Genomic DNA, 288358 nt, shown 5'->3' with positions numbered 1-288358 from the left:
CATCCACAGTTATATAGGATTTGCTGCTCATAAAACTAAAGCGTTGTTGGTTCTGGGTTTAGCTGTCCTCCTATAGGTTCCTATGGACTTTTTCCAGCCACTTCTATTGTATTCAGTACTTTGGGATGGCTCTGTAAACAGATGAAGCCAATAATGTATTAACAGTACCAACTGAGAGAAAGTATGGTTAACTGAGGTTACTAAAAACAAAAGGAATTCAAATCAATTGGCAATCTACAAAAAGAGTTAAAGATTTTAAAAGCTATTATTAAAATTGCTATATTGGTCTATTATGTTAGGTTATATGTGTGTACATATTGTATGTCACATGGGAAAATTTTATTAAGAGTTTTATTTTAATTGGCTTATAGATAAGATTGTCCATAAATTTAAGCTGCTAAAATTAATCAAAGATACATTTTAATTCATGTGACCTGAATCTCTGCATCATATGTTTTATACTTGTTGGTAGAAAGAAACTAAAAACATTTAAATGGTTGTGCTTAAGTTTACTGGTTAGACAAACTACACCATGTTAGATATTTAAGAGGTGTTTTCAAATACATGATTCTTAAAATTTATAGAAGGCATTGGACCTTCTGGTAAATGTTTTATTAAGTTGTTATCTAATGGTTGAAACTGTTTGCTAAGTTTTCATGGGATATTGCTATTGTCAGCAAGCAATCTAGGACTTGCTCCCTCATTTCTCTATTCTAAGCCCAACTTGTTCTTTCATTTCTCTATTCCCCTCAAGGTAGGAAACTAATTCTATTATGAAGGAATCTGTAGGATGCACAATTTAATCTTTTGACCTTATAAAAGAGATGGCTAACATTTTTCTGTAATAGCATAGCCAAAATAAGAGCTTAAATTATAATTTCATAGCTAGATTTACTTCACCATCAGCGAAGTGAACAGTAAGTAGAAAAAACCTCCCTTTCAGACTAAAGGGAAAGAAAGTTTTAAAGTGAGAATATAATTTTCCTCATGGGCATTGTCTACCTTAGAAAAACTACTACAGAACATGCCTGTGACTATAGACTTGTAGTTCAGGCCACCGAAGATTAGAGATGGGACTTGGGCACTCCCTTGACTTGCATCCTCTGGTCTGCTTTAACAAAAACCAGGAGGAAAAGAAAGCTAGGCATCAGAAGCAATGGGTGGCAGGTCTATTAATGGCTGATCTGTACAGTGATCTGCCCTCAAGGAGACCCAACAGGCCAGTCCACTGCAGTGGCTTTCAATTTGGTAAGCCTGGGCTTCAGCAAAAGTCAGCTTGCGAAGAGCCCTGGCAGCTCTGCCAAGAGTTGGATCACTGGAAATGGACCTGCCCTGGAGTCGAAGGATGCCCAGGTCAGAGCCAAAGATCTTATTGGCTCTAAGCTGAAAAGCCCTACACTCAGCACAACTTCCAAAGTGACCACTGCAGCTGAGGGGACGGCCAACCAGGGTCATCAACATTGCAGGCAGAACTGTAAATTTCTTGTTAGAGATGCCCCCTGCCTTTTCCTGGCCAGCTCTCCTCCAGGCCTGCTAAGTAATGAAAGTCAACAGAGTGCCTTCCCCTAGGAGGTTCACACCTCCCTTAGGATATACCCCATGTGAAGAGATAGGTCTGGGCCTCTTAACTTACAAGGCCTAAGCCCAACAGATTATTATGAAGCCCCTCAGTCAGGTTCTATTTGCCTCTCAATCAGAAAACTTAATTGTAGCTTAGGCAGCACCTTTATTAGCTCCCCTAATAATGACTCTGTCCTTTGTTCTAGGCCCTGTCTAGCGCACTTGGGCTTCATTCCTTCGTAATCATAACCTCTACTCTATCACCAATGGCTCTACTCCCAACCTGTGTGTACTGATGGTCCTCTTCCCCACTTAATGCTGGTTAATGCCACTCTTAGGATCATTGGTTACTATCCTCACCCTGTCTTTTATGACCTTGTCTAAATATGATCAGAGTTGGCAATCTTGGTAGGCTTCCATAGCCTTGGCAACTCATGACGACAGCCTAGGGTGGTTACTGGCGCCATAAACTAGAGGGTCAATTTGTTGGGTCAACAACAGGAGTCACTGTGCACTTGATCCTCATGTGGGATCTCTGTCCTTAATGTGCTGCACATTTTGATTTAATGCTATAACTAGTACACAAACAGTATGTTTCACTTTGTGTTTCTATGTGGGTGCAAACTGTTGAAATCTTAACTTAATATATACTAAATTGATCTTCTGAATATAAAGAGAATTGAAAATGAATCTTGATGTGAATAGAAGGGCAGAGGGAACGGTAGAGGGGAGGGTTGCGGGAGGGAGGGAAGTTATAGCAGGGGGAAGCCGTTGTAATCCATAAGCTGTACATTGGAAATTTATATTCATTAAATAAAAGTTAAAAAATTTAAAAAATTGTAGGAAATTTTTTGTCCCTTGTTTTATGATTTATCTACACCTTTCTTTCTGTACATTAAATACTGTTAATTGCAAGTCAGTCTCTCATGTATTGGAACTCTAATTTTCTTACTTTTTTTTTCTAACAACTTTATCATTATACTGCATCATCTGAAAAATTTCCTCGTTTTTGTCTTCCAAATCCCTTCATATTTGTTATTTTCATTTATCAAACTTTTAACTTTAATAGATCATTTATGGTTCCTTAGTTTTACTTTAAGATTTATTTAATTGAATGGCACAGAGAGAAATTTTCCATCTTTTAGAAGATCCTTCATATTTAAGAAAAAGACTAATTCAGTAGAAAGGATTAAAGTGAGTTCAGTAGGAAAGGACTAAAGTGAAGAAGGTGGAGGCAAGGCTGTGTTGCCTCCACTTAGGGCTCCAGCATCCCACAGCTGTGCGGGACTCCTGGCTGCTCTGCTTCCAATGCAGCTCCCTGCTAGCCTACCTGGAAGATCTGCTCTTCGCTCTGTCTTCCCCTCTCTCGGTCTCTCTGCCTTTCAAATAAATTAAGAGGACTCCACTTAATAAGTAGATGTTGTGTATGTGACTACATAGCAAAAACCTTTTTTTTTTTTTTTTTTTTTTGTGACAGGCAGAGTGGATAGTGAGAGAGAAAGAGAGACAGAGAAAAAGGTCTTCCTTTTTACTGTTGGTTCACCTGCCAATGGCCGCTGCGGCCGGCGAATCTCGCTGATCCGAAGCCAGGAGCCAGGTGCTTCTCCTGGTCTCCCATGCGGGTGCAGGGCTCAATGACTTGGGCCATCCTCAACTCCTTCCCTGGCCATAGCAGAGAGCTGGCCTGGAAGAGGGGCAACCAGGATAGAATCCGGCACACCAACCGGGACTAGAACCCGGTGTGCCCGTGCTGAAAGGCGGAGGAATAGCCTGTTAAGCCACGGCGCTGGCCAAAAACCTTTTATTTATTTATTTATTTTTTAAAGAAGAAGACAAAAAGTGATTATGTTACGCAGCTAACTACCCAGCACTGAGAATCTAACTGGCACCCATACGGGATGCTGCCATTGTAGGTGGTGGTGTTGCCCACTAGGCCATAGCACCAGTCCCATGATTAGGTATTACACAATACACACATGCATCAAGCATCACACAGCATCACATTAATATGTGCAATGTGATACATCCACTACATTTTTATTAAATTAATAAAATCGCATTGAACTAGTGTCTTATGCACGCAGAACTTGACGATAAGCAACTATTTCTAATGTATGTATCCATTTGTCATTCTAATTTCAGTGTGCTCATTCAATTCATAAAAATGTTTATAGTAGAATAGCGTGTCATGTGCTGGCAGCAGCCTCCCTCAAGTGTACTTCAAAGCTTTGTAGAAGGGGCCAGCGCTGTGGCACAGGGGTAAAGACAATGTCTAGGATCTATGGGGCCCACATCCCACATGGGTGCTGGTTCCAGTCTGGGCTACTCCTCATCAGGTCCAGCTCCCTGTTAATGTACCTGGGTATGCCACAGAGGATGGCCCCAGGACTGCACCCACGTGGGAGACCTGGAAGCAGCTCCTGGCTCCTGGCTCCTGGCTCCTGGCTCCTGGCTCCTGGTTCCTGGCTCCTGGCTCCTGGCTTAGGATCGTCTCAGCTCTGGACGTTGAGGCCATGAGGGAGTGAACCAGAGGATCACTGCCTCTCTCTAACTCTGCCTTTCAAATAAATGAGTACATCTTTCAAACAGAGAAGAATAGAGCTTGAAAAATGTGTCTGTGAATGCACACTTGATCATTCAAACTGTTCTTCCCAAGTTTTTATCAACTGAAACCCTCTCTGCCTAGGAGGACAATTTACGCTTTTCACTTTTTCAAGCTCTGGAGGAGTATCAACAGTTGAGTTTTGTCCCATGGAGTGAGCGTGCAGTGGTATGTCATTCAGATTTGCATATGCAGGGACACTGCTGTGGCAGAGCAGGGAAAAGCCACTGCCAGTCCTGCAAGCATCCCATATGGGCGCCGATTGAGTCCAGGATGCTAAACTTCCAATCTAGCTCTCTGCTGTGGCCTGGGGAAGCAGTGCAGATGGCCCAAGTGCTTGGGCCCCTGCATAGCCGTCAGAGACCTGGAAGAGTCTCCTGGCTCCTGGCTTTGGAGCGCCACAGCTCTGGCCCTTGCAGCCACTTGGGGAGTGAACCAGCAGATGGAAGACCTCTCTTTCTCTCTCTCCTGCTCTCTCTCTCTCTCTCTCTCTCTCTGCCTCTCCTTCTCTCTCCATTGAACTCTGAATTTCAAGCAAATAACTAAATCTTATAAAAAAATTAACATCTACTTCCTCTTGGCAGATGTGCCCATGAGCATTTTACTGAAGAGTCCGGGGCTGTAATTCTGGGCAGCCAAGAATCCCTCTTAGGGTGAAAACTTGGGGGAACAAAAGGGAGAAGAGACTCTCCCCCTCTCGAGTTGTCCTGCTGTTCACTTTCTATCCACTCAGCAACAATATACATTTCATCTCATGCCTTCCAGCACATATAACTCTACATTTTGGATTAGTTATGCCTCTACATTCTATGAATTCTTGCTAGAAATGTATCAAGTAGTCTCATTAAGTACAATGCTGACTTTGGTGTTAAATAATTGACTAAATAAAAAGTCTGCATCTTAAGAGGGTATGCAGCTTCCTCATGGTATGTGTCTCAAACAAAGCCTACCTTGGGATGAATTTTGTCAGGTGCCTATTGGCATTCATGAGTAGTTGATCCTATCACTTTTGTTCTGACTCCATTTCTAAGATCAGCTTATTCCTATGTTTTCTTCTTTAAACCAGCTTAGGAAAAAAGCTTACACTAAATTCATTCAGTGAAGTTTATTGGAGCAATTACAAAAACTTAAGCAACAAGAATACAAAAATACAAAAATTCACTACCTTTCATCTACACTGCTTCATATACAATTTAAGTTTAGAAAGACGTCAAGGAGTTCAGTCTATATGCACGAGGAATACATAAGAGGCAGAAATCAGAAATGCCAGTTAGGTACAAGGTCTCCAGGGGGACAGGCCAGGACGATTCCTCCCGGGGCTGGGAACTTTACAGGCTCTGAGGGTCAGGGGCCACTGCACAGTCCAGAGCAGATGGTCAAGGGCTCAGGAGCTTAAGAGCATTCAGTGGTGCTGGACTTGGCTCATGCCACCAGAAAGCGCCTCCCTGTGGCTTGAGCCAGAGGGGACTGGCATCAGGAACAGAAGGGCCGGGGGCAACCAGAGACGCAGCCAAGGATCTGGAGGCACAAGTGTGGCACACGACCCCATCCTCTGCCTGATTCACAGGAGATGCCCAGTCCCCAGCATGGTCCCTGCAGAAGCTTCTGAAAGGCTGCACGGTGGTGCTGGGAGGAGTCAGCGGCACCACGTCAGGGAGATCCACGGTGATGCTGTCCAAGGAGAGCAGGCAAGGGCCCGGGTGCATCGGGGCATGGGGATCCAGCGGGGGCCCCAAGGCTTGAAGATCCGGGGCACAGCAACATCCCGAAGCCTCGGCAGGAAACCGGCGCTCAGGACTCTGAGTAGCACTGATCTCTGAAGCTCCATCATAGGGCAGGGGCAGAGCCTCCGCGCCAGCCTCTGTGTGTGCAGAGAGGGACAACAGCCGCCTCTTGGGTGGAGCCTCCAGGCTGGGCTCCTCAGCTTGCAGTGGCCGAGGACGCCGACCACGACCGCGACCATGACCACGACCACGACCGCGACCACGACCATGACCACGACCACGACCAGCTCTAGCAGCTGACAGGCGTACAGCCTCGGCAGACAGAGCTGGAGTCGGTAACCGGGCAGGACTGGGCTGCCTGGACCTGCGAACGTCAGTCTGGGATTTGACTTCATTGCTGCTGCCGAGAGACCACTGAGATCCGGCGCCCACAGCAGCTGCTCGACGGGTGCTAGCAGAGGCCGGCACAGGCCCAGTGGAACAAGCCTGGGGCGAGGAAAGCTGCCTGAGGCCCAGGGCCGCCCTCCAGAGCCCGCGATCCTGCCTACACGCCCTCAGCTCCTGGCTGGTGCACAACTCGCGGCTGGGGCGCGGCTTCAGGCAGCTGCGTGCTTTCTGGCTGGTGCCTGGCTGCTGACTGGTGCCCGGCTCCTGGCAGATGCTTGGCCCCTGGCTGGTGAGAAGCGTCCGGCTGCTGTGAGGTTCCTCACTGCTGCGTGGCTCCTGGCGGGTGCTTGGCCCATGGCTGGTGAGAAGCATCCGGCTGCTGTGAGGTTCCTCACTGCTGCGTGGCTCCTGGCGGGTGCTTGGCCCCTGGCTGGTGAGAAGCGTCTGGCTGGTGTGAGGTTCCTCACTGCTGCGTGGCTCCTGGCGGATGCTTGGCCCCTGGCTGGTGAGAAGCGTCTGGCTGGTGCCTGGCTCCCGGCTCGTGTGTGGCTCCTGGCTTGTTTGGCCCATGGGCTCCGGAAGGTGCACACCGCCACGGCCTTGCCCGCGTTTCCACAGCTCGTAGCGCTCGGGTTGCAGGATACGAACGAAGGGGTCCATGTCAAAGGTGACCCTGGCCTCCCCGCAGCTGCACTGAGAGGCCACTTTGCCATACTCGATCCAGCGCGGGGTGGCGAAATTGATGGCTTCGGCGCAGTTGAAGCCGTGGTTGAAGCCCGCGTGGTAGCCGTAGGGAAAGGTGACCATGAACTCGCCAGCCTGCTGAGTGACGCGGCGGAAGGGGATGGCGTTCTGCCGCAGGACGCTGGGCGAGATGAGGGCCACCTTGTGCCGCAGGAAGGCCTGGCAGCTGCGGGAACTGCCCGGGAACAGCTGCCCGGCCAGGCGTTCCAGGCGCCGCCCGTGCTCCGGGGGCACCGCGTACCACGTTTTGGGCTCCCCGAAGTGCAGGTAGTTGATGCTGTACAGGTCCATGTCCTCCGTGTGCCAGGCGAACGTGGTCTTCCACATGCCAAAGTACAGGTAGGGCGTGTTGACTCCCTCGATGACCACGCCGCACTCCTGTGCCAGCAGGTCCAGAGGCGAGCCCAGGCGCCTGAGGTTCCAGTGTGCCGTGTTCTCATCAAACAGAGAGCCGCTGACGTCAGCGCCGTAGATCGGGGCACCAAAGGCACGGCTCTTCCAGTACTTTTGCTCCAACTCTTCAAAAGTCAGGTGCGCTGGGGTCTGGTATTTTGTGCTGGTGGCCAGTTGGCGGTACTGTCTCAGGGTCATGGCTCTCCTCTTTCTATGGAACTGAGTAAAGACACCTGCCCCGCCATAGGCCACCTGCTGGAGGGGGCGGGCTATCAAGAAGTCATCCATGTCATCGTAGCTCTGTCTGGCCCTCCACTCCTTGGGTGGGATGACCTTGGCCAGGCCTCCTCGGTGTGCACCCTGAGATTCCATCTGAGCGATAAAGTGGTTGAAGTCCATAAACTCCTCCATGGTTGGGTAGAAGGTCATGATGTGGCAGCTGGGGTTCTGGGGGCCGGAGCTCTCAGACATCATGGCTGCAAGACAGGAAACTGGGTGACTCTGAGTCCCCAGGTGTGTTCTAGATTGTCCCCCCAGAGTATCTTCTCTACATAGTCTCCCATTAGGAAAGATTGATTTATTCATTTGAGAGGCAGAACGACAGAAACACACACAACAAGCATACACACACACACACACTCAGAGAGAGAGAGAGAGAGAAACAGAGAGGGAGGTCTTCCATCTGCCTGTTCACTCCCCAAATGGCCTCAACAGCCTGAGCTGGGCCCATCCAAACCTGGAGCTGCTTCTGCATCTCCCCCGTGGGTACAGTGGGTCAGAGCACTTGGATCTCCTTCCACTGCTTCCCGAGGCCATCTCAGGGAGCAGGGTTGAGAGTAGAGCCATTGGAACTCCAAGCAGAGCCCATTTGGGATGCTTCCCCCTAGGCGGAGGATTAACCACCTGAGCTAGAGCGCCAGCCTGCCCCTCTCTGCCGATTTGCTACGTGGTTTCCTTTCTATGTGAAGCCCTAACAGAGATCGAAATGTGGAGAAATGAGAAGGTCTCTTTTCCAGGCTTGTTAATGTCATAGCAGAACCCAAGGAGGGAAGACCTCTTTCCCTCCCTGTCTCTCCATCTCTCTGTCTTAGCCCTGCCACTCAATAAATAAATACATGTTTGAAAAACTCCGTGAATTCTCCTACAGAAGAGTACACCGAGCAACACGAAGAGAACAGAGAGACAATGCACATAAAGCATATAGGATACCATAGGTGGCATTGATAAAGGTCTCCCAAAGGCGTTTTCAAAGTTCCAATTGAGTCTGAAACACTTTTGGCATAAGGACTTTCTCTAAAGCACAGGTCTCAAATACGGTCTAACAGAATAAGAAATTGAGCTACCTGCCGTGGACAAAATCCTGATGCAGGGGAACACACTCTAGGACTCAGAGAGAGGTGGATTCCCGTGGCCGCTGCAGTCCCAATGAGGCTCCATCTCTCCGCGCTTCTGGCTTTATACCTGAGCAAGGTTCGAATCCAATCAGCGCTCAGCTCACCAAATCCCAGAGTTCGGTTTCCCTCTGACAGCCCAGGTTCATTTTGCCCCACCCTATTTGTTGACATTTCTAGCCAAACACAAAGGAGCATCAGAGTGGAAAATCCAGTGTTGCGGACAGGCAACCTTGACAGATACAAATAAAGAAATCCCAGATAGCAATATGAATATCAAAGGAAAGTAGAGGGTACTCTGTTAAAAGCTTCATTGGGAAGGAAGAGTGACAGAAACCTGTCTTGCATCTGCTGGCTCCCTCCCCAGCTGGGAGCCACAGGCAGGGCTGGGCCAGGATGACCCCAGCAAGCAGGAATTCCATCCTGGTCTCCCCCAAGAGGGGCAGGGGCCCAAGCACTTGGGCCATTCCTACAGCTTTCCCAGGTGCAGGGGCAGAAAGCTGGAGTGGAAGGGGAGTGGCCGGAACACGCACTATGGGAGGTCAGCGCTGTAGGGTGTGAACACACACAATGCCCCAAGGGGACATTTTACACAAAGGCCCTTTACTAGTTTTGGAAAAGTCCTTATGAAATTACAATTATTTTAGGGTTAAAAATTGATACAGAAACATAGATTTTCTTGATACTTTTTTTTTTTTTTTTTGGACAGGCAGAGTTAGACAGAGAGAGAGAGGCAGAGAGAAAGGTCTTCCTTCCGTTGATTCACCCCTCAAATGGCTGCTATGGCTGTCGGGCTGGGGCTGGCACATTGTGCCGATCCGAAGCCAAGAGCATGGTGCCTCCTCCTGGTCTCCCATGTGGGTGCAGGGCCCAAGGACCTGGGCCATCCTCCACTGCCTTCCTGGGCCACAGCAGAGAGCTGGACTGGAAGACTAGCAACCGGGACAGAATCCGGGGCCCCTACTGGGACTAGAACTGGGGGTGGAGGCACCACAGGCAGAGGGTTAGCCAAGTGAGCCTCAGCGCCAGCCTCTTAATACATTTCTAGCAACTTTTAGAAGATCCTTCATCTTTATGTAAAGGACTAATTCAGCAGAAAGGATTAAAGTGAGTTCAGTAGGAAAGGACTAAAGTGAAGAAGGTGGGGGCAAGGCTGTGTTGCCTCCACTTAGGGCTCCAGCATCCCACAGCTGTGCGGGACTCCTGGCTGCTCTGCTTCCAATGCAGCTCCCTGCTAGCCTACCTGGAAGATCTGCTCTTTGCTCTGTCTTCCCCTCTCTCGGTCACTCTGCCTTTCAAATAAATTAAGAGGACTCCACTTAATAAGTAGATGTTGTGTATGTGACTACATAGCAAAAACCTTTTTTCTTTTTTTGACAGGCAGAGTGGTTAGGAGAGAGAAAGAGAGACAGAGAAAAAGGTCTTCCTTTTTGCCGTTGGTTCACCCGCCAATGGCCGCTGCGGCCGGCGAATCTCGCAGATCCGAAGCCAGGAGACAGGTGCTTCTCCTGGTCTCCCATGCAGGTGCAGGGCTCAACGACTTGGGCCATCCTCCACTGCCTTCCCTGGCCATAGCAGAGAGCTGGCCTGGAAGAGGGGCAACCAGGATAGAATCCGGCACACCAACCGGGACTAGAACCCGGTGTGCCAGTGCTGAAAGGCGGAGGATTAGCCTGTTAAGCCACGGCGCCGGTCAAAAACCTTTTATTTATTTATTATTTTTAAGAAGAAGACAAAAAGTGATTATGTTACGCAGCTAACTACCCAGCACTGAGACTCTAACTGGCACCCACACAAAATGCTGCCATTGTAGGTGGTGGTGTTGCCCGCTAGCCCATAGCACCAGTCCCATGAGTAGCTATTACACAGTGCAAACATGCATCAAGCATCACACAGCATCACATTAATATGTGCAATGTGATACATCCACTACTTTTTTATTAAATTAATTAAATTGCATTGAACTAGTGTCTTATGCACGCAGAACTTGACGATAAGCAACTATTTCTAATGTATGTATCCATTTGTCATTCTAATTTCAGTGTGCTCATTCAATTCATAAAAATGTTTATAGTAGAATAGCGTGTCATGTGCTGGCAGCAGCCTCCCTCAAGTGTACTTCAAAGCTTTGTGAAAGGGGCCAGCGCTGTGGCACAGCGAGTAAAGCCGATGTAAAGGACCTATGGGGCCCACATCCCACATGGGTGCTGGTTCCAGTCTGGGCTACTCCTCATCAGCTCTAGCTCCCTGTTAATGTACCTGGGTATGCCACAGAGGATGGCCCCAGGACTGCACCCACGTGGGAGACCCGGAAGCAGCTCCTGGCTCCTGGCTCCTGGCTCCTGGCTCCTGGCTTAGGATCGTCTCAGCTCTGGACGTTGAGGCCATGAGGGAGTGAACCAGAGGATCACTGCCTCTCTCTAACTCTGCCTTTCAAATAAATGAGTACATCTTTCAAACAGAGAAGAATAGAGCTTGGAAAATGTGTCTGTGAATGCACACTTGATCATTCAAACTGTTCTTCCCAAGTTTTTATCAACTGAAACCCTCTCTGCCTAGGAGGACAATTTACGCTTTTCACTTTTTCAAGCTCTGGAGGAGTATCAACTGTTTAGTTTTGTCCCATGGAGTGAGCGTGCAGTGGTATGTCATTCAGATTTGCATATGCAGGGACACTGCTGTGGCAGAGCAGGGAAAAGCCACTGCCAGTCCTGCAAGCATCCCATATGGGTGCCGATTGAGTCCAGGAAGCTAAACTTCCAATCTAGCTCTCTGCTGTGGCCTGGGAAAGCAGTGAAGATGGCCCAAGTGCTTGGGCCCCTGCATAGCCATGGGAGACCTGGAAGAGTCTCCTGGCTCCTGGCTTTGGAGCGCCACAGCTCTGGCCCTTGTGGCCACTTGGGGAGTGAAGCAGCAGATGGAAGACCTCTCTCTCTCTCTTGCTCTCTCTCTCTCTCTCTGCCTCTCCTTCTCTCTCTATTGAACTCTGAATTTCAAGCAAATAACTAAATCTTATAAACAAATTAACATCTGCTTCCTCGTGGTCGATGTGCCCGTGAGCATTTTACTGAAGAGTCCGGGGCTGTAATTCTGGGCAGCCAAGAATCCCTCTTAGGGTGAAAACTTGGGGGAACAAAAGGGAGAAGAGACTCTCCCCCTCTCGAGTTGTCCTGCTATTCACTTTGTATCCACTCAGCAACAATATACATTTCATCTCATGCCTTCCAGCACATATAACTCTACATTTTGGATTAGTTATGCCTCTACATTCTATGAATTCTTGCTAGAAATGTATCAAGTAGTTCTCATTAAGTACAATGCTGACTTTGGTGTTAAATAATTGACTCAATAAAAAGTCTGCATCTTAAGAGGGTATGCAGCTTCCTCATGGTATGTGTCTCAAACAAGGCCTACCTAGGGATGAATATTGTCAGGTGCCTATTGGCATTCATGAGTAGTTGATCCTATCACTTTTGTTCTGACTCCATTTCTAAGATCAGCTTATTCCTATGTTTTCTTCTTTAAACCAGCTTAGGAAAAAAGCTTACACTAAATTCATTCAGTGAAGTTTATTGGAGCAATTACAAAAACTTAAGCAACAAGAATACAAAAATACAAAAATTCACTACCTTTCATCTACACTGCTTCATATACAATTTAAGTTTAGAAAGACGTCAAGGAGTTCAGTCTATATCCACGAGGAATACATAAGAGGCAGAAATCAGAAATGTCAGTTAGGTACAAGATCTCCAGGGGGACACGCCAGGACGATTCCTCCCGGGGCTGGGAACTTTACAGGCTCTGAGGGTCAAGGGCCACTGCACAGTCACAGAGCAGATGGTCAAGAGCTCAGGGGCTGAAGAGCGTTCAGTGGTGCTGGACTTGGCTCATGCCACCAGAAAGCGCCTCCCTGTGGCTTGAGCCAGAGGGGACTGGCATCAGGAACAGAAGGGCCGGGGGCAACCAGAGACGCAGCCAAGGATCTGGAGGCACAAGTGTGGCACACGACCCCATCCTCTGCCTGATTCACAGGAGATGCCCAGTCCCCAGCATGGTCCCTGCAGAAGCTTCTGAAAGGCTGCACGGTGGTGCTGGGAGGAGTCAGCGGCACCACGTCAGGGAGATCCACGGTGATGCTGTCCAAGGAGAGCAGGCAAGGGCCCGGGTGCATCGGGGCATGGGGATCCAGCGGGGGCCCCAAGGCTTGAAGATCCGGGGCACAGCAACATCCCGAAGCCTCGGCAGGAAACCGGCGCTCAGGACTCTGAGTAGCACTGATCTCTGAAGCTCCATCATAGGGCAGGGGCAGAGCCTCCGCGCCAGCCTCTGTGTGTGCAGAGAGGGACAACAGCCGCCTCTTGGGTGGAGCCTCCAGGCTGGGCTCCTCAGCTTGCAGTGGCCGAGGACGCCGACCACGACCACGACCACGACCGCGACCACGACCGCGACCACGACCACGACCACGACCACCTCTAGCAGCTGACAGGCGCACAGCCTCGGCAGACAGAGCTGGAGTCGGTAACCGGGCAGGACTGGGCTGCCTGGACCTGCGAACGTCAGTCTGGGATTTGACTTCATTGCTGCTGCCGAGAGACCACTGAGATCCGGCGCCCACAGCAGCTGCTCGACGGGTGCTAGCAGAGGCCGGCACAGGCCCAGTGGAACAAGCCTGGGGCGAGGAAAGCTGCCTGAGGCCCAGGGCCGCCCTCCAGAGCCCGCGATCCTGCCTACACGCCCTCAGCTCCTGGCTGGTGCACAACTCGCGGCTGGGGCGCGGCTTCAGGCAGCTGCGTGCTTTCTGGCTGGTGCCTGGCTGCTGACTGGTGCCCGGCTCCTGGCGGATGCTTGGCCCCTGGCTGGTGAGAAGCGTCCGGCTGCTGTGAGGTTCCTCACTGCTGCGTGGCTCCTGGCGGGTGCTTGGCCCCTGGCTGGTGAGAAGCGTCCGGCTGCTGTGAGGTTCCTCACTGCTGCGTGGCTCCTGGCGGATGCTTGGCCCCTGGCTGGTGAGAAGCGTCCGGCTGCTGTGAGGTTCCTCACTGCTGCGTGGCTCCTGGCGGGTGCTTGGCCCCTGGCTGGTGAGAAGCGTCCGGCTGCTGTGAGGTTCCTCACTGCTGCGTGGCTCCTGGCGGGTGCTTGGCCCCTGGCTGGTGAGAAGCGTCCGGCTGCTGTGAGGTTCCTCACTGCTGCGTGGCTCCTGGCGGATGCTTGGCCCCTGGCTGGTGAGAAGCGTCCGGCTGGTGTGAGGTTCCTCACTGCTGCGTGGCTCCTGGCGGATGCTTGGCCCCTGGCTGGTGAGAAGCGTCTGGCTGGTGCCTGGCTCCCGGCTCGTGTGTGGCTCCTGGCTTGTTTGGCCCATGGGCTCCGGAAGGTGCACACCGCCACGGCCTTGCCCGCGTTTCCACAGCTCGTAGCGCTCGGGTTGCAGGATACGAACGAAGGGGTCCATGTCAAAGGTGACCCTGGCCTCCCCGCAGCTGCACTGAGAGGCCACTTTGCCATACTCGATCCAGCGCGGAGTGGCGAAATTGATGGCTTCGGCGCAGTTGAAGCCGTGGTTGAAGCCCGCGTGGTAGCCGTAGGGAAAGGTGACCATGAACTCGCCAGCCTGCTGAGTGACGCGGCGGAAGGGGATGGCGTTCTGCCGCAGGACGCTGGGCGAGATGAGGGCCACCTTGTGCCGCAGGAAGGCCTGGCAGCTGCGGGAACTGCCCGGGAACAGCTGCCCAGCCAGGCGTTCCAGGCGCCGCCCGTGCTCTGGGGGCACCGCGTACCACGTTTTGGGCTCCCCGAAGTGCAGGTAGTTGATGCTGTACAGGTCCATGTCCTCCGTGTGCCAGGCGAACGTGGTCTTCCACATGCCAAAGTACAGGTAGGGCGTGTTGACTCCCTCGATGACCACGCCGCACTCCTGTGCCAGCAGGTCCAGAGGCGAGCCCAGGCGCCTGAGGTTCCAGTGTGCCGTGTTCTCATCAAACAGAGAGCCGCTGACGTCAGCGCCGTAGATCGGGGCACCAAAGGCACGGCTCTTCCAGTACTTTTGCTCCAACTCTTCAAAAGTCAGGTGCGCTGGGGTCTGGTATTTTGTGCTGGTGGCCAGTTGGCGGTACTGTCTCAGGGTCATGGCTCTCCTCTTTCTATGGAACTGAGTAAAGACACCTGCCCCGCCATAGGCCACCTGCTGGAGGGGGCGGGCTATCAAGAAGTCATCCATGTCATCGTAGCTCTGTCTGGCCCTCCACTCCTTGGGTGGGATGACCTTGGCCAGGCCTCCTCGGTGTGCACCCTGAGATTCCATCTGAGCGATAAAGTGGTTGAAGTCCATAAACTCCTCCATGGTTGGGTAGAAGGTCATGATGTGGCAGCTGGGGTTCTGGGGGCCGGAGCTCTCAGACATCATGGCTGCAAGACAGGAAACTGGGTGACTCTGAGTCCCCAGGTGTGTTCTAGATTGTCCCCCCAGAGTATCTTCTCTACATAGTCTCCCATTAGGAAAGATTGATTTATTCATTTGAGAGGCAGAACGACAGAAACACACACAACAAGCATACACACACACACACACTCAGAGAGAGAGAGAGAGAGAGAGAGAGAGAGAAACAGAGAGGGAGGTCTTCCATCTGCCTGTTCACTCCCCAAATGGCCTCAACAGCCTGAGCTGGGCCCATCCAAACCTGGAGCTGCTTCTGCATCTCCCCCGTGGGTACAGTGGGTCAGAGCACTTGGATCTCCTTCCACTGCTTCCCGAGGCCATCTCAGGGAGCAGGGTTGAGAGTAGAGCCATTGGAACTCCAAGCAGAGCCCATTTGGGATGCTTCCCCCTAGGCGGAGGATTAACCACCTGAGCTAGAGCGCCGGCCTGCCCCTCTCTGCCGATTTGCTACGTGGTTTCCTTTCTATGTGAAGCCCTAACAGAGATCGAAATGTGGAGAAATGAGAAGGTCTCTTTTCCAGGCTTGTTAATGTCATAGCAGAACCCAAGGAGGGAAGACCTCTTTCCCTCCCTGTCTCTCCATCTCTCTGTCTTAACCCTGCCACTCAATAAATAAATACATGTTTGAAAAACTCCGTGAATTCTCCTACAGAAGAGTACACCGAGAAATACGAAGAGAACAGAGAGACAATGCACATAAAGCATATAGGATACCATAGGTGGCATTGATAAAGGTCTCCCAAAGGCGTTTTCAAAGTTCCAATTGAGTCTGAAACACTTTTGGCATAAGGACTTTCTCTAAAGCACAGGTCTCAAATACGGTCTAACAGAATAAGAAATTGAGCTACCTGCCGTGGACAAAATCCTGATGCAGGGGAACACACTCTAGGACTCAGAGAGAGGTGGATTCCCGTGGCCGCTGCAGTCCCAATGAGGCTCCATCTCTCTGCGCTTCTGGCTTTATACCTGAGCAAGGTTCGAATCCAATCAGCGCTCAGCTCACCAAATCCCAGAGTTCGGTTTCCCTCTGACAGCCCAGGTTCATTTTGCCCCACCCTATTTGTTGACATTTCTAGCCAAACACAAAGGAGCATCAGAGTGGAAAATCCAGTGTTGCGGACAGGCAACCTTGACAGATACAAATAAAGAAATCCCAGATAGCAATATGAATATCAAAGGAAAGTAGAGGGTACTCTGTTAAAAGCTTCATTGGGAAGGAAGAGTGACAGAAACCTGTCTTGCATCTGCTGGCTCCCTCCCCAGCTGGGAGCCACAGGCAGGGCTGGGCCAGGATGACCCCAGCAAGCAGGAATTCCATCCTGGTCTCCCCCAAGAGGGGCAGGGGCCCAAGCACTTGGGCCATTCCTACAGCTTTCCCAGGTGCAGGGGCAGAAAGCTGGAGTGGAAGGGGAGTGGCCGGAACACGCACTATGGGAGGTCAGCGCTGTAGGGTGTGAACTAATCCTTTCTCTCACACACAATGCCCCAAGGGGACATTTTACACAAAGGCCCTTTACTAGTTTTGGAAAAGTCCTTATGAAATTACAATTATTTTAGGGTTAAAAATTGATACAGAAACATAGATTTTCTTGATACTTTTTTTTTTTTTTTGGACAGGCAGAGTTAGACAGTGAGAGAGAGAGAGGCAGAGAGAAAGGTCTTCCTTCCGTTGATTCACCCCTCAAATGGCTGCTATGGCTGTCGGGCTGCGGCTGGCACATTGTGCCGATCCGAAGCCAAGAGCATGGTGCCTCCTCCTGGTCTCCCATGTGGGTGCAGGGCCCAAGGACCTGGGCCATCCTCCACTGCCTTCCTGGGCCACAGCAGAGAGCTGGACTGGAAGACTAGCAACCGGGACAGAATCCGGTGCCCCAATGGGGACTAGAACTGGGGGTGGAGGCACCACAGGCAGAGGGTTAGCCAAGTGAGCCTCAGCGCCAGCCTCTTAATACATTTCTAGCAACTTTTAGAAGATCCTTCATCTTTATGTAAAGGACTAATTCAGCAGAAAGGATTAAAGTGAGTTCAGTAGGAAAGGACTAAAGTGAAGAAGGTGGGGGCAAGGCTGTGTTGCCTCCACTTAGGGCTCCAGCATCCCACAGCTGTGCGGGACTCCTGGCTGCTCTGCTTCCAATGCAGCTCCCTGCTAGCCTACCTGGAAGATCTGCTCTTTGCTCTGTCTTCCCCTCTCTCGGTCACTCTGCCTTTCAAATAAATTAAGAGGACTCCACTTAATAAGTAGATGTTGTGTATGTGACTACATAGCAAAAACCTTTTTTCTTTTTTTGACAGGCAGAGTGGATAGTGAGAGAGAAAGAGAGACAGAGAAAAAGGTCTTCCTTTTTGCCGTTGGTTCACCCGCCAATGGCCGCTGCGGCCGGCGAATCTCGCAGATCCGAAGCCAGGAGACAGGTGCTTCTCCTGGTCTCCCATGCAGGTGCAGGGCTCAACGACTTGGGCCATCCTCCACTGCCTTCCCTGGCCATAGCAGAGAGCTGGCCTGGAAGAGGGGCAACCAGGATAGAATCCGGCACACCAACCGGGACTAGAACCCGGTGTGCCAGTGCTGAAAGGCGGAGGATTAGCCTGTTAAGCCACGGCGCCGGTCAAAAACCTTTTATTTATTTATTATTTTTAAGAAGAAGACAAAAAGTGATTATGTTACGCAGCTAACTACCCAGCACTGAGACTCTAACTGGCACCCATACAAAATGCTGCCATTGTAGGTGGTGGTGTTGCCCGCTAGCCCATAGCACCAGTCCCATGAGTAGCTATTATACAGTGCACACATGCATCAAGCATCACACAGCATCACATTAATATGTGCAATGTGATACATCCACTACTTTTTTATTAAATGAATAAAATGCATTGAACTAGTGTCTTATGCACGCAGAACTTGACGATAAGCAACTATTTCTAATGTATGTATCCATTTGTCATTCTAATTTCAGTGTGCTCATTCAATTCATAAAAATGTTTATAGTAAAATAGCGTGTCATGTGCTGGCAGCAGCCTCCCTCAAGTGTACTTCAAAGCTTTGTGAAAGGGGCCAGCGCTGTGGCACAGCGAGTAAAGCCGATGTAAAGGACCTATGGGGCCCACATCCCACATGGGTGCTGGTTCCAGTCTGGGCTACTCCTCATCAGGTCCAGCTCCCTGTTAATATACCTGGCTATGCCACAGAGGATGGCCCCAGGACTGCACCCACGTGGGAGACCTGGAAGCAGCTCCTGGCTCCTGGCTCCTGGCTCCTGGCTCCTGGCTCCTGGCTCCTGGTTCCTGGCTCCTGGCTCCTGGCTTAGGATCGTCTCAGCTCTGGACGTTGAGGCCATGAGGGAGTGAACCAGAGGATCACTGCCTCTCTCTAACTCTGCCTTTCAAATAAATGAGTACATCTTTCAAACAGAGAAGAATAGAGCTTGAAAAATGTGTCTGTGAATGCACACTTGATCATTCAAACTGTTCTTCCCAAGTTTTTATCAACTGAAACCCTCTCTGCCTAGGAGGACAATTTATGCTTTTCACTTTTTCAAGCTCTGGAGGAGTATCAACAGTTGAGTTTTGTCCCATGGAGTGAGCGTGCAGTGGTATGTCATTCAGATTTGCATATGCAGGGACACTGCTGTGGCAGAGCAGGGAAAAGCCACTGCCAGTCCTGCAAGCATCCCATATGGGCGCCGATTGAGTCCAGGATGCTAAACTTCCAATCTAGCTCTCTGCTGTGGCCTGGGAAAGCAGTGAAGATGGCCCAAGTGCTTGGGCCCCTGCATAGCCGTCAGAGACCTGGAAGAGTCTCCTGGCTCCTGGCTTTGGAGCGCCACAGCTCTGGCCCTTGCAGCTACTTGGGGAGTGAAGCAGCAGATGGAAGACCTCTCTCTCTCTCTCTTGCTCTCTCTCTCTCTCTGCCTCTCCTTCTCTCTCTATTGAACTCTGAATTTCAAGCAAATAACTAAATCTTTAAAACAAATTAACATCTGCTTCCTCGTGGTCGATGTGCCCGTGAGCATTTTACTGAAGAGTCCGGGGCTGTAATACAAGAATCCCTCTTAGGGTGAAAACTTGGGGGAACAAAAGGGAGAAGAGACTCTCCCCCTCTCAAGTTGTCCTGCTATTCACTTTGTATCCACTCAGCAACAATATACATTTCATCTCATGCCTTCCAGCACATATAACTCTACATTTTGGATTAGTTATGCCTCTACATTCTATGAATTCTTGCTAGAAATGTATCAAGTAGTTCTCATTAAGTACAATGCTGACTTTGGTGTTAAATAATTGACTCAATAAAAAGTCTGCATCTTAAGAGGGTATGCAGCTTCCTCATGGTATGTGTCTCAAACAAGGCCTACCTAGGGATGAATTTTGTCAGGTGCCTATTGGCATTCATGAGTAGTTGATCCTATCACTTTTGTTCTGACTCCATTTCTAAGATCAGCTTATTCCTATGTTTTCTTCTTTAAACCAGCTTAGGAAAAAAGCTTACACTAAATTCATTCAGTGAAGTTTATTGGAGCAATTACAAAAACTTAAGCAACAGGAATACAAAAATACAATAATTCACTACCTTTCATCTACTCTGATTATACACAATTTAAGTTTAAAAACGCGTTAAGGAGTTCTCGTTTCTATATCCACGAGGAATACATAAGAGGCAGAAATCAGAAATGCCAGTTAGGTACAAGGTCTCCAGGGGGACAGGCCAGGACAATTCCTCCTGGGGCTGGGAACTTTACAGGCTCTGAGGGTCAGGGGCCACTGCACAGTCCAGAGCAGATGGTCAAGGGCTCAGGGGCTGAAGAGCGTTCAGTGGTGCTGGACTTGGCTCATGCCACCAGAAAGCGCCTCCCTGTGGCTTGAGCCACAGGGGACTGGCATCAGCAACACAAGGGCCGGGGGCAACCAGAGACGCAGCCAAGGATCTGGAGGCACAAGTGTGGCACACGACCCCATCCTCTGCCTGATTCACAGGAGATGCCCAGTCCCCAGCATGGTCCCTGCAGAAGCTTCTGAATGGCTGCACGGTGGTGCTGGGAGGAGTCAGCGGCACCACGTCAGGAAGATCCACGGTGATGCTGTCCAAGGAGAGCAGGCAAGGGCCCGGGTGCATCGGGGCATGGGGATCCAGCGGGGGCCCCAAGGCTTGAAGATCCGGGGCACAGCAACATCCCGAAGCCTCAGCAGGAAACCCGGCGCTCAGGGCTCTAATTAGTGTTTACATCCAAAGCTCCATCATTGGGCAGGGTCGGAGCCTCCGCGCCAGCCTCTGTGTGTGCAGAGAGGGACAACAGCCGCCTCTTGGGTGGAGCCTCCAGGCTGGGCTCCTCAGCTTGCAGTGGCCGAGGACGCCGACCACGACCACGACCACGACCATGACCACGACCACGACCGCGACCACGACCACGACCACGACCACGACCACCTCTAGCAGCTGACAGGCGCACAGCCTCGGCAGACAGAGCTGGAGTCGGTAACCGGGCAGGACTGGGCTGCCTGGACCTGCGAACGTCAGTCTGGGATTTGACTTCATTGCTGCTGCCGAGAGACCACTGAGATCCGGCGCCCACAGCAGCTGCTCGACGGGTGCTAGCAGAGGCCGGCACAGGCCCAGTGGAACAAGCCTGGGGCGAGGAAAGCTGCCTGAGGCCCAGGGCCGCCCTCCAGAGCCCGCGATCCTGCCTACACGCCCTCAGCTCCTGGCTGGTGCACAACTCGCGGCTGGGGCGCGGCTTCAGGCAGCTGCGTGCTTTCTGGCTGGTGCCTGGCTGCTGACTGGTGCCCGGCTCCTGGCAGATGCTTGGCCCCTGGCTGGTGAGAAGCGTCCGGCTGCTGTGAGGTTCCTCACTGCTGCGTGGCTCCTGGCGGGTGCTTGGCCCCTGGCTGGTGAGAAGCGTCCGGCTGGTGTGAGGTTCCTCCCTGCTGCGTGGCTCCTGGCGGATGCTTGGCCCCTGGCTGGTGAGAAGCGTCTGGCTGGTGTGAGGTTCCTCACTGCTGCGTGGCTCCTGGCGGGTGCTTGGCCCCTGGCTGGTGAGAAGCGTCTGGCTGGTGTGAGGTTCCTCACTGCTGCGTGGCTCCTGGCGGATGCTTGGCCCCTGGCTGGTGAGAAGCGTCTGGCTGGTGCCTGGCTCCCGGCTCGTGTGTGGCTCCTGGCTTGTTTGGCCCATGGGCTCCGGAAGGTGCACACCGCCACGGCCTTGCCCGCGTTTCCACAGCTCGTAGCGCTCGGGTTGCAGGATACGAACGAAGGGGTCCATGTCAAAGGTGACCCTGGCCTCCCCGCAGCTGCACTGAGAGGCCACTTTGCCATACTCGATCCAGCGCGGGGTGGCGAAATTGATGGCTTCGGCGCAGTTGAAGCCGTGGTTGAAGCCCGCGTGGTAGCCGTAGGGAAAGGTGACCATGAACTCGCCAGCCTGCTGAGTGACGCGGCGGAAGGGGATGGCGTTCTGCCGCAGGACGCTGGGCGAGATGAGGGCCACCTTGTGCCGCAGGAAGGCCTGGCAGCTGCGGGAACTGCCCGGGAACAGCTGCCCGGCCAGGCGTTCCAGGCGCCGCCCGTGCTCCGGGGGCACCGCGTACCACGTTTTGGGCTCCCCGAAGTGCAGGTAGTTGATGCTGTACAGGTCCATGTCCTCCGTGTGCCAGGCGAACGTGGTCTTCCACATGCCAAAGTACAGGTAGGGCGTGTTGACTCCCTCGATGACCACGCCGCACTCCTGTGCCAGCAGGTCCAGAGGCGAGCCCAGGCGCCTGAGGTTCCAGTGTGCCGTGTTCTCATCAAACAGAGAGCCGCTGACGTCAGCGCCGTAGATCGGGGCACCAAAGGCACGGCTCTTCCAGTACTTTTGCTCCAACTCTTCAAAAGTCAGGTGCGCTGGGGTCTGGTATTTTGTGCTGGTGGCCAGTTGGCGGTACTGTCTCAGGGTCATGGCTCTCCTCTTTCTATGGAACTGAGTAAAGACACCTGCCCCGCCATAGGCCACCTGCTGGAGGGGGCGGGCTATCAAGAAGTCATCCATGTCATCGTAGCTCTGTCTGGCCCTCCACTCCTTGGGTGGGATGACCTTGGCCAGGCCTCCTCGGTGTGCACCCTGAGATTCCATCTGAGCGATAAAGTGGTTGAAGTCCATAAACTCCTCCATGGTTGGGTAGAAGGTCATGATGTGGCAGCTGGGGTTCTGGGGGCCGGAGCTCTCAGACATCATGGCTGCAAGACAGGAAACTGGGTGACTCTGAGTCCCCAGGTGTGTTCTAGATCGTCCCCCTAGATATCCCCCAGATTATCTTCTCTACGTAATCTCTCTTTTGTAAAGATTGATTTATTCATTTGAGAGGCAGAATGACAGACACACAGAGAGATAGAGTGAGAAAAACAGAGAGTGAGGTCTTCCATCTGCCTGTTCACTCCCCAAGTAGACACAACAGTCAGAGTGGAACTCAAAGCCTGGAGCTTCTTCCGGGTGCCCCAGGAAGGTGCAGTGGTCCAAGCACTTGGACCATCTTCCACTGCTTTCCCAGGCGGTCAGCAGGGAGCTGGATTGCAATAGAGCTGCCAGTACACGAACCTGAGCCCATATGGGCTGCTTTGCTACACACAGAGGCTTAACCTCCTAAGCCACAGCATTGGCCCCTCTGCTTTTTTTTCTAAGTGGCTTCATTTATAGGTGAAGCAGTAACACACACTGAACTTTTGAAGAAATCAGAGGTTCACCTCCCAGGCTTGTTAATTCAATAGCAGGACTTCACTATGGACACGAATTTTGCCCAGGCCAACAGGGCAATCTCCTGGTCGAGCAGGCTCCTCACCCATGTCCTGGCTTAGTCAGGAGATTCACTGTCTCTGAGGTCTGTCCTGAGCCTGGTAGTTCCTCACCCCACTATGTTAATAGGTCCTCAGGGAAGTCTGCACATAAACTACAATAAAGAATGGAGGAGGGGAGGCCCGGTGTCCTGGGCTGGCCGCATCGACACCATCCAGACCTGCAGGGGGCCTGGCTGCTCCCAGTGCTGTCACCACTGCTGAGCCTGAGGCCTCAGCCTGCCCAGACTTCTGGAACCAAGAGGCAAAGGAGGCCCTGGCTGCCATCAGGAAGATGCACCCCATCCAGACGGCCACCAAGAACCCCATCCTCTTCCTGGGAGCCGGGATGGGGGTTTCCATAGTGACAGCCACATGGTCCTTAAGGGGCAGATGAGGGGATCTTGGGGCCCGACATACTTTCTGCCATGGGCCACTTCCCACAACTGCTGCATCCAAGACCTCCACATGGACAATAGGTGCCAGAGAGTGCTGGCACAGCCACAGCCTACCTGTGCGTGGTCAAGGCCAATGTAAAGACCATTGGCCTGGTTACGACCAGTACAACACAATCCAGGGCAATGTGGTGCTCTCTCGGGGACGTACAGGGCCAAGGAGGGAAGTGGGTGGGGGTGGTGACACCACCCAGTGCAGCACACCTCACCAGCAGAACACAGGTGCTCACTGTGAACCACAACTGGTACTCGGTGCTGGTGCCACTGCCTGCCTCGGGGCTGCAGCAGAGCTGCCAGGACACTGCCACACATGTGGTCTCCAACACAGACATCAACAAGATCCTGGGCGGGGGCGCAAGTTCATGTTTCCTAAGGGACCCCAGGCCCAGAGTACCCAATTGACTCAAGCAGAATGGGACCAACTTTGACGGGTAGAACCTGGTGCAGGAGGAGTGGCTGACAAAGCAGCAGGGGTACAGTAGGTGCAGAACCACGCAGAGCTCATGCAGGCGGCTCAGGGCTCCAGGGTGACCCACCTCATGGGTCTCTTTGAACCCTCAGACATGAAATATGAGACAGAAGGAGAGCCCCAGCAGGACCCCTCCCTGATGGTCCGACCAAGGCTGCCGTGCACCTAATGAGCCAGAACCCCCTTGGTTTCTTCCTCTTTGTGGAGGGGACCAACGCGAGCACGTCACCACCAGGCATAGCTCATCAGGCGCTCACTGAGACTGCCATTGAGAGGGCGGCCAGCTCACCAGCGAGCTGGACAGGCTGACCCCGGTCACCGCCAACCACCCCCCATCTTCTCCTTTGGGGGCTACACACTGAGGGGCAGCTCCATCTTTGCGCTGGCTCCGAGCAAGGCCTTGGACGGCAAGAACTACACCTCCATGCTGCAGGGCTAAGATCTGGGCTAAGCTCTGAGAGGGGGCAGCCGCCGAGACCTGAACGAGACTCAGAGCAGGTACCCCCGCGTACCAGCAGCTGGCAGCCGTGGGCAGACGCACAGCGGCGAGGACGTGGCGCTGCTGGCGCGAGGGCCACCGGCTCACCTGGTGCATGGCATGCAGGAGCAGTGCTGCAGGGCCCAAGTCCTGGCCTACTCCGCTAGTCTGGAGCCCTACACAGACTGCTCCCTGCTGCCCCCCGGCGGTCGCACCAATGCCGCGGGCCCTCGCTGCCATGGCTGGCAGGGACGCAGCTCCAGCTGTTCCTTCAAGGGCCACAGCGCCCTGACCTGCAAGGCCCCACGACCTTCTCCCACCCCACCCCACGACGCGCCCACTGCAGAACCCCTGTGCCCGCACCAGGTGTTCCCTCCACCGCCCCCGTATGAGGTCCTCAGCCCAGTGCTTGCCCGGCACTGCCACCTCCTGACCCCTAGCCCTGCCTCTTCCCGCCACTTTCTTCTTCGCTAAATCAGCCTCAGTTAAAAAGAGAGAGAGAGAGAGAGAGAGGCCGGTGCTGTGGGAGCGGGTTACCTCTCCTGCCTGCTGGCAACAATATGGTCGGCGGTTCGAGAACCCCTCCACTTCCAATCCAGTTCCCTGTCATTGGCCTGGGAAACAGCAGAAGATGGCACAAAGGCTTGGGCCCTGCACCCGCAGGTTGGAAGGCGGCAACAAAGCTCCTAGCTCTTGGCTTCCCATCTGCCCAACTCCCGGGTTGTAGCCTTATGGGGAGTGAAGGAGCAGATAGAAGACCTCTCTCTCTGTCCATCCTCTCTGTCCATAGGTAACTCTGCCTCTCAAGTAAATAAAGAAATCTTAAAAAATTTTAAAAAGAACGAAAAATACTTTATCATAAATGGTGAAAATCATCACTGAGGTACCATCAAGCCAAACAGAATTGCAATGGCGATGTTACTGTCAGATTTGAATGTTAAATAAGCACGCAGCTAAAGGAGAGGGGCCACTGGATGAAGAAAAACAAGCTTGGAAATAGTGAGTTAGGTACTCCACAAGCGTGTCAATGAATTAGCGTCAAAGAAAAAGTAAGTTTCCAAAAGGCGATAAAAGAAGCAATGATGATCGACAGTACAACTAACATGGCTGATGACAAGAATCGAAGATTATTCTTTGTACAAAAAGAAACAACCGAGGAGTAAACTTTACAAGAAAACAAGAAAATGCACATAAAGCATATAGGATACCATAGGTGGCATTGATAAAGGTCTCCCAAAGGCGTTTTTAAAGTTCCAATTGAGTCTGAAACACTTTTGGCATAAGGACTTTCTCTAAAGCACAGGTCTCAAATACGGTCTAACAGAATAAGAAATTGAGCTACCTGCCGTGGACAAAATCCTGATGCAGGGGAACACACTCTAGGACTCAGAGAGAGGTGGTTTCCCGTGGCCGCTGCAGTCCCAATGAGGCTCCATCTCTCCGCGCTTCCGGCTTTATACCTGAGCAAGGTTCGAATCCAATCAGCACTCAGCTCACCAAATCCCAGAGTTCGGTTTCCCTCTGACAGCCCAGGTTCATTTTGCCCCACCCTATTTGTTGACATTTCTAGCCAAACACAAAGGAGCATCAGAGTGGAAAATCCAGTGTTGCGGACAGGCAACCTTGACAGATACAAATAAAGAAATCCCAGGTAGCAATATGAATATCAAAGGAAAGTAGAGGGTACTCTGTTAAAAGCTTCATTGGGAAGGAAGAGTGACAGAAACCTGTCTTGCATCTGCTGGCTCCCTCCCCAGCTGGGAGCCACAGGCAGGGCTGGGCCAGGATGACCCCAGGAACCAGGAATTCCATCCTGGTCTCCCCCAAGAGGGGCAGGGGCCCAAGCACTTGGGCCATTCCTACAGCTTTCCCAGGTGCAGGGGCAGAAAGCTGGAGTGGAAGGGGAGTGGCCGGAACACGCACTATGGGAGGTCAGCGCTGTAGGGTGTGAACTAATCCTTTCTCTCACACACAATGCCCCAAGGGGACATTTTACACAAAGGCCCTTTACTAGTTTTGGAAAAGTGCTTTTGAAAATACAATTATTTTAGGGTTAAAAATTGATACAGAAACATAGATTTTCTTGATACTTTTTTTTTTTTTTTGGACAGGCAGAGTTAGACAGTGAGAGAGAGAGAGGCAGAGAGAAAGGTCTTCCTTCCGTTGATTCACCCCTCAAATGGCTGCTATGGCTGTCGGGCTGGGGCTGGCACATTGTGCCGATCCGAAGCCAAGAGCATGGTGCCTCCTCCTGGTCTCCCATGTGGGTGCAGGGCCCAAGGACCTGGGCCATCCTCCACTGCCTTCCTGGGCCACAGCAGAGAGCTGGACTGGAAGACTAGCAACCGGGACAGAATCCGGTGCCCCAATGGGGACTAGAACTGGGGGTGGAGGCACCACAGGCAGAGGGTTAGCCAAGTGAGCCTCAGTGCCAGCCTCTTAATACATTTCTAGCAACTTTTAGAAGATCCTTCATCTTTAAGAAAAGGACTAATTCAGCAGAAAGGATTAAAGTGAGTTCAGTAGGAAAGGACTAAAGTGAAGAAGGTGGAGCCGAGGCTGTGTTGCCTCCACTTAGGGCTCCAGCATCCCACAGCTGTGCGGGACTCCTGGCTGCTCTGCTTCCAATGCAGCTCCCTGCTAGCCTACCTGGAAGATCTGCTCTTTGCTCTTTCTTCCCCTCTCTCGGTCATTCTACCTTGCAAATAAATTAAAAGAACACCAATCAATAAGTAGATGTTGTGCATGTAACTACATACCAAAAACCTTTTTTTTTAATTTTTTTTTTTTGACAGGTAGAGTGGATAGTGAGAGAGAGAGAGAGACAGAGAAAAAGGTCTTCCTTTTTGCCGTTGGTTCACCCGCCAATGGCCGCTGCAGCCGGTGCATCGTGCTGATCCAAAGCCAGGAGCCAGGTGCTTCTCCTGATCTCCCATGGGGTTGTAGGGCTCCACAACTTGGGCCATCCTCCACTGCACTCCCGGGCCATAGCAGAGAGCTGGCCTGGAAGAGAGGCAACCGGGATAGAATCCGGCGCCCCGACTGGGACTAGAATCTGGTGTGCTGGCACCGCAAAAGGAGGATTAGCCTGTTAAGCCACAGCGCCGGCCCAAAAACCTTTCTTTTTAAAAGGAATTGGGATAAAACATTTCATGTTAGGCACCTAACCACACAGCACTGAGATGCTGAAAACCCGTTTCAAGCTAAAATGAACAAATCTCCAAGCATTCTGGTCATTTTTTCCCCAACATTATTTCTTAAATACTGCTCAGTAGAGCTGTGAAGAGAAGTAATAATACTATGAAAAAAAAAAAGAAAGAAAGAAAAGAAAAGCAACAAAATATATAGGAACCAAGGAAATGTCTCCTGGTGGTCAGAATTTGAATAAGTGAGGAAAAATATAAAGTAACATTTAGGTTAATCCACAGGACAAAATAAACATCTATGAGCTCATACTGAAATACAAAAAGACTGAATAAAGAAACAAACTGTGGATGAGCAGATGTCTCTTGTTTCAGAATTCCCAGTAAGTCATTGTGTTTCTCTCCCCTGCACGAGTCATAAATCATGTTGAGGAGACACACCCTTAACAAAAATCACAAATCTGTTGACAAGACACACCCTTAACACCATGGGATTAAAAATGCACTCTTCAGGGCGGGCACTGTGACATAGCATGGAAGCTCCACCTGCAGTTCCGCATCACATGTGGGCGCAGGTTTGAATCCCGGCTGTTCCACTTCCAATCCAGCTCTGCTATGGCTTGGGAAAGCAGTAGTGAGGGCCCAAGTCCTTGGGCCCCTGCACCAGCTTGGGAGACCCAGATGAAGCTCCTGGCTACTGGCTTCTGATCAGCACAGCTTCAGCCGCTGAGACCAATTGGGGAGTGAACCAGTGGATGGAAGACTTTTTTCTCTCTCCCTCTTTGTCTTTCTCCCTCTCTCTGCCTCTCCTTCTCTCTATGTAACTCTTTCAAGTAAAGGAATAATCTTGTAAAAAAAAAAATGTACTCTCCCTCTGTGATCCATCTAAGAAACCATGAGCCCCATGAGATGAAGAGAAAAGCACTAAGCAGATTCCATCAGAGGGGCATCCTGCATAGTGCTGCCCTTCACTCCCCAGCACTGTCAGGTTTCTGAATAAGTCTTTCCTTAAAAAGAGGGAAAGTCTGAGAAGCTATCAGAGCTGAGAGAAATCTAGGGAGACATAAAAACCACGTGTAATGTAGTATGATATCCTGGGACAGAAAAAGGACATTAAGGAAAAATTAAGAGAATCAGGATCAATTGTTGCCTTTAGTTAATAAGAATTCGTCGATACCAGTTCTTTTATTTTCAGGAATATGGGAAATTGTGTATGTGTGTGTTTGTGGGGAGGTTGTTCTAATGCAATTGTCTATTTATATAGTCATAACTTATGTAAATCTAAAGGCTAGGGGCCAGCAGTGTGTTACAGCAGGTTAAACTTCTCCACTTTGGATCAGCTCCCTGCTATTGCTCCTGGGGAGGCAGAGGAGGATGGCCCAAATTCTTGTGCCCCTGCACCCACACGGAGACTGGGAAGAAGCTCCTGGCTCCTATTAGGCCTGGCCTGGCGCTGGGCTGACATGGCCATTTGGGGAGTGAACCAGCAATGGTACTAGTATCTTTCAACTGATGCATAATAGTTACCATGTTCCACTCTTTTTAGAGACACATGGATTGTTCAGATGTCTAAATTGTTATGAAGTGTGTAAATATCTAGGAATAGAATTGCTTATGGATAGTTGTATGCTTAAGTTCACAAGACTCTGACAAATAGTTTTCAACTATTTCAACATGATTCTGTGATCCCACAAGCAATGTGCATGTCAATTGCTCTGAATGTGGCGCTGTTCTTCTCAGAGAATATGTGGTTCCAGAAACCCACAGAGAAAAGTGGGGTCTATCACACCAAAGGCTGGCTTCTTGTCCCTGTGACTTCTAGTATGCAAAGGAGCATGCTTTCATCCAGAAAAACAACAGAAGTTCTTGGAAGCTGAGATTGACATCTGTCCATTTCTATCTCCCCAGATCACTGAATAACCACACAAAGAAAGACTATAGTGTCATTGGTAGGAAACGTCCTTATGGCCCTCATCTGAGGGAAGGAGGGAGGAGAGGGAAGCAGGTTTGAGCAGAGGGAACAGTGGAGCTGCGGTGCAGTTCCAAAGACAGTCTCTGCAATCCTGCAGGGAGCTCTAGGGCTGAAGTGGCCTTGGACGTTGTCCTGATTGTGCGGAGACAGCCACGCTGTTCTGTTCCAGCAAGGAGCCGGGACCCAGAGTGCACTAAGCTGGGAAGAGGTATGACCTGGGGTGAGGCAGCTCCTGCAGCCAAAGGTGCTGACAAGCTGAAGGCTATCTGCCTCCTGCACTCCCGGGGCATTAGGGCTTTAAGAAAGGACAAAGAGGCTCAAGGTCTTATCACATAAAAGTTGATTCCTTGCTCACCCAAGATCTACTGCGGGTGCAGCAGCTCTCCAGGAGAGCCCCCTTCCAAGTGAATCCTGCGTGCTCCATCTCATCATTCCACCATCTCAATATTGACTTTACCCTGCTCTGAGTCAAACACCCTCACCCTCCTCTGTGCCTGGAGTCTCTTGAGGTCAGTCTCTCAGCCTCCAGGATCCAAAGAATAAGATCCTATTACTTGTATTACAAAAAGCAAAGCTGCCTAGCCTTGTGCACAGAGGGGAAGACAAAGGTTTATGCCCCTCCTCACTCAGAACTCATTTCCCTCAGTCCTGCTTTCAGTGTTACCTCGTGCTTCCACTTCCAGAGCTACCATAATTATGTAGGGGGAGAAAAGAAGGTGTTTCCAAGAAGAGGGGTGGCTGGCTCCTCTGAAACAGGTCTTTCTGTACCCAAAGTGACATTTTCCATTTCCCAAAATATTTTCTGCATTTCTTCACTTTGTGCATTTCAGAGGTGCAAACCTTGTCTAAATAGCTATCATTCTCATCGATATTAGATGCTATGCTTTTTCTGCCCCCAATTCTCCACGGATTTAAGCTGATTGTTTGAATATGTAAATGGCATCATGTCAAATGTGGTTTTCAACTTCCAGTGCCTTCTTGGTTTTTTTAAGATTTATTATTTATTTGAAAGGCGGAGTTACAGAGAGGCAGAGAGACACAGAGAGAGAAAAAGAGAGAGAGAAGTCTTCCATCCACTAGTTCACTCCCCAGATGGCCATAATTGCCAGAGCTGCACTAATCTGAAGCCGGGAGCCAGGAGCTTCTTCTGGGTCTCCCCCATGGGAGCAGGGGCCCAAGGACTTGGGCCATCTTCTACTGCTTTCCTAAGCCATAGCAGAGAGCTGGATTGGAAGTGGCACAGCCAGGACTCAAACCGGTGCCTATGTGGGATGCCGCCACAGCACCAGCCCCATCAGTGCCTTCTTATTTCAAGTTGAAAAAATTCAGATCCTTGGGGCTGATGCTGTGGTGCAGCAGGTTAACGCCCTGGCCTGAAGCGCTGGCATCCCATACGGGTGCCAGTTTGAGACCCAGCTGCTCCACTTCTGATCCAGCTCTCTGCTATGGCCTGGGAAAGCAGTAGAACAGCCCAAGTCCTTGGGCCCCTAAACCCGCGTGGGAGACCCGGAAGAAGCTCCTGGCACCTGATCAGCGCAGGTCTGGCCATTGCAAAACCAATTAGTGAGTGAACCATCAGATAGAAGACCTCTCTCTCTCTCTCTCTCTCTCTGCCTCTCCTCTCTCTGTGTAACTCTTTCACATAAATAAAAAAAAAAACTTTAAAAAAGAAAAAGAATATTCAGATCCTTAACATGAGATGCAAGGCCCTCCCTGCTTTGTCCCCCCTCTCCTTCTCCTTCCTCTCCAGGCACCAGAAGCAAATGGACTTCTATTCCGTTCCTGGAAAAGCAAAACCCCAAAGCCCCATGTTGAGTTTATGATACTTGCTGGTCCCTGCAAACGGAAAACTCTGCTCTGGCCCTCTCCTTTCTGTCAACTGAGGCTCAGAAGTGTTTCCTGCTCTGTGAACCCTTGCTTGGCCAGGGACCAGCGCCAGCCCTGGCCCTTCTCCTCCATTCTACCCTGCTTTAGGTTCTTCACAGTGGATAATACTAGTTGATATTATCCTGCTCATTTATTTATAGACTTGCGTATTGTTATGAGTAAATGAATTGATAGTGAGGAATTTATGGATGGCTTACAAAAGAAGGGAAGACCTGGGGAACCACCAACTACCAAGTTATCCCAAAGCATAGCTGCAAGCCAAACTTCCCCAGTGGCACCAACCAGCCAGATCCCAACAAACCCACTCATCATCACCTCCCACTGTAATTAGCCCATGAACACTTTTGCCATTAAGGTTTTGAAATCATTAAGAAAGATGAATAAAAGAATAACCCTTCCTCCCCCAGCTGTTTTAAAGTAAAATATCAGAAACAAAGGCAGAGTTTACCATTTGGTTATCTTTAATATTTGTGAATGAATATTGATGACAGTGCATTTTAAATGCAACCATAACTTAGGTCGTCCGTTTCTTTCTGTGACTCTATGAACCTAATTCAAAACTGCTTCATTTTTCAAGAAATGGTTGAGGATGATGGGGGTAGAGGAGACATGGAAGGAAAACCAAAGTCCAGGACTCTTTGGAAGCACAGCAGCCTCCCCTGCAGGCCCAAGAGAGCAGGAGATGGGTGTAGACGAGATTCCGGAAACCTTGGCAGAACCCGATTCTCAGAGACACAGCAATGGCCAGTGGATGGAACCTCAACTAGAGAGATCGAAGTTGTCAAAGTCCCAAGGCATGCCAGGGTCTGAGCAGAAGAACATGGATGGGCAATTTGGCAACTACCAGGCACTCAGCAGTGCTGCTTCAGGGCACGCCAACATGGGGGCGTTCTCTGCAGGACCGGTTAATGCAAACTCATTCAGAACTCTGCCCCGTAAAAGTGACAGTCAGCAAACCTCCATGCAGCTGACAGGGGAGTATGAAGGGGGCCCATGGGCTCAGGGCACAGGGCCCAAGCAGCTCCCGGAAGCCTAAGCGGGGAGCTGCGGCCCCAGGCTTGGTGCAGGATTGACCATCAAGATACCACGCTCAGGTGAGGACTGAGGCTGGGAGCGCGCAGCTGTGCGCCCTGTTCTGACCGAGAGGCGCCTCTTTGCTGGCGACTGGAGGCTTGGCTCCTGCAGCCCCAGTTCCCTAGAGCGACGCCGACAGCCACGTGTGACAGTTGAGAGGACCTCTGGGGCACAGGGACCCAGTGAAGTCCGCGGGGCTGCCTGTGGTTTCCTGGAACTGTGGGCAATGCCCGCTGGCTGTGCTGTAGATTCCCCGGCAGCCCGTAGGCGCTGGGGAGCCTTGCAGCGAGTACCATCGCCTGCAGCCAGGGACCTAGCAAGTTTGGAAGCCAAGCCTCGGGCTGCCCTCCAGAGCCCGCGATCCTGCTTCCACTTGGTCAGCTCCGGGCTGGTGCGTGCCGTAGGCTCCGTGTGGTCCAGGGCCGTCCGATCTTGGCCGCACTTCCACAGCTCATAGCGCTCGGGTTGCAGGATACGAACAAAGGCATCCATGTCAAAGGTGACCCTGGCTTCCCCGCAGCTGCACTGAGAGGCCACTTTGCCATAATTGATCCAGCGCAAGGTGGCGAAATTGATGGCTTCGGCGCAGTTGAAGCCGTGGTTGAAGCCCGCGTGGTAGCCGTAGGGAAAGGTGACCATGAACTCGCCAGCCTGCTGAGTGACGCGGCGGAAGGGGATGGCGTTCTGCCGCAGGACGCTGGGCGAGATGAGGGCCACCTTGTGCCGCAGGAAGGCCTGGCAGCTGCGGGAACTGCCCGGGAACAGCTGCCCGGCCAGGCGTTCCAGGCGCCGCCCGTGCTCCGGGGCACCGCGTACCACGTTTTGGGCTCCCCGAAGTGCAGGTAGTTGATGCTGTACAGGTCCATGTCCTCCGTGTGCCAGGCGAACGTGGTCTTCCACATGCCAAAGTACAGGTAGGGCGTGTTGACTCCCTCGATGACCACGCCGCACTCCTGCTCCAACAGGTCCTGAATGGTGCCCAGGCGCCTGAGGTTCCAGTGTGCTGTGTTGTCATCAAACAGAGAGCCGCTGATGTCAGCACCATAGATCGGGGCATCATAGAGACGGTTTTTCCAGTATTTTCGCTCCAACTCTTCAAAAGTCAGGTGCGCTGGGGTCTGGTATTTTGTGCTGTTGGCCAGTTGGCGGTACTCGCTCAGAGTCATGGCTTTGTTCTTTTTATGGAATTGAGTAAAGACACCTGCCCCGCCATAGGCCACTTGCTGGAGGGGGCGAGTTATTAAGATGTCATCGATGTCATCATAGCTCTGTCTGGCCCTCCACTCCTTGGGTGGGATGACCTTGGCCAGGCCTCCTCGGTGTGCACCCCGAGATTCCATGTAAGCAATATAGTTATCAAAATCACTAAACTCTTCTTTGGTTGGGTGAAATACCATTATGCTGCAATTTGGATTCTGAGCACGATGGGCCTTAGACTTCATAGTTTCGATGTAATAAGCAGCCAAATTTCAATGTTTAGCTAAGTCAAGATGGTTCAGGATGGAAGAAAAGTCCACCTTTGAAGATCTGAGTTGGTGTTTCTAGGAGGTAGCAGGATCCACCAATTAGGGTTTTTTTGCAAATAAGGTAATAATCCCTTTTAGGCTTGCTGTGTCACCAGGGGCACTCCACTGTGGGTGGCAGCTTTGTCCAGGCTCTGATGGTCAGTGAGTCTGCAATTGGTACTGTTCCTCAGGTGGTGGCTGGCTCTACCTCCTTGAGGTCTACTGAATAGCCTAGACTTGGGTGGGTGACTCAGATGTAGTTGAGTATATATGAGTGCTGTGTCTAATACAAAATCTGAAAGAAAGAATATAGAAACATTGAAAATTAATGTTTAGAAAAAAGTTAGGAAAGAATTACAAAATAAATACCAGAATGAGAAACTACTATTCCAAAGATAGGCTAAAATGTTATAAGATTATCAATACAAGTGATGGTATGGATGTGGAACAAGAATCCTCACTCTCTACTAGAATGAGCATTTCAGGTATGGAAAGTCAAGACACAAAATTGTCCAACTAGAAGGACCACTATGGGTGAGATCCTAGTGGAAAGAAGTGGTCATCAAAGAAGGGTATACTTTTCTCTGAAGAGAGGAGAGACCTTCCACTTAGCTTATGGCCTGGTCTAAATATTGATGGGGCTTGTGGATTCAAAAGGCTTCCATAGCCTAGGCAAGAGCCTCAGGTGATCACTGATGTCATACGTAAGAGTGTTAATTGTTAAAGTAACAAGAGTCACTGTGCACCAACTTCTCATGCAGGACCTATGCTATCAAAGAGTTACATTAGGAGAGTTAGAAGTAAAACCTGTTTTCAAAGATTTATTCCATTTTAGTGTATTAAGTGGATGGTATTATTATATCTTATAAGTTTCAGTTATGCCAAAGAGTCCAACTCCATGCTTGTTTTCTTGGTGCTTCTTTAATTAATGATTAAGCTTATTCCCAAATATTTATTTCCTTTAGTATATTAAGTGGAGGATATTCTTATGTCTCATAAACTGCAGTTATGTCTAAGTGCTCCCAAAAGATGTATCATTTTTGGGTGCTTCTTTAAGTGAATTAAGTTTCTCAAAAAAATTGAAATTAATTTCGAGATGGAATGATTTTGAACAGCCCTTATCTTGACTGTTGAGAAACCCTTTTTTTTTCTTACCAATTATTGAACTCTTTGATTACTGTAAATAATCTTCAGTGTATCAAGTTAGTTGGAAATAGAATTTAGTATAAGATAAGCCTGGGAATTGAAGAGGGAAGAAGAAGAGAGGTCGGAGTGCAGGTGGGGAAGCGAGCAGGGTGCGAAGAATCACTGTATTCCTAAAGTTGCACTTATGAAATGCATGAAGTTTCTATTCCTTAAGTAAAAGATTTCTTTGGGAAAAAAAAGAAAACAAAGAGTTACAGCTAATAGAGTTACATCCATAGGAAGGATGGAATTTTAAATAATAGCACCCAGAAGAAAGGGAAATGTAATAAAGTAAACATGGGACTAATACAAAATACATAGCAAGATCACAGACTCAACCTAACCAAGCCAATAACATTTAATATAGGCAGTCAAAACACCAATTAATAGGGAGAGACTCTTGGGACCAGACATTTAGCTTAGCAGTTAAGCACCCACGTCCCACATCGGAGTGCTGAGTTTGATTTTCCTGGCTCTGGATCCTCATTCCAGCTTCCTGCCAAAGTAGATCCTGGAAGGTGGCAGTGATGGCTCAAGTAATTGGGTTCCTGCTACCCATGTGGGAGACTTGGATTGAATTCGCAGCTGCTAGCTCTGGCCCCAACCCAGCCCCAGTCACTTACAAAGAGAACCAGAGTGCAGGATATATGTTTGTATAGTCTCTCTCTCTCTCTCTCTCTCTCTCTCTCTTAAATAAGAAAAAAAATTAAGGCAGAGATTGTCAAATTTGATAAAACAAGATCAAACCTATATGCAAGGATAGGAAAGGTCAAAGAGATATTACACTGCTGTTTGGGGAAGTGGGGTGACCCTAGGAATCTAAGCAGCCTCTCGAAGCTAGAAAAGGCAAGGAACACTGCCAGTGGTTTGATTTTGGCCCATTCAAATCCATTTGAGACTTCTGACCTCCACAACTGTAAATGATATATTTGTGTTGCTTTAAACCATTATGTCTGTAGTAATTAGTTACCACAGCAACAGCAAACTAATATAACACCCAACAATATATTCAAAGGACATTATGACAAGACAGTTTCTCCCAGGAATGCAGAGAAGGTTTGTCATTAGATGATCTCTCAGGGGAAAGAGAGAGCTTAAGCTGAGCACAGTTTCTAAGCTCCGGGTTGCTCCACTTCCAATCCAGCTCCCTGCTAACTCACCTGGGAAGGTAGCAGCAGACTACCCAAGTCGTTGGGCCCCTGCCACCCATTTGAGAGGCCTGGATAGAGTTTCAAGCTCTTAGCTTCAGCCTGGCCCAGCCCTGGCCATGGCAGCCATTTGGGGAGTGAATCCGCAAAGGGAACATCGGGGTATTTCTCTCTAAGTGCCTTTAAAATAAATAAATAAATCATTTTGAAACAAAAAAAATTTTTTTTGTGTGAAAAACAAAAAGATTATTTATTTGAAAGAGTTTGTGGGTGGGGAGGGGGGGCAGAGAGATGTTTTCCATCTGCTGGTTTACTCCCCAAATGACCACAATGGCCAGGGCTGGGCCAGGCTGAAGCCAGGAGTCAGAAGATTCATCTGGTTCTCACAGGTGGGTGGCAGGGACCCAAACACTTGGGCCATCATCTGCTGCTTTCCCAAGGCCATTAGCAGGGAGCTGGATCAGAAGTGGAGCAGTTGGAACAGCAACCCACCCCACACCCATTTTGGGATGCCAGCCTTGCAGAAAGAGACTTTACCCAGTATGCCACAATAATGGCTCCCAAAATCTTTTCTATGATTTTACTGTAAATTCTTTATAGGTTTATAATATATATCAAAACCTTCACTCTTTCTACCTGAAAACTTGCTCTAGAGAAAAAGTGGGGCAGGCGTTTGATGCAGAACTTAAGATGCCACTTGGGACATCTGTATTTTACATTGGCGTACCTGAGTTTGAGTCCTGGCTCCACACCTGATTACAGCTACCTGATAATGTGTATCCGAGGGGGCGGCAGGTGATGGCTTAAGTAGTCAGGACCCTGCCACCCATGCAGGGAACCGGGATTGAGTTCCTGGCTCCTGGTCTTGGCCTGATGCAGCTCTAGCTATTGTGAGAATGTGAGTACTGAACCAGAAGATGGGAGCATGTTCTTCCTCCCTCCTTCCCTCTCTCCCTCCCTCCCTTTCTTCCTTTCTTCCCTCCTTCCTTCTTTCTATTCTTTCTGCTTTCTTCTTTCTTTCCTTTCCTTCTTTCCTTTCTCTTTTTCTCTCCCTACCTCTAAAATAAATATTTGAAAAAGAAAAAGGTGACATTGTTTAGAAAGAGCTCAGTATCAGAAACTTAAATACCATGCTGAAGACTTTCCCTCCCAGGAAATAATAAAATGCTGACTAGGAATATCACATAAGCTCCCATGAATATTCTTATTGAATATACAATTAAAACAAGCTTGAAATTGTGTTCTATAAGTCTCAAAAGGTCTCTCTGAGAAACTGTGTTCTTGCTTCTTTCAACTGAAATGACAAGTAATGGTAAATAATGAGCCGGTCTCTTCAGATTTTCCTTATCCACAGTAGCCACAATTATGTGGAATTCTTCATGGAAGGAAACAACAGTTCTGACAATTAAAAAGTATTTTCTTCCTATGAGAATGATTAAACAATAATACTTGGGGGCCGGCGCTGTGGTGTAGTGGGTAAAGCCACCGCCTGCAGTGTTGGCATCCCATATGGGCACCGGTTGGCACCCTTGCTGCACCAATTCTGATCCAGCTCTCTGCTATGGCCTGGGAAAGCAGTAGAAGACAGCCCAAGTCCTTGGGCCCCTGCACCCAAATGGGAGACCAGGAAGAAGCTCCTGGCTCCTGGCTTCAGATCGGTGCAGCTCCCGCCGTTGTGGCCATCTGGGGAGTGAACCAGCGGATGGAAGACCTCTGTCTCTCTGCCTCTCCTTCTCTCTCTGTGTAACTCTGACTTTCAAGTAAATAAATACATATTTAAAAGAAAATACTTGGTCCCATAATCTTGATGCCTTTCTCAAGTCTTTTCTCCCTTTCTTTTAAAAATAATGCCTCAGGCACCGGCTACTAGTCCCGGTTGCTCCTCTTCCAGTCCAGCTCTCTGCTGTGGCCCAGGAGGACAGCAGACTCTCACTGTCTAACTCTGGCAAAAAAAAAGAAGAAGAAGAATGCCTCAGGGGCTGGTGTAGTGACATAGGGGGTAAAGCCTCCACCGGCAGTGCCAGCATCCCATACAGCCGCTGGTTCGAGTCCCAGCTGCTCCACTTCCAATCCAGCTCTCTGCTATGGCCTGGGAAAGCAGTAGAAGATGGCCCAGGTCCTTGGGCTCCTGCATCTGTGTGGGATGACCCGGAGAAATCTCCTGGCTCTTGGCTTTGGATCGGTGCAGCTCCAGCCATTGTGGCCAATTGGGGAGTGAACCAGCGGATGGAAGACCTCTCTCTCTGCCTCTCCTCTTCTCTCTGTATAACTCTATCAGGCCAGCGCCATGGCTTAACAGGCTAATCCTCCGCCTTGCGGCGCCGGCACACGGGGTTCTAGTCCCTGTTGGGGCGCCGATTCTATCCCAGTTGCCCCTCTTCCAGGCAGCTCTCTTCTATGGCCCGGGAAGGCAGTGGAGGATGGCCCAAGTCCTTGGGCCCTGCACCTGCATGGGAGACCAGGAGAAGCACCTGGCTCCTGGCTTCGGATTGGCGCGATGAGCCGGCCGCAGCGGCCATTGGAGGGTGAACCAACAGCAAAAAGGAAGACCTTTCTCTCTGTCTCTCTCTCACTATCCACTCTGCCTGTCAAAAAAAAAAAAAGCAACCCTGACTATCAAATAAATAAATAAATCTTTTTTTAAAAAATGCCTCTTAAGCTCCCTAGGGGTGAGTGTGTGTGTATGTGTGTGTATGCACACATGCGTGTGTGTGTGTGTACGTATGCACACACGTGTGTGTTTTAAGCTAGAGAAGATGAAAAATGGAGTACCTTTAACAATTTATTTCACTGCAGCCTTTGCCCAAATTATAGGACAACAGCAGAGCCTTTTGTCTTTCATGTTGTATACATATTTACGTTACATTATTTCAGTTGGAGGGTGGTAAGCAAAATGTCTGACATTAGCTATTATTTCTCTGACAGTCAACATTTAAGTGCTATGATAGTCAAAATTTTCTTCTCAAGTTAGAAAAGTTACCCTTCCTACCATTCATAGAAGACAATAAATATTTTATAGCTGAAAAAAACCCATTTTATTGAGATAAGTGATTCAATTTTCCCACTATTAAATACATTGTTTTTACTTTTCTACCATTATTACTCTCATTTATACTTACATATTTATCCCATATGTCAGTATATAAAACAGTATACCAATAAAACATGAGTTGGGTGAAAGGAAATTCCTCAGATAAGAAACTTATTTTGACTTATAGGGTTTAAATATTTTAAAATTGTCAACATATAATGCAAAAACATCTCAGAAAGAATGTATAATTTTAAATTCTCCACATTGAATAACTTTATATTGGAAAAATAATTTTTTCACTAATTTCATAAATAAGAACGTGTAGTCCAAATTTTAATTTATATTTCTTGGATTACAACTTGGGCTGATTTTTTTCATGATAATTACCCATTGGTTTTTATCTAATGTATTGTTTCATACTTCTGTCCTATTTTTGCTAATAGGATCCTAGTGCGTTTTCTGATCTACTTACATGAACATTTTACATACTACTTAATATTGTATGTATTAAAACATTTATTAGATATGCCAATAACTACTTTTGTTTGTCATTTCTATTTCTTTAACAAAAATTAACAAATTTTTATATTTCAATGTTTTATGTTGTAGATTCTATTTCCCTATTTATATTCAGATAAGCATTATTTTCCTATTTATATCTAATTCACCCTTAATTCTGATTTTGTTTGTGGGGAGTCATTAACTTACTTTTTTTAAGAAAGCTTTTATTTAAAAAATATATATTTCATAAGTACAGCTTTTGGATTATACACCCCCCCATACCTGCCCTCCCACCCCCATTAACTTTCAAAAGTGGCTTATGGGGTGGTGCTGTCGCACAGTGAGTTAAGCAGCTGCTTGGGATGCCTATCTCCCATACCGGAGCACCACTTCAAGCCCAGCTGCCCTGCTTCTAATCCAGCTTCCAGCTAATGTAGTCTGTGGGGTAGGGGATGATAACTCAAGTGCCTAGGCTCCTGCCACCCACTTAGAAGACACAAACTCCTGGCTTTGGCCTGGTCCAGCTCTTTCAGCCTGGCTATTCTAGGCATTTTGGGGTTGAATCAGCAGATGGAAGATCTCCCCCCCCCCTCTCTTTCTCCGTCCCTCTCTCTGTTGTTCTGCCTTTCAAGTAGAGGAAATAAATATTTTGTGGATGTTGGTGTGATGATGGATATAAGGAAAGTATAAATTTGTTTCCTGGACCTTGATAGATAACTTGTTCATTGTGTGTATTGTTTAGAGCTTTTCTTTGTCCCAGTGTTAAATTTTATATCAATATTAAAAGTCCTGTCTTAAATTGTAGGAAATTTTTTGCCACTTGTTTTATGACTTTCTCTACTCCTTTCTTTCTGTACATTTACTACTGATAATAGCACAGTGAGTCGCTCAGGGATTGGACCTCTAATTTTCTTACTTTTTTTTCTACCAACTTTATCATTATACTGCATCATCTGAAAAATTTCCTCGTCTTTGTCTTCCAAATCCCTTCATATTTGTTATTTTCATTTATCAAACTTTTAACTTTGAATAGATCATTTATGGTCCCTTAGGTTTTCTTTAAAGATTTATTTATTTGAAAGGCACAGAGAGAAATTTTCCATCTGCTGGTTCACTCCCTATTTGGCTATAATGGCTGGGGCTCTGGAACTCCATTCAGGTCTCCCACATGGGTGGCAGGGGCCCAAGTACTTGGACCATCTTCTGCTGTTTTTCTGGGCACATTAGCTGGGAGTTGGATCAGAAGCAGAGCAGCAGGGTATCTAATGAGCACTCTGCTATGGGTATGGCATCACAAGCAGTGACTAAACTGCTGCTCCAAAACACTGGCCCCATCCTTAGATTTTTTTGTATGTGAGTACATACTTTTTTTTTTTTGTCATCTTGTTCTTATTTTATGGATGCTTGTCTTCTTTTATCTCTCTGAAAACACTGAAATGTAAATGGCTTTTGAAGTTTTGTTTTTTTCCACTGCACAACTTAATTTCTTTCACATTACTTTTTGTCCATTATTTTACTTGATCTCTTTCAAGTTTAAGGCTTTCCTAAATGTATAGTAATCCTCAGTGGTAGGCTCTTATATAAAAGCATAGCTCAAAAAAAGCTGATTGAAAACTCAGGGTGTGTGGATGGGTTTGCTGATATTCTCTGCATGGTGATCCAGCTGGGCGGTTTCCTAGGTGAACTCCTAATGCTGATACCTGTAGGTCTGGTCAAATTCCTCAGTGAAGGCTCCTCCAATATTTCTCCTGGAGGGGACAGGTCTGGCTTCCTAACCAAATAGGAAAATATGTCTTAAAGTTTCACTATTCGTTATGTAAAGTTTACTAAATTTGTTTTCCATATGACACCCCCACTTCAATCGTCCCTGGAAACTTTCAGTCCAGAGAGCGTCTTTTTCACCTGCTCTAGAAAATGAAGCTCAATCTTCTGCCAAGCTGATGGCAAGAAAGCTGCTCGGAGGAAGGATGGGGATCTGGAGTTCTTGCTAATTCTTAGATGGATTTTTAACAAATCCTCCTTGGCCTCATTTCAACTGCCCCTGCCAGAGGTACCTAATGCCATAACATCCTACGCATTTTGGGTTCTATAGAGACCATCATGTTGTTTCTCAGCTTTCCTTATTGACAGTTTAGGATTCAACTTTACAGGGTTTGATAAATCACCCTGCTTTTCAGTTTCTAGAATTTTGCTGTCATTCACCATTTTCTGTCTTTATAAGTTTATTTATTTATTTGAAAGTCAGAGTTACACCCAGAGAGAGAAGGAGAGGCAGAGAGAGAGAGAGAGAGAGAGAGAGAGAGAGGTCTTCCATCCGCTGGTTCACTCCCCTATTGGCTGCAATGGTGGGAGCTGCGCCGATCCAAAGCCAGGAGCCAGGAGCCAGGAGCTTCTTCCAGGTCTCCCACGTGGGTGCAGGGGCCCAAGGATTTGGGCCATCTTCTACTGCTTTCCCAGGCCATAGCAGAGAGCTGGATTGGAAGTGGAGCAGCAGGGACTACTGGCGCCCAAATGCGATGCTGGCACTGCAGTCAGCGGCTTTACCGGCTATGCCATAGTGCCAGCCCCTAGTTTTTTAAAATATAAATCTTGTTATTGCCACATTAGTGGGATTTTTGAAGGAAGGAAAGTAAGCCACAATCTTTTATTGCTTTTTGTTTTCCCAAGTGTATCTTTCCATTGTTCCTTATACAGACTTTTGGTTCTACTCACTTACCTCTGGTCACTGTCCCTCTAAACTCTTCTTCCCTCACTTCTTTTTCTGCATTATAACTCCTGCCTTCCAGACCAAGCCAAGACTCTGCTAAGTAAGGAATCCTCCTCTGCTAACCCAAGATCTTGGTGAGGATTCTATCCTCAACATTCCATGAGTACTATTTGCTTGGGTCATTTTGTGCTTAGAATAAATTGCTTAGTATAAATAAGACGCTGTTGTACTTGATAAGCAGTTGTCACCTCTGACAGGTACTTATTTAATGTAACAAAGTTCTTCCGTGGGATGTCCTTGCTTCTCATTCCAAGATATATGTATGTCTCTGCCCCACAAGCTTTGACATTCCATTCTTGACAAGCTGTATAGAAAAGGGAAGGTGAAAGGACAACTTTCCCTGTACTCTTTGTGCCTACACATGTATTTGTTATGGACTTTCTACTTAGGAACATCCAGGAATGTGGATATAAAGGAGAAACATACATGGCAGGAAGTATCGGCATGAAAGCATAGATTGTTGATAGAACCCAGAGATCGGAATTTAAGTGTCACATTATGATCTCATTGTGACATATAACAAATTGAACATGGAGTTATGAATCTTATTTGAGTCATCTTTATTTATTTACATCTGTTGCACAGGTGTGGTGGCAGTAATAGTGGTATCTAGCAACAGAGAGGTGAGAGTCAAAAGTCCTCTTGCATCTACCTACAAGGACACACCACTCTATTTAGAGTTTGAGGCAACTTCTAAAATACACTTCTATGAATTATTTAAATACATTTCTTAAGTAGCATGTAAACCTAGTTCTTGGACTCTCTCAAGGTCTTTGTAACTAATCACTACTTAAAAAGCATCCCCTTTGGCTTAAACTTTATAATACAGTGAATTCTATAGCACACAACTAAAGCACCCTGACCAATATATTTCCCCTGCCTCATTCCCACTCTTCAAAGGCAATCATTAATATATTTCAGGTATTTTTTCTGTTTTGTTTTTTCCTATGGATCTTGACTTTTCAGTTTTAAATATTGTGGACACTCATACTGTAAAAAGAAAGGATTTTGTCCTTTTATGCCCCACCTCAGCACACCCAGACTTTCCCTAATCTTTCTCATAAGTCAATATTTTGGGCTAACTTCAAAGCCTAAATTTTGACCATGCAAAATTAGTTTCAGCTGAACCATGTAGAGTACTATGATTGCACAGCCATTAATATGTAAATTCTTTTCCTTCTCCTTTTTCTTATTGTGTCAGACAGGTGAAAGGGTTTGAGGGAGGTACATCTCAGCGGTGTAGCACTCCAATCATCACATTCATGAGTCACAAAAGGATCTGTATATAAATTTTATTATTCTTATAGCTAATAATCCTCTCCTTCTTTAGTTTGTTTGGTTTTATGTGCCAGTTCTTTAAAAGGTTCATGGAAAAGATATATATCATAAAAATAACCAAGCATGTATTTCAAATTTTTTTCACCAAAATAGACATCTTTTAATTCCATTTTCCATGAAGTTTCTGAAGTACCCTGATACATATTAATTCATTACCAGACTCATTTCCAGACATGTAAATCTCTTCCATATATGAAACATATCATGTGCTGAATCAAATTTCTCAGAAATGTTCTTTCAGGAGCCCTCATATATTTATTTGAATATAGGCTGATTAGTCTTTTGGTTGTTGCAGAGCCTGTATCCCAAGATTGTTATTCACTATAATCCTGAGGATTTTCTCTATTACATTAGATCTCCTTTTCCAGCTCAGTCTCTTTTCCTGGCTTTACTCCCTTGTGTTGTTAGAACATGTCACTAGGACCATCCTTAGAAGCTTCATTAGATAATTAAGTGGCTCACAGAATCTCTAGGAGGAATTGAAATTAGGATCTGAGGACTGTGCACTCAGGAACAAGATGGGAATTATGCAACAAGCTCTCCTGTGGTATTTCTGTATCTCCCCTGGTCAAAGGCACCAAGACTAAGCAAAGACATTTACAATTACAATCTATGCCACTACTGCCTCTGAAAGCTGTTTCTCACCACACTCCTCCAGGAACAGATTCTTTGCAAAATATACTTCCTAGCATTTCTTTAAATTTAGGTCTTCCATGGAAGTACCTGATTATAAGAGCCTAGCTCATAGTCTACGTTTTTGCTGCAATAGATGCTGGATAATTGAGTTCCAGCTTCAACTTTGCTGGGGCAGAGTTCACAGTGTGAAAATGTCTCCAAATATAAAATGAGAATTTTAAAGTTATTGGGTATCCCCAAATAATCACATCTGTTTACTGGAGTTTACGTGTATGAAAATGTCTTTGTTATTCTCTTGAATTGCAAAGTTAGTCTGTTTTCTGATCCTCTTTAACAACCTGGTTGGCTAATCCTTTGTTTCCTATTCTCTAATGTTTCATTAGGATATGATTGGTAAGTCACTTTTGTAAATTCTTGTGCTAAGCCTGCCAAAGTAGAAACTCATATTCTTCATTGCTGTGAAACTGTCTTGTATCATTTCTTTGCTATATTCCCTTCAACTCCATTTTCAGTCTGTCTCTGAAAATACAATTAGTTGGACTTCAAACCTCTCGATTGACCCTCTAATTTTCTTGTCTTTTTTCTCCTATTTTCTAATGTTCTTTTCTTTTGTTACTTTCCAAATTTCTATCAATTATTTTTAATTTCCAAATTTTTCTAGGAATATTCATTACAGATTTCTGATATTGCCCATAGATGCAGATTTTCTCTTCTCAATTAGGAATAATTACAGAGATTTTAAAGTTTCATTTTCTCTACATTGTGTCTGTTTCCTCTGAATTAACCCTTCCAAGATGGTTCAGTTTCTGTTTCCATGTTGAATGTATTCCATAAATGTTTAGTTATTCTTGGCTTGTTTTTAAGAGTTAGGCATTAAAGGGTTGCATTTGCTATGCATAAGTGGTGGCTTCATTGAGAGTTTACTAGCAAGGATCTAGTCCTTGGGGATGAAGTCCTGGGGGATCTGGTTCCTTTGGAGATGAAGACCCTTGTCAGTAACTGAAGGAAAGGGTCTAATGAAGACTCCAACTTCACATATTCCTCTCAACTGAAATTGCTGCTCAAGAATTTATGGTGTCCAAGTTTTCATCTTTGAGAAATATTACAAATATAGAAAACATAATCTGTAACAAACCTGCATTCCAACCAGCCAGAATAGATACCTTAATATTTTAAATTGCTTCAAGTAGGTTTTAACAACTTTATTGAGAATTTATATAGCATAAAATTCATTCATTTTAGGTGTACACTTCAATAGTTTTTAGCATAATTACAAAGTTATACAACCATCACCACAACCTAATTTTAGAATATTTTCATCACTCCAAAAGGAAAGTTTATTCCCATTTGCATTCATAGTCCATTTCTATGCCAACTTCAGGTAACTACTATTCAACTTTCTACCTTCATAGATTTATCTACTCTGGACACATAATATAAATGGAATCATATAACATGTGGCCTTTGTGTCTAGATTCTTTCATTCAGTATGCTTTTGAGGTTCATCTATGTTGTAGTATGTATCAGCATTTGCTCCTTTTTATGGCCAAATTATATTCTATGCTACGGGTATATTACTTGTTACATTTCCACTCATTAGTTTATGGACATTTGGATTGTTTTCATTTTCAGGCTACTATGAATAATGCTGTCATAAACATGTGTGTACAAATCTATGTGTAAACATATGCTTTTGCTTGGGGGGGGGTAGATACAAGGAATTGAATTGCTGGGCCATTTGATAACTCTATGTTTAACATTGTGAGAAACCATGACAGTTTTCTAAAATATCTGCAACATTCTACATTCCCACCTAAAATATATGGAAGTTCCAATTCTTTGACATTCTCATCAATAGTTGGTGATTGTCATTTTTGTCACAGCAATTCTAGGGGTACAAAGTATTAATCCTTGTAGTTTTGATTTGTATTTCCTTACTGTCTAATGACATTGAACATCTTTTCATATGCTTCTTGACCATTCATATATTTTTAGATACATTTGTATTCAAGTACTTTTGTTTGTATTTAATTTAATTTAATTTATTTGACAGTTAGAGTTACAGACAGTGAGAGGGAAAGACAGAAAGGTCTTCTGTCCGCTGGTTCACTCCCCAAAAGGCCACAATGGCTGGAGCTGTGCCGATCAGAAGCCAGGAGACAGAAGCTTCTTCCATGTCTCCCACGTGGGTGCAGGGACCCAAGCACTTGGACCATCTTCTACTGATTTCCCAGGCCATAGCAAACAGCTGGATCAGAAGAGCAGCAGCCAGGACTAGAACTAGCTCCCATATGGAATGCCAGCACAAGAGGAGGATTAACCTACTGTGCCACAGCACAGGCCCCAGCTTGTTTTTTTATAATTTATTTTTTCCTTATTTCTGAGTTGCAAGAGGTCTTTATATGTCCTGGTTACTGAATATATGATTTGCAATATTTTCTCTGGGTTTTGTGTTCACCTTCTTGATATATCTTTTGAAGTGGGTAAATCCTGAGTTTTGATGAACTCCAACTTACAATTTTTGTTGCTGCTACTTATATTCTCAGTGTGATCTCTAACCTGATCTTTTTTAGCCCACATTCATGAAGATTTTCTATGTTTTATTCTAAATAATTAAAAAATCTATGACCAATTTTGACTTAATTTTTGTGTATGGTGAAAGGTAGGGATCCAACTCCATAATCTTGTATGTAGATATCCAGTTGTTCCAGCACCATATGTTGAAGACTGTTCTTTTCCTCATTGAATTATCTTGAAATTTTTATTGATAATCAGTTGACTACAAATGTAAGTTTGTTTTGGACTTTCAAATTTATACCACTGAACCATAAATCTGTATTTATATCACTGTCTTGATTATTAGAGTTCTGTAGTAAGTTTAAACAAGGGAGTATGTACCATCCATGTTGTTTCTGTTTTTTAAGATTGTTTTCATTATACTGGATACTTTAGGTTTCCATTGAAATTTTAGGATCAACATTTAACTTCTGAGGGAAAAAAAGCCAACAGGAATTATGATAGAGACTACATTGAATCTGTAGAGCAATTTGGGCAATATTACCATGTTAACAATATTGTCATCTGATCCATGAACAGGGAATATCTTCCAATTAATTTAGCTTTCATTTAACAATATTTTGCAATTTCCAGTGTAAAAGTCTTGTACTTTTTTTTTTAATAGAACTGTTCTCTTAGTTTTGTTTTCAGATTGTATGCTGGTATATATCAACTGATTTTTCATATACTAATTTAAATCAGGCAACTGTGCTAAACTTTTTTTTTTTTTTTTTTGACAGGCAGAGTGGACAGTGAGAGAGAGACAGAGAGAAAAGTCTTCCTTTGCCGTTGGTTCACCCTCCAATGGCCGCTGCGGTCGGCGCACCACGCTGATCCGAAGCCAGGAGCCAGGTGCTTCTCCTGGTCTCCCATGCGGGTGCAGGGCCCAAGCACTTGGGCCATCCTCCACTGCACTCCTGGGCCATAGCAGAGAGCTGGCCTGGAAGAGGGGCAACCAACCGGGACAGAATCCGGCGCCCCGACCGGGACTAGAACCCAGTGTGCCGGCACCGCAAGGTGGAGGATTAGCCTGTTGAGCCACGGCACCGACCTAAACTTTTTTAGTACTAGTGATTTTTTTTTAGTGGATTCCTTGGGATTTGCCATCTGTCGGTGAAGACGGTTGTAGTTCTTCCTTCCAATCCAGGTGCCTGTTTTCCCCTTGCCTAATCACACTGGCTGGAAGCATCCAGTGTAATGTTGAAAAGAACCAGAGAAAAAAAAAGACATCCTAAAAGATCTTGTTCCTACCTCAAATGCTTTTAAAAAGAAGAATCAATTAATTCACATTAGTTCCTGTTTAGTAACCCATTTTTTCCTTTGAAGTCACGAAGATCATATTTTCCTATAATTGCTATATTTTTTACTTTTTCTTTCTTTTTAAATTTTATTTATTTATTTATTTATTTATTGCTTAACCCAATCAGAACATCATATCGTTGAGAAGCAGAGATGTAAGCTTTCTTTTGGCTTGGACATTTTTTAGAAATCCAGTTGTCTACCATTTTCTCCATTGACTTGAAATCCTCCTTTCAGTTATAAGCATAGGTCTATTTGGCAGTTTTCCATCTGGTCCACTGATTCGTTTGTCCATTTCTGTGCTGATACTTTACCATTTTAATTAGCACAACTTTATATTTAGCACATGTGTCTGGTAAGGCAAGGCCCCATATTCTTACTCATTTTATTTTAAAAATTAATTTGTCTAGATCTATAGAATTAAACTTGAGTAGTTTAAACTTGTCAATTTCTTTCAAAATCCTGTTGATTTAAATTAGAAATGCATTGAAATTAAAGAAAAACTGAGGGTATAGTTTCATACTTTATGTATTAAGCATTCCTATCCATTACTTGGCATATTTCTATATTTATTCAGATTTTGTTATGTATACTTGAATAGTTCCAGGACTTTATCTACAAAAATAGTATATTTCCTCAGATATATCTTTAGGGATTTTATAATTTATTGAGCATCTCAAAAATGGATACATTTTTTTCTAATAATTTTTCTCATTATTTACTGATTGTATTTTTTTAAACCTTGCACCTTTTTATTTCCTAGTAAATGTACTAGTTTGACTACTGACTCAGAGTTTTCCATAGAGATTATCATATTTTCTGTTAAAAATACAAAAATTTTATCTCCTCTTCTTCCATTTACTCATACCTATTGTTTTTCATTTTGGAGCTGGGCAGAAAGGGAAGTCTATATAACTAGATAGAATGTCCAGTAAAATGCATGAATGTTGAATAAGGTAGTAGAAATTCTATTTTATCTCAAATATTCAGTACATTTTCTTAGAGAATTTTAAATTACATCCTATTATTTATCACTTAATCTCAAACCCTTCTAAAAGCAAAAGGGACCCAGAAATAACAAGCATAAACCAAGACCCTACTGACTCATAAAGCAGTTTAAGGAAAAAAAAAATTAGGCAGCTAGAACTCTGTATTTCCAACTGTGGAACATGTTTTTTTCAGGTACCATAAAAATTTTATAAAACTAACCATTGGCCGGCGCCACGGCTCACTAGGCTAGTCCTCTGCCTTGTGGCGCCAGCACACCGGGTTCTAGTCTCAGCCTGGGCACCAGATTCTGTCCCGGTTGCCCCTCTTCCAGGCCAGCTCTCTGCTGTGGCCAGGGAGTGCAGTGGAGGATGGCCCAAGTCCTTGGCCCTGCACCCCATGGGAGGCCAGGAGTAGCACCTGGCTCCTGCTATCAGATCAGCACGGTGCGCCAGCCGCGGCGGCCATTGGAGGGTGAACCAACGGCAAAAGGAAGACCTTTCTCTCTGTCTCTCTCTCTCTCTCACTGTCCACTCTGCCTGTCAAAACAAACAAACAAACAAACCACAAAACATGTATGAACAAATGTCAAAGGCTGAAACCAGTCACAGCATGTTCTTTAAGGACAAAGAAAAATAACTAGGAGATTTAGAATTTTATAAAATTAAAGATATATTTCTAAATAACCATTTAATGAGAATTAAATAAAAAATAGAAATTAGAAAATAGTTTGAACTAAATATAAATAACATCAGGAAAGATAAAGACTATCATTCAAATGCTACTGACATTAAAAAAAGAAAGAATACAAACAACTTTATCCCAATACATTTTAAAATATAGATGAAATAACCTCTTGGTAAAATAACAGAAAAATTGACAAAAAAAGGAAATAGAACACTAAATATATCCATTAACTACCAAGCAAATTAAAACAATAGTCAAAACTCTTAACAATAACAAAACCCTAAGACCATATGGCTACAGTAGCAACTTACCAAAAACTGAATACAGATGAAATTCCAATCTTAGACAAATTTTCCAAGGGAACAGAAAAAGAATATTTGCCAACCTATCTTATGATATAAACTTTGTGACATAAATTTTATGAAACTAATCCTTAATAAGGACATTGAGAAAGTCCAACCTTGCTTATGAATGTTGAAGCCAAAATCTTAAATAAAATCTGAGCAAAATGATTTCATAAATAAAAACATCATGATCCATGAGTAAATTCCAGGAATGCAAGGTTACTTGAAACTTAAAGAATAATAGTGCACATTAACAGATTACAAGTGATTCTCACTAGAGAAAAAAAAAAAAAAACAATGCTTGATAAAATCCACCATCCTTGGGGCCAGCATCATGGCTTAACTAATGAGTAAAGCCATGCCCTGCCACACTGGCATCCTATATGGTCACCAGTTCATGTCTTGGCTGCTCCACTTCTGATCCAGCTCACTTCTAATGGCATGGGAAAAGCATCAGAAGATGGCACAAGGGTTTGGGCCCCTTCTACCCATGTGGGAGACCTGGAAGAGCCTCCTGGCAATGAATGCATCCAGTCCTGGGCTTTTCTTTGTTGGGAGGGTCTTTATTACTGATTCAATTACCATCTTGGTTATTGGTCTGTTTAGTTTTTCTATATCTTCACAACTCAATTTTGATAGATTGTATGTGCCTAGGAATCTATCTATTTCTTCTAGATTTTCTAATGTGTTGGCATATAGCCCTTTGTAGTAATTCCTGATGATTCTTATTATTTTTGAGATATCCATTCTTACATCTCCTTTTTATCTCTCATTTTAGTAATTTGGGTTCTCCCTCTTTCTTTGGTTGGACCAATGGTGTATCAATTTTGTTTATTTTTTCAAAAAAACTGCACTTAATTTGACTCATCTTTTGTATTGCTTTATTTGGTTTTAATTTTGCTTATTTCTTCTCCAATTTTAATTCTTTCTTTCTTCCTACTAAGTTTGGGTTTGGTTAGTTCTTTTTCTTCTAGGTCCTTGAGATGCTTTGATAGCTCATTTATTTGGTGCCTTTCCAATTTCTTGATGTAGGTGTCAATTGTTATTTCCTTTGAAGACAGTTTTGCTGTATTCCATACATTTTGATATGTTATACTGTCATATTCATTTGTTTCCAGAAACTTTTTAATTTCCCTTTTGATTTATTCCATGACCCACTGTTCATTCAGGAACATGTTGTTCAGTCTCCCTGTGTTTGCATATTTACTAGAGATTCTTGAGTTGTTAATTACCAGCTTTATTCCATTGTGGTCAGAAAGGCACATGATATGATTTCAGTTTTTTTGAATTTGCTGAGAGTGGTTTTATGGCCTAGCATATGGTCTATCCTTGAGAAAGTTTCATGCACTGATGAAAAGAATATGTATTGTTCAGCTGGAATGAAATTCTTTGCAAATATCTGTTGGGTCCATTTGGTTTATAGTGCCCATTAGCTCTGTTGCTGCTTTGTTGATTTCCTGTCTAACTGATCTATCCATTGACAAAAGTTTTGGAAGCTATGTCTCTCGTTAGATCCATTAACATTTGTTTTAAATAGCCAGACACCCTGGTATTGGGTGCATATACACTTATTATAGTCATGTTTTCCTGTTGAACTGATCCCTTAATCATTACATAGTGCCCTTCTTTGTCTCTTAACAGTTTGTGTGGTAAAGTCTATTTTGTCTGATATTAGGATGGCTATGCCTGCTTGTTTTTGCTTTTCATTAGCATGGAATATCTTTTTCTGTCCTTTCATTTTCAGTCTGCATGTCTTTGTTGGTTAGGTGTGTTTCTTGTAGGGAGCAAATAGATAGGTATTGGTTTTTAATCCAATCAAACAATCTGTATCTTTTAATTGAAGAATTTGGGCCATTTACATGCAAGATTACTACTGATAAGTACTGACTCAGCCCTGGCAACTTTTTTGTAAATATCCCCATTGTTTGCTTTGGATTTCCTTTTCTACTTCTACTGTGAGATTTTCTGCCTTTACATTCTTTCATAATGATGACTATCTTTCTGTGTTTCTGTATGTAGCACATCCTTAAGCATCTTTTGTAATGCTGGACAAGCAGTAACAAATTCTTAAAGACCCAACAAAGAAAAGCCCAGGCCTGGATGGCTTCACTGCTGAATTCAACCAGACATTTAAAGACTTTTAAAGAAGAACTAATTCCAACTCTTATGCTAATCAAAACAACTGAAAGGGAGGGAATCCTTGCAAACTCATTCTATGAGGCCAGCATCACCATAATACCTAAACCAGAAAAAAATACAACAGAGGAAGAGAACTATAGAACAATATCCCACATGAAGATAAATGCAAAAATCCTCAACATAATACTAGCTATTCGAATCCAACAACACATCAGAAAGATCACTCACCAGGACCAAGTGGGTTTTATCCATGGTATGCAGGGATAAATGCATACAAGTCAATAAATGTGATATATCACATTAACAAATTAAAGAATAAAAACCATGTGATTATCTCAACAGTTACAACAAAAGCATTTGATATAATACAAATCTTTTCTAGATGAAAACATTAAGCAATTTGGGTACAGAAGGAACTTTGTCAACACAATCAAGGCAATTTATGATAAAACTCACAGCCAGCATCTTATTGAATAAGGAAAAGTTGGAGGCATTTCCACTAAGATCCAGTATCAGAGAAGGATGCCCACTTTCACCATTGCTATACAATATTGTCCTGGGTGTTTTAGCCAGAGCCATTATACAAGAAAAAGAAACCAAATAGATATTAGTCAGAAAGGAGAAAGTCAAACTATCCTATTTGCAGATGACATCATTCTATATACAGGGGAACCAAAAGACTCCACAAAGAAACTATTGAAACTCATAAAAGAGTTGGGAAAAGTTGCAGGATATAAAGTTAACACACAAAAATCAACAGTCTTTCTATCTGACACTTTAAAAGTTTCAGACAATGTATGGCTGAGAAAGAACCTTGGAGATCAATCCCATTCACAACAACTCCAAAAAATTAAAGACCTTGAAATAAATTTTAAAAAGGATGTCAAAGATCTTTATAATGAAAATTATAAAACATTAAAGAAAGAATTATAAGAAAAAATGAAAAAATATTCCATGTTCATCGATTGGAAGAATTAATATTATCAAAATGTCCATACTACAAAAAGCAATTACAGATTCAATATGATTCCAATCAAAATATGAAGGACGTTATTCTCAGATCTAGAAAAGACGATGCTGAAATTCACATGGAAACACAAGAGCTCAAGGAATTTTATACAACAAAAAACAAAGCTGGAAGCATCATGATACCAGATTTCAAGACATACTAAAGGGCACTTATAATCAAAACAGCTAGGTACTTGCATAAAAATAGACCTGTAGACTAGTGGAACAAAATCAATCCATGCAACCTACTAATTTTTTTTTTTTTTTTTTTTTGGACAGGCAGAGTGGATAGTGAGAGAGAGAGAGAGAGAGACAGAGAGAAAGGTCTTCCTTTTTGCCATTGGTTCACCCTCCAATGGCCGCTGCGGCCGGCGCATCTCGCTGATCCGAAGCCAGGAGCCAGGTGCTTCTCCTGGTCTCCCATGCGGGTGCAGGGCCCAAGCACTTGGGCCATCCTCCACTGCACTCCTGGGCCATAGCAGAGAGCTGGCCTGGAAGAGGGGCAACCGGGATAGAATCCGGCGCCCCAACCGGGACTAGAACCCGGTGTCCCGGCGCCGCAAGGTGGAGGATTAGCCTGTTAAGCCACGGCACCGGCCAACCTACTAATCTTTGACAAAGGAGTTAAAATCAATCCCTGGAGAAAGAATTGTCTCTTCAACAAATGGTACTGGGGAAAATGGATCTCTCCATGAAGAAGTATGAAGCAACACCTCTACCTTATACCTTATACAAAAATCAACTCAAAATGGATCAAGGATTTACATCTACAAAATGATACCATCAAATTACTAGAGGAAAACATTGGGGAAATTCTGCAAGACATTGGTATAGGCAAAGAGTTCTTGGAGAAGAACCTAGAAGCACATGCAATCAAGACCAAAATAGACAAATGGGATTACATCAACCTGAGAAACTCTGCATTGCAAAAGATAGACTCAGTAAGGTGAAAAGTTAATCATCGGAATGGTAGAAAATATTTGCAAACTATGAAACTGATAAAGGATTAATATCCAGAATTTATAAAGAGCTGAAGAAACTCAGTAACAGCAAAGCAAAGCAAAACAAAACACAACAAAAAAAAACCCAGTTAAGAAATGGGTAAAGAATTTGTATAGGCATTTTTCGAAAGAGGAAAGACAAATGGCCAATAGACACATGAAAAAATGTTCAGGATCACTGGCCATAAGGGAAATGCAAATCAAAACTATAATGAGATTTTACCTCATCCCTGCTAGAATGGATGTCATACAGAAAATCAAACAACAAATGCTGGTGAGGATGTGGGGGAAAAGGTATCCTAATCCACTATTGGTGGAAATGAAAACTAGTACAGCCATTGTTGAAGACAGTATGGAGATACTTCAGAAAGTGAAAATAGATATCCCATATGACCCAGCAATCTCTCTTAGGAATTAATGCAACAGAAATGAAATAAGCATATGAAAGAGTTAACTGTATTCCCATGTGTATTTCAGCTCAATTCATAATAACTATGACATGGAATCAACCCAGATGTCTACCAACTGACAACTGGATAAATAAATTGCAGTATATATATATATATATATATATATATATATATATATATTTAGCATGGAATACTACTCAGCCAAAAAAAAAAGAACGAAATCCTATCTTTTGCAAAAAATAATGGATGCAACTATAAATCATTATACTTAGTGAAATAAGTCAATCCCAAAGAGACAAATACCATAAGTTTCTCCTGATTTGTGGTAACTAATAGAGTACTAAAAATGCAATGTATAGGAGTGAAACTGACATTTTGAGATTTGGTGATTGTTTACAGCCCTTGTCTCGACTGTTGAGGAACAATGTTTTTTCTTCTGTTTATTGAACTCTTTATCAGTGTAGGAATAATCATGAGTATAAAGTAAACTGACAATAGATCTTTGTAAAAGTCAAGAAAAGGAATGAGAGGAAGGAGGAGGAAGGGTAGGAGCACGGGGGGAAAGAGAGTAAGGTGGGAAGTATCACTGTGTTCCAAAATTTGCATATATGAAATACCTGAAATTTATATACCTTAAATAAAATTTTTTAAAAAATCTAATGTGCAACATGAGCATTAGAGTTAACATACTGAGTATCATACTCAGGATTTTTTCTTAATGATTATATTGTAACTACTCTTATCACAAGGGAGGGGAAAATTGTAGCTATGTGAGATGATGGATATGTTAATTTATTTCACCATAATAACCATTCACTACATGTGTACATGTTACATGTCTTAATTATACAAAATAAAGTTTATTTAAAAAAAAAAAAAAAGAAGCCCCTGGCTCCTGTCTTTGGCTTGGCCTACCCCTGGCCACTATGGCCATCTAGGGAGTGAATCAGAGCAGGAAAGATCTGTCTCTCTCTCTGTAGTTCTGACTTTCAAATCAATCTATCAAAAATCCATCATCATTTCAGCAAACTAAAAATAGTAGGAAAAATTTTAATAGCATAAAGTACATCTACCAAAAACCTTCAGCAAAATCACACTTCAGTGAAGTTAAAAGCTCCCCCTTGCAAATCAGGAAAAAGATAATTATGCCTATGGTAAGCATTTTTATTCAACATCATCCTAGAAGTTCTAATCAAAGTAAGAAAGCAAGGTAAAAAAGGAAAAGGAAGGGAAAAGAGATTGGAAAAGAAAAAAACAAAGCTGTCATTACTGGTAGGTGATATGATTCTGTATGTGTATGTCAAAACAATGTGATTGAATCATTTTAATTAACAAGAGGGTTTGGAAAGGTCTCTGAATTAAAAATATCTCTATATAGCGATATACATTTCTCTATACTAGTGACAAGCAAATTTAAGAATGATGCCATTTATAATAGCATTAAACATTGAGGGATACCTACAAAATTTTGCAACATTTCTATAAAGACAATAACATAAATATCTATGGAGAAGACATATATTAAAGGTACTTTAGAATATTTAATGATGGTCTTAAAAATGGAAAAGCTATAGCCTGTTAGGTGATTTGAAGACAATGTAAAAATGCCAATTCTTCTTAAGCTATACTCATAGATTCGATTATCTCAATTGAAATCTCAAATATGTTTCTTTAGAACTTGACATTTTATAGTGAAGTCCAAAGGGCAGAGAATAGCAAGGACATTCTCATTAAAAAGGATCAAGTTAAGAGGCCTTGTTCCACCAGATTTCAAGACTCCTCCATTCCATCATGCACAAAACTGAATTTCTAGTGAAACTCTGAAAGGCCTAAAGATCTTTTAGAAAATAATATTTGAGAATAATATCATTATGAATTCAAAGGAGAAATATTATGCACTAAAACAAAAAACAATAATTGATAAACTGAAGTACTCTAAAATTATAGATTTCTGCTTATCAAAATATACCAAAAGGAGAAGCCACAAAGTGGGAAATTATATGTGCAGCACATGTAAGTGGTAGAGAACTGGTGTTCCAAGTATTAAGAAAGCCCAAAGAAGAAGATAAACCAAAAGAAAGAGTTAAAGAGATAACCTGCAAAAGAAATTCAAATGGGCAACAAATATATGAATTGGTAATTAAGGAATGCAAATGAGACCTCAATTATATATTACTATAATTTAATAGATGAGATAAAATTGAAAAATCAGACAATATCAAGTATGGTGAGATTATAGAACTCTTATGATGAGATTATAGAACAAGAACTCTCATACAGCTGATGGAATATTTATATGAAATGCACACACATACACCTTTATACATCTACAATTGTGTTTGTAGTGGCATTATCTTTAAAACTGCCATAATGAAAAGAGAATTATTAGAATTAATAAATTATGGTAGTATTTTTACATAATGAAATTTTGTATCATGTACCATAGTTACCAATACCATGTATTAAGTGTGAGGAAAAATACAAAACAAAAATAATATAATTAATTTATATAAAATTTTGAACATTTAAATAACATTCCAAAATTGGCAAGACTATTACAATTCAGAAATGCATACACAGGCAGTTATTGAAATGTATTTTGGGGCTTTATTCTTCATTAAATTTTGTAAATGTTCTATGTTTATTGAAAAGAATCTTAGCTACAAAATTTTATATACACATAAATAATCATACACATGTAAGAAACATATACATACATACAACATAAATATTAGACTTGACCTACCAATCTGAGAGAAATATATGTTTAAAAATTGCCCACAGTCATAGATTTGGTAGTGTTCTTCCTTTTTAATGCTTTGCTTTTTGCTTCATATTTCTCCAGCTATGTGGTTAGCTGCATTCATGTCTACAAATATATCCTAGTGGGATTTTTCTTGTGATGCTTCTTTGCCTCTATTAATGTTACACAATATAAATATTACTTTTGGTAACTAATTTTGCTACGGAATAAATTTCGCTTATAATTTGTTTGGCATGTCTTTCCTATTCCTTTATTTCTATAAAGGTATATCAGAATGTTTGAGGAAAATAGAATTACAAAATAAATTGATTTGTGGACAAAAAATTTGAAATCCATGTATATGAGATGTTTTCAAAAAGTTCATGGATGAAAAGTCTACCATGGATTTAAAAATGTCTTTGCAATAAAATAAACTTACCTTTTAATTCCATGTTCCACTAATATCCTGAATTCTCTAATACACTTTAGCTGATTTTTCACTACTTTTTAATATTTCTCCATTTCTGATTATCTTAGTAATAAGGGATTGTCCTGCTAATAAAGTGCCCATGTCATTAGATCAGATGATAAGTTGTTATATTATTATCCAGTAAGCTAGTCTGCATCAGCAGCAAAGGCTATTTTATTTGGAGGATATCTCCAGGAAATCATCTCCCTGAGCCCGGGTATCTTCATTTAAAATCAGGATTTTGTGTGATAGAAGGCAAGCCATTTTAGTTTTCTATTCTTCTCACTTGCTAAAACATGTTAAAGCATTAGCTTTCTACATTAGAAGATGAGTGATTTTCGGGTTAAAAATTCGACTTGCCTCAAATGGTAGAGTTAGAAATGTGCCAGGGGATTCCAATTCAATCCCATCAAGGTGGCATGTACCAATGCCATCTCACTAGTCCATGTGATCAATTTCACTTCACAGTTGAGCATACTGATAGGTCTAAGAGTCAAAGAGATCACATAAATAAGACTAGTGTCTGTTAATACTAACTGATATAATTAAGGAGGAGAGAACAATCCAACATGGGAAGTGGGATACACAGCAGACACATAGAATGGCAGATGCCCTAAACAGCACTCTGGCCTCAGAATTAGCCCTTAAGGCATTTGGATCCGGCTGAAGAGCCCATGAGAGTTCCTCAGACATGGAAAGCCAAGACACTCTGGCAAAAAAAAAAAAAAAAAAAAAAAAAAAAAAAAAAAAAAAAAAAAAAACACCACCTAAATGAAAGATCTCTGCAAGTGAGATCCCAGTGGAAAGAATGGGGCATCAAAGAAGGAGGTACCTTTCTCCGAAGGGAGGAGAGAACTTCCACTTTGACTATGACCTCATCTAAATAAGATCGGAGTCGGTGAACTCAAAATGCTTCCATAGCCTTGGCAACTCATGACAAGAGCCTAAGGTGATTACTGATGCCATAAACGAATGTGTCAATTTGTTAAGTCAACAACAGGAGTCACTGTGCACTTACTCCTCATGTAGGATCTCTGTCCTTAATGTTTTGTACAGTGTGAATTAATGCTATAACTAGTACTCAAACAGTATTTTACATTTTGTGTTTCAGTGTGGGTGCAAACTGTTGAAATCTTTACTTAATTTATACTAAATTGACCTTCTGTATATAAAGAGAATTGAAAATGAATCTTGATGTGAATGGAATGGGAGAGGGAGCAGGAGATGGGAGGGTTGCGGGTGAGAGGGAAGTTATGGGGGGGAAAAGCCATTGTAATCCATAAACTGTACTTTGGAAATTTATATTTATTAAATAAAAGTTAAAAAATTCAAAGATTTCATTATTTATATTACTTTATTTTAAATGTGATTTCTGACTCACGTGTATTAAGGTTTTCTAATTCTAATTAAAAATCCTCAAAAAACATTTTTAAGCAAAAGTTGCACATTTTATAGTTTGAGAACTTTGTGATGTGGAGTTTACTAGAATTGGGAGAACTAAATCCATTGGAAGAGATAGAGCCTGGATTAGAGCTGTGATTGAACTGGGGGTATGTCTGATTTAAATAGAATGCTGATGACAGATCCTGGAAATCATCTTTCTGGATCTTCTCACTTCTTTGTTTAAAAGTCAAGACTTCAGACTACTAGAATGTAAGTTACTTTTTTCTCTTTGGAAGTATGAAACAGATTAAGACAATGAGTTTTCAACAGGATGTGATTTTTTTTTTCTTGTTAAAACATCCATCCATCCATCCATCCATCCATTCATTTACTCATTTGGAAAATGTCTACTGGGCAACTGTTAGTGGCAGGCATTATTCCAGATGCTTGATCTACATTGCTGAGCGAAACAGAGATGCTCTCCCTTGTAGAACTTATATTTGCTTGGAAGCAAAAGAAGCATCAATGTAACATATTTGAATTATTCAGGATCACGGAAGATGATTCATACTACATAAAAAGAGCACGGTAAGGAGATACGAGTACAGAATGTTAGGGTACAGAAGAGAACAGTCAGTTTTAAAGGGGACTGTCAAGACTGGTTGGCCTCGTTTGAACACGAATTAGAGAGGGCAGAGTGTTCTTGGCAGAGAAAATAGCTAATGCAGGGGCTCTAGAGCAGGAGCAGCTGCTCTTGTTCAAGCAACACCAGGAAGCCTAAGTGATGACATCAAGGAGACGGGGAAAGGCTGGACCATGGAAAACCCTGGCTGTCACTGCGAGCACTTGGGCTTTTTTTGGGAGGGCGATGGGGAGTCCATGCCTCTCCCATTGTCTCACTGCATGCCCCCTTATCTCAATCCCATCCAACTGCATTCGTTTTTTTAAATTGTTTCCAATGTGATATTAGTTTATTTTCGTTTTCCTCACTGGGAGGTTGAGTATCTCTCATGTTTATTGTCTACTGTCAAGTTTGAATTGTTTTTTCTAAATGACCATTTACATTCTCTGTCCATTTTTATTGGGTTCAAATTTTTCATATTATGTGTATTACTATGGTAGTAGTAATCCTTTATATGTTATACACATTAAAAAACCTTATATGCTAACCTAGCCTTTACCTATGGATTTTGTTTTGGGCAGCTTCTGCAATAAAATCTATTTTTTGTATAGATAAAATTGTAAAATTATATATTTTAAAACTCAGGTATACTGCTTTGATCAAAAAATCTTTCCAAACTCTAGTTCCTATAGGTAAGCTTTAAATTTTATCCTTCGGTTTAATGGTTTTTTGTTTTCCCTTTTGGGTATTGCTTTTGTGTAAGCCTTGAAGCTAGAATCATATATTACTTTTTATTATAAGAATAGCCAGTTTTGCAGTCTCAGTTTATTATAGAAAACATTGTTTCCTATTAAATTAGAATACTACCTTTCTCATGTTAAAATGAAGGAACATTTTTAAGGTTAAGACGCACTACCCCATGTACAAAAGGTGGTAAGAATGATCTAAAAGGGAAGGCTTCGCAGAGTGGGAGAAACAGGAAATACAGCAGGGTGCCAGTGAGTAAGAGTGAAGTGATTGAGACCCATGGCACAGGTTACCTCATCTCTAGTCCCAATAGAATACTGAGGATATGGGCACAGCCAAAGGTAGCCTATAGATCTGCCCAGAGATGAGGAGTTCTTCAAGATCTGCTATTTTTCCCGAGAGTTAAGATGTTTTACTCACAGGAGAAAGGAAGCGGAAGGGGGAGGAGATGGAAAAGGCACACAGACTTGAATAAAGAAGGGAATGTGGGAAATACTACTGGAGAGGGGAAAAACAGAGGAACAAAAGACGACTGCAGACGCAAAAGCTCAACTATATTATGGTAATAATACATCTAAAATAAGAGTTCTGGGGAGGTCATATGATTTTGGCTGGCAGAGTTAAGTGATAGGGTGAATGTTAAGTTTTCAGTAAACATATTTTTTCCTTTCAGATACTTTCAAACTGTTGAAATAAATCAGAAATTTTTCTTATTAGTACTTTCATGTCATATGTAGTTTCTTTTAATACTTTCAGGTCAATAGGTCAAAAGCTCTTAGTTTTTGTGGACTGATTATGTTAGATGTTGGTGCTAATGAAATTATAGAGTAGCAGTTAGCAGTCAAAAGATGGGGCAGTGGGCTGTGAATTAAACAGATTAAAGTGATTCATGCAAGGTTGGAAAGGGCAGCTGGAACATAAAAACTATTTTCTATAATTGTGCTACCACCTTGCCATCGCTGCTACATTCCTCTATTTCATAGTGCATCATTCATTCATTCATTCATTCATTCAGCAATACTTACTCAGCACCTATTATGTGCCAGGTACAGCTCTATATGCAGAAGACACACCAGTGAGCAAGACAGACAAGACTCCTGCTTTCCTGGAACTTACGTTCTAATACAAGAAGATAGACAACAATAATAAAATAATATTAGTAATAATAGCTAACATTTATTTAGCAAGTAGTATTTGCTGAGACAGTTCTAAGCACTTTACAAATATTCATTCTTACAGTCACATTATGAAGTAGGAACTAGAATTTTCCCCATTTTATACATGAGGAAACTGAGGGCATTAGAAAGGGAAAATGACTTGCCTAAGGCTATACAGCTACAAAAGGGCAGAACCAAGACAGTCGGGCTTTCGCTTAATGGCTTTGCTATGCTGCCTCTCAGACAAGCAACAAGCAATAAAGAAGGAACAGAACAGGTTCAGGTAGTATTCACTGGTATTTTCATGCTGGAGGGGGGGAGGGGGGGGTGCAAATGCAGAGGTCAGGGAAAATCTCCCTGGAGAGGTAGCATTTGAACTGCAACTTGAAGGATGGCAACAGTTATCTTGGACTATAGGCAACAGAGAAAAGCCACTATAAAGTTCTAAGGTAAGGACCAATCCTGCCTTATTTTATGAAACAGAAATGCCCACTAGCTGCGCCTCGGGCCATGGAGAGTCTCGAGTGTAAGAATGACTGGGTCAGAGTGAAATCAGGGAGGTAAGGCAGGAGCCAGACTCCCCAGGCCACGGTGGGAAAGGTGGTCTTTCACCTAAGTGCAGGGGGCTTTATGCCGGTGAGGAATGCCAGCTATGATTAATCACTATCCAGGTGGAAGATGATGGTGGTTTTGATGAGATCATGATTGTGGAACGGAATTTAGGGTAAATTTTTGACAAGACTTGCAAAGGAACAGGATGTGAAGAGTGAAGCAAAAGCAACTTTTAAGTAGGAGCCCTGAGATTTCTGGTTTGAGTAACTAGTGTGACGGCGGCATCCTTCACTGATGTGTAGGATTGGGGGAGGAACATATTTGAAAGAAAAAACAAACAGACACAAAATTTTCCAACTTGAACCTTACAGAGGAAGGTGCTTTTTCTACACTGCTTTCACTTAAAAGTTTCAAAGAAAGAATTTTGAGGAAAAATCCTTCAATGTTCAATTTTGACACTAAATTGGGAAAATTTTAAATTTTCACTGGTTTAACAAACACTGCGCAGGATACTACCATGTGTGACACTCTGCCAGGAAGGACTAGACAAACAAGATCCCTGCTCTCGGAGTGCTTCTTTTTCAGGGGAGAAAGAAACACGACTGGTGATTTACTTTTTGCCTTTTCCTGGTCTTACTACAACCTCCCCTAATGCATCAGTAGCCATCTTAATAACTCCACCCCGTGCCACTGGCGGTTGGGCCCACCGTTCTAAACGTTCAAGGTCTTAAACGCTAACACTGACATCTCCCCTCTCACAGAACTTAAGGGCATTTTAAAGGGAAAAAAAAAAAAAAAAACTTAGCAAACAATACGAATACAACCTTTGCTGTGAAGTCTAATAGTTTTGCAGGAATGGTACCTTTATAAAGATCGTGGTTGCCCCCGCACATATTTGTTCTTTCTTCATATCCAATTAAATGAAAACACTAGTATGTCCGCAGCCTAGTTTTCTAGGCTTGTTGGCTCTAGCTCGGGAGAAAGGATGGAAACAGAATCGTTGGATTTAAACTGTTGGGTGACATCCCCTTCCACGCTCTCTCCCGCCTGCCATGGATGTGGTGCCGGCTACACCGGGGTTTCCGTCCACGCAGTGCCGGAATGAAGGAGTCTGGGAGGTGGGGTTGGGGAAGGGAAAGACGGAAGAGACATTAAGTAACTGGCTCTCGAAAGCGTAAGATGATGTTCAAGGTCTGCTCTACAGCACTGATTTCAAATGCCCGCCCCCTGGGCCGTCTCAGCCCCGCCCCTTGCTGTCGTCACACCGACTTCCACTTTGGCCTCTGAGGATTGGTCGTTGCCGCCACCTCTTGGGGGCGGTTAAAAATGCTTGGGTTTTGCTTCCGGGTCTTGGGCTTTGGCCCTGGGCGCAGAGGTTTCTGGGAGCTATCAAGCACAATGGCGTCTGTATGATTTTCCGCGAGTGTAGCATCGGACGTCTTCCTAGGTGAGCGGCACAGGGAGAGCAGTTTGTGTAGCTTATCCGGGTGGCGTGGGAGACGGCGGTCGGGGTCAGAGCTGGCGTTGGCAGAGTGCCGAGCGCCGGCGGGGAAGACCGGGAGCCGCGGGCGGGTGGTGGAGCCCAGCGCCGGCCGGGCGCGCCCGCAGCCCCCGGCCTCCAGCACGGAACGAAGCGCTGCCCTCGGTGGCTTTAAGCCGGGGCTTGAAGCAGGCCAGCCCGGCACGACCGAAGAGCTGCCGAGCTCATGGTGGTCGTTGAAAGGCGGGCTCCCGGGCGGCCGCAGTGATCAACCTGAAGGTTTTGGGAAGCGGCGGCTCCGCCGACCCTAGAAAACCTGCTTCTCTCTCTCCGGACGCAGACTTTTACCGCCTTTTGGAAACCGAGGGAAGCATACAAAATAATCCTGCCATCTTCTGCACCCTCCCCAGACACTTGCTTTTCTGACGCTAACGGGCTTTTGGGCTCTTAGTCGCCACATCAGCTAGGCAGTATTCTTTCCGGTATCAGATTCCTTTGAGGATTAGGTTTCTGTCATTGGAGCATTTCTTAAATTGTAGCCTGAAGTTTATGTTGTGAGGACTGTCGCAGGAGAAAATTGAATCCACAAGACTGTTGGAGAATGTTTTCCCACTGATTTTCAGCACACTTACCTCTGGGACACTTAAGAGTTTGTCAGTGATTTTTAAATTTTCTTTCTTTTTGTCTTTTCCTTAAGGACATTTAAACTAAGGTTTAAACTGAGGACTTTTAGGGCTTTGACATGTGGGATCTCCTGATTCTCATAATTCTTTGAGGAATAGCCCCATTCTACAGACGAAAGATTGGTCACTTGTCCAAAGCCACACAGTGAGAAGGGGAATGGGAGCAGAAACTCAGGTCTTCACCACAGAATTTTTGGTGTTAGATAAAAGCTGCCTTTGAGCCTCATAATTGGTTTCCTTCAGAACTTTGGTTTGGGAGGGTTCTTGAAGCAAGTTTTGAGATTATTTCACAAGGGTGGATGTTTGTTTAGTACCTTACACAATGAAAGTATGTTGTATTAGAAACAACTTTGTTTTCCCCCATAGCGTTAAAGATGACGACAGCAGCCAGACCAACTTTTGAACCTGCAAGAGGTGGAAGAGGAAAAGGGGAAGGTGATCTGAGCCAACTCTCAAAGCAGTATTCCAGCCGAGACTTACCTTCCCATACAAAGATAAAATATAGGTAATATAGACTCACTTCTTTTTCTTGCTCATGAAATAGGCCTAATCTGTTGAAAAGCATGGCCATGATGTGTAGTAGTGGTAGGTTTGAATTGTATCACTTCAGTTACCATTTTCAAAGGAATAGAATACAATAGAAAGTTTAACACCAAAGTTACACTCTGTGATTTTAAAGTTCTATCCCATTCCTGCAGCTGAAATTCTTATTATCCAGGAGTTTCCATATGTAGATGGAATGGTAGCTAGTGGATTATCTCAGAGAAACTATGCACTTATCAGCATTAGTCAACATGACATTGAAAGTGTTACTGTAACAGGCCCTGAATTTCTAATAATACAACAATTAAATACCTGCTTTTAGGAAAAAAAATATTTATTTTATTTGAAGAGTGGAGAGAAAGAGATCCCCCATCTGCTGGTTCACTCCCCAAATGCCTGCAACTGTCAGGGCTGGGCCATACTTAAGCCAGGAACCAAGAACTCAATCTGAGTCCCCCATGTGGTAGATGACAGGGACCTGAGTACTTGAACCATCACCTTCTGCTTTCCAGGGTTCACATTACTGGGAAGCTGGAATGGAGAATAAAGATGAGACTCAAACCCAGGCACTCCCGTGTGGGATATGAGTGCCCAAACAACACCATAACCACTGAGCCAAGTGCACAGTTCAAAAAATTAAGGACATTATAGTAAATCTATAGCTGTATTATGGGAAAGTATGCAGTTCAACCTTCAGATTGAGTCATAATTCTGACTACTTTCCTCTTGGGCTTAAAGGACAAAGTTGCTGTGATGAATTATATTCCATTGCTACAGCCATGTATTTTTTTCTTTCTAGTAACCTTTTGATGCTGATTGGTTTATAATTTAGGCAAACTACTCAGGATGCCCCTGAAGAGGTTCGTAACCGGGACTTCAGGAGAGAGCTGGAAGAGAGAGAGAGAGCTGCTGCCAGAGAGAAAAATAGGGATCGTCCAACCCGGGGTACTAACGCTATCCCAAACGTTTGTCTCATAAAATTATGTTCTCCATAGTTTTTTTTAATGTGGTAATTAGAAACTGTTAATGTTTTTGTTTGTTTGCTTTTAAGTATTAGTGTGAATTACAGTGCTTTCTTAGCTAGGCTGGAAGTGATGATGGTTTAGGTTCCCAACATGTATAAACTATTCCCTGAATTTCCTGAGAGACTGCAGTTCCTGTATACAATCAGTGCTTTCATTAAGTCATTCAATAAATATTTATCCAAATGCTTATCTGCTAGGCACTGTAGGACCCTTGCTGCTGTGATTGTTTTGTGCCCATGAGTCCCTGAATCATAAGAAACGTGTGTCAGTAACTAAGTGATGTTTGCCTACCCCTAGAACATACAACTTCCTCTTCAGTGTCCAAGAAGCCTCGGTTAGACCAGATTCCTGCTGCCAACCTTGACGCAGATGATCCTCTAACAGACGTATGTTTCATTTCCTACTTTCACCTCTTATCTAGTCATTTTTTTACTGCATTTTTCTGAAATACATTTTTGTGCTTTTGCGTTTAAGAAGTCACATGTGTTTGTTTTTACTCACTATTGTTCAAATGCAGCCCTAAGCTCAATGCTAAACTTTGCAGTTGACTTTAAAATAAAAGATGTTATTTTGTGTTAAGAACTTCACAAACAAATTTGATCTATGAAGAACCAAAAAATGGAAGCAATCTGTTGAAATGTGTACTTTCCCCCCAAAATAATTTCCTGTATTAAACCTAGAGGTTGGGCTACCAGGTTATTCACAGGGTACTCTTATACTAGGTTTTCTATAAACAGTACCCTCTCAGTTAATATTGAAATTCATCGAGACCCTACAGTCTGTAATTAATTTGCAGGTTTCTATAGACAATGAAAAAAATCTGAATGGCTTTTCATGGATAGTTTCTAATTATGTGTATAAGCAATTAATTCTAGACTTGACGGAGTTACAGTAATTAAATGGAATACTGATTTTACGTGAAACTTAAATGATTATTCATTTCAAAATATTTTCTTCTAGAAATTTGGCATTCTGTTCATGCTGTTGATTATCCTTGCTGGTTTAAAGTTGTTCTGAGCTACATAATTTGTTTTGACTCTTTAGAGTGATACAGTGTGCATTTATACAGTGTTTCGGTGTAAAATTTTCCTCTCTGGTTTTGGAAACCTTCTCAGATGGAAATTTTTTTTTGGCCAGGTAAATTTGAAAGGTATTTTGTCAGGGATTGACATTTTTGAGTATTTGTAGACTTCTTCTGTGGGACTTTATATTTTGTTGTAATTTGGTTGTTGATTTTAATCTTGGTATTTAGGTGCATTTATCTTTCCCATGGAGAAACTTAATTATACCCCAAAGTTATTTGTCAAGGGCAATTTTTGTGGGAAAAAAAATGAATAATATGTATTTTCTCACCAATCTCCTGGGCTGTCTGTTCTTATTAGGAGGAAGATGAAGATTTTGAAGAGGAAAGTGATGATGATGACACTGCAGCTCTTCTTGCAGAACTGGAAAAAATTAAAAAAGAAAGAGCTGAAGAGCAGGCCAGGAAGGTAAAATCCCAGTGTTAACTATACACCACCCTGTCTTCTCACACATAATACATTAGAAATTTTTTAGAATTCAAGTAAAACCTTTTATTAGAAATTTTTTCACCTTGTCTAAGCATTGTAGCATATATACATCTAGAAATCTGATTGTTTGTATGACATTTATACTCCTGGCATACAAAGATTATCTCTGCCTCCTGCCTAGACACTTGTTGAGTCAAGCTGTAAATAGATTTTTTATAACCTAGGGCAAGTTACCTGACTTCTTTAAGTACCCATAGTCTCTTCATTTTTGCAGGGGAAGGGCTTTACATAGATGGGCTTTACATAAGATGCTGCTTGGGACACCTGAGCCCCATCCTGGAGTGTCGACTTCACGTCCTGACTTTGCTTCCAATTCCAATTCTCTGCTAATGTGCACTCTGGGAAGCAGCAGATGATGACTCAAGTAGTTGGGTCCCTGCACTCACCATAGAACCAGGATTGAGCTCCCAGTTGCTACTGCTGCTTCTTTTTTTTACAGATTTATTTATCTGAGAGGCAGTTACAGAGGGAGAGAAGGAAAGACAGGGAGAGAGTTCTCCATCCCCTGGTTAACTTCCCAAATGACTGCAACGATTGGAGCTGGGCGTTTGCAAGCCAGGAGCTTCCTCTGGGTCCCCTACACAGGTACGGGGCCCAAGCACTTGAGCTATCCTCTACTGCTTTCCCAGGCCATCAGCAGTAAGCTAGATTAGAAGTGGACCAGCTGAGACTGAAACCCACACCCAAAAGGGATGCCAGCACTGTAGTTGGTATAACAACCTGTTATGCCACAGCGCCAAACCCTCCATTTCTGTTTTCAGAGAAATAGCACCTGCCCTGGTTATTGCAGGTGCTTGGGGATTGAACCATCAAATAAGAAATCTTTCTGTCCATGTGCCTTTCAGATAATTTAAACAAATAATTTTATAAAAAAAGAATGTCTAACTCAAAGATGGTTAAAACTTCGAATTATCCATTTCACTATTTAAAGGATGTCTAATGAGTAAAAAGGTGAAACTGGAGAGACAGACACATTAGAGGTTTATAAACCAATGCTAGAACAGTGTAGATTTTGTTCTGAAGGATATAAGGAGCCATTTGATTATAGCAGGATATTGACAGGATCATATATTCATTTTAGAAAAACTGTAAACTTGCCATAGGACTCCAAATCCCATTAAGCTGGGGGGGTAATAATGCCATCTTAAGTGTTAAAGGGATCATATTAAGTGTTAAATTGGTCATATTGGTAGGATTAAGTGTTAAAGGGATCATATAGATAAAATTAAGTGTCTGGTAATAATAATAGATTAAAAAGGAAAGAATGTTCCAACATGGGAAGCAGTTTACACAACAGACTCATTGAATGACAGTCTCTAAATAGCACTCTGACCTCAGAATCAGTTCTTAAGTCATTCTGATCTGGCTGAAAAGCCCATGAGAGCATTTCAGGCATGGAAAGCCAAGACACTGGCAAAAAAATGTCCTACATGAAGGATCTCTGTGAGTGAGAGACCCCAGTGGAAAGAAGGGGCCATGGAAGGATGTACTTTTCTCTGAAAGCAGGAGAGAACTTCCACTTTGCTTATGGCCTTGTCTAAATACTGACGGAGACTGTGGACTCATAAGGCTTCCATAGCCTTGACCATTCATGTCAAGAGCCTCAAGTGATCACTGACATCATACATAAGAGTGTTAATTATTAAATTAACAACAGGAGTCACTGTGCACTTACTCCTCATGCAGGACCTCTGCCTTCAACAAGTTTTCTATGAAAATTAACTGTAAAACTTGTTCTCCGTTTTTTATATTGTGTGTGTGTGTGCAAATTGTTAATCTTTGCTTAGTATGGAATTGGTCTTCTGTGTATAAAGTTAATTGAAAATATTAATGGAGAATGGGACTGGGAATGGGAGAGGGAGAAGAAAATGGGTAGAGAGTTGGCATTGGGGGGGTGGGTATGGTGAGAAGAATCACTGTATTCCTAAAGTTGTACTTAAGAAATTTGTACTCATTAAATAAAAGGTTTCTTTAAAAAAAAAAAAAAAAAAAAAGGACTACTGTAACAAAAAATAAGGAGGGAAAAACTGAGATTGTTCTAGTAATGCTCACATGCAGTTAGGAGAATTTTCATTTGTATAATAGGAATTGAAATTTAAAGATGTTAACAGATACTGAGAACTATAAAGAAGGTAGAACTGACTGGTGGGATGGGGCAGCAGAGATGACCCCTAGTTGCTGGGTAAATATTGGTGCCATACATAATATAGGGATTGCAGAAAAATGAGCATGTTTAGGCAGAGAGAGGATAAATTCCATTTTGAACCTGTTAAGTTCAGCACATTGTCTGTCATTCAGGCAAAGATTTCTGCCCCCATTTTCAGCCAGAGTAGCAACAGCTCATTTATGGACTTTTATATAAGATGTCATTTGAGCCACGAATTACTATTTTTTTTAAGAAGAAATAAGGAAAAAGACTTTTTAGGAAAAAAACGCTGACTTGGATTAATGCTAGAAATTTAGAGAAAAATAAAGTTCTTGTGAGTCAGAATGGTCAGGAAAGAATGAAGAAGAGTTGTGGGAAATTCCCAATATCACTTGCTGGCCACTAGAGGGCAGTTTTTCCTTTGTTTGCCTGACAGCTCTGGATACAGACAAGCAATTGAAATGCTTTTGGTTGACCATTCTGACAGAAGGTCTTGTAGTTTTGTGCTTTATACAAAAAATTTATTGGACTTTCTTGGAGCTGAGTGACAGTTCCATATTGTCCTTTTTTCCCTTTCCATCAGCTGGTTTTTGAGGTATCCCAAAATAACATTTTCATATCAATCAGCCTTATTATCAAGGTTTGGCCCACTTTCTGTAACAGTAAGTATATTAAGCTGGCTAGCCATATGGCCTCTGTCAGAACAGCACAACTCTGGCTTGGATTTGACCTGTGGGCAGGCCCATTCACTAGTTGATATTTTGCCTGGTATTTAAATATAGAAGAATTGTTGCCTTTTATTCCTAGTGTTGTATATGAGAATCACCCAGTAAGTCTAAAGCAAATAATAGTTCAAACATAAACCAAGCAAAAACCTTATATCTTATATACATTATTGTAAGTTTGGATGTATTGTGTACTTGAGCTATTTCTCTGGCACTTCAGTATCAATGTAATTTTTTTAAAAGTAAAGTCTTTAGAATGCTATCTTTTCATAGTCTATGATCCTTACTAACTTTATTTGCCTAAATTCTGAGTACATTTTCTCACCTCCCATTTATTTATCCTCATAAAAATAATCCATTGTTCATATTTGAATATTAAAATGAAATATCTATAACCTGTATAGATAGTTATATTTTTAAGATTTATTTTTAAGGCAGAGTTACAGATAGAAAGGGAGAGAGAGAGAGAGGTCTTCCATCTACTGGTTCATTCCCCAGATTGCTCAATGGTCAGGGCTGGGCCAGGCTGAAGCCAGGAGCTTCATCTTGGACTCCCATATGGGTACAGGGGCCCAATTACTTGGGCCATCTTCTGCTGCTTTCCCAGGTGCATTAGCAGGGGGCTGGATCAGAGGTAGAGAAACTGAGACTTGAACTGGCATCCATATGGGATGCTGGTGTTGCAGGCAGTAGCTTAACCATCTAGGCCACAATGCTGGCCCCTAAAGGTTCATTTTAAAATGATTTCCAGACAGCCTATTCTTCTTTGATCCATTAAGTCATTATTGCTGCCATCTCCAAAACAGCAAAATGGGCTTTATGTTTGATTTCAGATAGCATGTTGTCAGGAAGACCTAGAAGTGATAGTTCAGGTTTTTAGACATTTTATATTCTGCTTCTGAAATGGAACTGAGAGTGATTTGAGTTTGAAAAAGTTGGTACTAAAATAAAAAGAACAAAGACAAGGAGTAGCAGGCATTTAGCCAAGTGGTTAAGATGCCTACATCCCAAATCAGTTCCTGGGTTTGGTTCCTGGCTCTGGCTCCCTACTCCAGCTTCCTGCCACTGCAGACCTAGTGGGCAGCAGGGTGGCTCCGGCCACCCAAATGGCAGACCTGGCTCCTATTCCTGGCCCCCAGACCCATCCCTGACCATTGCAGGCATTTGTGAAGTGAACCAGAGGGTGGGAGCTCTCTCAGTTGTCTGTCTCTGTCTCTCTAATTCCTAAATTTTTAAAACGTTTCTAAAAGATAATAAAAGGAAGAAAGACAATACTTAAACTGACAAAGGATGAGAAATATAAAAATAGAAACAAGAAATTATAAGAATAAAATGGATATACCTCAGGTAAATTAGTAAATCTGTATGTTAATTGCATACATATAGAGAGAACTTTTTTCATTTTTATGAGTTTATTCATAAAAGACATTTACGAATTTATTCAAAAAGAGGCATAGTGACAGAGAGCTCCTATCCACTGGTTCACTCCCCAAATGCTTGCCATGACCGTGGAAGCCAGGAACCAGGAGCACAGTTCAAGTCTGCCATATGGGTGGCAGGAGCCCAGACACTTGAACCATCACTACTGCCCGCCCAGAGCTTGCATTAGTGGGAAGCTGGGTGTTGAACCTATGTGCGCTAGTAGGGAACATGGTGTCTTAACTGCCAAATCAAATGCCTGCCTCATATGTATAATTTTTTACATGGTAATGTGTCTTATTTTAGAAGTCATTCTTAATAATTTGTAATCCGTTCTAGAAAGAGAAGTTCATGTTAGTAATTCAAAGTAATTTTTTTAAATTCAAAGTAAAATAAATTTTTGTAAAGATTTATTTTATTTATTTGAAAGAGTTACAGAGAGAGGTAGAGACAGAGAGAAAGGTCTTCCATCTGCTGGTTCACTCCCCAGATGGCTGCGCTGATCTGAAGCCAGGAGTCAGGAGCTTCTTCCAGGTCTCCCACATGGATGCAGGCACCCAAGGACTTAAGCCATCTTCCACTGCTTTCCTAGGCCATAGCAGAGAGCTGGATTGGAAGAGGTGCAGCCGGGACTAGAACTGGCGCCCATATGGGATGCCGGTGCTTCAGGCCAGGGCGTTAACCTGCTGCACCACAGTGCCGGCCCCAGTAAAATACATTTTTAATCACAGTTATATATAGCTCTTTAAAAATTGAGATAATTACCAAATATGTCTTTTTATGTTCTTTGAATACATTTTAAAAAATTATTTGAAAGGCAAGGTGACAGGGAGGGAGAGAGGAATAAAGAGAGAGAATGAAATCTTCTATCTGCTGGTTCATTCTCAAAATGCTGGCAGTTATCTGGGCTGGACCAGGCCAGAGCCAGGAGCCTAGAACTCTCTATTTCTCTCAGATGGGTGGTAGAGACCCAAGTACCTGGCCATCATCTGCTGCTTTCCCTGATGGATGATCAGAGATCTCTGAAGCGGAGTAGCTGGAACTGGAAAAAGCATTCCAATATAGGAAGCAGGTGTAACAAGCAGAGGCTTAACCACTACGCCATAGCACCAGCCCCTAATGTGTTCTTAAATTACAAAAATGATAGGCTGACTATATTTATATATCCTCTGAAAATTTAAAGCAGTTAATGTTGCTTGTTCTTTAAGAGAGAAAATAGATTTAAATATTCAGCTCAACATTTTAAAGCTAGGAGTTACTAATGACTATGATGACCAGTATGAAATGTTTATAATAAAAATTGCGAATTATTTTTGATAAGTGAGACTTTTCTCTTATTTCTTAAAAAAAAAAAATCAAGCAAAAACCTGTTTTGGTGATGTTCTGAAAAAATACAAACAGGTTTTGTTTTGTTTTGTTTTCAATCAGCTAATATAAGAAAATTGATCTAGAGTTAATATAATTTGAATCTTACTCTGTCATTAACAGGAACAAGAACAAAAAGCTGAAGAAGAGAGAATCCGTATGGAAAACATTCTGAGTGGAAACCCTCTGCTTAATCTCACTGGCCCGTCTCAGCCTCAGGCCAACTTCAAAGTTAAAAGAAGGTACTATTCAGTAATGGATTGGATGGATACACAGATTTTGAGTTGGATAACAAGTTACATTGTAAAAAGCTTCTAAAAACCCCATCTTCCACTGATGCTCTTCTGTCAGATTTTGGAGCAGTGGAAAGAGGAGAATAACCAGCTGTGTACCAAATAATGATCCAGGCACTAGGGGTAGAGTAATGAGGTAAACCCTTGACTCCACAGAGCTTACGTTTTACATTTGTGTGTCAAAGGTCTCCCAAAGACACTCAGAGGACTTGACCTGTAGTTGTATTTGTGGCTAATGCAGTAAAGATACACAACCGGATCGTAAGGGGAAAAGACCCAGGCAGAAACAGGAGGAATCTGCTTATTTCCTGAGACTCTGTCCCTCCGCGAGAAGTCATACAGAGCACGTTGTTCCCCCAGCAGCAGAAATGCAGCAGCATGTCAGTGCTTTTGCCCAGGGAAGCCTAGCTGAGATTCAGTCTCTAAGATTTTTGTTGGAGTTTGTCATGTAGGGCAACTTCTGCCTTGCACCTAATAAAAAAATCCAGACTCCCCAAAGGAAAGTAAATGTTCAGTATAAACTACATTATTTATACATTGTAGGTACAGTAATGGTGAGAAGATTCCTAAAACCTGGGTTTCCAAATGTCAGCCTTTTCTAAGGAGAGCAGTTCTTGGCCTGCTATCATAACTCTTTAGTGTACAGTGTCTGTGTTTGGAGGGCTGAGGTACGGAACTAAAGGAGAAGAGACTATAAACAAAAAGTACTATCTATGGTATTTTAGATGATATGCACAAAAATAAAGTTTTATAGGAAGTGCTGAGTGGAAGGAAGCTTGGTGATCAAGGCTGTTGGAGGCTTAGCTTTTAAACTATATCCATTATTTCTCACCATCTCCACTGCTGCTGTCTTCCAGAGTGATGCAGTGCCCCTAATTGTTCTCCTGCACACTCGCCACCCTCTTCACTCCCAGACTTTTCTTGACACAGAAGCGTGATCCGTTTAAACTGAAGTTCACAGCAACAGTCTCCTCTTCTAAACCTCCCATGGCTTCTTGACTCCTTTGCAGTAAAAACTTGAGTCCTTACAGTGGTCTCTGAAGCTGTAAAAATCTCCCTCCATGCAGAGGCAGCAGCATAGTCAAGGAAGGATTTGCTGACAAGGTGACATTTTTATCAGAGACTGGAGTCCGAGTTATTTGACCCAAACAATTGAGAGGATAGAGATAGTGAAGAATGTAGACTAAGGTTGGGGTTAGAGGAGGTAGCAAACTTAGGACATGGTAAGTTTGGCGGGATACGTGCGTCTCTGAGGAAATGTTAAGGAGGTAACTTAAGATTCCAGTCCACGCTGGAGGTAATGAATTTCAGAGTTGTCCACTTATAGGAGTTCCGACACTGCAAAAGATCACCTCAAGAATGAGTATAGCTAGAGAGGAGTCCTAGGACTGAGCATGGTGTTGTATTCAGAGGTTGAGTAGATGATTAGCTATCACTGCCTGAAACAGTAAATGAATTTTGAATAGAAAAAAAACTAGACAGAGAAGGAACAGCCAGTGAAACAGAGAACTAAGAGATTGGTGTGGCAAGAGGAGAGGCATGATCACTTAGGGCAGATATTGGTGTCAGGACACGTAAATGAGTACAGCCATTTAGTGGCATGGAATGATAATTCTGATGTTGGGGAGGTGGGACAAAGAGTTGGGAAGAGAGTGGACATAGAAAAAAATGTATATTGATTTTACTGATTGTATATAAAGGTAAGGATAAACAGTTTCTTCTTTTCCTTTTTGGATGCAGATGGAATTGTTTGTAGATGGAAACATGTCTTATATTCTAGTCATGTTGATCTGTTCACACTTTTATGTTTCTGGGTATTGCATCAGTGATGACTTCACTAACACCATATTTCAAAAATGCCCACATTCTTTTCTTATTTCTCCTGTGCCGGTTCTCATGGCATGCATACATCAACACACACAACCACGTTTGAATAGGCTTGTATTTTATACTCGTATCATTTGCTTGAGCTTATATTTTATATGCTGGGTCATGTTATGCAATCTTATCTTTATTTTCTCTAACATCTATTTTATAGTTCACCCACGGGTGTTTTTTTTTTAATACTTACGCAGTACAAAATCCACCCAGAAGTATGCAAACAGAGTTCTACCTTGAGCTCTTTAAGTGCTATCTTTCTGTGGTTTATGTAAATGTGAGTCAATATAAGAATCTTAATTATTCTACCTGATAGTTCATGTTCCTTTTGCCCCACAATGTTACTACTATAGTACGATTACTAAATTATTAACTAATAAACAAGATTATATAATATCCTCAAAATATCATAATCTAAACTATAGTAAATTGATCAGTTATTCTCATCTAGTGATATCTATATTAATGAGGGTCATCCTGTGTATTACCTCTGTATATTTCTGCTTTATAACTCAGTTTTTTTTATTGGGGAAACAGCATATTTTACATTCTCTAAATAAGAATTGTCTTTCCTGCTAAAATAAAGCAAGATTATTAAGGATTACTTTAATCTTCTGGGTATAGTTGGTGCATCAAATGATGTGCATGTCGAGCATATTTCTGTATAAAGACTAAACTTTGCAGTTCGCATGGTGCCCTCCTGATACAAACATTATAGGGTGTTCTATTTTTTTTCCTTGTTTAGGTGGGATGATGATGTTGTCTTCAAGAACTGTGCAAAAGGTGTAGATGATCAAAAGAAAGACAAAAGATTTGTAAATGATACACTGCGATCTGAATTTCACAAGAAGTTTATGGAGAAATATATTAAGTAGTACAGTTTTATGTGCTTAATTAAAGACTAAAATGTTAAGGATCATCTTGGCTTTGGTTAGTTTTTTCTTTTTATCCACCCGCCCCTTTCCTGTCATAAATCATTTGTAGGCTTCCCTAATTTTAAATCCCAGAATAGCTTTTCCCTTATTCATACCTTATTTTATAATGAGAATAATTTGAACCCAGTCTCCATTCTCAGTGTTTCCAATCATGTTTTCTTTTTAATATGAGAAAAGGAACTTTGCTTGTAATAAATATTTTTAATCTAAATAACTAAATTTGTGTTCCGAATTTTTGTTATAATTTATGCAGTTTATAAAATGTTGCATACTTTCTTTTCAAAAGAAAACTCAAGTATGTGCTTTGTGTTTCTTTGTGCATTTAACTTTTCCCCCCTCACTTCTCTCATTGATTTAAGATCAATTAATTTATAATATTTTCTCTGTGCATTTTTTTAAAAGAGTGTGAAGAAAGATTAAAGGAATTCCATTTTGGACCGCCTGTTGGTGTGGAAGAGTATTGTACATCAGTAAGTGGCCCAGGCTTCTGTCTGGGGGAGCAGTGGGTGCTGCAGGCACTCATTACTTCATGGTCAGAGACAGAAGCTCTGTGTCTAGGATGTACATGATGCTCACCTGTTTCTCCTGGGTATTCAGCTGCCATGTTTCTCTTGAAAGTTGTTAGAGTTTTCACACCGACGTGCATTAGATGCAAAGTCTATGGCATTCCAAATCCAAAAAATAAGTAAAGGAAAACCTAGTTGGAAATAGGATTTTGATGATTTTTTGAGAGGTGAGAGGGACACAACTGAGCTCTACTAAAAGCCAGAACTCCTGGAAATGAAGTTTCTGTAAGCTCAGCTGCAACTTCTCCTATTTGAGCTTGATAGGTTCAGGAAGAATCAGAAAAAAGCTAGTTTCCATGATTTCTTTCTTCCTATCTATGTGGTTTTTCTTTCTTTTTTTGTTGGAAGGCAGAGAGGCAGAGAGAAAGAAAAGTCTTTCATCCGCTGGTTCATTCCCCAAATGGCCACAACAGCTAGAGCTGCGCCGATCCGGAGCCAGGAGCTTCCTCTGGATCTCCAACTTGGGTGCAGGGGCCCATGCACTTGGATCATCTTCTGCTGCTTTCCCAGGCCGTAGCAGAGAGCTGGATCAGAAGTGGAGCAGCTTGGACTTGAACCGGCTCCTATATGGGATGCTGGTACTGTAGGCGGCAGCTTTATCCACTACGCCACAGCGCTGGCCCAAGTAGTTTTTTTAATGTAAAACATCATAGAACTTGTCTCAGTCCCAGAATACACACAAACGTGTCAGCTTCAGGTGTATAGCCTACTTAGCTAGACTGCCCTGTGTCCTCTTTGCAAAAGTACCTTGTATAGGAATGACTGAGGGGTCCGTCATACCCTTCGAATGCTGATGCTGTGTGAAAGAGCCAGAGCTTTTAAGCCTGGTGGGCCTGGGTGTGAAGCCCAGCTTTACCTGTGGCTTTAGTACCGCAAACATTGAATGACCACCAAGTGCACTTGTGCTGCATTCATCTAATTGACACCACTCCCTCTAAGGTAGGGGTGATTATTTTCCCCGTTTTATGTTTTATAAGAGAAGTTAAAATAAACTTTAATGGAAGAGGACTAAGACCTGTAACTGTTGATGCTAAGCCATCTACTGCTATGCTTGACTTGATGTTAATTAGTTAGTCCTCTGGCTTTGCTCCACAGTGAGAAACAACAGTAACAGTAGTCTTGAGGGAGTTTTGTAGGCATTGACCAATGTAAACTTCAAGTGTCTGGCAGGCATATTTTAGGGACTTCGTACCTTCTTCCTCATACCTACATCTACTGATAGCAGGAACTGGCTAAAAATTTCAAAGCCTTTTGTTTAGTTCTGGCAAAAAGGTTTGGTTCTAGGCCGGCGCCACGGCTCAATAGGCTAATCCTCCACCTGTGGCGCCGGCACACCGGGTTCTAGTCCCGGTCGGGGCGCTGGATTCTGTCCCGGTTGCCCCTCTTCCAGGCCAGCTCTCTGCTGTGGCCCAGGAGTGCAGTGGAGGATGGCCCAAGTGCTTGGGCCCTGCACCCCATGGGAGACCAGGAGAAGCACCTGGCTCCTGCCTTCGCATCAGTGCGGTACGCCAGCCATTGGAGGGTGAACCAACGGCAAAAGGAAGACCTTTCTCTCTGTCTCTCTCTCACTGTCCACTCTGGCTGTCAAAAAAAAAAAAAAGGTTTGAATTAAGAGGTTCTCTGGCCCCTCAAAGCATGGTATGACCCACACATGCATTGCTGGTTGCTAGGATTAGAAGTGGCAGTCACAGAATCTTAAGTGAAATAGAGGATTAGCTTAATATGGGCTGGCACTGTGGCGTAACGGGTAAAGTTGCCACCTACCGTGCCAACATCCCATATGGGTACTGGTTCGAGTCCCAGCTGCTCCATTTCTGATCCAGCTCTCTGTTATGGCCTGGGAAAGAAGTAGAAGTTGGCCCAAGTCCTTGGTCCCCTGCACCCACATGGGAGACCCAGTAGAAGCTCCTGGCTCCTGATTGGCGCAGCTCCAGTTATTGTGGCCAATTAGAGAGTGAACCAGCGGATGGAAGACACCCCCCTCCCCTTTAAATAAATCTTTAAAAAAAAAAAAAGAAGTGCCACCTGTGTCCAGCTTTCATGGCTTCCTTCTTTTCATCTACCCAACTTGCTCTGCAAGACTATATCACAAAACTTGAAGTCGTTCATGTTCCTGGGAAAAAGGGTCTTTATAACTTCACTGCCCCACTGGCCAGTAGAGCTTCTGTATTCTGAGACAAAGCTGGTCCATTGAGCAGGGAACTCAGTTATCTAGAATAGATAGGGGCAGGGAGACAGAGACAGTTCATTTGCTAGTTCAGACATGGCCTGAGATACTCAGCCACATGCATCGTAGACAAGACATGGAAACAGCAGTAACTCCAAACTCCTTGGGGTAGAGCTGCCTGCCCCTCTAACACAACACCTAGCACCATGCTGGGCATGGAGCAAGGCCTCTCTGAATACCAGGTGGTGTGGATTGGATGTTAGCTATTTTGGAAGAAGCACTATGGAGTAGGAAGAGTACAGGATCCCAAAGGATGCTAGACTGACTTTTAGTTGTGCCAGTTATTAGTTTTATGGCCTTAACATTATTTAAATATCTGTGTCTCAGTTTCCTCCTTTATACAGAATTTAACAATCCCACCATGCAAAGCTGAAGATTGGATGTGACATAATAGAATGCAGTTCATGGACCTGTTGGAGGCTCTTGGAGGGTGAGAGTAACTATTCCCTTGTCCTTCTCTAAATTTCCAGTCAGCTATAAAACAAGAGGAAAAGTATTAACTACAGATTCCAGCCAGTGTCCTGGCCTAAGTGCAGTTGCTTAGGGTATAATGGCCCTAATTTCAATTGAAATTGTTAGTAATTTGACCTTTGAATGTGTGTTTTGCAAATGAAATCTGATGGCACAGTGAAACGTGATAGGTGGGGGCCATGGCTTCTGAGGTCCTGCCTCCCAGAGATAGGTTCTCTGGTGCAAGCATGGGTGCAGGCATGAGGTGGTCGGCATCTAGCCGAGCACAGGTGGGAAAGCAAGAACCAAAGGAGTAGAGGCTTGGGAAGTGTTGCCAGGAGCTGCCCTTGCTGGATACTAGAAGCACCAGAACCGGGGAGCAGGGTGGGGTTTGTCCTGTCCTTATGGTACCTTCTCAGAAATAGGACCAATTGGATGGAACCACTCCTAGTGGGGAGTGGGGCAGAGGGAGGGGTGAGAGCTAAAGGGAGAGAGGAACAACTCAAGCTTCTGCAGGTGGGACTTGGGCCCAGATCCCCTTGTGTCTGGGCCAAAAAATGGGATCCGCCTCGGAGTCATCTTTCAGTGAATTGCTAGGTGTCATTTTATTTGTGATGCTGATGTCATGTGTGACGCTCTTGTGGATGTGTTGCTAGCACCTTTCCTAAATCACCCCCACAGAGCCTCTCCCAACCCCCATGTGCTTCCTAACTTGGAATCTTTTTATATATGGAAGCTCTTTCCAGAGTTTACTGCACTTCTTAAAATGTCCTGTGCTCATCTGGCTAGCTGTCAGAGGTACTGTAGGAGGGGAAAAGAGGAAAAGGAAGAAATCCATTGAGTTCACACTCCTGGGAGAGGCGTATGGCAGGTTTCCTCTCCTGGATGCTCAAACACCTCTCTTCTGAGGAAGTGGGGGAGAAGTGGTTGCTCAAGGTTAGTCTAGTAGAAAGCAGCACATTCATCCCTGTGTGCTAGAGCCTGAGGCAGAGGGAGAGTGGCGAGAACTTAAAGAGTTTCGACTTCAGAAAGGAGGGTTCTGGTGGCATCCTGAGATTTCCTCAACACTCGTGCCCTGCCAAAAGTCTAGCTGTTGTCTCAGAAGCCCTTTACCAGAAGTTGTGTTAAGGAAGAGCTGGGAATCAGGCCACTGTCTTGAAGAGCTTCATTTTCAAAGAGACCACAAGGGCAAAAAAAGAAAGGATATCAGTGAGAAAAACTGGGAGGACAGAAGCGACAAAGCTCGCGGAGCATCAAAGCCATGTTCCTGTGGTCCTGGGCCTTAAAGACAGCACAGTTCCTATCCAGGCTGGAGCCTCCTGCCAGGCCACTGCTCCCCTCCTTCCTCAGTGGAGCTTTGACCATGCCATTCCCTGCCTAAACCCTTCAATAAACAATCACCAGATAAGAAATATAGCAAAGATGATGCCAGTCATGGTAGCTACAGAAAATGGAAAAGGCGTGTTCACAAACATGCTATGAGGCATTAGCAAATGTGTGGGGCCTCTTTGAAGAGAACTCTTACACTGTGTTGTGGGACGTTAGTAAAGACTTTAATAAATGTGGGGGAACACCTAGTCCTGAACGGGAGGATTCAGCAGTGTAAAGAGAATCAGTTTTTCACCCCAAAGAAACTGCAATTGCAGTGGATTGGGACTTTTTGAAACTAGATTTTGACCAAGTTATTTTAAATTTTGTTAGCATAAACTTATAAGAATATCCAGAAAAAAATCTAGGAAACAGGGATATGAAGGGCTTCTTCCTACTGAATGTTGAAATGGATCATAAACATACAAAAATTAGTATGGTTCTGGCCCCAGAACAGAGAGGGAAAATGGAATATAATAAAAGGTCTAGAAACAAATGCAAATACAAAATAATTCTATATTCTTTTAAAAAGGAAATCAACAGAAGAATGAAACATTCAGTAAATGATGTCAGGAAGGTTTTACTGGCCATTAGAAAATAGATTGCCACTGTCAAGCACAAGGCCAAGACAAGGGTGATAAATTCAGCTAGCAGAAAAATAAGCCCTTTTTAGATTCAGACAGTTCAGCACTTACATAATAAAGAAGATAGCCAAGGGTATAGTTAGTTCCCTGTGGCCCTGGGGCAGGGAGACCCCAGAATGGGAAAAAGGACCAGTTATAGACACTAATGGCCGTACATCTTGATGAGAAACCAAGGTCTTGGTGCAGCTGTTTCATAGCTTCCACCGTACCCAAAGGGCAGCAAGGTGAACCAGGAGGTGATTGAGAAACAAGCAGCGTGGCCCTGGTAGCTCCTGGAGCCTGCCTGTGGACTCACGCTCCAGGAGGATCAGAGTGTTCTACCAGGACTCAGGTCAGCAGCCGTTCAAGTCTTGCCTATGTGGATGTTTACAAACAAGGTCATGGGTGCCTGCACAGGGATCTTCCCCTACAGCTGCCCCACAAATCCTCCAGGACACATTTCATGTGGTTTAAAGACTTCAAAGAAAAACTCAAGTACTAGAGAGAAATCTAGGGTAAATATACATTTACTATTTAGCTAGGGATGGCCTGCCTAAGCATTATATCAAAAGCAGAAATCATACTAGAAAAAAAATCAGATAAATTGATTACTCTTTAAAAATTTTGTAAATGGAAAAATTTTAAACACCATTGCCATGGTTTAATTTTGTAGTCTTTTCTTCTCTTAAAATTTCTTCATTTATCTTCATTTTTTTAAAACATTGTTTCATTGTGTAAGCTACACCATTAACTTGCTCTCTTCCAGTATCTTCCAGTCAAAGCAGTGGCCAGGGACTTGTGTTATTATGAGGTGGCCTTCCATGCTCTTTCACACAGAATCCTCTATTTTTAGTGTCTCATGTTTTCCTCCTTCCTGATTTGCTCCCTTCTTTTTCATGGAGTATATCCTGAAATGACTTCTTAAGAATAGATGCAGGCTCTGGCCTCAGAATCAGCCCTTAAGGCATTCGGATCTGGCTAAAAAGCCCATGAGAGTTCCTCAGGCATGGAAACCCAAGACACTGTGGCAAAAAAAAAAAAAAAAACACCAAACCTAAATGAAAGGTCTCTGTGAGTGAGATCCCCACGGAAAGAATGGGCCATCAAAGGATGTACTTTTCTCTGAAAGCAGGAGAGAACTTCTACTTAGACTATGGCCTTGTCTAAATAAGGTCGGAGTTTGTGAACTCAAGAGGCTTTCATAGCCTTGGCAGCTCATGACAAGAGCCTCAGGTGATTACTGACGTCATAAATAAATAAGAGTGTCGATTGTTAAATCAACAACGGGAGTCACTGTGCACTTACTCCCCATGTAGGATCTCTGTCCTTAATGTGTTGTACTATGAGAATTAACAGTAAAACTAGTATTCAAACAGTACTTTATACTTTGTGTGTGTGGGTGCAAACTGTTGAAATCTTTACTTAGTATATACTAAGTTGATCTTCTGTATAGAAAGATAATTAAAAATGAATCTTAATGAAGAATGGGATGGGAGAGGGAGTAGGAGATGGAATGGTTTGCAGGTGGGAGGGTGGTTATAGGGGGGGAAAAACCACCATAATCTAGAAGTTGTACTTTTGAAATTTATATTTATTAAATAAAAGTTTTTTAAAAAAATAGATGCAGGAAACTTAACATATTGAGTCCTCCGTATCTAACTTTATTCTACCCCTCACCTGCCCCACACATAGACACACAGTTGATAGGTTTCCTGTATATAAGTTTAAAACAACTACCATAAGTTAAAACTTTTGCTACATTTTCTTCTAAATTTCAGTTACTTTTGAAAACTCTGATGTCAGTCTCCTTTGTATGCCTTTTTACAGTCCATGTCCTAGTTTTGTTTTTAATCTCTGCAATCTTTTGGGATCTTCTCTTTTTCTTTGCTGTTCTGAAATTTCACAGTGATGTACCCAGCTGTGAGTCTTTTACCATTTGTCATGTTTGATCCTTAGTGAGCCCTCTGGGGATTCAGAATTCATGGACTTCATTTCTGGGGAGATTTCTCATTTCTTTGATAACAGCTCCGCTCTATTTTCTCTGTTGTGGCTCTTTAGAACTCTAATTGGTTAATAGATGTCAAAGTAAAACAAAATGTAGAGATGAATCTTCAATTGAGGAAACTTTATTTGGAAATAAAGGAATAGGCTAGCAACCTGGGCACACATGCACAGGCCGGGGTATGTCGGGAGAACAAAGGAAAGGATGAGGGTTTTATTAAGACAGGTAACTGCACAAGCTATTTGAAAGGAATGTTTGTTGGCACTTTCGGTGTTTGGGGAACTGGCCAGCTCGGATTTGAGAACAGAAACAGTTACTATGTAAAGCTAGTCTTCCAGCTCCATAATTGGTTAAGCCAAAGTAGTCTTAGAGATAACCAGGCCGTTTCAATGGGTTGAATGTGAAGATAGTTTCTGAAGTAGAGTCAGAGACCTGAGTGTTTTCCTGGTTTTCTCACAGACCCTCGATGGTGACCATGGTGGTGGTGTGTGATGGGAAGGACTGCACTTTGTATCATGAACTCTTAAAGTATTAAAAATTAACCTTGTTTCATTTTTCTTGTCTTTCAGATTTTGGTCTCTGACATTTTGTTCCACTTTCCAGGGCATTTAGTACCTTTTATTCCAAAACTTTTACTGCTGTTTTGTCTGATTTTGGCAATCAGATGCAAACTTTTCAAGATCTCTTCTCATTCTTTGAACTTTTCTCCTATTATCTCAGTGATGCTCAATCTTGGCTTCACATGTGAACTACCTAGGGACTTTTTTTAAAATTCGAGAGTCAGACAGAAATTTCCCATCCTCTGATCCATTTCCCAGATGCTCAGAATAGTCATGGGTGGATCGAGGCTGAAGCTGGGAGATCAGATCCCAACTCAGGTCTTCCACATGAGTGACAGGAACCTAACTGCTTGAGGCATCACAGCTGCCTCCCAGGGTGGTAGTAGCAGGAAGCCAGAGTCAAGAGCTGGAGCTGGGTACCAAGCACTCAATTCTGATGTGGGATGCGAGTGTCCTAACCAACTTCTTAACAGTTCCACCAAATATTCTGCCGCCCCCCCCCCCCCCCGGGACTTCTGATAGCTCTTATGCCATAACCCACACTAATTTAATCCAATCTAGGGCTAAGACACAAGCATCTTTTTTTTTTTTTTTTAAATTTGTTTATTTGAAAGGCAGAGTTACACAGAGAAGGAGAGGCAAAGAGAGAGAGAGAGAGAGAGGTCTTCCATCCACTGGTTCACTCCCCAGTTGGCTGCAATGGTCGGAGCTGTGCATTTCCGAAGCCAGGAGCCAGGAGCTTCTTCTGGGTCTACAACACAAGTGCAGAGGCCCAAGGATTTGGGCCATCATTCACTCTTTTCCCAGGTAATAGCAGAGAGCTGGATCGGAAGTAGAGCAGCTGGGACTCAAACCGGCGCCCATATGGGATGCCAGCACTGCAGGTGGCAGCTTTACCCGCTACGCCACAGCGCCGGCCCCTAGAATCATGTGTTTTTGGTTTTTTTCTTTAAGATTTTATTTTATTTATTTGAAAGAGTTATAGAGAGAGATAGAGACAGAGTCTTCCATCTGCTGGTTCACTCCCCAGATGGCCACAATGGCCAGAGCTGCGCCAATCTGAAGCCAGGAGCCAGGAGCTTCCTTCAGGTCTCCCACCTGGGTGCAGGGGCCCAACAACTTGGGCCATCTTCTACTGCTATCCTAGGCCATAGCAGAGAGCTGGATCGGAAGAGGAGCAGCCGGGACTAGAACCGGCGCCTATATGGGATGCCTGCACTTCAGGCCAGGGCTTTAAAGCTTGCCAGCTGATATCAGCTTGTTTGAAAAATTGCAACATTACTGTACCTGTTTTAGACATTTAGTATCTTTCATTTATTAATCTGTATGTGTGCTTAGACATAATTCCTGCTCTGCGTATTACTATAATTCTCAGGCCACAGGCTCAAGCACGCAAAAATACAATTATTTTTGTTTTACTATAATTCATTGTAATTTCTGTTTTCAGTCTTTAGTCTCACAGATGGAAGAAGCTCAATCAATTCGATTTTATTTCAGTTCTAGATTTAGACAGGCAGTACTGTTTAAATCTCTCCTGTTGCTTATTAGGGAAAGGGAATAAATGTGCTTGGTCATTCCTTTTAAACGAGCACATCTCTTGAATAAATCATTGGATGTCAGAATGAAGCAGGGTCACCAACATTTTGTTTTCCCTTTTAACTTTCTGGAGCCTATAAATGGAATGTCATTGATTGAGATGTAACACATACTAACACATCTTTTATGAAAGTTTGAGCCTTTATCTTATCCCTTCCATAGAGTGTATTTTTGAGGCACTATATGTTATGCATCTAGAGTTTCTGATGCTGTATCTTTTGCATAATAGTTATTTTTTCCCTCTAAGTTGAATTCTGTGTGTTTTGGTCTAGATTTCATAAGCTAGCATGGGCTCTAAGTAGATGTGATAAATGCTTTCACAGTCAAGCGCACTTCCTCTCCCCATCACCCTCCTCAGTTTCCACCTTGCTTCTCCATTATCTGAGAGGTGTGTGCTGTCCTGGCTGCACTGACTGCTCCCTAAGGATGGCCAGTGGGAAAGGCCTGTTTCCCAGATCCTGAGGAAGATGCTGAGATTATACTTTTCAGGGCTGCAAACCAAACACTCAGCTCCCTGATTTTCCCTCCAGCCATTGATGCAGCTTTTTTTGTTTTTTTAAAATAATGTATTTTCAGTACAGTAAGGATAATGGCTCTATCATGTTAGGAAAGTGTATAGGTCCTGAACGAATTTTTTTTTTAAAGATTTATTTTATTTTATTTTTTGAAAGAGAAAGGGATCATATATCTGCTGGTTCACTCCCCAAATAGCTGCAATGGCCAGAGCTGGGCCTTTCCTAAACCAGGAGCCAGGTCTCCTGGTCTCCCATGTGGGTGCAGGGGCCCAAGGACTTGGGCCATCCTCCACTGCTTTCCCAGACATGGTAGCAGGAAGCTGGATCAGGAGAGGAGCAGTCCAGACTCAAACTGGTGCCCATATGGGATGCCAGCTTTGCAGGCCGGGGCTTTAACCCACTGCACCACAATGCTGGCCCCATGAATGAATATTTAACCCACTTTGAAGCATTCTCCAAGCTGATTTATGGGTTAAAGCCTGAAGCACAGCTTGAACAGAGCTAGGCCGTCTACCCCATCTTAGATGGGAATTCTGAATTCAGAGACGTCCAAAGGTCTTACAAGATCTGTGCTTCTGCCCTTCCTTGGGAGAGTGTAGTGATGTCAGAGGAAATGGTTATTGCTTCTGCATTTTCTCAGTCATGCTGTTGCCAAGGGATCTAAGTGATTCGTCCCACAAAATTCAGTTATTTAATTCAGTGATTTTTGTGACTCATAGATTTTTTAGATCTACAAATGTATTTTAAAATAATGGTATAGTCCATTTAGAAGTGTTTTTTTTTTTAATCCAATAGCATCGACTTTTATTCATTCATGTTAAGTCACCTGAAATGATCTGTTTTAAACGCTCATTAATGTAAATGGCTGAACAAATCCATTTCAATGGATACTCAATATCCCACATAGTTAAGTCACTTCAACACAGCCTCATGACAACTCCCACACCAAAACAGTCCTTTATTTTGTAAATTTTGACCCATTATCACTCCCAAGTTATGTTTTTATCAGCTGTCAAGTGTACAAGGTGAAGATAAGTTTTAGTTAGATGGGGCTGCACCTGGAAAATAAATTTCTTAAAACTCCATATACATGCTTCAAAACTGCTGGGTCCCGAGTCCATCCATGAACTCCAGGGCTGCCAGTATCACATGCAGTATATTAAAGCTACACTATCTGAATAGCTTATTAATTCTGCATAAATCAGGTCAAGCAATGTGTCAACCTGTAACAGACTGTGCACTCTAACTGAACATGGCAAAATATTCATTTTTTAGAACTTTACATCATCATTTGATGTTAAACAATGAAGCAAATCCCAACAGTATATACAAAAAACAGCTTTGCATTTACAAAAGATTGTTTCCCATACTGATTAATCCAGACAGCTAACTCATTGGTTTATGCAACTTTATTGAAGAAAAATAAATCAATTACTAGCAGAGCTATTAGTTGATCATTCATCCATTGACAACTTGCATCATTTATTCAGTGCTATATTAGATTAACTAATAGCTCCAAGCCTCCTAACAATTTAAATGAAAATTACAAAATGTTTGAGACCCTATTTTGGAATACAAAGTGTGTTTGACTTCCAGTTTCCATTCTCTGTAGAAGAAGAACAGGACATTCCTTTATTGACATGCATAAAATACATCACATTTTCTGTTCTGCTGATGCTATAAACTCAATACCAGTTCTCCAGCCACATCAGTTATGAGCATAAAGTCTAGCATGTAACCTCAGATCTCTAACAGTGAAAGGCTTAAACAAGGATGGATGCTGCTAGAATAACGCTGCTTCCTTTGATGTGACAACTGGGCATCCATCTCCCTCCCTCTCAGGTGATTTCTCCAGCATGTTAGAGCAGTGAGGAATGGTTTTAGTCTATAACCAAGTTACAGTGAAGACATTGGCCACATAATACACATGCTCCATTTTTTTAAAAAATTCTGGATCTTGGGCAACTGTTCTCTTGTAACTACTTTACAGTTTCTAAAAGCAGTTATTGTCCAAAGCTGGAAGAACTTAAGTCTTCTCAGTTGAGCATGTGAATGAATGGAGGGAGGTAAACAAAAAATAAAATTAAAAAAGATGAGGTCTGATAGGGGAGCAGCCAGATAAGAAAATCAAAAAAGGAACAGTAATTTAAAGGTTATTCCAGCTATAATGCAGGTTATTCTGACTTTAAGGTAGCATCACATGGCATACTTCTGAGTCCATTCCCGAGATATTCTGTTGTACTTATCTCTGTCTGTTTTATAGATCCGTGCAATCTCTGGCACTAGGGGGTCATCTAGGTTTGGATCACATAGCAGTGAACAAATGGATAAAAGAACTTTAGAAATAGTTAAAGCAGGAGACCACTGTGATCTTAGAATATTGAGACAAATGTTGCCATTACTGTTAATATTTGGATGATAAATTCTTGTTGTAAATGCAACCTTAGGTGGTTTGAAGGGGTAGTCTGTAGGAAAATGAATTGTCAAAAAGAATACACTGCCTTGATATGGGCTGTCATTAGGTCCCATAATTGTGGCTTGCCAGTGAAACATATCATCCCCAACTGGACCTGCAGAACATTGTGCTGGAGGGTCACGGGCCAAATCACTAAGTTCCTTATTAATCCGTTTCAGCGCCATAGTCTGTACTTTTAGTCTGACTCCTCTCTCCCTCTCTCGGTGTATGCTCAGAGGTCCGGCCGGCGGGGAAGGATTGTCTCTTGGTCTTACGCCAGCTCTGCCAGACACAGGCACTTGGTATGGAGGCGGCAGATCTCGCCAGAACGACGTGGATGGCTAACAGGAGCTGGAGTAGAAGTATTTTTAAAAACTTATTTTTTGAAAATTTGGATAGACTGGGTAGTGGGATCTGTTCACACTGTCTCAGGGTTGACTCTTTGACCGCCCGTAAGGCAATGACCCTCTGGGTTTGTGCCACTCTTTCTCTGAGACAGCGGTCACCTGTATGGGAATCTCTTTGCTCCCTGGTGGGCAACCCATTGTGGATGCAAGGTCAACTTCCACCAGACAACTGGGTGTCCCTTTCATGCTTTCTTGATCACTGTCCCCTCATTTCCCAGACAATACATATCGTTCCTGATGAGAATACTGTTAAAATGCAGCGTATTATCTTACTGTTGTTATGCCTCTTTAATAATTGTTGTGTACAAATCTTACCAGATGTCAGTTGATAAATACTGCTCACCATTGACTATATTTGCATTTCTTTTGCTTCATTTTACCTCTCTTTTCAGAATTTTAGATTCTTATATTTAATTTCACATAAAATAAATGTAATGTGTCTCATTTATCATGCTTCCAAAAATAGACCCAGTTCTATGGTCTGAATGTTTGTGTCCCCCAAAATTGCAAGACTTAAACCTAGTCCTAAATGTAGGGTGTTTGGAGGTGGGACCTTTTGGGAGGTGATTAGCTCATGAAGTCAGAGTCCTTGTGAGCGGGACAGCTTTCTGTGGGGGTCTTCACAAGACATCAAAGCAGTGGTGACTTGATATTGGATTCCCAGCCTCTAGAACTGTGAGGAATAAATTTCTGCTGTTTATATACTATCCTCTCCCCTTACCTGCAGTTTCACTATTTACAGTTTCAACTAGCTGAGGTCAACTGCGGTGTGAAAACATTAAATGGAAAATCCCAGAAATAAGCAATTAAAAGATATTAAGTTGAATGCCATTTTGAATATCATGGTAAAATATTGCTTTATCCACATTTGTTCTGTGTTGAATATGAATCCTTCCTTTGCCAGTGTGTCCACACTATATGTGCTACCTGCCTGTTAGTCTCTTAGCAGCCATATGGGTTATCAGAGAAACTCAAGGTATCTCAGTGCTTGTGTTCAACTGACCTTTAATTAATAATGGCCCCAAACTACAAGAGTAATGATACTGGGAATTTTGTTAGAGTATATATTTTTGTAATTTTTTTGTAGTTATTGTTGTTAATCTGTTACTGTACCTGATTTATAACATACATTTTATATATGTATGTATATCTGAAAAAACTGAGCATAATAGGGTTTGGTATTATCTGTGGTTTCAGTCATCTGTCCACTGGAGTCCTGGGACATATCACCTGCAGATAAGGGGGGACTGCTATATTCTGTTGGAATACCCCAGGCAGGCTAACACCCACCTAGTTTTTTTCACTTTGTTTCTTGGCTGTCCTTTTTCTCTTTCCTCCCCCTCTTCCAACATTCACACCGCACCACCAGGTAACCCATACTAACAACCTAATGCATATCCATGCTTTTCTCCATGCTGATATAATTCTCCTCTGTTCCCCTCTCACTGGTTTTATGCATATGGGATAACATGGCATAATCCTCTGCCATGTTGTTCTTTACAGATATCTAGTATAATTCCAATTCGTTCTTCTTAACAGACTCCATGATACCCTGGAACTGTCTAGTATTTCATAAACATCTTCTCAGACCTGGTTATTAAATATTTAAGAATTCTATGAGCTAGTTATTAAACTATGACTAGCTTAAAATCGCCCGTAGTGGAAGAACGTACATCTTGGGAATTGACAAGCACTACAAATCAGGGCTCTGGCTTTTGGCTTTTGTTATACCACTGTGCGAGTTCACAGTAATGCATAAGAAAATCGCCTATTGATGCGTGTTTATTTTATTTCTCTTTTCTCTCTCTCCCACTACTGTGAACAATGCTGTCATAGACTCAAATATTCAAGCAGCACTCCACTGAAGAGGTTTGGACAGTAGCCCCCAAGTCATGCTGAGTCCAGGCTAGGCAGGAGGATAGCTGGACGTCACAGCCCAAAAGGCAGTCACCTCATTGTTCCCCTGCGAGTGGTGACAGGCTGAGGACCTTCCTGTAAGGGCACAGTGTCAGCCTTTTGTCACCTTCCTGTCTGGTCCCTGAGCTGCCGCCCCCACCCCTGATACTCTGAGCATGATGCCCATGCAGCAATAAAGTCACAGTCCCCTGGGGGTTGAAAATAGAAGATGTTTCCTGCACTTAGTTTAAGCTCCTTCAGAAAGCAGTGGCTCAAGATTTGAGCCACTGGTCTCCATGGCTGCATCTCCAGCCTGCATTTGTCTCCTTTTTGACTTTTTATTCCTGACTGTCCATGGAGCATCCCCACCCATGGCCCAGCTGGCATCTCCTAAACAGAGCCCCTCTGCCTTGTCCAGCACCATGTTTGGGCAGTACTGCCATTTCTTCAATTGCCTGTGCCATGGAGTACTAGTTTCTGTGAAGGTTTAAATGATACTATGCCTGTAAAAAATCTAGGAATTCAGCAATTGTTAGTCTCCCCTCACCCCACCTCCTCCTTTTCCTTCCTTCTCTTTTCTGTAACAGGAAAATTCTTAGATTAAGGAAAAGTGGAAAGTCACATAGTTTCCCAACACGATGTGCTGGCACCTGAGGTTCAAGGTGTTCTATGGACAGATGAACCACATGTGAGAGCTTCAAGAGGAATGTGGCCCTCAGAGCTGGTCTGTTTTTTCACTTTGTCATTGATGGCGACTCAACTGTGAAGAGAGAAGAGATGAGGGAGGTGGAGGGGGCAGATTAAGTTCATCCCGACCCTTGTCACCAGCCATAAAGGGGCTCTGGTCCAGAGGAGCCTGGAAGTGGTGATGCAGCTTAGGACTGTATCCCAGCTAAGGAAAAGTAGAGTTGTTTGAGGTCATCTGAATTAGAGGAAAAATGTTTCTCTTGAGTTTCGGTTTTTCTTCCACTTGTAAATTACTGCGGGCTGGCAGACACATCCATCAGCCCTCGATGAACACGACTCCATCCATCCTCGCATCGTCTCCCGAACTGGGTCGCTGGAAGAGGCTCGTAAATCATGTGCAGTCAGAACATAATTATTTCATAGCTTGTCAGAAGGCTGAGAGCATCAAGGCCGAGCAGCATCCCGGGAAAAGTGGAAGATCATCCGTGTAGAAAAGCTTGTGGTTTTGAAGCGGAGAGAAAGAGGAAATGCAGGATTGTGGTCTGCTTACACTGGTAGTGCTTTCAGAGGCCAACTGTAATCTCAAATGTGCTTTAAAGCGAAGCACGTGCCATGCACAAGATAACGGTGCTAAATGTGGGGATTCAAAGATGGTTGAGAGCCAGCGCTAGTCTTAGACACAGCTGTCTGCCTGTGGGGTCGGAGGTGGGTTCAGGTCACAGCTCCACCACTTACTTGACTGGTGCCTGGTCATTTCGTCTTCCTGAGCCTCAGTTTGCTGGTCTGCAAAACAGAGACAATGTCCCCATTTTTGTAAGAACAGCGCATAACGTGTTCATCTGTTTGCATAGTGCCTGGTAAACAGTAGACCATCAGTCACCGTGGCTCTCTGCTGCCTCTCCGTTCACCTTCTCTGGTGCCTTTTTCTTCACTGCTGTTAACCCCTAAAGGAGTGCGTGTTGACAGCAGGAGGAGAGACAGCAGGTCAAAGCGCAAAGCCTCACTTTAGAAGAAATAAGACGTTCAGAGGGAGACAAAAAAATGTAAGAATGGAGATGGATTTACGGTGTGGAGAACATTGAAGGAAACCCTGTTTAGACTAGAGAAGGAAAGGTTCAGCGGTCGGCCAGGAGGCCTGTATTTATCCTTTCAGAGGTTGGCTGCTGTGTGGACGGGTGATGAGTCTGGACCTAGACATAGCCTTCAGCACAGTGGGAGGAAGCCCCCGCCAGGAGCAGAGCCATCAGGGTAAGGCGGGAAGCTTTGGTGGTGGCACAGGGTGAGAATGGAGGCCAGATGGATTTAGCTGGCTCAGGTGCTGCATGCTGGGGACGTAGAGAGATAACCTGTACCCCTTTTAACCCTCAAGGCTCTGATCTGAAAATTCTGCTCCATTATGGGTGTTGTTTAAGGAGGTCGGTGGTTGCCACTTGTAGCTCATTCTAAACTGCTGCATTCTCTCCTTCTTAAATAATGGTGCAAACTTTGTTGATGCAAGATGCTAATAACCACCATTGTACTCGGACCCTGTGTTGATCTGCTTGTGCTTCCTCAAGTATTCCAGCTCTCTCCAGGCTTCTTGCCCTGCCTCATACCATCCCAACCAAAGAGCCAACCCAAGCTCTTTCCAAAAGTTGTACTGTTTCCTCCGTAGTCCAGCTTAAATCTTTCATCCTCTCTCTTTTTTTTTTTAATTGGTTTATTTATTTGAAAGGCAGAGTTACAGAGAGGCAGAGGCAGAGAGAGAAAGAGGTCTTCCACCTGCTGATTCACTCCCCAGATGGCTGCAACAGCTGCAGTTGTGCTGATCTGAAGCCAGGAACCAGGTGCTTCCTCCAGGTCTCCCACACTGGTGCGGGGGCCCAAGTACTTGGGCCATCTTCTACTGCTTTCCTAGGCCACAGCAAAGAGCTGAATTGGAAGTGGAGCAGCTGGAACTTGAACTGGTGCCCATATGGGATGCCCGGCACTGCAGGCAGCAGCTTCACCCACTATGCCACAGCGCCAGCCCCTAAATCTTTCATCCTCTTAAGAAAGATCCCAGGTCCCCTCTTCCCTCTTGTGAAATCAGTCACACCTCTTCCATACTTCACAGTACTTTCTTTCTCAGTGTATTAGAATCTCACAGGACTAACCCTCCCAGCCAGGTTATGAGGCCATGGCCTTTCATAGAGTCTTTGTGTTATTTATTTTCGTCTCCACCCAGCCCACAAAAAGTAGAGGGTGCTCAGTATTTGACTTTTAACCATTCAGAACACAAACAAGCTGTTATGGTTTGAATGTTTTTATCCCTCTGCTCTCAGAATTCATGTTGAGACGAAGGTGTGGCCTCTGGAAGGTGATTAAGACACAAGACCTCTGACCTCATTCAGTGGATTAATGGAGGGCCGGCACTGTGGCTCAGTAATCTAAGCCTTCCCCTGCAGGGCCTGCATCCCATATGGGCGCCAGTTCATCTTCTGATCCAGCTCCCTGCTAATGACCTGGGAAAGCAGTGGAAGATGACCCGTGCTTGGGCCCCTGCACCCATGTGGGAGACCCAGAAGAAGCTCCTGGCTCCTGGCTTTGGACTGGCCCAGCTCCAGCTGTTGCAGCCATTTGGGGAGTGATACAGTGGCTAGAAGACCTCTCTGTCTCTCCCTCTGTCAGTAACTCTGCCTCTCAGATAAGTACATCTTTTTAAAAAATGGATGAATGGAGGGAGTTTGCGCCTCTTCTTGCCCTTCCATCTTCCAATATGTGAGGATCCTACGGTACGGCTCTCAAAGAGCTGTGTTGGAAGCAGAAGGCATCCAACTCCTTGATGCTAATTCCTTGATCTTGGACTTCCCAGTCTTCAGAACTGTGGCAAATCAATTTATATTCTTTGTAAGTGACCACTCTTTGGTATTCTTTTTATAACAGCACAAAGTGGACCAAGACACAAATGAAATAACTTGCATCAGTTTCTGTCCACTGTGGCGTCTCCGTATTCTGGATTCATAGTAAAAGAGCAATGCATGCCTGCATAACGAAGCACCGTGGCCCATGCCTGATTTACACTCTGATCCCCAGATATCATGTTTACCTTTGTCTTCACTGTCATTCCAACAAATCTCCAGCAACGAGAAGCAGAATTCTGTGTAATGAGCTTCAAGCTAGCTGCAGCACATTGTAACAGGATGACTTTCAACAAGATGATGGAGCACAGAGACTGGGCCCAGGTAACAGCTGTAACATGGGTAAATGACAACTTGCTCTCAGGATGATATGGAAATCCAGTAAAATGCAAAGTACTTTAGAAGTGTGTTAGTGATCAATATTGTTACTGTTTGCTGCAATCATATCTTCCTGACTACCTTCCTTATTGATTCCATTCCGTATGTTTTGAGGAGGGTAGATACCTGCCTAGCCAGCAGCCCTCCAACAGACCTAAATGTGAACTCAGAAACATTAAGAGGTGGGTGTTCGGTGTAGGGGTGAAGGTGCTACTTGGGCTGCCTGGGTTCCAGTCCCCGTGCTGCTCGAAGTTCCAGCTTTCCACTGGTATACACCCTAGGTTGAGTCCCGGCCACTTACGTGAGACCTAAATTGAGTTTTCAGCTCTTTGCTTTTGGGGGAGTGAATCAGAGGATAGGAGCTTTTTTTAAAATTTTTGACAGGCAGAGTGGACAGAGAGAGAGAGAAAGAAAGAAAGGTCTTCCTTTGCTGTTGGTTCACCCTCCAATGGCTGCCGCGGCCGGCGCGCTGCGGCCAGCGCACTGCACTGATCCGAAGCCAGGAGCCAGGTGCTTCTCCTGGTCTCCCATGGGGTGCAGGGCCCAAGCACTTGGGCCATCCTCCACTGCACTCCCGGGCCACAGCAGAGAGCTGGCCTGGAAGAGGGGCAACCGGGACAGAATCCGGCGCCCTGACCGGGACTAGAACCCAGTGTGCCGGCGCTGCTAGGCAGAGGATTAGCCTATTGAGCCGCGGCACCCGCCTCTATCTCTTAATTTTTTTTAAGGATTTATTTATTTACTTGAAAGAGTTACAGAGAGGAAAGGAGAGAGAGAGCTTCCCATCTGCTGGTTCACTCCTCAAATAGCCACAACAACTGGGGCTGGGCCAGGCCAAAGCCAGGAGCCAAGAACTTCTTCCAGGTCTCCCGTGCAGGGGGCAGGGGCCCAGAGAGTTGGGCCATCTTCCACTGCCTCCCCAGGCACATTAGCAGGGAGCTGGGTCCGAAGAGGAGCAGCTGGGACTCGAATCAGCATCGAAGTGGGATGCCAGCACTGCAGGCAGTGGCTGAACCTGCTGTGCTACAGCGCCGGATCCATAAATAATTTTGTTTAAAAAAAATTTAAAAAGGAAAGTTGACCCATTCTGCCTTTGGAAACCTGCTGTTTCTTCAAAGCACATTACCTTCCCTGGAGCTTCTTGCTTAGAAGAGAGAAAAAAGTGTGTGTCCTGAAAAAGTCGGGGCATCATTTAAACTCCATCCGTGGGCTGCTCTAGGCCTTATAGAAAAGGAGCTCTCAGTTCCCCATTGCTAAAGCACAAAGGGAGATTAATAGCAACCACAGTTCATGTGGAGATAACGTTCTGTGAAAAATACCTCTCCATTTTAATTCTCTCAGTTCAGAGAAATGGGGCCTGAGAGGCAGTGAAATTGATCTGATTATGAGTCATACACTTGGAGAGATGCAGAAATAACTCAGTCGCCCCAGAATCCCAAAGCTTTCCTCACCTGAGTTCCCCGTTAAACTCAATTTGCTTTTCTCAAGTTAGGCCAAAGTTTTAATGATGACTTAAGTTAGCCCAGAAATTCGATGCAGTAACACAAACTCTATCTTCAATAAGGTGCCTGAGCTTGGCGTTCAAATTAATGTTGTAGAAAGAGCACTGCCTGGATGCTGTCTGTGCTCCTTAGTGACCAGTTGACCCCCAAGGCACTATGGCAGTGGCACCATATGAAACACTGGGGTAATAAGACAGTATTGTCCATAGCCAGTATCTGGTGGTGACCACTTGGCTAAAGGTTGTTCCCGTCTGTCTTCCTTTGCTTCCCGTACCCTGTAAACACTTGGTGCTTATCTTCCCTTACACCACTTCCAGGAGTGAGTCTTGATTTGGTCCCTTCATTTTCAAAGAGTAAATTTAACCTTGTCCTTTCCAGGAGAATGCAAAGCACCCATGTTTATCCTAAAGCAATACATGATGTTAAACCTCAGACCTGCCAAAGCTGCAGCCATTCCAGTCAACAGAAGAGCCAGATCCGTGAGAAATTGTGTTTATGGAGGGATGAAGAATACCTGGTTCTTTCACTCGTCTACATGTTGTGAGGTTGTTTATAGATATATAAATAGATCACAAAATAACTGCACTGTTTGTCCAGTGGGTTTGAAGCCTGTGGAATCACTTTGAACAGTTGCTCAGAGTGGAGCCCCAGTTCCTCACTGTAAAGCACCATGAAAAACAGCCCTAGGCCATAATTCCCCAGTCACAGCGTGGTCTTCCTAGGACCCATGGGAACATTCCTCAGGGAACCAGGTCCTGGCCACTGGATTAAGAGGTGGTTCCCCTGGAGGAGCAGGGTTGGTTCTACTCCCTGGATGGGGTGAGTCTGTGGAGGCTGGGAGCTCCTCTTGGCCCCATCACTAAGAAGTGCAGAGGTGGAGCTCTTCGGCAGGGAAGGAATAAACAGCTTTTCTTCCAAAGGCTAAGATTCAGTCCCTGGGGCCCCGGAAATGCATATGACGCTAACAACAGAATTAGCCATCTCCTTAGACAGTTATAATTAGGGACTTGGGGCCAGCAGCCACTGCCTGCAGTACCTTGGGTACTTGGGCTCAAGTCCCGGCTGCTCCACTTCCCATCCAGCTCTCTGCTATGTCCTGAGAAAGCAATGGAAGATGACCCAAGTCCTTGGGCCCCTGCACCCACATGGGAGACTCAGAAGAAGCTCCTGGCTCCTGGCTTTGGATCAACACAGCTCCGGCCCTTGTGTCCATCTGGGGAGTGAACCAGTGGATGGAAGACATCTCTCTCTCTGTGTAGCTCTGTCTTTCAGTCTGCCAGAGTGCCGGGGTTCCTAGCATGAATCCACTGCCTGCCTGCTCTAGGAACTTGTGCAAGTGCTAAATTTTTGCTCAGTCTCCCTCATTCACAAAATTAAGACAATCATGGAATTGTTGTGAAAATTAAATGCTACATGGGAAGCACTTAGTCCAGAGTTTGACAATAGTATGCTCCTAGTCAATATTAATAATATGGTATGTCTCCTATTAACACTTTTGCCTTTGAAATTTTCCCTTTCAATCCCTTCGCCCTATTGGAAAATTCTGAGTATGCATTACAGACACACTGACAGAAGACTTCACTTCATGTGGGCTGGTGACTATACCTGGCTTTAGAATCCAACATAACGTTGGTAGCGTAACACCTAACACATAGTGAGCACTTGGAAACAGCAGCTATTGTTAAAAAATGCTGTCAGCCTTCATTTATTTCTTTTCATTCTTTCCTTGACACAACACTTATGCAGCACCTGTAGGTAGCAGACAGTGTGGTGAACGCTGGAGGATCAAAGATGTATCAGAATTAGTCACTTCTTCCACAAGAGCAGACTGTAGAGGAGAACAGGGCTAGAAAGGCACAAGGGAAGAAAACCAGAATCAGAGCTTGTCTGTTCCTTTTATGCCTTCTATAAACAACGTTCCTCTTGGAAAGATTGCTTTCCAGGGCACTTGGAGAAGCATATCAGGGGCCTTTCCTTTCTTCCCTTGATGCTCTTAGCGGAATAATTACGGCAGGTGCCAGCACCCCCTGAAGCTCATGACCCCATTCCTCAGGGAATGGTCTCTGTCTTCTGCTTCTCCGGAATTGGCTTTGAATTGTGTTCCCCTTGATGTGCTCACGTTTTCCCTTCACAACCTCCATCTCTGCCTCTAGGCTTCTCCAAAACTAGATGCAATCTGAGGTCTCACGCCCTATGTTCCTTTTAAGCTTCCTCTTGGTGGCAGCCATGGTTAACATTTCCAGTACCATAGACCCGTCACTGACCACATTTCAGTCGCGCCTTTTTGGAGTCCATTTTGTGGAAGGGCGGGGCAGTTGGGTTTTTCTGTCCACCTTTAGTAACCATGGGAGCCACTGAGCTGGCCAGATGACCTTGACTTGACTGTGAGTGTCCTGGCCTTAAAGGAGGAAAGTACAGGAAAGCCTGCAGTGCCATGTGGGGAACTGTGAGGGCACCAGCTTCCTTGAAGTGTTGCCTGAAGGTCCTTTCACAGAGATGGGGAAACCCCATCCCGCAGATGGAGACAGCAGGGAAACAAGAGTTCAGTTTGGGAAAGTTTGAGATTCCTTTCAAACTATCCAGACCGAGATGTAGGGCAGGCCATTAAATATTTAGATACAAAGTTATGAAAAAAGGTTAAAGTTACCATATCTATCTATTACTGATCTATCTAGAGAGCAAGAAAGAGTGAGAGAATTCGGGGAAGCTTCCATATATAGAATTACTTAAATCCATGAGACCCGATAGCGTCACCAGGGAAGCGAATATTCATAGAGAAGAGCCCTATACTTTATACTTTATGTGTCTGTGTGGATGCAAACTGTTGAAATCTTTACTTAGTATATACTAAGTTGATCTTCTGTATATAAAGATAATTGAAAATAAATCTTAATGAAGAATGGGATGGGAGAGGGTGAAGGAGATGGGATGATTTGCGGGTAGAAGGGTGGTTATGGGGGAAAAAACCGCTATAATCCAAAAGTTGTACTTTCAAAATTTATATTTATTAAATAAACATTTTCTAAAAAAAAAAAAAAGTCAGGGAAAAGAGGAGGACCCAGCAAAGGAGGTTAAGAAGGAGTCACCAACAAGGCAGAACATTCTAGGAGGACTTGGACTTCTAGAAACCTTTCAAGCAGGAGTAATGTTCGTTCTTCTAGCTGGCTGCTAGGTCAAGGAGGCAGGAGCTGAGGCCTACCCACTGGGTCTAGTGGCACAGAAGTCTTGGCTGACCTTGACAAGAAACATTTTAGCCTGGTTTGCTCTGAATTTTGGGCTCATATTCCCACCATGCTGGCCTTCTAGGCTGCAGTACTTTGCCTGCCCTGACTTCTGCTTTCTCCTCCTGGGTCTCACCTCCTGGGTCTCACCCTTGGCCTCTCCGTGCAACTGATATCCTTGGAATCTTACTGCTGTCTAGATCTCTGTCTCCAGATGGTACAATGATTCTTAATTGCATTGGGTCAGGGATTCTTTGAGAAACCTGTATAAATATGTGCTCTTGCTCCATAAAATGTAAAAAATGTGTATATAATTTCATGAGTTTACTAACTCCCTAAATCCTGGTCCCATATTAGGAAAGTCTTATTCTAGGTTAAACAAATGAATCTCCTCACCTGACATCATAAAACCCCACTTGTCTTGCCAGACCCCAAAACCTCCTCAGCCCATAGTTCAAATCAAAGACAATCAGTACCAAGAGCAAATACTGTTCTTAATATAAAGTATCAGATAAGCAAACATCAGTGGACATACAACCAACTCAAATGTGTATTAAATGTATGAAATGTATGTCCAGCATACATACATACAAATGGAATGGGAGAGGGAGCGGGAGTTGGGAGGGTTGCAGGCGGGAGGGAAGTTATGGGGGGGAAAAGCCATTGTAATCTATAAGCTATACTTTGGAAATTTATATTTACTAAATAAAAGTTTAAAAAAAAAGGTATGAAATGTAATGATTTCACCTATAGCCACACCTTCTAAACCCACCTTCACATCTGATCTCTCTTTTTTTTTTTTTCAAGATTTATCTGAAAGTCAGAGTTACAGAGAGAGAGGGGGGAGACAAATCATCCATCCACTCTTTCACTCGCCAAATGGCTGCAATGGCCAGGGCAGTGCCAGGCCGAAGCCAGGAGTTTCTTCTGGGTCTCCCATGTGAGTACAGGGGCCTAAAGGAGTTGGGCCATCCTCTGCTGCTTTCCCAGGTGCATTAACAGGGAGCTGGATTGGAAGTGGAGCAGCCAGGATTCAAACTGGTGTCCACGTGGGATGCTGGCACTGCAGATGGTGGCTTAACCCTCTGTGCCATAGCTCCAGTCCCCTGATCTCTTCTGTGGTTACCATGAGTGGCTAAGGACAACCAAATCTTCTGGGCCAGTGGGCTAAATTCAACATTTGTGGGTGCTGGTCATGTAATTAAGAGTCTGGAATGTATGGAAAAGCACCAAGTGGTAAAGGCAAAGCATGTACTCAGTTCCAAAGAGCAGCTCCTACTCCGCTCCGGCCAGTTGCTGACATGCAGAAATTTCAGGTCAGTTTTGCTAGAACTTCCGATTCTTCAAGACAGTCCAAAGTCTTGGCTTTCCTGAAGGCTACACAAAATGTACCCAGCAGCCTGGATGTAGTGTGTGGGAGACCAGTTTATAATCCCACAGCTAGGCCTAGTTAGGTGAGGTCTAATGTGTTTATAGATTAACTTCAGTGTCGGGTCCACTCTAAAACTCTCTTGATGGTTGGGACAGATTGTGTTTTCCAAAAATAGCCATGGCAGTATTTCCAGTCTCACATATTTTTCTGGAATCTTGACATTTACATCAAGTGAGTTTGGAAGCTTGGAAGGCCTCTGTAGCTACTTGGACATACGGATGTGGTTGAAGCGATGCTGCGTAACTTCTGAGGTCAGATAATACAAAGCAAAGTGGTTTCCTGCTGGTTCTCTTCCCGCCTCCAGCCTTCCTCCACCACCCCACCACGATGTCTTCCTGGACCTCATCCCCAGGCTGTGAGAAAGCCCAAACCAGCCCATGCATAGATCACAAGGAGACACACAAGTGGCGAGAACTGAGGCTGTCACATGGCCTCAATCACCAAATAGGTGCAAGAACGAACCTTCAAATTATTTTAAGCCCTCAGCTTTTGAGTCTTCCTCCCAGAGAGCATGAAGAGGAAACAAGCTGTTCCTGTGGTGCCCAGTCCCAATTCCAGACCCATAGACTCTGTGACCATAATAAATGGTTGCTTTAAACCATGACATTGCAAGGATTTGTTTCACTAATTACCTGACACCTGTGACAGCCATCTCCCATCTGTGAAATAGACTGCTTAGAAGCACCTTTTTCTCTGAGGTCTTTCCAAATTACTAATTTCTTTCCCTAGAGTCCATACCAACTCTCCTTTGACTGAGTTCCCGCCCTTCCAGTACTTAGACATCATCCTGAGGTGAGCACAGGTGACCTTGGGCCACCGTCAGCTTTCCCAGGGACTTCACTCACTGTACACCAAAGCTGACTCCCAGTCATCTCCATACACAAGGCTGTCCAGGGTGGCCAATCTGTGTTGACATTCTTTAACCTTTCACTCACTCAAAGTAATCATTTCTAACTCCCTCATAGACCTAAGGTTTAAACTCTCAAAGGCTGCTTGCTTGTTCGAGTGCCTTCCCCCAGCTTGTCCACCAGAGCCGTGGCTCAGCAGAACATCCCCTAGGAGATTTGACCTCACCACAACCTTCCCTCAGATAAAATTTCACTTCCTCTTCCCATATCAAACAGCTGGCGCAGCACAGACTGGTGTGGCAGAGTCAGGATGGTTAAGGGCTGGAACGCTGAGGTTAGAACGGGGTTCAGATCTCATGTCACTTAATAACAAGCTGCGGACAGGTCAGGTTCTCATAAAACAGGCATGGGAACACCTGTCTCCTGTTAGTGTGGGGGAGTAGATAAGCGGAAGTATAGAAAGTACTTATCCCCAAATTGACAGATAGGCAGAGAAAGTGATTGTTACCATCACCATCCGCTCCACCTCCACCATCACCTCCCTCGGAACCAGAACCTCCACCACCGTCACCAGTACCACCACCAACACAGACACATTTCCGTCACCACCGCCCTCATCAGCACCATCTCCTGCCATCACTGTTAACACCACCTCCTCTGCCTCCGTGGCCTCCTCTGCTGTGCTGTGTGGTGTTTGTTCTACTGTACAAAGCACAACTTTGCACTTTTGTATCAGCAGTGCTGCCCATCCAGCTCTGAAAGCAGCAGACATAAAGATTTTGTGGAACAAGTGACATACTGAACACATGTGATTAAATATATATTTATTTATTTATTTTCAGAGTTACAGAGAGAGGGAGAGGAGAGAGAGAGAGAGAGAGAGAGAGAGAGAGAGAGAATCTTCCATCCACTGGCTCACTCTCCAGATTGGCCAGCACTAAGTCAGGCTGAAGCCAGGAGCTTCATCCGGGTCGCCCCATGGGTAGCAAGGACCCAGACACTTGGACCATCTTCTACCGCTTTTCCCAGGCCATTAGCAGGAAGCTGGATCAGAAGTCGAGCAGCCAAGACATGAGCCAATTTGCCCATATGGGATGCTGGCTTTACCTGCTACACCACAACGCCTGCCCCAGCAATCTACATTTTAACTCACACCCTGTTCCTTGGTCAAATGTGAGTACTGCCGATGGCAAGCACATGTCAACAGGTATTAAACAGTTACATAGAGATGGTGAGTGGAAAATCTTCAACTTTAACCACTGTAGTGAGGCCCTGAGGCTGTTCAATATTCCTAAAATAAAAGAGCTTAGAATACTAAGGACCTGGCAGCGTGGGCAGCAGAGTGGAAAGGAAAGAGGTATGAGGATGGGGGAAAGATGAGCAACCCCCAGCTCAGAAGTGGCTGCTCTCCTCGCTGGAGTACGGGACATTACTCCGAGCCTTCGAACACCATGGCAGACTGAGGAGCTTCCTTTTCTGTTCGTTTTTACATTTCCTATTGACAGCTGTATGGAATGGGGATTTTTTGAATGAGAGTTTACATGAGGCCATAGATAGCAATGGAAAAGCACAGCAGCTCTGGTGGAGGGGCTGGGGCACCCACACTCCGCTCACTCACGCCCTGTGGTGGCCCCCGAGTCACTTGGCTTCGTGGCTGTTGTGATTGTGCAAAGTGCAGGGACAAAGCTGTGAGGTCGTGTTTTGAGCCCTGTGCCAGGGCAAGGCCACTGGAGCTGTCCATAATGGATCGGACAGGGCTGAGGAAACAGTGGGGCAGCCTGGGAAGCAGGGCCACCGCCTGTGTGCCCACAGCAACCTTGTCAGTACCGGAAGTCAAGTCCGATGTGAGCAGGACCAGGAGAAAGGACCAGGCCAGCCTAACAGGAGAAGCCAAGACCAGAGGGGTGAGTGGGGGCCAGAGTCCACAGTGAATCAGGTCTCCAGGAGGCAGAAGCTGCTAAGCAGACAAAGTACCCAGAGGATTCCCCTTCACAGCCTTCTGTTAGGAGGAACACTTTGGAAACATTTTATAATGGATGGTTTTTAGAAAATTGTTACAGTTCATAGTCCTCCAAGAGTTCGGTCACTCTCAAGGAGCCATGTTGGTGTACATGCACTAGAGTGACCGACCATGGTGAAACCCCTCCAACTCTGCTCTTTCTGAAATGCCTTTCCCTCATGTCAGAGGCACCTCCCCCTGGAAGCCTGCCTCTTCCCTTTGTTGGCTGTTAGTTGCCTCTTCCCTTTGTTCTATTGCATCTATTTCCTTTTTAAAAAAATTTTATTTGAAATGCAGCGTGACAGAAAGAGAGGGAGAAACAATGAGAGAATGGGACCTTCCATCGCTGGTTCACTCCCCAAATGGCTGCAATGGCCAGGGCTAGGACAGTCTGAAGCCAGGAGCCAGGAACTCCATCTGGATCTCCATCTGGATCTCCCACGTGGTAGACAGGGGCCCAATCACTTGGGCCATCCTCTGATGTCTTCCCAGGCATATTAGCAGGAAGCTGGATTGGAAGCAGAGCAGCCAGGACTAGAACCAGCACCCATATGGGGTGCTAGCATCACTGGAGGTGGCATAACTCCTGTGCCACAACTCCAGCCTTGTGTTGTAGGTATTTCTGCACTGTATTAAATTGTTATGGATTTCTCTCCATATCTAGATTATGAATTCTTATTAAGTGTTCATGGATGCATAACAGAGGTTTGAGAAATCCTTGTCAATCAGGAAGGGAAGGGGAGGGGGCAAATGGAGGTCAGTCGGTTACCTGGGCTCAGAGTGGCAGGTCTGTTGGACATCCCCTTTTAGAACTGTGGCCTGAGCAAGGTGTGCCCTTCATGTGAATGCCAGGCCTGTGGTTTTCTTTCCTTCCTACCAGGACCATCTGGGAGGCCCAGATCCCAGCATGTGAAGGTGCAGCATCCAGTTGGTGTCCAAACTCACTGCTGGAGAGAATCACAATGGCACTGGCCCCATTCACTGGTCCTAGAATGTCAGACCTCATTAGCTGCAGGTTTGCTGCTGGCCTTGCAGGAAATTCCACCTGCTTGTTGTACTGCTGGGATCTTTAGAAGGAAGAACTCAGGGTAGAAACCAACTGCAGTCAATTATGTAGCCCAGGGGGGCTGTTTCCCTCCCCCTCTTCCCATCTTGCGGCAGTTTGCTTGTCCTGGGAAGACGCTAACCTAAGACAGGGAATGTTTTTCTTTTTCATCCAGATAGATATTACAAGTTTGCTCTGCATTTTGAAATGAATGAGTGACTACCATTGGGGTTTATTTTTAAAGATGGCATTTTCAACACTTCTAAAATATTCTCCGTGAGTTCCCAGGAGTTGTCAACTGTGGATGAGAGAAGATGTCCCCCCATCCACACATCCCTGCCTAGGACTACGGCAGTCAAGGACAAAGCTGAGAGTGAAAGGGCAAGGCAGGCCCTGCGGCCCAGCTCTGAAGCCTCAGTCCTGGGTTTTCTAGCAGCCATAGGGACTGGTTGCTATGGCAGCACACAGCCGGCTCAAGCCAGGGCTTGCACACAGACTGCCAACCCCTGCCACGGGATGGATCACCTGCCAGCCAGGATTGCTGGTCCTGCCAGAGTCCAGTGTAGCCTTCATTCTTGGAGCCAAACTGAAATGCCTCTAGGGCCCTCAGCTCCCCTCCCACCCCACTCCAGACCCTCACTCCAGATCAACCCAGAGGCAGGCTCGCTCTTTCTATCTCTGGCCTTTAGTGCAAACAGCAGTATGCTTCTGGGAGAAGTGATTGCACACAATCAGCGACTTTCCGATCTTGCCCATTCCCTCCCCAGAGTGGAGCTGACCCGTGGGCTGCAGGGAGGCTTATAACCATGACCATGGGTTTGGGATGTTGATGGATGCCCATGTGTCTCTCATCACAAGGCCAAGCCCTGCTCCTCAACCTTTCCACCCAGCCAGGTAACCACATCAAGGGCAGGACTAAGACTAGGAAAGTTGTTATCATGACCAGAAGAGAGGAGAATTTGTGTGAATCCAGTCACAAAGCTTTTCACTCAAGAGATGTTGATTGCTTGCAGAATACCTTCACAGAGAGCTGCCTGATCCTGGGGGCCCCTGCAAAGCAAACAGAGCTGCAGCCGAAGTTCCTGGTTTTCACCTCACCTGCTGTGGCTGGCGTGATCCCACCATGAGCTCTGCAGGGGGGCCAAGAGCCATGGGGCTGGGGAGCAGATGGTGACCCAGACCTGAGGAGCTGGGGTGAAGTTTCTTGTTTTCTTCTCGCAAAGGGCTTCCTCTTCCCCACTGAGACTTGAGCCACAGGAAGTTAGGTCAAATCCCAGCAAGAGAGATGGTGTCCCTTAGAGAGCTGGGGATTTCAGACAAAAATGAGGTCGATCTGGAGCTGGGCTCACCTGGTTTGGAGGAGTGTTCGTGTCTGTTTTGGAAAGTTGTGGACGGTGTATTTGAAGGAGCATTAGGCCGAGAGACGGGGACACAGATGTAGTTCTGGATCTACTGCCTGTTAGCTGTGAGGCCATAGTCAAACAAGTCACTCCACCTGCCCAGACTCCGTTTGCTTGTCCATGAAACAGAGAAAACAGGGCCATCTCACTGTGTTCACGCCACGGTCAGGATGGCAATCAAACAAGTGTAAGAAATATGCACGGAGTTTCTTTATGAATATGGGATACAAACAACAGCACTTTGAATCACTCAAAGAAAAAGTGTTAAAAGCAGACTATAATAAATCTGTTGGCAGGAAATAAAAGCTGCTCTCTGGCTTGATTGCCTAGACACAGTCTGGCACTGCTGCTCTGCTCACGGCTGCCTACCATTTCTTAACTCAACGTTGACTTAGGACTCTGGGGACGATCTGGAAGAACACGAATCAGCCTCTTCACAGCTAGTTCCTTGGGCCAGTGTAGGTCAATGGCTTTCCGCTCCGTGGTCAGAATTGGTCAAACTGGATATTGTGCAGAACTGAATTGCAGGTTGTGCATCAGCCAGGAAGCCTTGTCTGAAATAGCTCCAGGGGTATAGGAAATCCCGGGACCTGGGCGCTGAAGCCATAGGTGGTCATCCTTAGGGTGTGATGTGGAAGAGACTGATGGCCACCAGTGAACGGACGTCATAGTGGTCCTCGGTTGTTATTAGCGTTGCTCGTGGAGTGCTTGCTACTTGCCAGGCACTGTGCAGAGTTCTTTACAAAGACTGCCTCTCTTAATTCTCTGAAAACCTTCTGAATTGGCTATTGTTGTTTCACGCTAGAGAAGTCAGTGTCTCTACCAGCAGGTGCTTCAACCTCTGCTCCGAGAGTCTCATTGTCACTCATCATCTCCAGCTCACTTTAGCCCTTTACTCTATGGCTACACCTAGATCCTGCTATTACCCGGAATCTTCTGGCTCGTAGCTGTTAGATTCCATGCCATCCCAATTTTCCATTCTTCCAGAACTTTCACTTCCCTGTATGCATCTCACCTCTTTTTGGACTTTATAGAAATCTCGGTGCCCTGTACTTCTTCACTCTTCCCCCTTCCTGTCTGTCAGCAAGTAATTATGGTCCTGTGGACTGTCACTAACTTTGTGAACACATCCAGTTCTTTTATGCTAGTGACAGCGCTTTTGCAATGACCTGGAAAAATCCATCTACTTTCTCCTTTCTTATACCCAGATTGCTAAATATGGCAATAGACTCACACATGTGCACAATGAGGTCATCACAAACTCCAGGTTTCCAGATTCACAAGGACCTTAATGCCATTTGGCAAGCCTTTGGCAGGTTCCTGGTCTGCAGCTTGGAGCCAGAGTTCCAGCTGTCACACAGAGTGCTAGTGTGTGTGACAAAGACACCTTTCTTCTGGGCTGTGCACAATTCTGGTCTTGACGCAGTGCTGCAGGTGCTTTAGAAGAGCTTTTCCATGCAGTTCCAAACCATTTGCCTGCACTTTGCTCTGCCTTCTCAGTCCCTCCAGTCCTGTGCTAGAACTGTCCTCTGGCAGTCATTTCCACGAACAGTCTCATCTGTGTTTGGTAGAGTAAATAAGGATTGCCAAGGGGGATCTCCATGCACTCTGGCTCTCTGACCAAAACAAACTTCTCTGTGCCCACGTCTTCCCTTTCCTCTTTGCTCCGTTCTCAACAGATGTGTCTCCCTGCCCATTAGGACACATCTACCCTCACCCCGTGGTGTGTTTGTAGTTCATTGCCTACTTTGCCTCTTTCCTTCGTCATCCTTCTTATTTCTTTCCCTTTCTAACGATGTCTTTTCCAGCTGCTTTCATTAAAACAATTCCCAGCCCAAATTTATATTCAACTTAGCCACTGCTTTATAACCTCCTTTCCTTTAGCCAAAACAGTGAAATTCGTATTATAGCACATTTCAAACAAAAATAAAATAGTGTGATGCACAACAAGTGCTGAATTCATCCAGATTCATGATTTTCCACATTTCCAGGGAAGGTCTTTGATGATGATGATGATGACAATGATGATGGAGAGAGAAAGAGGTTGACCTCTTCTGTTCACTGAATCACTCCCAAAATGCCTGAAACAGCCAGAACTGGGCCAGGTCAAAGTTAGGAGCCAGGAGCTCCATCTGGTCTCTGATATGGGAGCTGTCACCTGCTGCCTTCCAGGGTGTGGATTAACAGGAATTGTACCAGGGAGCAGATCCAGGACTTAAACCCAACCACTCCAATATGAGAAGTGAGTGTCTACATTGGCTTGGTAACCGCTGTACCAAATGCCTGTCCTGAGCCCTACTTTATATTCTGTTCTCTCTGTAACCCCGAGATCTGGGCTTCCTCTCAGCACCCCAGTGAAATCGCTCCCTCAGTTGTCTCCATTGATCTCATGGCCAAATCAAGCAAGATACATTTCAGTTTGTAATTCCTGTTGACTACTTTACTCTTTGAGTTTCTCCCCTTGCTTCTATGTCCCATTTTCTCCTGGTTTTACCACAACTGCTCAGTTTCCTCTGAGGATCTTTGAGCTCTGCTTGACCTTTAACTATTCCATTGGATTCTATATTTAATTTCTTCTTTAAAAAATTTTTTTTCATTCCTATTTCCTAGAAAAACAGAGAAAGAGAGGGATACAGAGAGAAATAGAGAAAGAGATCTCCACATGCTGTTTGACTACCCAAATGCCCTCAACAGCCAGAGCTGGGCCAGGCCAAGTCGTGAGCTAAGGACTCCATTTTGGTTTCTACATGGAAGGTGGAGGCCCAAGCACCTGAGCTATCACCTCCTAGGGTGTGGAGGGATAGCTTCCTCTTTTCTAATTCCTCACCCCAATTTTTCCTCACACACACCCCCCAAAGTGAGTGAAATGCCTCTTCCAGTTTCTAGTGCATTTTTTGTATGCATTATACTTGCTTGGTCAATTATTGGCATTCCACAATAACTATGTATTCCTTTAGGCCAGGACCCTAATTTTATCAATGTTTTGCCAGAACCTAGCTCAAACTAGAGTCCAGTGAATATCTCTTGAATGATGGATGTTTGAGGAATTCAGAAAACTTATAGAAAGTATGTATTATGAAAAAAGCTATGCATGGATTTCAAAATTTTTTGCACTAAATAAATTCCAGCTCTTAATACCAATACTAAGAGAATAGGCCCAATGCCACCACCCACATCACTCCTCACCAGAGCTGGTTTATGGACACCTCCAACTTGCCTATGAGGAGCAGCACACAGAAACAACTCTTTACTGTTCCTGCTAATTGGGGCATGAATAGGAAAAATTCCAGAGATGTCCAGAGCCTCATTTAAGCCTACAGTTTCAAAGCCTAGCAAAATAGTAAAGGCGTTCATGCCAGAGAGATGGATTTGTGTTTCAGATATTTCCTCTGTCTCTGTCAGCTCACTGAGGCCTAGGAGCCACAGAGGACCTGTAGTCTGGGAGGAGACAAGGCAACAGGACAGAGTCTTGGTGCAGATACAGAGTCACTGGATGGCCTTGTTACTTCACCGTAAGAATTTGGAGGCCAAGAGAAGCTCATCTAGTCCAGAAACATGGTCGGTCTCAGGTCAGCCAGTCTAGTTTCTCTGTAAGATGAGGGCTGTGGACTACTGCTCTACTAGCCTGTATTGTCACTATTGCTGTTGACCTACACTGTGAGATCCCTACCCTCGATAGATTGAGATCTCCAAACCATCCTGGTAGCATATGGAGTTGGAAGGCAAACAGAAAGCTACCAAGTGTCACATAGTGGAAGTAACCACCTCTTCCTGTGGATCTTCTAACATCTGGCTTTATACCAGGCTCTCTACATAGGTTCAGCCCTCCAGCTAGCCAGCAAAGCAGCTGTTCTCAATAAGGGCTATAGCACCAACCCAAATGATCCTTATCCCTTGCAATAGCTGGTGTGTCTTATTCTGAAAGCAATCTCAGTGACATTATCTGGTTTGGTTTCCCAAGATAGGCAGGGACACTGTTCCCATTTCATAAAGAGAAAACAGCCCTAGACAGCATCTTGGTGAGGGTCACACAGATATGGAGTCATACTTGGACCTCCCTGCACCATCTGCCTCCAAGGTTTGGGCTCCCTTTGCACTGTGGCAGCCCAGAATGGTGTTTGTAGCCCACAGCCACCTGGCAATGTGGGCCCAGGACTGGATCCTGCCCTAAACAAAGAGAATGAATCTTGGAATGAGCTCATTTCTATTACTGACCATCTCTGTAAGATACGAGTTCCCTGAGCTGCACGCCCTTCGTCTGTAACTGGGGCTGCTGATGGATGCCCCAGCTGCTTTGGAGCGTTTTGTGAGAGTCAAATGGGATAGGTCAGTGAAGGCATTTTGAAACGCAGGACATCAAGGGATTGCCCAGGAGTGTTGTTATTAGTAGGGACACAGTATTCAGAGGAAAGCCAAATTCCTTTGCTTTTAAAGATTTTAAGGTGACCTTTAAACAAGAAGCCAGCTGGGTGCTTAGTTCACAGTAGTTTAGCTCACTTTAATTTAGAGGCTTTGAAAGCTAAGAGAAATATTTGGAAGCACAATTCCCAGAAATAGCCAGAGAGGAGAAACTGGAGCTCCCACTGGAGAATGGAGCTGGGGGTGGGAAACTGGCCCGGACCTCCTCTGTCAGCAGTTTCTTATCCCCAGGTTCAGGAAGTCTTTTCCATGTCCTGAGACCCTTTCCCATGTGACTACCCACTCCCTTCTGCAGGGGCAGGGCTCTCCTCTGGGGGCGAAGATGGAGGAGAATCTGTGCGTGGGAGTAGCCCAGCCTATGGGAAATAGGAAGAGGTATGTGTTGGTGGGAAAAGAGGGATCTCTGCGTTGTTGATCTTCTGCTATCTCAGATCCTGGGGTGGGTACTTGGTTTCTTTTATATCATATATTCCTCCTACATTCAAGGGCTCTACAAGGCAGATGTCCTTGTTTCCAGTTCAGAAATAAGAAAACTAAGGCTTAGGACTGGCCCAGGTGCAGTTTGAGAACGAGCTCAGAGCTATGAAGTGATGCGGCTGGGTGTAGACCACAGTTCTGGGTGACTGCACCACCTAGCACCTGGGGATATGCAAACCCCACTCTGCTTGTGGTACGGGATAGCCCTTCATGCTGAACGTGTAGGCATGCTGTCCACCAAGGGAGCTCAGCAGGGCTGTGGCTACCCCTAAGGAATGGAACACCACGCACTCCTTCTATCTGAGGGAGGGCTCACCTCCTCCAGAAACCTGGAATTCATTATCTCATTGGGTTTCCTTATCAAATTATATTAGTTACTCGCCATGCTATGTGCTGTACACCTGCGTTGCCCTGCTGTCCCATGTGGCTGTCTGCTGATAAGGGCTGGGGCATTGCAGATACTCTTCAATTAAGGGGTGAGGATGTTGAACTTCACCTGAGCCCTGCAAACAGCAATGGCTAGCAAATGTGCCCATCCTTTAGAGTTTACCCCCCTTCCCCACACTTAGCTAACACTCACTGTCCACTCTTTCTCGTGAACCCTGGAAGACTCTTGATGAGATGCAAACCTGTTGAAAGGCCAGACACAGACTCTCAAACTCCCTACTTGTTTGTCTAGTGAATGACAAACCAAAACTAGCAGCTTGTCCCTTTGAAACTAATTATTCACAGAAATAAACATTTTTCTGTTCAGCTCACTGAGACTACCCGATCGAAAAACAATCCCATCTGTACATCACCTACCTGCAACCCCCTGAACCCTCCCTCTAAAAGTCTAAGGCAAAACTACCCTCTGAGATACTTTGGTCTTCAGATCTGGGGTACTCTTGCTATTGGAATACACAAAGGCATGAGTTTCTTTACTCATTTGGCATTTGACAGGGGAGAGAGACAATAACCAAATAAACAAAACAGGACAGTTCTGGTACTAGGTATCATGAATATAATAAAATGTAATAAAAGAGGGTGATATGATAGAAAGCAATTCACTGCCAGGTTGATACTAGGTTCTCCAGAGATACAGATCAACTATAATAAGCACAGACAGATATGATTTGCGGTTAGGAACTGGCTTATGGGATTATGAAGACTGAAATCAAAGATCTGCGATTAGAAGCTGGAGGCTCAGGACAGCCAATGATGCAGCTCCTGTCGGAGGCCCGAGGCCTGAGAACCCAAAAGACCAATGGTTTAGGTTCAGTCTCAGACCAGGTCCAAAGGCAGGAGCAGACTGGAGTCTCAGCTTGAAGACAGTTATGTAGAGAGAGCAAAGTCTTGCTCAGTCTTTTGTTCTATTCAGATTTTCAGTGTACTGAATGGAGTGGTTGATTTGCTTTACTCCACAAATTCAAATATCAGTCTCATCCTCAACCAGAAATAATGTTTAACCAAATATCTGGGTACTTCCTGGCCCAGACAAATTGACACATAAGTGTAACCATCCTAGCAGGGAAGAGAGGAACTTGGGAGGGGATTTTGAGAGGGAAACTCTGAAGAGATGACATCCTCTGAATAACTAAGTGAACATCCATGTGAAGATTTGGGCACGGGGCTCCCAACAGCCAAAGCAGACGATGCAAAGCTCTGAAGATAGAATAGGACCACGATGTCTGGGCTACCCTGAGCAACATGTGCTAGATATGAAAAGATGTTGGCAAAGAAAGCCAGGGCCAGATCACATCCATGCGTCTCTTAGCCCTACTGCATTAACTGCTCCTTATAGACTCTATAGAATTTAGGCCCATGCTGGTCACCTGGAGCCAGATAGACAACTGGCTACTTTACCAGGAACTCCATTATTTATTTGTTTTTTGTTTGTTTGTTTGTTTGTTTGACAGGCAGAGTGGATAGTGAGAGAGAGAGAGACAGAGAGAAAGGTCTTCCTTTTTGCCATTGGTTCACCCTCCAATGGCCGCAGCGGCCGGCGCATCGCGCTGATCCGAAGCCAGGAGCCAGGTGCTTCTCCTGGTCTCCCATGGGGTGCAGGGCCCAAGGACTTGGGCCATCCTCCACTGCCTTCCCTGGCCATAGCAGAGAGCTGGCCTGGAAGAGGGGCAACCGGGACAGAATCCGGTGTGCTGGCGCTGCAAGGTGGAGGATTAGCCTAGTGAGCCGCGGCACCGGCCCTCATGAGTCTTCTATGAGATAGTTCAACCCAAGTTTTATTAGGAGAAAGTTGGAGCTTTTTTTTTTTTTTTTAATTTATTTATTTGAGAGGTAGAGTTTACAGATAGTGAGAGGGAGAGACAGAGAGAAAGGTCTTCTATCTATTGGTTCACTCCCCAGATGGCCACAACAACTGGAGCTGAGCTGATCCGAAGCCAGGAGTCAAGATTTTCTTCCAGATCCCCCACATGGGTGCAGGGGCCCAAGTACTTGAATCATCTTCTACTGCTTTCCCAGGCCATAGGAGAGAGGCGGACCGGAAGAGGAGCAGCCAGGACTAGAACCAGTGCCCATATGGGATGCCAGTGCTGCAGGCATAGAATTAACCTATTGTGCCACAGTGCTGGCCCCCAACTTGAAGCTTTTAAGAGCAAAGCTATCCCTAAGACCTATGAGGAGGAGACCCTGGGACACAAAGGGATTTGAACTAGCTGTAAGATCACTGTCAGTGGAGAGACACTCAGGGAAGATAAGGGAAAAGAAACCAGAAGTTTCATTAACTGTCTCCCAGCTCTGTGAAACGACTCCTCATGATACCTCCCATATTCAAAGTTGTGGTTTGCTCTTCTGTCTTATCTTCACTTTTTGGAACACTTGCTTTAGTTAAGCAATTCTCAAACACACCAAACACGTCCCCTTGTCTTTGTTCTTTTGTTTCCTTTTGTGGGTTTGTTTGCTGGTTTTTGTTTTGTTTTATAGCAGCACAAACTCTTAAAGTTCCATCTTTCTAGAACTCCAATGCAGCCTCCTTCCCAATGTTTGTCATCCCACCCCCATGCCCCAGTGGCTGGGTAATAGGTGTTTATCTTTTTCGACTCAGCTTCAGGGTTGCCACCTTGATAATTTTTTTTCCTATCCCCACCCCTGATCCAAGCATAAAATTGTTCTTTTCTCCTTTATGCTATCTCTGTAATTTAGCCTACACAAATTTCCATGATAGTAGTATGTGTAGTGTTTTGTTTTATTTTTTACAGGTCTGTCTCCCCCATTTGATTGTAAGCTCCTAGGACACAGACTTTATTATTCACTTTGATATTGTCATGATTTCCACAGTACCTGGAGCAGAGGAGGTACTTTCTTATTATTAAAAATATATCTTAAAGTACAAATACACTATTAAAACAGCTTCAGTTAAAATTCTAAGCAATGTCAATGAGGAAGTCCTCCTTGACCCAATTCAATCTCACTACTTTCCCAGAGTAATCAACTTGGTTTTTTTTCTTTCAGGCCTTTCTCTATGCCATTATATAATCTATAAACGTAAAGAAAAATAGGATCATAGTATCAATTTTTTTACGATATACTTCTTTTCACTTAAAAATGTTTTTCTGGTACCTTAAAAGTCAGTACACATAAGTGTACCGAATCCTTTCAGTTAATATTCCACCATATGCACGTACTGAGTTGACTTAGAAGGTTTTTTATTACTGGACATATATGTGGTTTCCAGTATCTTCCTATTATGAGCAACACTTCAATGAATACTTAAGGACATGTCTCTTGGTATACATGGCTGAGTATTTCTCTACATCAGTGGTTCTCAAGCAAACTGCATATTGGGCTCATCTGGGAAGCTTTTACAAAATGAATGTAGATGCAAAAGTCCTTAACAAAATCTTAGCAAGTGAAATGCAAAAATGTCAATCTATAAAAAGAATTATACATCACAACTTTCCTGAGAGATCATGGTTATCAGCATTCAGTTGCCTTTGGCATTCACCATTAAAGCTCAAACCAGGCAAAGAGAAACCCGGAGCAGCTGCCACAAACATCGGTCCCTGCAGTCTGACTCTGCTGTCTGAGAACTTCCTGGGGTCTCTGCTGAAAATTCAGATTCTTGGTGCCCTCCCCAGATCTATTTAATTAAACCATCAGAACAGAGACTGAGACTTGGGCATCTTTTTCAGAGTTATCAGGAGATAATGATATAAAAACCTATTTGACCAGAAAGATCTTAGTGTCACATAGCCAGGAAGCCCTTCTGTAGTACAGTCAGCTGTGCTTCTGGGACAGTAGGCCCTCCTAGGTATACCCTGCAGGGCAAGCCATAGCTCTGCAACCAGAAGGGAGTTGCTTAACTGATTTTCCCTCTTGGTTATGGCCAAGGAAAGTATAAAACGTGGAGAAGAATGAATAAATAATGCGAAGCTGCCTGTTCAGATAGTCAGCAGAGTGACTGCTGATTCCAGCATGTGATATCAATGATGACTGAAGCTGGCTAAGGCAGTCGTCCTCAAACTCAAGCATGTGTTGCAGAAATATTCGTGGATGTTTGAGAACAAAAGGCAGAGGCTACAAAACATAGAGCAGGGCGTGACTCTTGAGTTTCCAAGTGTTGCATGGCTGGATCTGTGACAGTGCCAAATACAGTCACTGCATGAGGCCTAGGAGCCCTTCCTGCTCTGGCCCTTGCCTTGGTGCCCAGCCCAGGTGCTTTGTAGTCCAGAGATGCTGAGTGCCTCTCTCATCCCTCCATGTTGGTCCTTGCTGCTTTCTCCGCCTCGAACATTCTCCTCTTGTGTGCTAAGGAATTCTGACTCAGCTTCCATCTCCAGCACTAGGTCTTCCCTGTCCTGGCACTGTCACCACCACCCCCACACACGTGGGCCCTCCACCAGGTGAGCACTCCTCTTTTGTTCCCTCCACCTTTTCCACCATGAAAACAATTGCTTCCTGCACTCCCAGTTAGTTGCACGTTTCTCCTGGATCTTTTCATCTTCCCATCCAGGTTCCCAACACAGGGTCCCTCAGCCTATGTGAGTCTAGCAGGTAAGGTGTGGAATGACTGGATGACTGAATGAACCACCATCCAAAGACTGGCAGATCACTGACTGGTAGCCTGTATCCCTTTGTACCGTCTGATACTATGGTGAGATAGAGCAAGGTAACAAAAGCAATTTGAGTAATGAAAATGTGGGATTTCTTGGAGGAAGGAAGGGGAGAGAGAGCATGAAGAAAAAGAACAGCCACTCCACAAAGAGTGAAGTGTGCAGCTCCAGAGCCTCCCCCGGTCCCTCAGCGAAGCTCCAGAGGTGCTCTAGGTCCTCATGCAGCTGAGCAGGTGTGGCTTTCAGGGGGGTGTGGTTAAAAGGTGGCAGGCTGTACACGACTGAAAGATGTTAAGGATCTTTACGTTGGTGTAGTGTCAGCCTTCATTCCGTCAACTATCCTCACTCACCCTATGACAGATGCTGTGTGTCTGTCCCAAATCATCTTCACCAGGCTAGGTGTCCATCCTCCTGCTGTTTCGAGTGCAGGCTGCTAACAGCACACAGCTGCTTCATTCTCCAAAACATTTCCCTGGAGAGCAGGAGCCCAGCCTCAGAAAGTCTCCCCCTCCACACACACACACACACACACACACTCCACCCCTGCTGGGACTGACAGCCAGCTGCTGACTCAAGCCAGAAACCAAAGGCCAGGATTCTTGCTCAGGATAGGGGAAGGACAGTCGAGGTGCGGTTCCGGTTCTGGAGGGCAGTTTATGCTCACCACCTTGCATCTCACCAAGGACAGATGTTACCTGATACAGCAGCTTTGCCCAGCCCCTTGCATTCCCCTGCCCTGCTCCCTTTCAGGTCTCACCTGAGAAGACTCCCTCATTATAACATGGGTCCAAATCCCTGTGTCAGGCTCTGCTTCCGGCAACCTGGCTTAACACACTTGTTGTTTCTCCCTAACAGTGTTTCAGGATCGTCTTTGAGGGTGTTCATCCTCAGCCCGTCCCAGAAGTCCAGGCGAATACACAGAGATGTGTGCACAGGGTGCAGCATGCCCTGTTCCTGCCCCCTACTCTCTCTCTCTCTCTCTCTCTCTCTCCCTACCTTTCAGCCAATCAGAGGCCCATGTTCATTTAAAAAATGACTATTCCCAGGGCTAAGGCAGGACCCAGATTGGGCATCCTTGCCCAAGGTTTGACTCTATGCCCTCCCGCATGGTGCAGCCCTCAGGCCAGTTACACCCTCTCAAGTATGGTGATCCTTTTCTGTCTCTGCTGTGGGTACGTGATCAGCTTTCCCTTCAGCACTAGTCCATAGGCGGAGTCCAGAGTCCTGGATTCCAACACTACCCAGCCCCTGAGGTTGCCTTACCACCTATGTCATCCTGGAATTGAAGGCTCCTTCCTCCCCAGTTGAGCCTTACTAGAGTCAGGATATTTGGCTTGCATTTTGGTCTACCTGGGATGACTCTTTAGGCAAAGCCTTAGGGTTTGTTAGCCCTTGACACCTCAGTGGTTTCTGAAGAAGCGTGGTTAGGAACACAGCTTCTGGATCTGTATTTATTGACTCCAGCTCCTTGACCCTAGTCATTTCATCTAGATAAAGGGGGCTCTAACAGTACCTATTGCAGCTAAGTTAAATCAGATAAGGTTTATAAAGCACCAGAGCCTAGCACCAGATAAGAACTCAGCATATACAAATGACTCCCCTTCTCAGTGTCATTGTCACCAGCTACATCAGCAACCTGCATAGTTCAAAAAGCATCTCCACACTGAGATCTGATGTGATCCTCCCATGGTCTCACAAAGCAGGTGGGGCAGAGGTCCTGATCTCAGATAACAGATGGCAAAAGCTGTGATTGGAAGGTTGCTGTACTTGAGCTTATGCAGCTGGTATACAGAACCAGATGTTTCAATCCTAGATCTGGTATTTCACTTCAGTGCCTCCAGACCAGCCTCCTGGGCCCGCATTGGGCCCCAGACCATGTGTGGTGAGGGGTGGGGGCATAGGATCATGGGCACTAGGTTTGTCTTCTTGGAAAGCAGTGCAGGAGGGAGGGTCTGACAAGAGGATTCAGTGGCTCCTGTTTCCTCTGGGCCATGGATCAGCTCTGTCCTCTCCTTCCCTCCCTCCATCTCTGTGCTGTAGGCATTGGTACCCAGAGCACGCAGAGACAGGGCAGCAGCATGCTTATTATTATTCATTGGGAGCACATCAGCTGATTCCTCTCCTTTTGCCTGGAGGACGCAGGTCAGGATGAGCTGACCTCTGTCCTATCAGTCCTAATGTCTGGTTTTGCTGGCCAGAGACTTCCACTCATGGAAATCAGAAAGAGGATTTTCTTTAAGCAGGAGAGCACCCCTGAAATACTCATAAATTAATGCAGTGGGGATTTGCTAAGGAAATGTACAGGGGGGTGGGAAATAGGAAATGGATGAGAGAATTTCTTTTGCTAAACTCTGGTTGCCATGGCAACAGTGGCATTCTAAAAGGATGCCTGATCATTTTAAGCTAGAAGGACTTTTTTTTTTTAGTTTGTTTGCACGTTAGGACACACCAGATTCTAGCGTCTTCTGTAATTCTAGAATAGATGGGTGGGAAGGGGGAGTCTGTACCCAGTCAACACTCAGGCATGGAGTCTGAGGGACAAATGTGGGTACGGGACACCCCTGGTATAGTCACGCTGTCTCAAAGCATGCTTCTGAAAACAGCTGAGCATGTTCATGGGAACTGAAAGAGCCACACTTGAGAGCCTGTACTATTCAATTTAGTCCTGGAAGTTTTAGCCAGAGCCCTTAGGCAAGAAAAAGAAATCAAAGGAATTCAAATTGGTGAAGAGGAAGTCAAACTATCCCTATCTGCAGATGACACAATTCTATACACAGGGGATCTAGAAGACTCCACCAAGAGACTATTGGAACTCATGGAAGAGTTTGGTAAAGTATCAGGATATAAAATCAATGCACAAAAATCATCAGCCTTTGTATACTCAGACAAAGCCACAGCTGAGAAAGAACTTCTAAGATCAATCCCATTCACAATAACTACCAAAAAAACAAATACCTTGGAATAAATTTAATTAAGGATATCAAAGATCTCTACAATGAGAATTACAAAACGTTGAAGAAAGAAAAATCTGTCCTTAATGTGTTGTCCAATGTGAAGTAATGCTATAACTAGTACTGAAACAGTATTTTACACTTTGTGTTTCTGTGTGGGTGCAAACTGATGAAATCTTTACTTAATATATACTAAATGGATCTTCTGTATATAAAGAGAATTGAAGATGAATCTTGATGTGAATGGAATGGGAGAGGGAGCGGGAGATGGGAGGGGTGTGAGTGGGAGGGAAATTACGGGGTGGGGGAAGTCATTGTAATCCATAAACTGTACTTTGGAAATTTATATTTACTAAATGAGAAAAATAAATAAAAGAAATAAAAGATACCAAAAAATGGAAAAATCTTCCATGTTTATGGATTGGAAGAATCAATATCGTCAAAATGTCCATTCTTTCAAAAGCAGTTTACAGATTCAATGCAATACCAATCAAAATACCAAAGACATTCTTCTCAAATCTAGAAAAAATGATGCTAAAATTCATTTGGAAACACAGGAGACCTCAAATAGCTAAAGCAGTCTTATGCAGCCAAAACAAAGCCAGAGGCATCACAATGCCAGATTTCAAGACATACTAAAGGGCAGTTATAATAAAAATGGCCTGGTATTGGTATAAAAACAGATGGATAGACCAATGGAACAGAATAGAAAAACCAGAAATCAATCATCTACAACCAACTTATATTCAACTAATGAGCTAAAATCAGTTTCTTTAGCAAATGATGCTGGGAAAACTGGATTTCCACATGCAGATGTATGAAACAGGAACCCTACCTTATACCTTACACAAAAATCCATTCAAAATGGATTAAAGACCTAAATCTACGACCTGATACCATCAAATTACTAGCATTGGGGAAACCCTGCAGGACATTGGCACAAAGAGTTCTTAGAAAAGACCCCGGAGGCACAGGCAGCCAAAGCCAGAATTAACTACTGGGATTAAGTCAAACTGAGAAGTTTCTGTACAGCCAAAGGAACAGGAAAGTGAAGAGGCAACCAACAGAATGGGAGAGATTATTTGCAAAGTATACAATTGGTAAAAGATTAATAATAAGAATCTACAAAGAGATCAAGAAACTCCACAACAACAAAACAAACAACCCAGTTAAGGGATGGGCAAAGGACTTAAACAGGCATTTTTCAAAAGAGGAAATCCAAACGGCCAACAGACACATGAAAAAATGCTCAGGGTCACTAGCCATCAGGGAAATGCAAATGAAAACCAAAATGAGGTTGCACCTCACTCTGGTTAGAATGGCTTTCATTCAGAAATCAACAAACAACAAATACTGGTGAAGATGTTTGGGAAAAGGTACCCTAATCCACTGTTGGTGGTAATGTGAACTGGTAAAACCGCTATGGAAGACAGTTTGGAGATACCTCAGAAAGCTGAATATAGTCCTACCTTACAACCCAGCCATTCCACTCCTGGGAATGTACTCAAGGGAAATGAAATCAGCAAATAAAAGACATCCCCATGTTCATTGCAGCTCAATTCACAATATCTAAGACATGGAATCAACTTAAATGCCCTTCAATTGAAAACTGGGTAAAGAAACTATGGGATATGTACTCTATGGAATACTACACAGTGGTAGAACACACACACACACACACACAGAAATCCAGTCATTTGCAACAAAATGGATGAATCTGGAAAACATCATACTTAGTGAAATAAGCCAGTCCCAAAGGGACAAATACCATATGTTCTCCCTGATCTGTGATAATTAACAGAGCACCTAAAAGGAAACCTGTAGAAATGAAATTGATACTTTCAGAAGCAATGACTTGAACAGCCCTTGTCTTGACTCTTGAGGAACAAATTTTTGTTTTTCCTTCTTAATACCATTGGTTGAACCCTTTACTTAACATAGAATTAGTCAGATGTGTATAAAGTCAATTGAAAATAGATCCCAATAAAAAATAAGAGTGGGACTAAGAGAGGGAGGAGCTGTGTAGTTCTGCATACATTCTTATGGACTGACTTCTAAAGGTACAGCTAAAAACTTGCCATGGAACACCAAATCCCATTAAGCTGGGTGGTAATAATGCCATCTTAAGTGTTAAAGTGATCATATTGTGTTAAATTGATCATATAGATAGGATTAAGTGTTAAAGGGGTCATATAAATAAGATCAGTGTCTGACACTAACAACAGATAGAATTAAAAAGGAGAGAATGTTTCAACATGGGAAGCAGCCCACACAGCAGACTCATATAATGCAATCACTCTGAATAGTGCTCTGACCTCAGAATCAGCCCTTAAGGTATTCTGGTCTGGCTGAAAACCCGTGAGACCAATTCAGGCATCGAAAACCAAGACACTGTAGCAAAAAAAAAAAAAAAAAAAAAAAAAAGTCCTGCATGAAGGATCTCTGTGAGTGAGACCCCAGTGGAAAGAAGGGGCCATCAAACAAGGATGTACTTTTCTATGAAGGGAGGAGAGAACTTCCACTTTGCATATGGCCTTGTCTAAATACTGATGGAGACTGTGGACTCATAAGGTTTCCATAGCCTTGGCAGCTCATGTCAAGAGCCTCGGGTGATCACTGACGTCATACATAAAAGTGTTAATTGCTAAATTAACAACAGGAGTCACTGTGCACTAACTCCCCATACAGGACCTCTGTCCTTAATGAGTTGTACTATAAGAATTAACTGCAAAACTTGTTCTCAAACAGCACTTTATAGGTTGTGTGTGTGTGTGTGCGCGTATGTGCAAACTGTTGAAATCTTTACTTAATATAGAGTTGGTCTTCTGTGTAAAAGTTAATTGAAAAGGAATCTTAATGGAGAATGGGACTGGGAATGGGGAAAGGAAGGAGGAAGTGGGGTAGGAGTGAGGGGTGGGAATGCAGGTATTGTGGGAAGAATTACTATAATCTTAAAGTTGTACTTACGGAATTTGTACTCATTAAATAAAAGATTTCTTTGGAATAAAGTGGAGGGAGGATGAAAAAAAAAAAGAGTGAGGCAGGAGGAGCAGAGTCAGAGAAAGTGGTGTGGCAAGGGGAGCAGAGATGTGATGATGGACATGTGATGACAAAGGCTGAGGCCCTGGCCAAGGAATATATGTTCATTAGCTAGAAGCTGGGAGAAGCAAGCAAATGGTCTCCCTGGAGCCTCCAGGAGGAATGCCATACTGCTGACACCTTATTCTCAGGCATGTGACCTTCAGAACTGTAAGGGAATAAATGTGGGATGTTTTAGGTCCCCAAGGTTGTGGTAAATTGTTACAGCAGCATTTGGAATCATACAGGACTGATGTAACACCTCCCTTCATTGCAGAAGTGAAGGGAAGAGAAAACAAGGAGCCACAAGAGAATGATCAGGTTCTCTAGACCCCATGTGCCTAGTGTCTGAAAGCAAGGCAGGCCCCTTGGGATGGGAAAGAGGAGGTGCTTTGGGACAGAGGGAGGGCCTGGCTTTCAGGGGGAAGTACACAGTGTTCAGGAACACATAAACTTCTCTTCTTTTCCACAGAATGGCCAGGGCGGGGACTTGGGGTTGGGAAAGGGAAACAGGTCTTCTAGAACTTCAGCCATGGCCAGGAATCTCAAGCAGCATTCCCAGCCCATGAAGAGAGTTGAGCAGGCAAGCAGAACAATGAAGGAGCAAAAAGTGCTCAGCATTCACCAACAAATCCTGTCAACCCCACTTTCGCCGCTCAGGGTGGCCACAGAGTTTGGAAACAGATAGTTATGTTCTTGTATTTTAATGTTGCATCAACAGATGTTTATTATTCACTTGCTTGTGTATTAGGGCAATTCAAAAATTTGTAGCAAGTGGAATTATAAGTTTACTTTTGGTGCCAAAAGCTTCAAAATCCATGCATAGAGTGGTTTCCATACATACACAATATGTATGAGATACATATTGTGAAAAACCTATGCATGGATTTCAAAACTTTTTGCTCTATAATAAACTTGTAATTCTATTTTTCACAAACTTTGAAGCACCCTTTTATATATCTCATATCTCTGAAAATGTGTTCCTCCACATCCACGGGTCTCTCCTAGCTCAGTTGCCATCATCTGTCATCTGTTACAGCAACAACCTACAACTGGTCTTCCTCCTCTATTTGCTGCCCTCAAACCTATCCTCCAACATCCCTCCAAAATGCTGGAGCTCCTCTGTTGTCTCCTAGATAAAACATGGCCTTTCATTGCCCTTAGGACAAAAGTCCAAATCCTTTCCTTCCTTGGACTAGAAGAGCCTCATGGGCAGTGATATTTGTTGGTTCAGGGAAGACTCACCAGCAAATAGGCAGAGGGTGATGCATCCCAAGGGGACACAGAAGCTCCCTGGCCCTTTATCCATACCTTGTCCTGTGCATCTCTCCCACCTAGCTGTCCATCGGTATCTTTTGCAATATCCTTTACTACAATCCAGAAATATTAGTAAGTCCTATAAGCCATACTAACAAATAGGCAAAACTGAGGAGAGGGTTGTGGAAAACCACAGTATAGCCAATTGGTCAGAAGTAAGAGGCCCCAGTTTGCAATTGGTATTAAGGGGGGGGGGGGTCTTGGGAGTCTGAGTCCTTAACCTGTGGGATCTGATGCTGTCTCCAGGTAGATGGTGCCAGAACTGAATTAAATTGCAGGATACTCTGTTTGTGTCTTCTGGAGAAGTGATGGGTGGGGAAAACCTTAGGACAAAACTTTAAGTGTTGCTAGTGATAGTATACAGCAGAAGAAAACAGTTTGTTTCTATCTGCATGCTGGACCACTGTGGTCACTAGATTGCTCTGTATGTCCTCCAGGTTGACATGTGTGTGCACACAGCCCCTGCCCCTCCAGGATCCACTCTGTCCTCAGGAGTCATGAAAATGGCTTCGCCTAGGGTGCTGGGCAAACCTTTGAGTCAAAATGAGGCTTGTGGATATTCATAGATTTTATATATCTCTAACTTCAAAAAGTTATCAGCTCTAGGTTGAAAAAGTTCACAAGGTAGCATCTATTATTATCTCCTGGCATCATATCCCAGCTGCCAGATGGCCAGCAAGGTGAACTCTGAGACTGTACATGTTAGAGATTGAATACATTAAAAAGTTGCTTGAGTTAGTGGACAAGGATAGTGGTCTGGGAGTCAATTCTACTGTCATAAGCTCTGTGACCCTGGGCAGTCACCTCTACCCATATGGCCTCAGGTACCTTCAGTGTAAATGAAAGGACTTGGATTGGGAGATCACTGGCTTTTTCTGAACACCTATAGAATGTTAGGCTTCCAAAAATGGCATCATGGAAAGTACAAGGGTGTAACAGAACACTTAAAAAAATCACAGAAAAAGATACAGCCCAGCATATCGAGTATTTCTCCTTTAATACACCATTGTCCCTGACTCAGGGCGTGCGTTGCTCTGTGTTCTACAGTGTGTATACTGTATCAGCCCTGCACTGGCCTGAGGCACACTGTGTCACCCAGAGCCTGCTACACAGAAATAGAGAGAGAAGGTACTCAAACAGTGCCCATAATCAGGCCATGCTCTGAGCACTTATCTGGTAAGTCATTTAATCTTCAAACCAACTTACAAGGTAGAATCTATTAAAATCTCCATTTTACAGATTTGGAAACTAAGACCCAGAGCATTTAAGGAACTGAACCCAATTCATGTAGTGAGTATTGAGGGCAAAGTTCCTGCCCAAGCACACAGGCTTCAATGTCCCCTTGTGATACCTCAAGCAGATGCTCAGTCAAGATGTGGTGACAAATCAGTTGACTAGATGATGAATCTGTCAAGAGAGGACCCACAATCTGCACAGCTGGGGAATACACACTGCTGGAAAAGCATCCAGGTCATTTTCAAGATGTGTGTTTTTATTTTTATTTATTTTCAAGATGTATATTTTTGAAATTGTGGGAAATGATTCGCAGGCTCCCACACCCACATTTGACCTAGTCATTTACCAAGATTCAATAATCAGCCCAAGCACAAAAATCCATCCCTCAGTGAACGTCAGAGCAGCCATGTCCTGGTTTAACTCCCAAAGCTTCATTCATGCTCAGATTCAGAAACAACTCCCTGAGGTCTTCAGGGAAAGAAACAGAAGGAAGCCTGCTACCTGGCTGCACATGTGCACGTTCGTAGACTTTCTCCCCAGTGCAGCACAGGTAAGTGGTAGGCATGTGTTATTCATTGCAGGCAAAGTGAATGACGGGAGCTTGCACCCAGCTCCACCACTTATCAGCTGTAGAATTTATTTTCTGAGCTTCAGTCTACTTGTTGTTACATTAGCAATGGCAACATCAACCTCATAAAATCGGGGGAGGACTAAACATTCATGAAAGCAGTGAAAACGTTTGTTGAGAACTGTCCTGAAAGGTCTCCCTGTCCACCTCCGTCTCTGCCCTGGAATGGAACCTCCAGCTGTTGGTTGGTGTCTACAACTGTTGGTTTGTCCTTCAGAAACATTTCCCAGATAATGCCTAAAAGGGCTTTTTTAACTCAGAATATCCTAAGACCTGCAAAAGGATTCATTGAGCAGAACCAAACACTTCCTCTAGAGTCCATCTGAGCAGGTTTGGGCAGGTTTATTACGTTGGGGTGTGAAGGTCAGATGGTATTTCAGAGCATAGGCCTGAGAGTCAGAGAGGTCTGGGTTGAGTGTCAGCCCCGCCATCACAGCTCCTTGGATAAGTTACTTACCCTCCTATGACACAGCTTTCTCTTCTCTAAAATGCACCTACTGGCAGCAACTGCACAGGGTTGTGCTGAGTGTTAAATGTGATGGTGCTTAGCAGACTACATTACCTGCCGTGGTTGGAACATGAAATCACACACACACAGTGCACAGGCACACCTCGTGCCAGGCCTTAGGAATAAGGGTTCCTTACAGCTGGTGTTGCAAGTGGTTGTGCAGTCCAGGTGTGCGCTCTCTCCTTTAAATAGTCAGTTTCTGGGTCACCCTCAGCTGTCCAGATCCCATTCTGGTACATATCAGTCAGGGGACTTTTAGTCATGGCGGCTCTGCTAATGCAGATAGTGTCAGTCTCTGGATTGCTCAAAGATCTGCTGTCTTAGCTAGAATGACGCTTTCAACTGCACAAGCTTCAATTGCTTAAAAAAGTTTGTGTTTGCAACTGCACAGAATCAGTAAGGGAATGGTGGAGGTGTCTATAATCATCTTAGTCCTTGACCAGTGAATGTCTGGATCAAAAGAAGACCTCCATAAATACTTGCGGAAAGAATGACTAGTACTTCTTGAAAATACCTTCTACAAAATGCCTCATCAAAGACTCTCATCCAAAGTGCTGCTGCCATGGCAGCCACAGTAGAAGAGGTTTCCTAGAACCCCGGATACTGGCCCATTTCTCAGGAGTCTTTCTTCCCTGGCCATCAAATCACTCCTTAACTGCAGCAGCTGGAGCTCAAAAATTTTCTTTTAAATACAACACAGCTTGGTCCCCATTTTTTCAGCTTAACATCTCCTCTTCTCTACGTGGGGATTTCAAATATAGTTTGAAAATGAAGACCTATAACATCACAGTTGCTCCCCGTTATGTGTAAGTTAACAAAGTATGAGAGACTTAAACGAAAGGAACCTGAGTTACTCTCTGATTTTCACTAATACAACTATTTTTAAGGAGATTCAGGGTAGCAAAGTTCTATTCGAAAGAAACAGAAAGAGAAACACAAGACCAAAGCCCTGTGTTGACTGACCAATAGCTTGACTTCCGGGCATCTCTCACTACTGTAGGCGGCAGCCCTGTTGGTTGTATCGGTAACACAGAGGCAGGAGCACGAACACAGGCTCCAGCCACTCATTTGCTATGCGGGACAGCAGCATTTAGAATACGCTGAGCACACCTGGCTCTAATCATCACAGGGGTCCTCTGATCCCATGGATCCAGTCTTGGCGGCTGGAACCCTGTCCTCTTCTGGCTTTCCTCCTACTATTTTTATTTTTCTTCTTTGCCTCCACTGAAGGCTTGCCCCTTTCATTCAGTTCTTTAAATGGAGTTCCTCAAAACTTTGGGCCAAGCCCCCTTCAATACTTACTTCAGATTTACTTACTTATTTGAGAAGCAGACAAAGAGACAGAAAGAGAAATCTCCCATCTGCTAGTTCACTACCTAAATGTCTACAACAACTGGGGGTAGGCCAAGCCAAAGCTAGGAGCCAAGAACTCCATCCAGGTCTCCCACATGTGTGGCAGGAACCCAAATACTTAGGCCATCATGCACTACCTTCCCAGGTGCATCTGCAGGAAGCTGGATTGGAAGCATGGAGTAGCCGGGACTCCAATATGGGATACAGGCACCACAAGGGCAGCTTAATACAGTACACCACATACCCACCCTACATGTTGATTTTTTTTTCTTTTTTGACAGGCAAAGTGGACAGTGAGAGAAAGAAAGAGACAGAGAGAAAGGTCTTCCTTTTGCTGTTGGTTACCCTCCAATGGCCACTGCGGCCGGCGTGCTGCAGCCAACACATTGCACTGATCTGAAGCCAGGAGCCAGGTGCTTCCTCCTGGTCTCCCATGCGGGTGCAGGGCCCAAGGACTTGGGCCATCCTCCACTGCCCGGTATGCCAGTGCTGGAGGTGGAGGATTAGCCTATTGAGCTACGGCGTCAGCTATATATTGATTTTGAACTCACGTTTGGCTTATTTTGATTACCCTTCCTTACCAAAAGGAAGAAGAAAAAAGCCATCACAAAACCAGAGTATGGGTTGACAGGGAGCCATTATCTTGCCATAAGGAGGATCCAGGAGCTTTATGCAAAGAACATCAGGGAGAAGCTAGTCTCCTTAGCAGCACAGATAATAATACTTTGTGCAGAAAGTGAATTTTGATAGATTGCAGATGCAAAACTTTTCAACATTTAGTAACAAGGGCTGTAACACAGAGAAACAGCAGCCCCACGTGTGCCAACAGGACAAAAAGTGCAGAACTTAGAAGAATAAGATCCATAGCCCCTTTACACGACTTCAGTTGGAATGGAGCTGGCTATCAATACCAGAGGCTTGATGGCATTCGTGGTTGTTGGCCATGTGAACACTTGTGCAGAACATAAGCACATTTTGGCTTTACCTCTCCCCAGTCCCTGCTGTCACCCATGCATGGTGGAATCTGTCTTCCCCATCTGCCAGCAGCATGTTGGGCGGATTCCATGGTGCCTGTGAGTTTCAGGTATTAAAAGTCCATTCTACCCTAATCCTGTTGAAAACTCCATCTCCTCTGATTTAAAACTCTCCTCATCCAACTATTGATACAGAGAAAATACAGAGGAACGTGTTGAACTCATACTTTGGGTACACAGTCAGCAAACTCCAAATTCTGAGGAAATGACAGGAAACAAATGACCAGATCTCTTTAAAGAGTAAATTGCGGCTGGCACCGGCACTCCGGGTTCTAGTCCCGGTTGGGGTGCCGGATTCTGTCCCGATTGCTCCTCTTCCAGTCCAGCTCTCTGCTGTGGCCTGGGAAGGCAGTGGAGGATGGCTCAAGTGCTTGAGCCCTGCACCCGCAAGGGAGACCAGGAGGAAGCACTTGGCTCCTGGCTTTGGATCAGCGCAGCACCGGCTGTGGCGGCCATTTGGGGGCTGAACCAACGGAAGGAAGACCTTTCTCTCTGTCTCTCTCTCTCATTGTCTAACTCTACCTATTAAAAAAAAAAAAAAAAGTAAATTGCAGGGCCGGAGTTGGGAGGCAGATGGTGGGAAGGACAGAAGGAGGAGATAGGCTGAGAGAGATTTGAAAGATCCACCAACCACTCTCATCAAATGGACTTTGCTTAGATCCAGACTCGAAGCAGCTGTGAAAAATAAACATGTATTACACTTCTGAGACAACTAGAAGCTTGAGCCCTGACCATTTATTTATATCAAGAAACAGTTAGGTTTCTTTAGGTGGCAGTAGAATTGTGGCTATATTTTTTGAAAGCATATTCTTATCTTTTAGGGCTACATCTTGAAATGTTTATGGGTTAAATGACATAATGTCTGGGATTTGCTTCAGTGAAATATGAGAAGGCGGAAATGGAAGAGGCTGGAGATGAAGTAAGATTGGCCAGGACTTGTTAATTGGGGAGTAGTTGGACTTCTTCCAAGAGTGCAAAAGCAGAAGCTTCCAGGCCTTCCTCAGGCTTAGGAGGCTTGTACCTCTTCCTGGTGACCCAAGATGACTCAAGTCAGGGGCCAGGCCACACCAGTGTGGAGGGACATCCTTCCTTGGGAGCTTCTTTGAAAACCCTCACTCCTCCAACAGGGCTTCCTGCTTCCACCCCTCTGGGCCCACCCTGTCCTGACATCCCAACATTTCCTTCCACATGGAGGCCAAAGCAACTTCCTAAAACCATCCCTGAATGCACCTTTATGGCTGCTAGGATCAAGTCCAAACTGATTATTGTAGACCACAAGGCTCTGCAAAGTTCTTCTCCTTCCTACCTTTGCAGTCTCATCTCTGCTCACTGCGTGCCCACCCCTTGTTTGAGCTCTGCCTTCCCCAGTCCAGTGCATGCAACCTGTCAGGTTCCTCCACGCTTCCACACGGGTTTTCCTCTCACTTTCTACTCCCCAGCCATCCCCAGCTGTCCCGCAGCCTGACAGGGCGTGGTTGTGCAGCTTTCTCACTACCCAACTGCAGGAGGTGACATCCATGCAGGCATCTTCCCAGATGTGTATAATTGCACTTTAACAAGTGGCAACAGGTGTCTTTGGCCCTTTCTCTAATTGGCCAGAGATGCCCTTTACACTCTCGGTGGCCCTGGCCTGCTGCAGTCATTCCTCTATCCAACAAGGAAGTGGGGCCATGATGGACTATTCCGGATCAGTCTGAGGATTGCCCCTCCTCAGTCATCCTCGTGCAGGCTACTCCTCAATTCTGAGAAGGTGCTGCCTTCCAGCCAGGCTTTCGGGCAGGGGTAGAATCAAGAGAGCAGAGGAAAATGCCTTTGGTGTAGGAGGCTTTGTGAAAACCAAACCAAACCATACCGAACAACCCACTCCTTGCAGATAAGGAAGGAGCAGAAGCAGCCGTGGGCTGAAGTAGAGCACGGGCTGGAGCCAGGCAGACTGTGGGCAAATCTGGGACCCATTGCTTCCCGGCTGTCAGACAGAGCCTCGGTTTCCTCATTTGTCAAGAGTGGGTGGCTGGGTGAGAACATGGTTTTTCCAAGGTTGCTGTGATGATGCAATGAAGGAACACCTGTAGAAGGCTTGGCATGGTGCCAGACATGTCGGGGCCCCATGATGTTCATCCACCATGCACCATGTTGCTATTGGATGTCAGCAATCAGAGACGCGATGCAGAAGTAATCCAGAGCTGAAAACCTTCTGCAGTCTTGGTGGAGTCCAAGCACACTAGGCAGCCAGGGAAAAGTAGGCTTCCTTCTCACCAAGGACCCTCCAAGCATGCCGTCCTGAGCTCTTAATAGGAAGGAAGGGTGTTGGCAGGGATGCTCTGCCGTGGGTACACAGGTTCCTTGCAGGTACACCAAGAATGCAAATCCCCAGCTGCTCTTCACCAGATCATTTCTCAGGGTTGTGCTTACAACAAGCAACCTTGAGAGATGAGATACTGTCTCCCTCCAGACAAAGGGCAGGTTTGCTTACCCCTCGCTATAAAAAAGGTGGGTTCCTCCAGCTCCATGTCCCTCAGCTGCGAGGTGAGCCCACCACATGTACAATATCTACATGGGCCCCCTGCATTGCTTGAAGTGGGAGGCATGGAAAACCAATGCCGATCTCTTGCTCATCTGCTTGCTGTGCTGTGTATCCGGGTCCTCTGTCTCTGGTCTAGAAGCATCATTCTGCCAGCACCCATGAAACAATAACCCATTGCTAACTACCATGGACATGGGTTGAGATTGCAGAACCTGATAGGAGTGCTCTGGGAGCTTTCTGGTTGAGAACAGAGACTATGCATGCTTGTTATTTAAAATTATTTTATTTTTGAAGCTGCATCAGGCTGATACAAACACTAGAGATAGAGAAGATAAAAGGAGCTCATTGAAATCCATGAGAATACCGGCACCTTCCCAGATGTCCCCTATGGCATCAGCAGAACCTTGCACTGGGCTTTGTAAGTGCAGGCAGGGGAATGGGGCCCTGGTCACGCCACCAGCTCCATTAACACCGCACCGGCCTTCGGGAGGGCTGCAAGGCTTAATTAACCACAGAGCACGCAGTCCGTCCTGCCTCCCAGGAATAGAAGCTGAGGTTGAGTGGCTCAAATTTCAAGGAATTTCAAAATTGCTTTATGTCATTGGTCTGCAACATTATTAAAGAATACCTGAAACTGGGGATTTAAAATCACAAATATCAAGGGTCTCTTGTTTCTATTTTATTAACTATTCTGTATGTGTGTACTTGGCTGTGAACTACCTGGAGTCCTTGTGGAAAAGATGAAAGATCAAAACAAGCCAGGAAACAAATGTCAGAAAAGCAAAAAGCCCATGTTCGGATCCGCTGAGGGAGATGATAGCCAAGTTCAAGGGAAGTAAGAAAAAGGAGCGGCAAGAGATTTTCAGGACACAACATCGATGCGCGCTTTGAACATTGTGTGTAAACCAAAGTTTTGTAGAACTCCGACTTGAAATACCCCGTGGGACAGAAGGGACTGTGTCTTGTCGCAGGAATCTGAAGAAACACACGGCTGCTTGTCAGGATGGCTGGGATCTAAAGCCAGGCGCAAGTCTGTTGTCCTCAATGTTGGTGGTGGTTGTTTTGTTTTCCCAAAAGAGAAGGAAAAGAGAGGAGAAAGGAAAAGAAAGGGGAGGAACGAAAAGCAGATGGAGCAGAGAAGAAAGCCCGTGCAGCTGGCACTGCAGAGAAGGGGGAGCCAGCCACACATCAGACGCAGGGGGCAGCACCCCAGCAGGTCTGCCGTCGAAGTCTGCAGGGCCCCCACAGCAGTCTGATGTGCAAGTGTTTGGGAAGACGCTTTCATGGGAGCCTGGGGGAGGAGGATGTGGTACGAATTCTCTAATTTATCTTTGCTGTGGGACGTGGCGGCTGCCTTGGCTGAGTCAAGAGCCCTCCCTGTGTTTGCATTACCCAAGACTCCAAAGGAGTCACCAAAGAAGAGGAGCCCAACTCGCTGGCCCAGGCAACGGGAGAGAAATATCAGTCCACGTAACCAAATCGCCAGGACAGGCGTGTGCCTGGGCCAGGGGCGACAGGAACCGTGGGCAGGAACACAGCCTGGGTGCTTCGAGCTCTCTCCTGTCTGCTCTCTGCGTCATTCTCTCAGACCCCTCTCACAAGGCTTGGTGTCTCTTCACCAGCTGATCCCAATTCTGCCACCCAAGGAAGACGGCAGCCTGGTTCAAACAGGAAGTCTGCATGGCGACGATACAGAGTGCCAGGGGAGGACTTTGGGCCCAAAGGGTCCAGCATAGACGCCTCTACGCCTGCAGTAAGGATGAGGGGAGCAGTGACGGAACCAGCCTGGGTGTGTCGGCAGCAGGCAGGAGGAATGGCCTGGAGGAAGACGGCTGGGTGTGTCCGCAGCAGGCAGGAGGAATGGCCTGGAGGAAGACGGCTGCTCCCAGACTAACCAGGAGGGTAGACTCAGCAGGAGGAGCAGCAGGAGGGGCAGGGCACTTCCGGCGATGGAACAGTGGATGACCCCACAGTGGTTAAGCCACGAGCAAGGGCATTGAGAGTTCAAGGATCACGCCCCCAGAACTACCCATAAAAGCTATTACGAAGGCTGCAAAGCCCTTTGGGGGAGCCAAAGCCACTCCTTCCTTTCGGCCGTGGGACTGATTCCTTGGAGTCCCTTGGCTGCTGGTCTCGGGAGAAATGTCTGTGTAGTGCACTTGTCCAGTGGACAGCCTGGAAGTGGTGGAACTCAATGCTGCAAGCCCGATCATCCCAAGCCTCTTTCCCTCCTGCTGCTGCCCCTTCAGCCTTAGGGAAGAAAGCATAAGACATCTGTAGCAGGACGCAGCCCCACCCAGGACGCTTCTCCCATGTGACCGAAGACTGCACAGAGGCCCAGCCAGAAGTAGAAAGGCCTAATTTCAAATCTAAAGACAGGTGCCTCCCAGCATGAATAACCAAAAGAGCCCCCCCCCCCCCCCTTTTTTTTTCCTCCTCAAAGCAGAAACAAGTTTGGTCAAGAATGAAAGCTGTAAATGGAGACATGCTGAGAAGTACCGGTGGCTCCTGCTTCCTTGGATATAGTGCCGTTGCTGGCCAAAAGCACGTGAACCTAAAGCCGGGGCCTCCTCCCCTCACAGGACACAGCGGCACAGGCCCTGACTCGGTGCATCAGCTGGGTTTCAGGGCACAATCTGTATGTTCCAGCATCCAGGAAGCAGCACCATGCCTTCAAATTCCTCCCTCCACACCACGCCAACCCCGCTCCTCATATCACTGGTTCATTCGAGCCTTAGTGCGTGACTGAACAGATTTACCCCCATTTCCACCCCCAACAGAGCAAGTGCAAACAAGTTGCTGTCTGGCTGTTTGCAGAAAACTATGCAGGCCCTTGAACTATGAGAACTCACAATCTGGGAACCCGTCCCAAGGAGCTATTGGCTCCAGCTCCACACACATGGCAACAGCTCACCAAGCTGGAGTGCCAGGGTCTGCACTGGGTAATCTACAAGCTTGTCTTATCCTCCTGCTAGGAACCTCTCCAAAAAAAAAAAAAAAACTGGCATCCCATTTTATAGATGGGGACAGGGACGTGCTGAAAGATGAAGTGGCTGGCCCAGGGCTACACAGCTTGTAAATGATGAAGTCAGTTTCCAGCTCCACCTGATTCCAGAGTGAACTTTCTTATCCACTCCATCACTGGTGGTGTCACTCAGGGGAGACCTTCAGCTCACCTGTTCATATTATCACGGTGCTGGATGGGGAAAGGATTTCTAAGGGGTGGGGTGGATCCTTTGGGGTGATGCTGTTTCATGTGACATTAATTGATGTCTTTAACAGCAATCATCATCATCATCATCATCATCATCATCTCCATATTGCAGGGTTATTGTGAATATTAAATTAGCTGATGTGAGTGAAGTGCTCAGCACACAGCCTGACTCTTGGGAAGCGATCAGAAACTGTTAGCTCCAACTCCTTGGTGTGAATGTGCAAGTGTGTGTGGTTATCATGGAGAAGCTCTCTCCTACACCATACATGATGCAGATACAGTGAGGAATTCAGTTGGGCAGCAAGATCTATTGATTCAATATCCATTTTTGGTGACAACATTCCAGGGCCTTCTGTCTCCTGCTTTTTTTCCTAAGGCTGAAGGGGAGGCAGAGAGAGGGAAGAGGCTTGGGGTCACTGGGCAGGCAGAGAGGAGCTCCACCACTACCAGGCTGTCCCGTGGACATCTGCAAGCCTCAATCTTCTGATATTTCAGATGGGAGGATTAATGCGGACCTCACAGGTGGAAAGGAGACTAACATGAGAGAATGTGTATAAAACTTCTGAGGCTGCCCCTGGCGGATGATACCCAGAGTAGCAGACTTGATTTTCCAAAGTGGTGACAGCAATATTTCCAGGATCTTGTGCTCTTCTAGAACCTTGACAGTCACATCCAGAGACAAAATCTAAGCCATCGCTTCCCTCCCCAGCTTAAACCCAGCCAGGCCGTTGTAATTGCCGTGGCAAATAGAAGGGGCAGAAGAGATGCTGCCTGGCTTCCGAGGCCAGCCCGTGAGAGGGAATGCGGTTCCCGCCTGGTGCCGTCTCTCTCAACACGTGCCTTTGACACCCTGCACTGCCACACAGGAAGTCCTGCCACTCTGAGGCTGCTCTGCTGGAGGGAACACACAAGATAGAGAAGCTCTGAGACCCCCCACTGCCCTAGCCCCCTGGTCTTGGAGCCACCCTAGAGGGGCGGAGCAGAGGGACGGCCCCCACCAAGCCCTGCCCAAATGGGAGAGTTACGAGCAAAATAAAGGCCTCTGGTCATGTTGTTCCACCTGCCTTCCAGGTTGAGCCTCCTTTCCCTTCTTAACTATCCAAGTTCAACTCAAATGTCACTTGCTTTTCTATTTTCCCATTCCTTTAGATCTATGAGTTTGATACCTGGCAAACACAATATTGTGGTCTCTTCTGGTCTTTTTACCCAGACCATGATCATGTGGAAGGTGAGGCACAGCATCTTATTCTCCTTGTACCCTTCATGTAATACAATAAATACAATAAAAGTCTTCTTATGGGGCCAGTGTCATGGCATAGTTGGTTAGACCGCCTGTGATGCCAGCATCCCATAAGGGCACTGGTTCAAGTCCTAGCTGCTCCACTTCTGATCCAGCTTCCTGCTAATGCACCCGAGAAAGCAGCAGAAGATAGCCCAAGTGCTTGGGCCTCTGCACTTCTGTGGGAGGCATGAATGAAGCTCTTGGCTCCTGGCTTCTCTCAGCTCCTGCTGTTGCGGCCATCTGGGGAGTGATCCAGCGGATGGTTTACTCTGTTTGTCTCCCTCTCTCTGTGTATCTCTGAATTTCAAATAAATAAATAAATATTTTGTAAGAGGTATATTTACTAACGAGTATGTGTGTGCTGCATTTAAGTGTGTTTCTTGACATGAGTCATTTACACGTTGAATTATTTATAATGCTGTGTGAGAATTCTGAAGGACCAACTGCTACATGTGGTCTCCAATGACTGGTTTGCTTCAACTGTGACAGGTGGTATCCCTCTAGCACCGTACCTCACATGCACAAGGATGTGATTTGCCATCAGCTCTTATCCCTGGGGAAATGTCCCCTTGTCTATTTTTATCTGCCATCTTGCTGCTATGGCCATTCTCATCTCAGCCCTGCTGCAAGGTCAGAGGATTTTGAGGCTGGTAAAGAAAGAGTCGTCAAGCATTATCTGCTGTGGTCGCACGCTACAGGGCCCACGCCTCCTGGCTGTACCACTGGAGCTAATCCCAACTTCCCAGCCCTGAAGAGTGGCTTTGTAGAAGCAGTGGGCTCTTCAGGCACACAAGGAAGAATGCAGTTCTTCTTTAGTGACTTCCTGGCTAATGTAGATCAAGGCCATCCCTTCCCAGGTTACCGATCCATAGGCAGGGTAGGGTGCATGGCTCTGAAAGACCTGATACCCACCAAGCATCAGCGTACATGGCCCACACTGCCCATAAAGCACCAAAGGGGCTGTGGCAGGGCCCAGCTCTAATCCTGGCTGTGCTGACATTTCACCGTGGCCTTGGGAAAGTGCCCAAGTTCCTTATTCTTCCTCCTAGCCATATACAAAGGAATCATAACTTTCATTTCTAACTGTGTCTTCAGGCGGTGACACACACAACACATTCGGGCTCTTTAGGAGAACGGGCTTGACTGAGAGGCGCGTGAGACCTGAGCGGTGGACGGCTTTGTGCTTTCTGCTAGTTGCTGATATGCAACACTGTGTGCACGTGCCCGAGTCTGTGACTCCAGTAGAGATGGGGCAGGACCAGGGCAGAGGAAAGAAACGCTTCTCCAGCTGTAACGCATGGCCGCTAACGGTTTTCTTTAAGCTAAGATCCTAGGTCTGCTTACTGCCTCCAGCCGAACCTCTTCCAGGGGAAACTAGATGGGGAAAGTGAATAAACTGCTGAAGGGAGTCAGGGAAGCCTCGCTCCTTTGTGGCCTCCACTCGGTGGCTCTCCTGGAAGGTCAGGGCTGCTGGCAGGGGAGCTGTCAGACGTACCACAAGGAGGGCAAAGGTTCCGTCTGGACTCTAACTATGTGCCACGGTGAGACTACCCCATGCATACTGTGGTGGGGCCTCTGGGCAGGCTGTTCACACGCACCCTGGAGCTGGGTGCAGCAGCACTGGGCCAGGCACCGGCACCGTGGGGGAAGTTCTCTCCAAATGCTGCAGGGGTGGCCAGGATAGGAGCAGGGTGTTCCTGGACACCCTGCACTGTCTTTGTTATCCTATTTTCCCACAAACCTGCTGAAGTCCCTGTTCCGAAGCGGGACCTTAGAATGTATCCTCCAACAAGGACAAGCAAGTAGCGAATTGTTTTCTGTGCTTGTGACCTCAGTCAGACTCGAACGTGGAGGTTGCATGATATGATGCCAAAGTCCTAACTTCTAGAGTCGCCAAGCCTGGTTTCAAATGCCACTGTGCCACGTACGTGGGTAAGTGTGGGCCTGGGAAAGCACTTGATCTTCCAATCTTGCTGCCCTTGCCACTGGGAGGACCCGATGCCATGGCTAACGTGACATGCTCGGCACACTTAGGTGGTCAGTTCACGTCACTGCCCCGCCCTTTCCTTCAGGGCAGGATCACCACAGCGATCTGTGCCTTCTGGCTTCTCCCCAAAATCTGAAATGTGCTGGGCGCATTATTAATTCTCAGTAGTAACCTAGTGAGTGATCCATGAATTGGGCTTTTTTGCAGGCTACTCTTAAACTAAATATTTATAAAAATCTGATAGACACTCTGCAAAATGAGAGTGCCAGGGCCAGGGGAAGGGTTGATGTCATCAACACCACTGAACAAAGTTAGTCTGCAGTAGGGCCGCACTGAGTTGAACCAGGAATATGTGCTCTTCTCTAGGCCAAAGGGAGCACACTGGATGGAAAATGAGCCCCCCAGTAGAGAGCTGAGAGATTTTCTGGATGAAAATAGGGCAGCCCATGCCAAGCTGGGCTGAGCTATCAGCTGGGGCCATGGTGCTGTCAGGTCCTTGGGATCCCAAAGTCATCATGAGAATCACCAATTAGTGTTTGGACAGGCAAATGGAAACGTTATGATGAACTGGAGGAACTCAATGACAGCATTTGGCCAGGCCTGACTTAGTATTCCAAGTTTGGGCCTCTTTCTTAGGAGAGAAACAAAGCATTGCCCCAGCTTCCCTAGATTCTTGGCTCTCTCTTGACTGCAGGGGCAGTGATGTGGGGAGCTGGCTAGCATCAAAGGAGCCCTGGGCTGTCCATAAGCACCTCTTCCACCATACAAGGGAGCATATGTACAGCCCAGTGATAAGGATGGACTCATATTTGCTAGCAGGAGCACCTGCCTAGAAGCTCTTGTTGAGTGAAAAAAGCAAGTTGCATAACTGGCATGATCTTTTTTTAAAAAAATTTAAATTCATTCATATCCATAAGCTGTCTACTTGGTTGCACATATCCAAAGAGAAGTCTAGAAGGAAGCCTCCAAACTGTTAACAATGAGCTCTCGTACGAGTTAGAGCAGACAGTGGCTTCTATTTTGTACACTTGTGTATTATTTGATTTTTTCTAACAAGTTACTTGCAAAACACTTTTAAAATACAATTTTATTTTAGGATCTCCTCTTCCAATTTTCTTGACAGGAGACAGTAAGCATGGGATAATTCAGCCAGTTCAAGTTCAAAAAGTTTTATTTATCTGAAAGGCAGACAGAGAAAGAGACACACAGAGAGAGAGAGAAATGGAGAGACAGATCTCTCATTCACTGGTTCGTTCCCCAAATACCCACAACAGCTGAGGCTGGTCCAGGCTGAAGTCAGCAGCCCAGAACCCAATCTCGGTTGCCCATGTGAGTAGCAGGGACCAAACTACTTGACGCCACCACCTGCTGTCTCTCAGGGAGCACATTAGTAGGAAGCCGGAATCAGAGGCAGAGCTGGGAATCAAACCCGCCTCCTCATGCATCACCTGCCTTCTGCTGGAAACACATTTCCCAGAAGTGCCTCAGTAAGTTTCTCAATTGGCCGTTTGCCATCAATTTTCTTTAGAACCATACAAAACAAAAGCAAGCTAACAAGCTACACACACACACACACACACGTGCCTAACCGAAAACCACCTCCCGCACACAGACAGAAAGAGACCATAGAAGCGAGAAGGCCTGGGTTCCACTGCAGAGCCCACCCGTGCACTCCCCTTCTCTTGAGCCTGTTTCCTCTCCTGAAACACAGGGGTCCCAGCACTGGGAGGCCCACTTCCGGGGCTGTCCAGGTGAACTGACACTGCAAAGCCAGCTCGATGGACGTGAGGTTCGTCTCCCTCAAACACTCAGAGGGGCAAAACCAGCCAGGACATACAAAGGTAAGCCTCATTAGCTTCTGACGACAGGATTTTAATTCCCATTACTACCTTCCAAATTACTCGGCAGTGGGTCCTGGGCCTTGGATTCCGGGAATACGTTATCAATCTCCAGGAACTTGGGGAGAAGCTTTCCTTCTGGGCTTCCGTAAAGGCCAGCTCTTGTTTTAAAAAATCATCTACGGGCCGACGCTGTGGCTCACTTGGTTAATCCTCCGCCTACGGCGCCGGCAACCCATATGGGCACCAGGTTCTAGTCCCGGCTGCTCCTCTTCCAGTCCAGCTCTCTGCTGTGGCCCAGGAGTGCAGTGGAGGATAGCCCAAGTGCTTGGGCCCTGCACTCGCATGGGAGACCAGGAGGAAGCACCTGGCTCCTGGCTTCGGATCGGTGCAGCTCTGGCCATTGCGGCCATTTAGGGAGTGGACCAACGGAAGGAAGACCTTTCTTTCTGTCTCTCTCTCTCTCTCTCTCTCTCTCTCTCACTGTCTGTAATTCTACCTGTCAAAGAAATAGATAAAAATCTAAAAGAAGGGCCGGCGCCGCGGCTCACTAGGCTAATCCTCCGCCTTGCGGCGCTGGCACACCGGGTTCTATTCCCGGTCGGGGCACCGATCCTGTCCCGGTTGCCCCTCTTCCAGGCCAGCTCTCTGCTATGGCCCGGAAGTGCAGTGGAGGATGGCCCAAGTCCTTGGGCCCTGCACCCCATGGGAGACCAGGAGAAGCACCTGGCTCCTGCCATCGGATCAGTGCGGTGCGCCGGCCGCAGCGCGCCAGCCGCGGCGGCCATTGGAGGGTGAACCAACGGCAAAAGGAAGACCTTTCTCTCTGTCTCTCTCTCACTGTCCACTCTGCCTGTCAAAAAAAAAAAAAAAAAATCTAAAAGAAAAAAATCATCTACATGAGAATACTCCAGAAAGCTTATGGGAAGATGGGATTAAGAGATGTTTGGAGGGGAAAAATTTTGAATTCATGTATTTTTCTATAATACACATTTCTCATGAACTTTTTAAATGAAAAAAACTATACATGGATTTCTAGTGGGTTTTTTTTGTACCAAAATGAAGTCCTGTGTATATAAAATGGTCATGAAAATTGGAGTTAAAAGTATTTTTTAAAAAAGATTTATTTATTTGAGAGTTACACAGAGAGAGAAGGAGAGGCAGAGAGAGAAGTCTTCCATCCGCTGGTTCACTCCTCAATGGCTGCAATGGCCTGAGCTGTGCCAATCCGAAGCCAGGAGCCAGGAGCCTCCTCCAAGTCCCCCACGAGGGTGCAGGGGCCCAAGGACTTGAGCCATCTTCTACTGCTTTCCCAGGCCACAGCAGAGAGCTGGATCAGAAGCGGAGCAGCCAGGACTCGAACCGGTGCCCATATGTTGCTGGCACTGCAAAAAAGCAGTGGCTTTACCCACTATGCCACAGCTGCGTTTCCAAAAGTGTATTTTTATTCAAAAACTTTTTGTAACTTTTATGTATGATAAAAAAGCAACGCATGGATTTCAAAATTGTCAAAGTAAACTAATACTTTTCAATTCCATTTTACCTGAACTTTAGAAGATCTTCATACAAAAGGGGACTTCATAAAGCTCATGGAAACTGTGTATAATGAAAACCTATGCATGGAGTTTCCATTTTTTAAGATTTATTTGTTTGAAAGGCAGAGAGATCTTCCATCTGCTGCTTCCTCCTCAAATGGCCACAGCACCAGGGTCTGGGCCAGGCTGAAGCCAGGAGTCAGGAGTCCTTCTGGGTCTCCCATATGGGTAGCAGGGGTCCAAGAACTTGGGTGATCCTCCACTGCTTTCCCAGGCAGATCAGCAGGGTGCTGGATGGAAAACAGCACCAGGCAGGACTTGAACCTGCGCTCTGATACGGGATGCCTGTATTTCAGGCTGCAGCTCAGCTCCCTGCACCATCATGCTGGCCCCTCAGAAATTTTCCTGAATCCCAAATAAACATCTTTTACTTCCTTTTGCTACAAACTTTCTGAAGTGTCCTCACATACACATGTCCCAGGACTACAGAAAGGGAAGAGTTCTGAGGGTGCAAGTCTGGTCAGAGAGAGGAAGGAGCTCTGGCTCCCGCGTGTAGGCTGCCTGCCTGTCTGCCTGCTGGAACAGGGCAGATAACGGAAGCACATCAGACACCCACTGACGTTCTTGATAAAAGGGGAAGGGAGTGGAAACAATAAAACATAACAACATTCCTTCAGCCCAGACGGACAGCTCCTTTTTGTTTGACAACACAGAACTTTTTTAGATAAGGAAATCTCCAAGCTCTCAATGCAGTTCTCATTTGTAACCTAACTCCTGATTGGGATAAGCCCAGGCACCTTATAAGGCACTACAATTCCTCGAGTCCTCTGAGACCTGGGGCAGCCTCTCCAGATAGAAACCCTCATTCTGGTGGACACACCCCCCCTTGAGGGATGACACCGAGCCGCTGGAATTGAGGGTTTCTCTCCTGTGGTGTCCAGGAGAAAAGCCAGAACTTGGGTCACCACACATGAGCTGTGGGGAGCAGGTCAGGGCTGGGAGATGGGCGGAGGTGGCCGCAGTGGCTCAGCAGGGTGCCCCTACACACTTTCTCAAGCCCTGCACACTTCCACGGCTCCCCTGCTGTCGTCCCACAGCAGACCAGGGAGGCTGGGGAGCTGCTGCGCTTTATCCTTTAGGCTGAAGGAGTCCTACTCACACACGTGGAGATGGGGTTCCCTGCAGAAGACCCTTTGGGTGGAAGCCAGGATGGACAGATGCCAAGCAGAGAGGAGCTGGAGCTCTCCTACCTCCCAGCGCCCACCCACCCTGCACATGCAGCTGCGCAGGCTCTGCATCAGGTAGACTGGAGTTCAGAGCCCCGCCCTGCCATCTTTTGCTCAGGGGTGTTTGCAGCCCAGTTCCATGGCCTTTAAAATGGGGGATGATGACTAGATTGTGTGAGGATGCAGGAGACGATGCATGCACCTCACACCCAGGACTGGCAATGCATGCCCGCCCTCTCCTGAGCACGCCCCGCCCTCTCCTGAGCACGCCCGGCCCTCTCCTGAGTGCACGCTTTCGAAGCTCTTCCCATGCTCCCGCCGGGCGCGGGGGAGGTGGAGACAGGCTCCTGCTGCAAAAGGCGCCACCAGAGGATAGACAGGGCCATGCCCCCCGCCCCACGGTGGGGCTCAGGGCCCTGAGGGGGGGACTTCACTCCAGGAGTTCCATGGGCTTTATAATGTTCTGCATTAGTCACTCAGGCTCCTGGCCTGGATGCCGCACCTTAACCACGTGACTTTTCTACCAACCCCTTTTGCCTATGACCTTGAGATGCTCACAGAGCAGCCATCATTGTCTGTGTCTGACTCCAACCCGGGGTTCCGGCTGCTGGGGTGACTTTCTGAGACAGGCTTCGGCTCACAGTGCTCACTGGTGGGCTCTGAGCCTGGGGACCCCCTCCACACTCCCGAAGGAGGGTGACCGGTGTGGGCACGGTGTCCGCCTCCCTGGACTCCCAGGCTCCTGCATGTTCGCTTTCCTTATTCGTCTGGGGGAGCAGGGGTGGGTGGGCTGCAGGCTCCAGATGAGTCATTTCCTCCTCAGAATCAAGAGCTGAGTGTTGGCCAAGGCAGGAGGCCCACCGCAGGGGAGCCAAATGCCCACGGAGGCCAACCAGGAAGTGGAGCCGCCTCCACGCAGTGGGAGGAAATGAAACATTTACTGAGCACTCAGCACACATGTCCTTCGAGGAAGAAAAGAGCAAGCGAGAGGGAACCACGAGCCATTTTTGCCATTTTTTCCGTTTATTATTATATACAATATTAAGGCACAAGTTGAAGCAGCAAAGAACAGGAAAATCTTTGGCTGACCGACAGTATCCACAGTTGCCGTGGGGGACACGCGTGTTTGTGGACTCCCCACCCCGGCACTCTGCACACGCACCCATCTGGGCTGAACATCGCCCCTCACTACAGACCAGCAGCACGAAGATGCTCCAAGGTTACCCCAGGCACCAGGGACCCCGGGAAGCAACACAGCACACTGCCACCAAGCACAGCGACGCACGCACACGGAGCAGGCGGAGAGAGCGGAGGCACCAGGGTCAGCGTCCGGGCTGAAACCTGGTGCCCGCCTTGCCCTTGTTACGTAGGCTTTTCCACAGACTGTGTAAATGCCTCATGGAGAAGGAGGCTCCCTGCCTCTCCTCCAAAGGGAAAAACATCTTGGTTGAAGTCCAACCACTGTGGATAAACTTGCTTACATTCCGTTTTGTAATAAATACTTACAGGTGTCTAGATGTGAACAGAATCCTAGGCAAAGTCACATGTAAACACAACACTGGGCATCAAAACTTTGGGGAGCTGATCTAAGAAAATGCTGTATATATGTTTCTTTATATAGAGAATAGTATTTTAAAAGCTTCATGACAAACACCTCAGTCACGGCATAACATGACAATAACATGCACCTAAACCTAACGCCAGCTTACAGAATACCTACTAAGGAATATGCACTTTCGTCTGTAGTGTGTACAGAGGTGTAGTGTGCACGAGGCATGGCAGGAGAACAGGCTGTTAGGATTGACTATCGGGACTGTTCTCCCCTGGAGCGGTCACTCTGAGAGGCTATGAGACCGAAGACTCATTGCAGGGCGCTTCTTACCTTCTCAGAAACTAACAGGGTGTGAATTACCTTAACTGCCATCCTTATTCAACCAGCTGTGCTATTTTCGGCACTGAACTCCATCCCAGAGAACGAAGTCTTCTCATCTCTAGGGGAAGCAAAGGAACGTGCCAGGCCCCGAAGGCCATTCGGATAGAAGAGTTCCCTAAATGTTCCCAAGGGGACACCTTTGAGGAAAGCAGGGTGAGTGGAAACACTTGGATCTTCTAAACTTTCAGAACAGAAAATTCACACACAACTGTACGGGCATGCTGCACACATGTGCGCGTGCGCTCTCTCTCTCTCTCACACACACACACACACACGTCTTTAGGTACCATTCAACTACTAAATGAGATGGCATGCCACTGCAAAAGAAAAGAATCCTTTGCTCATTGGCTCCTGAAGAAATTCATTCACTGAAACGCTGACCACGGCTTCTTCATTACCATCTACATCTCCCCATGGAGCAACACATCAGAGGTAAGCCCCGCCCCCTCCCTCCCCCCCACACACACTCAAATCCTCACGCCAAAGGCAGACATTGAAACACACTGATTAGTTGAGGTTGGGGAGAGAAATTGATGGAGCATGTGCCATGGCTGCCTCAGCTTTTGGGATGTGCAGCAGCTACAGTGAACTGGATGCCTTCTGGCTACTCAAAAGCCTTTTCCACTTAAGAGCCTCCCCAGGATCTCCACACCATGGGTACAACAGCCCTCAGTTTGAGAGCGGTACGCGAGATCACTTAGCACACTCCACCCGCTCCAGGCAGCTGTGGAACAAGACTTTGGCTTTGGAAGAAGCCCTCCCTTTGCTCAGCACAGCTCCCGGAGGTCTGCGTGCGAGCTCCCTGCCTCGAAACCCTTCCACTCCAACGTGCTCTTCACTGCCTCCTAAATGCCAGCCTCACCTGTGTTTCCCCAAGTTTCGGGGACTCAGAAAGGCTACTGGGGCGAGCTTGCTCACTCCAGGAGCACAAAGACGTTTCAGGCACTCCATCGCGAGGATACAGGTGGCTGAGGGCAGAGGCCGGTGAGAACAAGGATGGTGAGGACCAGCTTCTCTGGAGGGAACACTCTCAGAGCAACAGAACCACCGAGTTCTGTTTCAAGTTCAGTACTCATTTGCATCAACCGTCTCTATATCCACTCCCAGCCCTGTGCAGTCAAACTCATCCATGAGTTCCAAAGAGCAGCCTCAGCAGGAGTGAGACCACAAGGGCTCCATCACTCCTGCTCTCCAAGGCAGCCCTGCTCTGCACGCATGGCTACAGTGGGGAAGTCTACATTGCTCCTGCCTACCCACCTCTGGGAAGCAGAAGAAATGCTGGGAGAAGAAAATGCTAATTTGTGCACAGGCTCTGACATTTTTGGAAAACAGTGTGTTTTTCCTGGCAGCTTAGCTGTATGGACCTGTAGACAGTAATAGTTTTAACGGGAGTTCTGGGGTTAGTCCTCTTTCTTACACCCTGAGATGTGTGACAGCCATGTGCACATACCTGTGTACATTTGTGCACACACATCACCACAAGGAGGCTGGGCACGGGAAGCCATGGTGTAGGCACAGCTCTTCCTCTACTCCCTTGTTTTAAATCCCATCTTCTGGCTGTGAGGCTTTGAGAAGGGACTCAACTTCTCTGAGCCCATTTAGGCACCCATGCCTTCAGGATAATAAAAGGTATGCAAACCCCAGGTAGTGTGGGGACTAACTGAAGGTAGCACAGTGCTTGCAGGCAGCACTAAACACATAGCTGGAAGCGTTTTCCTGAAAACCCAATGAGATAAGATACTGTGAAGTGCCCCGGAGTAGGAGGGAGTGCGCAGTACCTGTGACCCCTTTTTCCTGTAGGCGAGCTCAGCCTCAGGAAAGCTCACTGCAATGCAAGTGCAGCCGAAGACATTTTAAAGCTGGTGGCCCTCCTTCCCAAGGAAGAGGCCAAGTGGGCTCGGGGGGAATGAAAAGACTGATGATGACTGCGGCACAGCTGTAGCTGACAGCCTGGGAAACGGTGCTCTCTCCATTTGTGTTTTGACAATGAAAACATCTGGCATTAAAAAAAAAAAAAAACCTCAATAACAAAAACAAAACAAAAAACAATTCTGGGAGACCTAGAAGAGCTGAGTGAGTGTCATGCCCAGATACACCAAAATGCAGTGTCTAGGGCACGAGGACCCGGCTTCGGGAGAAACACGGCTGAGGCCCTGGCTCTAACCCACTGCTAGGGAGACGGCCGAAGCACGGGGTGACCCAGACTCGTGGTGCAGGCTGGCAGGGTTGATTTTCTTTCTTTTCTGGTCCATCCCCAACATGAATTGGAGTCACCATGTCCTTAAGAGAGTTAGCTGCCATTGACTGAACCTCATTCCTGGGGAGAAGTGATAGGGAACAGTGACTGGGATGCCATCACTGGACTCCATCCCTCTCACATCCACACTCAACCCCTTCCCCCACTTCCAGGGCCTCCCATGCTCTTCCCACAACACAGAACATGGGGTGAGCTTGGCGCTCAGTCTGGGTGCTGCCTCAGTTTCCCAGCCTGCACAATACTTATCTGCTGCTCAATGTGAGACTAGGGGAGGCAGCACAAAGCTGAGGGCCCACCACAGGGCAGAGCTTGCGAGAGTCAGCTCCCGCTTCGTCTTCTGGGGAGGCTCAGAGGCCTATCTTGCCGAAGCCGTGTAACTTCACCCAGGTCACTCTCCAAAGTCCAGTCCTAGAAGAAGCCTGCCAAGCATTGCCTTCAAGGTTCTATTCAGGGGGCACCTGAATAAATACTGGACGGACAGATTTTTGGGAGCTGAGAAAACACAGATCCAGTTGAGCTGGAGGGAGAACAACATCAGATTGTGCAGCAGCAGCATCTGGCGGCCTGATTAGCTCCTCTCTTTATCTGGTCCAGCACCTCCCGGAGGAAGCCAGCAGAGGAGTCCTGTGAAACATCGCAGCAAGGGTACAGAGCCCCAGCACCTGACTCACTCCCATGCTCTCTCCATGGCATTTCAGTCTCACTTTGGATAAGCTGTCCTCCAAACTGAAACCTCCAAAAACCCTAACCACATCCTATATAGAGAGAGGCCTATCAGGTAACAAAGCAAGTTCCCGGCAGAGAACGACCCACAACAGAAGCCTGCACGTTCGTCCACAGCAGTCAGAGGAGGGCAAGGGGGAAGGGAGCGTGGTGAACAGGTGTACGAGACAATGAGAAAGTGGCACAGGGTGCCTGGTGAGGTTCTGGATGCCACCAAAACAAACCGGTTTGCAAACTCTCATCCATTTCCTGGAGGGCTGCCCTGAACGTCTTACACAGAACAAAATGATGGACATTTCAACTCCTCACAAGAAAGCTGACGGGAGAGTGACAAAGCCAGTGCCGTGATCTTAATGTAAGATGTACATGGTGAGCCGGGGGCTCTCCTGCCTCATCAGACCTTACCTAGTGCATAGTCTGGATGAGATTAGCAGCTGCAGCCCAACTACGCCAAGTGGATCAAGCAGCCAGGGAGCCAGCATCTGGCCCTGTCCTCCTGGTAACTGGCCACTGCTAAACACAGCAGGGACGACGCCACTCCAGACACTGCGCTTATGAATCCCAAGCCTCGGGCGTTCTGCCAAATCTGATTGCAAAGGAAGGAACAAACACAAAAGTAAAATTACAGAGCTGAGACAGAGATGAACTCGGAGGAGTTAGGATGAGCCCGAGGTGCCAGCACTTCCAACCTGTTGAGAAAACACTGCTGAATCCAAAGAAGCTGAGAATCCTTGCCACCTCCTGAAAATCCAAACTGGACAGGTAATCAGGTGGAGACCACCTTCCCAATCCCCCGTTATCCCTGCACATTTCTTCTCAGACACACACACTCCTACAGGACACCCCGTGTGCAGCGTGGGCAACACTGTCGTATACTAAGATGGCTCTAGGATTTCTAGGAGGTTCTTAAACCAAACATGCTGGAGGCAAGGAGAACAGGGCTATTCCCAGGGAGATCCATGTTCAGGTTTGTCTGTTTATAGCCAGAGATATATTTTCTGTACAAAGAAAAATTCCACGTCCTATATCTACTTAACTTTGTTTCCAAACCTACATGCATTTTCTGTCTTCCACTACAGAGAATAAAAATCCATGGCCATGGCTTTCTTCTCCATCTTCAGTCATGTAGGCTCCCGCTCTCGTTTCTAACATTCATGGAAAGTGTTCCCACTCCTCTGAAACCTCTTAGCAGTTCACAGCGTTCCTGAATTTCCTCCACACCTTCTTGAGCTTTCTCCTCCTCTCCGCCACCTTCCTTGTTCGTCAGGGTTCTGTCAGGAAGTTCACAGGGACGCAGAGTTAGATGAGCACTTCCATCATCTCGCCATCGGGGAGCTCGGGCTTGTGCAGCAGGCTGCTGACACGGCTCCGGTGGTCGGGTGACTTCCCGTGGCCAGGAGAGGTGTCTGTCAAAGAGGGGGAGACATCAGGCTCTGTGCCAGGACCCACTTCAAGCACCCCTGTCCACTCAGGAGTCTTACTCACCACAGCGCACGTGGGGAGGCCCACACAGTGCAGCCTACGACTCAATGACTGGCCCAGGTGGAGTCAGATACAAAGAAAGACAACCAGTGATGGAAGAGAGTTCAGTGGGTGGGAATGACGGCGGGACTGTGTGCAGAAGCTGCTCACAGCTGCTGTCTCTCAGAACTGTCACACGCTCACTACAAGCCAGGAACTATTTACATGTTCCTTGCTTTACTTGGGAAAGTGCATCTTAAGAATTTCATCTCTAAAAAAGGACAACTCTCTATTGACTTGTCTCTCTTGGAGGATGCAATAAAGATCGTCCTGGAGGAAACAGTGACTCTGTGCCCCAAGTAGCCCCATTTCCTCAAAAGAATTCCTGCCAAGGGCTCTCTCCATGACCCTGATTAGTCCGTGGCCAACTCACTCTTCCCCTGGGCACTTCTGGACTTGCTGCAAAGCTCATCCTTCCCACATGGTCTTCAGTATATTAAACAATATACTGGCCTGAGTGCCCTGCCACAAGTTACCTACTCTGCAGTGAGGTCTACTCCCTCCATCAGCCATGTCCCCCACGGAGGTCAGAAGCCCTCAGACGTCACTGCCTTGAAGGGAACATCTATGAACCTGCTACTGTTGATGCACCTGATGCCTGACACCATCTCCCAAACATCCAGGAGGGCACCCACAGGGGTCCATTTCGACCCTTCCTGAGGAAGAGGTAGTTATAAGGCATACACTACAACAGCAGGCTCAAGCTGTGTGCTCATTTGAGGTGAAAGTAAATCCCAACAGTCTGTATATGCTCCTCATGTTTTACCTCTTTAATAGAAAGCATGCGCACCAGCCTCGTGCAGTAGGATGATCACCATCCTAAAGTGAAAGCTGCTTGGTGCACCTGCTGCTTCTCCAGCTCAACAAGAGACCCTCTCTCAGGCCACGCAGTGCTGTGGTTCTTGGGGGCCTAGAGGAGGCAGGCAACACATACCCAGTTTCTCCGCCACTGCCTTGGCCGCGGGGTGTCTCAGGACGGGGCTGTTGGAAGGAGTGGTGCTCAGCCTGCCACGGCTGGGGAGGGAGGCCATGCTGGGCCAGAGGAGTTCAGTGCTCTTGTCCGTCTGGGTGCTGCTGTCTTTGCTGCCCGTCTTAGCATGGGCACTGCTGGCTGACGTGGTGGAGGCTGTAGGGGGCAGTGCTGAGCCTGGGGGGGTTGGCAGCAGCGGGGCAGAGGCGTGTTCATGGTGCTCCTTCCCCAGCAGCAACCCTGAGGGCAGAAGAAGAGCTTTCTCAATGGCTTTCTTTTTTTTCTCAAAAAGCAAAAGCATGTGTCTTGGAGATCATGTTCTTGACTGATAATTGCTTCACTCATTCATTGATTCACTTACCAAACCTTTAGTAAGCATATATTATGTGCCTGACCAAATGACAAAGGGAATTTCAAACATGACCTACTCCCTCCCTTCCTAGGCAGTGGAGGAGTTGTCAGGTAAGCCAGTTATAATAGAGCATGATCATCTGTAGGATAAATGTGTTCACAGGGCGATACGGGAGGACAGAGAGGTGTCTCACCACCAGGGCATGTGGGTGGGGAGGTTTCTGCTAGGCTTCCCGTAGGCTCTTCTCCTCCCAGCACGGCCCAGGAGGGCTGGCCTGAAGCAGTGTGGAGTGAGCACTGAGTTGCACATATTATCACCCAAGAGATATCTCTGTGTTGGAAAGCCATGGCACGCCCAAAAAGCGGGAGGCCAGTGGTGTGCCCAGGAAGAGCTGCTTTGCTCTCTCCCTCCCATGGTCCAGGAGTGGTGAGGCTGGGGTGGAAAAGACGGCATGCTGCCCAGGAAAAGGAGCCACAAGGAGTGCAGGGCTGTCCATTCTCCCAAGCCTTCCTGCAATGCTAGACAAGAAGGTAACTTCTTTATTCTTAAATGCAGCACACATCCAGCAAGGTGTCAGCCCTCCAGAACGCTAGCCTATAGGAGGAGCGGTAAGCCCAATGAAGTATGTGTTCACCTAGCTTGTTGACAAGCCAGCAATGCATAAAGCATCCTCACCAGGACTGTTTCCAGGTGCCCGTTCGTAAGGGTGATTCACGTTGCCTAGAGCTCTGCTTCTCAAAATGCAATGTGGGCACATGATTAAAATGTTTCATTCCAGCAAGCGGATGGGGTCAGAAGCTCCCAGGGCTTCACACGTTGCCTCACTTTGTATTTCACAACGTTCCCATGAGGTAGGCATATCCTCTGCCTTACAGAGCAGGAGATGGAAGCTCAGAGAAATTAGCATCTTACAGCTAAGAAGCAGAAACAGGATCCAGATCAGCTGTGCCTGCCTTGGAGCACTGTTCGCACCTCATCACCTGCTTGTTGAAACTCCAGAATGTGATAGGATGTTCTTGTGGGGGTGGCTCCTGGGAGGCCCTGTACAATCAGGAAGGGACACACTGTCCCCTCTACCTCCTCCCAAAGGCCAGCAGGCAAGAGATGGCGAGAACATGTGGGGAACTGCAGAGGCCCTGCAGCTGCACCTCTGCCTGGTCCGCAGAGGTCTCTCCCTGTTTTTGTGACACACGGACACCAACCATAGTAATAAGGAGGAATGTGAGGTTAGCGAACCGACCAAGGTGCTCAGGCTCTGAAGCCTGGTGTAGACCAAACCCAGCGGGACAGCCTGACACCAGAGAGATGCCTGCTGGCCGCATGTCACAAACAGGCCACCCCCAGAGAGGCTTCCCTCAGTGCGGAGCAATTTCTGCCTCTTTCCTGGGGCCTGTCTGAGCACTCCCTCCGGCTCTATAACTGAGTTGGGGGCTAAGTGTCCTTGGGCCGGTCTTTGATGATCCCGGCTGCTGTCTACACTCGTCCTCTTTGAAGTGCGTTTCCTTTGTGGGCAGGGGCTGCTGAAGCCACCAGTGGAGGGACTTCAAACAGAGATCCTGGTTGGAAGTCTTTGATCCCCGCAAGTCTGCTGGGGTCATATGGAAGCTCTTATCCCCTTTGGCACAAAGCAGCCAGGCTCCTCAGGGTCCTATGCTGGGGAAAACTGGCTCTGGGCTCCACTGAGAAACAAAAACACACACTGACCCAGGGACACGCATCAAAGAAGGGCCGGACCCCTGGCGTTGTCAGTAGGCCAGGGAAGGCAGCAGGGACACGTGTGTCTGTGTACAATGTGTGTATGCGTTCTTCCCCAGGTCCCCCAGCCCAGCCAGCCAGTGGGCCGCACCCTCACCCCAGAAGCCTGCCCCTGGTTGAGACCACACCTGCAGAGCGCTCCTCAGAATTCTGTGCAGCGATACAGCACAGCCACCACCACCAACCCTGAGCGCTGGAAGGCACTTCTTCCAACAAGCTTTCTCTGCACCGCCTCCCTCTTTCCTCCCACGGCCCCGCGGGGTGCAAAAGGGCAGGCAGGGACCTCCTTTCCTAGAAACTGAAGCAGAGGTGCAGCAAGTAACAAGACCAGCCAGAACCAAGTTCGGGGATCTGTTTTTTTTCATTAGGACATCTTGCATTTTAAGGGATGTCTCAACATTCATCAATAACAGCTGATAGCTATGATACAGGTGAAAGCTTCTCTGGTGGTGTAGCCTTGGGAATTCACACAGTGTTTCCACACAACTCATTTAATGTCCCCAGTCAAGGTATGATCGACTTTCGTCCCCATTTTACACGTTTCCGCATCCCAGGAGAGGCAGGGAGGCTGTCTCCGTGCGGAGTGGCCCTGCTTCTCGGATGCCCGAATGGAGGAGCTGGGGCTCACCTATGCTCCCCTTCCAGGTCTTCTCTTCCTTCTTCTCCTCGGCCAGCTGGCTGCTGGTCAGGGAGGTCTGGCGGGAGTGCGTCCCAGTGGCAGCCGCGATGGACGGGACGGAGCGGGCAGGCCGCAGGCTCGAGGAGTCTGTCTTGCCTGCGTCTTTCCGGGCCCGCTGCTGAAGGACCTTAATCATGGCGTCCTTCTCTATGATTTTGGCATGGAGGTTTTTAATACTGTGAAACAAAGAAAACCGCCTTACTAAAGAGCGAGGTGGTTACAAGATACGTCTGGTTCAAAGAACTGGAAGCTTTCCTCTAGAGCTGTCCCCGAGATTTCTCTGTGGTTCAGGGAGGGAGAGTTGGATGCCGCACAAGTCTTCAAGCATTTGCAGCCTCCAGATTGTGTCAGACGGATCTTTTGTAAGAGATCAAAAGGCTGCGCCTTTCTGGAGGCTCTAAGGCTTCTGAGAGGCACAGTGGGAGGGCTGACGGGTACCCACTGGACCAACGTGGGCTCGGGGACCACTCTGTGAGGGTTTAGTACTGAGCACAGGTAGTAGAGAGCCACAGGGAGGCACAGAGGCGAGCTTTCAACTAAAGTCAACTTCTCTGTTTTCCAAGAAAAGGAAGTGAAAAGGTGGACAGATTATCTGAAGATGATTTTTCCTTCTGATGGCCAACAATGAGAACCCAAGCCACAGGAGTCCTTCTCACCACTCTGATCCTATCTTGCTGAGCCTATCCACGCCTCACTGATGCAGCCCCATTTTCACAGCTGCACAATGTGAGGCTTGGAGCTCAAGTGAGCAAGTAGAGACAAGGCTAGCGTATGTCCAAGGCAAGTCGAGACAAGACTAGTTTATGCTGGCAATCCTGCGTGGCCTATCAGAACAGTGCATAAGCTAAATACATTCTTTCATTCTGGGTGGAATATATAAATTCTGGCTCAAAAACCCTGGGTCTTTGGAATATGACCTGTTCCTCCTTTCCAGCTCAGGATCTCTGCAAAGTCATAGAGACACAGAGGTACCGAGGGCATCACAGCCTTCAAGCCTGCACTGCCAGAACTGCCCCCCGAGAGCGCCAACTTCAGTCCTGCTGCAGAGCAGAGTGCCCACTGAGGTGGGAGCCCTTCACTTCTGTCCAGGGCAGAGCATGGGGGAGGAGACCTCGAGCTCACAGCTGCTCCAACAGGACACAGATGCAGTCCTCTCTGGAAGAGCTGGAGTGTGGGAGCCACCACGGGCTGGCAGGCCTCACTCAGGGTCTGCAGGTGAGCTGGCAACGCGGGCGCATGTGGCTGTCTCTTACGTGTACTCCATGTCCTGACACCTCCTGTTGGCCTGCACCACCTCCTCCTCTTCCTGCCAGATGTGAGCCTCCAGGGAGCTCTCACCGTAGCTGCCATTCCGAGAGTGGTTGATGATCGTGGTGTCTCTGGGAACAACAGGGTGAGCATTGGGTCACAGGAAGCCCTCTTGCTTTGTTTCAAAGCAAACACACTCAGAATGGAAAGAGATGGGGTTCATGTTAGAACACAGATCTGTTCCTCACACCCCACTGGTGCCTACAGACCCTCCCTCTCTACTTCTCCAGCTCAGTTTCCAATCTAGTCAGATGACCCCACACAGAATAGAACAAACGCTGGTGGACAGGCAGCCCAAGTGTACCATGGGGGGGAAAATAATCTCTCCACAGATTCCTGCACCCACCCTTCCTCTCCTAAATCCCAGGCAATTCCCTTTCTAAACCTGATAAAGTTAAGGCAGTACATACAAAAAGCAAATAAAATACAAAAATCAAACTGCCTGCCCCTTCTACTAACAACAGTGTGCATTAAGCTATATGATAAGTATGCATACACAGATCAGGCACCTACAGCTTTAATCTACTGACACACGGATACTGTTGCACTGTTATATTTGTTGGTGTTTCTATACTTGCACTTTTTCATACTTGTCTTTTCATATTTTTCTAGTGTTAAAATTCTGTTTTCATGTTTCAAAATTTTTTATTTATTCATTTTATTTATTTGAAAGGCAGAGAGACAGAGAGACAGAGAGAGTGCTTCCATTTGCTGGTTCACTCCCCAGATGCCCACAGCAGCTGGAGGTGGGCTAAAGCCAAGATCCAGGAACGCAATTCAGGTCTTCCATGTAGATGTCAGGGACTCAACTACTTGAGCCATCACCTACTGCCTCCCAAATGTACATTAACAAGAATCTGATATAGGCAGAAGAGGTGGAGCTCAAACCCAGGGGCTCACATATGCAATGTGGGCATCCCCAGTGGGGGCTTGACTCTTAGACCAAACACCCGCCCTGCTATTTCAGTATTTTGGGATAGTGAACCAGGACTCAGTGAAATGGGACTCAGTGAATACTCTAAACAGAGACCAGCCCTCTTGGATAGCGAGGCTCCAAGCTGATTCTTCCTCCAAGTGAATTCTGCCTCATTTCTTGTTTTATGCACCCTGGCTGGGTCTCAGGTTGGTTAGGTGTAACAGACACACTGGGCACCAGGAAAGATGAAGACAGACACTGTGACCTTGAGAAGTTCAACTGAGGTGGTGGAGTGAGGCTAGGAACAGGCACTGGGAGATGAAAATTCTGTTCCGCTGGAAGCAGATGTCAGCCTGAAAGCAACTGGTCGAAGATAACTATTCTGGCCACTGGTTTTGTCAATTTCATTACTCCTAATGAACAACAATTAGTAAAAAGATAATTGTGCCAACCAAGTAATGAATCTTAAGATGAAAGGCACAATAATGCCTCTAATTATATGAATAGCAAATTAATAAATGATCTAGTTAAACATTTCACATCTCTTTAATGTCGTATTCCAATGCTACAATCATACTGAAAATCTTAAAAGCTCTTTTCTAGAATGCCCAAAACAGCACCAAGAGGCCCTTCTTTTACCCACTTAATGCCAGCTAACAGTGAATGAGCTGAGTTCCATGCTGTGACTAAGCAGAGCACGGTGCTCATGGCTGCCCCTTTCATTCTCACATGTGCAGTAGGTGTGGCTGGTCTCAGCACGCACATGGAGACACCCAGGATGGGCGACTTCTCCAAGAACACCCAGTTAGTGAAGGATTTTGGAAATGGACTCAACCACAGGTACTTACAACCCCCAAACCCAGGTCTGTAACCATTACTCTACATTCCCGGAGGTTTCCTTTGTGTTTTTAAAGAAGGCCTCAGCAAAGATGCATAAATATAAAATAAAATAATGAAGCAAGAGGGAACCTGTGAGAATGTGGTAAAAAAAAAATACTGTCTGGAAATATATCATAATGCCAACATATGCAGAAAGCAAACCAAATTCTTTAATTACATGCACAAAAATCATTGATACAGGAATAAGCAGCTAGAAACATTTTCAATATTTCAACCAACTTACTTTTGGGAAATTCATAGAGCTGGAGACAAATTAAAAAATTCATTTTTATACTGCCAAGTAAGGATAGCAGGCACAATTAGATGAAAACAACTTAGACACAAAACTCTGAAAAAAAATTATATTGCTTAGAAACCTGTAAAAAAAGTTTCAAAACCTTCCCACATATACAAAATAAGCTCACCTTGTAAAAAGTCTGATTGGTAGTATCAAGATGCATAAAGACAGCGAAGCCAGTTGGTGTGCAAAAATTACCTTTTTTGTTTAAAACTCATTGCTTAGAAATGTGAGGTATGCATCAGTGGCTGAAAAGTCACAGAACTGATGACTGGAAAAAGCCATTTTTGCCAATTTATCTCTAGCCATTTAGCATCTAATCTAGACAGGAACTCAGAACTTCAACATTTCTCAGAAATATTTCATTTTCCTTTCCCTCCCTTACTAGCAATATAAAAGCAAAGGTGAAATTACAGAGGTTTTCTTGGAAAAAAACATTAAGATTTTCATCCATCCATCTATCCACCCACCCATTTACCCATCCATCCCTCCTTGCATCCGTCCATCTTCCAGAATTTCAAACAAAACACTTAGGGAGAGACACAGGGCTAGTGTTAGGGCTCAAACAGGACTTGGCTCCCCAAATTCATGCAAGCACTTAAGCCCCACTGTATTATGTTAATGGATAGTGATTTAATAGTTTTAAGGATTCGGGTGGAGGCCTGATCCAATTGTGGTGTCTGAAGATAGGGCCTTTGGAAAGTGACTGGATTGGTTTAGATTGCTAGGGTGGCGCCTGGGATTAAATCACAATGGCTTTATACAGAGAGACCAGAGAAAGGGCAGAGGAAGAGTGTGCTGCCTCTCTGTTTCCTGCTTCACCCTCCCTCCATATGTGTTCTGCCCTAATCAGGTGCCGGGTTAATGGGGTTATCTTGTCTTGGACTGTGGAGACCTCCAAAACTGCAAACCAAAACAAGCCTTCCTCTTTGCTAAGAAGATCCTCTCAGATATCTTTAGTTAAAGTAATGAAAGGCAGACTAACACAGTTGGATAAATTCCACAGTGTTTTTGGGTACCTAATACAAACCCCCTTGCATGAAAGATAAACAAGGATGGGCCTAGAATCTGCAAGTGGGAGATAATGTTTGGGGTCTGTCTGTCTGTGTTCTCTGCCACCCTCAAGTCCTAAACCCACCATGCAGTCTATGCTTCAGACCTGCTGCTTCCTCCATTTCTGATTTTGCTTTCTAGTCCCATCCACGCCCTCAGAGCCCGGGATTGCAAACAGACATCTCATCTGCTAATAACAATGATACACAAGGGCCCCCATGCCATCCCCCCACGGTAACACATTTACACTGCTACAGGACTGCAGTCAGGCTCCCTGTTCCGAACCAGTCCAGAGCTCTGATTTCCATTTCACACATGAGGTTTGCCACACTTAGACAGGCTTGTCCCACATCACACACTCATAGCCAGTGACAGACAGAGAAGCCTTGACTGGAGGGGTCCTGCCTCCCTGTGTGGGGTCCTCATTAACATCACACAGAGGAACTTGCTGGGCAATGTTGACAGCAGTGCATTAGCCCCTAACCCAACAAAGCCGGCCAGGTCCTCTGTAACCTCACGATGGTTCGCTGTCTTCCCCAGGACAGAGAGGTAAGTTAGTTGTTAGCTTAGCAACCAAAGAGTTGATCTTCAAAAGGTGTATTTCAGAGGGTTGCACTGTTCTCGCCCGTATGGTGCAAGGACTGAACTGGTGGCTGTAACTTCCCTCCCGTTCTCACCCCACAACTCCAGAGCTGTCCATACCTGATTCAAGTGTCTGTTTCATTCCTGAGGCTGCAATCAGATGTTAGAGGCTATTTCCATTACCAGCCTAAACATCCATGAACAACATGTGAGCGCTGGAAAATGATCCCCAAACAGCTTTTTTGCACATGGGTGTGCAGGTCTTCCTGTCTGCAGATATAAGTGTCCTGGGGGGGCACCTTGTGGAGGTATCTTGCAAATATAAAGACTCTGCTTGCTCCAGTCCTTGGATCCATCAGGCTAGACCCCTGCGGACTCTGCTCTACTTGAGCAATGAGCCTGAGTGCCCGTGAGTAGCTTATAAAGTGTCTCCCTCCATCTCAACTACCTTCTCATACTCTTTAAGGAAGAAATAAAACACGCCAAGGCAATGTGGAATTGACTCCATCAGCAGTCGCATCCTGGGCTTTAACTCATCATGCTTGGTTCATGTCCGACAAGCCCTAATGGCACAATAACAACCCTTATTTCCTAAGAAGTCTGGTTCTGGATGCTCCTTTGAAATCTGAGGATCTCCTCCAACTATACTGACCATAAATTTTGGCAAATTCTGAGCAACTTTAAATTAAATGACCAAAATAATTTATGGGCAGGAAACAAGTGAGGGGCTGGACTGGCCCAGTGCACGGGCCTCTGGCGTGTGCAGCAATGATGTATGTAGGAGACATCCTGCAAACAAAGGGCAGCGGGATACTGCCTTGCTCGCCAGGCAGCACAGGGTTTCAGTCAAATTCCTGAGTGTTATTGTTTGAGTTACTGCACCACTTGATCTAATTCTTAAAGGAAGAATAAGGCTGTGCATCTATAGGAAGAAAGTAGAGAGAAAGAGGCAAACACTGACAGCAGCAGAGAACCATTTCAAACCAGGTGAGGTAGGGTTTTAAGTCAGACAAGCCTCCATGTGACCTGTGGCCCCAGCAGACTGCCAGCCTGGTTTGTATCAACTACTGCAGTCTCATTTTCTTCACTTGTCAAATGAAGATAAGAACAGCCCTTGCTCTCGGGGTTGCTATGAGGATCATAACTTCTTCTCATTTGGCCCATGATATACACCCAGCGTTAATATACTATCACAATGTCCTTCTTTATGATCCCACAGTATGCCCCTGTGTGGATGTAAGTGGCTAAGTGCGTCTCCTCGTGTTGGACTCTGGAGTGTTTTCAATGCACTGATGCTTTCAGCAACGCTGGGGTGCACATCCTTGGACAAACACCTTCAGGCACTCACATAATGGTGTCCTCGAGATACATGACGAGAACTGGGAGTCTGGAACCAAATTATCCTGCAGAGCCATTAGACCATTCTGCTCTCCAGCAAGCACCACAGACATTTAAATGATTTTTAGCTGACCTCACGCCCCAGGAAGGGCTCCTGCACCTCTTTGGGTGCCTTGCTAGCTTGGTTTTGGTTACCACTGTTCCCTCCTGCAGGGTTCTGCTGGCTCACCTTTCTGCCGCAGCGGTGGCTGCGGCATTCATGGCAAAGTGCCGAATGGTGCTCTCCTCCAGGTACTTCTGCTCCCACTTGGTCATGTCAGCCTCCAGGGCCAGGATCCGCTCCTCCTTTTCCCGCACGAGCTCCATGAGGGCCGGAGCATTGTATTCTGGCATGCTAGCTGGCTGGCCATTTCCATGTTTCTGGAGAAGCAGAAATAACATCTTGCTGTTCAAAATACGGAATGAAATGAGACCACATCACCCAGTCTGTGCAAGTGCCCACAAGGAGCACACATCTGCCCCAGATCCTGCAGCAATTCACATCCATCAGCATCATGGCCTGGCTCTCCATCTCCAGAGCATGCAATCCTGATTCAGTGGATCCTACCATCATGCTATCCCACCTCTGCCTTCCTCTGTCTCATTCAAATTTCATGGAGCTCTATAAAACACACCATATTACCTCAGTTTGACAGACGAAAAACCAAGCTTCTGGGAGGTTATATGAATGGTTTGACGTCTCTCAGCTAATCAATAGCTGGATCAGAATTCAATCCCATTTCTTTCTGGCTCAACAGCTCAAGGTTTTTGCATGACAAGTGACTAGTCCGATGCCTTGCAGTTAATTTATGCCAAAACAGGAATTGCAATTGTGTCTCTTTCTAGAACACTTTTTTCCAGAATTCAAGGAAGTGATCCCAGTTGTCAATTTCCCCTGATGCTGGGAGACAAAATGGAAAGGCATGGGAGGTTGCAGTGAGATGTCCTGACACATGTGCTCTCCAGCATCAATACCTCCCTCACGTAAAGAGCTGAGAATGAGAATCAAATTAGATAGCCATGGAAGCTGAAGACCACAAATGCAAGGCAAGCTCATTTTCAGCCTTTTCCTTCTAGCAGTGTCAGTAAAAGGGAATAAAAGCGGTTGCTATCTGTGCTGCACACAAGCTGATGATATTTACACTTCAGACTTGCCTTTGAACTATTTCCTATTTCCTCTAAAGAGCATGAGGTAAGGCCGGTGCCACAGCTCACTAGGCTAATCCTCCGCCTTGCGGTGCCAGCACACTGGGTTCTAGTCCCGGTCGGGGCGCCGGATTCTGTCCCGGTTGCCTCTCTTCCAGGCCAGCTCTCTGCTGTGGCCCAGGAATGCAGTGAAGGATGGCCCAAGTGCTTGGGCCCTGCACCCCATGGGAGACCAGGAGAAGCACCTGGCTCCTGCCTTCGGATAGGTGTGGTGCGCCGGCCATTGGAGGGTGAACCAACGGCAAAAAGGAAGACCTTTCTCTCTGTCTCTCTCTCTCACTGTCCACTCTGCCTGTCAAAATAAATAAATAAATAAATAAAATAAAGAGCATGAGGTAGAGGGCAAGGGGGTTTTGACAAGGTTCTGTCTTCAGACTGGCAGTGCCGACAGGCCACCTTGGGAACTAACTCAGTGTCAGGTGCCAGTCCCAGCATGAGCTGGGCTCCTTCGTGCTCCAGTGGAGAATGGTTTCGTCCCAGCTATTCTACAACCTGAGACACATATCCCCTCATGCCTCCCACGGATGGCGGTCCTAAATGCAAAGCTGGCTGCATGGTGAGAGGTATCTGAATGCTTTATACAGAACCCCTAATGTCCTAGATTGGGCGGTCCCCTAAGAGCAACAGCTGGGCATTTTGGGCTGCACCAATGCAATCCAACCCTGTCAGACGGAAGAGAACACATGGACCTCTGAGCATTTTGGAAACCATATGTTTCTATTCATTTTTTAAAGCTACGAATAAAATGATTCTCAGAAGTGGCAGCTTGCCAACAACCAACATCTAAGGAAGAACAGAGCAGAAGGCACACACCTGTCCTCACCTGGCCTGCAGGAAGCCACTGACCCCATCTGGCCAGTCACCTGGACCCAGGCAGGAGGACAAATGAACCAGTCTATCAAGATGAACTGCTCCTCTATTTTTAGAAACTTTCCAAGAAAAAGCTCCCACGGCCTCACTAAGCTGCCATCCATGCTGTCAGTTTCTGTTACCATTTCAGCGGTTTGTTTTTCCAAAACCCTCTTGACCTCACATGAGATCATGACAACTCTTCACAGGCCCCCTAATTCAGGCCATTAAGAGTTATTTAAATAAATGCATGAATTTCAGCATTCAAGCGTACAGAGGCAGCACGGTCTAATGGGTAAGTGTGCTAGCCAGCAAAGAGACTGAGGGTCAGGCAGGACAGCTTCTGTCGCCCATCCCGCTGATCCACACAGAACGTGTGCAGGGGATGTAACAGTGAACAAGACAGACATCTTTGCTCTTGATGTGTTCACATGGGAGGAATGTCCTAACAATCCACGGCTGCCTTCATTGCTCTGCGCCTCATTTTCCCCTTCTAGAACATTCCCATCTTCTCTCACCTCACAGGATTAGTGTGGAAGTACAACAGTAGTAAGAACAGCAATAGGAGTTACTCTTTCTTATTGGATTGCCACATGCCAAACATTGTGGTAAGCACTTTGTGCAGTTTTTTTAAAAAGTTTATTTATTTGAAAGGCAGAGTTACAGAGAGGGAGACAGAGACAGAGATCTTCCATCCGCTGGTTCACTCCCGAGATGGCCAAAATGGCTAGAGCTGTGCCAGGCCAAAGCCAGGAGCCTGAACTCTATCTGGGTCTTCCATGAGTTGCTGGCGCTCAAGTGCTCACTTGGGCCATCTTTTGCTGCCTTTCCAGGTGCATTAACAGGGAGCTGAGTGGGAAGTGGAGCAGCCAGAACAGAATTTCCTCTTGTTATGGACCAGGATCTGAGGCTCAGAAAGATTACTCACCCAAGGCTCCGTCTCTGGAAGGAGAAGGCAGGAGCCAACACTGGCTGGCTCAACCCTGGAGACCATGGCCTGAATCTCTCTGAGATTCTGTGTCACCCTGCTCATCTCCGGGGAATTGCCTTCTAGAAGCCTCCAGGGCATCCTGCAGCAATGGGAGGTCTGTTGTTTGTGGGGCCAGGTGAAGAGGCTCTGCTGTGTTCTGATAGGACTCCAAAGGCAGAGCCCTTGCATGGGGAGTAAAGTGCCCTACGCTACGCTCTCAAAAAGCCTCTTCAGAGGAATGGCCTTGGAAAGTGGCACAGCAGTGGGGGTGGTCTTACTGTTCTGTTGAGGGTGGAGACGACGAGGGGCTTTGTTAACAGTGTGAGCTCAGCATGCTTTCTAACGGGCTCAGATAAGCACCTCACTGACACAGGGGTGAGGCCGTGCGGGTGGCATGGACTGTCCCCATGCCTGTGCTGAGAAGTGGCACGAGGGTGAATGAGGCCATCAGAGAGATTCCTGGACAGCCTTGCCCAGAAAGCCAAGTTTCTCAGATGACTTTGTGTTCTATGGCAGACTCTGGGTCATCCCTGGTGAGGGCTGGCAGAACTGTGCTCTCCCCACCGGTCCAGGGGTTCCAGAACTGAGTATAACCAGACTTTACCTAGTGAAAAACTCACAATTTTTTGGGTAGATTTTTTTTTTGAAATAACATTTTTATCTCTTCTTGTTAGAATAATGTATGCTCAGTGGTAAAATCAGAAAATGTATTAAAGGGAAAAACTGAAACTAGTGCTTATTCTTTTTAATGAGTAGACAAGAACAAGACCGTCTCTGAGTACACTGTGCATCACGGGTGACAGACTGATCCTCTCACTTGTTTGAAAACTGTGATGCCAGTTCTCAACAGATGTCGAACATCAACGTTCTAGTCAACCCCGAAGACTGCCTCTCGTCTGTGGGCTACAGATGGCTACAGGTCTGCGATCAGCTCACAAAGACACATCCAGAATGCACATAGAGTAATTTCTCTGGGGAGCTTCAATCTGGCCATCTCCGTCCTCCATTGGTGTGCCCAGAGCTGTCAGTAGCCTTTATGCATGGCAGGAGTGCTGCTTTGCCTGTTCTCAGGAAACCGCGTGAGTGAGTATGCACGAGTCTGAGGGTGCACATGGTGATCCGTTCTCTGTGGCAATTAAGATATTTTTCAGAGAATCCTAACCTCACAGCTCTTCTTCATACACAGTAAGCACAATGGAGTTGAGTCAGGTCGCACCGCACTCAAAAGAGCCAAAAATCTGTAATCTAACTGCAGAGTCTGGATGGCACATTAATGGGAAAAGAACATTCTTTGTTGCTTTAAAAGCTGGGATGTGCCCATTTTGCCAACTTAAGACTCCTAAGGGTCTACCACAGGCTGGCACTTACCTGGTTCCAGAGAAGTTCTGCCCTCAGGTTGGGGAGGTAAAACACCTAATAACTGAGCAGCAGAGAACAGTTGGAGGGTACAACTTATGCAGGGTATGTGGCACAGGTTACAGCTGTCAGAAGTTCAGCCACTGTATGCAAGATGGTAGGAGGTGGGGGTGGGTTCCTTAATTTTCTGGGCAACCCTTCTCCAGCCAAGTGCCCACATCCAGAGGGAACTGCATGGATCTGCCCTGCGACAGGGCTGAGCTGGCCTGAGTGCATGCTTTCAAGTGTTTCAAGTATCTCAAACACAACCACTATGGCCCATATCCAGTAGATAATTCCACGGAGCTCTGCACTCTGTGGACCTGGTATCCCAGTTTAGAGCACACCCTTCATCAGCGGCATAAAGGGCTTTGCCCACCAGCCTGGCGATGATGGACAAACCCCAGCTCCTTTGCAGCCAGAAGGCTCTGTCCAGTCTGGAATGGAGTTTCCCGAGACTGGGGTGTTTCACGCTGTGCTTGCTCACAGCTGAGTTACATTATCAGCTGCTACCAGCAGAGAAGGGGAGGCATTGGGGAAGGAGCTATGACCAATGTTATTTCCCAGAGCGGGTGCTGGTTCTTTCACTTTACCTCTGGAAACTCACTGATCGTCACCTCCAGGCACTAGTAACAGCACCCTCTCCCAGCTCTTTCTTTCCATCGCTCCATGAATTCCTGCTGTCACTACACCCTGCATGATACTAAGCCTGGGGACTTGAGCCATGATCTCACCATCCACTCTCCAGACCGTCCCCTGATATGACCAGAGGGCCCCTTCTCTGAGCCTTTGCATCAGATTCCTCTCCAGCTTAAAAACCTCCTTAGTGCTGGCTCTCCTCTGACTACAAGACAAAGCCTAATCGCTCCACCTGACCAAATGCCCTTCCCAAAGTGGCCCCTGCCTCCTCCCCAGCCACCCCAGCAGGCATTCTCCCCTAGCCAGCGGCACCCAACTGCCCTGGACTTGCCACGCTGGCCCATGGCCCTTTCCCTTACACATGCTTTTCCTTTCCCTCTCTCTGAGGTTTCTACCTTCGACTGCCCACAAACTCATCTCAAAGTCCAGCTCAGACGTGCTCCTCTGGGAGGCCATCTGAAGCCACATGCCCCTCCCCAGCCCAAGCCAGTAGCTACTTTCTCTCTGTGAGGACATTTGTTGCTCCACAGTGAGTGGACTGCTAGACTCCTCCCCTGGTGGCAGCGCAGGGTCCCTGAGGACAGGGAGCTCTTGCTTCCCTCTGAATCTGCTGAATGAATACGTCCAGTTCATCTGCTGGCCCGGCTTCCGTACCTGCTGGGTTCTCAGCGCATCCAGCTCTCGCTCCAGCCAGGTCCGCAGCCTCCGCTCCATCTGCTCCCGCTTCTCGCACGCGGACTGCAGCTGGGTCAGGGCCTGCTGCAGCTTCTCAACTTTCTCCACATAGGCTTGCTTCTCTCGTAACTGAGTCGAGAAGGGTGAAGAAGAGCAGAGTTCAGACCAATGATTTTCAGTGTTGGGGTGGAAGCAGGGGTCGGAGTACCTGGAGGTCCCCTTTAAACTACAGGTGCACGCACTTGCGTATTCCTATCCCTCAGGTTTGCTGGGACAGAAAAGAGGTACAGAAAGGCCGTCAGTTACACTTAAAATGACTAGGATATTTGGAAATGAAGACTCCACCACAGTATCTGCTTTTGGTCATTTCTACAGCTTTGAACTCAATGCTTGGTTATTGCTTAATAACAATAGTATTGGCAAGCCTTATGAGGTTAATAAAATTTTTAATATCATTAAGAAATTCTTATTCCACAAGATCAAATGAAAACTCCAGGATTAAAAACTTATACACTAAATTGCAACAGACATTGCAGCGCAGCAAGTTAAGCTGCTGCTTGTGACACCAGCATCCTGTATCAGAGTGCCAGTTTGAGCCCCAGCCCCTCCACACCTGCTAATGCACCTGGAGGGCAGTGGAAGGTGGTCCAAGCACTTGGGGCCCCTGTCATCTATGCGAGACCAGGATGCAGTTGCCAACTCCTGGCTGTGACCTGGCCCAACTCTGCCTGTTGCAGCCATTTGGAGAGTGAACCAGCAGATGGAAGAGTTCTCTTTCTCACTGTTTCTCCCTCTCTCTCTTCACTTTGCATTTCAAATAAACAAATAAATCTTCAAAACACTACACACTGAACACAACCATGTCTGTTTATCTATCTATCTATCCATTCATTCATCCATCAAAAAAGACTAGAAGGAAATATTTAAAGCATTAACTGTGAATATTTATACATAAATTTCTTCTCTCATCTTTTCTTATTTTCAACTTTTCTATAATAAATATAAATTACTTTCATAAAGGAGGAATTATGTGTGCATATATATATATATATATATATATGCAAGTGTACCCAGTTGTGTACGTGTGAATAAATACAGTGATTTCTTTGTATTGATACTTGTAGGGTAGCTTTCTCCTAAAGCTTTCAAAGTCCTTTAGAAATGAGTAGTTGACAGCCCTGAGGAGTCAGGAAGGGCCTGATGAACACTCCTACAGCACAATAACTGAGGACTTGGACACGACGGTTAGGGTAACTTATGTAAATATCGCATCAGGCATGGATTAGGATCATGGCCAACAACCTCCAACTCTTACCCTGACTTTGTTTTCTTCCAGTCAGGAGTTTAGCCCATGGTCACAAATGCTGGGAACATTTCTAACTTTCTGGAACTTGGCTGGCGCCAATAACCAGGCCCAGGCATCTACTTGAACTGGTCCCGGGTGAGAAGACACAGGTGGTGTTTCCTGTCATTCTGCACCTGGGTGTGCAGATGCCTTGCACATGACTCAGTCCTGAGCTCAAGCCACGATCACCCCGGCAAGCCAGCACAGGCTAGTGATCTACGAGCCTGCTGCCAAGTGAAGTTCCTGACTTAGCTGGCCGCACTGCCGTGAGCTCTCTTTGTCCCTTCTCCTATCCAAAGCTAATGGAATAAAATGGAGGAACTTCTGACTTTTTAAGGAAGGGACAGCAGCTTTACAGATTTTTTTACACTTGTTCCTTTTTGGGATCAGTTTTCATCTGACCCTGGCATTCTCTGTGCTTTTTTTTTTTTTTTTTTTAACTTATTTGACAGGTAGAGTTAGTGAGAGAGAGAGAGACAGAGAGAAAGGTCTTCCTTCCGTTGGTTCACTCCCCATATGGCCTCTACGGCCGGTGCTGCGCCAATCCGAAGCCAGGAGCCAGGTGCTTCTTCCTGGTCTCCCATGCGGGTGCAGGGCCCAGGCACTTGGGCCATCCTCCACTGCACTCCTGGGCCACAGCAGAGAGCTGGACTGGAAGAGGAGCAGCCGGGACTAGAACCCGGCGCCCATATGGGATGCCGGCATGACAGGTGGAGGATTAGCCAAGTGAACCACAGCACCAGCCCCCACTGTGCTTTTGATTGCTCAATTCAGTGTAACAGATTTTTGAAGACCTACTAAGTGCAGGTTCCTGTGTTTCTTAAAAGCTTCATCTTATCAATTATTTTGTCTACAGCACCCACACACAACCTAGTATGTCCTCCAGTGCACAGTTTCTGCATGTAAAGCCACTAGAATATAAGCATATGAGATTTGTCCCCAGTGACTGTGCCAGTAGGTGCTCAGCAAGTCTTTATTAGATGAATGAGTGAATATTATCCATAAGCAACTGCAAGTTCCTTGAAGGCATGAACTTGTCCCCTTCCCCTCTGAATCAGCCTTAATTCTAGCAAGGAGTACCTCACCACGAGGATGGTTAATAACCGTGCTTGTACTGCCCAATATTCCGGCACTGTGCTTTATATGTAGTGTCTCATTTAATTCTCCCAACAACAGCAAGAGGTAAAGCCCTTTATTACCTCCATTTAAAAGATGAAAAAACTGAGGACTGAACAGGTTAAGTAACTTGCTCAGGGTCACACAGCTGACACTAGCACAGTAGTCTGGCCCTTCATGGCACTCTTAATCGCCATGGAAAGTTATGGCACGTACTCAGTGCATGCCTTCTGATCTGAAGTGGGACCCTCCAGAGGATTCTTTAGTAAGAACAAGAGGTGATTCTGGAAGCCAGAGACATGAGACTAATTTTAGAGAGGCTACCTGCAACCAGTGATTTTATACGAATCTAATGACAAGAGACCCACACTAGTGCTTGTGAAGATACTGTCTTTAGGGAGGTTGCAAATAACTTTTACTTTAATATAAATATTAAAACTAAATGTTTTTAAAATCGTGTTTTTCCTTAGCTCCACACACAGAGATGGAGCCTGCGGGAGTGACTCAGTGATAATAATAATAAGTGGCCTGTCTTCCTCAGAGCAGACTTCCTGTCTGAAGAGGGTAAGGTCAGTTTCTGGAGTGAATTCGAGTGGCAACCAGGAAGACACTGCGGGCTCCTGCCCAGGATCCTCTTGCAAGTATTAAGATTTTCATTGCTATTTAGGACTTGCAGGGAGGCGGGGATTCAAGGCTTATTATGAGCAATACCCTCATTTACTCCCCAATCTTCCTCTTTAGCTGCATTACCCTTGCAGGTAAAGTTGACAGAGACAGCTGAGGATCCAAGCAGCAGGAGATGTTTCCTGAAAGGACGGCTTCTGTTTTCAACATCAACAACCAAAGCTGGACTAACTTTCTTTGTGCCAAGCACCCAGCGAAGTACTCACGTAAGCTATTCCAGCAGCCTCTGCCAGAGGCTGAGCTTCTGTTTCCCACGGCGGAGCCTGCTCAGGTCAACCCTCACCACACAGGCAGCTGCAGGTGCAGGGCACAGGCTCCTGTGTGCCAGGCCATGCCTCTCCTCTCTGCCTCCACGTCTACAGCCCGGACCCCCCAGCCTGGAACTCAGAACTGGCTGTCCTAATTCCTCCATCAGGATTACGGGGAGAGTCTGCCTCATAAAACTTCAGTTAAAGTGGGTTCCACTAGAAACTACTACACCCACAATGTCTGAGCAGGATCAAAATTTCCTGGATTGGAGGCTCACTGCCTGGTTGACCAGTCAACTTCTGGAAATGGGAATCAGAGCTGCTGACCCAAGGACAACTGAACTATTTAAAAAAAAAAATTGCTAGTTTCTTTTCTGTGGAGGCACCAGTGGTTTCCATCCCTTCCATTTATTTCCAGGCTTGGACACTTGCCAACCAATGGCTGGAGGTTGGGCTTTAGACTGTGTGCGAGTTCTCTCCGGAGGGTAGTCATGGGTGCCTCTCATGCCTTGCTGGCTTTGGGATGGATCAATCCTCTTTTTATTTACTTTTATTTGGGATGTTTTCCACATCCCTCCCCTGCCTCAGCTCCTTGGGATTGGCTCTGGTTAAAGCAGTTGGGTAGGAAAAGGAAGTGAAGGCCCTTGGGGCTCTGCCCGCCTCCCCAGCCCCATCTCACCTCCTCTTCCAGCTTGATGACCCTGGCCTGGGCATTGCTCAAAGCCTGGTCCAGGATCTCAATGTGCCTCCGGTGGTCCTCGCTTGCAGTCCGCACAGCCGCTAACTCCATTTCTAACTTCTCTTTTTCCTTCAAGAATTCTTTGTCTAGAAAGGAGAGAACAAAACTACCTCTATCAGAAAGTGCCCACTGGGCTCACTGACAGTCTACATCTGGCAAGGATTAAAAATAAAAAGCATACAAATAGTGGAGGATCGAGTTACTGTTTTTATTCCTCAACAGTGGTGGTTGTGTAAGGTAAGAATTTTCTCAAAAATCACCGCTAGGTCTAGACACATTCCAGGTCACAGTTCCAGAGACAAACGGCACACAGAGAGCTAGTGACTTTATGGCCTCCATAACACAATTCTCTACAACACTGACTTTAATGCTTCAGATGAATCTTGTACCGATTAGTTCATGTTATGCTCACACCTCCCCTGCTTCCATTTTCCAAGCCTGTGCTGAGGGGAGAGGCAGTAGTAACAGTAAAATTAATATTCTCACTCATAAAAATAAACCAAGATCCAGAGAGCTTGGTCTTAGGCCAGACAGCAAAGGTGAGATTACAGGTCAGGCTCCAAACTCTTGTTGGATCCTCTTCCCATATAACCTGGCCCTTATTTGCTCCTAGTTCTTTTTGAAAGAGGAAAGGGATAGTGCCATAGATTTAAGAAATTTTTTTTTCCCTTTCATTCAGCAATGGTGGTCACTGTCTCTTTTTTCATGTGGAAAGCCACTGCAGGGAACCCTCAGGCCTTTCTCTCCATTTCCTGTGTTGACTTCTCTATTCTCTTAGCTTAAGCAGGAAGGATCCATAGGGTCATGGGACCAGCATTTCTTATGAAAAGTGCTTTCCTGTTACAAAAGCATCACATTTTCTTTAAAAATAGATTAGATAATTTAGATATGTTGTGAATGATTTGGAAAAGCCTGAAAGAACTTAAGATATAAGAATAAGGGACTGGTCAAATAAATTACTGTCAACTTTCCATCAGAATAGGATGTAGCCTTTGAAATTAAAGAAGAGAATGAAAATTTTTTCCATTATTAAAAAAGATGATTACAAAATCATATGACATTCTTCTATATTTATAGAAACAAGGCATCTATGACTAGTTACAACAACAGGAGCAGCAACAACAGTAGGGAGAAATTGAGTTCTATGTGCACACATCATTTTCACACTTAGTATCGGTTATGTCAATCCCAGTAATTCACACCGAAACAGGTAGCCCAAGTCAGGACGTCACACCAGCATGTCCACAGTGGTTGCGCTCATTCATTTCTTCCTACAGTCACTCATTAATTTAACAAATGGTCATCAGATATTGAAGACTTGGGCTCTGCAAGCAGACTTGCTACTCTGCTGCAGTAACAGGACAGAAAGTGTGGTTATGAATACAGCGCATAGAAATTAAAAGACACTTCCAGGCTGCAAATCTCAGATAACAAACTCACAACTTTACAGTCAGAAGGGATTACAGGAAACATCAACATTCAGTTCAAGGCCCTTCACTTTATGCATGAGGAAGGAAGGCCCAGAGGAGAGAAGGCTCTTGTCCAAGATCCCAGTGCCAGCTGGGGCAGGGCCATGCCAAAGCCCGGCTCTCCTGATGTCCCACTATGGCGTCCTTTCAACTCGGCTGCTCTACCCTTGCACTGTGAAATTATGTTGATGAAATCAGAGGGCAAAGGAACAACTTCTGAATGAACAGACAGACTTAGAGACTAGTCAAGCTGAGTAGTGGCTGTGTTTCCCAGAAACAAGGGCATCCCTTGGAAATAAAATGAGACCACCAACGTCCTGACCCAGGATAGAGCATTAATTTTAGGCTCTTTATGCCCCACTTCAGCAAGCCACTGCCTTTCCTCCTTCTCCCTCTCAGAAGCATTAGAAATACAGCCTAACGGGGCTGGCACTGTGGCGCAGTGGGTTAAAGCCCTGCCCTGAAGCGCCGGCATCCCATATGGGCGCCGGTTCTAGTTCCGGCTGCTCCACTTCCAATCCAGCTCTCTGCTGTGGCCTGGGAAAGTAGCAGAAGATGACCCAAGTCCTTGGGCCCCTGCACCTGCATGGGAGACCTGGAAGAGGCTCCTGGCTCCTGGTTTCAAATCAGTGCAGCTCCAGCCATTGCAGCCAACTGAGGAGTGAACCAGCAGATGGAAGACCTCTCTCTCTGTCTCTACCTCTCTCTGTAACTCCGTCTTTCAAATAAATAAAATAAATCCTTAAAAAAAAAAAGAAAAGAAATACTGCCTAACTTCTTTCCCAAATCATGGAAAACAAGCAAGAAAGAAGTCTAATAATTGGGTTGGTGGCAGTTCATTAGCTCTGTGCCCCAACATCCATTGGCTCTGAATGGACTACAGCATTCCACTCTTTCTGTGCAAAGACACTGCCTGGTACCCACTGGCCTTGTCCAGCTCTGGGGAACACGACACAAGTTACCAAGCAGGCACATCTGGAGATGTACCAGGACTTCAGGGTTTCTACCTGGCTATGAGAATCAATCTAAGCATGAAAGTTCTTCTCTTTGCTGAGGGCTGTCAAGCACACACTGATTTTGATCAGAATCAGCAAAATGACAGACTGAACTCAAGAATGGAAGCCACACGTTTCTTGTATTTTGTACATCAATGAGAACAACAAAAACAGCTCTTCAGGTAGTTTTGAGTTAACACCTTGCCTCTCTCCTCCAAATACACACACACACACACAATGCCAGTGTTTGCTAATTCCTTGACAGGCAGTATCATATTGTCACCAAGGAACAGATTTTAGAATCAGAAGGACTGCATTCAAACCCCAGTTCAGCTTTCCAGCTGTGAAGCCTCAGACAAGGTATTTAACCTCTCTGAGCCTCAGCTCCCTCATCTACCACATGGAAATGGTAACACCTGCACCTCAGTGTAGCTGTGATGACTCTTATTAATGGAGATGGTGCATACAAGGTCTCAAATATTCAAGACTTTATCTGTTTGGATCATTATTGATTCCCTGGACCTAAAAGAGTGCCTGGCTGAATAATACTGTTGAATAAACAAATAAGTCTCTACTATGTGTTAAGTTCAATGCCAACAAGAGAACAATAAATCATAGCTCTTGTTAGGTGTTAGGTATTCAGTACCTCTGTGACCTCCTAACATTCTTGGTTATACATGTATGGATGTTCAGTTCTACCTTTGAGCCCACCGTTCTTTGAGAAGCCAAGACTTATCCTGTGGCTGGTACTGACCAGGGACAACCCCAGCTCCTCCTCTGTCTGGGCTCCCTGAACCCCACAGTGCACTTTACAGAACAAGGATGTAGATGCTGGTCAAAGGCTCCACTAGCTCTAGAATGCTTTGCAGGCCTCTGAAATTCATCTTTGTCCTGAGTTTGCTGATTTTAGACTTCAGGCTTTAGCAATGTCACTTAATATCACCCACACTGAACTGAAACTCCTTGTGAGGAAGTAAGGCTAATGATCTCAATTATAAAGTTTTTAAAATGATGCTTGTAGCAAAAATGATAATAACAATATTGGTTCATGTTTGTTGAGCGACTGCTCTGTTTCAGGAATGGTTCCTTATGTTATTCCCATTATATTATTTCCTTTCTTCTAAGTTATCTGTATGAAATAGACACCAGTATTATTCCTGTTTTCCAAGTGAGGAAAATGGCACTGAAAAAATACAAGCAATGCCTGTCAATGGCAGAGGCAGGGCTGCCTTTGTATCTCCTAAATGCGTGCTCACCAACACAGCCCTGGATTGCCTCTCTTGCACCAGCACGCACAGAGATTAATGGTAAAATAACAGAAGAGCCCCATTGCAACAGAGCTCATTACTGCAAGACTTAAGTATGCCACAGGTCATATCATATTTCTCAAAAACACAGCAATTACATTCACATGTGTATCCACTTACAAATATTAATTAGTTAAGCATCTACTACACGGAGGTAGACAAGAGTAATGGTAAAAAGCACCGTTCTGGAATCAAACTGCCTGGGTTCAGGTCCAGTTCTACTGTTTATGGTTCTGTGACTTGGTAAGTAAATAAATCTCTTAGAGCTTCAGTTTCTTTGCCTTTAAAATAAGGATCAGACCAGTACCTATTTCAGGCATATAGGAAGTCCCCAGTAAATGTCAACTATGATCACACTTTGATTATGGTTGTTCCAGGAAGTCTGATAAATTCTGGGGCTACACGGTGAGGAGGACATGGTGTTGTGCTCTCAATCTGGCAGTAGGAGAGGCCAGGCTAGAAGCACAGGAGGCAGCATGGCAGGTTGCTCTAAGAAATACATGCATGAGGTGCTGAGAACACAGGGAGGACTCCTCATTCAGGCTGGAGGCAAGGGGGAGGGGCGCTGTCAAGGTAACGAGCCCACATATTGAGCAGCCCTGCACCCAGCTCCTTGGAGCCATGGGATTCTGTGGTATCAGACCCATTGTAAACTCACCTTTTGGGAAACACCCAGGAAGAGCCCCATGAGTGAAATCACCCTCCCTGCCCAGGAAGGCCCCTTCAGTTTCTTATTAGCTAATTCCTTGAGATGGATTTAGAGAAAGACCAGCCTCACATCAAATGTTTGGTTGGGTTCCAATGTATACCCTGAGAATTCCTAGAACAGGCAAGTTGACACAAGGGAATTCTTGCCCAGAATGGTCTGTTTACTCGGTGGATATGAATTACCCTGAACTGTGTGGAGCAGGGAGTTATTTAGACTTATTTAGACTGATGGCTCTGATCCTGTTTACACAGAAGGATGTCTGTTCATACACTGTTGACTCTTGAAACCACAGTGATGGCAAAGGCTTTGCAGCCAGGCCAACCTGGTTTGATTCTGGCACCTTTACATGCCAGTTCACCTGGGACACACTGACTTTACCCCCTCTAAGAGCCATCTCCTCAGATGAAACTAACAATATCTATTTTGCAGGTTTGTTGTCGAGGATTAAAATGACAATCAGTAAAATGTCCATTATGGAACTTGGCACATAACATGCTTGACAAATAACATACTTGTGTATGCACGGGGACTTAGCATGTCCTAGGCCCTGTGCCAACAGCTTTTCAACAGAACATCATTTAATCTTCATATCAGCTCCATTTGACAAACAACAAAGCTCAAGCAAAATGAGCTATGATCTTGGTGTGAAGTCAAATGATAGTCCTGCTTGTGTCTCCTTGCTTCAGGAAAGAGCAGAAGTAAATGGAAGCTACAAGTGGGCAATCAGCCTTCAAAACTGCTTCCTTTCCATCCTACCTTCTCCTTTGGGAGCTCGGGGTAAGGTTTAAAGTAGACAGCAGGGTGAAACTGTGATTATTATCTGAGCACGAAGCTTATTTGCTGGCTGACTCACGGGATGGTATGCCCTAGTAACTTCTGTGAAAAAAATGTCAAGGGTGGGATTTACCAGTGGGAATGTCATGGTGTTCTGTGCTGCACTGCTATTTTTAAATGCAGTGTTCCCCCTTATGGCTGGAGCTCATGAGAACAGCAAAGCTGTAAGCTGACCCTTCTTAAGCAGGAATTAATTTTTAGGCTTTTCCAGATTTGCTATGTTTCTCCCTAAGCCCCACGTTAACAGCTGGAGGTAGGGAGAAGCCCAGATGTTGCAGCAATGCTTGTCAGACAAAAGATAGGTATGCTTCTCCTTCTCTTATTTAAGCTAGAACCAGAAATTGACTTGCAACAGACTGTATTTTGGGGGGTTATGTCTATCCCGGTGTGTGTGTGTGTGTGTGTGTAGGCATAAAAATAGACACATCTAACTCTATCAACCCCCAACTCCCCAATGTTCCCAAAGTGATGCACAACTAGCCCATCATGGCAGCTGGTTCTGGAGCATTAGGTATCTCTGACACTTTTCAAGGGAGGTTCTTGCTGCCTTGGATATGGGAAGCATAATAGACTTAAAGGACAAAAAGGCAGGCACAATCCAACAAACCTCTAAGGTGCCAACGACTAGAACTCACATTTTGACTCATGAGACTTCCCGAGTAAAGAGCGGAAAGGACATTACCAGAGAAGAGGCTGCAGACAAAGGAGAGGCTGGCTGAAAGGTGCCTGGACCTCTGTGCACCATGGCAGAGGCCCCACATTAAGCAGCTGAGGTTCGCTGGCTTGGATGATGCCAATGCTTCCTAAGCTGGAGTTCTCCATAAAGCAGGCAACATCCAGGGCATCTGTCTAGCCAATGCCCCAGTTCAAAGAGCAGTCTGCTTCAATCTTCCATCCATGGGGTTGAGTTCTGAGGGCAGGCATGGCTGCATTACAAAGCTCGCTCATCCCACCCCTATTCACCACTCCCATTGGATAGCTGATCAAACTGGAAGTGCCATGTGACCCAAGGTAGTCCAATCAGAGTCTCTCATCTGGAATCCCTAAGTGGGAGCCTAGGGGAGATGGTAATACTGATGGAGACAGGCAGCCCAGCTCAGACTAGGTGGTCATATTCCCACATGCAATTGGGAGTAACAAAGAGGGGGTAATGTTCACACAGACAAAACACAGACTTTCAAATAGAGACAATGACTTATTCTCAGATTTCCCAGCACTACCAGCTAGCCCCTGGGAGGGCTGCCTGCACTTCCTGCCTGCAGGCTCCAGTACACGTGTATATATGGTACTGAAGCCAGCTCAAGCAGATTTTTCTTTTGGTAATGAAAAGATCACTGCAACACTCTCTCTTCTTTCTTTAGAAAGGACTTGACAGCTTGGAAATGCCTTAGGATGTTGATCAACTCCAGTGGCATCAATGCTGGCAACTGGAACCTCCCCACAATGCTGGTAAGTGGGCTCCCTCTTATGAAGAGCATTTCCTCTCTGATTTCTCCTTTCTCAAGGATCCCTAAGCTCCACGTTCCCCGATACCATGTCTTATACAACTGAACAGATGCTGGGAGGATTCTCTTCAAGGGTCTGCTACAATTTATGGGGTAACCGAAGAATAAGATCCACTTGAAGTCCTGTTGACACCACTGAGGTTTTTCGAGAGTGGACAGACAATAGGAGGGTATGTCATTGACTTTACTATCCACAAAACTATTTAAGCTTCTTCTGCCTCAAAGATATTCTACACTCAGTGGCCTCCTAACACCTGCCTACCTCTCCTCAACCCAGTTAGAAAGTCAAACTGATAAGCCTAAAAAGAGACCTCCAAAATACAATCCAAAGACAGCATTATTTACATCATGTAAGACTGAGCTACTCATTTTAGTCTTATTTCATACAAAACAACATGAACAATGACCTATTTTTTTTTTAAAGCCACATTCGTTAATTAAAAATGGAACAGTAAATAATAAAGTGTTTCCCCTATAAGCTACTGGCTTGGTTGACTTTCTTAAATTTGTTGATAAACTTTGTCAGGTAAGGAATCCGGTTATTTCAGGGGAGTGTGTTCAGGTTCATGCCTTCCTATACTCCTGTGCAGGTTGCCATGGTTCAACCCACTAACTGGAGACTCAGGGTTGTGAGTGGGAGGTTCAGTAGATTTACTAACAAGCACAGGACCATGCGGGGGGATTTGTTTTAAATGCCTGAGAGAGTGAATGAGTTAAAAGAGTTCTGTAATAAGAAAATTAGGATGCATTCAAGCACAGCTCTGCTCTATAGAGTTCTTGAGAGGGAGGGGGTAGGGAGGGACTGGAGGAGGGAGAAAGGATGTCAGGGCTGCTTGGGTTTGGATGCAGTCTGAGTTTGTCCAGAGGTTCATGAGCTGGACGCTTGGTCCCCAGGATGGCAGTTTTGAAGTGGTATCTTGTTACAGCAACAGAAAACAGACTCACACAGAGGCCAAGCAGAAAGGGGGTAGCTTTGAAAACTTCACTCCAGTTTCAACCAGGAGGTTCTGAACTTGCGAGCATTTCACATTTGGGGCTTCCATGTAAGCCTCCCTTTGAACAAGAGTTCAGAATCTCAAAGCCTCTTGTGTGGAAATGGCTGTTGTCAAACCGCAAGAAGGATACCTTTTGGAAAGATGAATTGATATGGGGAAAGTGAAGTGAAGTCTGGAGGGTGAAAGCTTTGTGCCTCAAAATAGAAATTTTCCCTTTCACACAAAGCAGCAAAACTCTAAAACACTGATTAGTTTGCAAGTCTTACCCCTAAGGGGCTATAGGCTTTTTCCCTAGCTTTTATGGGAAAGGAATGGAGGGAGGTAATTCTCTGATGAGTCCTTATCAATTCTGCCTTGTATTCCAGGTCCCGGGGCTCCCACTGGTCTTAGTTTACAATGGGCTGAAGCTTCTTCATAGTGCATATAAATCCTTTTTATGTAGAATTTTAAGAATCTAAGATGCTAGTGTTGTGGTGCAGAGTTAAGTCATCACATGCATCCCATATTGGAGTTATGGTTTCAGTCCCAGGAGCTTACCTTCTTACCCAACTTCCTGCTAATGTGCCTGGGAAGGCAGTTGACAATGGTCCAAGTACTTGGGCCCCTGCCACTCATGTGGGAGACCAGGATGTTCCTTGTTCTTGGCTTCAGCAGGGCCAAAAAATGTCTGTTATAGTCATCTGGGGATGTTAGATCTCTCTCTGTTTTTCCCTCTCTCTGTCTCCCTGCCTTTCAAATACATAAGTAAATCTTTAAAAATAATCTAAGAGAGCACAGATGTTTTCGATAGTAAGAGATATGACAAGGGGCCAGCGCTGTGGCATAGTGGGTAAAGCCGCTGCCTGCGGTGCCAGCATCCCATATGATGCCAGTTCACTTGGGGAGTGAACCAGTGGATGGAAGACTTTTCTCTCCCTCTGCCTCTGTCTCTCTGTAACTCTGCCTTTCAAATAAATAAATAAATCTTAAAAAAAAGAGGGAGATGACATGTTTAGAAACAGCTTATTGAATAAGATGCCACTTGAACATGCACATGAACAATAAGATGCACATGAACAATAAGATGCACATGAACAAATTTTAATTCTGTCTTTAAAATTTAAATATTCTTCAAATACCTGTCATAATACAGTAATAAAGCCTAGCCACAAGATCCTCTACTGGTCTAATGCAGGAATACAACACATTATCATCCTAACATACTTAGCACATTTTATGTTATATATCTATTGCTCTTTTTTAATACTTTACTTTTAAAAATATTTTGTTTATTTGAAAGGCAGAAAGAGAAAGGGAGAGACAGAGATATAAAGACAGAGGCAGAGATAGAGATAGAGATGATAGAAATAAAGATAGAGGGATCCTCCATTTTCTGGTTCATGGTCCAAATGACCACAACAGCCAGGGCTAGGCCAGGCTGAAGTCAGGATCCAGGAGCATCTCCCAGGTCTCCCATGTGGGTGCAGGGGCCCAAGCACTTGGACTATCCTCTGCTGCTTTCCCAAGTGCATCAGCAGGGAGCTGGGTCAGAAGTAGAGCAGCCGGGACCCAAATTGACACCCACATGGGTTGCTGACACTGCAGGCAGAGGCTTAACCTTCTATGCCACAGCAACAGTCCCGTATTTATTGCTCATTGATATATGGCCTCATTGTGAGTTTGAAGCACCCAAAGTAAAATATCTCAGGTATAATTTAGTGAGATATTTATGAGAATATCTATAAAAGTTCTCTTAAGTACAATTTTATAAAATCCTGCTATTTTTCATGCTATATTTTAATTCAAGAGACTGTACTCACAGAATTAGGTATAATTCAGTTTTTTTCACATTTATTACATGTGAGGCTTGCAAATTTGCTTGTCTGAATCTGCACTCATTCACCCAGCTCATCTTTCAAATGTACTGTTCAATCTTTCACTGTTTTTTTTTACTTGAAATAAAACTGTACTCATTCTCTGCGGATAGCACAATGAATTAGACAATAGATGAACAATACCACATAAATAAAAAATGAAAAGGGCATTTGGTTTTGACTATACAGTAGTCTCCCTTTATCTATAGTTTTGCTTTCCTTAGTTTTAAGCCACTTATGGTCAACTGAGGTTCAAAAATATTAAGTGGAAAATTCCAGAAATAAACAATGCATCTATTTCCAATTTTACACTGATCTGAATGGGGTGATAAAAAATGACATCGTCTCACTTTGTCCTGTGTGGGATGTGAATCATCCCTGTGTCCAGGGTATCCACATTGTACATGCTACTGCCTGCTAGGCACTCAGTAGCTGGCTCTGTGGTGGTGTCACAATGTTTGTGTTCAACTATCTTAAAATATCGGTTAAAAAAGGCCCCAAATGCCAGAGTAGTAATGCTGGCAATTAAGATATACCAGAGAAGCAGTCAAGTACTCCCTTGATGTGAAAAGGTGGAAGTTTATGTTAGATAGCTGTGGAAAGGAAAAGACAGCTTGCAGAGTGCAGTACTATCTATAGTCTCAGGTATTCCATGAGGCTCTTGGAACTTACCTCCTGCAGCAATGGGGGGATTACTGCACAGGTATTATGTATTCAATGATCAATTATAAACCAAACCTGAAGATTTAAACTTTCTGTCACCACCACAGAAGTCCTTCTTTGTCTTTCATTTTCTCAATATAAAAAGAGAAACAATAGAGACTTCTGTTCCCAGGTATGGCAAAGAAAGGCCCTGCCAAAAGACTTGGCTCCTTATATAGAAAGCAACCACGCAACCCAGACACACCAGAAAGCGCAATTATCTGAGGGTACTTACATGTGAACGGAAGCAGGCAGGGTCTGGGCTGGGGAGGCCCAGCTCCTTCAAGGGCAAAGGAGGGCCGTGTAAGCTCTAGAAATCCTCTCTCCTGACTGTGGTGGTTGTCATGCATCAAACTGTGCACTTCAAATGTGTAAATTTGATCTTACGCAAATAGTGTCATAATTAAAACCAACATAGGTGCATATATGCATGTTTGTTTTAAGGCATTGCTATAAAAACCATACTTTTAAATGGTCCTTTCAAACGGCAGACACGGCTTAACACCAAAGCCAAAGATAGAAGTTTAAGCAGGGGAAATGGTTGTGTCTGGGGAAAGAAGTGATTCATTCTAGGACTGATCAGGGAGAGAAATGCACTGCTTGCAATTATATTTTCTCCCCTCCTTTAACTTCTGCAACCCCTCCCACTGTCATTTTAGTGACTTGCTTTGAACAGATTATTTTTTGCCCTCTTCTTTCAACAAACCACAGTCTTTGTAAGCAAAAAGAAAATTAGTAGCAGATGCAGGCTTATTTTTAATGGTCTAGGACCAAATTTTCTGAACTTAAAACAAATACTTTGCCCCCTCAAAGTTCTCTGATTCTATTAAGATACAGCTGTAGGCTCTCACTACAATTTGTGGACCAAAAATAGTTTCAAAAACTAACTGTAAGAAACCACACCACAGAGTCACTCATTGTATTCTGCTTACTTTTCTGTTTACTATCCGGAGAGCAAAAAGCTTGATCTCAAAGACATTTTGAAAACAAAATTTTTTTTTTCAGACTTGAAGCACTCTGCTGATCTCAATAAAATTTTTAAAAAAATGTTTTTGGGGTGAATCTGAAGAGGATATCCTGGATTATCTAACAAAGCCTTTTTCTACTATTGGCTCTGGCCAATAGAAATAGAAGTCAGAAACACAGAATGTTAATTCCAGTAGTTAGAATCCACTTGAGAAGGTCTAAAAACATTGCCAGTAAGTCACAGAATTGGGCTAATTTGCAATGAAATAAAAAGAAATCTTTTTGGAAAAGGGGAAGAAAATGAACAAGAAAAAGGAGGTGCCATTTCTCATCCAGCTCTCTGATATGGCCTGGGAAGGCAGTAGAAGATGGCCAAGTCCTTGGGCCCTTGCACCTGTGTGGGAGACCCAGGAGAAGCTCCTGGCTCCTGGCTTTGCATCAGTCCAGCTCCAGCCATTGCAGTCAATTGGGAAGTGAACAAGCGGATGGAAGACCTCTCTCTCTCTCTCTCTCTCTCTCTCTCTCTCTCTCTCTCTTTCTCTCACCCTCTGCCTCTCCTTCTCTCTGTGTGTAACTCTGACTTTCAAATTTCAAATAAATAAATAAATCTTTAAAAAAAATCCACAGGGCCTTGGGTACCCCTGGATCTCACTTTGTCTTTTTTTTTTTTTTTTTACCACACGCATGTTACATAAGTGAGCTCTAAAATCACGGGGTCCATTTCTGCTACCTGTCATCTTCCAGCTTCTTTCCATAACTCTTGCTCCACAGGAGGTGGCTTTCCCATGACACTGAGGATTAATCAGTTAGAAAGACCTGGGTCCAAACTTTTATAGACTATACTCATCAGCTTGTATGATCATGTATGACCACACCACCCTGTGCCTCAGTTTCCCCATCTACAAAACACCTGTAATACTTACCTCCAAGGGTTGCCTGCGGATTAAGAGACACCTGGCCTACAGAAACCAGCACAGGGCTTGCTCACAGTAAGTGCTCAATTAGTGTTGGCAGTTATTACAGCTATTACACGACTACACTGAACTAGGATCTGAGGGACACACAGCACGGAAGGAAACCTGTGACTTCAGCTGAAGCCAGTCAGCCTCCTGAAGAGATCAGCCTCCTGAGACACTGTCACTCATAACGGCCATCAAATGGTCCCTTTCAAGCTCTGGTTCAGAGGACATGTGCACTGCTAGTGACCAGACAGTAATCTTTAAAGTTCTCTCTAAACCTAAAATACAGATGTGCAGAGCTGGGCTCACCACAGGATGCTTAGAAATTTAGGGCACCATTGAGAAAGGCACCCCTAAGACTCAGGCAGCTAACAGTCACAGCTAACCACAAGCCTAGTCCTTCTCAGACCTATCTTCATCATTAGCTGATTTGGGATCTTCACTGGGTAATTAAGATTTGTGTCTGCAGTCCTGTACATTTCATTTTTCCTAAAATGATAACCATGCTCCACTGATAGGAGATCAAGAAAGAAAATACCAGTTCTATCCTGCTTCACAAACCAAGAAAATCTGTAATGTCAGATCCAGAGAATACGTTTGAAATGCTTTACGTTCCATCTTTGTTCAATACGTTCTTCTTTTGCCAAGGCTCCTTTTTCCTTTTCCCCTCCTAGGGCCGAGTTCAGCCAACGCTAACCTCCAGGACAACTTCAGCCCAGGCTTGTGTTTGTAAACAAGGCTGTTTTGGAACAGAGTCACACCCATTTGTTTATGAATCATCTACAGTGGCTTTTGGGCTACAGGGACTGAATTGAGTGCAATCCTCAAAGACTGAAATATTTACCCTCTGGTCCTTCACTAGTCTGTTGATCCATGACCTGGAACACAGTTAGTTCACAGTAGGCAGACTCTAACTGCTTGTTTGAAGAAACAATAATCATCAGCATTTCACTGGACATCCAAAAAAACACTCATTAAATGCCTCTGACTGCTGGGCAAGTTCTGGAAATAAGAAGACACTTCAAAAAGTTCATGGAAAATGGAGCTAAGACATTAAGTATTTTGGTGCAAAAATTTTTGAAATTGTATCTATGAGTACAAAGAATCAGAACTACAGTGGTGAGCATGATCACCAGAGCCCTGACCTTAGACAGTGCAATAGGTGAAGACAGAAGATGATCAGTCAGTAACTTACAGATAGTTGTGAAAAAGAGCAGGAGGTTGAAGATTCTATAAGAGGAAGAGTGAAACTTGTATCTCAGGCAGTCTTCCCTAGGCAGTTGCCACTGAATTGAAGCTGAAGCTTCAATGCGGATTTCCTGGCTCTGAATTATTAGAAGAACCGAGGGTTCCCCAAGCCACACAAAAAACAAATGGACTCCAGCCTGCTTTTCAGTCTGTATTTACTTTATCCATCCATCTGGCTGTGCACTGCATCCAACATGGACCGTAACATAGATACCTGATTTTTTTAACCTTATATCAGAAACACCAAGCAATAAATAATTCTAAAACCAACAACATTAAAATCACAACCAATGTTCACTTGGTAGAACCCAGACTTATGACCAAGAGACACTTCTTCCATCAGGCATCCTTTAAGCAAGGAGAATCGGAGCCTATTTGGAACCTGAACTGAGCAGCAGGAATTTTCATTTTTCCTTTGCCCATGGCACTAATCTGTGGTGTCCTGCAGGGTCAATGGGTTGGCTGGAGTGAGCATATGGTCATCTGCTACGCAAACCTTGACAGACTACAACCACCTTTGACCGCTAAACATAGTCATAGCAAAGAAAAATAGGAGTCAAGGCAGGTGGGGACATTTGGTCTAGCAGTTAAGCCACTGGTTGGGACACCGCATCCCATCTTGGAGTGCCTGCACACCCTGGAAGGCAGAGGTGATGGCTCAAGTCACTGGATCCCTGTCACCCATGTGACAGACCTGGATTGCATGCCTGACTCCTGATGTTGGCCTGGCTTAGCTCCAGCTGTTTTTAGGCAGTTGGGGAGTGAAGCAGTCAATGGGAGCTCTGTCTGTCTGTCTGTCTGTCTCTGACTCTCTCCCTCTCAAATAAAATAAAAAAAGAAGAGTCAAGGGGAACCCAAAAATGGGTCATATTACTGTCAGCCTTCTTGAGAAATACTACTGTTCTAATTGATGAAGGACTTCCTCACCCCAATAGTCTTCACTTGAAAAAGAAGGCAGCAAAAAAAAAAAAAAAAAAAAAAAGAAATGTGGTCATTTTAAAATTTCTTCTACTCTGATAACATAAGGCCTTGAAATATTAGATGATAACCTACAGTATCTCCCAACATGAATGTAGATATCAAGTTAGAACTTTTTCATACTGATGTTACAAAAAGAGAATTTCAGGGTTGGCGCTGTGGCATGGTAAGTTAAAGCTGTGGCCTGTAGTGCCGGCATCCCATATAGCCGCTGGTTCAAGTCCTGGCTGCTACACTTCCAATCCAACTCTCTGCTATGGTATGGGAAAGCAGTAGATGGATGGCCCAAGTCCTTGGGCCCCTGCACCTGTGTGGGAGACCTGGAAGCATCTGGCTCCTGGCTTTGGATCAGCTCAGCTCTGGTTGCTGCAGTCATTTGGGGAGTGAACCAGTGGATGGAAGACCTCTCTCTCTCTCTCTCTGGCTCTACCTCACTATGAAACTCTGTCTTTCAAATAAAAAAAAAAAGAGAATTTAAAACCTACTGTTTCTAGAATTTTCTGTTTGTTCATTCCCTCAATAAATATTTACTGAGTATCACGTACATAAAAATGCGACATATCTTCATGGAAACTGGAGATGTACACTGGTAGAATGCCTATAGTGCTCCCATCCAGTGGAGGTGACCCAAGCAAATAAATTACACAGAATGGAGAAGTGCTATAATAAGAGCTTCACACCAAGGAGCCCTGAGTCAGGAGCTGTCAGTGCTCACAGGCCCACTGAGAGGAATAAACCAGTACGTCCATGTGACAGCAGCTAACCTTCCTTCCTAATGAAGCCTGGATAGAAACTCCCAACATCTGCAGCAATGAGATGCAACGGGGATTCAGAAGGCTCTCCTTATGCTTTATGTGGGTCGAAGGAGTGACGGTTTATGTCATTGTAACACCTGGCTTATAGGAATATAAAAACCAGAGGAATTTTTCTTTAGAGAATTATTTCAGTCTCTTGTGTTCTATGAGAGACTCAAAATAAGGTTCAAGGGTAAGATGATAATTTATAGTGCAAGATTAATACACTTAAAATGGCAAATTATTGTTATTTTTAAAACAGTTTGGGCCCACACATTTTTTAAAAATTTATTTGAAAGGTTGAGTTACAGAGAGAGAGAGAGAGAGAGAGAGAGAGAGAGACAGAGACAGAGAGAGATCAACCTTCTATTCGCTGCTTCACTCTCCAAACGGCTGCAACAGCCAGGGCTGAGCCAGATGGAAGCCAGAAGCCTGAAACTCCAACCGTGTCTCTCATGTGGGTGCATTTGGGCCATCTTCTGCTGCTTTCCCAGGCACATTAGCAGAAGGCTGGATTGGAAGTAAAGCAGCTGGGACTCAAACTGGCACTCTTGTGGGATGCTGGCATCACAGGCAGGGGCTTAATCCACTGCTCATAACACCATCTGTGTGGTTCTGACTCATTTATGCTCATTAGTCACTGATATATTTTATTAAACAAATCACTGAGTGCCAATAAATCATTTTTAGCTTGTAAGTGGTTAGAAAAGCGGGAAGGCAGTGGAGGATGGCCCAAGTCCTTGGACCCTGCACCCGCATGGGAGACCAGGAGAAGCACCTGGCTCCTGGCTTCGGATCAGCGAGATGCGCTGGCCGCAGCTGCCATTGGAGGGTGAACCAACGGCAAAAAGGAAGACCTTTCTCTCTGTCTCTCTCTCTCTCACTATCCACTCTGCCTGTCCAAAAAAAAAAAAAAAAAAAAAAAGCACATCATTTAATAGCCAGGATCAGTCTCCCATAAACTGCAGTTTAATCAAAATTGCTGAGCCTGGAGTGCCTAGAAAATCCCAAAGGGGTGGAGATAAGTTCTTGTGCATCCTTTAATCACGACATGGTTCTATCCTAGAATGACACAAGCATGCCAAAATTCATCAGGACCCACTCAATCCAGGAACATAACACGGCCCTGACACATCTATTTAAAAACCCCAATAAAATGAAACTTCCTCCCTACCAGTCTCGTTTCCTCACACCTAATGTGTTATTTTTGGCTTTCTGGCCTAAAGCTCAGGAGACGTCTACAGTGTTATCAGTTTTCAGAAAGAAGCAGTTAGAAAAGTTTCAGTGACTGAAAAGACATAGTTAAGAATAACAAGACATTGACAGGGGCTCCACTTTTAGCAGCCAGTAACCTACCTGTGATAGATGTGTGCATGTGTGTGTGTGCGCATGTGTATACGTGCACACACAGATCGCAAATAAATGAAAAACAGGAACCTTGGTCAAGTTAAAGGACAAAGAAGTCCTTGTTTGACATAGGCAGCCCAACAGGAATTGGATAAGGGCCCTGTTTTTTCAGGAGCAATTTGGTTTTGACATCACCATTCTATAAGCTATAAAAACATGTGGAAAAACAAACAAGAAAAAACAGAAAATAATCAAACAAAACTCTGAATTTCTCCAAAAAGACTGTTAAAATATCATTAGATGATAGGTGTGTGATTTCCTCCAAGTTATCAAATCCTATGCATTTAATTTCCCAAGATTTTCAGTAAGACAAATGTTGTGACTGAAACGCAACAGTCCTGTTCAATGTCTGTTTTCACCTTTAAAACTAAGTGGTCATTACTCAGGCCATCCATCAAGGCCTTCACTGGGCTCCAACTTAAGAAAACATTTCAGTTTTTAAAAGAATTTTACCCTAGGAGGCAGAGAAATTAAAAACTGGACAGTAAAAACCTCGTACTCCCACTAACAGAGAGCTTTTGCTTTTACTGCAAGAGTTGTTGTGTGTTCTTAGCTTCAATGTGAACACTCAGCAAAAGCTGAGTCGACAATTCTCTGCTTCCCCATTCCCTTTGATGTTTCTATTGTTCAAGGTGGTTGTCAGGAACTTTACAACCATCCTTAGCTCTCTAGCATGTATGTTCCAGAGATTCACTACTCTTATATTCCTCTGAACCAAGTGATAAAATACCCAAAAATTCATCTGAAAAGGATGAGGGGATTGAACCTTATTCTAATGACTGGGATTTTGAAAGAATGCACATCTAATACCTTACACAAAAATCTACTTAAAATGGATCAAAGACCTAAGTCTATGACCCAATACCTTCAAATTACTAGAGAACATCGGGGGAAACTCTGCAAGACATTGCCATAGGCAAAGACTTCTTGGAAAAGACCCCAGAAGTACAATGAATAAAGCCAAAATTGACAGATGGGATTACATGAAGCTGAGAAGCTTCTGCACTGCAAAAGAAACACTCAGCAAAATGAAGAGACAACCAACAGAATGGGAGAAACTTTTTGCACACCATGCAACCGATAAAGGGTTAACCTCTACACTCTATAAAGAACTCAAGAAATTCAACAATAACAAAACAATCCAGTTAAGAAATGGGCAAATGACTTGAACAGACAATTTTCAAGAGAGGAAATCCAAATGGCTAATAGACACTTGAAAAAATGCTCAGGATCACTAGCCATCAGGGAAATGCAAATCAAAACCACAAGGAGGTTTCATTTCACTCCAGTTAGAATGGCTGTCATACAGAAATCAACAAACAACAAATGCTGGTGAGGATATGGGGAAAGAGGTACCCTAGTTCAGTGTTGGTAGAAATGTAAACTGGGTACAGCCGCTGTGGTAGTATGGAGATATCTCAGAAATCTGAATATAGACCTACCATATGATCCAGCCATCCCACTCCTGGGAATTTATGCAAACCAAAAGAAATCAGCAAATGAAAGAGTTATCTGTACCCCATGTTCATTTTACAATAGCAAAGATATGGAATCAACCCAGATGTCCATCAGCTGTTGACTGGATAAAGAAATATGGCATATATACACTATGGAATACTGCTCAGCTGTAAAAAAGAAAAAAGAAATCCTGCCTTTTGCAACAAAATGGATACAACTGGAAACCATTATACTAAGGGAAATAAGCCAGTCCCCAAAAGACAGATATCATATGTTTTCTCTGAACCAGGTTAACTAATAGAGTACCTGAAATGTAATGTACTGGAGTAAAACTGACAGATTTAATGATTGTTTACAGCCCTTGTCTCTTTCACTGAGGAACAGTGTTCTATTTGTTTTTTCATACTATTTGTTGAAATCCTTTACTTAGTGTATGGTTAACTATATGATCACTAAGTAAAATGAAAATAGATCTTTGTAAAAATTAAGAGTGGGAGGCCGGTGCCACAGCTCAATAGGCTAATCCTCCACCTTGCAGCACCGGCACACTGTGTTCTAGTCCTGGTCGGAGCACCGGATTCTGTCCCGGTTGCTCCTCTTCCAGTACAGCTCTCTGCTGTGGCCCGGGTGTGCAGTGGAGGATGGCCCAAGTCCTTGGGCCCTGCACCTGCATGGGAGACCAGGAGAAGCACCTGGCTCCTGGCTTCGGATCAGCGAGATGCGCCAGCCGCAGCGGCCATTGGGGGGTGAACCAATGGAAAAGGAAGACCTTTGTCTCTCTCTCTCTCACTGTCCACTCTGCCTGTCAAAAAAAAAAGCTGTTAAAAATATATATATAAAAAAATTAAGAGTGGGAACGTGAGAGGGAGGAGGAGGATGGGTTGAAGCGTGGGTAGAGAGGGAAATGTCACTATGGTACTAAATCTGTATATATGAAATACATGGAACTTACATAACAAATAAAATTTTAAAAAAGAAAGAATAAACAGATAATGGAACACAATAATAACTATGAACAGCTGCCATGCTGTCCTCCCCTGCTAAAATGGAAGCCCTGCAGAGCACCACCCATCTGGCCTTCTGAGTACGTCCCCACCTTATGGTATACCTGCTCACTGAACTGTGAACAGGCCACAACACGAGATGACTCAACAAGCTTAAGCCTTGCCTCATTATCTAATCCCAACCTGCTCTGCTTGCATGTTATTAGTAAAGGGTGATATTTCATCTAGCTGCTCTAGCCACATCTCTCCCTCTCCTCATCTACTCTCTCTCTCTCCCTGCCATCACACAATTGATCACCAAGTCCTAGAAACTGGTCACTTGTTTTTCCACTCTCCATCACTGCTTCTGCTGTCTTAGGTCACCACCTCTCCATCTCCTTCCCAGATACTGAAATACCTGCTAGTTAGCCTCCCTCTACGCTAGTCCTTCATGAATTTCTCCTGGCCTCCCAAGCTAGCTTTGACAATACAAGATTTATTACCAGTGAAATCATATTCATATTTTTAAAAATTGGTGAATATTATAATTTTGGCATGTGAAAAGTATCTCTAAGCATGACATAAAACCTAAAAAGTGTAAATATGGTTACTTTTAAAACTATTCTGTAATGGGGCCACTGCTGTAGCACAGTGGGTTAAGCTGGTTTGGGTGCCAGTTTTCTCTCTCTCTCTCTGTAATTCCCCCTTTCAAATAAATAAATAAATCTTTTTAAAAAATCTTCTCTAAGATAAAGAACACAATAATTAAATATTTAAAATAACTGGGGAAAATATCTGCAACAAATACGGTGAGGGACATGCTAAATTCCTTAATATACAAAGAGTTCTTACAACTTACCAGGAAAGAAACCTATCTATAAATCTGAAAAAACATCTTGAGTCCACACCAGATGAGAAAAAACTGAATGCAAATAAATACAAAGCTACGAGGAGGGCACAACAATTCCTGTGAACATTGGATCTGGGAAACTTGGTTAGATAGCATGATTACTAAAGCTGCTTCAAATGCCTTGCCTAGATTAAATTACATCACATTTCAACACTGCAATACCTTCCACAGTTGAAAAATGCTTCTGATCTCTCTTGTTTATGCCTTTGGAACACAGCAGAGCACATTTACATAGAACAAACCATTCCCTGTGCAGCTTATGAGGCCGCTTTGCCTGATTATTGATGTTTCAGCTTTGAGCCAGAAGGTTAAAGTCTACAGGAATGTTTCTGAGCTCACACAACAGCAAACCCTATTATGCCACCACCACCAGCCTGGGCTGGGAGGCCAGAGAAAATGCCATTGGGTTAAACCACTTTTTCTATTCTGATCTGAACTGAGCAGTCAAATTATAACCTCTGATAAGCAGGCAGAGCATCAGCAAAGGGTACACAGAGGACCTGTTGCCATAGCTGCCATAAAGACATCTTCTTGGAGCCAGTGTTGTGGCGCAGTGGGTAAAGCTGCTGCCTGTGACACCAGCATCCCATACAGGCATTGGTTCGAGACCCAGCTGCCCCATACCGATTCGGCTCCCTGCTAGTGTACCTGGGAAAGGAGTAAAAGATGGCCCAAGTGCTTGGGCTCCTGCACCCACGTGGGAAATCCAGAAGACACTCCTGACTCCTGGTCTCAGCCTGGACAAGCGCTGCCATTGCAGCCACTTGGGGGAGTGAACCAACAGGTGGAAAATCTCTCTCTCCCCCTCCCTACCTTCCTCTTCCTCTCTCTCTCTCTCTCTCTCTCTCTCTGTCTCATCATCTCTTTGTGTAATTCTTTTAAGTAAATAAATAAATCTTTTAAAAAAACCATCTACTCTACCTATATGCATGGTCTTCCAAACCTAAGTGATTATCAAAGTCCTACATGCAAACAGTACAGAAGCCTTAGCTTTGAAATGAAAGCTCAAATGAGAAGTTAAATCTGTTGCACCCATAAGATGAGGTATATATTGTGTTAGAAAATCAAGTAATTCGGAGTGCTGACATAACTTTTTACATGAATCTGGAAGACAAGCCAATCATCCACTGTAAGATTACAAAGAAATCTGACAATATTAGTGTCTATTTGCCAAAAACAGAATTTAAAACAATGAGGCAGAGACTAATAATGGAATGAAATCATGAGTAAACTTGGGGAAAACAAGGGAGGTTAAACCCAACAAAACAGTAGTGGAATTCAGAAAATGCAAGCAATTATTCCCCAGCTTTTAAAATTTAGGGCTGCATTTAGGGACCCATCTATCAGAATACCACCATCATAAAAGGGACAGAAAGAACTCAAATATAGCACTTTCTGTTTTTTCAAATTGTCTTTACTTTGTGAACACTTACTCCTAATGTTGTTTAGAATTATCACATTGATGCATGAATTTCATTTTTTAAGCAGCTTAAAAAAGAAGATAGTTGGGTTTCCACATTTCTGGCTTGTGCAATGAATTTGCAGAAATTCCAACTCTGATCAGTGATTTCTAAAACATTCATCTTATCCTACTATTTGCCACTGGTCAAATTAATAAAATATTTTCCCAATACATCTAGAGGCTTACAAAGCCACTGTTCACTGTTGCTGGCTGAAATGGGCTTGGTGGCTTCTGGAAATAAGCATCCTATGAGCAGATAGAAAGGCCGGCCAGTCTAGAACTCCTCAGCCTAAGCAAGCACAAAACCAGCCAGGAACATCAAATCCCACCAGTAGCCTCTTTCCCCCTCCTGGAGGAAAAAGGGTTTGTGACTTATTTGAAGCAGTGAGTGCCAGGAAATCCTGTTCTATTGCTATTCCGTACAGGGTATTAGAGAGAAACTGGAGGTCAGAAGAACAGAAAAAACATTGCTGAAATAATCTACATCCAGCTTCTCTGGAAGACCTCCTTGTGGCCAGTAAGTTGTATGTTAAATTAACAAGCAAAAAAATAAACGGCACAAAGTCTATGTAAAGCCGACACGATTCTTTTCTCAGGCCCCCAGTTTTCAAAAAGACCCACTGTAGGAGGAGCGAACGCGGAGCGGAGACTCACTCTGGGAAGCAGAATGCCCTTCCGCAGCTTTGTCTTCGTGCCCCTCGTAGTCCCTGCTGGAAAGTTGCCTGTTGGCAGTCTCCAGTCGGTCTATGAACAAAGAGGAAATGATTACAGAGAACTGCATGTGGATTTCAGTCATCATCCAGCTGAGAAACGAAATGGATACCAAGAGCTGGGTAGGAAGAGATGCTCAGGCAGGAGCCCAAAGCTCAGATCTCTTGGGGAGGAACAATAACTGTTCCAAAACATCAAAAGAAAAGCTTTCAGATGCCGCGCCGTTTCTTTGTACAAGTAACACCGAGGGGAGTGCACCAGCAGTCAGCTGGGACAGGTTCCGAGGACAACTGCTTCCCTGCTCCCAAGGCCAGCAAACCTGTGACTGGAAGTCCTTGCAAAGAGGTGCTTTCTCCTTGGCTTCAAACCCAGCCCTAGTCTAACCTGGACCACCAGCCCTATATGTTTTATTTGCTAACTCCATCTGCATCTCAGAATCAAAATTAAAATAAAAAAAGAGCAGCTTTTTTTTATTCTTTTTTTTTTTTAAAGAAAAAGGTAACTTTACCTGAATGAAAACTGTACACAGTGAGCTTTTTGTTAGCTTGAACATTGTGATATATCTTCATTAATTCAATTAAATAATTTAAATAAAATAGTGTTTATTGAGGTAATATGACGTCCAACACAAAAGGGTTTGTAGTAACAGAAGAGGTAGGACGTAGCTACTGGGAATGCCAGTGTCCTGAGTGTTTTGGAATATGAAGCAACTGAAAAATGGCTGGGTTGGCTGAAATGAGGTCTAATTTTATGGGTTAAATCATCACATACATCAGGGGTTGCCGAGATCTGAAAGCAGGTGGCTCCTATATTTCAGGGAGTAAGATTGTCTACTCTTTTCACTGCTGGGGCTTTTTGCCCCAGGAGGAACACATTCTAGCTCTGTCTTCTATACTATACCTAGCAAGTGTTAAGTGCTGGCTTTCAAAGGATGCTACCAAGTGACTCAGCCTGAAGTGCAAAGGGCCGTGCGTCCTACATTGGTCTTCCTATATAAGTCACTAGTCACTGTTCAGTACCTTTAAAGTAAGAAGCAGCTACACATAGACTCCCTTCCTCTCACAGACTTGTGCATGCTTCTAAGGCTCAGTGCTGCAACCCACAAGGCAGAGAGAACAATTCTGCTCTTTGAGCACTGCCCCTTCTTACCAGATGATTGGGATTTACAAGACTGTCTAACACAGGCAGAACAGCACCCGTGGCAGAACAATTGGCCCTGAAGTCACGACACTAGCCACACAATAATTCAGGGTAGGGGAACATGAATAGGACTTGACATGCCTCGCAGGTCTCTGTTGAAATCATGAAGTCTTCTAATTTCGCCTTCCAGTTTGTTTCTCATTGCCTTGTCCAGCGACTCTCGCTTGGTGGTAGACTTGACCAGACTCTCATAGGCTTCTGAAATCCTCTGAAGTTCTTTTTCAAACTAAAAGAAAGAACTAGCATTAAGGGGACATTCATGCCAGAATCTTAGTAAAACTGATTCTCTGACACTCCAAGTGCAAAGGCTGGGTCTTCATGGCAGCCCTTCTGCATCTCAAGTTTCATGTCCACCAAATCATGTAATCGGTTTCACTCCCCATCCACCTTTTCAAGGCTGTTAGGATCCTGTATGAAACACACTCACAAGTCTGGCCAGACCATCTGGCATCACCTTACAAAAATTTCTCTGTACCAACACTAGGAAGGGGTAAATCTAAACACAACTTAAAAGTCTTATATTTCATATGGAAATCTGTGCTCTTATTATCGCTCCCAGTCAACATAAGGAAAATATTAAAATACAGAAAGCCTAAAGAACTGCAAGTAGACCCAGATTCCCAGATTCCAAGTGCAGTGCTCTTTCCAGAGATCCTCCTACCATCCCCTAAAGAATATAAATCTACTCCAGAAGAGGCTTCATTACTTAGTGTTTTCACACACTTGTCTATGGAACTGTATCTGTAAAAGACTAATAGACTTACAGCTAAATATAAACAAAGCCACCATGGAAAATATGTAAAGGAATTGATGGAGATGGGATTAAAACCACAGATAGAGTATTTCACTAAATCAAAAACTAACTGGGGGAGCCCTTTCTTTCCTTCCCTCCCTCCCTCCTTTCCTCTCTTCCTTCCTCCCTTCTTCCCTCCCCTCCTTTCCCCTCAGCTCTCCTCCCCTGCCTCCCCCTTCCCTCACCCTCTACAGTGCATATAAATCTAGGACAAAGTAGTATAATTATTACAATAAGGGCCTAGCAGTTGTTTTTGAAGTGGAGATCAGTGGACCTCATTTTACTGTCAAGTAACATAAATGCAGGAGAAAGGGTGATGGCTGGTGAGAGCCTGAAAACATGGAAGTTCATTCAGTTGCTGCTGAAAGTCAGAATAAGAGGCAAAGCTGGTAGGGCTGGAGAATTAATGTCCCCACTCCCGCCACACTGGTCACCAGAACCATGTTTTCACTCTACAGGACAGTGATGTCACCGGGAGCCTGGTAGCCACCTTCCAGAACCCCAGCTGTCCAGATCAGAAAGTCCTTGCCAAGACTCCAATAAATAATACATATCCTAACAAATATTCAGTGTTCATTTGCAATGTGCAAAAACTCTTCTGGGTGCCAGGGACAGAGTGCTGAGACAATTTCTGGCCTTTAGAAAGAGCTCACAGTCTTAAGTTGGCCTTACCCAGACACACACAATATAATAAGGGGTGTGATGGTAAACTAATCCCACTTTGCAGGGTGAGAAGAGGGTTTTTAAAAAAAGTATGTTAGGGGGCTGGTGCTGTGGCGCACCAGGTTGATCCTCTGCCTGCAGAGCTGACATTCCATGTGGGCACCGGGTTCTAGTCCCAGTTGCTTCTCTTCCAGTCCAGCTCTCTGCTGCGGCCCGGGAAAGCAGAAGAGGATGGCCCAGGTGCTTGGGGCCCTGCACCCGCATGGGAGACAGGGAGGAGGCACCTGGCTCCTGGCTTCGGATCAGTGGTGCTCCGGCCGTTGCGGCCATTTGGGGAGTGAAACCAACGGAAGGAAGATCTTTCTCTCTCTCTCTCTCACTGTCTGTAACTCTACCTGTCAAATAAATAAATAAATAAAATCTTTTAAAAATACGTTAGAGAAAATGCCATCTTAAATGAATATTGAAGGATGAACAGGAATTTGCCAGACAGAAACGAAGGATGAAAGGGCCTTGACATTCCATGCAAAATATAGGCACCAGCTTAGAAAGCAGGTGCATGTTTCTGATGGGACAGGAAGTCCAGGGACACAAGCAAGGACCCAGTGGCAGGCTAGGGGGGCCAAGGATGGAATGCAAGCTACAGTAAGGGAGAATTACAGGGGTGGATGGTTTTGGAGAGGGGAGGGCTATAAGCAGAAAGGCGGCATGAAACTTTCAGAGTTTTTGTAGAGATAAAACCAAAGCATGGCGTTAAAGAATGGGAATGGGGAGAGGAAGCAGGAGAAAAGTCCAGGTAAGAGGCTACTGTAGCAAGTCCATGGAGAGGTGACAAGGATGGGCATCAAGACACTAAAGAGTAGAATCAATAGGTCTTGGTGCCTAGGTCTGGACCATAAAGGAGGGAAATAAAAGAAAACATAGGCATTGTTCCAAGAGAAACAGGTATACCAAAGAAAAAGGAGTCAGCCTAGTTTGGGAGACAAGATGTTTGAGGAGCCTGCAGAATATCTTGGGAAAGATTTCCCATTACCAGGTGGACACACAGGTCTGAAAGCCAGGAGACAGCTGTGGTGTCCCCAGTGACAGATGGCAGATGCAGTCATAGAGTGGAGAGCACTTGGGTGACCAGCTGTAGACCAGAGGCCCACGCACGGCGAGCACTCACGCTGAGGGAGGGATGAGCAGAAGAACAGGGAGAGAGAAGAAGCCAGGGGTACCATAGGACCAGGAAGCCAAAAACGGAAAGAAGGAGAGACCTTGGTCCGGGCCCCCAGAGGTGTCTGCAAAGAGGTCAGTGGAGAGGCCGGCGGGCCCTGGGGCTTGTGCTCAGGGGCAGCCAAGTAGGCTCCTTTTGGTGCCATGTTATTTTCCCAAAGGCCTCCTTAAACCAGAGTTGGTTCTTCCATGATCTCCTCATTTCCACAAGGCCCTTCCGCTTCTTTCAGAGATATGAATTACTGTTAATACAGCTGCACAGAGAGCAGGATGCCTTGAATCCTGTTCATAGTTCTGCAAATGACGTTCCTTCCTTTTAATTCTGTTTTCACAACACACCACCAGGGGTGAGCATTGTGTCACAGAGGGAGAAATTGCTGTCTGCAACACCCGCATCCCCTGCTGGAGTGCCAGTTCTGGTTGGGCTGCTCTGTTTCTGATCTAGCTCTCTGCTAATGCATGATGGGAAGCAGCAGATGATGGTTTATGTGCTTGGGGCCCTGCCACCTATGAAGGAGACTCAGATGGAATTCCACACTCCTATGTTCAGCCTGGCCCAGCCCTGGCTGTTGTGGCCATTTGCTGGGTGAACTAACAGAAGATTGATCGCTCTCCCTCTCTCTCTCTGTCTTTCAAGTACATGAAAAAAAAAAAAGCATTTTTAAAAACACAAGACCGTTTCTTTACTAATTTCACCTATAAAAGGCATCTTTTGTTTCAAGTCAGGTGAGCATGCCACAGGGACAGTCTCCTTGAACATCACAGGGCATCACCTAGTCACAAAGGAGACTGGCAGTGCCCTACACCCTCGAGGCTTCCACCAGGAGACTGGCACTCATCCTGCAAGTTCAGGGCGCTGAGGAGGCCTCCCTGAACTGTACCTCTCACAGAAACTTCCTCTGGACCTGACTTGGTAGTGTTATTTTTATCTGGTTCATTTGCCTCATGGGCATGCAATTGTTGAGTCTCTGATTTCACTGTTAACTCCTCAGGGACATAGTTCTTAACACCCCAGAACTGTTCCCTGTTGACGACAAAAATGCTGACTGCTGAATCAGTCTTCAAATGTCTAACTTCTAAAGGCAGAGTGGATAGTGATACACCATGCCCAGCCATGGATTCTTCCACTAAAAGCACTTCTCTCTGCACACTGCAAAAGGAAACTTCAGGGCCCCTATCATGGTGTAGTTTCCTATCTCAATGCTAAATAAGTGAGAATCAGCACACGGCTGTGTACTTAGAAGGCACCCAGAGAGAAAGAGCAAGGATCCCAGTACAGGACAAGGTGTTCCGTATGAGAAGCAATGGCTGTAGCGGTGGTGAAAGATTTGTCAATGTGGTTACAGAGGACAGAGCTATAATCAAATGTAGAAAGTTGAGGCAATGCAGACTTTGATTCAACATAAAGAATTTTCTCAACTACGTTTTCCAGAAATGTAGTATATCCAGTAATGAGCTTCTCTTCTCTGGAAGCATTTTTATTTTTTTTTTTAATATTTATTTTATTTGGAAATCAGAATGACACAGCAAGAGTGAGACAGCATGTGTGCACAAGAGAAATCTTCCACCTGCTGGTTCATTCCCCAGATGGCTGCAACAGCCAGATCTGGGCCAGACGGACGCCAGAAGTAGAATTCCATTTGGTCTCCTCATGGGTGCAGGGACCCCAGCAGTTAGGCCACGGTATGCTGCCTTCTCTTGCACATTAGCAGGGAACTGTATTGGAAGTGGAGCAGCTGGGACTCAATGTGCACTCAGATATGGGATGCTAATGTTGCAGGCAGCAGCTTAACCCACTGCACCACAATGTCAGCCCCTCTGGAAGCATTCAAGTAAAAAATGAATGATCACATTTCAGGGACATACAGCAAGGATTCCAAAGGGGTAGGAAGTTGAATGAGGCTCATTTTAAGAATTTTAAGTCTACAGCTCTTCCATTCATGATTGTAAACGCCTTCAGAGCGGGAGCCACACCCTTGCATGTCCAGACCATCTTAAGTCCATCTGGGCTTTGTTAAAGACAAACGGAAAGTTGGATGGGCTGATTTTAACACGGGAACCATCAGGGACAGCTGAGACTGAGTATGGTGCGTGGGGGAAATATCAAGTTTGCCTTCACAGTTCCCCACCTGCCTTCCTGTCCAGGGGTCAGGGAGCTCTTAGGCAAGGACAAAGAACCCCTGTAATCACAAGGAAGCACTCAGAGTCCCAGGAACACAATGAGGAGCATAATGGAAAGCCCTTCATGTCTTCCAACGGTGCTGCTGCCTTGAAGCAAATGTGCCCTGAGAAAATCAACACCATTCCAATGTCCAGACACTGGCTTTTTTTCTGTACACCTTTCACACACACAGCTCAAGGACATACAGGGCAGAGAAGGGCCCATGGTGCAAGCTACAGGTGGACCGATCAAAGCCACTTTTGTTTAGCTCACAAAAGCAGGTCTGGAATAAAGCAAGCCTAGGGTAGCCATCAATGCTTGGACCTTTCCATACCAAAACCCATCTGTTCTGATGGCTTCTGAGGCCCACAATCTGGTCTTGGTGGAAACTCTGTCCATTCATTAAGTTTCATAGAAACTTGGAGGAAGAAGAAGCGAAATAAGTAACCCAAAGGGAAGACAACAACAACAGCTCTTTCTGGGGGTCCTCAAGCATCCTTCCTTAACAGTGGTCATCACCACCCTGTGCTTCTGTGCAAACAGGGCCTTCATATCCATGCTGGGCTTTGGCAGTACTTGAACTGAGCTGTGCTTTTCTGCCGTGTTCCCGGCACAGTATGTGTACACTAAACTCTGCAATTAAAAAAATCCATCAATTTCGGTTCTGCCCTTACAACTCATCTCTGTGAGGGTGAAAGCATCCCCAATGCTGTGAGGCTCTCAGATGAGATGATACTGCAAGCACAGAGCGGTCAGATCCTGCAGCACACTGTTCACACCAGGACACTAACAGCAGCATCACTGAGAAGCAGCTGTCATTGCAACCACTTTCTCCCCAAACCCAAGACATCAGCAGCTGCTTCTTAAGAGCAATGAGGCCAGTGGTGAGGTAACACCGAGACCAGGATGTCCTTGGAAACACAGTGCACAAAAGGTTACAACACAAAATTCGAGTAACTCTCCTGGTCCCAGTGCTGAGAACAGCCACACAACTGGTGAGGGATATGGCAAGTATCTACCCAAATCTCCAGGTTCCATCAACATTTCTGGTTTGACATATGATAGATTTGTGAAACGCAGTCTTTAATGGAAGCATTGATAGTATTCAGGAGACAGAGGAAGCTTTCAGTTCCAAAAAGGAAATTGCTTTTGATTTGTCTCCTTTTCCAGAACTCATCAAAAATCTTCTCAGTGCAAATTTTAAGAATCATCTTCTGCATGGGGTGACCCCAGTGGGGTGATTGAGTGATTTAGTTTTTCAAAATAAAAATGTGCAGCAAAATAAGAAAGAGATGTATGCTACAGGTCAATAAAGAGTGTATACTACTAAAAACGTCAGTGTAGAATAACAGGAAGACCTCCCGATTTCTGCTCTGTCCACGAAACTCTTCAGAAACATCCATGTGAAAAGAGCCAGCACCAAGCTCTGCCCTCAGGTAGGTCTGCATAGCCCTGAACATGTCTGCCTTGAGCTCCATTAGGGCAGAAGAAAGAAACACTTGTTTCCCAGAAAGTGCTGAGTCTGCCCTTCCTAATTTCCAGACTGCACCAAGAAAGAGGCTGCCCTGGGAGGTTTTCGAGGCAAGCCAGGGCCTGTGAGGCAACTTACAGGCCAAGGGCCAGGAGACACATACCAGTTTCCCAACTTGTAAGGGTTCAGGTGGAGGTGGGAGTAAGGCCACGATCTTCAGCCAGCCCTTGTTTGTTTCTGGCCCCCATTTTCCCTTTGAATAAAGGCATTGAGAGCTCCCTGAGCCAAGTCTGGACTTGACCGCAGGAAGTTTCAGACCCTTTCGGAGGAAGTTCCAGGTGAACGTGCCAGGGCAGACTCTGGGCGCCTTTGCATCATCAACTCCACTGCTCCCGGCTTGTTCCCTGGTCACTCTCCGGAAGTGAAGGAAGCCTATTTCTTTGACACTCTGACCAGCTACACTTGTGAAATCAGCTCTATACAGTGATCAGTAAATGGGCCAGTCAGGAGTCATCCAGGGCCTAATGTGGCAATGCTTTTGTAGTCAGCAGAGTTCACATTCCTACCTTTTCTCTTGACAAAGCCCCTGACTGCCAGGGACAGTCAGACACTTAGTCTCTTATGAGGTCACTACCACTACACAGGCTTCCTTGCCCCTAGAAGGGAAACTCAGGTGCCCTGTGACCTTCTGCCCTGCAACATCCCACTGCCTCTGTCCCCCTTGTGCCTCTGCCAACCTGCCTGCAGCGTGTTGGATGCCGACGTGTGGGTCTTCATGAAATCGCTGCCTGGTGACGGTTCATCCTGCAGGATGTTCTCCTGTTTACTTTGGCTCTCAGCCTGGAGCCCTTAGGATGAAGGCTGCCACACATCCTACATTCCCATGACAACGACATAGGCGGGACTCAAATCTTCCCATCTGAGAAGCCAGAAGCACACGGAAAGCACACAAGAGCACCTACTCTTGACCCTCCGGTGTTGAGGCAATGTCACTTTCTGCAGAGACCAACTAAGGAGACAGCAATCACATGGTTTCTGAGATTTCCAGATTTAATAGAAAAATTAACCTGTCAATTCCTTTCCTCTGTATTGCTGCGTTCCCCCTTCCACCCTGGCCTATCTACTTAGCTTTGGTGTCTGGCCAACAGGCTACCTCTGTTGTGACTATAGGCCCCTTCACACTCCCTTGCAGCTATCAGTGTATGAGACTCTCTTTCCTTCTGGTCTGTTGCCCTAAAGCCTTGACCAGCACCTGGCATCAACGTTGGCAAGTGAGTCAATGTATCAACCCCACCATGAGCAGATGAAGAATTCTGTTCTTTCCATTCTCCCTCCTGCGCCCCGGAAAGTCACATACCTTGTGGAGTTTGTCAGCATTGTCGTAGTAACCCTGAAGTTCCTGGTGAAGCACCCGGTTCTCCTCGGTGAGGATCTCCACCATCTGCTGGGCTCGCTCCACGATCGCAAACGCATCTGGACCAAGCTGCTGGCTCGGGGAGGCGGCAGGTGGGGGCTGAGGAGCGGCCAGGGTCATCGGAAGTGGAAGCGGCAAGGAGACGGAGTGCAGCGGCCCACTGACGGGGGAGGTCTGGGAGGACATGGGGCTGTGCTGCTGCACTGTCGACGGGAAAGGAAGTTGGCACGGGCGGCTGCAGGGAACAGAAGGCCAGCAATCAGATCCCGGGGGAAGTGACTGGTGGAGCAGGAAGGCAAGCCCAATTCTGTGTGCACTGTGGATGGCTTCCACCATGTGAGGTCATCAGTGCACTTCCCAATGCCAGGTGGACACAGCAGGCTAAGTCCCTCATTCCACGGGTATTCACTCTGTTCCCCTCTGCAGCAGCATTGTTTTGGCTCCTGGGGATGCAGCCCACATGGCTCTCATGAAGCTTCCACTCTAACAGAGGACAGAGACAGGCAGGCCATCAACAACAATCAGCAAACAAAGCCAAGATTCAAACAGTAGTGGGCTCTCTCCAAAGAATAAAGCGGAGTGATGTGAGAGGAGATGACTGAGTGGCTAACTCTGAGCAAGAGATCAGGGGAAAAGTCTTTGAGCTGAAGTCCAAATGACAGACAAGCAGGAGCCAGTGGTATGCACAGAGGAGACAGAGAAGTAGGGGAAAGGTGTATTTCAGTTAGGGGAATCAGTGTAGCACATGTGGCCTACGGCAGGAATTAGCACTGGCATGGAGAGTGGAAGAGAGCAAGCTGGCACAAAGCACAGCCAGCAATCAGCAGGGCAAGGTAAGACTAGAGATGGGTAGGAACCCTTGTGAGCCAAGGCCAGACTTCCCCGTCAGGTGTACACGCCAGGGAAGGATCTGCCTTTCCTCTGAGTTCTGCAATGAGCAGAGTGCATGGGGACAAGATCTGATGCACAGAGCCATCGAGGAGGCCAAGGTGTGGCCAGGAGAGAACTAGGGACTCACAGAGTTGCAGCGGAAGCGAAACTGCTGGGTGGTTCGCTATTTGTTTTGTATATATTGTGGATGGTAAGAAAGGCAGGCAGGAAAGTTAGAATTATTCCTCAGTTTTGAGCTCCATGAAAATGAAGAGGGATATCATCGAAAAAAAAAAAGGGCATGTCTAGGAGAAGAACTAATTTGTGTTTTGTTTTGCTGAAGCGGGAGAGGTTTGGAGATGGAGTCTAATGTTGGCCATGTTATAAAGAACACATGCAGGTATCCCTTGATGGCCCAAATTCTTGCTATTAGCTCCTACATTTGAAACTGTGAGTTTCCAACTCCTGTCCCCACTTCCTAACAATTCCTTCCTCACTATTCCACTGACCTGTTTCCTAAGAATCATTGTCTTATCTTTTAATCTCAGCCAAGAGCTCCTGACGAGCCCTTCAGGTATAAACACCAGAGTCCTGATGTCTAGTTCTCCAACCGCAGATGTGCCATGCTGCAGAAAACTGGGGAAACTAGTTTTTCTGCAGACCTTCTCAACTTTTAGGTCTCACCCCCTGAACTGGAGATAAAGTGCTACGAATCACCAGCAACACCCAAATCAATGCTCTGGGTCCTAGGGCTGAGCCCTGGAGATCCAGCTGCTTCTACTTCCACTCTACTTCCACACTCGCATGTGTCCCCTTCTCTAACTTGGTTTATCCATCTACAAAGCTCCCACAACAACCCGCATTTTTCCTGGACCTCTGTTCTCCTCTAAGTCTGTTTTCTGGGGATGTTTTGGGACCCTGTCAACCTTCACATCTCTCATCTCATAAGAAGGTCTCAGCCTGAATACCTATGGATGCCAACTCCTAGTGGCTAAATGTCTACAAAAAACTTTGACAAGGGTCACCTTGACTCCCCCGCTAATACACACACGGGTATGCAGACCTTGATAAAGACGATCTCAGAATAAACTCAGCAGAACCTAACAGTCACGAACCCTGGGCCTTGCTTGTGTAACTGACACCCCAGCACTCGCTATTTTCCAAGTGGATTCCCTGATGTCCTCAACCTAGGAGCCCCTTCGGTTTCCGGCTAAAATAAGTGGGGTTTGCGCTCCCCTGGCAACGTAACGAGGCACCGTGGAGCTCGATGCAGCTGTTTACTCGGTAAGTGGACTTCAAGGGAGGTTGTCAGTGGGAAGACATAAACCATCCGTCCTCTCTCTCTTCGCACACAATCACAAAACGACCTGGCCAGCTCTTCAGACATAAACCATCTCTGCCCTTTGATGAATTCATGCCGCTTCCACACTCAGGTGTATGTGAATATATGTGTTCTCCTGAGCGTACCCTGAGTGTTATCCTGAGGCTCAATTCCATCAAAGAATGAAATGCCCCAGTCTCCCATTCACAATGCCCAGCTTTCACCCCAGGTCATAGGCACTCCTTTCAGGCTTGGACCTAAGGACCAGAGATCTGCCACTGAGTACAGCTTCCTGCAGACTGTCCAAAGCTTACCTGCCTTTTTCATGGAAAGACGTGACTTAGGTAAGAGCCAACATGCCACAGAGTCCTCAAAAGCAGACCCCATTCCCTTCTCCCGGCCATTCTCTTCACAATTCACCCAAGGTGAGGGATAAGTGCAGCTGGATTTCTTGGCAGTGGGGCATAGCATGGAAAGCTGCCTGCAGTGCTGGTTCAAGTCCCAGTTGCTCCAGTTCGGCTCCAGCTCTCTGCTATGGTCTGGGAAAGCAATGGAAGATGCCCACATGCTTAGGCCTCTGCACCTGGGTGAGAGAACTGGAGGAATCTCCAGACTCTGGCTTCAGATCAGTGCAGCTCCAGCTGTTGCAGCCATTTGGGGAGTGAACCAGTGGATGGAAGACTTCTTTGTCTCTCTCTCTACCTTTCCCTCTCTGTAATTCTGCCTTTCAAATAAATAATAATCTTTAAATAAAATAAAATGGCCATCAACGTCAAGTCTATTTAGACAAGAAAAACACGACCCAGGATGGCACGTTGTAAAATACAGGAACAGATACAACAGAGACAACACAAATGCAGAGGAGTTTCAAGCTCAGGTGTTCTGATTCCAGAGTCCTCACTGCTCACTACACTTCCCTGGACTGGTGACAGCAGGGAGGGAAGGGAGTCACCTTCAGTTCTCTGTCCCTTGGTCCCCAACACTTATCTGTGGCCCACGACGCACACCCTAACACAGAAGCACTATGACTGTTAGAAGGCTGAAACAGCCCCTAGGGAAGCATGAGGGTTAGCAATCTGCCTCTGGGTTGATCTTGGATCATAACCTACATTCAGCTTGATCTTCTCACAGGTGAGCATCTTGTCTACAGAGAGCATTTAACTAAGATTGACTGAGGGGCTGTGCCATCTGCCAGGCACTACATTTCACTTCTTTGCTTAATCCTCACAGCAACAGCGGAGGCACCACCACCTCCATTTTCAAGAGAAAACCTGGGTTCAGGAGGTCAAACAACAGGCCCTACTCTTCTATCAAGGGATTGGTTGAACCTTGGGAAACCAAAGTGACCAGTGATGCAAATATACCTGAGCAGGGCTGAAACTGCATCTACACTACGTGTGAAAAACAGAGAAGTCTGGGTTGAAAGAGCCACATCTAACAGACAAAACTGCCTCAAGGCTAGCCATCCTTGACCAGTGAGCGGACCCTGCTGTGAGCAGCCTGACTCCCAGAATCTGCACCCACGCATGTCTTCCAAAGTCACGATTTCACCCAAGTCGCCCTCCTGACAACCTATCACCGCCGGCCTTATGATTTGTAATTTGCTCTCTTCAATTCCCATTGAAATAGAAAATTACTGAATATTTCATACGTATGTATCTTTGTCCCTAATTATTAGCAGGCAAGAATTCTAAAGATAGAAAATCGTGACTGATGCTGAGTTGGCAGTCAATAAAGGCTTTGTCAACTACTGTAGTGCTTAAGCCCAACAGCAGGTTAGACCATGTCTGCTTTAAGAGTTTTTAAGGATAAACAACACTCCAACAGCATCATTAAAGAAGAGATGCCTGGCACTTATTTTCCTTCTGGTTTCTACAGGCAGACTCTGGAATCATGAAGTAGTCAACACAGTAACACAGCTCATGCATTTGCAGTCACAAAACACACCCCCAAATTGGAGTGGCGACGTCATTTGGCTTGAGGAGACAAGGTCATCAGTGACTGCTACCCAGCAGGCCGTCTGCTCCTCTCTGCACACAACAAACCTAAATAACCATATGTTTTCACATCATGCCTGAAAGTAAGCGTGCCATGAAAAAACAGCACTGTAAAAATGGGGTCCTTTAATTCTACAGGGCTGGGCATTGCATGCTGCCGTTCCCAGTGTGTACACATCATCCTGTTTTACCTGAAGGCTCAGGGGAGTCGCATGACACACCTGTGGTCTCACAGTCTACCTACAGCCAAACAGTGGATTTGAGCCCACATGCTTCCACCACACAGGGTGCCTCCCCATGTTGGCAGAAGACAGCACTGCTCCTTAGTGTGTGTGTGTGTGGGGGGGCCTTTGTTTTGCCTTTCTGTAACCATGGACAAGCTTCTGGCCTCTTCTTCACCTTTAACCAGTGACAATTGCTATTTACAGTGTCTACCTTGCAGAGTCTATGAGAATTAAATGAGATGATACCAGTGAAGCATTGCACTGTGTCTGTCTTCAGGGAAGGCTTAATGCCTGCTAGCCTCTCTTCTTACCACTCACTGCTACAGGGTGTTAGGGAACAGCCGGGAAGCACCAGTCTTAGGTCTCTCTCCCTTCCCCTTCAAGCACTGTGTGGTAAGAATCACAGTCGCTAGGCTGAGAGCCTCAGCAAAGAATCACAGTGTGCTTTAGCGAACATAGAATGGGCTGCAGAGTGATGCAGGAGAGGAAATGTACTCTTTCCTACAGAGACGTCACAGCTTTCAGTCCTGTGTTGTCCCAAACTATGGCCATTGCCACGGGCTACTACTGAGCACACTTGAAATGTGCATTATATTCTTAGTACAAAAAATAGAAAATATCTCATTAATAGATCTTTATATTGATTACCTGTGAAACATTTTGGATACAATGGGTTAAATAATTTAAAAGCCTTTTGTTTTTGAATATGTTTTTCTTTTATTTTTAAATGACACATACAATTTTGTACATATTGATGGGATACCATATGATGTTTCTAAACATACATACATCATGAGATGTTCAATCAGGGTAAGCATGTTTTAAAATGGTTATTATGTCTTTAAATTAATTTTATGTATTTTTAAAATATTATTTTTATTTATTTGAAAGGCAAAGAGAGAGAAAGAGAGAGAGAAACCTTCCATTTGCTATTAACTCTCCAAATGCCTTCATCGGGAAAGGTGGGGCCAGGCTGATGCCAGCAGCCCAGAACTCAATCCAGGTCTCTTACATGGGTTGCAAGGGCCTGGGTACCAGTGTGCACAGTAGTAGGAAGTTGGAATCAGAAACAGGGCTGAGACTTGAGTCCAGGCAGCCTGATATGGGACGCAGTTGTCCCTAGCAGTCTCTCTCTCTTTTTTTTTTAATTTATTTTATTTATTTGAAAAGCAAAGGGATACAGAAGGAGAGAGAGAGAAAGATCTTTTTATTATTATTATTTGACAGATAGAGTAGACAGTGAGTGAGAGAGACAGAGAGAAAGATCTTCCTTCCGTTGGTTCACCCTCCAAATGGCCGCTATGGTCAGAATGCACCGATCCGAAGCCAGGAGCCAGGTGCTCCCTCCTGGTCTCCCACGCGGGTGCAGGTGCCCAAGCACTTGGGCCATTCTCCAATGCCTTCCCGGGCCACAGCAGAGAGCTGGACTGGAAGAGGAGCAACCGGAACTAGAACCTGGTGTCCATATGGGATGCCAGCGCCGCAGGCGGAGGATTAACCAAGTGAGCCACGGCACCGGCCCCCCTGACACTGTCTTAACCACTGTGCCAAACGCCCATTTCAATTTCATCTATTTCTTTTAAACTTTTAAAAAGAAAGCTTCTAGGCCATTTTAAAATAGACCATGGTTCACATATTTCTGTTGGGCAGTAAAGCTCTAGATCATACTGCGTGGGCCTCATTTTGGATAGCCAGTTCCAGAATTCAATAAGGAAGCATCAAAGCAACTCACACACAGAGACCAGCTGCTTCCAGCCTGTGATTCCAGGTCCCCAAGTGTGAACGGTGATCATCCAGCTATGTTCAATATATTAACTCTGTGTTTATCTACAAATAGCCTATCAAGCTAATCTGAATAAAAATGGCTTATTTAATTGATAAAAATTTTGTAAAACATGGCAGGAAGAGAAAAATCAATGGCTTCACAAATGAAGGATGTGGTCAAATCATTCATAAAAGAAAAAATGAGGTGCCAGCGTTGTAGTGGGTAAAGCTGCTGCCTGCAGCTCTGGCATCCCATATGGGCACTGGTTTGTGTTCCGGCTGCTCTACTTTCAATCTAGCTCCCTGCTAACGGCCTAGCAAAAGCATCAGAAGATGACCTGAGTGTTTGGACTCCTGCCACCCATGTGGATGACCTGGAAGAAATTCCTGGTTCCTGGCTTTTGCTTGGCCCATTGCTGGCCATTGTAGCCACCTGGAGAGTGAACCAGTGAATCAAGGATCTCTCTCTCTCTCTCTCTCTCTCTCTTTTCCTGTCTCTCCCTCTCTCTCTATAACTCTGATTTTCAAATGAATAAAAAAATCTTTATTAAAGAGGGAGAGAGAAAAAACAAAAGTGGCTAGATCCACATTTCCAACACAAACTTAGTAACAGAGAAATAAAAATTAAAACTATTTTCCCATTTGTCAGTATTAACAAGTCATTTCAATAAGCAAAAATTTTTAAAAATTTCTCAAGATAGGATACACATTAGGATTGTGTCTGTGTGAAAAACAACGCATAGGAAAGAGACTGGGAGGAACTACTACAAAAGGTAAGGGTGATTCAGGTGAAGGGACTATAGAATTTTTCTATTCTTCATACTTTTCTGTTCTTTACACATCTTCTATAATAAACACTCATGACTACCTTTATAAAAAAAATTCATTACTAAGTTATGCCTGTACATTACAGAAAAATTAGAAAATATAGATAAGCAAAAAATCAGCATATTTTAAATAATCAGAATAAAGTAGACAAAATGAAATTTTAACATGAGATGAAATAATACAGGACTTCTTGGGTCTCGAAATCTTAAAGTCTGAATACTTCTCACTCAGTAAAAATACCTCATATCTACAGGGAACTATGTAACTTTCAGTACTTTTTTCCAATTTTTTGATCCTCAAAGCAATCACAGTGAATGGAATATTTACCAGTGGTTATCTCTGGATAATGGAACTGAATGTGTCCTTCTCTTGGGGGTCGGGAGAAGATGGGAATTATCTATATTTCTAAATGTTCTACAATGGATGTTTTATTTATGTAAGGAGGAAAATCAGTTTTAGGGACAATATGCTGTAACAAAATTTGCAGATAAGAAAGCTGTACAACTAGCTACAAGATGAGAGAGAGTCAGAATTCAAACCCCCTCAAGTCTCCTTTTCCAAATCCATGGTACTCCCTAGCTGCACTCACTGGTCACACAGACACTCTAGTCTCATAAATGTTCAAATTAAGACTCAAACCTTGGCTAAACTCACATCAAAATCACTGCTCTGCAGGGCAGACAGAGCTAATCCTGCCATTTAGCAGAGTCCCTCATTGAATGCATTACAGCTGGAATAGCATCAGATTTCCTGAGAAAGTAACCTGAATCTGACCCTACCTTGCTAAAATTCCCACACTGCCGAGCTACTTGTCAGGACACACAGAGCACTTCTCTTGGCTCAGCCAAAATACCGTACAAACTCCTGATTCTCGTGCAGGAACTCAAAACACCAGGTTAGCTGGCGGGATTTCCATAAGGCTGCATGGCCTCATTTTCATTAAGGACAAAGTGTAGTTTTTAATGCAACAGCCCTGGTTATGGCTTACCTTTTGGACCCACATAGCAATTTATTTTCATAACTGTAAAAATTGTAAATCATAATTCACCTTGTTGGAGACACACACTCCCCAAATTCTCCTCCCTCTTCCAGCCATTTCTAACACAAAATAAGAGTCATTACCGGACCTCTTTCTCGTAACACCCGCACAACTTGTTTCAAACATGGAGCCCACCAGGAGTAGGCCCTGACGCTCAGTATACACCTCCAGGCTTGTTCACATTCTAAACTGCACTCTGGCTGCACTGTTGGGCTGACAAGCGTTCCTGGAGAACTCCCACCGCCTTTATTTGCCACACTCACTTGTGCTTCTGAACTTGGCCCCTCTTCCTCCCCTTCTCCTCTTGCCCTGCCACGCACATGTTCCCAGAGGATGTAAGTACCTTTGACTCAATCCTAAATAAAATAAAATCAGGACGTTTCCTTGGGGGAAATGCTCAGTGCCTTTTTTTTTTTTTTTTTTTAAAGAAAATAGTGATCTGTGATTTTGTCATGCCACAGCTCTGCTTCTCTCCATGAACATAGAACACTGCAAGGTACCTGCATGGTGATGACTGGACTGTGCTGAGAGGTTAGGAAGGAAAGCCACAGCACCTCCAGCTCTGACATCTTCATATAAGATGATTTATGTCAGCCTAGGCCTGAAGGACTGGACCAACCACAGTGATCTCAGGCTTTTATAAAGCATCTATCTACACTGTAAAAACCAAATTAATAATTCAGAAGTGAATGAAATAGCCAAGTTACCATTCTTGTCTCTGCTTCTAGAAATCTAGCAAGCCAAACCCCCTGTGCTGAAGGGATAAAGTTGAGCCAAGAAAAGGGGCAAAGAGACCCGGTACAGGTTCAGAGGGGAATGTGTAGTCTTAAGTGTTCTTTGCATCAGCGAGAGTCATTTTCATTTTGCAAACTGAAACTGCCTACATAAAAATTAGACTTGAGTCATTATTTATCATCTTCTAAAACTGAAACAGTCTGCTAAAAATGTCTATAGAAAACAGACCACTCCTTCCAGGCCCTACCCCACAGTGAAAGCAAACCAAAAGACAGATCACACCCTGTAGCTGTCAGCAAGGTGAAGTTTGCTCTTACAGTCTTCCCAGCATCTGGAGACAAAGAGGTCTATCTGGAGGGCTTTCATGATAGAGTGTGGAATATTTTATCTGTATTTTGGTCCTCAAAAAAAAAAAAACAAAAACAAAAACAAGTAGGCAGAGCCACCTGGCCATCACACGTGAAACACGGTGTTCTATAAAGCTGATTAGAAACTCACCAGACTAGTCCACAAAAGAAAAACTCACACCTGTGCCTCCACTGCACCATACAGTCCTGAGAGGTGCAGTGCACAGCAAAGACACCCAGGGTTTCACCCTGGCTCCTACACTGCCAAGCTGGTGGCTGTGACTAAGTTACTGCAGCCTCTCTGTGTAGGCCCAAGGCTTTACCATATGTAAATGTGGAGGCATAAACAGCTATAGAATTCTTGTAAAGATTAACAAAGAAAACTCACACAAAGCGCTTGGTGCACAGCAAGCACTTGGTGATGGCTGAGTCCCACTGCTACCATCACTACTAATACCATTGCTCCATTGTTTCCTGCCATGTATAGAGTTCCAGCAAATGAAAAATCAGACCAACTGTGTCGGGGCCAGTGGCCCTGGCCCGACATGAGATGCAGCAGGCTGAGGATAAATTGACTGAGTGCTGCGTGTCTCCGTGTGGTTTGTCGGGTGGCCTCCGACACAACTGTGAGAGAAAACAGGTTCTAACTCACACCAAAATCATTAAAATACATAAATCACACGAAAGACCAATTTTTAAGATCAAACAAATCAAACTAATAAACACACTCTCCCTCCATTAACATAGCTAGTAATTGCTAATTAAAAATTTGAGATGACACTATTTGCCTATTAAATCTCATTTGTAATTATAATGACTAATGTTGGCCAAAGTACAGAAAAAGTCACTGTAACATTTTTCCAAAGTTATCTAGCCTCAAAAGCCATTAATTGTTCACTATAATTGGTCCAATAATTTCATTTCTAATAATGGTTCCTTAAAGCAGCAAGTCAAAGTATGGAAATTTTTATATACTTGAAAATGTTTGTCACATATGTGCAGAGAAAAAAATGGTATGATTTAGATACATTATGAAACATTACACAGCAATAAAAAGGAAGGTTATGAAAATAATGAAAGATCGGGCCGGCGCCGCGGCTCACTAGGCTAATCCTCCGCCTTGGAAAAGGTATGATAAAATGATACCTAAAGTAGCTAAGATACAAAACTGAATATAATGTTTGATTATAATGTGAAGCAATAAATTTGTATAGGAAAATGTTAGTGGTTACACATGGACAATAGAGTACTGTAAGTAAATTTTAGCATCTCTAGTTTCCAAATTTTTTGAAATATAGGCAGATTTCTCTGGTATACATACAAATATGTGGACTCACATACTCCAATTTGCCTTGATAGAAATCAGATCACTCACTGGGATTCATTTCTGCATTTATTTCTACTAACCCTGCAGATTACACATGTCAAGTCACTGCTTCCAGAAGTGCTCCATTTCCACAAAGGGAATCAGGAATTAATACCTCTTGCATTGAGGGCAAGGATCAACATTCTCTACAGGAACAAGCTAATTCCCATCTTATCCTCATTCCTATCCATTCCACCTTCAGGTTGAGGGAAAAGCAAAATGGAGCAAGAAGGAAAACCAGAATCTTATCCATGGTCAGCTCATGTTCCCTGTGGGGTCCCGTTGCCCTGACACTTCCATTTCTACCAGTCCCACCAGCTCACACAGGACAAGGGCCAAGGAGACAAAAGTTATCTAGGCTTTGACTAGCGGCTTCACACAGGGGAATTCCAGACAGAAGCTAAAGTGCTTTATAAGCATCCACCTCCCCTCGTAGCTCATCAGAGCAGGTAAGAGGATTTCTAAGCTATGGCGAGTCAGGAAGGAAAGCTAGACATCTGAGTTCTTACTCTTCTCCTAAGTTCTATTACGTCTCTCTTCAGATCTCCCTGTCTCTAGGTTTAAAAGGGTGAGGTCTCGACAACATAATGGGTTGGACAAAACCAGTGAAACTTCAAGACATCCTGAGCCCACGTTTGCAGCACCAGGTGGGGAGATGGCTCTGTGATCCCAGAGTCCCCTCCTGGTCTAGGAGACTACACTATGGTACGTAGCTGCTCAGCAGCCTGCAGCTTCCTAAACCACCACGAGGACTGACAGAGAGCCCTTTAAGGACAAAGCAAGTGAGTGAAATTCAAAGGAGCCTTGCTTATCTCTGGAGTCACAGGTAACTGAACCTCACACACTGCTAGGTTTCAGCTCCAGCCCTCAGAGTGCAGGCTACGTGAAATGTGTCTGAAGCAGGGATGGATTGGACGCAACTCTGTTTACCCAGTTGGCCAAGAGCTGCACAGCTGAAGCCATGCTGGCCAGTTGTGGCCAGGCTCACAAAAGTTGCCTTGTAGTTCTGAGGCCGGCCTCAACGGCATGTCTGTTATGTATTGAGACATTTTGATGTGTCATGTCAATTCAGTGGCCAGACCTGGCAGTCAGCTCAAAACCCTCATATATTTCTTCTTCTAACGTCATAATTTGACACAAATGACACTTTCTACAAATAACTGTGTAGCCCTCCAAGAAGTACTTCCCTCCTCCTCTGACCATTTCTGCCACCTCACATCATACCTGTTGGCAAACGACAAAAAGCAAAATGACCCACTTTCCACACCACCTTTTAACAAACAGTAAAGCCAATGAAGAGAACAATTTCATCTGGGATATTTTCACCCCTTTAGATGCTGAGTTAAATGTTCAGGAAGAGTGTAAAATATCATTAACCAAACTCTGGTATAATTCTGGAATACCTACATGGATTTTTTTGAATGCAGTAAATACAAATACCATGGACCTGAAAGTTTTTGCTATTAAATTTCGCTTCTGGCATGAGGAACTATGAGGAGGGAAGAGAGGGAACCTCTTGAGCACCATCTTGGGTTCCTCCATGGAGTCAGATCATGCCCATTTTAGGAAGAATGAGTGATGCTGTGTGTCCAGGCCTGAAAGTTGGTTATGCTCCTTCAAAGCTGGCATTCCCAGCCTACTGTGAGCAAATGAGCTGGAGGCTAGGAAGTGAGTGGCAGCTCATCCCAGCTCTCGCAGCCAAAGTCCAGTCACTCCCTCTGCAGAAGATGCATAGCCAGGGTATGTCCTACACACAGCCACTGGGGCTGCCTGGAGAAAGCCTAGCTCATCCAACTAAGATGGGGAAAGCTTAGCTCATCTAACACTGAAGCAGATAAATAAGTCCTTTATAAAAATGACACACCCAAAAACAGGCAGTAACCACTTCTCTTCTAATGCTCCATGTTCTCCCTGCACAAGCTCAGCAATTTCTAAACACTGGTGTTGGTAACCCTGACTTTTGTATCTCCAGACCCAATTTCTCTCTAAGAGCTTGATTTCCACTTGCTTTATTTCCAGCTGCCCTGTTCTTCAATCTCCATATCTAACCAATTACTAAATCCTGCCAGTCCTATTTCCCTACTGATCATTTTTTTTAAGATTTTATTATTTATTTGAGAGGTAGAGTTACAGACAGAGAGAGGGAGAGACAGAGAGAAAGGTCTTCCATCTGCTGGTTCACTTCCCAAATGGTCACAATGACCAGAGCTTAGCCAATTTGAAGCCAGGAACCAGGAGCTTCTTTTGGGTCTCCCATGTGGGTGCAGGGGCCCAAGCACTTTGGCCATCCTCTACTGCTTTCCCAGGCCATACCAGAGAACTGGATCAGAAGAGGAGCAGCTGGGGCTGGCGCCGCGGCTCACTAGGCTAATCCTCCGCCTGACCCGGGTTCTAGTCCTGGTTGGGGCGCCGGATTCTGTCCCAGTTGCTCCCTTCCAGTCCAGCTCTCTGCTGTGGCTCAGGAAGTGCAGTGGAGGATAGCCCAAGTGCTTGGGCCCTGCACTCGCATGGGAGACTAGGAGGAAGCACCTGGCTCCGGATTGGCACAGTGCGCCGGCTGCAGTGCACTGGCCGTAGTGGCCATTTGGGGGGTGAACCAACGGAAAAAGAAGACCTTTCTCTCTGTCTCTCTCTCTCTGTGTCTAACTCTGCCTGTCAAAAGAAGAAGAAGGAGAAGGAGAAGGAGAAGGAGAAGGAGAAGGAGAAGAAGAAGAAGAGGAGCTGGGACAGGAACCGGCGCCCATATAGCATGCCAGAGCAGCAGACAGAGGCTTAGCCTACTCTGCCACAGCACAGTCCCCTTCCCTCCTGATCATAACCCATAATATTTCTCTAGTCCCACTTCCTCAAGCTTCAGCCGCCTTCACCAGTTCTAATCTGTGCTGCTGAAACTGACCCTGTACGGCCTTAGTGGCCTCCTGTCTCCCTTTCTTCTAATTCATCCTGCACTGCCATTAAAGTCAACTATTCAACATCAACACTCAGTGCCTATTTAAAAATGTTGCTTATGGATAAATTCTAAATGCCTCAGTATGACATCAACTGGTCTTGGCTTCCTTGTCCAAACACATCTTCTGCCACTTCTTACCAAGTCCCAGCCTACCGGAACTCTGTATAACTGCAACACATCTCAGACAAATCCTCACGGCCTTTCTATCTGAAGAAATGGCTTTCTGTCTGCTTAGCAGCTCCTGTCACTGCATCTCTACCCTACAACTCTTTGTTAACATGTTTATTTATTTACCAACATCTACCTGAAAAGGGAGGAGGGTCCTCCATCTCCAGGCTAACTCCCCTACATCCTTAACAGCCAGGGCTAGGCAAGGCCAAAGCCAGAAGCCCAGAACTCCATCCATGTCTCCCAGATGGGCGGCAGAGGCCTAAGCACTTTGAGACATCATCTGCTGCCTCCCAGGATGCATTAAAAGGAAGCTGGATTGGAAGTGGAGTAGCCAGGACTTGAAACGAGGACTCTGATATGGGCAGCAGCTTAATCTGTTGTGCCACACTGCCTGTCTTTACCCTACCACTCTTACTGAACCTTCAAGACCTCCCATGGGAAGCGCTCCCCGCTGCCTCCAGCCGTAAGTCACAGGATGCTGTCTGGACCCGCGGCACTGCAGCTTCCACCCTAAAACAGCACGCTGAGAGGCACTGCCAGCTCTGTAAGGTCACTGACAGCAGGGACCATACCTCTATCACTGGTGCAGGGCTCTGCACAGAGTGCACAGAGTATACCCTCAGTGAGGGCTGTTCAACCTGCTGAGAAACACTGGGAGGCCATGGGAGGCAGCAGCGCAGGGCCCGGGAGTGAAAGGCCGGTCAGGGTCAGTGCCCAGCTGCCCCAGTCGTGGGCAGTGGGGACTGATCAACCTCAGCAGGCTTCAGTCTCCGTCCATTGATGAAGGGGTGGGACAGTGTGACTTCTCCCGTTCCTTTCACTCCTCTGTTCTCGCATTTAGATGACATTTTCCTTTACAACCCACAGGGAAGAAAGACTTCATAAAGCCCCTTGGTCACGGCACGTTCCCGGAGATTGGACACTCTCCACAAAGCCAGCCAGGGAAACTGTGACTTCGCCAGGCCACATAGGGCAGAGTTCCCAACACAGGCCAGCAACGGAGGCCCCACCCCTACTTCCCTAAACCCCCAACTGCCCTCAGTTGCCGTCTACTCTGTCTCACCTTATTAGACGCAGTGCACAAGAACAAACAACCTGATGACCAACACCGAAAACAGCAAGGGACAGCACGGGACAGCAGAACGTGGGAAAGCCGGGAGAAGGCTCTGGGCCGGATAATCACCTGGTCACCCCGTACTCCGGGGGCGGTTGGTACCTCAGCACGGCCACTTCTGTCCTCGCGGGCTGGGGCGCAGGGTACGGCTTGACCATCTCGTGCAGCATCCCGGGGTGCTGGTCACTGTAGAAGAGTCCGTGGTCCTGGTTCTTGCTGACCGGGGACATCATGGGCTTGGTCTTGAAGGGGTACTCGGGTGGTGGACCGCGTGGGTCCAGCACTTTGCCAGCAGGTGGGGCTGGGGAGGGTCCCCCTCCTGCCTTGAACCCCTTTGCACTCCCTGAGCCAGGGAGGTGCTGCTTGGCCCCGTTCCTCTCCAGGGACAGCTGCATGATCCTCTCACTGAGAGAGCGGACGTGGCCCTGTTTCAGTTCTTTCAGCGCCTCGTCCTTATGGGCCTGGCCACTGTTGGCACGGTTCACCGTGGGCCTCCCCTCCGTGCGGGCCTTCTGACTAGTGCCCCCAGCCATGTAGTAGGCGTGGCCCACAGCCCCCTGCTGCGGCTGCGGCGGCTGCTGCTGCTGCTGCCCCCTGAAGAACTGCGACTGCGCTTTGGCCTCCTCGTACGTGGGCAGCTCCTCGTTGTTCTGCTGAGGCTGAGTGGAGCGGACCTGTTTCTCCATCACCGTATTGTCCACCTGGTGTTCTTGACCCTGCGGCTCCTGGCGTGCTGACTGGTAGACCATTTGTGGGTCTTCTTGAGCGAGGTTTTCCGTGGAAGAAAAGCTATTTGGAGGGTGGGCTGGTCCTGCACTCCCTGTGGCCTGGTGCTGAATGGCCAGCAAGTTCATGTTCTCGGTCGGGGTGCCATACCGCAGTTGCTCCTGGATCAGCCGCTGTAACACTGTTCCAGCTGCCGCATCCTCGGAACCTCTCATTTCCACCTCTGAGACCCTTAGGAAGTTCGGGGAGTGGAAGTTACAGAGTGGATCCTCAACTGAAAGACAAACAGAGGGGAAAAGGTATCAGACTGTCCCACAGGTGCTACATGTCTGCATGATTCAGTCTCACTCCAGCCGCTTTCAAAGACAGGAATCCACACACACCACCACCTCCTTCCACCCTGGAGCTCTGATGGAAGCACTGCTCCGATTCAGACCCATTTTATCACTCTCCATGCCCTCTCCTGCTTCCTCCTAGGTGACTCCAACCTTCAATCCCATCACATAAACACATCCAAGTCTTTCTCATCTTAAAAACAAAACACAGGCAAGATCCAAAATCAAATAAAGAGAAGCCACCCTCTCTGGTCCCACTGTAGAGCTCTAATTGCCTCTCTGTATCTCTCCTTTCCTTCTTTCTCTTCTGGTTGCCTTCAGAACACCCTACACTTTCCGAACACTCCACCCACCACTCTGACAACAACCAAACCCAACGAGCATCACCTTCCCGCTCTGGACTTGGGTACCCACCTTTTGAACCATCTGACATCGTGGACCATTGTCTTCCTGAAATGTTCTCCAAGTTCAGCAACAAGCCACTCTCCCCTCCTGGCTCCGGCTCATGCCTCTCCGTGCACTGCTTCTCTGGCTTCCTTTTGTCATCCTGCCTCTTAAATTCTGGTGTTTCCCCCAACTCTGTCCAGAATGTTCTTTTCACCCTCCCTCAGAAGAGTCTCCCTGTGTCACCACATCGCCCCCTCGCCTTCGGCTACCGACTCTGACCTCTGCATCTACACTCCAGCCAACGGCCCTTACAGCATTCCAGCTCAACATCATTTCCTTGACTTCCAGTGCTTACCCACTCACCCTATCGCCATTTCCCCTCCCTTATGTACTCTGGGTCAAGCAAGAAACCTGGGGATTTTCTGAAATTCCTTCCAATTCCCTTACCCTCAATGCTGTGCTTGAGATATTGATTTGTTTGTCTCACAAAGGCCCATAATTGAACTCTTGCTCCCCAAAGTAGAGCCACTGGGAGGTGGCAGAATCTTCAAAAGCTGGAGCCCAATAGGTGGTCCTTAGATCACTTGGAGGTGGGCCCTAGGAAGGACTGTGGGAGTACAGTCTCTCTCTCTCTCTTTCTCTCTCTGACTTCCTGATTGTGATATAAGTTCCTGCATACACACGTTTCCACCATAATGCCAATGCCATCCTTACCAGTGGCCAAACCAATAGAGTTGCTTGATCTTGGACTTTGAAACTTCACAATTGTGAACTAAACAAACTTATTCTGTTTAAAAGTTAGCTGCCTTGCACATTTCATTGTAGCAATGCAAAACTGACTAATGCATTCACTATCCACTCAGTTACTGCCTGGCAATTCTACCTCCTAAACTTCTCTACCAATCTTCCTCTTTATTCCTAGGCCAATCTCCAAGTTGATAACTGATAACCAAAATAAAATCATAAGAACTATTTTTAAAGTACATATGATGTGCCAGGTATTGTACTAAACTCTGTCCATATGTTATTTCATTTATTCCACATACACTACCTAGAAACACTGTTCCAACAGGAAACTCTAAGCACATGACTCCTCTGCATAAAACCCCTCAATAATCAATCAGATAAAGCTAACATTCTATCACACAGTGCAGCGGGTACTGCCCACCTATGCAGCAAGATTCCATGCACTTCATACTCTACTGGAAACTTTCCTAGTACAAATAGTTTCTAAGACACACTAGCTCTCTCTGGCCTTTAGGCCTTCGCTCATTCTCCCCTGCCTCCCTCCCCTGCCTCCCTCCCCTGCCATCTAAGATTCATCTCATGTTTCCTGTGAAATTCCTAGGGATGTTTCACGTAGTATCTCCAGATCTACCTTTTGAGTAAAACCTTCCCTGAAGCAGCCCGGCAGACCCGAGCCGTCCTTCTCCAATACCTCCGTTCTGTTAGTATAGACCACCACTGAGGCAATTACCACCGTAGGTGACAATTACTTACACAATATTTCAAACTTTTCCAATATCTGCATGTAACAGGGGCTCAGACATTTGAACAATAAAAGAACACCTATGTGAACTGGACAAAATATAATACTTAGCTCATTTCAAGATAGTCCCATTAAGTAGGGCATTAAGGATACTACACAGCATGATAGTAAAAATTCTACCACTTACTATGATTAGTGACCTTTAGCAAATCACTTACTATCTCTGAGCTTTAGTAGCTTTACTTGTGCTGAATAAAGCTGAACTGGGGCATCTCTAGGTAGCACTCAACTCTACAACTCCATACATGATGACTGTATTTTTGGAAATATTTTGAACACATAGTTTTCTCCCAAACCAACTTTCTTCCCAAAGTATATCTTTTTCCCTATAAAATGGTCTCCTCATTATCAGTCATCCAGAGGAGAGATTTCATATTCACTTTTACACTACTTCTCCTTTGCTCTCTATATTTAATTAACTGACAAACTAGTTTTTTCGGGCCACAGTGAAATGAGGAGAAATAAAGGCAGTGTGATAAGCTTACAAGACATATACATACATGTATCCTGACATAGATATCATGTGTATACACAAAGACACATCATGAGAAGGGTTACACTTGTTTTTTGGCAAGGACTATCAAAAACTGCATAGCTTTATGAACTAATGAAACAGATTAGAGACCCTAGAAATTAGTCCATGCATCTACAACAAACTAATCTTTGACAAACTAGCTAAAATCACTTCCTGGAGAAATGACAGTCTTTTCAACAAATTTTGTTGGGAAAATTGACCTCTACATGGAGAAGTTTGAAAGAACACCCCTACCCTACACCTATATAAAAATCAACTTACAACGGATCAGGGATTTAAACCCAAGACTTGAAACCATCAAATTACTAGAGGGAAACATAGGGGAAACACTGCAAGACATTGTCACAGGCAAAGGCTTTTTGGATAAGACCCCAGAGGCACAGGTAATAAAGGCAAATATAGACAAATGGGATTGCATCAAGCTAAGAAGCTTCTGCACAGCAAAAGGAAACATTCAAGAAAATAAAGGGACACCCAACAGAATGGGAGAAAATATTTGCAAAGTATACTTTTTCATTTTAATTTTTTTTGACAGGCAGAGTGGACAGTGAGAGAGAGAGACAGAGAGAAAGGTCTTCCTTTTGCCGTTGGTTCACCCTCCAATGGCCACCAGGGCCGGTGCATTGCACTGATCTGAAGCCAGGAGCCAGGTGCTTCTCCTGGTCTCCCATGTGGGTACAGGGCCCAAGGACTTGGATCATCCTCCACTGTACTCTCAGGCCATAGCAGAGAGCTGGCCTGGAAGAGGGGCAACAGGGACAGAATCTGGCGCCCCAACCGGGACTAGAACCCGGTGTGCTGGTGCCGCAAGGCGGAGGATTAGCCTATTGAGCCGCAGCGCTGGCCGGCAAAGTATACCTTTGATAAAGGTTAATGTCCAAGCTATATAAGGAGCTCAAGAAACTCAACAACAACCTCAACAAAAACAAAACAAACAATCCAGTTAAGAAGTGCACTAAGAATATAATAGGCACTTTTCAAAGGATGAAATACAAATGGCCAACAAACACATGAAAAGATGCTCAGGATCACTTGTCCTCAAGGAAATGCAACTAAAAACTACACCTCACCCCAGTAAGAAAGGCTATCATCCAAAAATCAAAAAATAAAAAATGCTGGCAAGGATGTGGGGAAAAATGTACCCTAATACCCTGTTGGCATGAATGTAAACTAGTACAACCACTATGGAAGACAGTATGGAGATTCCTCAGAGATCTGAAAATAGGTCTACCATATGACCCACCCACTGTGTTCCTTGGAATTTACACAAAGGAAATGAAATAGCATATGAAAGAGTTAATCTTTAACCCCATGTGTATAGCAGCTCAACACACAATAGCTAAGATATGGAATCGACATAGATGCCCCTCAACTGATGAGTGGATAAATTGTGGTATATGTACTTGATGGAATACTACTCAGCCATAAAAAAGAATGAAATCCTATCTTTCACAATAAATGCATGCAATTGGAGATCATTGCGTTTAGTGAAATAAGCCAGTTCCAAAAAGAAAATATCATGTTTTCCCTGACTTGTGGTAGTTAATACGTACAGTACAAAAAACTTAATGTATATGACAAAATTGAGATTTGATTACTATTTATAGCCCTTGTCTACACTCCTGAGGAAGAGTGGTTTTCTACTTACTACTTGTTGAATTCTTTATTTAGTGGAAAGTTAAGCCTGTGATTATAAAATAAATTGAAAGTATGTCATTGTAAAAATTAAAAGAAAAGGGGTTGGCATTTTGGTGTAGTAGGAAAAGCCACCACCTGCAATGCAGGCATCCCATATAGATGCAGGTTTGAGACCCGGCTGCCCCACTTCCAATCTAGCTCCCTGCTAATGGTCTGGGAAAAGCAGTGGAAGACTGCCTAAGTGGTTGGCCCTTGCCACCCATGTGGGAGACCTGGTTGAAAGTCCTGGCTCCTGGCTTCAGCCTGGCCCAGTGTTTGCTGTTGCAGCCATCTAGGAAGTAAATCAGCAGATGGAAGATCTCTCTCTCTTTCTCTCTCTCTCTCTCTCTCTCTCTCTCTGTCTCTCCTGCTCTGCAACTCTTTCAAATAAATAAATAAATCTGTTTAAAAATTAAAAGAAAAATAAAAAAGAGGAGAGAAGGTAGCAAGGGAAGTATCATTACATTCTTAAAACTATATATGAATACATGAAATGTGTTCCCTTTATATAAACTTTTGAAAAATTTAAAATTTCATGTCTTACTTTTCTGTTATTAAAAAATGAGAAAAATGAGAGATGACATGTTTAATGCCTTTCCAATAGCAAAAGACTGCAACTCAGTGTTCTCATTTTCGAGATCAGACGAGATCGGGCGCGTTCAGGGTGGTATGGCCGTAGACAAGTATTCTCATTTTCATTAAGAAATTTCACATCTATAATACTTGGAACCAAGCCTTAGTTTCTAGATCCACTTGCTTATCCATACAGTCTGTTTTTGTACACCCTCAGCCACTCCCAGACGTGGCTCTTCTTCCCAACTGCTTAGATGTCCTGAATGGCTTTCTAACCTCTCTTGCCACTTCTCCCTTCAGTCCACACTGTATTTATTATCTGTCTTCCTCTCCTAGAAGCCAAGCTCCAGAGGGCTGACAGTGTTGTGTCCCCAGTGCTGAACACTGCCCTGGTACACAGACTGCTGGGGGAACGACAGAGAATTGTACTGACTGGATCCTGAAGCTCAAGTCTGATCATCTGGCTCTCCCCGTCACTGCACCTCACAGAAATATCTCACCTCTGTGACCTCAGGCAGCCACTTGACTTCTCTGAGCCTGCCTCCTCTGAAAAATGGGGAGACTTCATACCTGCCTCGTAGATACATTTGTGCAATAGATCCAGACTTATTCCTAAAGTTCGGTCATAGAGATCTTAAACAACAGATAACACAAGATGAATTGCCAAGTAATTATAATAAATAACAAATAATCAATGGAAAGTTCTACAAATCAGTGTGAGTTGGACCAGTCCACTCACAAAATGAAAATTTGCTGCAAACTTATGTTTCAGGCACTCTGCCTCAAACATGCTAGGATGGAAGAGTAAAGACACAGTCCTCACACTCAGGGTAACGGACACAAAAGGCCTAACAGAACAGCACATTCAAATAAGAACAAAATGTTTTTAAGAAAATGGAAATAAAAAATTCAAACAAAAACATGTTTCCAAAGGAAAATTATTTACTTAAATAAATAGTAAAAGGAACAGATCTCAACAAGCATGATAACTACAAGAACATGAGAGCCTTCCTTACAGAGGTTTTAAAGATTTCCTAGGAGTCTTCCCAGTATCAAAAGCTCTCAAAATTAGATAGCATTTCTTTTTCAGAGGAGAGGGTTCCTTCCCTATTATGGTTTTGAATTATTTCTTCTGAATTTCTGAATTAGTTGCAAAAAATTAAAGATAAAAATGAAAGCAGAGAAGGAAAAAGTGAGATAAAAGATTCTGAGAAGAGTAGGAAAAAGCACTCAGGAATTATGTGAGAAAAATGAGGGCCTAACTGGTATAGTTCTGAAGTTCCTGCACACTTAGGTATGACTCTCCATGTCACGTATTAGAATAACACAGCCTGGCTAAAAACAAGGCGCCTCACAACAAAGAGAACCAATAATGCAATATGCTGATTTTTAAAATAAAGACGGAGAATAAAGAAAAATCTAACTTAAGCAAAACAGTTAAAAATGAGAGGGACAGACCGTTTTGCTTTTCCGACACAAGCACCAGTAGAAGGACTTACCAACTTTTTCCCTGATGCTACCGTTCACCTCTACCGTCAAAGCAGATGCTTCATGCCTCCCAGAATAGAGCTTAAAGTCTGGAAAAAAGTAGCTGGAGTCTTCCAGAATCTGGCCAGGACTACTGGGACCGTAACCAACGGGAGAGGGAGCTGCGGCAGAGAAAGGAAAGCGTTATGTTAGTGCCATTGAAGTTCCCCTCCTTCCTGTATGACTCATGAAAGCCCACAAGGCTTTCTCCCACATTTCAGCTCCTAGTGGGAGCTCTGTCTTCTTGATTCACAAAATTCCAAAGTTACTATTCAGAATTATGACAAGTCCAGCCACCCACCAAAATGACCCAGGAGGTCAATGTAACAATCTTCAAAACAGTGTTCAGCCAAAGCACTAATGCTTTCACACAGCCCAGGTTCAAGGGTATCAGCAGCATCACCCACCAAAATCAAGCCCTGTGCAGAACTGAATGAGCCACAAAGTTCGGAACAGTCAAGGTGAGGGACAGAAAGGAGGGAGGCGGGAGGCCAAAATAAATAAATAAATAAATAAAATAATAAAGCCAAAATGGGAAGAGCAGCAGCCTCCGGAAATACATAAGAGATACAAAGAGGGGAGTTCCTTTTGCCAGACATGTGTTAGCAAGAGAATGTCCAGCCCAGGCTGGGGCACTCAGCCTTGCTCAAAGGTTTCTGGAGTCTCACGTTGCAGCATGGAGCTGCGGTTATGGGTTCTGGTCCTCAGCCAACCAGTGGCCTTTCAGCTCCGGTTTATCTGCTTCATACACAAACTGGAGTGTGCTTCCTATTCCAATTAAATGTGACACTGAATTCAGCCCTACAGTCAGCAACCATGAGATACTGCTACAATAACACCGATACTGCACATACAACATCTGTGGGAACATTCGGCAGGAAGGTCCAGACCTTCTTCACTGTTTTTTTCAGTGCAGGCATCAAGTTTTAGGCTTTTTCTGGGAAGTTAGTTTAGTCTGGGGAATGAGGCATACTATTTTTTTTAAATTAAATTCCTTGCCCCAAAGAGAATTCCATTAGAAGAAAAATATGTTTTCCAACAACTGCTGCAAACAGTGATTTGAAATTTCTTGCCTGGTTTGGAATCTATGCATTTCTCACAGAGCCAAAGCTAGTAGTAAGTGATGAAGTATACCAGAAGGCCATAAGGTGGAAATGTATTCATTGTCTTTCTGAATGTCTCTGCCTCCATGTCAACATGGAATAGTATTTGCATGTGTGCTCACAAGCACCTTAGGCACATCTGGACTAGAAAGAAAAAAAGATTTGGATGATGGGAATACTTATCTTATAAACAATGCAGCTGTAACTCACCTTAGAGAGAAATATAACCCGAGTAGGGAAAATATCATATTAAAACGGATCTGAAAGTACAGTTGCAAGGCCTAACACAGCATCCATCTTGCTGGCCAGCCCACAAGGACCATCCCAGAAAGAAACACAGTCCCTTTCTGGGCTTCGTCCTCCGCATCTACAAACCTGAAAGGCTCAGTTATAATTGGGTGGGCCATATGCAAAGACAAATCCTGTCCTCGCTTCTACTTTCAGGCAGGTAGAAAACTAGAGAGACACAAGCAGGAATCCTGGCTGCATATCAGAACAACCTGGGGACGAACTGCCTCCATCAGAATTTCTGGGGATAGGGACCAGGCATCAGTATTTTATAAGGCTCTTCAAATTATTCCGATGCGCAGCTAAAGTTGGGAAGCTCTAAGTTAGAGGGAAACCAGCGCACGCAGACAAAAACAAAAACAAACAAACAAACAAAACTCATAAAATACATTTCTGTACCTTCATATCCACCTCTCCACCAAGTCAGAATAAGAAATGGGCTGAGAACCCATGTGCTTCAGTGAAAGAAAACAATTTCTTAAAATAGATCTGGAGCCGGCACCACGGCTCACTAGGCTAATCCTCTGCCTGCGGTGCCGGCACTCCGGGTTCTAGTCCCGCTCGGGGCGCTGGATTCTGTCTCAGTTGCTCCTCTTCCAGTCCAGCTCTCTTCTGTGGCCCGGGAGTGCAGTGGAGTATGGCTCAGGTCCTTGGGCCCTGCACCGCATGGGAGACCAGGAGGAAGCACCTGGCTCCTGGCTTCGGATCGGTGCAGCGCCGGCTGTAGCAGCCATTTGGGGGGTGAACCAATGGAAAAAGGAAGACCTTTCTCTCTGTCTCTCTCTCTCTCACTGTCTAACTCTGCCTGTCAAAAAAAAAAAAAAAAAACCAGATCTGGGTCAGGAATAGCATGTGCCAGCATATTAGACATTAGTGTAATGTCATCTTTGGGAGACACTACCTAGTCACATGACTAAGAATTTTACATTGCAACAGAGCAAACTGCTAATAAAATTTGCAGAGCCAATTAAGACAAGTTGTATACATGTTTTTGTATGTATACATATGCATATAAAAGAGTACAGGCATGTGTGTATGTACACATGCATATAAAAGAAAGTATAGGATTATCTGTGTGTGTATGTGTGTGTGCATGCACAATCATGCGCCTTCAGTATAGAATATGTGGACCTTGGCACCAAGCCATTCACAATATGAATTCCTCTTCCACATCTGACTTTCTCGTCTACCGGGTGAAAATACATTCAAGAGCTGTAGGCTACAGAATGCTTCATAGAGAGTTGAGCTGGAAGGGGGCCTATGCAGAGAACACCAAGTACATGCCATCTTTCACCAATGTGTCCTTAATGTTATCAAAGAACTGATGTACTTCACAGAAAATCACACCCCCACCCAGACCGAAGGACAGGAGGAGGTCCAACTACATGACAATGATCACTTAAGACTTCTTTTCTTGCACACATGCGGCAGCCCACACAATCACTGAGTTGTATTCTCACTGCTGCCTACATTTCTGGGTGCTAAAGAAAGGCAGGCGAGCTGAGCACATGATGACAATGAACCCACAGACAGAGGGCTACGTATAATCCACTCCACCAAAACCAAGGGATAGTCAGGTGAGTTATCTCACCAATGACACAGCCTAAAAGAATCACTTCAACTTCTGGCTTTCTCACTCGTAAGACAAAGGAAAGGGGCCAGCATTGTGCAGTGGGTTAAGCAGCCTCTTGTAACACCAGCATCCCATATAATTGTGACAGTTTGAGCTCTGGCTGTTCTACATATGATCCAGCTTCCTGCTAATGTATCTTGGAAGGTGGTGGACGATGGCCCAAGAACTTCGGCCCTTACCACCCATGTGGGAAACCAGGATGGAGTTCTTGGTTCTTGGCTTCAGCCTGTCCCAGCACTATCTGTTGCAGCCATTTGGGGAGTGAATCAGAGAATGGAAAATCTCTCTCTCTCTCTCTCTCTATTTCAATCTGTCACTCTTTTTTTTTTAAGAATAAGACAAGGAAAAGTGACAGTAATGTCTGTCATAGGGTCTGTACCAATTTCTGGGCCATATAGTAGTAAAAAATTCTATGGGAAGTCTCATCCTTATCCCACAAGTATCAAATACTTCCCTGCCTATTTTAATGCACTGCCATCCCTGGGAACTCCCATAGCTATTTTCTTTGTTTTTTAAAGATGCATGTATTCATTTGGAAGGCGGGGTTACAAAAGGAGAGAGAGAGAGAGAGACATAGAGAGAGAAGTCTTCCTTCTGCTGGTTCACTCCCCAAGTGGCCACAACAGCTGGAGCGGGCTAATCTGAAGCCAGGAGCCAGGAGCTTCTATCAGGTCCTCACATTGGTTCATGGGCCCAAAGGCTTGGGCCATCTTCTACTGCTTTCCTAGGTCATAGCAGAGAGCTGGATCAGAAATGACACAGCCAGGACACAAACCAGCACCCATATGGGATGCCAGCACTGCAGGTGGCAGCTCTACCCACTATGCCTCAGCGTCAGCCCCTGAGGCTATTTTCTTAGCAAAATACATGACAAGTGATCTAACCAATAGGGTCAAGGATGTCTAAAATGAGAGACTGGAAGTAGACATATGACATGAGTGGGAATGCTGTTTTCTCTGTGAGCAGTTCATGCTCAGGGTGAGAGTTGTGAGAAACCACAGAAGGCTCCCAGGTAGCACTACCAGCCAGACAGCCCCTGCAAGGCCTGGTTCAGGCCCAGAGGCTGACAGCAGTGCCAATGTAGAGGAGCCCAGGGCCTCTCAAGGATTCGGCAGGCTCAACAGTGTGTAATGTGGTACTGCAGTTGCCTGTAGGGGCTTTGTAAAGACTATTTCTTTGTAAAGCCCTCCTGGCTATTTTTTTCTAACCTTGTCTAAAGATTCCCATTCACACAGCTTTAGTGTCATGGGGAAGTGGTGACAGCGCTAGAAAACAGGCAGAGGTGAGTGTAAAAGAATTGGCTCTATGCAGAGCAGCCGATGTAGCTTCAAGGGCTGCTGTCTTAAAGGAAAGGAAGAGATGTGTCTTTGCTGCACTCCTTAGAGTGACATTCTGAAATTCTAGTTTGATGGTTCAACATTTCTCCTTCATATTGACCATGACCAATTTCACCAAAATGGTTCCTTTTCCTTCCCAAATTCTGCATGTCATTTGTCAAGATGAAGAATATGTTGCTTCTTTCCCTCTGAGTGTGATTGCTTTTGGCTTGCTTCTGAAGCACTGAAAACTTCCTTCCCTATGATTATGAATTTATGGTGTTCCTTTCTTTGTAATTGCCCAGAGGTCTTTAGGTAACAAGACCTTGAACAAGACTTTTTTTTTCTTACTCGATAGTAGCAATAACAAAGGTTCTCACTGCTCAAGGAAAGATGGATTAAGGAAAAATGAAGTGAGTTGTCTGAAAGAGGCAAAAGGTACAAGGGATCCTGATGAGTTGCCTCTCTGTTTCACCTCACACTCTAACCAGTTAGTCTTCAAAGACCAAACTCTGAATCTGTCACAGGTCAACATAGGAAGCTCAGAATTCTTCTTTAGATTTAAACTCTGCAGGACCCCAGGCATCACCCATGCACAGCCAGCAGGATCTGGGGAGGATCCCATGGACATCACAGTTGTAGAGCCACAGTTGTTGGTGCCACAGGTGTTAGAATCACTTAAGCTTACTTGGTGGAACAAGAGGACCACAACCTCTGTGTCTCACAGCACCAGGAGCATGGGGACCACCATCACAAACCTGAGTCTTAAGACACTCAACTTTCTGGAGCCTGAAGACATACACTTGGAAGCCCATGACTGCTTCAAAATCATACCTCCATGGACTGTTGCAGACCAGATAACTGTGGCACTCAATGACACTACTGACAATGATTACAGCTGAAGAAATCACTCAGAGATTACCCTTCTGGGTTCAGAAACAAAGCCAAAGCAACTACCCAACTGACACCCTACATTCTAGCTAAACATAAGAGTCTTTTTCAATGAAAGCTACTCCATAAAGAAGGGATTGTTACAACAGAAGAACAGACATTGATATAGAGACAGAGGAAACACAAAAAAAAGTAAAGAAATGACAACTTCAAAAGAATAAACTAGTTCTCCAGAAACAGATCCTCATTAAAAGAAAATCTATGAAATACCTGAATTAAGCATAATGATCCTAAGGAAACTCAATGAGATACAAGAAAACACAGAGATTCAAAGAAAGGAGGGAAACAATATATGATGTGAATGAGAAATTCCATGAAGAGATAGAAATCATTAAAAAACACTCAATCTGTTATTTTGTAGCTGAAAATTCCAGTCAATAATGTAAAAAAAAATACAATTTAGAGCTTCAACAACAGAAATATTCCAATTGAAAGAAAATAATTTCTGATGATAAGGACAAGATTTTTGAAGTAAACCTGCCTGACAAAAAATGGATGAGAATCAAGAAAATCTGGAAGACATCTAGGATACTGTTAAGTGAATACATATTCATATTATAGGGATACCTGAAGGAGAAGAGAAGGAAAAAGTCTTTGAGAGCCTATTTAATAAAACAATAGCTAAAACATCCCAAGTTTGAAAGATATATGGACATCCTGATACAGGAAGCTCAAAGGATCCCAATCAGATTCAAGAAAAAGACATTCTCTAAGACATAATATAGTCAAACTGTCAAGAGTGAAGGACAAGGAGAGAATCCTAAAGACACTGAGGAAAAAAAGTTGTTACATATAAAAGAAAGTCAATTACACTAGCATCAGACTAATCAGCAGAAATCCTATAGGCCAGAAGAGAATGGCATGATGTACTCAAGGTTCGAAAAGAAAAAAAAAAAAACTTCCTATCTTTTAGAAGTGAATGAAAAATAAAGTATTACTTAGAGAAACAAAAGCTAAGAGAATGCACCAGACTAGCCCTACAAGAAATCCTGAAGGAAATCCTATATGAGAAATTAAAGGATCAAAACAACCACCATGAAAACATACACAACAAAATATTTACGAAGAAAGCTAATACACCAAATAGAACGGGACACAAATCAAAACTTGCTAGGACTACCAAAACACAAAGATAATTGGGGAAAAGAAAGAAACAGAACATATAAACCAATCAGTAAGCAATCAATAAACTCACAGGCATTGGTTTTTATCTATCAATAGTAGCCTTCATTGTAAATGGATTCAATTTCCTGGTAAGAAGACACAGGCTGAGCAAGTGGACAAATCTATATGCTGACTAAGAGAAACTCACTTCACAGGTGGGATATATGCAGACTGCAAGTGAAGTGTTGAAAAAAGATGTACCATGCAAGCGGAAAAAAAAATGAGCTGGAGTAATCATATTCATATTAGATGAAACAGACCTTATAACAAAACCTATAAAAACAAAGAAGGAAATTATATATTGATAAGAGGATCAATTCTGCAAGAGAATATAGACTCAATACAAGATGACCCAAATACAAAGAGCAAATATTATTAGACCTAAAGTGAGAGATAGACTCTAATACAATAATAGCAGGGGCCTTCAACACCACACACAGATGATCCAGATAAAAACCAACAAAGATAGATCACAGTTGAACTATATTGATGGCAAATGGACCCAACATTTACAGAACATTTCATCCAATAACTACAAAGTACACATTCTGGTCACCAGCACAGGGAACATTTTCTAGGTTAGACCATGTATCAGGCTACAAATAAAATCTTGGTAATTTTTTTTTTTTTTTTTGACAGGCAGAGTGGATAGTGAGAGAGAGAGAGACAGAGAGAAAGGTCTTCCTTTTTGCCATTGGTTCACCCTGCAATGGCCCCTGCAGCCGGCGCATCTCGCAGATCCAAAGCCAGGAGCCAGGTGCTTCTCCTGGTCTCCCATGTGGGTGCAGGGCCCAAGCACTTGGGCCATCCTCCACTGCCTTCCTGGGCCATAGCAGAGAGCTGGCCTGGAAGAGGGGCAACCGGGATAGAATCCAGCGCCCCAACGGGGACTAGAACCCTGTGTGCCGGCGCCGCAAGGTGGAGGATTAGCCTGTTGAGCCACAGCACCGGCGGTAAATTTTTAAAAACTGAAATCGTAACAAGTATCTTCTCAGACTACAAAGGAATAAAGCTAGAAATCAACAACACGAACAAAAGAACACTTAATAAATACAAGAAAAATGAACAACATGCTCCTGAATGACCAATGGATCACTGAAGAAAGTAAAAAGGAAATTAAAAATTTCCTGAAACAAATGAAAATGAAAACACAATACCAAAATCTGTGGGATAAAGTAAAAGCAGCAATAATATAAAGTTGATGTAAATAATCCCATACATTAAAAATACAGAAAGATTTCAAATAAACATATAAGGACACATCTAAAGGACTAAGAAAAGCAAAAATAAACCAAAGCTGAAATTAGTAGGAGATAAGAAACAATAAAGATCAGCAGAAAATAGTAAAATTGAAACTAAAAATATACAAAAGAGCAACAAGATGAAAAGTTGGGTTTTGGAAAAAATAAATGCAATAGATAAATCTTTAATCATACTGACAAAGAAAAAGAAAAGCAAAAACTCAAACAAAATTAAAGATGAAAAATGAAACTATATAACTGATACTACAGAAATATACTATAAACAACTATTTGCTAACAAACTGGAGATCCTCCAAAAAATGGATAAACTCCTAGATATATAAAACCTACCACGATTAAATCAAGGAGATCTAGAAAATCTAAACAGAGCAATAACAAGTAATGAAATCTAAGTAATTGAAAGTTTCCCATAAAAAAAGTCCAAGGCCTGATGGCTTTACAACTGAATTCTACGAAATATTTTGAGAGGAACTAACTCCAAACGTTCTCAAAGTAATTCAATACATCTTACTAACTAAAGACTTCTCAAAGTACATCAATACTCAAAACTCAAACTACACCACATATCTCAAAACACATCCCAAATACTGAAAAGCAGGAGAAAACATTCTGGTATAGCAGGTTAAGCTGCCACTTGGGATGCTCACACGTCGTATTGGAATGCTGGGTCAAGACCCAGCTCCTTGGGTTCCACTCTCAGTTCCTGCTAATGCACACCCAGGAAGTAGCAAATGATGGTTCAAGTACTTGAGTTACTGACACCCATGTAGGAGATGTGAATGGAGTCCAGGCTGCTAGCTTCAGCCTAGACTAGCCTTGGCTGTTGTGGGCGTTTGAGAGCAAATCAGCGGGCAGAAGATCTCTTTCTGACTCTCTCTCTCTCTCTCTCTCTCTCTCTCTCTCTCTCTCTCTGTCCTGTCACTCTGCCTTTCAAATAAATATAAATAAATAGACATTTAAAAAGAAATATGCAGGGGTCAGCATTGTGGCACAGTGCATAACGCTGCTGCTTGTGATGCCATTATCCCCTAGGCACCAGTTTGAGTCCCAGATGTTCCACTTCTAATCCAGCTCCCTACTAGAGTGCCTAGGAAAACAGTGGAGGATGGTCCATGTACTTGGGCCCTTGCACATACATGAGAGACCCAGAAGAAGTTCCTGGCTTTAGCCTGGCCCAGCCCTGGTAGTTGCAGCCATCTGGGGAGTGAACCAGTAGTGGGAAGGTCTCCCCCTCTGTGTCTCCCCCTCTCTCTCTGTAACTCAGACTTTCAAATAAATAAATAAACAAATATGTTTTAAAAATAAATATGCTAGGGGCTAGCACTGTGATGTGGTGGGCTAAGCCTCCGCCTGCAGAGGCTAAGCCACCTGAATCCCATATGGGCGCCAATTTTGTGTCTCAGCTGAGCCTCTTCTGATCCAGCCCTCTGCTATGGCCTAGGAAAGCAGTAGAAGATGGTCCAAATGCTTGGGCCGCTGTACCTACGTGGGAGACCCAGAAGAAGATCCTGGCTCCTGGCTTTGGATAGGCCCAGCTCCAGCCATTGCAGCTATCTGGGGAGTGAATCAGCGGATGGAAGATCTTTCTCTCTGTCTCTCCCTCTCTCTGTCTGTAACTCTATCTCTCAAATAAATAAAATCTTTAATAAATAAATAAATAAATATGCTAATTACTTTTAAAAAAACAAAGTATTGAAAAGAATGGAACTCTGCCAAACTCTTTATATGAGGCCAGCATTATTCTGATTCAAAGACACAAAAAGAAAACTATAGATTAATATCGTTGATGAACATAAATATAAAAATTCTTAACAAATATTAGCAAACTAAATTCAACAATATATCATGATCAAGGGGTATTTATCCCAGGGATGCAGGATGGTGCAATATTTGCAAATCAGCTAAATACAACAAATAACATCAACAGAATGAAAAACAAAACCCATATAATCATCTCAATCAATTCAGAAAGAGTATTTGACAAGGTTCAGCAACTCTTAATGATAAAAATTCTGAACAAATTAGGTATGCAAGGAATATGCCTCAAAACTATAAAGGATATATATGACAAACCCACAGCCCAAATACACTGAATGCAACAAAGGGGAAAGTACTTCCCCTCAGATCTGGAATAAGACAGGATGTCCACTTTCATCACTCTTCTTTATAATAGTATTGGAAGTATTAACAAAACTAGTTTGGGAAGAAAAAGAAACAAGGGGCATCAAAATTAGAAAGGAGGAAGTCAAAATATCCATGTTTATAGATGACATGATTTTGTCCACAGAAAAACCTAAACACTCCTGCAAAAAGCTGTGGGGGCTGGTAAAGCAACTTAGTAAAGTTCACAAAATCAACACATAAAAACAAATAGCATTTTTATACAGCAATAATGATCTTGCTGAAAAGGAAGAAATCTCATTCACAACAACTATCAACAAATTAAGTATTTGGGAATAAATTTAAAGACCTTCATAGTGAAAGATCTCTATAGTGAAAATTATAAAAAACTGATGAAAGAAATAACCATGTACACAAAAATGTTACTTTGATGTTCTTTGATCATAGATTGAAAGAACTGATATCATTAAAATGCCCATACTGCCTAAACAATCTACAGATTCCATGCAATCCCTATCAAAATACCAATGATATTCTTTACAGAGTTAGAAAAGTCAATTCTAAAATTCATATGGAACCACAAACAATCCAGAAAGCTGGAGACATCACAATACATGATTTCAAAGCATAGTACTAAGCTATAGTAATTAAAAGACCATGTTGCTGGAATAAAAATTGATACTTACACCAAGGGAATAGTGTAGAGAACTCAGAAATTAATCCATGTGCATACAGTCCAATGCTTTTTGACAAAGGTGCCAAGAACATACTTTGGAGAAAGGACAATCTTTCTTTTCAAGAACTAGTGCTGGCAAAATTGGGCATGCACATGCAGAAGAATGAAATTAGACCCCTACTTCCCACTGTATACAAAAATCAACTTAAGATGCATCAGAGATCTAAATGTAAGTCTTAAAACTATAAAATTGCTAGAAAACAAAACAGAGGAGAAAACTTCAAGACATTGGGGTAGGCAATGATTTTTTTGGATAAGACTCTAACAGCACAGGTGACAAAAGCAAAACTAAGCCAATGGGATTATATTATACTCAGAAGTTTCTGTACAGCAAAGAAAGAAATCAACAGACTGAAGAGACATCCAGCAGAACAGGAGAAAATACGTGCAAGATACTTACCCAAGGATTAATATCCAGAATATATTAGGGACCCAAAAACCTCAACAACAACAACCCATCTCAGTTAGGAAATGAGCAAATGACCTGAATAGACAGCTCTCAAAAGGAGAAACACAAATGGCCAACCAATATATGAAAAAATGCTCAATGTCACTAGGCATCAAGGAAATGCAAAACAAAACGCAACGAAATATCACATCACCCCTGTTACAATAGCTACTACCCAAAAGAAAATAGCAAATGCTGTGGAGGACATGGAGACAGGAGAACTCTTATACATAGTTGTCAGGAATTTAACTTAGTACAGCCACTACGATAAACTGCAAGGAGATTCCTTTAATAACTAAACATACAACTGCCAAATGATCCAGCAATCTCACTACTGGGTGTATATCCACAAGGCATGAAATCATTACACTAAGGAGATACTTGCCCCACGCTGTTTACTGCATCACTGTTCACAATAGCAAAGTTATGGAATCAATCAAGTTGTCCATCATTAGAAGACAGGATAAAGAAAATGTGGCATATACACATATGGAATACTATTCAGCCATAAAAAGAGTTAGATTTTGTCATTTACAGCAAAATAGATGGAACTGGACAACATCATGTCAAGGCAGATACAGAAAGACAAATACCCCATGTTCACCCTCATATGTGGGAGCTTAAAAAAAGCTCACACAATGGTGGGTACTGGAGTCTGCATAAGGGAGGGGCTCGGAGGGAATATGGATATATCAGTGATATGTCAGTCTGATTGCAGGAGAAAGCTCCCATTGTTACACAGCACAGGAGGGAGACTACAGTTCACAATAACCTAGTATACAGCATATATTGTATGGCCAAGCAGAAGAAAGAAGCTTCAAGCCTCCAACCACAAAGTAAGGTCAAAGAAGGGAAAATGCTGACCACCATGTTTTGATCTGTACACATATATTGAAACGTCACACTGTAGCCCATAAACAGGTACAATTATTCTTAATTTTTTAAAAATTTAAAAAGAAACCCTGGAGGTCATTAAACTGTCACCACACTATCACCCAACACACACACACACACACACAAACTAAGAATTTCTGGTCCTGAAACCCCACTTCCAACATGCTGCTCCCTTGAATATCATCGTTTGGGCTATCATGTGAAAGTCAAATTTTGTGTGGGTCTGAAGGCTGTCTATAATCAGGCACCTCCTTTAGCCGTCAATAGGCCTGGTCCCCTTAGCAGTCATCTCATTCTCCCAAATGCCATCCTCTGGCTTCACACCCTCCCACCCCTGGCCACCTAAATTTCATCCCAGAAAAGTCTCCCTCTACAGCTTAACTCCTCCAGAGCCCCTCCCCTCCTCCCCTCCTCACACATGCCATGCCCCCCACCCCCCGCCAACTGCCACGGCAGTTATGAGCTAAGGCACACTAAACTCAGCACTTACAGTGTCACTTGCCTGCTATTTCCTAGTAGTTATTTAATATAGGCTGGTGATACTGCCCTAGTGAAGGTATAAGCCCTTTGAATACTTGGCACCACACTGTGCGCCTGCTAATTTCTAGAAGTCACATATAAAGTATATGCTCTCTTACTATCTGCCCACTGCTTGAGACAATATGGCATTATTCTCTGGAGTGCCTCACTACCGAGAGTTTAAAGATCTGTTCAAAGGCAGTCTCTGAGAACTCCAGATAACTCCCTGCACCTTTCGGTTCCCTAAGATGAGGGAGCGCTTTACTCTCGCCTTTGCAAGCCTGGTGCTTTGAAGGCTGCAGCCAGAGGCCTATTCCTCAAAGATGCCGACAACTGCAAAGCAACTCTCAGGTATTATAGCGTCAATGCGCGAAACTTTCTGCCAGCGACTTGCAATCCAAAAGCTCCCAATACATTTAAAAACAATTTCACTGTCTAGATTAGAACAGCCTCCCACAACACTGTAACACAGTTTAACCACAGCAACAAGCAATTCTGCGGCTTCCACCTTTCCCTTTCAAAGGGCGAAGGAATTTGCTGAGTGTGCCAGCAGCCTCAAGAGCTAACTGTAAGCAGCCAGGCCGCCTGATGCTGGCAGAACTTGTGGTTTTTCTGGGAAGTGGAATACTTTGCTCAAGGAGACACATGGCTTGGAAACGACGTTTAGACGGGGCCTGTAGAAGCCATGACCAGTATCTGGAAAGTGAGAGCTACTCTGTCCATGAGTCCTTGTGTGAAACCAAGCCAGTTCACCAGGGTTAGCCGGATGCTGTCCAGGCACTTGAGCCCCGAGTGGAGCACCAAAAAGAGCCATGCGGTCTCCTCTGGAATATCTGCATGGGATGTTTGTGTTTTCACAAAGGAAATGGGAATCTCCACCCCTAAACCAAAAGCACCCACTGGAAATGCTTGCTCACTCCCTTTTCTCCAAGGAACCATTATTTGAAACCCAGGATTTGGTATGGAGGCAGAGGTAAATTTCCAAGACTCAGTTTTGACACAGCATGGTATCCTGAATGGGCAAGAAACTTGCATTCTAATCCCTGGGCCAAACCATGTCATCTAGAAAACAAGTGAAATCAATACAACATCTGTTTAATTTAGACTCTCTCAATGCAGAATGTATGATGAATAACTTTAAACTTGTCTGAAGTTTAACTTTGTGATGATTACTTAGAAATATCTCTGAGATCTTATCAGTGCAAACTAAAATGCAGAACATATGCTTAACCTTTAAAATAACAATTTAGGAGGCATAAGTACAAAGAGATGAGTAAGAGGGTCTTTGACCTTAAGATATTATGATTTGGGTCCAGGGAGCAACATGCACACAACTACTCAAATTTCACTGTGTACTAAGTGCTCTATTAATGGGACATACGATTTGGAGACCCAGTAGTAACTCATGACTACTTGTTGACTAAGAGAAGTGATATGGTCCTGCAATACCAAGGAGAAAGAGCCATGTGAGTCAAACCACATTAAAATAAGAAGGATGCTAGTCTGTTGTTTGGTGGGAGAGGGTGGGGCCAGCACAGGACTGAGTTGTGAAAGTGCTTCCTCTCTTTACGGAAGAGAGGGTCCAGTGTAACCTGGCTACACCTGTGGACCTAGAACTTAGCACTTAGAGGAGGTTTTTAGAAAACATTAATGTGTTATTTTGCTTATACCATAGAACCAGAAAAGAATTAGGTGATTCAACCCCCAGCTACCACTTAGCACATTCTGCTCCTCCTGACAGTTACTCATTTAACTGAATCCTTTTTTTTTTTTTTTTTTTTTGACAGGCAGAGTGGATAGTGAGAGAGAGTGACAGAGAGAAAGGTCTTCCTTTTTGCCGTTGGTTCACCCTCCAATGGCTGCTGCGGCCGGCGCATCTCGCTGATCCGAAGCCAGGAGCCAGGTACTTCTCCTGGTCTCCCATGTGGGTGCAGGGCCCAAGGACTTGGGCCATCCTCCACTGCACTCTCAGGCCACAGCAGAGAGCTGGCATGGAAGAGGGGCAACCGGGATAGAATCCGGCGCCCCAACCGGGACTAGAACCCGGTGTGCCGGCGCCGCTAGATGGAGGATTAGCCTGTTGAGCCAAGGCGCCGGCCTTAACTGAATCCTTGTAACGTTAGGGAGCCCTGTGCAAGTCGGGGAGGGGAGAGAAGTCCAAGGGTCCTTCTTTGTTCTAGCAAGTAAGGCAATCTAGGCCTTTTTTGAGGAAATGACACGAAGATGAAAGGATGGTGACAAATTATATTGTATATATTTTTTACAGCAACACCATCACCAGAAGCCCAGGAGCAGTAGAGGTCTCCAAGGTGACCTCACCCAAACAACCCAAGCAGCATATCCATGGCTGGGGTCCTCTTGCACCTTTACCTAGGTTCCTGACCATTTTCTGAGCCTTCCCATTAATTTGCGAGCTGTCTCATATATTTGCCATGCATTTCTCTTTTGCTTACATTAGCCACTGTTACTGTGTGTTGGTTAAAAATCAAGAATCTGATAGGCTTTTATACTTTAAAAAGTAATTGCCCTGCCTCTCATTCTACCATATGATTCTGTGTGCACCATAAGTAGTATATGACTTAGCACTATGTGTCTTCAATTACAATAACTTACTTGGAATGAGATGATTAAGATAATAAGTCTGTTGCCCCAATCCTTGGCACAAACCTTAGACTAATACTTGCAGTTCCCCAAGTTGTCTCCAACTGGGAGGACTTTCTCCCCTTATGACTCTAGGAAACTCTTACTCTGACACTCATTAAATATATTCTGATTTTTGAAAAGGCTTTTTAAGCCCTATTGTAGTGCCACCCCCCCAGGGAGTCATCTATCGCTCCTCCCCTAATGTTTCCATGCCACTCTGTGCAATTCTATGCACAGATACCATTACAGGTTAAGCTGCCTGGGGACCCTGGTTTTTTTTCCACCTTCTATTTAAATCACAAGTTTATAGCACCAAGAACTATTTCTTATTCACCTTTGTTTCTGTAGTTATTACCAGCAGAAACAAAGTCATAGCAAGCACTCCTGGCATGTTTATTGAATCAAGGGGCCATCTGCACATGTTGACAGTACCTGTGAGTTTCTAGTACGTAACAGGTACTAACTACATATATTAGCTAAATATTTATATTAACATACGAGTACAGAGGCAGGCATGGTTCGGTGAGTTAAACCACTGCTTGCAATGCCACCATTCCATACTAGAGAGTGAGCTCAAGTCCCAGCTGCTCCACTTCCGATCCAGCCTCCTAATGCAGGCGGAGAAGGTAGTAGATGATGGCTCGTACTTGGGCCATCACCCACGTGAGAGACCCAGATGGAATTCCTGGCTCCTGACTTTAGCCTGGCCCAGTCCTGGCTGTCCCAGGCATTTGTCTGGGGCAGGGCAGGGGGAGCGGACAGTGAACCATTAAATGGAAGATTGAGCTCTCAGTCTTTCCCCTCCCTCTCTCTACTTTTCAAACAAATAAATAAAATCTTCATTAAAACTATGAGTACACTTTAAAATAACAAAATATGCATATATTCTTAACAACAGAACTCAGTTCAAAGGTTGCATTTGTCTTTTTTGGGGGGGGGGGGGGGGAGTCTCTTAGAAACAACCCAGGAGACCAAGAAGACCTGAGCTAACGGGAAAAACAGGAAAATGAGAAAGCCCCCTAGTGCTGAAATGGGTTAATTACAAGGGTATTAAGATCCAGTTCCGGAAGGGCTGTGCACGTGTCAGATGTGACGTCACAGGGATCCTGAAGCTGGGCATAATCTCACACTTAGAGCAAGGAATCCTTTTTCCTCCTCAGCCTGTGCAGCCAGTCCCTGCCCACAGGACTGTGGGCTCAACACAGTCTTCCCTCTGGGAGCAGAAGCAGGGGCAGGAGGCCTCTCCCCTCACAATAAATCACAAAAAGGAATATTCTCATTCCGACCTATCACACAGGATCACTGTGAGAGTATCCACACCAAAAGAAATCTACAGAGAAAGCAATTTTAAAATTTTAGATTTTAATGTAAAATCCAAAGACAAGTTAGCTATCTTGGCACAAACTGTACATCAATTATAATTATATAGTAGCATATTTGGTGCTTAACTTAACTAAAAGACTGAAGGTGGCAGGACTCCAGAATTTCTCTTCCCTGGATAAGTTTCGATTTAAAAACCCTGTATCTAATTAAATGGCTGAAACATTCTTCCACCATACCCTGTTTGTTTATAACCATCTAGAAGTAAGTATCTGAGGACCACGAGATATTCTTTTGGGTGGCCCTGGTACATCCCAGGGTCTCCTGAGAGAGGGAAAGTAAATGCCATTGCTTAAGTGAGTTTATATTCTGAATGCGTACAGGAAATTCTCTTCGAGCAAAAGAAAACAAACAGTATGAAAATTCTAAAATAATCGACCGACCTCCCTCCCCCAACATAAAATGACAATTTCTGCATAACTGTGCCCCTCAGAGCTGCCTGTGTCACCCACACTAGGGAGAGAGAGGAGCGGCTCCGACACTTGAGCCTTCCACGGTGCTCCTTGCTCCTCCCGATCCCGTTCGCCATGTTGCTGCAGCTGGCTGATACTAGGATGTCCTCTGCCAGGCAGCAGCAGCCCACAGGGACAAGACCTCCCTCCAGATGCAAGTGCATTCCTTTGAAAAACACCCACCCAGCTCATCAATCAATAAATGCTCATTCACAAACCACATGATTTAAAACAATCAGTATTCCCCAAGAAACTAAATACCCCTTTAGTAGTAAGAGTGTGGTCGATAATAACAGGAGCTACCATCCACTGACAGTGTTGGTACAGGGATATTATAAAAGTATATTTAGGGGCCAGCGCTGTGGCATAGTGGGTAAAGCCATCGCCTGCAGCGCCAGCATCCCATATGGGCGCCGGTTCAAGTCCTGGCTGCTCCACTTCCGATCCAGCTCTCTGCTATGGCCTGGGAAAGCAGTAGAAGATGTCCCAAGTCCTTGGGCTCCTTCACCTACGTGGGAGACCCGGAAGAGGATCCTGGCTCCTGGCTTCGAATCGGCGCAGCTCTGGCCATTAAGGTCAATTGGGGAGTGAACCAGTGGATGGAAGACCTCTCTCTCTCTCTCTCTCTCTCTGCCTCTCTTTTTCTCTTTGTGTAATTCTGACTTTCAAATAAACAAATAAATCTTTTTTTAAAAAAAGTATATTGAATGGTCACCACCTTATCCCCATTTTGTTGATAATAGTACTGAGGGTAAATAATACCCACAGTGAAAACTAGCCAGCAGGCCAGCACTGTGGCAAAGTAGGCTAAGCCTCCACCTGTGATGCTGACATCCCTTATGGGCACTGGTTCGTGTCCCAGCTGCTCCTCTTCCAATCCAGCTCTTTGCTCATGGCCTGGGAAAGCAATGGAAGATGGCCCAAATGCTTGGGCCCCCGCACCTAGGTGAGAGACCCTGAAGAACCTCCTGGTTCCTGGCTTCAGATTAGCTCTGCTCCAGCCACTGCAGCCTTTAGGGAGTGAAGCAGAGGGAGGAAGATTTGCTCTGTGTGTGTGTGTATGTGTGTGTCCCTCTCTGTCTGTAACTCTACCTCTCAAATAAATAAACAAACAAATAAAAACCTTAAAAAAAATTAGCCAGCAGCATAGTCCCTCCAGGAGCAAAGCTCTTCTTACTGCACGCCCTCTGCCCTCCAAAGAGCTGGCAATATGCAAACTAACTATATCCTCTCTTCCTACCTAAGTTCTTACATTAACATTAGGGGAGTTTTAGTGACATGTTCCTGATGATGGAAAGGTACTGGGAGAGTTTCCTTCCGTGCAGGTCTGAGACATGGAAGGATCCAGTACCATTTTATTTAAATGACTTAAAAAAAAAAGCTTAGGGAACAATGGCACACATTTCCTGCCTACTACCAGAACACCAGGATGATTGATGGAAACACCCTTCCTCATCCCTTCATTCTGGCCACAGTTTCATGATGGAGTTTCCACTTTTAACAATGAGTGCCAAGCCCGCAGTATGTTAGAACCACTCGTGGGATCTGTTGCAAACACCACTTCCAAGTTCCCACATCAGCTCTGCAACACGGGTCTCTTCACAAGTGCAGACCCAAAATAAATGCTTTTGACTATCCTTCACAGACCATTTGAATGCAGTCCAGGCTCAGAAACTTGTACCTCTCTGCCAGACAGGCTCTTGTACATACAACACATGCACAATCGGAAAGCTGTGGTCAATTGAGATTTTGTAAATCTATCACGCTTTAAGTACAAAATGTGTTGGATGGAATAAGTCCAAATAATGATGAATAAGTAAAGAAGAGTTAATTATTCCTAAAACCAACCTACCTCCACTAATTTTTTTTAAAGTGAAGAATTCTTAACGTATTATTTTACTTCTTAACAAATGCACATTTTATCAAAGCCAATACTAAATTTTATAATTGCAAATCTGAATAACTGGGTATGGATATATGGCGAATTTCAGTTACATCCAAAATACTATTACATAGTAACAATTATGACAAAAATACGTCTAATTCAACAACTTGATGAAGTAAATCCTGTGAAAATGCCTAGCATATTATACATAAATCATACATAATTATACATAAACAGAAATCCTAGGCTGGGAATGGAGGATAATCCTCATGGAATTGTTAGGAGGATTTAAGTGAGTTAATGTGAACCAACTACACATATTAATTGGTTGTAGTGACCTACTATAGCCAAAAAGTCTATGTAAGACAAGCAACTATATAATTATAGTGAAAGGAAGACAGAAAATAATAATATTCTACAAGACATGACACAAACAGGATCTCAGGCAATCCTTGCATCCCTGAGATATTGGTTTCATTATCTCCTTTGCACCTAAACAAGAACAGGAATCACGTCCTGGATCACAGCTCATAACCATAGGGCTGAGATGCAAAGTCAATGACGAGGGCATGAGAGCATTCTATAGACTTTAAATGACATTTTTAAAAACCCAGTTACTTGGGAGAGTATTTGGTTTTCTTATAACTCCTATAAGTTACAAAAGATCATAAGTCTGTGAATTTAATTAGCAACAAAAGGCAGGATTATTCACAAATTCATTTGTTCATTCATTCCACAAATATATATGACACTCGACACCTGCCATGGGTGACACAGTGCCAGGTATGGGACCCAAATCTGACAGTATAGTGAGAAACTGATGTATAAAAGCAGACAATGGCCAACAGCTCAGGAATATCATGAAATGGGCAAGCTCACGATAGTGTGGAGCGAGCTGGGATGTCAGTGTTCATGTCCATCTCAGAGCACACATACATGATCTAGAACTGACCTTTGGGGTACACCTACCTCTTTCTCCTCTTCAGTCGTTTTGTTTGGGATCATGGATAACCCATTAAAAGCATCTGTCAAAAGTTACAGAACTTCTCCCTGGGTCTAGAAGAATGTACACATACACTCAAATTCTATGTCCAGCTGCACAGAGTTCACTAAAAATCCCAGTTCAAGAAGCCCAAATTTACCATTAAAATGATGTTGAGAGGGAAGCAAACATGCTGCAAAAGAAAATTTCCTAGAGGCAAAATCAGCTACAGGCCTTGGGAAGGGGTAAGGGAAAGTAACCAAGCACTGTTCTGTTCTGAGTGACTAGCATGAACTCAGTCCTCACAACTCTATAAACATTATCTGCACTTCCAAGATGAGAAAACTATAGCACTGAGAATAACTTGCCCAAAGTCACACAAATATTAAGATGCTAAAGTATGATTCAAGCCCAGCTAGTCTGCCTCCAAAGTTAACAACTTTTATGACTGTACCAACAGCACTTTGGTTCAGGTCCCTTTATATTCCTAAACATTACTGAGAACCCAACAAGCTTTTTGTTTGTGTGTGCCATGCCTATCAATATCCAACATGTTAGAAATTAAAACTGAAGAGCATTAAAGTATCTGTCAATTCATTTAAAAATAACAGCAAACTCTCCCTTTTTTATTCTATCAGTTAGTATTAGCAGACACTAGTCTTGTTTGGTGATCCCTTTGACTCTTAGACCTATTAGTGTGATCAATTGTGAACTGAAATTGATCACTTGGACTAGTGAGATAGCATTGGTACATGCAATCTTGATGGGATTGTATTGGAATCCCCTGGCACATTTCTAACTCCACCATTTGGGGCAAGTCCAATTGAGCATGCACCAAATTGCACATCTCCTCCCTCTCTTATTCCCACTCTTATATTTAACAGGGATCACTTTTCAGTTAAAATTTAAACACCTAAGAATAATTGTGTGTTAATTACAGAGTTCAACCAATAGTATTAACTGCAACAACAACAAAAAAATACTAAAAGGGATAAAGTATTAAATTGTACATTAACAGTCAGGACAAGGGCTGGTCAAGTCACTGTTTCTCATAGTGTCCATTTCACTTCAACAGGTTTCTTTTTTGGTGCTTGGCTAGTTGTCACCGATCAGGGAGAACATATGATATTTGTCCCTTTGGGACTGGCTTAATTCACTCAGCATGATGTTTTCCAGATTCCTCCATTTTGTTGCAAATGATCGGATTTCATTGTTTTTGACAGCTGTATAGTATTCTCTAGAATACATGTCCCATAATTTCTTTATCCAGTCTACTGTTGATGGGCATTTGGGTTGATTCCAGGTCTTAGATATTGTGAATTGAGCTGCAATAAACATTAATGTGCAGACAGCTTTTTTGTTTGCAAATTTAATTTCCTTTGGGTAAATTCCAAGGAGTGGGATGGCTGGGTTGTATGGTAGGGTTATATTCAGGTTTCTGAAAAAAAAAAAAAAAAAAAAAAAAAAAAGGAGAGAACGATCCTTTCTCTGAAGGGAGGAGAGAACTTCCATTTTGACCATGACCTTGTCTAAATAAGATCAAAGTCAGTGAACTCAAGAGGCTTTCATAGCCTTGGTAACTCATGACTAGAGCCTAGAGAGATTTCTGACACCATAAACAAGAGTGTCAAATTGTTAAGTCAACAACAGGAGTCACTGTGTACTTACTCCTCACGTGGGATCTCTGTCCTTAATATGCTGTCCAATGTGAATTAATGCTATAACTAGTACTGAAACAGTATTTTACACTTTATGTTCTGTGTGGGTGCAAACTGATGAAATCTTTACTTAGTATATACTAAATTGATCTTCTGGATATAAAGATAATTGAAAATGAATCTTGATGTGAATGGAATGGGAGAGGGATCGGGAGATGGGAGGGTTGCAGGTAGGAGGGAAGTTATGGGGGGGAAAAAGCCATTGTATTCCATAAACTGTACTTTGGAAATTATATTTACTAAATAAAAGTATAAAAAATAACAGTAAACTAATTATAAATTTTATATTTTATGAAAAATCACTCATTTCTTTTAAAAAAACAGTGAAAAGAGTGGTATTGCTTCATAATTTTGCAAATATCTGTAGTGTCTAGCTTAATAGAAGACAGCTGGATTCTCCTATCTGCTTTGGCTTTCAATCTGTTGCTGTATAATTTCTGGTTGAAGTGATGAAGAAAATCTGGCCTCATACAAATATCTGGTTGGCAAAAGCAGGAGTATTTTAATAACCTTTCCAGATCATTGTGATTATTCTTCTTGAAACTACAGCAAAACTCAACAAGTGAAACCATAGAAGTGGCCTTTTCACTGACACTCATCTACCCCCTATTACCATAACATCTATTGGCCTATTTTTCACTTGGTGGAGACCTTTTTTTTTTTTTTAAAGATTTATTTATTCACTTGAAAGAGTTACACCGAGAGAGGCAGAGAGGCAGAGAGAGAGAGAGAGAGAGAGAGAGAGAGAGAGAGAGAAAGGTCTTCCATCTGCTGGTTCACTTCCCTATTGGCCACAACAGCTGGAGCTGCTCCGATCTGAAGCCAGGAGTCAAGAGCTTCTTCCAGGTCTCCCATGTGGGTGCAGTGGCCTAAGGACTTAGACCATCTTCTACTGCTTTCCCAGGCCATAGCAGAGAGCATAGAGAGAAGCGGAGCAGCCAGGACTTGAACTGGTGCCCATTTGGGATGCCGGCACTGGAGGCTCTGGCTTTACCCGCTAAGCCACAGCACGGGCCCCAAGACCTTTATTTTTAAAACATCCAAGATTTTATAACATCATGCAAGAGTACTTCAAAAAGTTTGTAGAAAGTGGAATGAAAGAAAATTTATTTTGGTGCCAAAAATGCTGAAATCTACGTATATAGGTGTGTCTTCAAAAAGTTTGCAGAAAATGCATTTTATGAAAAAAAATGATATGGATTTCACATTTTTGGCACCAAAATAAACTTGTCCTTAATATATATCTGATATATATGCATATTTTTTTTTAAGTTCAAATAGAAGAAAGATAGGGAACAGAGCTCCCATCTGTTGCTTTACTCTTCAAATACTCACAATGGCCAGGACTGGGCCAGGCCAAAATTCAGAGCTGAGAACTCAATTCAAGTCATCTGCATAGGTGGCAGGGTCTATGCCCAACTACTGCTGCCTCCTATAGTCTGCATTAGCAGAAAACTGGAGTCAGGAGCCACAGCTGGACTCAAACCCTGGCACTCCAACATGGGATGTGGTTGTTGCATTGACATCTTAACTGCTGAGCTAAACTTCCACTCCCCTAAATTTATCCTTTAATTCTATTTTTTCACAAATGTTTTAAAGTACCCTACTACATTGGTCATTTGGAAAATAACAGTTCACTTAATTATGCATCCCTTCCATATATTGAAACATTTCAAATAAATAATATAGCCAAAATCACACTTCTTAATATACCATGGATCTTTTTTTTTTCTGACAGGCAGAGTGGACAGTGAGAGAGAGAGAGAGAAAAGTTTTCCTTTTGCCGTTGGTTCACCCTCCAATGGCCGCCACAGCCGGTGCACTGTGGCCGGCGCACAGCACTGATCCGAAGGCAGGAGCCAGGTGCTTCTCCTGGTCTCCCATGGAGTGCAGGGCCCAAGCATTTGGGCCATCCTCCACTGCACTCCCGGGCCACAGTAGAGGATCTTAATCATCAGAAAAGTCTTTTACCTGTTGGGAAACTGTCAAATTCATGGTGGCAGACACAATTTTTCCAAAATTCCATAATCCAGTTTGCAACTGAAAGCTTGGGCTTTATCATTGGAAATAAATAGTCACTTGTTTTTCTTAAAATTCTAGGTCCCCTTTATAAATTTTTGAGAAAACAGCTACCAAATACGCAAGTCAGAGTAGTCATAGTTTGTCATTTGTTCTTCAGGTTAATATGGCTCCATGAAAAAAAGCAGTTAGTTTAATATTTCTTATGACTCAATCGCACAATAGCTTTTCCTTGGTTTGTAGCAGAAACACTTTATGTATACTACCTATTTCATCACATAGGATGTTAAAAAGATGTACTCAAGGTTTGAGATTTAATAAAATTAATCATTTGTGCTGCTTGAACTAGAATGTTCTTATGTGAAATGCTCTTTGTTTTCTTGAGTGTTAGCAGCAGACTGGATATTAACACAGCATTTTCTTGATCCATTTTAAGGCACCAGCAGATTGACCCATCATTGCTTTTGCACCATCAGTGCAAATGTCAATGCAGTGAGAAAGATGCCTGGATGAGCAAACCTTTAAAAAGTTCATGGAGGCTGGCACTGTGGCGTAGTGGGCTAAGCCTTCACCTGCGGCTCCAGCATCCCATAATGGTCACCAGCTCATGTCCAGCTTTTCCTCTTCCAATCCAGCTCCCTGCTGTGGCCTGGGAAAGCAGTAGAAGGTGGTGCAACTGCTTGGGTCCCTCACCCACATGGGAGACCCAGAAGTAGCTCCTGGCTCTTAGCTTCGTTTGGCCCAGCTCCAGCCATTGCAGCCATTTAGGTAGTGAACCAGCAGATGGAAGACCTCTCTCTCAGTCCCTCCTGCTCTCCATCTGTAACTCTGCCTCTCAAATGAGTGAATAAATCTTTGGGAAAAAAAAAAAGTTCATGGAAACGTGGGATGAAAAGGTAAGTGTATTTCGGTGCAAAAGAATTTTGAAATCCATACATAGCGTTTTTATAAATGCATTTTCCATTAACATCTCGAACACCCCTTGTAGATCTTAATGTTGTAAGAATAGTTTTTGGGGGACCGGCGCTGTGACACAGAAGGTTAAAGACCTGGCTTGAAGTGTCGGCATCCTATACGGGCGCCAGTCCTGGTTGCTCCTCTTCTGATCTAACTCACTGTCATGGCCTGGGAAGGCAGTAGAAGATGTCCCACGTCCTTGGGCCCCTGCACCCACATGGGAGACCCAGAAGAAGCTCCTGGCTCCTGGCTCCTGGCTTTGGATCAGTGCAGCTCCAGCTGTTTCGGCCATCTGGGGAGTGAGCCAGCAGATGGAAGACCTCACCCTCTGTCTCTACCTCTCTAACTCTTTCAAATAAATAAAATAAATCTTTAAAAAAAAGGAATAGTTTTTGGTTCTCAAGGAGCATCGCCCACCCCCTGCCCAGGGTTTCACAGTCCACATTTGGAGAAACAATTCTACCTCATGCAGCCTCTTCCGTGGGGGAAAAGTACAAAAGATGGTGAAACGTCATGGGAACTTTAAGATGAAAATGTTGAAAGCCAGTTTTCACAGAATGAGTTATTCCCCTGCCCAGGTGAAGGAAGATGCCTACAGTCCCTGGAAATCAGTGAAGCCTGAAGACACACAGAAGCTCTTTGATGGAAGTGCTGCTTGAAGTCAGTCAGAGGAATGGGCCCCTGTTGACAAAAGAAAATGCATTCGAACAGAGACAGCCACCCCCCCCCAGAAAACACCTGCACTTGAATGCACCTTCTTGCCCTTGAGGAATTTTTATAAAAGAGAATATAAATCAACAATGATTATTTCACTAGGGGGAATAAAAGGCTCCATGAGATTCTTTTAGAAGGTGGGGAAGAAATAAGCTGTAATAACTTGCCAAGCAGGAAGTCAGGTCTGTTCTTGGACACAAGGGCTGAGCAGGAAAGAGAAAGATGCTGTGAAGCTGAAAAATCAGGGAATCAGAAAGATTTAAAGAATAAAAGAGATACAGAAGAAAATATTTACTAAATGAGAGGAAAGGATGTGTCATTTTGTTTTGTTTTGTTTTGTTTGCTTTGGCAAATCTGCTTTTTAAACCACGTAAGAATTCTGGCTCTACGATTCACTAGCAAGAACTTGAACCAATGATTGAGTTTCATGGTGTTCATTACCTTATCAGTAAATGCGAACAGGACCTTTGTAATATTCTCTTTCAAAAGATAATCAGAGCAGTGAGCTTTTAAAAGACAGCAGCAAGGAGTGGGAGTTTAGCCCACTGGTTAGGACACCACATTCCATTTCGGAATGTCTAGGATCCCAGTCCTGGATCCTAATCCTAGCTTCCTGACAATACAGAGATGACAATGATGATGGCTCAAGTGATTGGGTCCCTGCCAGCCCATGTGGAGACCTAGATTGTACTTCTGGTTGTAGTGGGCAGGACACTAGGAAGTGAACAGCAGATGAGGGCGCTTTCTCTCTTTCTCTCTCTCTTGTTCTCTCGCTCTCTCTAATAAGTCCTTTTTAAAAACCAGCAGCAAGATCAGAGATGAAGGCTTTTAGAGTTTCATTTAAACCAGAGTACTCAGCTAACTGACAAATGGACCTAAAGTTACATTTTCAATTTTCAAAAGATTTCAGGATGAGGAAAGATCTAAAATACACAATTTCTAGGAAAATAAGCTTGGGCACTATAATTCTACCATAAAAGACCAAAAACAAAAGAATATGCAGTTTTATCCAATGGTTCTTCAAAGCCCCAACTATCTGATGGCCCTGGCATGCAAATCAAGAGCCAAATGGATCTGGAGAAGGCATGAGAAACCAGGCTCTCACCTCCTAAACAGCCTTCAAATGCCTAGGAGGCTCTGTATTCACAGAACGACCACAGACCAGTTACAGCGGGAGGAGGCAGATTTGCCCTCTGTCCACAACATGACAAATGAGGGGGAAAAAAGCTCCGTTTCTGGCATCTTTGTTCCCTAATTTTTCTGCCATTTCACCTGTGGCATAAAAGGATAAAGGTTAATGTGTGAACTCCAAACCTTCTCAAAATCTACTTAACATGAATCTGTCCCTTTCACTGACAACATAGGAGAAACTGACTCTTATGACCCATAGTGGGGGAAAGCATATTTCCTGAGGAGCATGTTTTATTTAAGGCCAATTTTTATTTTCAAAACAGTGAGTCTTACACTGGGCTAGGCAGAAGATGATTAATTAAATAATAGGAAAAGGAAAACCTGACCTCCCTTATCTTGCAACAGATAAATGAAAAATTCTTCTAAATTCAGCATTTCAAAATTGATTTATGATTCTCTGAAAAAAATTTTAAATTAAATTGTTTGTGACCAGAACATAATGTAACATCTCTGGAAATTCTATTTCTTTCTGTGGTTGCTGATCAAGTTCTACCTTGCAAGTGCCCAGGGCTCTCGGAGCCCAGGATCTTTAAGGAATAGAAAATGACCCATCATCACCACCACTCAGAGAGCACATAAATGCATGTTTACACTAATTGTAGCATCATTTTGTACCTTCAGTTAACGTCTGTTTTGGAATCTTACCTATAGATGGCAAAACATCCTACTGGAAGAAAACTATGGTTCTTACACATTGTCAGAAACTATTTGTGTCATGGCTCCCTCCCAACCTCCACCCTACTCTCCCAGTTCAAACAACATATCACAGCAATATAAAGATGTTATAAAGATGATCTGAACCATCAACAAAATTCACATAATGCAGGAGGTGAGGGAGTACAGAGGGGATCAATCCTCCAGAAGAACTACCACCAAAAATATTTACCTTCAGCCATGTAGAAAATTCACATCTCAGGGCCGGCACTATGTTATAGTGGGTAAAGCTGCCACCTGCAGTGCCAGCATCCCTATGGGTGCCGGTTCGAGACCTGGCTGCTCTACTTGCAATCCAGTTCTCTACTAATGGCCTAAGAAAGCAGCAGAGGATAGCTCAAGTCCAGATGGGAGACCTAGATGAAGCTCTTGGCTCCTATCTTCAGCTTGGTCCAGTGCTGGTCGTTGAGGCCACTGAAGAATGAACCAGCAGATGGAAGATTTCGCTCTCTCTCTGCTACTCTCCCCCCCCCACCCCCCCCACCATAGCTCTGCCTTTCAAATAAATAAATACATAAATTTATCTTTAGAAAAAAAAAGAAATGAAAAATTCACATCTCTAGAACAATGCAGTTTCCAGGTGGTCCAAATAGCTGAGTGCTAAATGTTTAAAAATGTTACTAACGATGATAAGATGATTGACATGACTTGCCTTCTGTTTTTTAACATCTTACTACATTACATTCATTTTAAAATATTAATTCCATGGAAATAAAGGACATGGACCCTGTACCTAGTCCAGTTCCTAACAGATGAATAAACTATATCCATTTATTGTCCTCGCACCAAATTTTCTACCTCAGTATTGACTCATACAGTCGAGAGTTAGCCATACAATAGCTTCGTATTGAACACTGAGTGCTCATGAATCCAAATTTTGACCTGATTGATAGTCTGTCCAAAAATAAGATATGTCATGCCCCTTAATGTTCAGCATCTACCTTCGTCTATAAGAGAAATTGAGAAAATTCAAAGTATCAGCATATCTGTGATTGCTGCCTAAATAAATCACTAATTTAATACTATGAATCTGTTCATCTTCATGAAAAAAACGTAATTATACATAACCCATTTTGTTTTTTTAATCTAGTAAAATTATCTTAGTCACTTAATAAATGCCATTAAAATAGAGATATTTGTATTTAATCTCTATTTTTCACCAAATTCCTGAAATCTATTTTGGAAAGAGTTGAACATAAGAAACTACAAAATCGGAAAAAAATTTACATTTCAACTCAGAGCTAAAAAAATTCATATCTTGGAAAAGATCTTTTAGATCCCATATTTTTAATTTTTTTGTTGAATACTTTATAAAATTAAATCTAAAAGTTAGCTAAGACAAATTTATTCACCATTGTTCATGCCACCCAGCAATCATATTTGATCTGGAAGGCCAGTCAATATCATATGAAAATAAGACTTGGTAGGACTATCCTTTAACAAATTTTAGTATAAACAAATCTCACACCAGGGGACCGGTGCCATGCCTTAGCAGACTAAGCCACTGTTTGCAGTGCCAGCATCCCATATGGACATCAGTTCAAGTCCTGGCTGTGCCACTTCCAATTCAGCTCCCTGCTAATGAGTCTGGGAAAGCAGTGGAAGATGGCCCAAGTGCTTGGGTCCCTGCAACCACGCGGGAGATCCGGAAGAAGCTCCTAGCTCCTGGCTTTGGCCTGACCCCAGACCCAGCTGTTGTAGTCATTTAGGGAGTGAACCAGCAGACGGAAGATCGTTCTGTCTCTCTCTCTGTAATTCTAACTTTCAAATTAATAAATAACTCCTTATGAAAAAAAAAACTCTCACCCATATTGCCTGCAAGATTTGCATTAATGTTTTTCTGGTCTTTCTACATTACATTCCCATGTTATTAAGATTTCAGAAGGCATTTTCTGGAGCTGGTGCTGTGGCACAGTGGATTAAGGTGCTGTCTGTAATGCAGGCATCCCATAAAGGAGCCAGTCCTGGCTGCTCTGCTCAATTCAGCTCCCTGCAAATGCTCCCGGGAAGGCCAGAGGGTGATGGCCCAAGTACTTGGAGTCATGACACTCTTCTGCGAAATATGAATGGAGTTCCTGGCTCCTGGTTTCAGCCTGGCCCAACGCTGGCTGTTGTGGACATTTGGTGAGTGAAAGAGTGAACCAGAAGATGGAAGATACCTCTCTCTCTCTCTCTTTCTCTCTCTCTCTCTCTCAATGTAAGTAGATAAATCTTTTTTAAAGGCATTTTCTTTGACTCCTTTAAATAAAGGATGCTTGGAACAATTTTTTTTTTTTTTCAGAAACTGTACTGTTTTACATGTGTTCTGCAACAAATTCAAGGCTAGTGTTGCTGCACTGTATTCAACACTATACATTAGGCACTGCATCCACTTCTTTCCATAATTCTGAAAAAGCAAATCCCCTAATCTCTCTCTGCCTTTATGTCTTTCAACCAAGATGAAAAATCAACCAAGCTGCAGTAATGCTTTAGGGCCAATCCCTCAAAAAACAGGGCCTCACCAGAAAATTTCACGTTCTCTTCTCTCCAGCACCTCCTCAGCTGCACCACTCTGGAGCCCTTCAGAATACAACCACGTCAGGAAAGAAAAAACGCCTGTTTAAATCTGCTTTCTCAGGCCACATTCCTGGGTCACAGCACCCAGAGTTGCCATTACAGCTGAGAAGCTGCTGCTGAACCTGAGACGCTCCTTCCCCTGTGGCATGTGGCCAAGGGTGTGTGCAAAGCTCCATCTCACAGGAAGGAAGCAGAGCAAGCCTGGAAGACAAGATACCCAGCATCCGCACCTTGCTGGGCCTGTTCTGAGAAGGGTATGGGATGGCAGGAGGAATGAGGGAAGGAAGAACAGACCTGAGGACACCTGAGAGACCAAAGTGCAGAAGTGGGGACCAGCACAATAGTCCAGGAGACAGGTAGTGAGTGTTGAAAGTGGTTGGGTTACAGAGACAGGCATAGGAAGGGAAGGTGTGCCGAGCACTTCAGAGGTGGTCAACTGCAAGGACCTGGCGGCTAAATGTAGGGCAAGCAAGGAAAGGAACTTTACAGCTACAGAATGTTTCCCAAGGAGACAACAGTTAGAATGATATGGTGCGGAATGATGTGTGAGCAAGCCCAAACACTGGAGAGATGAGCAAGCCCCCTGCCTCTTGTTGACAACACCTGGTTCAACAGGGAAATTGGCACAGGTGGAAGACTCCAGGCTGGCCTCTCACAACCCTCTCCAAGAGAAGGGACTCCTAATGCTAATTCCATTCTATCACTTCTACTTGCTTCTCTCAAGGGCCAGATAACTAGGAGAATCCTATAAGCTGAAGATCCCTAGAAGCAACAGAACATAAATAGTAACAGCCAGGTAAGCTCTGCCCCCATCACAACTCAGCTGCTATGCTGACCCACCTTCCAAATGAAATGAGTCTCCAAAAATGGAAGTGGCAAAAATGAGGTTCAAGGTAATAGAGCAAGCATCCCAAGGTGTCTGCTCCCAATCAAATCACACCAGACCCCCAAAGGAATAGTGGCAAATGTGTCCTTGTCCCATCATCTGAAGCCCAATGGTGCTGTCATCAAACAGAGCTAATCTGTTTTAGTGCAGAACATCACTGGCCAAGAGAAACTGCTGCAGCAATGGAAATGGCTATTAAGCACTTGAATTGTGGCTTGCATGTCTAGAGTTGTGAATTTTTAGTTTTATTTAATTTTCATTAATTTAAATACCTGCAGGTAGCTAGCAGTTATTAAGAACCATATAGGCCTAGAAATTTTTTTTAAAAATGATGGGGGCCAAATCACATCTTCTAAAACCATCAGGAAAAAAAATTCATGGAATTATTTTTCTACTGTGAGAAGCTAAACCCCTTAGCACTCCAGTATCTGTTCAAACAATTTTCCAGCACAGAGCTCTTCTTTGGTCATTACTATAACTACATATCAACGTCTTTCCAAAACATTTCAGAATGGAAAGTCCTCAGACACCCCAGCCCTACCAGTCATCCAGTGCAGAAGCCTTCTCCATGACAACCCTGAAGATTCCTATGCAATCGTCTCCAAGCCCCTCAGCAGCAACGGATCTGCATTAGGAGAGAAAGTGCCAAAGAGACATCAAGGGTGCACAAAATAACCATATGCTATTCTGTGCCATGCTTTCCCTGTTTCGTGGACCTTTCATTTCGATTAGGGCATTAAGTCCCACAATAACTTTAGAATATGAGTATTCAGTAAATACATTTATTTCACAAAGCCTATGTGACAAGGCAATATGGCTTGGATGATAGCCATATATCCAAACATGGCATGTCTTTCAAGTAGTGAGAGACAACTGAGACAAGGAAAAGCCATGGTTGGAAAGGAATGAGGCACAGAAGAGAGGTGATTAGAGAAGACAGTAAAGTTGTGTACACCAACGATTAACATCAGAACTCGATGTACTTCCAACCGCACCACGTACCGATGAACAGACTGAGTTCCAAAGGGCAAGCACCTCAGTCCAGCTCCAGTGGAAAGTGGACTGTGCTCTGAAAGAGTGGCCCTCAGCCTATGGGTCCAGCAGCAGCAGCAGCAACATCACTTGCAAACTTGTTGGAAATGCAAAGTCTCAGGTCACATCCAAGATGCACTGAAATGGAAACTCTGGGAGTGGGGCCCAGCCATCTGCAGCTTCACAAGCCCTCCACATGATTCTGATGCTCATCACATTTCCGAACCTCTGCCCTGGACCTGGACATCTCAGGCCCAGTCACTTTCCTCTGGGACACAAACGACTTGGTCATCAAGGAAAAGGAAGCAGAGCTGCCCATCATCAAGTTTGGGACCCATCCTGGAGACATGAGCCCTGACTTGCTAACCTAGGATGACAAGCGCCATAAATACCGGCCTACTCTCAGGACTAGTCTCACCTCCTGCTGCCTCCTGTCGTCAGAAGCAGTGAGGACATCATTCTTTACTTAGACCTTGGTTTGTAAGTGGAGAAAAGGCATACGTTTTATGGACAGTGCTAGATCGTGAACAAAGCATCCTAGCTGCTAACCTCACTCAACAAATATTTGCCCCCACCTGTGGAAAGATAAGAGTCTATGAATAACAACTGGGATTCCAGTTTCTCAGAGAAAAGAAACATATGAGAATACATACACATAATGTTATACAGTGAATTGTCTCTGTGCCATTTTAACAATAATAGTGATAGCAGGCATTTACCAAGTGCTTCAAAGTGCCCAGCACTGCGCTAAGTACTACGTATGCACTACTTAATTTTACCGACATGCAAGTCCGTGAAGTAAGAACTGCTGCTCTCTCCATTTTACCTGCTTCAGCAGGTGAAATTCCCTGGGGTCACACAGCAAGATGGCAGGGCCACGAAGCAAACCAGATGTATCCTTCCTAAACAATCCAAAACACTACCTCCTTTTTCATATTGACATTGATTCTAATCCAATCTATTCAACTTGATTCAGACTCTTTACTGAGTTTTAAGCATCGCATTCTCAACTTTTTAAAACTATCATGTCATGCGCTATTCAGAAAAGTCCTCAATCACTCATTTTACCCTAAATCCTTCTTCACGGGTTCAAGAACCGGAGTAACCTACACTGTGAAGAATTCACAACAATAAAAATATCAAAAACTGGATCAAATGCAAAAACAAGTTTTATCCCACCTTGCTCAGGCAAAGTGCCCAGGAAAGCCCTCCCTGGCCACCTGGACCAAATTGAGCCCTCTCTGCTCAGAGCTGCCACGGCATATCACATTTGTCTCTGTTATAGCACTCAGCACATGGTAATACCCACATGCAACCCCAAGGATCTGTTGAGCTCTTCAGAGTGGGAACCGTGCCCACTAGCCCATCTGTACACTTCCTAGCACTAACTGCATAGTCAACACCTAGTAGTTTTTAAGATCAACAACAAGACACGAAATTTCTTAAGAGGGATAAAAGTGAACTACAAATTGAATGTGAAGCTACAAAACTTTTAGAAGAAAACAGGAGAAAAATTTTTCAGGGGCCGGCGCTGTGGCATAGTAGGTTAAGCCTCTGTCTGTGGTGCCAGCAACCCATCCATATAGGTGCCAGTTTGAGTTCTGGCTGCTCCCCTTCCAATCCAGCTCTCAGCTAACAGCCTAGGAAAGCAGTGGAAGATGCCCCAAGTGCTTGGGCCCTTGTACCCACGTCAGAGACCCAGAAAAAGTTTTTGGCTCTTGGCTTCAGATCAGCCCAGCTCCGGCTGTTGCAGCCATTTGGGGAGTGAAACAGAGGATGGAGGACCTCTCTCTGGGTCTCTCCTCTCGTAACTCTGCCTCTCAAATAAGTAAATCCTTTTTTAAAAAAATCTTCTGGGCATAAGCCTAGGCAAAATGTTTTAAAATATGATGTCAAGAACATAAACCTCAATGAAAAAAACTTATTAATTGGGCTTTACCAAAATTAAAATCTTTAGTTCTGCAAAAGATCTTGACAAGAGGATGAAAAGACCCACCAAATACTGGGGAAAATATTTATTTAAGGAGATTGTCTGATGAAGGACTTGTGTCTAGAATATATAAAGAATTCTGAAACCTCAGTAGCAAAACAAATAACCAAGTTGGAAAATAGGCAAAAGCATGACTATACATTCACTAGAAATGACAAGGAATACATGAAATACAAATTAAGACCACAATGCATGGTGCATGCCTGAACCTTTGGCATGAGTCCCAGCTCTACTCCAGATCCCAGCCTTCACTTCCTGCCAAGGCACACCCTGGGAAGTAGCAGGTAATGGCTCGGTAGTTGGGTCCCTGCCACATACAGGAGACTAGCCCAGTCTCATCTGTGTGGGAATTTGGGGAGTGAACCAAAGGATGGGATCTCTCTCTCTCTCTCTCTCTCTCTCTCTCTCCCTTTTAAACAAATTATATATATATATATATTTTAAAAAATCATATGCTTAGAACACATATTAGGACAACTACAATAAAAAATCATGACAAAACCCAATGTTGCTGAGGATACACAGAAATTGTCTCTTTTATACGTTGCTGGTAGGAATGTAAAATGGTACAGTCACTCTGGAAAGTAGTTTGGCAAATACTTAAAAAACTAAACATATACTTAACATATGATACAGCAATAAAACTCCTAGACTTAATCCCAAAGAAATAATATATGACCACACAAAAACTTGTATGTTCATAGCAACTTAAAGTGTCGTTGTCAAAAGCTAGCAACAAGTCACATGTCCTTCCATAGGTATATGATTAAACAAACCATGATGCACCCTTACCATGGAATATTACTTGGTAAGGAAAAAGAAACCAGTGATAAAAACAAAAATTTGGATAGATTCCAAGAACATCGTGCTAAGTGAAAAGTCATTCTCAAAAGGTCACACACTGCATTTATGTAACATTATCAAAATGACAAAATTATACATATGGTGAACAGATTAGAGGTTACTAGCATTTAGGGAGAGAGGGAAGCAAGAACAGGGTGGTAGTGATCATAAAAATGATAACAGAATAATTCTGTATCTTGATGGTGGTGAAAGTTACATGAACATACACAAATGGAAAAATATTGCACACACACACACAAACACAAATACAAAAGTATGCATGAAAACTGCTGAACTCAGACTATGCTTTGCAAATTGTCCAGTGTCAATTTCCTAGTGCAGCTACTGCACTACAGTTATGTAAGACATGACCAATGGGGGAAACTGGGTGAAGGATACACAGGACCTCTCTACTATTTCCGCAATTTCCCACGAAGCTATAATCATTTCAAATTAAAAAGTTAAAAAAAAGCAAGTAAACTATAAACATTTTACTTAAAAATTACAAACACAAAACAGGTACATAGCTAAAATACTGGACAGTAAGTTCCCAAACACAGACTTATATGCACATTGTAGGATGATGGCTTTGGTTTTTGAAAATTTCAGTCCAATCCTCCAGAGTCTTACATTTCCTAATACCTTAGGCCTAGACTCCTATTCCCTCCTAGAAGACAAAAAAAGTCTCCACTGGGCCCCTCTGGCAGTCCAGGCGTCCTGTCCTCAGGATGAGGATGAGTACACCCTACTAAGGTGTTGCAAAGCCTGGTCACAAGGGTGGAGCCAAGGGCCTCACAAGTGAGAGGAGAAGTCTGCAGGTGCCAGCACACAAGCCCAGCAGGAGTGGCTCCTGGCTCCCTTCCAGCAAAAGTAGCATGCTGCCCTAGCCACAGTGGCCAAGATTCATGTCATTGTGCCTCTCCTCCAAGACAAAGCAAAGCTAAACCAAAAAAAAAAAAAAAAATCACTAGGCAAACAAACAAAAACCTCAACAATTTCCAACAAACCTTGTAATCAAATATGTCCTCCTATGTGACCTCCATTCTACCTCTTGCTTTTCAAGGATTCTACCACCTACTGAATTCTAAGTCATAAGAACTCACAGCAGGATTTTCTGACCTGAGCTTCCAAATGCATTTAAAATGCAAACAGCCACCTCTCACTAAAATATTACTTTGAGGGAATTTTGCATTTTAGAAATATTTACTGATCCTACAAAGTTACTTCTTTTAATGAACTTACCTGAAAATACAAGATTTTTTTTTACAATCTTGACTAACATTTCCCTTGTGTCATGGCATTAATTAAGTCTTCATTAATGTTTTATGATTTCCCCACAAAATACTAGGGAGGAATTCAGCAGGGTCCCTGGAGGCTGTACTTCCTAAGAGCACTCTCTCTGGCCAGCCAGACCGCCATCTAATTTCAACAGCTCTGCCATCCTTCCCCCAGGCCTTGGCTCACACTGCTCCACAGGGGTGCACATCAAAAAGGCAGCGCTCTACCCGCTCTACCGGGATGCTCCAGACCAACTGGCCGCGTGTAGTCGGCAGCAGGCCTTCCTGTAAACCCACTCGGGGTGCTGCATTCATGTGCTTTTAACGACAGCACTTCAAAATTTCATTTAAACTCAAACTCATCTGTTCGCTTCCATGAAGAGGCATTTTCCAATACTTTGATCTCCACGTACCCTTTGGTACATTAGTATTCTTCACCCTCCACAATCTGCACGGAAGCTAAGAGACCACGAATTCTATGCAGCTTTTAAAGAAGGGGGAGGAGAGAGGAGTTATAGGTGCAGGTTGGGCCCTTGGGCCCCATTCCTATCTGGGAACCAAACATCTTGCTCCTTCCCTCTCCCTCCCCCTCCCCCACCCCAGTGCAGCCTCGGGGAGAGTAGAGGCTCTCTCGGTCCTACGCGTTTCCATCCTGTTGGAATCAGCGCTTTCCTGCCCTCCAGAACAGCTCAGAGTGCTGGTGAAGTGTTGTTCTCACATCCTGCTCCTCTAGAGCACTGGCAGCAGATACACACTACAATGCACACAGCCCCATACTAGGAAACCAAGGTCGCCTTCCTCTGGATCCCTCAAGAACTGGCCTTCTGCAGAGAGCCCTAATGAGTCCACAGCTCCCAGGTCCAGGGTGGGAGGCGGCCAGGGGAAATCTCAGCCAGTTTGGCAGGCACCCATAGGCCAGTTTTGGAAGCAGGGAGCCATGATTGTTCGTTTCAAGTCATGAGTTCGCACCCGAAAAGGAAGGAAATCTTCTGGATTTGTGACTATTAATATCCCTCTGTTCCGATCTGATTCGCTTATGTTGAGCAGGTTAACACGATATTGTTTGGGGTAGTCAAAAACATCTTGAAAGTGTCACAAATGGCTCTCCCGACACTCCTCCCCCCACCCCCAGCCCCAACAAGGGCTTTTATAGCTGTACAAAAAACTCGATTCTCGTGCCCTGCCTCAGTTGAAGAAAGGCAACCGTGAACGCCCAGGGCGTGGGAGCGGAGGGACCAGGGGAACCAAACGTTGGGTCCAAACCGCAAAGCCTCGGGAAGCCGCGGACCAGGGCCCAGGGTTCCAGCCCAGGTGAGACACACACACACACACACACACACGAGCCAACACCGAAGCCAATGGGCAAATGCTTTCAGCAAAAATGGAAAGGCAAAGTCTCCCCAGTCTCCAGTCAAGATGCGGCGAGGAGGGCGCGGCGCCGCGCGGGCTGCTGCGCGCAGGGACCCAGGGTTCTCGGCCTGAGGTCCTCGCGGGGGTAAACTTGGAAACGTCGCCGCGAGCTCGGTCCAGGCGGCCGAGGCCCGGGAGGTGCGCGCCAGGGCTCCGCCGCCTCCTCCAGCCCAGCTGCCTGCGGGCACGTTCTGCCCCTGCCCCGGCGCAGGGCCCCGGCCCCGCTCGCCTGTCAGCGGCCGACGTGCCAACCTCCTCCTGCCACAAATGTCACATTCCAAGAAAAACCAGTTCCACTTGGAAAGTTTAATTCCCCCCCACACCTCCAGAAACCAGCTTCCCTTAAAGGCAAACGGCAACCAGACCGCACTCCCCGATTAGCGAAACTTGTCCGGGCAGAACAAAGAAGGGGCGGCAGCTAAGGCGGTCGGAGGCTGGGGGTTCCCGAGCGCGACCCCCTGGCCGCCCGCAGCCGCCAGCCGCGCAGTGCCTGTGACCCGGCAGGGTCCAGCCCTGAGCGCCGGGGCCCGTCGCGCGGGCCGGGAGTGCGCCTTTGTCTGGAGCCGAGGAAAGCGGCCCCCGGACACCCCCTTCCGTCCGGCAGCCGGGAGTCCCGCGCGCGGGCGCGGCTCGGAGAGTCCAGCCATATGGCAGCGCCCCCTCGGGAACGCCGGCCCCGCGCGGGAGCGCGCCTGCACCCGGCCCGTGGACGCAACTTCCCAGACCGCGGCCGGGCGCGGGGCGGCGCGGCACCGGGGTACCTGGAGGGTGGCTATGGGAACGGCTTCTGCCTTTTCTTTCTTTTAAATTTAGGTACTCGAGAATGAGACTCTGCAAGGGACACTGCCGAGCCCCACCGCCGAATCGGCTGCCCCAAGCAGAGGCGATCTCCCCCCTGACCCCCCACGCGGAGCCCCCCTGCGCGGAGCGCCCCTGCGCCGGGCCGCAGCAGTGGCAGGGGCGGCACCTGACGGCTGGGTCCTTCGCGCCGAGGCTCGGAGATGCCCTCCCTGCACCCCGCGCGGGGGCTGGTTACCTTTCACCGCAGGCTCACAAGTTCCCCGGCGCAACTTTGCCCTCCACATGAGGCGACCATGGCTAGTTCAGTCCCGCGGCTGGGGAAGGCGGCTGCCGGGCAGCGCGCTGCGCATGGCGTGGGGTAGCGCGGGGAAGTGGCTGGCTCCCGACAATCAGCCCCATTCACACAGGAAGGAGGGAAATGCCAGGGCTTCACCTCCAGCCCCAAACCGGACAACCGCTGCTGGGTCCTAGAGCGTCCCGCGCGCGCCCGCCGCCGCCTGCGCTCCCCGCTCCCGCGCGCGCCGGCCGGGGAGGGTCGCCCGGGCTCGTCACTGCAACCCTACACTCCACCCCCGCCCCGGCGCCCGGCCGCTGGGCCCTAGAGCCCGGCCCCAGGCCCGCGGGACTGCCGCCTGGGACTGCCCGAGCTCCAGCTGACGTGTCTCCCGGAGACTTAGGAGGGCGACAGCCTCCCCTGCCTTAATTAAAGTCAGACTCTCCCCAGTTCGCCCTCCTGCAACTTTGTTTTCCTTCCCAACGGGCCAAATGTGTTTCCATCTCTTCCCCCCCAAAGTGTAGGTTAGGTTCCGCTTAGGCTGAGTGTTGTTTCTCGCCCCCGCCCCTGCCCCGACTCCTTAAGTGGGATTTCCAGGTGAAAAATAGCTACATTTTCAACAGCATGCCCCAAGCCCCAGTGCCTCCTCCCGAACTGGAAAGGGGCGACAGGCAGCCATCATGCCCCATGGAGCAAAACAGGCCTTACAGGCTAAGACAGTAAATGTCTTCCCAGAACCATACCTCCTATGGCCACGAACTCCCCCACCATTATCAGCGGGAGTAGAGGCAAGGGAAGTGTGTCGGAAAAATGTTGCGGCTTCTGCCCCACCTCTTAACGCAGGCTGCAGTGGACAACACTCCCAACCCACCCCATCGGGCCGCCCTCCAGAGCCCTGAGCGGGGCGCCCAACCTGCCCCAGGCACTTCTGCCTGGCTTTCTGGGGCAGAGGAGAGGCCACAAGGTAACAGAGCCGTTGCTTCCCACATCATCAAGAGAATGAACACATGCCCAGCCTCGCCTCCAGTGCTCCCCTCTGCTCTCCTTGAGCCAGGCCTTCCGGGATCTGAGCCAGCAGTGGGTCTGTGTGTCCTGATTGCAGAGGATTCTTCTGATAAAGCCCCTGGCTCAGTCACCTCTGCTCTCCAGATAAGACCCAAAGGCAATCATTTAACAGTTAGAATTTTCCCTCATTATCAGCAGGGGATCAGTTCCAGGATCCTCTGTGGACATCGAAATCCCTAACACTCAAGTCCCTTGCATAAAATAGGGTAGTATTTTGCAGATAACCTATGTACTTAGGCATTATTTCATTTTCCTACCAAGCAACTCCATGGGGTAAGGACTATTCTTGTCTCCATTTTACCCAGAGAGATAGCATGTCTTTGAAGATTCCAAATATCATGAATAAAGATATCAAATCTCTTAAGTGAGAGTTTACTCTTTTCACTGACAAGACAGTTATCCTGGGGGAAAGAACAATCTAATCAATTCAACCCGGATTTTGGGCCTGGCTCATAGAAAGAATGGACCATTCTTGGACGAATGGGTCATCAGATTCATGGTGGAAGAAGCAGAGTTGTGAGGAGGAACTGGCTTGAGAATGAGGTTGAGGGACTGACTGTCCCTGGGTAAGAGGATCAAGGGCGGGGGGTGAGAAGTCAGGGACAGGGGGATGAAGCTGTGAAGGTCAGTTTGGAGAAGGTCCACAACTTCAAAACAGGAAAAGCAGGAGGAAGAAAAGGAAGAGGCATGAGAAGTAGAAAAGCCGGGAAAGTTGACAGGTGTGGGGGCCACACAAAGTTTTAGGAAGTTGGTCCCTCGATCAGATGCTAGAGGTAAGATGCTGGGCACAGCTTGCCGGCTCAAGAATCTTCTCAAGGTGGACCTAGCACAGACTCCACACACTGAAACAGAGTGATCAACTGCCTGGTAACTCAGAAAGTACTGCTGGAGGCCAGTTTTTCAAGTTGTCTTTTACTCACCCCTATGAAAGTTATCAAGGTGGTAGGCCAACTTGAGCACTCTTTGGGACGGCCCAGAGAGCAATCTAACTCCAAACAGGCAGGTACCAGCATGTTCCAGTGGTTCCAAGATACTCAGACAAGCACAGAGGCCGTGATGAAAGAAGAGTGAGGTAAGCATTCAGATACAGGAGAATGAGCACTGCCTTGACAGTAAGACCCAAGTTCTAGTTCAGATGCTAACTATTTCCAGAATTGGACAGTAACTTAACCTGAGCCACAGCTTCCTCTTCTGTATAAACAGAGTAACAACACTCAGCCCAAAGGTTTACTGTGAGAATTAGATGAGATAATATATGTCAAGTGCAAGGCACATTTTAGGAATTCAGCGAAAGTTAGAAACCCTTCCCTTCTCCAGGAATTTGAAATACCAAGGCAGTTAAGCTCTCTGTTAATATGTTATCTCTTTCCCCCCCATTCTTCTCTGCACCTACCTGTGGACACACTTACCAGTTAATGCCTAGACTTGGACAGGCTCTAATAGTGAGCCTAAATTTGTCAGGAAGGAGAAGTCAAATGGCAAAAGAGTATACAGATGTGACCACATAAGGAATAGCTGCTGCACAGCCTCACCCAGGACAGGTCCCTGCAATTCCTAGTTCTCCATTACTGACTCTTGAATGAACAGATCAGTGACGGAATGCACCCTAGCTGCCTTGATCAAAATGTTTCGTTTGCTTCTAGGACAAGTAATGATATTTTTAAAGTCCAAGTTCTATAGTGCTTTCCAAAGTATGATTTCTGGGCCAAAGCATTCAAACACTTAAATCCATCATACCCCATCTCCAAATTTCAGAATCAATAAGACAGAGTCTTAGAATCCACCTGTGTGATTCCCATCACACTGATTTCCTGCTGGCTCACTGGGCTCCAGTGCTCTTGCAGTTCTCTTCCAGAAGCATTTACTACATCAAGGCTTAATATGTGCATGGTAAAGGCTGATGCTTGACCTATTGGAGGTTAAAAACAAAGCACTGTGGGAGCATAGATGAATGACTGATTTTGCATAGAAAAGGGAGGGGCAAGTATCAAGAAATGCTAAGAGGAATCCAATTCTAGCAAAGGTATGGACAGACACAAGAAAGGAAACACAAACTGTGCTGCTTCCCAACACTTTTTCTTTTGATCTCTTTTCAAAAATGTAAAATGGTCACACCGATGCCAGACGTGACAAACCCCTATATGGTTATCTGTGCTTAGTCATGGTCTGAAAATATTAAATGGAAAATTCTAGAAATAAACGTGTTTTTCATTGTACACTGAGATGCACAATATTGTGGTGTTCAGCTCTGTCCCACCTGGGATGTGACTCATGCCTTTGTCCTGCTTCTTCACGCTGCATACACTCCCCACCTGTTAGTATGTGTAGCACAATAAGAGATGTTGGGAGAGACCCCATTCACATAATTCCTACTGCAGTATACTGTGAGAATTATTTTATTATGACTGCTCACCTCTTACTGTGCCTAATTTATAAATTAAACTTTACCATGGGTATACATGCATAGGTAAGATTATAGCAAATATAGATTTAGTACTATCCATGGGTTAGTAATTAAGTATTGGTCTTAGACTGTGTCCCCATGGACAACAGGGGACTACTGAATTATCTTCATGCAAGATTTTTTTTTTCCAAGCTTTTTTTTCAAGTCCCTGTTTTACAAAGACAATAGTTGTTTGTTCCTGGCTTGTTTCCAAATATAAAATCATGTTCTTAAATAAGCTTGTTCACATAGCACACGCCTCCTCTGGAGAGGCTGACACATGCCCTGCCCCAATCTCCAAACTGTCCACAGGAGCACGATTCAGGGATCGCTGGGAGTGCCTGAAGCAGGAGCTGCAGGGTGTCCGTTGCTGCAAGGAGAGGGATGGGGAAGGGATAAGCCCTCACCAGGACCAGAATGACTGAGAGTGGACAAGTGAAAAATGGAGCAGCAATGTGGAGCCCAAGTGGGAAGATACACAAGGGGTGACATATCTGTTGTTCTGTAAATATCAGGTGCCTATGGATGAGGAGACTGCTCCTAGGAAGCATGAAACGCTGAATTAACAGACCACGTTGTTTGGAAACCCCATACATTTGAAGCTTACCCAGGGACTCTGTGTTGATTATGAAAATCTCCCAGTAAACATTTACTAAGCACCTACCAAGGGCCAGGCTGTGTGCTACCACCCTACATAGATAGTTCGACTCCATTGTTAAGTTATGTATCCGAGGCCTGTTTGTCTGGATGCTTTTCATTTCATACCCATGGTGACACACCAGTCTCTTCTTGCCTCACTGCTTTCTCCCATGAGCATATTACCTAAAGTGCACCATTCCCATAATTTGCTCTGTACGAAACACAAGAAACCAAGGGTAAATGTGACCATGTTCAGAGAAAATGCAGCTACCCCATAAAGGTACGGGTAATGAGTAGAGATACTCGCTCAAACACACCTACGGTCAGATTCTGATGGAGAGCAGCTGTGACTATTAAGATCCTGGCATATAGGATATACTGGGATGATAATTATTCTGATTATTATTTGCTGCTATTACTACAGAAACCTTGAGGGCACTGAGAGCTCATAATATTTTTTGATTGATTGCTTACCTCAGGGCTTATCAACCTTGGCATTATTGACATTGCAGGGGAAGGGTGATAACTCTCTGTTGTGAGGGACTTCCCTATGCATTGAAGATAGCCTCTACTCACTAAACATCTGTAGTAACCACTTTCTCCACTGCAATTATGAAAATGACAACAATAAATTGACTTCACACAATGCCAAATGTCCCCCATGGAACAAAATTGCCTCATGTTGAGCAGCACTGGGTTGCCTGATGAATTGATGTTACCCAGTAAAGACGCTCCCTAGCTTCAGTCGTATTGATCATTTCACTGAGTTGTTGAGTAAACTCAGTTGTGTACTGATAGGAAGCAGCCTCAATTTTGTTCACCCTGCAGTATCTCATGGTATGGTAAGTGCTTCTTTTCCTGGTGTTGTGAGCAAAAAATTAATCCTGTTTTATTCTTGTTAGTTTCAGTGATGATATAGACACTCTTATTTTCATTCCTAAAATGAATCATATTGAGGTAGAGAGGGGAAAAATTAGAAATAACCAGAGGCCGGTGCCGTGGCTCACTTGGCTAATCCTCCACCTGCGGCACTGGCACCCCAGGTTCTAGTCCCGGTTGAGGCGCCAGATTCTGTCCTGGTTGCTCCTCTTCCAGTCCAGCTCTCTGCTGTGGCCCAGGAAGGCAGTGGAGGATGGCCCAAGTGCTTGGGTCCCTGCACCCGCATGGGAGACCAGGAGGAAGCACCCGGCTCCTGGCTTCGGATCAGCGCAGCACCAGCCATGGCAGCCATTGGGGGAGTGAACCAATGGAAGGAAGACCTTTCTCTCTGTCTCTCACTGTCTATAACGCTACCTGTCAAATAAAAAAAATTTAAAAAAAAAGAAATAACCAGAGAAAATTAAGTTCCAGAGAGACTGTTTTAAAATACAGTAGATTTTGAAAGATGGAAGAATTAAGTGAGGTCTACAATGGGTCATTCATTCATTCATCCAAACAAATATTGATTACATTGATAAGCCAGGTACTCTACTATGTGCTTAAATAATCTGTAATTGGTTTGTTCTTACATACACATATATCAATGTAAAATTACAACCTGAGCTACGTGTGATGGAGAGGAGCAGACAGCAACAGAGGGATCCACAGTAAGGCAACGGTTGCCATGTAGAGGGAATGAAAAGGGAAGGCTTCTCCAAAGAAGTGATACTGACACAGAGTCTATCGGAGGAAGGAGGCTTAGCCACATGCAGAGGAGGGGAAAGAGTCTTCCAAACAGAGCAAAGAGCATGTGCGAGGGTCCTTGAGACAGAAAGGTCTCAAGGAGCCGAGGAGCTTCAAGGAGGCAAAGGAAGTACACTAACTGCATGAGTTCTTTAGAAAGTTACCAGAGTCTCCTTTACCCAGGCATCTGGGAATGGTCCCTTCTGATTCAACTTAATTAAACTGAAACTTGGGTTTCAACTGAAGAAGAAAAAGGCCATCAGAAAAGGATGAATTTTAGGGTAAACAACAGCAGGATCAGGTGGAAACAACCTGGAGATAAAGCCCACAGTCTATGAATTTGGTCAGTGTCTTCACAAAAGGTTCAGTCTCTCCAGAGGCTTTGACTGAATCCTACTGAAAAGAGGGGAGACCTGGGATCCTCAGTGTCAGTGGGGCGGTGGTTCTTCAATTTTGCAACATCAGAACCACCTACAGGGTTAAACACAGATTGCTGGGCCCCGCCCCAGAGGTTTTGATTTATCTCGTTTGGGTGTGGCTCAAGAATTTGCACTTCCAACAACTTCTCAGATAATGCTGATGCTACAGGTCTGTGTGGACCACACTTTGAGAACCACTGGTTTAGGGTGTCTGGGAACCCATATTTCTATATGCTCTGATTCCTAACCTAAAAGAGAGAAAGGCTGCAGCAGAGTGAACATAATCCAGTTTTCTGTCTTGAACTAGCATGTGTGTGGAATGTCTCCTCTGTGCCAGGTGATTTCATGTATTATCTCATTTCATCAGTACACAACACCTAGCAAGGTAGAAATTACTGTCCATGTTTTATACACCAGGAAAAGACACCAGGTGAGGCTCTGGGAATTACCTGCAATCAGATGGCTAATAAGTGACAGAGCCGGTATTCAAACCTGTTTTTCAGTACAGAGCTCTTGCTCTCAACTACTGTTTTATGCAGACTCCCAGCTTGCCTGCCCAAGAGGGATGCTCCCTGACTACAAATTTTACTTTCCTCCTAAGAAGCACCATTAAGTTGGATCCCAGTACAGTCTGTTTTCACAGATTCCTAGGGGCTGTTGGGACCTGAACTTAGCTACTAAGTCCTTTCTTATTGGATGCAGTAAAATCCATTAAGCACTATGTTAGGCATGTTACATACATTCTCTCCTTTTAAAACACCAAATGTGTGAGTCTCTGTGTGGGAGTCAGTTACATAATATAAAGCAGAGGCTTACACAGGGTGGGCCTTTGATGCAGTGATTACAATACCATTTGGGATGCCAACATTCCGTATCAGAGTGACTGGTTAAAGTCTTGGCTCCACTTCTGATTTCAACTTCATGCTGTGGCAGACCCTGGGAGGCAGCAGACAACAGCTCAAGTACTTAGGTTCCTGCTACCCACATGACAGATCTGCAGGCATTCAGAAGTCAAATGGAATGAAATCTCTCTCTCTTTCTCTCTCTCTCTCTCTCTCTCTCTCTCTCTCTCTCCTGCTCACCCTCCTTCCCTCCCTCCCTCTTTCAAACAAATAGAAAAAAATAAATTAAACATTGTAAAAGCCATAGGTTTACCAGTTATATTTGTCTGAGATCAACTCCCCCCTTCTACTTCTTAGTTACGTAACATTCTCACAATGACTTCATTTTTCTAAAGCTCCATTTTCCTCTTATAAATAGTGATTACGACAGTATCCACTTCAAAGGGTTGTGAGAATTTCATGAGTCAACCCCATGTGAAGCTTTTACTAAGGTGTTTCACATACAGCACATGCTTCATACATATTAGCTATAATTATTGACTTGTTAGACATTTTCTTGCCAAATATTATCCTTTAGTGGAGGTTTAGTTATTGCCAAAGTAGACTGTACTAGACACACAGTTTCTGTTTGTTGGATAGATCCAAGGATTATGAATGATGGGCATCTTATATTCCTCACCACTCCTCAACCCACCAAATAGGGAATTATCTCAAAACCCTGATAGACAAAACAGAAAAAAAATGCTAGGTTAGATATTTTAAAGTAAATAAATAACTAAATGATCATACTCAATGGTATTAATTCATGGGATGATGTGCACTCAGGCAAGGAGTTTGGATCAAGTGATCTGATGATCCCACTGTACCAGGTATTGGTCAAGCTGTATGTGGCCAAGTGCTCAGTTCCCAGGGCCAGGTTTTAACCAAACATTCCTCAACAAGAAAGCACTCAGAAGATGTCAAGCAGGACAGGAATGAATAGAGAACCTGGAGCACACTTCATGTGGAGCAGATTAAGATATCATATATAGCATCTTCAAATATGCCAAGATCTTTCATTCAAAGAAGAGGAATCGACATTCTATATTTTCTCTAAAACACCCTAGAGCAATGTTTTTCTAATGGCAGTTGGCAACCCATTTGTGAGTTACGAAATCAATTTAACATGTCCAGTATTTTAAATAAACAGAATAGAATGTAACAGAAAATAACAGACCCAGCCACTCAATAATGGTAAATTGCTATTCCATGAAACCTCATATAGTTCTGTTATATCTACATATGTATTTCTATGTGTGAGTCTCAATATAAAGTGTATCCTTATGTTGAGTCACAGTGGGGAAAAAAAGGTCAAAAGCTCTAGAAGACAGAACATAGAAAAGTGGATGAAAGAAACAGAAAGTCAGATTTCAGCTCCCCACACAGAAACCTAATAATGCTCACTGTATAATAACAGACCAGGCTTTCTCAAGAAGCAGGACCCCTATCCTATACACATATAACACCCCTCAGGAGATGTTCTATCAGAGTCTGAGTGAGTGTGTTCAGGAAGGATGGCACAGAGGTTCACTCCCAGGAGGGCTTTAAGACACACTGAGTCTTCAAAAGTGGACCAGAGCTGGCACTGTGTAATAGTGGGTAAAGCCGCTGCCTGTAGTGCCAACATCCCATATGGACATTGGTTTAAGTGGGAAGACCCGGAGGAAGCTCCTGGATCCTGGTTTCAGATGGGTGCAGCTCTGTCTGCTGAGGCCAATTAGGGAGTGAACCAGTGGATGGAAGACCTCTCTCTCTCTGCTTCTCCTTCTCTCTGGGTGTAAATCTTTCAATAAATAAATTTTAAAAAATTTGTGGATCAAACCTAACTTCTGCTAAAAGAGACGATGAAAAAAAAAAATCAAAGCCCTAATATGCAGACCCTAGAAGCCACATAAAAAATTCAGGAAAATGGATGGTTCTGTGTTTATATCTTATACAAAATGAAATGTACATCAAATTCTTGAAGTTGTTTAGTATTTTACTATTGGGAGTGTTAATTTCCAGTATCAACTTTCTAACTGAGGTGTTAAAATAATACACCCATCAGCAATCAAGTTTCATTAATACAAACACTGAAATCGAGTCAGGTAGAGGTTAAATACCAGTGATACAGCACTGAGCCTTGCTATCACAGCTACTAACAGAACAAGCTAAAATCCAATGCAAAGGGCAGAGTAGCCCCCAGATGTCGCTCCTACACCTAGGGCTAACAGACAAATCACACGATACCAGTTGGCTTTGAATCTCAGGTAAGCAACAATTTTTTTTAAGTATAGTGTGAGCATGACCCAAATATTGCAGGGGATAAGTTTATTCTAAAAAGATCATATGCTGTTTATCTGAAATCCAAATTTGAGTATCTTGTGTTTTTGCATAATAAACTTGGCAGGTATCTACCTACCTACACTGGCGTATGTCCCAAAACTGCTTTAGAGGATTCCTTAGTCTCTTACTTGGTAAACAGTGTGCAATGGGAGCTATTAAGAAACTGACTGTAGAAAACAGACAGTCACAATGGTAATAATGGGAGAAGAAATGGAGTACAAGTGAGCACGGTATAACAGCTTTGTCCCACTGAAACCCACAGACAAATTTAAAGGCCTGTTAAGAGTGCAACAACCAGACTGGTGAGGCATCAGGTCATACACAGCACTGAGGGGGTAACTAATGAGATTACAGTCCAATCTGTTGAATCCCCACATCAAACGCAGGCTTGTGTGGAGAATATTCCACTTCATTGGTGTGCAGTCCATCATGCAGCACTCAGGCAGGCCTGAGGCCACGAATGCCCTATGCCTGTGCTCTTGTGGGTCCCACTGAGAAGCATGGATCTGCTCCAGGAAGCCTGCCTGCTCTCTTCTTAAGTTCCACTGCTGAGTCAGATTTTTCTTCTCTGGGCCCTCTTTGCACTCACCATAATAATAAAAATTGCAGTCACCTATGGAGTGCTAACTACCTGCTAAGTACTTTATATATATTAGCTCTTTCAATAGTTAGTTCCAATAACTCTAGGATGCAGATATTTGCATTTTCATATCACAAACAAGGAAACCAAAACCCAGAGAGGTTGGATAACCTGCCCAAGGTCACATAGCAAGTAAGTGCCCGTCGGCCTGAATCAGCCAGAGCTTCGTGTTACACATTTTTCTGTTAGTAGATCTTTCTTTCCCAGTTAGGTGACCAGTTCATTGAGGGACAGACTCTGTCTCACCCACCCTTGTGTACCTGAGCTTACCTCACAGCATGTGGCAAGCACTAGGCAGTATTGTACATGAGTCAATCCATGGTTTTGAAATCAATTAGATCGACCTGGTCATATATTACTGCTACTGAAACTGCTACTGAAAACCAGGAATTTGGGTTCTAGTGACAGTGTTCTAAAATTAAGGATGGTGGTCAAGAATCCTAGGGGCAAAGGAGAATAGGTCTGGTTTCAAGCTTGACTCTACCACTTCACAGGTATGATGTGGGAATATTTAGAATTTATCTTAAGCTTGAGTTCTTCTTTGGTAAGAAGATAGAAATAATAGTACCTGTCTTACAAAGTTCTTAGCAAGATACATATTAACTGGGGGCCGGCGCTGTGGCATAGCAGGTGAAGCTGCCGCCTGCAGTGCCAGCATCCCACAGGGAGCCGGTTCCAGTCCCGGCTGTCGGCTGCTCCCCTTCCGATCTAGCTCTCTGCTATGGCCTGGGAAAGCAGTAGAAGATGGCACAAGTCCTTGGGCCCCTGCACCCCATGTGAGACCCTGAGGAAGCTCCTGGCTCCTGGCTTCAGATTGGCACAGATCTGACCATTGTGACCATTTGGGAAGTGAACCAGCAGATGGAAGATCTCTCTCTCTCTCTCTCTCTCTCTCTCTCTCTTTCTTTTCCTCTTTGTAACTCTAGCTTTCTAATAAATAAATAAATCTTCAAAAAAAAACCTATTAACATGAAAAGTACTAAAATATTTTATTACAATAAATTTAGTAATACCATTTAAACTGGATAAATATAAATAAATTTTGGTTATTACCATAAATATTTTAAGTTTTAAACATGTTTTTTAAACATTTCTCTTTTTTTAAAGATTTATTTTATTTATTGGAAAGACATAGTTACAGGGAGAAGTAGAGAAACAGAGAGAGGTCTTCTATATGCTGGTTCACTCCCCAAATGGCCGCAACAGCTGGAGCTGCGCCAATCCAAAGCCAGGAGCCAGGAGCTTCTTCCAGCTCTTCCACATGGGTGCAGGGGTCCAAGGACTTGGGCCATCTTCCACTTCTTTCCCAGGCCATAGCAGAGAGCTGGATCGGAAGTGGAGCATCTGGGACTCTAACCAGCGCCCATATGGGATGCCAGCACTGCAGGCCGAGGCTTTAACCCGCTGTGCCACAGTGCTGGCCCCTAAACATTTCTTTTTTTTTTTATAAAATATTATTTATTTGAAAGTCAGAGTTACATAGAGAAAGGGAGAGAGAGACAGCGAGAAAGAGAGATCTTCCATCTGCTTGTTTTCTCCCCAGATGGCCACAATGGCCAGGGCTGGGCCAGGCTAAAGTCAGAAGCCAGGAGTTTCATCTGGGTCTCTCTGTTGGTGGCAGAGGACCAAGCACTTGGGCCATCTTCCACTGCCTTCCCAGGCATTAGCAGGGAGCTGGATCAGAAATGGAGTAGCCAGGACATGAACTGGCGCCCGTATGGGATGCCGTTGTCACAGACAGTAGCTTTACCCACTACACCACAACGCTGGTCCTTAGACATGGTTTTTAGGGAGGTAAGAATCTGAGGAAAACATCTTTCTTGTATGGGTAAAATAAACCCCATGGTATTAATAATTGGAAGGAACTTTATTTTAAATGAACTATTAAATAGAAAATTTACTCTTTATAGTACTTACATAACACTAGAAGAGCTCCCAGAAAAGGGAGGAAATACTGACTGGAGAGGAGAATCAGTACTAACGTGTTCAGTTGTATAGGTTGTTCACTGTGTAACAGTACCAGGCTGAGGGAGTGAACAGGGCAGGGGCAGGAGGCTGAAGTCTAGCTTGCACTGTATCACTAAGCTGGGAACTTTCTTTATTAGGCTCTTTGTCCATGTGGAAGAAATGTCTCCTTTTAATTTGCTCAGTGGCACTAATTTGGACTTGTGGCAGCTCTGGCCTTGCACTCCTGTGGTTTACTTCCTTTCCTCTTTCGCTTTCACCAGATGAGCAGAACAGAAGAAGCAAAGCAGGATCCACTTGCGGGAAGGAAGCCGTATTTGAAAGCAATGAGAGCGGCGGAGGAAGGCAGGACAAGGGGAAGCAGACAGCAAGATTTCTGGGCACTGTGTTAAGTTGCACAGACGTGTTAGCTCACTTGATCTTGGTAACACCCCCACAAGATGGGAGGGGACCCTCTGGAGGGGTAGGTACCAGGGAGTCCCCTAAAGTTAACCATCTCAAAGGGTCTGCCACACTCCTTTATCCACAGCAAATGTTCAGAGTCTGAAGTCCCCCTTTGAGTTTGGGGGCAAAAAAAAAAAAATGGCTTTTGGAGCCTAAAAAGAAACACTTGCTTGAAAGGAGGAGAAAGTCTAAGCTGGCTGGCCTGCCGGACAACCTCAGTAATGGACAGTTCTTTCTGGGCGACGTCAGGAAACAGCAGACCTCTGGGAGGCAGAAACAAAGGAGCCCTGGCAGGCTTCCAAACACCAGCTCCAGAGGTCGCTTAGAGCCCACCCCCAACCTTGTACTTTCCATGGAGTTCACGCCAGACCAAGTTCTGCACCCACAAGGCCCATCTCGATTCTCTTAAGAACCTAAAGTTTCCATAGAACATTTACTGTTATACAGTGACCTGAAAGCAGCCACAGTGTCCACTCTTCCCAGGAATCTTTTTCTTTTTTTTAACAAATGCTCTGAGAAGAGTTAAAAATAAATCTTGCTACCAGTGGTCAGTAATCTTGCCAACTTTGGATTTGGGGGTACAAAGGCCACAGGGAGAGAACTAAGCAGAAATGAATATATGTACATTCAAATAAGCACATATATGTGCCCTGGTGATGGCTTTTCCATCCAGCAATCTTGCAAAGGGTGTATTTCAGCAGGCAGCAGAAGTGAGAGACAGCAAAACCATCCCAGAACATCTGTTTCCCCCATTTTGCCAAGAAACATTCTTTTTTTATCCCCTTTTACAATTTGACCTGTTCCATTTTCTGGCAAAGGGCCCCAAGAAAGCAAGCATGGCCTTTTCTGTCCATATTCCAGCTCAAGATGGAAAGAAGGAGGAGGGAACAGGAGAGCAAGGGGGGAGGAGACTGACCTAGGGAAACCGGGGAGGCAGGGATGGGGGAGGGAGAGCGGAGAGGACAGAAGCAGGGAAGGAGAGTGTGAGGCAGGGAGACCCGAAAAGCAATCAAGTGATATCAAATCCAAGGAAGATGCCCGTGTCCTGTAAAACTGACTTGAGGGGTAGGAGGAAAACAAATGGGCTACATTCCAGAAAGATCAGCCAGTAGAGCGTGGCTCAGAAACCACACTCAGCACCCTGGAAAAGATCACGCTGCTTATTCATGAACTCCTTAGCGCCCGTAGTGCTCAACAGTTGATGAAATGCCCTCCTTTCTGGGGAGTCACGCTTACATTTGATATTCAGGAGTGGCTGGCCAGAGTCCTATTTATTTCTAGTAGAAATGCTTCTTTGGCAACAAAAATTCCCTTTCCACTTTCTGTGTGTGTATGTGCGAGTGCCTGTGCACGTGTCCCCATTGTCCTAATCTGCTCTTTTTTTTTTTTTCCAGCCCAGGTAGATATTCCCCAGAATTTATTTTATTTTCTACTTTCCTACTTCATTTCTTCTCCCAACTAGGGTACCCTGAAGCAAAATGTCACCTCCCAGGCAATATCTGGTGTCACTTCACCGGCACTTCATTTTATGGCCAACTCTGAGTTCACCTGCCCTTGACTGTACTTTCAGCCTCTTCTCCAGGCTTCTGCTGTCCTGCTCTAAATTAAGCTGCTGCAAAGGTTTAGCTTCCTTTAGAAATTGCATTGATACCATGGGGAAACCATGAGAGGTTTCATTTCCCAGGGACCCTATGCTGCAGTACAGGGCAGAAAAAGCAGGAATGAAATGAAAGAAGCCAACAGGAGATTTTATGGCTGTTGCTTTAGATGCCATTAAGGTAAATTCCTGTGTAGTAGTATACAGATCATTATCTCACGGTCTAAAGATAATATCATTCATGTATTCAACAAATACATATTCAGTATCCATGGACTAACCAGGCCCTATGCTAGACATGTTTACATGCTATTTTATTCAACCCACAGCAGAATCTCCTTTGGAGGAGGACAGCTTATATATTCTCCTCCCCAGGAAACGGAGATTGGCTCTAGAACCAAAGATTATATGTTGAATCAAACTTTGCCTCCAACTAGCTGTGTGACAGTGAGCAGATAATTTCACTTATCTGAGTCCATTTCCTCTTCCATAAAATGAAAAGAATTCTATCTGTTTCTCTGAGTTTTTTGTGTGGATAAAATGAACTGATATGCCCAAAAAGATCAATCATGGAGGAGACTGAGTTACCCAGATTTGGGAAGTCATCACAATGTTGAATTATTCTGCAATTGTTTTGTTGAAGCCAGGAGGCTGGACCACACCCTGTGGCAGGGAGAGGTTTCCTGTGAAGGGAATTGAATTTTCCACTGTCAATCACCCTGAGAAAAAGTGAAACGGAGTGAAAACTCCTCCCTCTCAGAAGCTGTGTTCCCAGCCAGGGAGGAGGACAGCTGGACAGACAGGCTTCCAAGAGGTAGACTGATTACTATGAACACGCTTGGCCTCTGGAGGCTGGCTCAAAGCTAAGCAGGTCCCCAGCTGGATCCCACTGGGCCTGGCTTCTACGGTAATTAGGACCTGGACCCACTCTGAGGCTGCAACGGCACAGAGAGGAGAGGTGTCCTCATCCCCACGGCTAGCAGATGGTAGGACGTGGGAAAGTAGTCAGGCTTTCACAAGCCAAAGCCAGGCCTCTAGGTTCCGGTGTGAACAAGGGCAGCAGCAGCAATGGCCACAAATGTGCGGCCACCTGTTTCTGGAGAAAAGAGGACATGGACCAGTTGTCACCGTATTCACTGACTCGGTATGGTGTAGCTGAATCCTACGTCCCCTGGCAAGCCAGCACTCACTGGGCATGCAAATAAGCACATCCTGAGGATTTCTGGACATAAAATTCAAGGATAGCCTTAATTTCTTAGTAATATGGGTAGTTGAATCCTTGAAAATTATTATATTTTGGGTAACAAGGTGGGTTACCTGATTTAAACCCCCGAGCAGACAAACTCAGTACACTACTTACACATGTAAAGTGCCTGACACAGATGGCGTAAATGATAATAAGCCTAGTTCTTTTCTCCTATTCATCTCCATATAAATGAGAGGGAGGAAACTTTGGAGGCAGGGTGCCTGTGACTTGGAACAGATTTGATCACAACTCTGAATTTTGTCACTTCCTCCTGATGCAGGAAGTGAGGGAAGAGGTGGTGAGTGGCAACCTTATTTAACAAACATACCAAAGTGAAGCCTTTCAGAAGGTTTTCATGGTGCCTGAGAGCATCTGTCAGGCATCTGTCTGGGGACAGGAAGACACCTGAAGGTGGTTACTATGTTCGTGCATTCATCATGTAATGCATTTAGCCCTCATTCTGGTCTGAGGTCAGTACTCCAATTATTCTCACTGTACCAGCCAAGGCCCTAGGAGGAAATGGATGGAACACTGATGAAGGGACTACTTACAAAACTGTGACAGGCAAGGGTGAGGGGGAATGAGTGAAAGGAAGTCTCAGGGCTAGTACAAAGGGGAGCTGCTACCAACTCTGTGTCAGTGAACTGTAGGAGTCAGCTCGACGGGATTAAGGCCGCATAGAGGACTGGGAAAGCATGATACCTTGTGTGTATCATGAGGGTGGTTCCAGGGGAGGGTGGTTCCAGGGGAGCCTGGTGTGCGAGCTGGTAGACTGTATGAGGAAGATCTACCCCTAATATGAATGGGCACCGTCCAATTGACTGGGGGCCTAAATGGAACAAAACAGGAGAAGGACAGGCAAAATTCTATGCTCTCTTACAGAGCCAGGATGTCCTTGGATGTCAGAACTCCAAGTTCTCCAGGCTTTGTACTCTTGAGCTTGCATTATTATCCTCTACCACCTTCCCATTTTCAGGCCTTTGGCCTAGGATTGAGGTTACACAATTGGCCTCTGGTTCTGAGGCTTTGGGGTTTGGACTGAGCCGTGCCACTAATTCGTTTGGTCCCCTAGCTTGCTCATGGCCTCTTGTGAGGCTTACCAGCCTGAAAAATTGTGTGACTGTGTGAATCTATTCCTCTAACAAATCTCCTCTCATCTATGTATATGCTAATGGTTCTGTGGCCCTGGAGAACCTTGATTGATGAACAAAGAAACCTAAACCACAAGCTAAGCTTATCAGAATCTAGGCAGACTGGGTGCTAGAGGAGGCCACTCTATAGGAGCTGCTGCCTTCATTGCATTACACAGCCACATCATCCCACAGCCCAGTGGGAAGGGAATAAGAACCCTGACATCTCTTTCTTGCACCCTCCAATATTCTGCTAGTGCCTCTCATTAGCCAATCAAACAGAAAGACTGGTTATACATTCCGTAAGATAAGTTTTCCAGGGAATAGAGTGGCAGAAGTTTGTGATTGGATCTGGAAAAGTATCACAAAATGTCTGGCCCATGATTTCACAGATTAGGAAATGGAGATACAAACTAAGTAGTATGCTCATGCTTAAAAAACACACTAACAGGTAGAGCTAACATTGAAACCATTGTACTATGAGTCTAAGCCCATGATCTTACCCACTGAGACATGCTTCCTATCACTTGTTAAAAAGATTACTAGTCCTCCCAGCATCTCCTTTCTCTCCACTCTACCCAACCATTCTTCTGGTAACAGACTCCATCCTAGCCCCATTCAAATTTCCCAGCCTTCTTGGAGCTGGGTATGGCCATCTGCCTAAACTTCAGGCCAGTGGAATATAAGTGGAATGACATATGCAGCTTTCAGGTTGTGCCCTCCACTGTCTTCTTTCCCTACAGACTGGGATGTAGACAGACGTGATGGGATCTGAAACAGCCACTGTAGACTCCTGCATGGAAACTCCATTTGAAGATATGGGGCATCATGGAATTATCATACCAGCACCGAACTGCTTATGTTCTAACTACAAAGTGAAATTAATTTGTCCTGTTTAGGTAACTGTCATTTTGGCCTTTGCTGTAGCAACCTAACCTATAGCCTGAATAATACAAAAGTCAAGCACCTAAATAATATATGTCCAAAATGAGGTTCAGTCACAATGATTTAAGCAGAAAGAGAAAAACGGTGTTAAGAGACTGCTAGTGATCACCAATGTATATATCTCTTCTTCCTCCCAGCACTTAACTAGGCTTTATTTTCCAGCCCCCTTCCATCTGGGTGAAGGTATGGGATTAGTTCTCACCTTTGAAACATGAGAAGAGGTGAGTATTTTACTTCTGGACTGAGATAGTCAAGGATGAACACATTTTATCCTTGCTCACTCACTCACTTTTCTGCCAAATGGATGCAAAGAAGCCAGTGAAAGAATCTGAGCCCCCAGAAGATGGTGAAATTGTAGAATGGAAGCAACCTGTGTTCTCAATGAACACATGAAGTAGAGCCCTCTGACAACCCAACTAGACTGTAACACAAGCAAGAAACACAGCTGTTATTGTGTTAAACTACTCATAACTAGGTTTAGCCAATCTTGACTACAGCATAAACACTTTTATCCAAGGCTGCAATCTCTCATATCTTAGGAGGATAGGGTATGGATTAGGGGGAGGAACTGGAAAACATTTAAGCTATTATTATAAGGAAATTACAAAATGTCATCATTTTTAAAAATAAGGGCCATGCATCCTGTCTGAATGAGGAAGGCAAGAATAGCTCAAGAAAAACCCTTTCTCATGATATACTGGCCCTCAGAGAAGTTAGCGGTAGTTACTCCAAGAATGCTATTCTCATGGGATACTCCTCTTCCGGCCCTCAGCAGGCAATTCACAGGGTCTGAGCAAAGAGAGCAGTGGTTGAGCTCAATGGGGCATGCCAGGGGTCAAGCAACCCCAAAGGGCAATAAATTAGGAAAAGTTAAGAAAACAAGGAACAAGTTTGCTTTTGATTGGTGGAAGTGGGTTTTTCTTCATTCTTTATAACGTCCAATATTTCTAAAACAAATATGCATTACTTCCATATTAAAAACCTCAATTAAAAAAAAATAGAACACAAGTTGGACAAACCCAAGGAAGGAAAAAACAAGATAGGGGCCACATGCTAAAGGATCCAGTCCCCAAAGTACTGTTATAAGCAGCAGAGAAATATCATTGTGGAAAAGATAAAGCATCTCAGGGGTGACTCATGCATGCAGTGAGCATTTACTGGAGGCCTGCGTGTGTAAATAAGTAAGCGGGCTGGGCTGCTACATTCACAAAGAAGAATGTGGTGATGATTTTAATGTTCAGCCAAAGTTGATAACCATTAGGAAGACATGAGATATGGGATTAGTGTTGAAGGACAGTTAGGAATAAGTCATGGGCAGGGGGACACAGCTGAATTCAGAGGACTACACTATAATTCTAGTTATAACTAGATGGGTATAGTGGAGGTCCTCCTGTGCCAAACCAAATGTTTATCCTCCAGGTAGAGGAGAGTAAAGATTGCTAGACAGGGCAGACACATATGGGTTCATCCCAACTCTCCACTCATCTTTCTAACCCGTCAGATAGTCATCGCTTCTGCCTATGGGTAAATACCACCAGGAGACTTTTGCAACTCATTTGGAGACTGATAGGAAAATTCAGAGGTGAAAGACTACCAATCATGTGGCAGGAAAGTAGTGGCAGTCATTAAAGACCTCAAGTGGAAAATCATTCTACATTCTGCTCCAGGGAGAAATCACTACGGGAATTCAACTGACCCCATCACCATCCCTATCTGTTTTTGGAGACTAGGTAAATTGTAAAGAGGTTTACAGAAATAAAAATGATTTTGGTTACCAGGTGGGACAAATGATCAAAAAGTATTCCATTCTTCAAGCACAGGAAGTATATTTCAAGTGAATATTAATAATAAAATAAAAGCTCTTCCTCAACTCCAAGTGTATTCAATACATTACAATACATTAACTTATACCATTTACCATATCCATGCAAGGTCTCAGTTAGGTTGACAAAATCACTGAGGCACAGAGAAGTTTAATCATCTGCCCAAGGTCACAAGTAAGGGCGACTATAGAATTCAAACTCAACTTTTAGGACTTCAGTAATGTTGTGATGTACCAAGAAGTACACGTCTGATCTTCATGCCCAGTTCTCGGGACACAACTTCCTGAGTGACAGAAGTGACAGGAGCACTTTTTGTTATATTTGGTTTTTGTCTCCAGTTCCTAGCACAGAAACCATAAAACTCTTGAAATATCCTGAGGTTATCGGCAACAAGGTTGTCTTTTTAAAAAATCCATAACAAGCCCCTTTCAACCATACCTGAAATGATTGGTGGAAAATCCTTAGGTCAGGCTGGGGACTGACTGCCAGAGGAATCAACCATGCTATTAGAGAACTGGAACTTCCAGCTTCCCCCTCCCATACTTTTTCCAGTTCCCCCAACCTGACCTCTGAGAAGGATTGGGGTTTCAATCCCTAATACCCAATGATCCTTTCAATCGTGCCTATATACTAGAACCTCCATAAAAATCATAAGTGAAGAGGTCTGGATCATTTCTGGGTTGCTGAACTCATCCATATGCCAGGAAGGTGGTACATCCCCACTTCACAAAATCAAAAGTTCCTATGCTCATGTCTTCACCCTGTGTATTCTCATCTAACAGTTCATCCGTACCCCTTATAATATCCTTTATAATACCCTGATAAATGTAAATGAAATGTTTCCCTAATTTCTGTGACCCATTAGAGAAAATGATCAAATCTGAAAAAGTGGTGGTAGGAACCACCAATTTGCAGCCAACTTGGACAGAAGAAGTGTAGGTAATGTGAGGAGCTGGTGCCTATGATTGATGTGTGATGTCAGGCAGAAATCTTGCGGGACTGTGCCTTTAGTATGTGGGGTCTACATTAACTCTGGGGAGCAGCAGAATTTAAGTTGTAGGATACTCAAGTGTGTCTGTAAGAACTGAATTCTTTAGTGTGGAATATCTACACAATGGTGTCAGAGTGTTGTGAGAGGAGAAAGTTTTCCTTTAACTTCCTCCACCTCTTCTTATGTTCTGGCCAGGGCTAAACCTATGCACATTTGTGCTCTAGAAGAATGGCTGCTTGAGAAACTCATCAATTGCTAGAGGAGGCATTTTTCCTGCTGTGTGTCTAAGAAAAGCACCAAAAGCTATCATGACTCTTTCCAACGAAGAAATGCAAGCTCTCTCTTTGACCTGAATAGCATGGAAACAATACAGTGTCACCCAGAAAACGGCTGTGTCATGGAGAGAATAATCCTTTAATGATGCCACACATGTGAATGAAACAATGATCCAATGGCTATTGGCTCCTTGGGCTTACAGTCCTTCACAGCATCCTAGGAGGCTAGAACCAGAAGACCTTATAGAATGTGAGTTGTTTACCAAATACCCATCGGTAGTATTTTTTGTTATAGTAGCCTGAAACAAAACATGCACTCTCATCTCCTAGTGAGAAAGTGGATTTTTCCCTCAGGGGAGCAGAAGAGAAGAATGGTCATTTTCTTATTCTCAAATGCTAATTTAAAGAGCGCCCCCTGTTTATGAATGCTTCAGCTGAGCAGTCCCGGAAGAAACCGGAGATGAAAGAGGATCAAACACCTGGGCCTTCCAGGTACATGAATCATCCTGTGAATACAAATGACTTAGTTGTTACATAGTCGGGATTCTCAGAGCAATGTCCATCCTACCATTGCCAGCGCTTATCCATAATGTAAGACAAACAAATAGTTTCTGTCACACTGTGGAATTCCAATGCTGTGTCATTAGTGGATGGTTATATGTGTGCGGCGCAGATCACCAATACTTACCCTCTTAATAAATCACTTCATGCAATGCTATGATTTAACATGTTATTTTTATTTTACGAAAGTATTCCCTAGTGGGACTTTATTCGTTCTTAAGAAATGGTCATTCTCTGTTCATTTTATTTATTTTCATTGTTTTGAAAGGCAGAGCAAGAGAGAAATAGGGAGGGAGAGAGGGAAAGAGAGAGATTCTCTATCCGCTGGTGCACCCTCTAAAAGCCCACAAGGGCTGGGGCCAGTTCAGCCTCAAGCCAGGTGCCTGGAACTCTGTCCAGGTCTCCCACGTGGGCATCAAATGACCCAAGTGGTTGAACCATCATCCAACAGGAAGCTGGGTCAGAACTGAAGTACTCGGAACCCAAACCAGGCACTGGGACACGGGATGCACACAGTAAGCTACATCTTAATCACCATATCACAGTGCCTACCCCAACCAATGTGCCTTTAGAACCTAGCTTTCTTCGTCCATTTAATTTCTGACTCAAGTTCCAAAGAGGTGTTGGCCTCACAGCTTCTCCAAAACACATCTGAATAAAACAAGGAACCTTCTCCTGCCTCAGAATGCCACCCTTGATCCAGACCCATCCGGAGTGCTTGACTCCCAGAAATCAGTGTAGTTGCCAAGGTGGAATTTTACTTCACAGACTGTGAGACTTGATAACACACATCCAGGGACAAGAGGCCCACCAGAAACAAGGTGCCAACTCTGAGACTGTTGGACGGATAAGCACTGTCAAACTGCCACCTGTGTACAATAGCTCTCCTCCTTTACTGTCCACGTACACCACTAGAAACCCTTCCACTCCATGGCAGGAAGGCAAGATTTCCAGGTTGGCTAGAAGAGAACAGCAAGAACAGACTTGATGGCCTCGACTGTCGGCAGCTGAACTAATCCTGAGAGCCAAGGTGGGGGGAGTGAGGCAGAAAGAAAAGGAAAGAAAAACCAGCTAAGCCATGGAGTGAGACCTGGGGGCAGGAATGCTTGGAGGAATGCTGACCAGCTGATGATGCAAACTTCCTTCTCTCCATGCAGGGAAATCTGTCTCTGACAAGACTGTCACCCTCACCCGTCACAAATCTGCACTCACAGAGACAGGGACAGGGGGATGGAATGTTCTGTTCCAGACACCTGCCGGCTGAGGAACAGAAACCAGGGAGGGGAGCTGCTCTCAGAGCTGCAGTTTGGTGACTATGTCTCTGGTTTCATTAAACTCAGGCTAGGCACTTCCCACAGCAGGCCCTTCTTCTGCAAGGCGCTGGGCTAGAAAGACCTGCCCACTGCTTTCTCCTTACAGACAGGATGAGTTTACATAGATCACTAAAGCCCTAAGGCTGAAAGTTTGCTACTCGGAACAGTGCCATTGCCCTGGACACACATATAAACACACACACACACACACACACCCTTTGTCCTGGACACACATGCACACACACAGTCACACAGCACTGGCCTCTAAACACATACACATCACTGACCTGGGGACGGACACACACACACACACACACACACATCATTGACCTGGGGATGAACACACACACATCATTGACCTGGGGATGGGCACACACACATACACACACACAGCTTTGTCTAGGACACACACAGCTCTGCACACATACACCATACTGGCCTGAAACACACACACACACAGCTCTGCACACACACACCATACTGCCCTGAAACACACACACACACATGCACCGACCTGAGGATGGACACACACACACCCCTTTGTCTTGGACACACAGGGGTATGCACGCACACACCACACTGACGCGTAAACACACACACGCCTGAGGACGGCCACACACACCGAGTACATCGTACGCATGACGCCCTGGGAAGCGTCCCCTGGCCCTTTCCCTCTGCCCCTCCAGGTGATATATTTTGTTGGCCCTCTAAACGCCGTTCTCTGGCAGAATTCAGACCAAAAAAGGCGAAAGGCGTAGACTTACCTAAGTCCTCCGGGCTGTAAGGTGCAGGAGAGGCTTCCACAAACTCACTGTCTGGGGGAAGAAAAAAGCAGAAAACAAAAATTGCATCGCACCCATTGAGGGCGAGTCGGTGGAGCATCCGTTACAGCGCAGCTTCCTTAGAAAAGCGCGGGCTTGTCTCTCCCAGAGACCCGAATTCGAGAATCCAGGGCCACACTGGATTCGCACTACCCGATCCGCGGGGAGTAAGACGCTGCCAAAAAACTTGACATGGAGGCGGAGGCCAGTTCGACCCAGGGAACGAACGTCTCCCGGGCGCGGGCAGGTGCGACCCAACTTTCCTCAGGTACCACCCAGCGCGTCCCCAGGCCGGGCGCGCCGGGCCGTGACCCCATCGTGCGCCCTCAGCCTGCGGGGCGCATTGCTCCGGCCGCCAGGCCTCGTGTCGACGCCCCAGCGCCGCGAAGCGCCAAAGTTTTCCCGCGGTCCGGGAGGCCCGAGCGCTCGCGGCTCCAGCCGCGAGCTCCAGTGCACCCCGGCACCTGGCGCCCCGCGCGCATCCCCGCCCGTTGCTAGGCGACCGCGGCCGTCACGCTCCGCCGCGGCGCGCGCGCTGCCTTGCGACTCGCAGCTGGATGTGTCGCCCGTTCCCCCCACCTGCTTTGCCCATTTATTAATCGTTGGCGCCTAACCAGCTCCGAAACAGGGCCCAGCTCTTTCGTATGGCGTCGGCCCCTCGTCCCGTGCTTGGGCAACCGTTTGCTCGGTGGCTTGCAGTGCGGAGGGTGGGATTTTCAGAGCTTGACTGTGTCTTAAAGCAAGGAAGAAGGAGCTGCAAAGGCCCCCAGACCCTTCCTCCATTTTGAACCCCAAGTCCAACTCCAGATCGTACATTATGTCCTCGTCTTTAAGAGGCTACCTGGTTCAAGCAGGCAAGGTACATGCGCTCCGTTTCCCAGGTAGGGTACTGAGACCCGGAAGTTGGATCATGTGCAGTTATGGATGGCTGCACAGCACTGTAGTAGCCAGAGCAGGATGACTGGTTTCCAGTGCGAGAGTCCAAAAGTAATTAATAGCCCTCTCTGAGCCAGTGGCCTGAATAAGTTGAGCAGATGCTGTACCCACCCCCACTTCCCTCAGCCCACTTCCAGGAGTGACTTCAGATGGCTCTGCCTGGGAAGGCTTTTGCAAGGCGCTCTAGGGAGGGATGGGGGAAGGAAGGAGCAAGCATGGAAATGGCTGTCCCTTCTCCATCCTTGCAAGACTGCAGTGGGAGGGTCAGACAGTCCGGGCAGCCTCCTGGGGAGCCTTTTAGCTATCTCAGCATGATGAGAGTACCAGCCGCTGCAGCCTACAGACCCCTGACCTGTGCCAGTGCACTCTCATCCTGTACACATGAGCCATTTCTAGGTTTTCCACTCGCTGCTTTTGGCTGATAAATCACCATGAAGGACAGAAAGAAACCGTTTCGCTAGAGTTGCTCATGGAGCTGGGGGAGCCGGGGTGATGCTGTTCTTCATTCTCCAGCTCTTAGCCTCTCTCTCTTCTTTGTTCCTGCCCCTGATCATCTGAGCTCCCAGATCCAAGAATTCAGTATGTTTGGATAAATGTTCGCATACATCATCACTCTGTCTCCCCTACCTCCTAGACTCCTTCCATTTGCATTCTGGGACTCATGGCTCCTCACTAACAAACTCTGTCTCTTCAGCCTCTTCTCTGATTTCCTTCAGTTTCATCCTCTGTCCAAACCTGACTATCTTTGAAAATAACGACCATATGACTTGCCATCCCCACTTATTTCAGCCGTCTACAGACCCCTGGGTTATTGCACCGCATGTTTGGCATCTGGCTCCCAGTCACTTTCCCCAGTACCATTCTTGTGATAATTCTTGTTTTTCCATTTCTGCATTGTAGATTCCTGTCTCTCAACTCTTCAATATCCTCTCCCTTCCTTGACCTGCTCCAACCACCCCAGCCCCTTGCTCTCATGGGAACTATCTGTAATGTCAATGTCAAGCATTCCACTTTCCAGCCACCACCTCTTACAGGTCTAGTTGATTCCCTCTGTTATTGTAACCCAATGTCTCCTTGACCCTAGCAGCATTATAATTTACTCATCCCTTGACCTCTTTTCTGCCCCTCACTCTCATGGCCCCTCCCTTCCATCCTTGTGAACCTCACTTTTCAGGTGCATTGCTGTCATTTCTCTTATACACACCTTCAAGTCCATACCTCTCTCTCTTTCCATACTATTTACCTGGAAAAACCACAACCCTCCACCTTTTCTCTGCCTGCACCTTGCTAAACATGATTGGAGAAGCACAAAATCAAGCTGTCTGCTTTTATTTTCAACTCATGACCATAAATTCAAGTGGACTGCAGTGCAGTCAGGCAGTCCCTGCACACGTGCCTGGTTTGCCTACCTTCCTGCTTTCCTGTTACTACAGATGAACCATTCAGGGCTGACTCCTGCACTGTGGATCAGATTCTGCTCCTGCGGCTTTTCCTCTTTCCCAACTGTATTAACCTTTCCTTCTGCCCCAGATGGCTCCCATCGGTATGTGACATGCTACTATGTTCTTGTCTGTTTTTCAAAAAGTCCTTCCTTGACAGCATGTCTTTCTCAATCACCACTCCACTTCTAAGCTGCCCTTAACAACAGATATCACCAGAATTGTCTACACTGGTAGTGCTTTTTGCTCTTATAGGTAGTCCAAACAGGTCTGTACCTCACCACTCTGCCAATGTGACTCCTGTCAAGGTCAAGAATGGCCTTGTCCTTGCCAATCCCAATGGTCAGTTCTTGGTCATAAAGTCAGCTTTAAAAATGTTTATTTATTTTCATTTATTTGAAAGACAGAGTGACAGGGAAAGAGAGGGTGAAAGAGACAGAGAGGGAGAGAGAAAGAGAGATCTCCCATCCACTGGTTCACTCCCCAAATGCCCACAACAGCCAGGGCCAGAGCTGGGCCTGGCCACAGCCAGGAGCTGGAAACTCCATCCATGTTTCACACTCATGTACTTGAGTACTTGATCCATCATTATCTGCCTCCCAGGATGTTCATTAAGAGGAAGCCAGACTGGAAAGAAGTTAGCTGGGATTCAAGTCAGCACTTCAATACAGGATGTGAGCATCCAATCAACAGCTTAACCCCTGCACCACAATGTCTGCTCCTCACCCCCACCCCCAACCAAGAGCAGCTTGGTCCTAATAGTGGATGGACTCATGGGATAGGCTGTTTACAAAATCAATCTCCTTTGTTGACCCACCACATTAAGAGGCAAATAACCTCTGTGTTCCAAAACAGACAATCTAGAGTGGGCTTTGAGGCCAGCCAGACCTTGGTTCTAATACCAGCTCTGTCATTCACCAAAAACTTACTGTCTTCCAGCCTTAGTTATCTGTAGAAATGGAAATAATATTCATACCTAATCTTTAGTTGTTGTCAGAGTACAATAAATCAATGCACATAGTCTTGGGAGAGATATTGTGATGTAAAAATCAAATAAATGTTGCTTATTATTGGGTGTCACGCACCCTTTACAATGGACAGAAATAGGCTCTTTTCTTTCCTTTTGAAGTTAACTTTTGAAGTTTAACTTTTGAGTTACTGAAAGAAAAGACCAACCACAAAATATGTTTAAGTAGTAAGAATCTTAGTTTATATTCTAAGAGTTGGCCACAGGTTTTCTCTCTGTGATTGGAGATGTTCCCTAAAATTCATATGTTGGAAACTTCAGCTCCACAGTTACATGTTGACGGTATTTGGAGGTGACAGGGATTAGATGAGGCTCTGAGGGTAGCATCCCTAGGCTGGCATTAGTGGATTTACAAGAAGACGAAGGGAGAGCGATGATTACATGCTCGCTCTATCTCACTCCATGATGCCTTCCACCATTACAAGGCAGCAGGAAGGCCCTCACCTCACACCAGGTGGCTGCCAGCACCAAGCTCCTAAGATTTCCCAGCCTCCAGAATCGTGAGTCCAATAAGTTGCTGTTCTGTATAAAGTGTCCAATCTCGGGTATTCTGTTATAGCCACCTATGACAAAGAGTATGTCATGATGGTTCCACAGGGAGATTAGGGTCGGAGTCTGCCAGATTGCTCTACCTTGCAACGGACCCTTCTTCTACTCCTTAGTTTGTTTGTAAAAATGGATGACTCAGAAGCCAGGAACGTTCTTTCTGGTGCTTTAGTTATTTGCATTTCCTAATCAACTGGAGGTTAATGAGAACACATTTTTCTCGTTTCAATATTTGCTGTTGAAAATTTTTCTAAAATATATGATTCTAATTTTCTATCTTGTGAAGTAAGGCAGAGCCAACAGTAACGTTTCCTGTTAGTCAAACAAGTGCTTATTGGCAATTTAATGTGTTTCCAGGGCTGTGAGGGGCACTGCAGAGAGCGGTGGTCAGTAAAGAGGCTCTTACTGAGTCTCAGGACAGTGTCCAAGGTGCCTATCTGCACCTGACTTTTACGGGCCTCTTATGAAGAGAGATTTTGCAGAGGGCCACTGAGTTATATTGGACAAGGTACACATTTGTTGCTTTGCATCTCAGCTCTGTCACTTGAGAAGAGTCTCAGTTTCCTGACAGTAATCCTTATGTTATGGAATTATTAAGAGTAGCCAAATAAGTAAATGTTAACTTCTCTCCACCATGAAGAGCTGGAGAATGCTGGATTATCCTTTTTTTTTTTTTCATCTGACCCAGGTGGAGAGTGGGCCTCCTGCTGCCATGGCCCTTGCAGACAGCAAGAGGGAGTCCCTGCTCCTGTTTCTAGGGCAGCATTGATTAGAGAGTGGGACATATGGGGAGCAAGCAGCAGGGAGCAAACCTTTCTGTGGCTCACAATGAGGATTCCCATAGAAACAAGGCTAGGGTCTAATGACCACTATTCGTATTCCCTGACACATCATG

General features: G+C 45.1%; 7 protein-coding genes across 8 annotated transcripts; 1 reads left to right on the top strand and 6 right to left on the bottom strand.

Moving 5' to 3' along the window:
• Nucleotides 1–5538: 5538 nt before the first annotated feature.
• LOC133763878 (probable lysine-specific demethylase 4F) lies at nucleotides 5539–7884 on the bottom strand. Its single transcript, XM_062197589.1, has one exon. It carries the CDS (start codon nucleotides 7882–7884, stop codon nucleotides 5539–5541), a length of 2346 nt encoding a protein of 781 aa, XP_062053573.1.
• A 4758-nt stretch (nucleotides 7885–12642) lies between these two features.
• On the bottom strand, nucleotides 12643–15198 carry LOC133763877 (probable lysine-specific demethylase 4F). Its single transcript, XM_062197588.1, has one exon. It carries the CDS (start codon nucleotides 15196–15198, stop codon nucleotides 12643–12645), a length of 2556 nt encoding a protein of 851 aa, XP_062053572.1.
• Nucleotides 15199–20011: 4813 nt separating this feature from the next.
• On the bottom strand, nucleotides 20012–22436 carry LOC133763876 (probable lysine-specific demethylase 4F). Its single transcript, XM_062197587.1, is given in 2 exon segments — nucleotides 20012–20440; nucleotides 20442–22436. Coding segments are annotated over 2 exon segments (2424 nt in total).
• A 10029-nt stretch (nucleotides 22437–32465) lies between these two features.
• Nucleotides 32466–63876, bottom strand: LOC133763875 (lysine-specific demethylase 4D-like). Its single transcript, XM_062197586.1, is given in 4 exon segments — nucleotides 32466–33313; nucleotides 33316–34307; nucleotides 62039–62132; nucleotides 63585–63876. Coding segments are annotated over 2 exon segments (1482 nt in total). The 5' UTR covers nucleotides 33950–34307; nucleotides 62039–62132; nucleotides 63585–63876.
• Nucleotides 63877–64059: 183 nt separating this feature from the next.
• CWC15 (CWC15 spliceosome associated protein homolog) lies at nucleotides 64060–95375 on the top strand. Of its 2 annotated transcripts, none has more exons than XM_062196895.1 (7): nucleotides 64060–64169; nucleotides 65252–65390; nucleotides 66261–66373; nucleotides 66751–66839; nucleotides 67836–67943; nucleotides 73803–73921; nucleotides 95042–95375. In XM_062196895.1, the coding sequence occupies exons 2-7, from the start codon at nucleotides 65260–65262 to the stop codon at nucleotides 95070–95072; spliced, it is 591 nt and encodes a 196-aa protein (XP_062052879.1). In that variant the 5' UTR covers nucleotides 64060–64169; nucleotides 65252–65259; the 3' UTR covers nucleotides 95073–95375. The 2 variants fall into 2 exon arrangements, with proteins under 2 accessions (XP_062052879.1, XP_062052878.1); XM_062196894.1 differs by lacking the exon at nucleotides 95042–95375 and adding an exon at nucleotides 76596–76769.
• LOC133763356 (ubiquitin-conjugating enzyme E2 D3-like) lies at nucleotides 88601–89358 on the bottom strand. Its single transcript, XM_062196896.1, has one exon. It carries the CDS (start codon nucleotides 89330–89332, stop codon nucleotides 88889–88891), a length of 444 nt encoding a protein of 147 aa, XP_062052880.1. The 5' UTR covers nucleotides 89333–89358; the 3' UTR covers nucleotides 88601–88888.
• A 49523-nt stretch (nucleotides 95376–144898) lies between the features above and the next one.
• AMOTL1 (angiomotin like 1) lies at nucleotides 144899–260539 on the bottom strand. Its single transcript, XM_062196893.1, has 13 exons — nucleotides 260292–260539; nucleotides 222144–222293; nucleotides 214932–215862; nucleotides 200080–200371; nucleotides 192498–192642; nucleotides 191160–191249; nucleotides 168912–169057; nucleotides 164819–164968; nucleotides 159296–159486; nucleotides 153946–154071; nucleotides 152642–152868; nucleotides 149871–150146; nucleotides 144899–148821 (listed from the first exon to the last, which is right to left on the bottom strand). Exons 1-13 carry the CDS (start codon nucleotides 260338–260340, stop codon nucleotides 148715–148717), a joined length of 2880 nt encoding a protein of 959 aa, XP_062052877.1. The 5' UTR covers nucleotides 260341–260539; the 3' UTR covers nucleotides 144899–148714.
• Between the last annotated feature and the right edge of the window lie 27819 nt (nucleotides 260540–288358).

The sequence above is a fragment of the Lepus europaeus genome, chromosome 7 (assembly GCF_033115175.1).
Source record: "Lepus europaeus isolate LE1 chromosome 7, mLepTim1.pri, whole genome shotgun sequence".
Taxonomy (NCBI): Eukaryota; Metazoa; Chordata; class Mammalia; order Lagomorpha; family Leporidae; genus Lepus; species Lepus europaeus.
Note: the sequence above shows the minus strand (reverse complement) of the source record. Positions and strands in the feature narration are given on the sequence as shown.

Bases quoted from the DNA above. Each gene is read 5' to 3' on its own strand.
- LOC133763878 (XM_062197589.1), bottom strand. From the start codon at position 7,884: ATGATGTCTGAGAGCTCCGGCCCCCAGAACCCCAGCTGCCACATCATG.
- CWC15 (XM_062196894.1), top strand. From the start codon at position 65,260: ATGACGACAGCAGCCAGACCAACTTTTGAACCTGCAAGAGGTGGAAGA. The intron at 65,391-66,260 runs GTAATATAGACT...TTTATAATTTAG, and splicing joins CATACAAAGATAAAATATAG to GCAAACTACTCAGGATGCCC. The intron at 66,374-66,750 runs GTACTAACGCTA...GCCTACCCCTAG, and splicing joins TAGGGATCGTCCAACCCGGG to AACATACAACTTCCTCTTCA.
- LOC133763356 (XM_062196896.1), bottom strand. From the start codon at position 89,332: ATGGCGCTGAAACGGATTAATAAGGAACTTAGTGATTTGGCCCGTGAC.
- LOC133763877 (XM_062197588.1), bottom strand. From the start codon at position 15,198: ATGATGTCTGAGAGCTCCGGCCCCCAGAACCCCAGCTGCCACATCATG.
- AMOTL1 (XM_062196893.1), bottom strand. From the start codon at position 260,340: ATGTGGAGGGCAAAGTTGCGCCGGGGAACTTGTGAGCCTGCGGTGAAA. The intron at 200,372-214,931 runs GTGATTATCCGG...TGTTCCCTGCAG, and splicing joins CCGGAGTACGGGGTGACCAG to CCGCCCGTGCCAACTTCCTT. The intron at 164,969-168,911 runs GTGAGATGGGGC...TTCTCGACTCAG, and splicing joins TCATCAAGCTGGAAGAGGAG to TTACGAGAGAAGCAAGCCTA.